The 288,358-nt window shown below is 42.5% G+C and overlaps 1 protein-coding gene across 1 annotated transcript; it reads left to right on the top strand.

Annotated features, from left to right (window-relative positions):
* Positions 1-93,146: 93,146 nt before the first annotated feature.
* Positions 93,147-213,171, top strand: CPLX1 (complexin 1). Its single transcript, XM_075740199.1, has 4 exons — positions 93,147-93,377; positions 94,311-94,413; positions 167,050-167,225; positions 208,325-213,171. Exons 2-4 carry the CDS (start codon positions 94,383-94,385, stop codon positions 208,520-208,522), a joined length of 405 nt encoding a protein of 134 aa, XP_075596314.1. The 5' UTR covers positions 93,147-93,377; positions 94,311-94,382; the 3' UTR covers positions 208,523-213,171.
* The last annotated feature ends 75,187 nt before the right edge of the window (positions 213,172-288,358 follow it).

Below are 288,358 nucleotides of genomic sequence, written 5' to 3'. Positions count from 1 at the left end.
ATCCTCTATGCACTTCCTACATGGTCTTTACATGAAAAATACCACAATATTTCCTCAGAGAATCATCATCATTTTTCAGCCCCTATCTTCTGTGTTTTAGAACAGCAGTTTGACTATTTGTTAGCAATAGTAATATAAGGTTGCTAAGAAAAGCAATTCCAGGTTTTTCTAAGCACTCAAAGAGTATTTTAACTCTTTTTTTTCATTTCAAGAAGATATAAGTTTGAATCAATCTATTTTAAGTTTTATTTTTACATTTCCAAAAGGCAATAGTTGTTCTTGGGTGCCCCATAAAAAAGTCAGTCTTTTTTTTTTTTTTTTTTTTTTCATTTAGGTTTATTTAGTGAGGGAGATCTTGGTGTATTCCTCCCCCTCTCTCCTCCCCTCCCTGTCATGCGTTTCTGCATAATATGTTTCTGCTCCTACATTCACTTTAAACCTCTGGGGTTTTTTTCTGAGTCTTTGCTGAAAATGTGCAGGAAGAAAGCTGTATAATGGGCAAAACATAACAAGTCATGAGGTATTCACCAAGGAATTTGTCAGATTAGGAATATGTTCTTATTAAGCCTCTTTGTAACTCCTTTGCTCTAGCATCAAATGGGTTACTTTTGGTTTGTCACTTAATTATCACTACAATCTATAAATTGTCATTGGATGATTACAATGTTTAATTAACTATCATCTCATTGAAAAGGTATATAAGGTCCATTACTCTTGGGAAGAAAAGTTTAGGTTGCAAAACCTTTTCAGTAAGAGTATTCCACTTAATTATCTACCGTTAAAACTTTCACCAATAAAAAAGCTACTTCCTAACTGAGGACAGAAGAATGAGCTTTTTTCCTGATGGAGAGGCAAATTGTCCTTATGTGCAGGCCTCATGAGGGGGCAATTTCATTTCTTTTCAAAGTCTCTGCCTTCCATCAGAGGCAGGACACCAAATAACAGTACCATGGGCCTCTCCCATGTCCGTCCCTCTGTTTAGAAGGCAACAGATTGTCTGTCTCCGGACATTTAGGTATGAGGTAATCACAAGAACAAAACCACACCATCAGTGACAGAATCTTTAGCTTTTTATTAAGTGGGATGCATAAAGCACATTGCTAGCAATTTCTCTTTTAAGATTGCTATTCTGTCAGAGACACACATACAGCCGTCTCGGTCCATGCCCCTCCAGTCCAGGCTGCACTGACACCACAGACCCAGGGGAACTCAACAGTTGTGATGACCCTCTGACATGCTCAGACGCTGCTTGGCAGCTCAGCTGCTGCACACAGTGGCTGCACCGTGGGAGCAGCCCTTTGCATGGTGCTGAAGGTCTGTCTGTGCATGTTGCCCACTAGAGGCTCTTGTTTTCTCTGGGTATTGCTTTCTAGCATAGATGGTGGGCATTGGCCTCCAGAAACTTCTTCTGTGAAATCTTCTACTCAGAAATGATCATCTGGCTGTATCCTTGAAATCCTGGGTGAAACTTCCAAATTCTGATGAACATTAATTATTAAATTATTGGCTTGATTTTCTTGAGCCACATTTCCAATTTTCTCCAACAGTACAAAAAGAAAAAAAATTCCCTTTTTATACATGGCAAGATTTGATGCTTACTTAACCCCATGAATATGGGAGCTGGGACTTTAAAGAAAAACAACAAAAAATATGAGACTCATAATAAATTGGTGAGAACTTAAAAGCCCATCTACAGCTCCCCAAAAGCACAGGGATATTGCCCTGCTTACTGGTCTACAAATAAATCTTGTTGCCTAGATCAAAGTTCTTAGGGCAAGATTTTCACTAAAGACATACACTCTTCCATTAAAATTCATTAGATTTCTTTTTTCCAGATGAGAATCCTAACATTTATTTTGATACCCAAGCATTTAGCTTCTCTAAATTGCTGAATTTTGCACATCTGGGAGTAATGGATTATTTTGTTCTGGTGGCAATAACAGAAATATTGAAAAGTAATTATTTTCTGGGTGACATACACATTTTCTTCATCATAAACTGTACTATTCTCTTTCCTTTTCCTGATTATTCAACTCTATTTCCCTGGTACCTGTTCCTTCATTCAGAATTATTTTAAAAGCAAAATTGTTATCTCAAAAACAACATCTGGAATGTGCTCTTTACAAAATGAGCAAAATAGTGCAATGATAATGTCAGCCAAAATCATAATGTAATTTCAAGCTGCATTTCACAAAAATTGTCAGAAAAGTTATGTATCCCTAAGAGGGTACTTTGCAGTGAATTCTCTCATTACAAAATGTTGCTCAGCTGTACGGTGTGCTCTCTGACTTTAATAAGGGAGCCTAGAGTCATCAGCACTACTGTAAAGCAGAATGTTCATTCAGATCTGTGATTTCACTGAGGCTGACAGTGCAAGAACAGAGTCATGGCAGAGCAGTGCAGGGACACAAGGACATCCAGCTAATGCAGCAGGGAGGGCGACTGTAACCCCATGAGTACCTATAAATCTGCAGCAGCATAAAATTGTTCACTGACTTACAAATGCTGTTGGGGAAAATGCGTCACCTCAATGATAAGGACAATAAAAGGACAATGATAAGGACAATAATGGCAGTTCCCTGTATGCCCTTACAGGCAAATCTTTTATTCTGTGATGCCTAGGTACGTAAACATGGGTGGGCTTGGAAGTAGGTATCTCTGTGGTACTCCAAAGTGCTGGAAAGGGTGGGAAAAAACAGTTTACTCCGGAGGAGTTTTGGGTTGGCCTGCTCACCAGGGCTCACCTCGGCACCAGCTGTGCAGCATGTCCCTTTTCTGCACTCTCTTTTCCCACCTTGGCTACTTCTGTTCAGGAAACAGAGTATGCCACATGTGTCCCTGAGATGATGTATTACATGAGATAATACAAATCAAGTGTTTACACATAGCATAAGAGGAATAAACTCGTCCCCGCAAGAGTTAATATCTTTGGAAACACTGATGTGTCATTTGCATAGACCTGGGGTCTAAAATGTGAAAATCACTAGGTGATTACATCTAATTATTTGGCTTTTTAGGTGTTAAAATTTGGAGGTAAATTTGTCAGCAGACCTGGGAGTAAAAAGTAACGCTTTGTACAGGAATGAAGACTCTCCCAAATGCAATAGCAAAACAGTGGGCTGCAAGAGCCATTGTGGGGTCTACCAGGCACTCGCTTAGGCAGAACCAATTTTTTGCCAAAATTTTGCCCTGGTCCAGTGCTTACGTATTCTCAAAGGTTTCTGTGTGATATCAGTGGGAGCATGGATAGTATATATTTTCTTCTAAAGAGGAAATCTGAAACGAGGAGTGATTTGCATGCTGCCTATTGTCCTTATTTAGGAAAGATGTGAATAAAACTGGCTTATTTGTTTTGATATGCTGTACTTTTAGCTGTTATAGAGAGGTGAAGAAGGAAAAAAGAAAGCAAGAGAAGGAATATTGCTGTGGAGTGATTGGAGTCATATTAGTCAAATGGGAGTTCATAGTAGTTTTGTGTATATACCTGTGTGAAGAATCTTCAAATTGATTTAAGGGAAAAGCATTAAATCATGCAAAATGACAAATGTGATGTCATAGTTTAACCCCAGCCAGCAACTAAGCACCACACAGCCACTCACTTGCTACCCCACAGCAGGATGGAGGAGAGAGAATTGGAAGAGTGAAAGTGAGAAGACTCGTGGATTGAGATAAAGACAGTTTAATGAGTAAAGCAAAAGCCGTGCATGCAAGCAAAGCAAGACAAGGAATTCATTCACCACTGCCCATGGGCAGGCAGGTGTTCAGCCATCTCCAGGAAAGCAGGGCTCCATCACGCGTAATGGTGACTTGAGAAGACAAATGCCGTCACTCTGAATATTCCCCCTTCCTTCTTCTTCCCTCAGCCCCTTATGTGATGAGCATGACGTCATACAGTATGGAATATCTCTTTGGTCAGTCTGGGTCAGCTGTCCCAGCTGTGTCCCCTCCCAACTCCTTGTGCAGCCCCAGCTACTCACTGGTGGGGTGGTGTGAGAAGCAGAGGTGGCCTTGGCTCTGTGTAAGCACTGCTCAGCAGTAATGAAAACATCCCTGTGTTATCAACACTGTTTCCAGCACAAACGCAAAACACAGCCCCATACTAGCTACTGTGAAGAAAATTAACTCCATCCTAGCCAAAACTAGAACATGTGGAAATGGCTTAAGTTACAATCTTTGTCTATTTTTTTTTTTCTTTTTTAAAAGAGAAACCATATGTTATGTCAGAGTGAAAGCTAACAATATATTCCCGTGGAAATTCAAGGAGTATAATCTGGCTGCTGTAAAACCCCACAGATTGTGAAATATATTTTATAATGTTATTTGAATGAACTCATTGTTTCATATAAGGTAAAGAAACCTCAGAAACAATGGTAAATAGTATGTAATTTATTAAATGAAAGAATCACTCAAGGTTCTGTGGCCAGGGTATAGGTGAAGTTCATGATTCCTGGTGGTACTGGCAAGTTTACATGTGCTTAACCACAATGCATCAGTCCATCAGGGTGTTGGGCATGTGGCAAAGACCATCACACTGGGATAAAGGCCATTAAGGCCACTTTAGCTTGGCGGTTACTGTTGACTGTTTCTCTCCTTTTAAGTTTTCTTCCACCATGTCTCCTGGCTCTGTAAGACTGCATTTGCATTGCCGTGTAGAATATTCCCTCCAGACACCATTGACACAAAATGGTCCCCTTGTCACTCATTGTCCAACTATAGAAGTGGGGTTTCTGATATTATGGTTGCTGGTATTATTCAGGGCAAACCTTAGGGCATGTAGAGCTTGGAAGTACTGTCTCCACAAAGCCCATTCACAGCAGTATCAATATGTCCTAACTCCTGTCAGCCTCCAGCTTTCCTATTGGGCCTTCATCTTCTGATATGCAATATTAAAGGTGACCAATGTTCTCCCTTGACAGGAGCACTATGTTCTTCCTAGAAGGTCTTGGATATTGCCCATTGCTAGAGCAGATAAGATCTTTGTTCCTCACAAACGTGAACTTACGCTCTCCAGGAGAAACAATTACGTGTGCCAGGATCTCAGCAGACTTGGATTCAGGCTGTTTCTGGGACCCTACAAAAAGGAACTTGGTGGATACTTGTCTGATTTTACTCCATGAGTAATATTGTAATAGCGGACAAGGTAGTCCACCAAGAATCCAGGAGCATTATGATTACAGTGGAGGATCTGCCATTCTATGATTCTATGACTTACCCAAAGGATTGGACAGATACTGTCAACTTCTCTTGCTACATTCTTCCAACATTGAAATATCTCCTTGCAAGAAAAGGACAGGTTTTCAGCTTGCACAGGGGATTTCTCCCCTGTAGAAATCTTGACCAGAAAGATAATGAGCAAAGCATGTGGCTGAACAAAGATATAAACCCATATCCTTGTGTATAAAGCTGCCAGACAAACATCACACCAACTTCTCCTTCCTTTTACAAGTCTAATATAAATTAAAATCATACATTTTGTGAAAATTATGTGTGCATTTATATACAAATTAAATCATATGGCCTCATCCTGAAGCCTCAAAGTGTGAAGAGCAAGGCTAATTGCTGCAGAACCAGCTCAAAGTCACCTTGGTAGCAGATATATAGTTCACTGTTGCAAACACCAAGTTTGTCATTGTTCTGCTGTCCTCACTGCTTCAGATCTATCTTCCCTTAGAAGTGGAGAAAAAGGGGAATTCCAAAAAGCATAAAAGTGCAATATACTTTTTAGTACATGACAGTGCTGCAGAGACATAACACAATAGCAGTAGGATGTAGTTTTCCTGAGACTTCTGTGGAACGACACCCTTGGTGCCCTGCAGTAACAATTGCTGAATCCCAGTGGTCAAACCACTGCTGCCTGCTGCAAATCCCAGCGAGATTGTGCAGTTTTGGTGCCTCTAAACTTGCCCATTTAGGTGACTAAGCATGGACCTGAGGAGAGTCATTGTGGCTTGTTGAGTTATTCTAAATTCCTTGTAAATCTAAGTTGTGACCTAATCAGTTCCCCACTTTTCTCAGACATTTATCCCCACAGATAGATCCTCTTTGGTACGATGCAGTTATGGTTGTTTACACTGCCATGGGTTCTTACAAATTGTTTTGACTTTTGTTCTTCCCTGTAAGAGTCCATAGGGTGGGGGGGTTAGTTTTTTGCTTGTTTTCAGTTTTTGTAATGTCCTGCTTAGTGATTAGGTAGAAAGGCTCAATGGGAAAGACTAACTAGGGTGACTTTTTATAGCTGCTGAATTTCTAGGACAACCTGTATCACACCAGTCACAGGCTCAGGAAACACAGGGACATTTTTAGCTTCAGCTCATAGCCTAAAAATGACTGGATGCCCTTCAATTCAATAGCAGTTGTCAAACCTAGTAGAAAATCTGAAAGAAATAGGAATCAGGGTGATTGTTTTGCATCCAGACTTAGGCAATGAACAGCAGTGGATGCATCCTGATTCACACGGGGTTTTTATTTCTCTTGGAAACCAGCACCCTGCATTATCCACACTATGCACATTTTTGATCCTTGCCTCTGATCCAGAGTGAACCATGTTGTCCTGTAGCTGGTAATTTTGGCATAATTTGAGCCAGCAGGGTCCATACATACACCTCATATCATACTGAGTTCCTTCAGTTCACTACCAGCATCTCTGGGTAGTTCAGCAGACCTTGTACCATATGCAACAGCACATGCCTCATCCTCAGTTACATGGTGTGTCAGTACATTATAACAAAAGACTTTTGTTTGTATACCAACACTGAACAGCCACAGACAATCTTCCAGGGCCCAGAAGAGACCATGTCCCTGGTCACTACTTTTAAGACTTCTCTGTTTATGTTATCAGGAGGACTTCACAGGAGCAACAGAGAAGACAATTAAAAACTGGTACAATGTGGCTTTCAAATACCAGTGAGTGCTGCTGATTCAGCCTCCCAGAAATGAAGGCATCACCTGTCTAGGACAAATAAAGGACAGGCATCTGTGTTTGGGACAGTACTGTAGAGCCACGGTACTACTGAGTGATGCATAGTAGAGCAGTGACCACCAGGCCTGTGATCTTTACTAGAGTTTTACATCAAAATGGATTTTGCCTTTTTAGAGGATGCATGGAGCTCTGCCTGGGATGGGGATGATGAGCCAAATGAGAGCTTATGGGTAAGGCTTAAAGAGCAGTCCAATATGGGTGACAATGTAGTGAGTGTCTCCTATAGGCTGACTGACCAGGATGAACAAGCGCACAAGGTCTTCCGCAGACAGCTAAAAGCAGCTTCATGTCTTGGTCCTCATGGGGGACTTTAGCCACCCCAATATCTGCCCTGCACAGCAGGGCATAAGTAATCCAGGACATTTCTGGAGAACATCAATGACAACTTCCTGACACAAGTGATAGAGGAGCCAAAGAGAAGAGGTGCGCTGCTGGACCTGATACAAGGAAAGGCTCACTGGGGATGTGAATGTTGAAGGCAGTCTTGCCTGCAGTGACCATGCAATAGTGGAGTCCAGGATCTTGAGAGAAGGGAGGAGAGCAAAAAGCAAGATCACAACCTCAGATTTCAGGATAGCAGTCTTTGGCCTCTCCAGGGATCTACTTCAAAGAGTCGTATAGGCCCCTAGAGGGAATGAGATCCAAGAAAACTGGTTGATATTCCAGGATCACCTCCTCCAATCACAAGATCAGTCATCCCAATGAGCAGGAAATCAAGCAAAGATACCAGGAGGTCTGCATGGATGAACAAGATGCTCCTGGCAAAACCCAAACACAAAACCCTACAGATGATGGAAGAAGGACAGACAACCTAGGAGGAATGTAGAGACACTGTCTGAGCATGCAGAGACACAGGACAGCCCAAGTCCAACTGGAGCTGAATTTCTCAAGGAAAGTCAAAGGAAACAAGAAGGCCTTCTATAAGTATTTATGCAGCAAAAGGAAGAGCAAGGAAAATGTGGGCTCACTGCTGAATGAGATTAGGAGCCCTGGTGACATATGACTTGGAAAAGGCTGAAGTACTGAATGCAATATTCACCTCAGTCTTTACCAGTAAGATGGGCCTTCAGAAACCACTGGCCCCAGAGCAAGGAAGACTTGGTTCTTTTCTTGTTGGAAGAGATTGAGGTTGGGGAACACTTAAGCAAATTAGAAATATGTATTCATGGGCTCTGATAAGATGCACCCATGAGTACTGAGGGATCTGACTGGTGTTATTTTGTGTCCATTCTCAGTTATCTTTGACCGATCATGGTGACTGGGAGAAGTGCCTGAAGATTAGAGGAAAGCAAATGTCACTGCTATTTTCAAGAATGGCAAGAAGGAGGACCCAGAGAACTATATGTCATTCAGCCTTACCTTGATCCCTGGAAAGGTGATGGAGCTACTAAGCCTGGAAACCATTTCCAGATACATCAAGGACAAGAAGGTGATTTGGACTAGTTAGCATGGATTTATGAAGCATAAATTGTGCTTAACCAACTTGATAATCTTCTATGATGGCTGCCTTGGTGGATGAGGGGAGAGCAGTGGATATTGTCTGCCTGGACTTCAGTAAGGCTCTGACACTCATTTCCATTAGTTCATCAAAGCAAAGCTGATGGGTAGACAGTGAGGTGGATTGAAAACTGGCTGAATGGTCAGCCCCAAAGAATGGTGGTCAATGGCACAAAGTTTAGTTGGAAGCTAGTCACTAGTGTTGTACCTCAGGGGTGAATACCGGGTCCAATCCTGTTCAATGTCTTAATTTATGATCTGGATGATGGGACAGTTACCCCAGAAAAGGGACATTAAGTTGATTGAGGGACTGGGGCATCTCTCCTATTAGGAAAGGCTGAGAGAGCTGAGATTGTTTAGGCTGGAGAAGAGAAGGCTCAGAGGAGATCTTGTCATTGTGTACAAATACCCGAAGGGAAAGTGTAAAGAAGGTGAAGACAGGTTCTTTTCAGTGGTGCCCAGTTACAGGACAAGAGGCAATGGGCACAAACTGAAACACAGGAGGTTCCTCCTGAATATAAGGAAATATTTTTCACTGAGGGTGACAGAGCATTAGCACAGGTTGCCCAAAGAGGCCATGGAGTCTCCATCCTTGGAGATATTAAAACATCTTCTGGACATGGTCCTGGGCAACTGGGTCTAGGTGGCCCTGCTTGAACAGGGAAGTTGGACAAGGTAACCAACCACCAGAGGTCTCTTCCAGCCTCAACGATCTTGTGATTCTGTGATTTCATGAAACAATCCCCACTTCCATCACCCAGTTAAAATGTTATCTAGTCTTTTAAGTCTGTAGTTATTTCTGGGACTCTTAATGCCTTCTCTTCTGTGTAGTCTTAGAATGGGAATCCTCTTTCTGAAGGTCAGTGTACACAACATCTGGGTATATCACTGGAGGGAAGAGAGGGGACACTCATCAGATAGGCAATGCCATTCTAAAAGGCACTCTGGCTCCACAATAGGGAGTTTCCACTTCTTGGTCTGTCTGGGAGGAGAAATTAGGACTAGAGGAGAGAAGGAGATCAGGAAAGATCACTATTTGCAGTAGTACAAACTGCCTGTGTTTATTGTTGCTAGCTCTGGGAGTCAGCCCCACTAGCTGTGCTAGCCCCGGGCTACGCTGCTGCACCCCAGGGTGGCTCATCCTGGTTCATTCACTACAAGAGCCAGCAGACATCTGCTGCTCTTCTCCAGGTTACCATTTTCACACAGATTCTGCTTTTGGGAAACCTCTTTCCTCATGACACTTAATGTAATGCCTCACTGAAGCATGTGAAGCTCATGGGTCACTACAATGTTGCACTAGAATTGTCCCCATCTTGGTGTGGTGTCATGGAGTGTTTCCCCAGTGGCTGCTAAGATGTAAGGGAATTCAGTGCAGTAACAGATTGAAGAGTTTTGGCAGCACAGTCCAGGAATGTACTGAACATCAAGGTGTGGCTGATGGCTCACCAAACTACTCTCAACAGGCCAATAGATGGGAAGCAACCATCTTTGGCAAGCACACTAAAGGAGTCCATAGTACTCTTCTGATGGTCTTTGTTTTCAGGTATTAAACTAAATCTGCTTGATCCTGCAAGCACACCATGCTCCTCTCATTCAACAAGAAGTACCTGTTGCATGGGTGTCCTTGATCTCTGCGAAGACAGTGTGAGTCTGAGACAGAGAAAAGAAAGTGAATGGTTGTAACCTCCTCCCAAAATACAAGTTATTAGTGAGGTGCCAGCTACGGTGAGCCATGGTAGTTCCTGGATAATCCCTGCCTGTATCATTGCTGGCAGGCAATAATAGAACAGAGAGCAGGATTTGCCCACAAGGAAGAGTAGTAGTAAGTACAAACTGTTCCTTTGTTTAGAAACCATGTGCATTCAGCTTGAGAGAATGAAAACGAGGAGGTAATAAGCAATGTATCCTGCTGCAGGGTGAGGATTGGGGTGAAGTAAAGAGAAGCCAGTTGGTGCTCTGTGAACACAGAGATTGAGTCAGCTGGAGTAGGCAGCAGTAAGGAAGTGGAAGTGAAAATCTCACTGTAGTGTGAGCTGAGTAGCATGCTGAGTTGCTACAAGGCTATGTAACCTTGGAGATGTACAAAGGGAATGGAGGGCAAAGGACAGATGCTGCAGCTCAGAGCAGCTAGTGCACTATGGAATAATTGCTACTGTTACCAACACAAGAGACATACTCTTCCAAAACAAATAATTGGCAGAATCAGATCTCATTAGCAATACTAATTAAGTCACTGGAGCCAGTGGGGAGGAATGGAGGTTTGTGGTACTAGGATCCTGCAAAGTGTTGAATTCCTGTCACTGCTATTCAAACACTTGTTCTGTGTTCACTCCCCAGTTGTGATGCATTCACAGCTTTCATCTGTGATTTTTTCATTTTCATTTGGAGATCAGCTCTGGAGAAACTGAGTCTACTCCCATAAGCCTGACACCAGTTCTGATTAACCAATTGCACAAATATTCATCAAAATCAATAATATTCCCACACAACGTTGGGCCATCTGTGTACAAGAAAGGGTGTGTTCTCTTTCTTCCCAAATCTTCCAATACCAGGACCTGTATTCTCATCAGTCAAATGTTGTCTCCGTGTGTCCTCCACAGCCACAACTCTATGGAGAGTGTGCAAGTCCTCTGCAGTCAAGCAATGAGATTTAGTCAGTGAAAGAACTTAGCTTACTGCCTCTTCTTGGGGAGAGGTTGTGTCTTACTGGTGTCTTTAACCAGACACCTTTGGAGTTGCTAATGAGGTGTGAAAGGTTTGTTGCAATCTTTGATTTAGGCATGATCTAAGATAATTCAAAAGGCTAACCAGTAGTCTGTGGAGCTCTCAAGCTCTCCTGTCTCAGAGGCTTTTCAGCTGCAACTCAGTCCTGGCTGATCCTGTGCTCTTGTGCTCTTGCTTCATCTAAACTGTAGCATTAGGTTGCATCTTGGTCACCTCTAGATGAGGGCATTCTTTGGCAATGACTGTATAGTGGTCTGGGGATGAGCTGCTGTTTGGTGAGTGTGGGTGCTGCCACCAAAATGGAGGGAGGAGTGAGTATGACTTACGCTGTTTCTTGTAGCTTCATTTGTGTACCCTTCTTGTAAACATCACATCATTTTGGTAAGGAAGAATTATTATTGCTCCATCTGGCTGGATGATGGAAGAGTGGAGAACTAGCAGGAAAGGGATGAGAGACACAAAAACCTTTTGCTTCTGTGGAAACAAAAAAACTTTCAGATGGAGTTCATCATAAAGTGGAGAAAAGTTGTTAGGACATGAAATGGTGCTGCAGAGAAAAGCCTTTCAGCTATAGAAATGACATGTTAGAATGACATCTGAGCTAGAAAAAACATTTGTGATGGGAATGAAAGCAAAGACACAGAAGGGCCACAGCAGTGCCAGAGACTGAAGCCCTTGCTGCAAGTGAATGGTCTCTCTTCTCTCCTCATTATCCTGAGCCTGTCTTAACACACACTAATGCAAATTCATTTCCCCAGTGGCTAGAACTTGATGGATACCATGTGAATTGAGGGTGAAGCAAAAAAAAAATTGTGCTTAGATGACATATGTTAGCCTGGCCATGAGGTAGCATTGAATAAGACACTAGGAAAGCTGGAAATAAATAACCATACCATGAAGTGCCAGGGATGAAGCTGTTACAGATTTGCATTCCTATCACTTGAGCATAGGGAGGCACAAAATGTCCTGCCTCCTCTCCTACCTGTCTCCACCCCCCTGCTTCCCTGACCAAAGCCTCTCAGAAAAGACAAGAGGGAAAGGCCCATGGGTGTTATGGAATGAAGAATGAGCATGCATATTGATCAATGAACTACTGAAGAAGCTACTGCTGTTCAAACACATTGCTGAAGCTCAGACCTGGTGAGGAAAAGGTTGGGCTGACTTTTACCTGGTGCTGGTACTGAAAAGTAGTACATTTGCTCTCTTGTCTTGGCTGGGAGAGGTGGATATGCCTGGCAGAACCTGCTCCTCTGATGCCAATCATCAGCTGAATGCAGTAGTAGGGCTGGTTGGGCTTTTGCCTCCAGCTTGACAGGACTAGGCTTTTTAGGCTCTGTGACAGGATCTGTCAACATAATTTCTGTCGGAAGAGGAATGTGCTGCAGTCCATGTTTTCCCTGACTGTGTCCTGGATAGCCTTCTTATGACCTATTTCATACTTGCTAATACTTTCCCCTTGTAGCTAATTATGCTCATTTGTATGGTCACAGTTCTGCAACAGTCCATCTGTTACACAGACACGTACTGATATTAAACCACCTGCTCTCCTGCATTACCTGGGAAAAATTCAGGACACATCATTCCTTAGCAGAGTTTATGTTCTGCTTTCAGAAGCATCCATGTGCTTCACATCTTTAAGTGACAGGACTTTTTTAGTAGAGGCACTGGCAACGAAAATCTGTTTCTATGTAGGACTCTCTATGGCATGGACAATAAAACACATCTTCCTGCAAGTCAGCAGATGCTTTCTAATGAATTTTGGTAGTGACAGAAAAATGTTGCAGCAGCAGACTTATGGGAAAAGAAAGAAGGGATTTGCTGTCTGTGGGGATATGGCAAGCAAGATGGGGAGAAAGATCTGTGACATGTTCTGCTTGCAAGAAGATTTGAAATAAAACAAAACAAAGATCAAATCTTGTGCAAATGAGTGTGTAGGGACTAAGAGGTGGTGAGGATGGGGCTTTTAACAGTTGCTAACATATATTGCAGGGATTTCATGTGGTCAAGAAGAGATATTGCATTGGTTTCTTTAATAAGCCACCTGTGAACTGGTATGATTTCAAGCATAGGCCAGTTAGATGAGCAGGGTGTAACACGGTATGATGGACCACACGACAGGACTGATCCCAGTTTCTTCCAAATCATAAGCAAGGTCACCAGAAATTTGCAGGTCACAGTTCAAAACCAAGAAAAGGATGTATTCATTAAAAAAAAAAAAAAAGGGAGAGAGAAAAGATTACTGGAATAGTTATTCTTTATGAAGCATGCATTCCCATGCTGTTCTCTCACCCACACCAGGACTCTCAGGGCTAACAACAGGCTTTGTCAAATGAAAGTAGATAGTCTCATATGGCCCCATGACTCTTGGATCTGGATCAGAGAAAGGATCAATAAATATTTTAAGGTTGATGACTAATCTTGTAGAAGATCGAGCCTGAAATATATGGTGATAAAAGAAAAATTCTCACTAGGAGTAGTAATACTAAATATGATTCCAATATTCACTTTCAATTAAGGTAAGGGCTCAGCTTACACAGATATTCAGGTTGCATTGTCTATAAGCATCTCTTCCACATATTAATACTATCTAGAATGTCAAAATCAATTAGGTGTTATGGAGACATTTAGTCAGCTACACTTTTGCAAAGAACAATACTTGTATTGTCCTGAACCCCCAATGCCTGTAAAATTCAGCATAAAACAATATCATGTCACAATATCCAGGGGCAGGAGACACCAACAATGATATGGTAGCTCAGGTGGATCTACTGGACTGTACACAGCACAACAGTGGCCAACTGTTGTCAGAGGCCAACTGTGCCAGAATTCCTAAGCAGAACTCCAGGACAAGTTAGAGAGGAGGTATCTTCCCTTCCTGTGTTTCCTGTAGTAAATTAACCTTCTGCTGTCAAACTTTTGAATTATTTGGAAGGGAAATAACATGTCAATTGTGGATAATCAGGCCTTTAGAGGAATTTGAGCAGGTATTAGAGACTATACTGAAAAGAGAAAGGATAATGTTGTCTACTGCCCAGTGCTGGCCACAACACATCCCCAGGAGCAGTGTGGAAAAGTTTTTATCCAAGTGTAGAATGTAGGATTGTCTCAGACAGAATAGCCTTGCTTTCTGAACCATCCCCTCAATAATAGAGCCCATGATTTCACTACTCTGAAGTACCTAGCTGATACAGGTAGTAATAAATAGAATAAATAACTCGGATGAGGGAGAGTAAGTCTACCTACCTAAAATAATCTCAAAGGAAACCCACTTGAGATAAAGCCCCAGATTCTTACCATCAAAGTGTTTAGCTACTGACTGCAAAAGGACTGCTGTGGCATGTACCCTGCTCCCAGGTACTGAGGCAACATGGTGTATACCTGGCTATATGGAAATGTAGCCAACACTCTGCAGTTAGACTGGAATCATCACCTCACAGTTCCTATTACCAGTCTGTAAAGACATGTGGATTATGATCCAGGCTGCTGGATTCTAGTCACCCTTCTCCTTCATCTTGGTGATGATTTTAAGGCCAAATTAGTATCTCAAACTAAAAATATGTGGTTAGTTTTCATAAGACTGAAAGAAGACCAGCCAATAAATGTTTTTTTGTGAACATTTTCCATGGAGATAATCTCCCTGCCCCCCTTTTTACCATCTTATTCAGAAATCTCTGAATTTCTCCCCTATTCTTACTATTCTTATTAGCCAAAATAGACATTCTTGTTTGTTTGTTTGTTTGTTTTCTGGTTAAGATATTTGTTAAAAAAAATCAGTCTGATGCTAAATAAAAGAAATAAAGACATATATTTCAGCTCATATTTTTCTATTACCTCCCCTCCGCAAAAAACCCACAAAAACCCACCAACCACAAAAGCTTGAAAAGCTGAAAACCCCACAGATTTTTCTAAAAATCCTCCATTTTGTTATACCACATGAATGTTTTTGGTCCTTGTGTCTGGGCAAGAGGTGCTGAATGAAGCTTATGATTTACTGAACGCAGAAATAAAAGGCAGTAACTCTATTTGAACACTGGGTTCCCATGCTGGGGTGAACCCATTTCTTGTCACACCTGCTGCCATGGCTCACTGCTGCTTTCAGGCTGCTGCAGACTACATGACACCACGCACAGTGAACAGCTTGCTTAGAGGGTGGATGGGCCTGCTCTGGTTGGCTGCCAAGCACGGTGTGGTCAACCTGTCTGAGCCCTGTAATTCTAACTGTGATCCAAGAAATCAAAGACAAACTTAAGCAAGTCACCTCATGATGCTCTCTTGATGTCTTGGTGTTTGACATCTCTTTTATCAAGATCTTTTTGCAGCCCATGCTGCAAATCTGACACCAGGTGCATCTATCTCTGCACTGTGCAGCTGCTCTCCTAATGCAAAACAGCTCCAATACCGGCAGCTGCCTGTGTGCTTGCAGAGTGTGACCCTACCCTGTGAGAACAAGGAAACAGAGATTATGCCCAGGCTTGGAGAATGGATTAAAACAGTCCAGATGTTTCCTTCTTGCCTTAAAGTATGTCTGCTTGAACATCACCTGTCATTGTGGGCCCTCAAGTGAGGTGGGAAGGATGCTCTCCTTCAAGCATCCACTTGAATGTGCAGACCTTCTTGTTACCTGGGAGGTAACAAGACCTCATCTCTGAGTCCTGTTTTTTTAACTCTTCAACCTGGGGTATAGTTGGAAAGATGACTTTTCACAGCAAGCCTTGCTAAGGTGACAAAACCCACTAGCTTTAAGCTAAGATTTGGTCACATTAGACCAAATGATAGAACAGGAAAACACAGGCAAAATTTAGGTCACTGATATCACAAATCTAGTGTTGTTATTTGGTCTTAGAAAAGCTGCATACTTCTCTGCCAGCCTAGTTTTGCTTTTTTCCTTAGAATTCACAGCTACTGTAACATTGTTCCCTGGGGAGTCAGTATCTGGGCCAGTTTTGTTTAATATCTTTATTAATGATCTGGATGAGGGGATGGAGTGCATCCTTAGTCAGTTTGCAGATTACAGCAAGTTGGGTGGGAGTGTTGATCTGCTTGAGAGTAGGAAGGCTCTGCAGAGGGATCTGGACAGGCTGGATTGATGGGCTGAGGCCAATTGTATGAGATTCAACAAGGTCAAATGCCAGGTGCTACACTTAGGTCATAAGATCCCCATGCTACAGGCTTTGGGAAGAGCGGCTGGAAAGCTGCCCAGTGGAAAAGGACCTGGGGGTGTGGGTCAACAGCTGGCTGAACATGAGCCAGCAGTGTGCCCAGACGGCCAAGAAAGCCAACAGCATCCTGGCTTGTATCAGAAACAGTGTGGCCAGCAGGACTAGGGAAGTGATCTTCCCCCTGTACTCGGCTCTGGTGAGGCTGCACCTTGAGTCCTGTGTTCAGTTTTGGGCCCCTCACTACAAGAAAGACATTGAGGTGCTGGAGCATGTCCAAAGAAGATTAACTGGTGAAAGGTCTAGAGGAAAAGTTTTATGAGGAGTGACTGAGCAAACTGGGGTTGTTTAGCCTGGAGAAAAGGAGGCTGAGGAGACTGAGGGGAGGCTGACCTTCCTGGTCTCTACAACTACCTGAAAGGAGGTTGTAGTGAGGTGGCTGTCAGTCTCTTCTCCCAAGTAACAAGTGATAGGATGAGAGGAAATAGCCTTATGTTGCACCAGAGGAGGTTTAGATTGGATATGAGGAAAATTTTCTTCACCAAAAGAGTTGTCAAGCACTGGAACAGACTGCCCAGGAAGTAGTTGAGTCACCACCCCTCGAGGTATTGATGTGGTGCTTAGGGACATGATTTAGTGGTTCTCTTGGCAGTTTTAGGCTTACAGTTGGACTCAATGACCTTAAGGGTCTTTTGAAACCTAAATGATTCTATGATTCTGTGACTAATGATGAATCAGGGATACCTTGAGCAAGTCCCATGTTGAGCTTTCCAACTGAATCTGTACACCTCTCTCACTTGCATGAAAGAGTGCTTTGCTCTGGAATTTTTGTTGCACTGGCAAATTCCCAAAGAAAACTTTCCAGTTTGAATGAATCAGCAAGTCTACCAGGGAAAAATGTGATCTCTCTCTGTAGGAGCATTGCTGATCCCAGCCCAGCTTGACCCTGAAGATATGTTGTTCTGCTGACAAAATCTACTGACCAGAGACATTATTTAGAGTACTGTGTGGTTGTGATGTAGTCAAAGGATGACACACATGTCAAAGCAGTGTGCTGATAGAGAAAAGACCTTACTTTTATATGTTTTGCCTATTCCTTTATCTCAACGATAGGTGGCTTGTTTCTAATGTACTGTGTATTCAAAACACTGCAGAAATATATAAAACATAAATATATAAACAGTTACAGTTACAGCCACCTTCAGTTCATGGGAAATAAGACTTATAGAAAGCAGGGAGGACTTCACCGTTATGTGGAAGGGCAATGAGGATTGGACTGGGAAGGAGATAACACTGCATTTTTTGCTCAGACCTCTCTTCTATCCTTTCATAGTGACCTGCAACCTCCAAGCAGGGACAATCCCACCTCAGCCCATTTAGTTGTGGTGTTCTTTATGTCTGTGAGACCTGTCTGGCATGGGACCTGGCTGCCTGCAATTTTGGGTAGTATATGCCCTGCAGGCTGTCACATCACTCACAGATTGAAGTGGACTGACTGTCTCCAAATTCATAGAATTGTAGTATCTTTAAGGTTGGAAAAGACCTCTAAGATCATCAAGTCCAACTGTTGATCCAACACCACCATGTCTACTAAAGCCTGTCCCGAAGTGCCATGTTTTTTGAACACCTCCAGGGACGGTGAGTCCACCACCTCTCTGGGCAGCCTGTTCCAATGCCTGACCACTCTTTTGGTGAAGAAGTGAATAGGCAGGAGGAAGATTTGATAGACAGATGGGAACAGAAACAATCGCAGTTTACAAAAATTATGAGAGAAATAGTAAGACTACATCTGAGCAAATTCAAGCTTAAAGGAACTTCTTGGGAGTGCTTGATCCTCCTCTGTGTAGAATGTATTTTCAGTGATATTCTATTTATAAAAAGAGTGATCTTCTGCTGTTGATAGCCCAGGAACAACCATGGGTAAAGCCCATAGGACTTAACTCTGTCTGTAAAGCAGGCAAAATAATAGTATTTTTCCTCTGATGCACGTAACTAATGAGAGAAAATGCATCCTCTGGGTGGGACTAGATAAAGTGGATTTACTGGCCCTCTGATGTTACAAGAGCTGAAGGGAAGGAGCTAAATGGAAGAAAATTAATACTGTTCAAAGTTCCACAAGAAAAGTCCATTCTTAAAGTTAAAAATTGTGAAGTTTCAGTCCTTTAAGCCACAGATTTTTCTTGAGGCAGCTCAACGGATGACTATTAGTTTTCATTGTGTAATGTGTTGGTGCTGAAGTCAAACTCCCACCCAACTGCTTGCTCACTCCCACCACCCCAATGGGAAGAGGGGAGAGAAAAACAGGAGTGAGAAAGCTCATGAGATGAGGTAAAGACAGGGAGATTGCTTACCAATTGCCATTGTCGGGAAAACCAACTCGACCTGGGGAAATTAGCTTGATTTGTTGCCAGTTTAAAAATGCATTTTTATTTATTTATATATTAAATTCATATAGCTACAATATATATTTTTATATATATATAACAAAAATATTTATATTTGATATAAAAATAATTTCTTATATAATAATATTAAATACATGCATTATACAATTATGTATTATTATGTATATATAAATATATAATTATAAAATTACTATTATATAATTTTGTGTGTGTGTACACACACACACTTGTACACACATATATAAAATAATGAAATTATTGATTTGACCATTGGGATAAAAAAAACACAATAAAGAAAAAAGCATTCACCAGTGTTCACACTTTTACTCCCTTCCACTCCTTCACTCTGTGTCCTGTAGTGGGTCTGTTGGAGCCAGTTGGAAGCATCCGAGTGTGGCACAGGGCAGTCCCACACTCTCCTCACAGTGACCACCCTGCAGCCCATTGCTACCTGAACACCTGCACCCAACACACTTTGCAATGTAAAGAAAGTAAAAGCAACCCCCTTTTTTCCCCCAGCAAACTCCAGTAAAAGCATTTAGATATGAAACTTCTCTAAGATTATGGAGAATCCTTGTCACAGACAAATGGATCTGTTTGATGTAAAAATTATTGAGAAATTCAGGCATTTAAAAAGTGGTAATTGGTAATACTTCTGTAAATGAAGAAGGAAAGTATTGTTTAAATAGCAACTTCAATACCTGACAAGTTTAATTAAACTCATGACCTTAAGGTAGAAATATCAAGTTTTCCCCTTTGTTCTGTGGAAAGGTTTACAAAACATAAACTTCAAGATGCAATTGGAAATACTGGAAAGAAGTGTATGGAGAGACTAATTAGATTGAGCAGAACTGAACAGGAGTCATAAGTCTACTGCACTTTTGTCCACCTAAAATAGCTTACAGCTTAATTAGATCTTTGGCAAGATGGAGTTTCAACAAAAGGAGAGAAGATTGGAGATGTCTTACCTTTTGAAGAAACAGGCAGAGGGAATATTTAGTGCTCCAGGAAAATAATTGACTCTCAAATTTTTCTTGCTGTAATTCTAGATGGAAGAAATGTGGAACAGCTTTGAGGAGCTGTGATTTGAGTTCAATAAGAAGGAAAAATTTAAGCTTCTTCAGCCTCTTCCTTGGCTGGTGCCAGAGGCTTGATGCTAAAAATCACATGGTTGGGGAATGGTGTGGAGTTTGGGCAAGAATTGGAGCAAAGCATAAAAACGGCATGCAAAGACAATGAGGAGGATGAAAAAGAAGAAAGCAGGGAAGGCGTGGAGGATACCTTTTACTGTGTGACTGCTGATGATTACAATGTGAAGCTAAGCAATGACACCTCATGCAAGGTGCTGCTGTCAACACGTGTCCCTGGGAATAACTTGGCTTTTAGTTCTTCCTGTAAACCAAACAAAGCAGACTCCTCAATGCAGATGGTGGGAATTGCATTCTCTTCTCCACAGGCTTAAGTGTCCCATTGGAACCTATCTGTCTGCCCTGGTCAGGACACAATTATTTGATGTTTCCCGAAGGGTCTGCTTCACCTCTTGGCACAGGGAAGAGTCTTTTATCCTCTTTGGGACTCCAAGTGCCCTTGCACCAAAAGTTTGCAGGGATCCTTCAAGGCTGCCTGATTTTCAGGTGGTGTAAGTTGTTGGCCAAGCTCTGAGCTAGGGCTGGAACTCCAAAACTGGCTTGGGTACCTTACTGGAAATAAATATGCCATGTAGCATAGAGAAATTATTTATCCACTGTACAGGCTGATATCCACCTGGTGTCGCATCATGTAGCTAAACCACAGCTAAGTGTGGGAAATAGATCATTCAGTCAAACAAAGACTCAGGAGTCCATAGTGTTGAACCAAAAACTTTTCCGTCCGTTTCACTGGTATATGTCACTTGCGTACCCAAAGTTGCCAGCAGAGTCTGAAAATGTGAGACGGTGAATTTGGTAATTTCCTTTTCTGCTGGTGAGTTCTGCACAATGTTAAAACAAACAAACCCCGAAGCACTGTCTCCCAAATTTGAGTAACTCAAAGTACTGTAGTGACAAAGTTCTTACTCACGCTTGGGCTGACTAGCCCTATTTTGAACTCTCAAATGCATTTTTTCTCTGATGTATCAATACTTTTGAACAACTGAAATGTTTCTTTTTATTCTGATAGCTTATCTCTTTCCTTTTATTTAATACAGGCAAAAACCTGACACATCAGATATATTACTTTAGCCATTGTTACTCCCAACTACTCCTTCATCAGGACACCCATCTGCCATGGAAAACAATTTATTCCAAGTTTTCAGTGTCTTAGAGATAATCTTGTACAGATATTTCCAACTGTTTTGCCTATATTTTCCATAAAAAGACAGCTCTGCTTAGCTGAAGGAGTTTTCAACTGTGTCTCTAAATAAAAGATGCCTGTCTCTAAGGTCTGTCAGCCTGCTTCATATACACAGAGGTAGTCTCCTCTCACTCCAAAAGAGAGAGGACTCAGTCCTTGTTACAGTGCATTCCCCACAGTCCTTCAGACCCTGTCACGTACATACCATCTGCCCTCCATAGGCAAATGACTGACACAGAACATCCTGCACCCTGAGCAGGAAGGCTGGCAGACACTGTTTAGCTCCTGTCTTGTCATTTTTCTGGCATCTTCTTGTGATGTTCCTGTTTCCAGCCTTTGAAACCTGTCTGTGGTGCTGGTTAGTGATGCTAATCCTGCTGGGCAGTCCCAGAGAAGGGGCTTTGCCTACCATGCTGCTGAACGCCCAAGGAGGTGACTGGAGCATGTAGAGGGCTGTGGGGTCTGCTGTCTTCAGGACGGTGCCCCAGATTCTGGAGCTGGGAGCTGCCACATGGAGCTGTTGGTTTGCAGAGCAGACATCCATCAGAACTGCCATTTGAGATTTGCTTTCTGGTCCTGTTTTCATGGAGGAGACACAGAGGGATTGTCTCAGCAGGCTCTCAAGACAGCCAATGAGTGCTCCAAGCAGCTCTTCAGAAGACCCCTCCTCCCCTTCTCTGCCTTGTTAGTGTATTTACCTGAGTATTTTGGACTTTGTCTAAACAACAGGAAGGACAATGATATGTAAATCTACTCCTGACACTGAATAAGGCACCGCTGGGAGCAAGTTCTCTAGCATTAGTGTCACAACACTGTTAATTGTTCTGCTTTGAGGCAGAACTGATGATACCATGTAGATGCACTGAAGGCTCTGCTCTCTGTTCTGCCTTGGGGTGCCAATATTTGGGAGTACTTGAATCTATAGGGAGAACTTCCTGTCAAAGAAGACATGTAAGACACTGTGATTCTCCCTAGAGCTGGTTCACACAGCTCTATTGGTGAACATAGTGAACTTTTCCAGGATGACAGCTTGTCTTTGAGAAGTGTGAGGCTTAGAGTATAACCAGATGAGATCTGATTGGGTTTCCTCCAGGAGAAAAGTTGCTTAACAATGTTACTTTCTTCTTCCTCCACCTTCAAAAAAAAAAAAAAAAAAAAAAAAAAAGATGAGAAGAGGAGGGAGAACACCCCACCTGGCAGCTGCCTTCTCTGGGCTTGCTGAGGTCTTGGAAGCAGGGTGAGGAAAACCAGCCAAAACATTCCCTTTGTGGATTGAGTGAACTGCCAATTCTCAAAAGAGAATGGGATTGTGCTCTTACTGCCAGCTGTCCTGTGGGTGAGGTTTACACACAAGCAGTGAACTTCTTCCTTGGCTGATTACTAAGCAGTACAGTTTTAGTCCCTGGTGGGATGCATGTCAAGGAGCACTTTTCATTGACCTATCTTTGTGATTTGTTTTGGACTGGGACTGGTGGTCACCAATTTTTAAATGAGACAGCCTGGAATTCTGTAAAAGGAAATTCTCTTTTATGACAGCAAGATCCAGACTGGTTTCTCCCCATAATCCAACACAGAAACTTGGAGGCCTCTCAAGCAATACTAGACCCCAAGGTAAGGAAAGAAGATAGAAGCTCTTAGGTCTGCAGGAAATGCAAAATGGACATGGAAGCAGTCTCAGTTATTCACAAACTATAAAAGAAGTGAGCAAAACCCTTAGAGCAACCTGGTGAAAGAGAAAGAAAGGACCTTGTGGAAAGAACTTTTTCCAACCATGTTTTGGTAGCAAAACATTACAATATTGTTTGTAAGGCAATGAAGACAAAAGGACAACTCCTCATACCAGAGAAGAAGAAATATGAACTAGATGAACTTTTAAGTGATTTTTTTTTTAATTGGGGGCGGGGGGGGGGGGGAAGCAGATCTTAAAAAATGTAGTTTATTTCTGGTTTCATTATCAACAGGAAAAAAACTGACAAAGGATTACAAAAAGCCCATGCCGCATCATTATCGGTACTGATGTTGCTCAAAGCAAAATGTTACCTTGCAACGTACTGTGTTAAAAAACAAAAAGCACAACACCTTTTTTTTAGGACACATAAAAATTTATTTAGTCCCAAATTGAACTAGTTTGGTTTGCCTCCCATACAATTAATTTCGGACTCACAAAACTAATTTTTTAAAAGTGTTTTTCAACCCTGAGTTATTGATACAGAGCTGATTACTTTTCACAGGTTGGGAAGACTGTTAGAAAGACACAACAGAAATTTTGCTGAATCGAACATGGAAATATGCAGTTAGTTTCTACCAACTACAATTAAATTGTTTTTCTTAGCATTATTACAGTCATGGCTAAGCCATCAAAACCTTTCTTCCTTGTGTTTCAGCTACTTACTTTGTCTCTGTTAAATGAAAGCCACCTGTTTCTAGCAAACTATTTTAATTCCTACTTCAGTTGTGGAACTCACTGCCACAGGATTTTGTCAGAATTGTAAGTAGTCTCAGAAAGGGATTAAATGTAGTGAAGCATATGTTTATTCTTGAGTACTTTAGCAAATGAAGACATGTTGATAGTCCAGACATTTCAGGAAGCTTTTAAAGGCTGCTTTTGGTGGAAATGGAGACCATATAATAAAAGAAAAAGTCACTTTGCACTTCACTTACATATCTGTTGTAGGCTGCAACTAGGGACAGGATACACAATTAGAAGATTTTTAATTCAATTCAAGAAAGCTGGTTTTGTGTTCACAGCTGGGTGGTGTAACCCTTTAATCTTTACTATAGTACATACCTTTTCTGTGATTGATATATTGTGGCTATGTAGTTTGATTAGACATTGAAAAGGATTGTCTCTGTTTTCTGCCAGCTATCAATGTTATAGAGATCTTCAGGATGCAGAGTCAGTATTTAAATTTTTATATCAGGTTCTCTCAATACTGTGGATACTGCCTCTTTCATAGCCACATGGATATTTGCTGCTGCGATAAAACAGGGAACAGTTTTTGTCCAGCCAGGACCAGTGGTATTATGATATGTCTGTCCTCAAAGTACAGGGAATGGATCTGCTTCTCTTTCCTCAGAAGTAACCAGCTGAAAAAAGGGTAACTTTCTTCCAGGTTTGATTTAGCTGTAGTGCAAAGAAAGAATGCAGTGGAAACAGTGAGATCTGTCAGCATTTCCATAATTTCTCAGACCTTCACATCTAGTGGAATTGCCAGGAGGTTGAAAACTGTATAGGTATGTGGAAGCTGCTTCTCAGAATTATCTTGTTAATTCTGGTCTGATGTTTTGTTTTTCCAACACCAGGAATCAACAGGAATTCAAAGTTTCAGGCCAAAAAAGTCCAGCTCCTTGTACACTTGCACAGGAAGATTTCAATTTCAGATAATTATGATAATGATGATGATGGCAATAATGAGAGGTCAAACATTTTTTCCATTTTTTATTTAGATATAATTTTTCTCTGTTGTGTCTCTAACACCTGTCCTGCCAGGCAGAAAGACCAAGTGTCATAAAAGAATTTTCTTTTGTTGGTTGCTTCATGTAGTGGGATGATCCTGCTGTGGACCCATAGGAAACCTCCAATCATTTCATAGCATTCCTCCCATTGTCCTGCGTTCAATGCTTTGGAAAGCACATATTCATTGCAGTTCTTCCCGTTTGTCTTTGCTATGGGTGCTGGAAATGAACTGAATCTGTGGCCTGTTTGAGTGAGGAAGAATAATTTGTTGCTTTTTCTGTTTGATTTCTGTAATAAAATGGATCAAAAATGTTAAAAATTGAGATTTAGCACAGTCAGGGATGTTCCTCTCTTTCTGTTTCATTATGTTCCTATGAATCGTTCTTAGTGTTCAACTCACCATAAGCAACTAATGTTTTTCATGACAGACACTCTTCCTCTCCCACCCAGCAATATAGACACCACTGCAAAAAAAGTGAAATAAGCTTGAGTTTTGATCTTTCAGAAATGTTGAAGAAGACACTGCAGGAAAAAAAAAAAAAAAAGAAAAAAAAAAAAGAGAAAAAAGTCCCAGTTAGAAATGTCAGATTCTTACTTTCAAAATGGTCAAAATGAACATATTGCACTCATAAAAGGCTTTTTCCAATTTTCAATCAAGATTATTTATTCCTCTCCCCGTAATGACATGTCCGCACATCACAGTTTTGCTTTTGCTACTTTGGACATTTCAGGGTTCAAAACCATTTGGTTGGAGAATGTCCTGCTAAACTACAGCCTTCTTCCTCTTCTCTGTGTCCCTTTGCTTGTCCTTCACAGGCTGTAACCAGAGCTCTGCTGCTGAGAGGACGTTCTGCTGACTGTCACTGCTTTCCTACCCTTCTGCTTTATGGGAGAGGTGATTTGCGAGCAGCATATGACTGAACTGGGTTAGGGAAAAGTGTGCATTCTGTGTAGGAACACCCAGAGTTGAGGTGTTGAGACTTTGTTTTGGCTTTTCTAATGGGCTTTGTCCATGTCCCTTCAGACAGTGTTAGTACCAGCACCCACAAACATCTTCGTGAATCAGAGGTATTTAAAACTCATATATGCTGATTGTGCAGATGTGGGTTGTGGGGGTAGCAGAAAAGCTGTCTGTGGATCACAGTATGAGGTAGAAAGGCATAAGAGTAGGAGGAGAAAGTACAGTTGGCTATGCAAAAGAGAAAGCTGGGAGCAGAAAGCAGGCCACCAGGACTCGAAATGGGATTGTAGGCAGCCTGCTGCAAACATAAACTATTCACTTTTCAGCTACCTCTGCAGAGATCTTTCTTTATGGGCTAGATCCAGTCTTACATTAATCAAAATTTTGCAGCACCTAGGGCTGCAAAACTGGAAGCGCTAGCTTACAAGAGTTATATAGAAAGGATTGGCCACTGATAATTCCAGTGTAGAATGACCAGAGAACAGTAAGAAAGTCTGAACTGAATTACAAGAAGATTGTCTGGGTTGAGAATCAGAAGGCAAAATGAACAGTAGAAATCCAGTCATCTACAGAGAACCCTGTACATGGGAAAATAGCTGGTGTATGGTGAATCTGTGTTACCACTTGCCAGGCTGGACAACTGATCAAATCTGTCATCACTAACCTCCTTCACAGTTCCTCCTATTTTCTCTCTGATTGCTAAGATGCGAGCTGGGATCCCAAGCTGCTTGCTCAGGGAAAGATCTGCATTACCACTTCTCACAAGCACAAACAACATATGAACTCTAATAAACAGCAGCATGTCTTTGGGACCCCTTTGTAACTTTCATCATGCTCACAGCTGTGCTGCTGCCAGAACTATTGCTGATCTAGGGAACAGGCTATTTTTCCTCTAACCTGTTATTAGACTTCTTAAAGAAATAGTAATTGCTGTTTTTAATGAGGAAACTCTAAATTTTACAGAGTATTTCATATCCTTTCCTCTTCTAACTCAGATCCCTAGATGACTGGATGATAAGAATATGGTGTCCTTGTCTTTAAGAGGGTGAACACCTCTGGTTCTACACCAAAGGTCCTGGACTGCTGTTCACTCTGAGCAGTTCAGCCGTAAACTTTTCATGTCTTGTGGCTGCATCTGCCTCTGCCCTCTGCGTTGTCCTTAGAAGACAGAGCAAACATATTATGCAAGTTTTTTCTAACAATACTTGCAGGTGCAGCTGTTACAAAAGCAAGTAGATCCCAGTAGCCCTCCCTCACATGATGCTGTTGCCCTTTCTGCCTTCCTGGCTAGTAGCTTAACTGATCCAAGGGATAGCATAAGGGCAGTCTGCTTAGATGCTAAACTATGTTAAGTAATTTGTGAGGAAGGGTGAAGGAAATAATTGACTTAATTAAAACTGAGGAATAGTTTCCTTCGTGATTTCAATAGGTCAAGACTTTGTATAGGAATAAAAAGAATGTCAGGGATATTTCCCACTAGGCTTTGAACAGCAGCTTTAGGCAATGGGACAGACAGTTTCCTTCTCCTTTGAACTTTGCTCATTTCACTGAAGTTCCCCATACCATCTTTCTGAGAGTGACTTATAAGAGCTTAGCATTCACAGGAGAAGGCTCAACATGTTTCTAAATGATGCCTAGTCTAAAGGATCTTTGATATTGTTCTATAGCCAGTTTTGAAGAGGTTTTTTAACCCAGATTGCTTGTGGTCAGTATAGAATGACTGCACAGAGTTGTTCCAGCTATATCTCCATCCCATCCTGTCTAGTGCCAGAGGCAAAGACTGTACTACATTTCTGGAAAATCTGATTTCCTGCTTACTTCAATCCCTGTTATACTGGATCAGATTCCACCTGATAGCTCTGATGTCAGTGATATCACTCTACCCCAGATTGCTACCATGAAAGTCTTTATTGCTTTGAGTTCTTCATTACAGGGGCTGACCTTTGGAATTAGGGCAATAAATATTTTTAGTTTTATTATGATGGTGAGCGCTATTTTTGTAGTTGCTATTCTCCTTGACTTTGTAATCTTTTTGTGCAGTTTCCCAGAGTTTTGCTGAAGCCTTCAAGCAGTATTTTCCACAAAGCATGGCTTCCAGCCTTATTGCCCCCTCCCACTCAAAAATTTCTTTCTTCAGGCATGCACACATTAGCAGATTAAATATCTCCCAAATGTCAAGTGTCACTGACGTTTTGGAGGAAAACCATGAAAACCAAGACAGGAAAATTGTGCCTGTTTCTGACTCTGGACAGCTCTGAGAAGCTTTTTTTATCTTTTTTTAGTAAGAACAAATCTGTAATAAACAGACCAGCACAGACTACTTATCAGATGTACTCAGTCTATAATGAAGGCCTTGATTTAAAAGATTTGACCATGTTCTTTGTATCAGAACTGATCCTTTTAGCCTTGAGCTTACACCTATACTCAGAGATTTTCAGGACTGCTTGTACAACTACTTCAGTACCTTCACCAGACTTGGTTGCCAGCTCTTTACATCCTGAACAGTTTAACTTGTACTTATGGAAAAACAGTCAGCACCTGCAAACATTGTTTTTACAGTAATTTCCATGGTTCAGCTTCTAGCTCTCCACCTTCACAAGAATAGTCCAAGACATATAGAAAATACAAAGCAGGAGAAGGTATGACGCTGAAAATACTCCGTTCCTGAGCTCAGCATGGTTTCTTCTGTGACAGCTCTTTAAAGAATGCTCACAAAATGTCTGTGAGTTAAATCAGGTGATCTACAGGAGGACTGTTTTGTTTCCTTATCATAAATGACGTTTTGATACTCTGTCTTTCTTCAGAGATCTCTGCAAGATAATCCAGCAAACAGCTACAGCTGGGGAAGAAAAATGGATCACAAGGATATTGTGAGTGCACCAATGAAGAAACTTTAACAAGAAAAAAAAGAAAAGTAGAATTGTATGGATTGCCATGTGAAATCCCATACCTGTCACCACAAAGTTAGAACTTTGCAAGGAACTGAAAATAAGAAGGGTTATCATGGCCTGATAAAGAGTGAACAAGGAGAGCTTTGTGATTCCTATCACTCCTGCTCCTGGAGGATGGATGGAAGGCTGTCTAATAGTAGCAAGATGATACAAGATTAAGCTTAGGATGAAGCATTTGAACATTCAAAAAGTCTTCTTTATAATCTGTATCTTCTTTATGTGCTTTCTTTGTGTTTGCTGCCATTTGGTGCAAATGTCTGTTATAACCCTCATTTTGACAGTGTAAAATACACTTTAAGCCTTCAGCCTTATTAAGAATGAAACTGCCTCTCTGAGACAAGAAATGTTAATTGCTCCTCTTCCTAGGGAGTGGCAAAAATAATGAGCAAATACTGAATACTCAGGAGTACTATATGCTCAGTTGCGTAGTCCCAGGACTTAAAATTGTACTCATGTAATATGGTAACATGGGTCTCCAGGTATAGGGACAGAGATCTCCATTAGTAAATGCTAGCTGGAAAACAGCAGAAAAGTAGAAAAACATCTCATAATTCCCATGGCAAGTCAGTGGAGGGAACTGAGAGGAGCATAGGCTTGGAGAGATGTCTGAAGAGAGAAGGGGAGAAGAGCCCTTGCTCAGCCTAGGGATGAAGATGCCACTACATCTACTTGTACAGATATCTCAAGGGCAAACTGAGCAATTATTTTAGTTTTAATCAAATCAAGACACAGGTGGTTTATTGATTTATTAACCACACATATTTAACCAGGGAATGATACATTCAGAGTCCAGACTGGGGCTTCCGTAAGGGCTTCTATAAGAACATAGTGACAAAAGAAAGACCAGTGAAAATGTGGGGCCACTTCTGAATGAGGTGGGAGCCCTGCTGACATGGGACATTGCAAAACCTGAGGTACTCAATGCCATCTTTGCCTGAATCTTTACTAAGAAGACTGGCTTTCAAGAATCCCAGGCCCCAGAGACCATGGGGAAAGTTTGGAGGAAGGAAGACATACTTTGGTGAAAGATGATCAGGTCAGGGAATACTTAGGCAAACTGAACATACAGAAGTCCATGGATACTGATGGGATGCACCCACAAGTACTGAGGAAGCTGACTGACATCACTGCATGGCCACTTTTGATAATCTTTGATTAATCATAGTGATTGGGAGAGGTGCCCAAGAACTGGAGGAAAGCAAATATCACTGCTATCTTCAAGATGGGCAAGAAGGAGGACTCAGGGACCTACAGACCATTCAGTTTCACCTCAATCCCTGGGAAGATGTTGGAGTAACTAATCTTGGAAATAATTTTCAGGCACATAAATGGCAAGAAAGTCATCAGGAGTAGTCAGCACAGAGTCACCAATGGGAAGTCATGCTTGAAAAACTTGATAAACTTCTGTAATGAAATGACTGGCTTGGTAGATAAAGGAAGAGCAGTAGACATTGCCTACCTAGAGTTCAGTAAGGCTTGTGACACTGCTTCTTGTAAGATCCTAATAGAGAAGGTGTTGAAGTATGGGCATACAGTGAGGTGGATTGAAAATGGGATGAGTGGTCAGACACAGAGCGTGGTGATTGGTGACATGAAGTCTAGTTTGAAGTAACTAGTGGTGTACTCCAGGGGTCAACACTGTTCAACATTTTCATTTATGATCTGGATGATGGCTCAGAACGTACCCTCAGCAAGTTTGAAAGTGACACAGAACCAGGAGGAGTGGCTGATACACCAGAACGTTGTGCTGCCATCCAGAGGGATGTCAACAGGCTGGAGAAATGGGCTAGCAGAAACCTCATGCAGTTCAGGAAGAGGAAGTGTGAAGTCCTGCACTGGCAAGAAGAGGAACCAGTTCATGTTGGGGGCCACCCAGCTAGAATACAGCTTTTCAGAAAAGGACCTGGGGGTCCTTTTGGAAATGAAGTTGATCATGAGCCAGCGGTGTGTCCTTGCAGCAAGGAAGGCTAACAGTATCCTGGACTGCATGAGGAAGAGTGTTGTCAGCAGATCAAGGGAGGGGATCCTTCCACTCTTGTCAGCACTGGTGAGGCCACACCTGGAGTACTGTGTTGAGTTCTGGACTCCCCAGTACAAGAGAGAGATGGAGCTACTGAGGAAAGGCCAGCAAAGGGCCATTAAGGTGATAAAGGGATTAGGGCATTTCTCCTGTGAGGAAAGGCTGAGAGAGCTGGGACTGTTCAGTCTGGAAAAGAAAAGGCACAGGGATTATCTCATCAATGCACATAGAGACCTGAAGGGATGCTACAAAGAAGGTGAAGCCAGGTTGTTTTCAGTGGTGCTCAGTGACAGGACTAGAGGCAGTGGGCACTAACTGAAACATGGGAGGTTCCTCCTGAACATCAGGAAATAATTTTTGTCTGTGAAAGTGACAAAGCATTAGCACAGGTCACCCAGAGAGGCTGTGGATTCTGCCTCCTTGAAGATCTTCAAAAGCTGCCTGGACTTGGTCCTGGGCAACTGGCTGTAGGTGGCCCTGCTTGAGCAGGGGGGTTGGACCCCATGACCTCCGGAGGTCCTTTCCAACTTCAGCCTTTCTGTAAGTCTGTGATTCTATAGAATGTTGTCACATCACTCACAGATTGAAGTGGACTGACTGTCTCCAAATTCATAGAATCACAGAATCTTTAAGGTTGGAAAAGATCTCTAAGATCATCAAGTTCAACCGTCGACCCTACACCACCATGTCTACTAAAGCATATTCCGAAGTGCCACGTCTACACATTTTTTGAACACCTCCAGGGGTGGTGAGTCCTCAACCTCTCTGGGAATCCTGACCACTCTTTTGGTGAAGAAATTTTTCTGAATATCTAATCTAAACCTCCCCTGATGCAACTTGATACCATTTCCTCTTCTCCTATCACTTGTTACTTGGGAGAAGAGACCAACACCCACCTCACTACAACCTCCTTTCAGGTAGTCATGGAGAGCGAGAAGGCGTCCCCTCAGCCTCCTCTTCTCCAGACTAAACAACCCCAGTTCCCTCAGCCGCTCCTCATCAGACTTGTTCTCCCAACCCTTCACCAGCTTCGTTGCCCTTCTCTGGAAGGGCTGCTCCAGCAGCTCAATGTCCTTCTTGTACTGAGGGCCCAAAACTGAACACAGTATTTGAGGTGCAGCCTCACCAGAGCTGAGTACAGGGGGAAGATCACTTCCCTAGTCCTGCTGGCCACACTATTCCTGATACAAGCCAGGATGCTGTTGGCCTTCTTGGCCACCTGGGCACACTGCTGGCTCATGTTCAGCTGGCTGTCAGGACCCCTAGGTCCTTTTCTGCCAGGCAGCTTTCCAGCCACTCTTCCCCAAGCCTGTAGCATTGCGTGGGGTTGTTGTGACCTAAGTGCAGGACCTGTAGTCACTCTCACAGAGGAGCTGTAGAGTAGATGGGCACAGACTTTTTCTGGAAGTGCATAGGGAGACAACAAGAGGTGATGACCATAAATTCAATAAAGGAAATTCTCACCTGACATATGGAAAAACTTCTTTCCCTTGACAGGTGTGTACCTGTGGAACATGGACAAGAGAGGTGAGGAGTTCTATATATGCTTGGAAATATTCAGCCTTTCAGTAAAGAAGACCCTTGGCAAGCTGATCTAGTTGACCCTGCTTTGAGCACAGGGGCAGGACTGGAAACTTTTAGAAGTCTCTCCCAACCTACATTTTTCTGTAAAAGTCAATCCTGTGGGAGATGTCAATGTTGTGAAAAATCATGCTACAGAAAATGAGAGTGATGGGTCAAAATATTTTCACTCTGTCTAAAAAGGACATTCTCAACATTTCATTTTAGAATTGCTGAAATATTTGGATGTGATTTGAAATGAGAATAAATATAATACTCATACTCTCAGACTCCTCTCTGAGCCTAAACACCACTTTCTGTAATTTTGCAAATAAAGATTCCCAAGATAAGTAACAACCTTTTCTCAGAGTGAGGTATCCATAATCCAGGAAGGGAACCCAGATCAGAATGTATAAGAGAGACAGGGCAGAGTCACAAGCTGCAAGCAAACTAAAGGTCTGAAGAATTGCCATACTCTAAACAAACAGAGCAAACAGAAATGGCTCAGACAAGAAAAATTTTGCTTGCTGAATCAAGCCAGAATATTTGCATGTTGCTTGGAACACTCCATAAAGAGAAAACATGGTTTGTGGGTTTGGAGTTTTGGTTTGTGGGGGTTTTTTTGTTTGTTTGGTTGGTTGGTTTTGTTTTTTTTTTTCTTTTTAATAAACAGTTGATAGGGAAATACAGTGTTTTCTGAATAATTATGCTGAATTTTTTTCACTGTGATGGAAAAATCCTGCGTATCTGTAGTGTACACATCACCCTCTTATAGTTTTTATTAAAATGTCACAATTTTAAAATCTCAAATGCATTCTAACTCTCTAACAAGAAATTTTAAAAGATCATCAGGAGAGTGCTGGACTTCTAGTCTATTGATCATCATTAGTGCCTCCAGAAGAGTTGTGACCTGACGTCAGGATGGATTTATCACTACAGAAAACTTCACCATCTTTCTAAAGCTGAAAATTAAAAATAAAAAAATCTAGTATACTTTTAAAAAGCATTCACTAGCACTGAATTTCTCACAGTACTGAAAGACCTTGCAAATTGCTACTTGACATAAATGTGAGCCAATGGGAAGAAAGTGCAAAGAAAATCCCTATCAGAACTGCTAGGGATATATGTTGAATGCAACCTGCAAGATGTTTATTCTTCCTAAATCCCTTGTAAAGTGTTTTTCAGGATGTAACACTCAAAATCTGACATGTCTTTGACCACAATCAAAGAAGAAAGCATCACTTTCCCTTTCTGAAATCTGTAAAAAGACAACTTCACAAAAATCAATTCCTTCTGCCAAGTGCGCTTTTTTGTTTGTTTGTTTGTTTGTTATCTCTGTATTGAAGATCTTGCTTGCTGTTGAAAAAAAAATAGCTTTTAAATTCTTCATTCTATCTTTTTAACCATAAAGTCAATCTCTGGTGCACTGAGTACTAACCATATCATAGGGAGCTGTGGTTTGTTTCATAGAAATTCAACGCACTTGCTATGCATGGCTCTGTGTGATATTTTGAATCTGCTACTATTCTTGTCAGTAGTGGGACCACCAGAATTTTCTATTTATGGGGAAAGTCACTGTTGCACAAAACCTCTCACTCACAGCAAAACAAACTAGAATTTGTAGTTCAATATGTTGATGTTTCCTTTCTTTCTTTTAGGGTGCAATCTATGACAATTCAAAGTTGCCTAGAAAGGATTCCCATATATTTTAATGTATCAATCCTCCAGCATTACAGTAAGTAGAAAAGCACTTTTCTGAAATGTCTGCTGAACTGTCTTCATCCACATTATGGGAGACATGTATTGTTTCTCTAAGGATGATATGGTACTCTGTCTCCCTTCCTACCTTTCTTGAGAAGAGAAATCCCTGTATACGTGGAGTCCAAGAAAATTGCAAAGGAAGGCTCCAGGCAATTCTCTCAAACTGTGAGACCCTGTAGATTTTCAGGTGGTGACTTCTGCAAAGAGGAAGGAATTTGTGTGTGGTGTGTTGCCCATGTGTAGCTTTATGTCATTTTATCCTTCTTTCTATCTATCTATCTATCTATCTATCTATCTATCTATCTATCTACCTACCTTTTCATCTTTATCTTTCCTGTCATCTAAGCCTGACTGTGTTTCTGAACCTGCATCTATCTCTGTGTGTGTTCATATGCATGTACGCTTTGCCTTTGAATAGACACCCAAGAGCTGATCTGACCTGGGAGACCACTTTCTGTTGCCAGGCTATGCTCTGGTTTCCTCTTTCCTCAGGTGCTGACTGTATGTTTTCTTGTTCTGAATGTTTGTACATGATCTAGGCCAGACACTGGATGTCTGTGGCTTTGAAGAGGTAGTTGTATCCTAAATATTAGGGATAGCTGACGCTAAATTACAAACTGCCTTTTGTAGCAACATGCACGTGGATTGTTCTGGGCCCTATGATCTTTTGTATTTGAGGCTAGGCTTGTTTACAGGCCAGTTTTTTAAACTGGATGTACCCAAAATGGTGATGAAGTGTGAGCTGAAGGTTACACATTGGCTGCATTGTGGAAAAGGGATTGGTTCTACACTGCTCATTAGATTTTCTTCTCAGTAGGCTATCATCTCTCAGGACATTTGCAAGAAGAAATGTAAAAGTGTGGCTCAGGGATAGAGGATTCAGTGAACTTGAGCTTGCTTCTTGAGTGGTATCACCAGAGCTGAAAGACGTATGGCATTGCAATACATCCTGCTTTGATGCTGCTGTGACAGGCGATCTTGCAAAGCAGCAAACGTGGCAGACTTTGCACAGCTGGGTAGCAGTTCCATTTCTGCATGGGGACACACATGGTTCATACCCAGGGTCAGTATGATAGGCGTGAAGTTGGATCCTTTACAGAACATCCAGTAAGTCGTATGCGCCCAAATCTTGCACCTTTCTGGAACTAGCTCCTTCTATGAGTTGCTAAAGGGAGAAAGGATATAGAGGGGTCCTGTAACTGAAGGTGATTTTTTTCCTGAAATACATAGTCATGTTAACAAGTTTGGAAGTGCAGATACTTAGAAAAAGAAGTGTATCTATTTTTGGCATTCTGTGTCAAGAAACCCTAAGGCTGTTCAGATGCTCCTTTATTTTTGCTCTTGCGTGACTAGCTAAGGGTTCTTACAAGGTCACTTGGAAACTGAAAGCAGCTGTGCTTCTCTTGGCTAAACATCGAGACATCCTGAAAGAGACATGTAGATGGTGTTAGTGCAATGAGAAAAGACTCCACTGGAAAATGGCCACAGGAAAACACATGAGCCAAGATGAGAATTTCATAGTGACTCTGTGGATTCTGATTCTGGTAGTTAGAAGGTTTCCAAAAGAGCATAATGACTTCATGATATAGCAACTACACAGAAAAACAAAGGTACCAGAAGAATGATCTTTTGATATGTCTTTTTATGATATGTCATCTGCTTACAAATGGCTGTGACTTATAAAGGTCTGCTGCTCTGTGTAATCTCCCTGTCTGCAGAGAAAGACAGGTATTCCTGCCTGAAGAGATGTCTCTGTCTTCCTCAGGCTAACATATTGTTTTGTAGCTCCAAGTAAACAGAATTTATCTTAGAAATGTAAATGAAAATACTGAATATAAATATAGAAAACTCATTCATTGAAAATAAATTTCATATTCTAATAGAGTCTGGATGTAACTACCTTTGCTAGCATTTGCTATAATGATTTACTTCTATTGTGCATTTTCAGGGACAAAACACTGACTAAATCTGAACTGTGAAAAGCTCTGTTGAAAAAACTGGCCATATTGGTGCAGGAAGGCAGACTCATCCTGACACCTATATACATAAGGAGCAAGAACATCCTTCTGGTTTTCCTTTATTTACCTAATTTCAGTGACTGGTTTACTGGGAGTTAAGGAAACTGGTTGAATTTGGATGAAAGAGCAGGAGAATGTATTTTTTCCTGTGTAGTTTAAGTGGGAACTGAATTTGAGATCTTGAAAGCCATGGTGATTGCAACTGGGCAATTAAACCCATTTGCTTATTAGTTGTGTGTGTTTTGTTTAAAAAAATCAATTTCAGGATGCAAACCCTCTTCTGATTAACTTTTTTCTCTTTACACATTCAGCAGACTTCAGGCAGACAATATAAATAAAAGCAGATTTTAAAAAGCTGTTTTGCAGACTTCTAATTAATTTCAATTTCTGTTCAAACACAACTTGGCATAATGGCATAACTAAAAACCTGATTTGCGTTAAGAAAATTATGTATGATGCATTTGTACTAAATAAAATTAAGGCCTTCTCTATATACGTTATACAATTACCATGGCTTTCTCATTACCACCAATTAAATTAAAATTGAAAAAAAACCCCAACCTCAAACCCATATTTCAGAAGCTAACAACTGTTCCAAATGTAAACCAGGCTGACACTTATTTACATCATTATGTCCTGCTTCCTGATCCAAAAGCTTCTGCTCCATTATGCCTGACCCAGTCCAAATGGAATAACTAAACCATCTGAGAGTCAAAGTCTTCTATTGTTCCTCAGTGGATTTAGCCAAGAAAGCTTGCCCAAAATCTCAGGTAGGAATTCCATTTGAAATACTATGATTTCCAAAAAATTATGAAGAATGGATTTAGCTGCAACAAGAGAAACCTAGTGCTGAGAAAAACATTCTACAGCAAAAATAGTGGCGTACTGGGATGGAGTGATGAAAGGATGATTAAAGTCCGGCTGGAGAGCACACTAGATGGTACGTATTTTTCAGAGGAATGTCTTAGGTAAGGCCAAGTCTGTCATGATTTCAGAGTGAGAGACAGTCAGTAACAACTCTCCTGTCCCTTTTTTCAATGTTTCTATATCAGAGTAATTTGTCGTGGTTTAACCCCAGCCAGCAGCTAAGCACCACCCAGCCACTTGCTCACTACCCTGCTGTCACCGATGGGATGGCGGGGGAGAATTGGAAGAGTAAAAGTGAGAAAACTCATGGGTTGAGAGAAAGACAGTTTACTAAGAAAAGTAAAAGCTGCACATGCAAACAAAACAAAACAAGGAATTCATTCACCACTTCCCACTGGCAGGCAGGTGTTCAGCCATCTCCAGGAAAGCAGGGCTCCATCATGCATAATGGTTACTTGGGAAGACAAACGCCATCACTCGGAATGTCTCCCCCTCCTTCTTCTTCCCCCAGCTTTATATGCTGAGCATGACATCATATGGTGTGGAACATCGCTTTGGTCAGTTGGGGTCAGCTGTCCCGGCTGTGTCCCCTCCCAACTTCTTGCACACCCCCAGCCTGCTCGCTGGTGGGGTGGTGTGTCGCAGCACAAAAGGCCTTTAGTCTGTGTAAGCAGTGATCACCAATAACTACAACAACCCTATATTATCAACACTTTTTCAGTTACAAATCCAAAACATAACACCATATGAGCTGCTATGAAGTAAGTTAACTGCCCCAGCCAAAACCAGAACATTTGTGAATGGCAGAAATCTTTAAATTTCATGAGTGTTGAACTTTGATTACAGGTTCATACTTAAATGGACTTCAATGGGAAGGTTAAATTACTCCTTTGTGAAAGTAATTGGAAGATTTGTCATGTCCTACAAATATGCTGTAAAAACTCTAATACCAACCATGTCTACCAATGCATTACTTCCTGAGGTTACCTCACTCCCTGTCCCCACAAAGAAGTGTGCAGGGAAAGGGTTTTGTGAGTGTGTGCATGTGTGCTGTATTTGCTGTTTGGAAGAGGCATATGGGAGATGAATTGTTGCATGTGAGCATATTGATATCTATGATGCTGAGAAGGATACAAGAAGGGAAGGAGGTGATCCCTCTTGTGGAAACAGAGTGACTTGTGAAGGGAGGTGACTAACTCCAGAAGAGCAGGCCACCTGAGGACAGACACTTCTGTTAAGTCAGCAGCTCCTGGTACATGTTTGGATGCCCTCAGGCTGTGAAGACAGACTTCAGCTCTCTAGAAAAAGCAAATGCCCTCCAGAGTTGTTTGTGAGGCTCCAGAAGGTGACTTAGTTCACTTCTCCTAGGATGAAGTCATGAACTTCTTCCTCCACTGAATTTTGATGTATCTTTGAAACTGAAACACTCATTATTAGGTAAAGAAAGTTTCAAATAAATGAAATACCAGCTGCTGTTGTCTGGTTGGGTTGATTTCTGTAGCTGTGCTTGTCTCTGTCAGGCCAGGCTTTTGACAGAAGGTGAGGATGCCACACTAATCACTGATCAATCAAGAAAGTCTCCTGGAGTTGTGGGCAAAACCCAGGAAGGTCAAAGAATTAAAAATGATGAAGAAACTGTAATACTCATGGAATTAGAAAATAACATTTTTTTCCCTGACAGCATGACAAGAAGTTCTCAAAGCTTTTTTCCTAAATGTGTACTTGATGAGAGCAGTCTGTAATCTTTAAGTGATGACTGCATTGAAAATCTACCTAGGAGGACAAGCTACCTGGTTAAGGACAATAAGAAACAGTGATTGTTACGGGGTTTTTTTTACTGTCAGTTTTTAGATTTCAATTTGATTTGAAAGAATGATGTCTGCTACATTATTAGAGTTACAGTTCTGTCACCATTTCCACTACAAAGGCTTATTTTCAGGAAATTAACTCAGCCATAAATATTTATACTGGGCGAATTCTTGTCAGAAGGAATCCTGAAGGATGAGGAACAGGAATGGAAATCAAGTTATTCCTCTACAGGTCTACTGATGAGTTACAGCTCGTGCCTGGCTGTCTAAATGATTAATAGTGCTTCAATTTTGTCACACTGTATGAGCGCATGTAGACATGTTGTGGGATAACGCTCACTGCAGGACTGCTGAATTAACTGTGCTGGCTGGTGAGAATATAAAGGGGTTTGGGGGCAGACATTCAGAACTGTTGTACTGATGTACTGGTGTTCTGGTGACCAGAATCACAGCTCAACATAAGGCCAATCAGACAAATCAGTGGGGGATGGAGAGGGACATAGCACAGGGTCCATAATCCAGCAGTAATGCTACTAATGATATTACTATGGTTCAATCTAGTTTGGACCATACTGAACAGGAAGCTGCGTGACTGTAAGAGATTCTGTCCCTTCCCAAATTATATGTAAGTGCTGTCCTCCTGAGTAACAAGTCTTCTACCATTAATTCTGGAGTACTACAGGCAGGCTTGCTCCCTAGAAAAGCAGGTAAGTTATGTTTGCAATACCTTTTCCAACACACATTACTGGCCCTTTTTTTTTGCATTCATGTTAAAAACACATTTACCTTCATTCCCTGGGCAGTTACTACTCTGGGCCATTCAATCAAGTCAAACAACAATAAGTGAAGTATTAATAGCATCCTTAAAGTAGCAGATCTTTTTCTAGCCTAAGTACACCAAGTGGGCACAGAGTGACAAAGCGAGGCTTGCATGCCTTTGTCTCCAGAGATGCAGTAGGTTGAGGCCTGTCCAGCTCCAGATCTTTCGGCAGTGCGTTGCTCATTCCAGGACCCAAGCACTGCACCATATGGTTATCTCAGCTTTGGTGAGGGCTACGGGCATTGCTTTCTATTACACAGAGTAGGCATACAGTAACTAACCATCTCTCAGGAGGCAACAGGTAGTCAGAACCTGTGCTGACGTGTATGGCTAATTGGACACGTGTTACCTACTTGTAGCCAGCATGACAAATCATGTAGACAGATGCTACCCTATGTAATGTCTACATGCACTTTCACAGTGTGGTGTGGGTCACAGTCAATGATCTGAGCTGCCAGACACATTCAAAGTAAATTCAGGCAATGGCATGGAGAAATCAGCTAGATCTCCAAGTCATTTGAATAAGATGAGCAACAGAGCAATCCAACACTGCAAGTCTGACAGCTTTTCTGACTGCTGAGGTTCATTGAAAAGTGTCTTTTTGCCTAGGACATTCACAAGTGATTCTCACTGAAGAAGAAAAAATAAACAAAAGCTGTCTTGTTTCCAAGGGCAGAACTGAGCCCATGCACCCTACTATTCTTCTCAGGAAAGCAATGATTTTTCTTTGTGTTATGCCCTGTGCCTCCAGACCAGCAACCATAGTTGACATCAGAACTGTCCATCAGGCACAGTAAAGCAGTATCTTGAAGCTACTACTTTAGGTAAACTACTTCCATCAGGCACAGTAAAGCAGTATCTTGAAGCTACTACTTTAGGTAAACGGAATTTTCTCTCTCTCTGGTGGGTTCATTGGGATATTGGCAGGTAATATCCTTTCCTTTCATTTCTAGGTAGCCTTCCATCTCTAGGTAGCTACCAGGAACCTGCTCTGACTCTTTTAATAATTTATTTTCTTCTGTGTCAGGAGAAAAGAAGTCTTGGAGTTTAGCAAAAGTGGTCATTCTCTTGGAAACATTGAATCTGCATACTGTTAGAAAATTCCAATATCTCTGGTTTAATTAGTTACAAAAATGATGTGCCATGAGCGCTTTGTTTCTGAATTGAGGTCTCTGTATTTTGGGGGTGGGTATCTTTTCCTTGCATCTCAAACAGTAGTGGTCCTATGGACCATTTCCCAGGACAATTATGCCATAAAAATAATATTCCATTTTCTGCTTGTATCTGAAACCAAGTTCTTTATGTCCAACTTGGTGCAATTAACCTTAAGTTAACAGGTTCCTACTAGTGGGATGCTTGAACAGCCTCAGTGCAATGTTTCTGTTGACTTCAGCAGCTCTTACATCAGGCCTTTATATTTGGGACTTAATTTCTACAGTTACACCTTTGGCAAGCTTTTTAGTTCTGTCACTCAAGACTATTTCCTCCCATCTTCTGTCCCTCAAGAGCAATTTTTTGTCACACTAAAAAACATTCATCTCAAGAGGAAGCTTGGACATGAAGGCAACAGAGCAAAAATGGTACCATAAATGTTTTAAATTTTTAAAATCATTATCCCTGATTTTGCTTTTGACTAAACACATCAACTCTTAGCAAGGACCTCTTGTCAAGCAATGAAAACCACTGCTCTCAGACTGCCACACAAAAGATGCCCAACTTTGCCTTTAGTATTTGAATTTTATTGACTACCTAAACCCCCTTAGGGATCTGGGAAGCACAAAAGTTGTATGTGTGTGTGCATATATGAGATGAATCTTGTGCTGGCTGTAAATAAATTTATGAAAATACGGGTGCTTTTCTGCTGGTAGGAGAACTTTTTGTTAGATGTTTCTTTATGACATTAAATTCATGGTACTGTTTGTACAGATTCTAGCATAACAAGGGACTTGATACAGCTTTCTGTTGCTACCATGCCAGATCAAACAGGTTGGACCATATTTGTATCCTTGTTCACTTTCTCTGACACATTAATGTCAGCCATGGTATCTTGGATGGTAAGCACAACTTTATTATCCCTGAGTTTACATTTGTGTTTAGCTTTCCAATATTCCCTGATGTTTGCTAGGCCTTTCATATGTCTCTGAAATCAGGTGCGTTGGATGTGACTGGCTGTATGCTAAATAAAGACAATAATTAGGTGAAATGTTTCACGTCAACACTTTCCTGTGCTCTCCTCTCCCAGTGGATTGTGAAAAATGTTCTTTTCTCCTCTGAGAAATTGCTTCATCAAAATGTTTATCCTTTCTTCCAAGTTTTCTTGAAAATTTAAAAAAAAACCCCACATATATAATAGTATGGACTTATTCTCTCAAATTAGTCTTCCAATCCTGACTGGGATTCTCTCAAGAGAGGAGAGGGTTATGAATTCATAAAGATTTAAATATAACAATCAACATGTATTTACAATCTAAACATTTTCTAAGTTGCACATCACAGGAGGAAAAAACTCTTGCAGCTAGAAGTGTAGTCTTAGACTCCTAAGTGGCCTAGTGCACATCTTTTATCAATATTCAGCAATTAAATTTCATAGGAGACTGGTAGATTTTCATTTGCTGACTTTAATTAATTATTTGCTTATTATCAACTCTTTTTTTTTTTTTTTTTTTTTTTTGCTTTCAAAGCAAGTGTCAGCTCTTCTGCTGCTGACTACAAGTCCGTATGGATGTGGAAAAGGCTTAATGTGAGAAAGCACTACCAGTTTTGTGGGTCTGCCAGGCCTGGGGGAGAGAAGGTAAAGATTACTTTAATTCCAGGTCTTAACTCCCAAGACAGAGTCCAAATTTGGGCTCGTCTTCTCTCACAAGAGATGTTGCTAACATCAGTCTGATCTCAGGATCTCAGAGGAACATCTGTGATATAGCCCAGGCCCAGCATATTTGAAGTTTTCATGACACTCACACTTCCTTGAGATCTGTCTTCATTCAATTTGTGCATGAGGACAGAACTGCACAATGCATGGGGCATTCAGCTGATGCGCTCGAAAATCATGTAAGCGCAAAGCTGGGAAATGTGAATGCTTGCTGGAGTTGAGAGTACTGGCACTAATTAGAGCAAAACCAGTGGAAATCCTGCTTGGACTTCAGAAGTCAGTTACTCATTAACACAGAGGGAAAGTAGGATTCTGTGGGCAGGTGCTGCCCATTTCTGAGGTAGCTTGCCAGGCTTACTGAGTATGTTAAAACAAAAGAAAAGCCCTGCCCTCAGGGGAATTCCTAGCATCCTGGTTTGGGGCAAATAATGCCTATGACCCTGGTACTATTTTCTCCTGTTGTATGGCTTCCAGAGTAGTGTCTCCTTCACGACTCTTCACAAGAAATGTAGCCAGGTTAATTCCAAGTCAAGAAGGACAAAAGAAAGGTATCATTTGCAACCTTCTGCCAAAGGAACAGGTTGTGCACAGAACCAGGGTTGCTTGAGTGTATAGAATTAAGGCCTGGGTTGGGTGGGAAGCAAACCTTTCTGGATTCTGATTTGCTGACTAGAACAATGACTTTTTCTTCCAAGAAGCAGTTACATTGCTGGTTCAGTCTTTGGATTTCTCACTGTGATGGGGAGTGGTTCTAGAGGATCAAATAATTGCTACTGAAGATACAGAGACCTCTGGAAAGTAGATAAGAGCAGTGGTCACCTCCACAGAATGCAACAGTCAGCACAAACAGATGATCTGCTTAGCACTAGGTGGGATAGAAGAAATTCAACTGTCTTTGAAATAGATGTCATTTATCTGAGAAAGATTTCTGGATGACAGGACATAGATGTACATATTTACTAGCTAAATTGCTCTGCCTTTAGTCTTTGAGACCCTGTGTGTGTCCTTAGGGAACAAAACTTCATAGACACAGAAAACTTTACAGGTTTCATCAGATCTTGGTCTTTCTAGCTCAGGACCCCAACACAGCACTCCATTGTCCATGCTAGGGACTTCAGCTAAAAAGAGAAGAAATTCAAGAGCCAGTCCTTATGGAAAGATCTGTCTAATGCAGAGAGTTTCAATGAAAGTGAATAATGAATAAAAAGACATGACACATGTACCACTGTGGAGCCTGCATACTTTTGTGGCCAGTTAACTTTGGGGATTTTGCTGCCAGGCTTGTATTTTGAAGGGCTTGTGTGAGATGAATTGGAGGGACACTTTTGCAAAAAGTTTCCACTTCTCATTTAGGAGTTCAGCCTGTGGCACTGCTTCCAACTTTTCTGATTCTGCTTCAGACCTGAGGAAGGGTGTGTATACTCGAAATCTCTCTGACTCCCACTTGTCCTCCAAAGCATATAGCACAAACTGAACACATTTCTCATCCTCCTCCTTTTTCAGCAGTGGCCATTTTGCTGAGAATGATCCAAGGTTTAGGGGAGTCTTCCAGCCCTGGAGAAGTAGGAAGGTTTTTCCATGATGGCTCAAGTGCAAATTCTGATTGTTGATGGAATTGTCACCTTGGTGACTGCACTGGTAATAGCCAAATTATTTTTCTCCAGCAGAGATTTTGGTTATCTGTGTGATCTCTAATGCACCATTAATTTTATTGTGTTGAGGCACTAGGAATAAAATTAATTTTCTATTTTTGCTTAAATTGATTTGTGCCTGTGGCTGTGACTTTCTCTACACGAACTCTCTCTGTTGAACTCTGCAAAATACTAATAAATAGCACTAATATCGAAAGATACTCTTGTAGAGAGATAATTATATCACAGAAGAGGTGCAAGAAGCAGACAAAAACCTTTCCATCTTCCAAAGGTTATGCCCATCTCTCAATAATCACACATGCCCTGAGGCTTGCTAATTGATATTACTGAAACCACAGCTTGCAGGACAAATTGTATTTCTGATGTGTTAAATGAAAATGAAATTAGAAACTCAAAATGTCGAAAACCCGTTTCAGATCACACACAATTTACTCTCGCTCCTATTTCAGCATATTCAGTAGCTAGTCATCATATTCTCTTCCCTTCATCTAGACAGTTTGATAAGGTCAATGAATGCACATGAAAAGTCCTCATATTTAGCAGAGAAAGGCCTAGTCTTAGAAAAGCAGGCAGCTGTCAACTGAAGTTTTCTTCTTTTTTCCCCTTAAAACTCAGCTTTGATTGTGATTAGTTCTTTTCACTGAATAAAATAAGACAGCAGTATTGTTTAACAAATGGTGCCCCCATCTTTTACCAATTGTGTTTGTTGCATTTCCATGTGAGACTGCTGCTCAAATCCTGACCTATACTTACATGGTTTTGGAGGTCATACTTTGTTTTTGATTTAGGGAGGACTTTACCTGATCTATTCCACCACATTTTCTTCTTCTTAGTAATAAATTCAGTTCTCTCCAGGAGTGCTATGAACCCCATCTGCAGGTGAGAACCACGATTCAGAAAGATGAAGACCAAGGCATTTAGAGGCAAGATATCCAACTGTTCGGGTCCTGGTATCCAGACTTGTTTGAAGGTTTCTGAAAGAGTGTGCAGATACATTGTGTACGTCAGAGCGTGGGGCACACATGACAGCCGACCTCCTGATTTGGAAGACACCTACATCAGCAAGCAGTTGCAAGCATGTGTGTCTTGAACTCTAATCTCTGTGGGACACTTAGCTGCTCCCATCTTTCTAAAGTCACAATCTATCACCTTCTCTTGAAGGTATCTCCAGGGCCTGCTGTTGGATGACACACTGGAACAAGGGTTGGATCACAAGTCCCAGGTGAGAATCTGTGACCTCTCAGTGCTTTTCCTTGCTCCTCACTAATAAATCCTGGCATAGGGGAGTGCTTTGCTAGGTTATGAGTGTCTGAAACACCTTAGATCATGGATGGAAGTGAATCTATATGCTCCAGCTGTTTTGGCTAGGAGAAAAGAAGTCTCTTTTGGACAAATGAAAACTGAACATGATAACTGTGATTAAAATCAGATACAGACAGAATTTGCTGGGTAGAAATCACTTAGGATTCATGGTGGCGATAAAAATGCCTCTGTGGCTTTAAAGGTCCAATGGCTTGTGCTTCAGTTCTCATAACCCCCTTCCAAATGCTGGAGCGCTGACTCAGCTGGGCAGGAGGTGCACAAGCTGCTGAGTGACTGATTGGCCACTCCCTGGCTCTTACCAGCATCTCTGTTTTTGAAGGAGGTCTCCCAAGGACAGGCGTTACCTTCTTTGAGAGTATTGGAACTAGAGAGACAGCAGCTGAATGCGTCCAGGCAGAGGTGATACTGTTTGAATCATTACCTAAGGAACAGAAAGCCTTGGAGTGAATTGGACACTGTTAACCTGCTAAGACTGTTTTTCATGAAGGGGTAGTGGAGCTGTAGCAGATGGTATGCTGAAAAGGAAGCCAACTTTCTAATCCTCTACAGCAATCTCCCGCTTTCTATACATAATCTCACTGGAGGGCTAATTGGACAGTCCACTTGTGGACTTCATTCTGTCATTGCATCTGCATCTGAAACCTCTTGCAAGGTGAGATAATGTGTATTGTCATAACTTCTCTGTACTGGAAGATTGATGATTCTTCATAAGCAGGAGTGCGAGGAAGCCTGGTAAGCCAGCAGATGTGAACCAAAATGCTTGTAATCTCTAAAGCAACAACCCTAGATAACCAAGTTCTCACAACATTTAGCAAATGTATATCTTTCTCCCTCTTCTTGGCACCAAAAGTTATGTTTTTATCCGGATGCTTCTGCTGGCCATTTTCACAGTTTTGATCAGTTTAATAAAAAATCTGGGGGTCTTTATCTTCACTGATTCAGATGACAATCACAAGTCACTGTCCTTCAAAAGAACAACTTGGACATTAACAGCCTGCTGAGCTGATGCTGGTTCTTCATTTCAGACCTTCAGCTATTTGACTCCAGAAAAATCTCAAAGAGTAGCCTGTCCTAGAAAGCTGCAGAGATCTGATTGTGGTCCTGCCTTCATTACAGCATACTCACATTCCCAGGCTGTTTCCTTGCCTCCAGTACCATATTTTTCAGTCCTTTCAGGGACACCATAGCTGCTTGTCTGTAATTTCCTGTGCTTGTTGAAAAAATCACATGCATTAAAAGTATTGTCACTACAGCTAGAAATGCAGATGTCTTCGTGCTGAATGCCCTTGAGCCAAGTATTAGGACTCAGCACTGGGAAGAAGAATTATTCTCCTGCATGAGACCTGTAGATCTTATAAGCTGTACACCAAAGTAGAGAAAGAGCCAGGTCTGTAATCTAGAAGCAATGGAAAGCTGGAAGTTGTTGATCCCCTCTCTTGCTAGGGGAAGAGAAAGCCCATATGTTTATGATAAATACATTTAATATTGTAGGTTTTGTGAGTGAAATTGAAGGTACATTTAATTTAGTGCTTTTCTCTCATTTCCTTTTAGTCCCTGATAAGTGGCACTATAAAGCAGAGTTAAGGCTCTTTGAATGCTTCATCTGCATTTACATACGTTAAGTTTCATTTTAAGTGCAACACTAACTTCCATGTGTTTCTGATGCTTATTTCTGGGGAATTACACCATCTGTGTAATTTACAAATACGTACTCCATCTTAACACCACTCATGTACTCCACAAACATCTGATGGCTTAAAGGTGAGGGTTTTTTCTACTGCTGCTTTCTAAACGAGCAATTAAGTTACTTAACAACTGTTCCCAGAGCTGACTTCCCCCTAAGTTTGCCTGCAAGGGGAATTTATTTGCTCTTAATTTCTAGAATAAACCTTTCCCATGAACAGCCTTCTTTTAGAGGTGTGCTAGCCATTAGACTGCTTCTGGTCAGCTTACTGATGTTGTGGAGTAAGTTGGCAATGCTTTTAAGCTGTTCTAGTACAATGTTAAGTTGGGCTGCTCTGACCTAAGCAACATCTGTTCTCTTGCCCATAACCTAAATGAGCTTCAAGGGTTTTTCTTAGGGTGGAATTTGACCTATGGCATGGAGGAACAAGTGCTTCTTGTTCCATGAAGGCAGTCTCAGGATGTTCTGACAGGAAAATATCAAGGACAAGAGAATATTTAATACTGCAGTGGCAGCTGGAGATAGCAGTGAGCAGTGTGTTCCTGTATGAATCACTCTATACTAATAGCCCTAACTTGTGAATTCTCTCTCTATTGGGCCAAGCTTTTAACAAGCCTGACTTCTGCTCATTCAGACATAGCAACATATATATTTATATATATTTTAACAGGCTATGTTGACTCACATTGAGCTAACCATCAACCAAAACCTCTGGATGCCTTTCTGCAGGGCTGCACTCCAACCTCTGCTCCCCAAATCTGTACATACATCCAGGATTACACCATCACAGGAGCAGAATCAGGCATTTGTCCTTGTTAAAATTCATATGGTTGGTGATTCCCAGTGCTCTAATCTATCAAGATTGCTCTGCAAGGCCTCTCTACACTGGAGGTAGTCAACAGCTTCTCCTAACTTAGTATCGTTGGCAAACTTGCTTAATGCACACTCACCTCCTGAGTCCAGGTCATTGATAAAAACGCAGAAGAGAGCTGGCCCTAAAATTGACCCCTGGGGAACACCAGTAGTGACAGGTCACCAGCCAGATATTACCCCATTTACTACAACTCTTTGAGGCTGACACTTCAGCCAATTGTTCACGCATTGTACTGTGTACATGTCCAGCTGTATGCTGGGCATTTTGACCAGAAGGATACTGTGAGCAACAGTACCAAAAGCTTTGCTAAAATAAAAACCTGACACATACACTGCCTTCCCTTTCGTCCACTAGGTGGGTAACACTGTCGTCAACGGATATTAAGTTAGTAAGACATGACTTTCACTTCAAAAAACCCATGTTGGCTTTGACCGATGACTGCATTTAATTGACATGTTTTTCACTAATTTCCAGAATGATCTTCTCCATAATTTTACCAGACACTGAAGTGAGACTGATGGCTTGTAATTACTAGGGTTGTCTTGGTTGTCCTTCATGAAAATGGGAATAACATTGGCTAGCTTCCAGTCAACTGGGAGCTCTTCAGATTCCCAAGACTGATAATAAATACCTGACAGAGGTCTTGCAATAACATCGACAAATGCTTTCAGGACCTTGGGATGAATCCCATATGGCCCCATAGACTTAGGTGCATTCAGTTGCTATACAAGTTCTAAGTCAAGTGGGAGCATATCACTCCCATAGTTGTGGTCCTCCACCCAAGTTTCTGAGGGCCACAGGGCCCATCATTGATGTTAGAGACAGAGGTGAAGAAGGTATTGTGTCCCTGCATTATCTTCATCTCTGTTTGTGAGGTGACCAACCTTATCACGTAATTGACCACTTTTTCCTTTAGTCCTCTTTTTGCTGTTAACATACTTAAAGGAGCCTTTTTTGTTATCCACCACAGTACAACCCATCTTCAACTCCAGCTGAGCTTTGCCTATATGAACTTTCTCTCCACAGCATCTCAGTAGTCATCCTGTGTAGGCTGACTTTGCTTCCAAAGTCACAAGATCCCTGCTCAGCCAAGCTGGCCTTCTGCCCTGCTTGCTTGACTTTTTGCACAAGGGAATTATTGCTCCTCTTAAAAGATCGCCCTTAAAAAGTGACCAGCATTTATGGACCCCAATACCCTCAAAAGCAAATTCCCATGGAACCTTACTGACTAGTTTCCTGAGCAGCCTAAAGTCTGCTTTTCTAAAATCCAGGGTAATAGCTCTGCTGACAATTTTTCTCATACAGCCAATGACTTTAAACTTAACCATTTAATGATCACCATGGCCAAGGCAGCCATCACCCACAAGACCATCTCTACTTACAAACAACAGATTTAGGAGAGTACCTCTCCTAGTCAGCTCCCTTAGTACCTGTATCAAAAGGTTATCTTCAATATTATTCAGGAAATTCCTAGATCTGTTCATGTCTGCTGTATGTTAGTCCCAGTTAACATCTGAGAAGTTGAAGTTCCCCATAAGGACAAGGGCATCTGATCTAAAGATTTCCCTTAATTTCTTGTATAATAGTAATACATCAATGTCACCATTCTGGCCGAGTGATCTGTTGTAGACTCCCACAATAACATCCACTTTATTAGTTTTTCTCCTATTTTTAACTCAGAGGCTCTCAACCATGTCATCCCAACTGGAAGTGCTGTACAGTCCTCCAACCCCTCCTTTACATACAGTCCTACACCTCTGCCTCACCTGCCCTGTCTGTCTCTCTTGAAGAACCATCCATCACAACAGTTCAGTCATAGGACTCTTCCCACCCAGTCTCACTTACACCAATGATGTTGTAGCTCTGGGACTGAGCAAAAGCTTCTAGTTCCTCTTGTTTATTCCTCATACTACAAGCATTAGTGCACAAACATTTCAAAAGTGCTCCAGTGTACTCAGTACATCATGGAGCAGAGTTAAAGCCCTCGCTGGTACACCATCCCTCAAATATTGTCATGGCATCCTATGGCTTATCACTAGTAAGCCTGATTTTATCCCTTTTCCCCTTTGAACCTAATCTACAAGTCTTTCAATCAGCCCTGCTGACTTGTGGGCAAAAATTTTTTCCCCAGTTGTGAAATGTGAATCCTGACAGGCCCAGCAGGCCTGGTGTTTTATAGATGATCCTGTGATCTAAAACCTCAAAATTCTGCTGGTGACACTAGCCTCAGAGCCCGGTACTGGTAAGCTGGGTCTGCCTGCTTCTTTTGATGTCATTCCCTACAACTGGGAGGATGGAGGAGAATACTACCTGCACTCCTGATCCCTTTAGCGATCTCGCCAAGGCCCTGAAGTCTCTGTCGATTGCCGCTGGATTTCTCACTATGACTAGTTGGTATCCACATGACAAAGCAATAATAGATAATAATCTGAGGACTGTACCAGGCTATGAAATTTCCTGGTAACATTTTTAACCTGAGTCCCAGGGAAGCAGCAAACTTCCGTGACAGGCAGCTTTGGTCAACAGATCAGGTCCTCTGTTCCTCTCAGAAGGGAGTCACTTAAGAAAATATCCCACCATATTTTCTTCATAGAAGTTGCCACAATGCAGGGAATAGGCTGACCTGACGTTGGTGACTCCTCTAGCATAGATGGATTATTATTCACTTGTCATGTCCCAGTCCTTCCAATTTCAGAGCTTCATATCTCTTGTGTAAATCATGAGGACTACAGATCTACTCTCATTCCACACTAGCAGCTCTGCCTCTCTTTTTAGCTCTGAGCTCCAGTGCTTAGTCATATTTTTAATCAGCTAGTTTCACCTTTAACTTTTTTACATGTGGCTCAAGAGAAGCACCTGAGTCCCTTCCCTTCCCCCACCCAATTATCCTTTGAACAAACATTCAGTCAAATCCCAGTAACAATCATTCTTCCCACAGTCCCCCTCTCTAGCACAGAGCTTGACTGAGGGAGAAGGAGAAAAGAATCAAGTCTGATTTTGGAGGCTTGCAACTGACCCCAAAGTAGAGAGTGCTGCCACAGAGTGGCAGGGCCCTGAGAGCTGGGGGATAGTGCTTGTTGTGGAGAGGTGCTTCTCATCAAGCCTGTAGTGTGGGCCTGTGTGAGTTTTCTGCTGTATCTGTAAGACCTTGTGCAGGGAGGACTGGCCTGGGTACAGGAAAGCTGGTTTTACGCTGTAAAAGAATCCACTTTCCCTGAGCTTTCTCTCACTTGTTTCCAATGTGACATGACCAATCAATGATAGATATTTTATTTTCAGGGTCACTTCACCTGATGAATCTATCTTCTCTCTTAGTACTTTTTCACATTTTTCACCTGATTCACTGAGAGACCTTGCTATGTCTAGGAGGAATTTGTTTTCCTTACCTGAGGCATAAGCAGTCAGAGAACATTGCATTTTCAATTGTATTAACTCAGATAAAATGTAGATATCCAAAACACGCAAATGGCAGTTTGGCACACATAACTCACCCACCATTTTCAAAACATTTTGCTGGCATCCTGCTCTAAAATCACCTTTGCAGTGGTGCATGTTCTCTAGTTTTCATGTTTACAATCTGTCTCCTGATTTTCCTTTAAATTAATATTTCTGCAGGAATTCAGCAAGTGTGGATAGGCTGTGTCTCAGGTAGTTCTTCAAAGCTGGGAACAGGCTGCCACCTAAGCCAGAGATTCCTCATCTCCAGGTTATGGTGTAGAGGTATGGCCATCATATGTTCTTTAGATAAAGAAGATTGGTACAGTGAGTAAAGGAATAAGCTGTTCTTTATCTGCAGCAGGAATGGAGAACTAGAAATAGATAAAAAAAGCCAGGAGGAGAAACTTTCTGATGCCAAATATAGTGCTGAACCAAGTTCCTTTAATGCAATTTGTTTTTAGAATTTTACAGAAGATGGTCCATCCCCCAAACCAAACTTGAGCAAACTCCTAATTTGCTGGATCCTAAATGAGTGCAGCAGCAGCAGCTGCTTTCATCCTGTTCAGAGGATCTTCCCTGATCTTCCAGAGGAGCACTCAGATAATTGCATAAACCAGTGTGGTAGGGTTTATGAAGCACTCAGCTGTAAAAGGGAATACAAAGCTATGTTGCATTTATTCACTCCATGCTGTGCTTCAGCTTTGTGGACTAATCAGGAGAATATTAAGAGTATATATTTCATGTTAATTATGATAAGGCAAGAGGACAATTTGATTACTGTTGGCAGCTTAGTCTTGCCAAGTGATCTACTTAACTAGAAAGTAAATAACCAGAACCTAATAGCCTAGGGGCAGCTTTAATTCACTCATGTAGAAAAATGGTTTAATCCTTCTTACTGGTAGTCAAAACAATAATCAGGTTACATACAATTCACAAATGTGCTGTCAAAGCAAACACGAATGTAATTAAAGACTCTATCCTTTCAGGGAATTTTATTTTATGGCATCCCATGATAAACATAATTAAACTTCTTGGGAAGTTGCATACTTAAGCTGAGTTAGAATTAGCCTGTGAGACATCACAAATGCTGCTGCTGAGGTGTAAAAAGAAACTTACGATCTGTGATAGCTGGAAACGTGAGACTTGTATAGGCACCTCCTTTTCCCTGGCAGTCTTCACATCCCTCTTGTCAGACCAGAGCACAAAACATTCGTTCTTGTGGGTGTCTTCCCATCAAGGGAACTATCTATCGTGAGGGAAAATCTAAGAACTGAGAGTCCATGCTGGCTTACTATCAAAAAAAATCAAGCTTCAACCAATTCATATCTTGACTGGAAAGCCCTTTCAACTGAAAATCTTACTTGGTTTCATCTCTGTAATATGTTCAGGTGTTGGGAAACACACCTAAAAGGGACCTTAAGAGACCGTGTCCATTGCTTAGCCTGAAGGAGAATAATATTGTCATTCCCTTGCCTCTTCTGAGAAGAAAGCACAGCCAACATTTTAAAAGGTAATTACCTTTCCCCTCTGTGCTGTCACAAAAGCTGGACAAATGTTTCCTACTACAATACAGAAAAGGTCATCAGCCAGTTTCTGGTCCTTGCTGAACTGATACCAGAAATAAAGTGCTATCTGCAAGTCCAGCTAAGGCTAGCCTACCATCACAAGAATGAAAGGGCTGTCAGAAAAAAAACAAAAGAAGGAATGGCTTCTCTGAGTAGTGAGTATGAGCCACAGAAAAACAACAGCAGTAGGAAAGTCTTTTTTAAAAGCTTTAAAAGCCTGAAGTACAAGGAAATTTTCTTTGTTTTGTTTCTTTTAATAAGCAGGATTGAGAAAATCACTCTTTGGAAGAAAAGAGCATTGCCTCTGCAGAAATACAAGCCAAGCCTGTATTTGAGAGGCTGGCTGTCAGAGCTGTATTGCTGTCCAGCAAATTCTTACAACCCAGATTTATGGAAAGCTGACTTTCCATTACAAATTGTCATGCACATCTGCCACTCTCTCAAAGAACTGCTAGAGGTCTCCAAGCCAGTGTGCTCCATGGGTTTCTCTTCTCAGCCTTGCACAGACCATGAGCAAAAGTGAGTGATGGGAAAACTGAGGATAGCCCTGTCCTAACCAGAACTTCTTTGGCTTGCCTTTCCTCTGCAGTGGAAGGTGAAAATCCACAGGCCTCATATTGCAGGTCTTTTGGGAGGTTGTGGTCTTGTTCCTCATACGCTGCATTTCCAGTTCAAACCTAAATCAACTTCTCTTCACCTAGAAGGACTTGAAAAGTGATTGCTTGTGACTGAATCTGTATCTGAACCATGCTGTTTAAGACTGGGTTTTGTTGTGTTTCAATGGTGAGGGAACTTGGTCTCACACAGAGGAAGTGGCTGAAAAAATACATAGTGAGTATAAATTTCTGCTTTTGCGCTACAAGACAGTGTCTAATTATGCTGTAACCTGGTTTTCAATAGTCACATTTACTAGTGGTTTCACATGACCAGAAGATTAACCACATGATGGAGACCTGTTTCTGCGTCAATACAGTATGGTTAATGGTCCTAAGTCACAAAAATATAGGCTAAGATTTGCATAGCCCCTCCAGGCTCTTAAATGAAAAGATTTAAGCTCCTGTGAAAGTCTCAGCTATATGTATTGAGTATGAAAGCAAAGGGGCATTAGTGTTGCAAATATAATTAATATTCTAGTCTAGATTAATTAGTTGTACATTATATAAAAAAAGCATATTTAGTGTAATGACACTGTAATGAGTTTGACTCCTTTGTAATCACATCCAGCATCCAATGCACAATGCTGACTGGTCTTCAAAGCCCTTTTCAAATACATACTTTACAATAGATCTGGTGTTGCTGGAAGTCTGGCCCTCCCTCCCCTGTTTGTCTAGCAATGCCACTGTCTGCTTTGCATTCTGTCTACCCTAGAAATCTCCAATACATAAAATGATTAGATTAAATTACCATCCTGGTTTGCCAGAGCCTCAGCCTGCATGAGGGTCAGCTGTTGAAAGCTGTAGTCCACTGAGCTTTGGCACGGAGAAGGAGTGAATAAGGACACATCTCTCTTGGCACAGTCATTACATGAACACTCATGGTGCACTGAGGGGAATGAGAGCAAGCTGGGGTGAGCTGCTTCTTATACTAGCTCTGGGGAAAAATGACTTGCAGAGATTCTGGGAATCAGCAGCCCAGATAGGAAAACTGCTCTGTGCAGGGAAAGCTGAGACCCATTGCTGCCAGATGGCAACCTGCTTCTCCAAATGGGCAGCAATGCAGTGGTCTGTGCAGACAGGGTTGGTTTTGAACAGGTTGCTGGCCTTCTCTTTAAAAGGAAATGGGAGTGCTGCTAGTGGGAGACAAGGTGCCTGTACCAGTTCCAGTTGCTCTTGCCAAGACCTGTTGAGCACAGTGTCTCTACAGTGCTCATAGTGAGACCAGGGTTCAGTTTTTGGCATGGTTTCTGAGTGGCCTGGAAGAGCTGTGATTCTCAACATTTCCCCTATTCACAACCATGTAGAATGTGAATACACTGATATTGTGTTTGGCTTTATAAAGAAACTATTCAAAGGACCAGACTAATCACTTGAATCCACTCTTAAAACCACTTTCTAAGTCAGAGCATGTAAGTAGGAAAGAAATCTTTTGAGTCTGGTTCTGTATTTCACATTTGAACCAAGTCAAGACAGAATAGTGTGCACAAATCAGGCAAGAGAGTCCTTGTAAAATGGAACTTGATTTTGGTGTTTGTTTCATGGCCTTAGTATCTTGGTCTTCTGCAAGCCACTCTCCAACCTGCAACATGCCCTGAAGTATGGGTCGATCTGCTTACAGTTCATCTCCCATACAAATGAACTGCTTTGGAGAGCCATTGAACATCTCTGTCTATGGGCAAGAATGTGATTGCTAGCTGGTGAACGATGCTACTTAAAACACTGTCTGCTCATCCTGTGAGGAATGCTGACCCAAAACTTTCATGCTGCAAATGCCTTCCAATCCATCCTATCTCCCTTGTTCTTCAGACCTGAGTGTTTTTACCTGTCATTGCCAAAGTCTTGCTTCAGTTGTCCTTGCTGTGTCCCCAGTAAAGATATGGTATTGTTGGTTACTGGTTTCAACAGCTGGAACATCTGACCAAAGCCCTGTGTTGGCCTGGAGCAGACCATTGAATATGCTGTTGCTGAGGCTGATTCTCGCTCACGTCTCCAACTTAACACCTCCGTAAGCCACTGTATCACCCCCGTTGACTATGAAGAATCTTCAATATCCTGCAGAATGTCTATTGCTTTCCTCTACTAAACTAGCTTCCTGACTCTGCTCTTCTGCTAATAGTATCATGTCTGGTTGCTGAATTGTCTATTCCTTCCACTCCCACATACCTTTCTTCTCTCATCTGTGAAAAGGAGGTTGCTAAGTTCTCCCAGTTGAAATACACAAATCTTCTACCTTCTCCTTTTCATTGTTAAGCCGTACACCACGACAGCAATGCCTTATCAAAGTGCTTTCGCAAGTTATGAGTTGTGATTCCTGTTGACTGTTAGCTGAGAAACTAGTCTGACAGCCGATATGTGCCCAAATATCTAGGTGATGGTTAAACTCCTGAGCACTCACCTCAGCTCTCTGAGTGAAGGTTGGTCTTACTGCCTGTGTTTGTCATGCAATATTTGTCATGGATTGAACTCTCTGGCTAATCTGCTGGGGATCTATCAGTGTTAGGCTTCAACCACCAAGCTATTCAGGAGCTTCCCAGTATAGCCATATATCTTGAGAAATGCTGACTGATCAAAACTGAAATTCTTTCTAAAGATATTTCCTGTGCCCAACTACATTTTCTGGGTTCTCGGTTCTTAAAGGGATCTGCTTTTGAAACCAGGAGCGTGGATGTTATAATCAGGAGATGACTAACAGCTCATAGGCCAAGTGGTGGACAGGGATTGCTAGGTCTTTGTCTGGTTCACTAATGTTAGCAGTAAACCTTTGTCTTCACCAGTGTCCTAGTAAACAGAATACGTACCATGGGGTGACTCTTGCTTTTTTCTGTAGTTCTTTCACCTGATATTACTAGATAGTCCAAAAGAAGCCAATATGAAAAATGACGCTGTAACCCATTGCACTCACTGAAGATGGGGCAGACTGAAAGGCAAAGTCCCACCTGGAAAGTGCACAAAGTGCACTGTAATTGTTTGTGAAGGGGGGAAAGGGGGTGCTCCTAATTTAAGAGAGAATGTTTTGAGTACTATTTTTTGTCTTTTCGTGACAGGACAAAGACTGAGCTAGCAAACACTCCTGTCCATCCAATGACACAATAGAGCCATACACACAGAGAAAACTGCCAGTGATAAAACATGGCTTTTAGGAGTGGAAGATTTCTGCAGAGTAGTCCATACAGAGGGGAGGTTTGTGGCAGGTGCCTTCTGATTGCAGTGGTGTTTATGCCACTGTAAATTGTTTTGCTGTGATTAGCAGATGCCTACCTGGTAGGTGTTAAACTTGAAAGCTCCACTTGAACATGATTAGAGCCTCCTACAGTGCTTGATGATTTGGAGAGGAGTGGTGAAGCAGAATAGTTTGTCATTGTCAGGAGAAGGGGACAAGGGCTGCAGGCTCTCTCCTTGCAGCTGCAAGGCATTGGAGAGCATAAGAAGGAGAATTGGGGGAGTAGTGTGGATACTGGGAATGGAATAGGGGGCAAGTGGGGCTCTTGACTTCCTTCCACACCTCTTAGGAGTACAGATACTCCTCCACAGCTGCCTATTGTGTTCTACTGTCCATGGGACAGTGTCAGTAGCTGTTCCAGTGCAGTCCAGCTGTCTTCCTAAGTGTTCACTGTGGCATGACAGTCAGCACTGAAAATTGCCAAAGTCAATTTCTGTCCCAGAAGCAACCTGTTTCATTTGCTGATAAAACCCTGTGTTGTGTGTTAACCCTGGTGGGCAGCTACGCTCCACACAGCTACTCACTCCCCCACCGCCCCTACACCCCCCCCCCAGTAAGGTGGGAAAGAGAATCAGAAGGAAAAAAGTTATAAAACTAATGGGCTGAGACAAAGACAGTTTAACAGGTAAAGCAAAAGCTGCAAATGCAAGCAAAGCAAAACACTGAATTCATTCACCACTTCCCATGGGCAGGCAGGTGTTCAGCCATCTCTGGGAAGGGGGGCTTCCATGACTTGGGAAGACAAAATGCCATAACTCTAAATGTCCCGCCTTCCTTCTTCTTCTTCTCTCAGCTTTTTATTACTGAGCATGACATCATATGGTATGGAATATGCCTTTGGTCAGTTGGGGTCAGCTGTCCCAGCTGTGTCCCCTCCCAAGTCCTTGTGCACCCCCAGCCTGCTTGCTGCTGGGGTGGTGTGAGAAGCAGAAAAGGCCTTGGCTCTGTGTAAGCACTGCTCAGCAGTAATGAAAACATCTCTACATTATCAACACATTTTTTGGTCACAAATCCAAAACATAACACCATATGAGCTACTATGAAGAAAATTAACTCTATCCCAGCCAAAACTAGTAATCCCTACTTCCTTTCTTGTGGCTACAGCTGGGTAGTACCACAACTCATCGCAGTGAGAGTGGCTGTGACAAAGGGGCACAGTGGTTGGACTGCCTTGAAAGGAAGTTTGTCTCTGTGTTTTTCTAATCAGAACTGATGGTAAATCTAACAAAGAGAGAGACTGCCAAGTCTGGTTTCATTTGGAAAACACCCTCAATACATACTTTCTTTTCCTGTGCTAACTTTTAGGGGGTTTTTATGCTTCCGGGCATGGATGTAAAAATATATTCTGTCTTCTTTCGTAAATGTTGGCTTGCAGAACTGTTTGTCCTGCTATTTATGTTGCCAGGCCTGGAAGTAATGAAATTTTACTTGAAAACTGGTTTTGTGTGTGTGTGTGAGTTTGTGTGTCTATGTCTGTGTGCAGAAGAGTACTTCCATGTCCCTCAGTGAGCTCTGCAAACCACTCATATTCTTTGTTCTGTCAGTCCTGTCCTGATGAAACATCTCTGGTGTCATTCTCAAGGTGACATCTTCTGACTGTCTTGGCATTGTTTTCAGTGAACTTAGTTGATTCCCAACTGGCATGAAGCCTCCCCACATATACTCATCTCTTCCAGCATTTTACAGGGCATCCTCTGAAGCCACTGGAAGATCCACCCATGAGAATGCCATCCATCTCCAGTATTAAAACTGGAAGACAGTAATTCCCTGCCTGTGCAAAGATGAAGTATGAGACAAACTCAGACAAGGTGCATGCTTGTGTAGAGAGAGTTTCTCTTGCTGAGTAGCTGGGTCTTTTATGAATACAAGTGTCACAGATAGGAAGAAGTGGAACTTGTGGCCTGGCTCATAGAATCACAGAATATCTCAAGTTGGAAGAGACCCATAAGGATCATTGAGTCCAATTCCCTGCTCCTCTCAGGACTACCTAAAATGAAACCATATGACTAAGAGCGTTGTCCAGGCACTCCTTGAACTCTGACAGATTGGTGCCATGACTACTTCCCTGGGGAGCCTGTTCCAGTGACCAACCACCCTCTCAGTGAAGAATCTTTTCCTAGCAGCAAGCTGATTAAATGTTTCAGCCTTGAAAAGCTGTAGAAAGAACAAACTCCCTTTTGAATGTGAAGGGTAGAACCTGGTCTCATCCACCCAAAGGAGCAAGTTTGTCCCACTAGAAGCTACCTGGAGAGAAATGGAAGCTATTAAAACCCTTGCCTGTGGCCTGTTCCATACTGACTGGCATAAACTGTTTGTAGAATGTCATCTGCTTTGTCTGAGCCACATTCCCACAGCCTCAATGGTTACTCTATCTACTTTGCCATTTTACTGAAGCAGAAACTGTACACGGTGATGTCAGTATCCTTGAACAAACCATCAGCTGCACAAAGCCCTATCCCTAACTCACCAAACCCAAGAAATAAAGGAATCCTGACTTTGCTGCTAACTTTGAAACATGATGGAAAGATAAAAAATTGTACAAAGCATTTCTTTCTACAAATAGGGTTAGCAAGAAAAGGTACATTATAGTTATTTGTGTTTGTTTATGAAACAGATGTTGACATGAATGGACATTGTCCTAATTTATTCTGTTAACTCATGCACTCCTATGTTTTGAAAAGGCTGGCTCATTAGTAGGAGAGCACACCATTTGGCATAAGACACTTTGCCCCATTGGATTTCAAGGCAGTGTTACAGAAAGGTAAGAGTGATAATGTCTCATGGTGCTAATTTGGCAGCACACAGATGATACTCCCAGGGAAGATACAGGGTATTTAGAGTATAACCATACTTCTAGAAATAGCAAAGGACTTGTGTTCCTGAGACACAAATATGACTCATTTATGTGTCTTCTCTTGCCATTTCATCTTTTTGGAAATAATATATTAACTTACAGTTATGCTACATCTCCTCACCCTGTCCAGCCAGCAAACTGGAGCAAAATAGGTTGATGGCCTTGTATGCTGTATTGACATCCTTCTTTAATATGCAGTCCTGACTCATTCTCTGCTGTATACACAAAGACAGTGGTTTCCACAGAATCAGTAATATCCAAAGTGTTTTCTTTTATGTGAAACATATGCACAGAGATATATTTTACTAACTTTTTTAGGAAAATAAACTTTTTTGAAGACCTCTGAAAGCAGGTGAGCTTCCTTCTGACTTTTGCTCTTTTGGAGAGACATAAATAACTTCTCCCAGGAAAGAAATCAGACTGGAACCCCTATTTTATAAACATTTATTTGCACTGTTAAGAAGTGAGATAGGAAAAGAAAAAATGTCTTCAGAGTTTTTTCTCCCTAAGAGGAAATTATTTCATCTTTAGTCCCTTCCCATTCTAACACTGCTATTTTCCACAATGCTTTTATGGCAAGGGATTGAAGAAAACAAATTGAGTTCTGACCTTTCCTGTGCTAGCTTGGTGTGAGAGGAAGAAAGTGTTAGAAATGTGTGTTGGGTTTACATGTCCAGGTTTTGGCAGTGAGCGGATGGGAGGGGTTGCAGGGGTGGCACCTGTAAGGAGATGCTAGGGCTGCCCTGTGCCGGACTCATTGCAGAGCACAGCTGAGCCCCTCACCAAGTCAGTGGCACCTTTGGGAACATAGTCAAGAAAGGGCAAAAAATTCTGCACAGCAGCTGTGCGAGTGAAGAGTGAGAAAATTATGAGAGAAACAGCCCTGTAGACACCAAAGTGAGAGAACAAGGAGGGGTAGGAGATGCTCCAGGCACTGAAGCAGAGATTCCTCTGTAGCTGTGGAGGTCCACAGTGGAACAGATATCCACACTGCAGCCTATGGAGAACGCACACCGGAGCAGACTCATGGCAGGAACTGCAGCCCATGGAGAGGAGTCCATGCAGGACCAGATTTTCTGGCAGAAGCTGCAGCCTGTGGGGAACCCACACAGGACCAGTTAATGAAGGACCGTATCTTGTGAAGAGGGATCCCATACTGAATTAGGGGAAAAGTGTAAGTAGGAAGGATTAGCAGAGAGGAACCATTATGGACTGACCGTAACCCCCACCCCCTGTGCCATTTGCAAGGGAAGGAGGTTGAAGAGTTAAGAGTGAAGGAGAGAAGGGGTAGGATGGGAGAAGGTGTTTTAGTTTTGTTTTTGTTTCTCACCATCCTACTCTATAATTAAATTGAATTCTCCGAGTCAATTCTGTTTTGCCTGTGATGGTATTTGCTAAGTGATCTACCTGTCTTTCTTCCAGGAGCTTTTTCATCTTACTTTCTTCCCCTGTCCTGTTAAGGAGGCAGAGTGAGAGAGTGGCTGGGTGGGGGTCTGACAGCCAGCTGAGGCTAACCTGCCATGAAAGGAAATAAAAATTCTTGTTTCCAATATTGCTCTGCTTGATAAAACCCTCTTCCAAACGTTTTTGGAGTGCCGGTACTTCCTAATTATTATCAGCATGTGTTCATAAAATTGTCTATTTGTGCTTCCAGTCAGATTTAGAAAAGTCTGTAACTGCCAGATGGAAAGCAGAGGACATAGCTTGACTTTCTGAAGAACTGCATTTCTTAGCAGAGTGCTATGGGATACTTCTGTCATTCTGATGCATATCAATGTCCACCTTCTAGACATCTTAACTTTCTGCCAGCCTGGACTCCCCATCTGTTTTGCAGTTCTCTGTCTCATGGAAGAAGAGTAGGCCGTAAAGACATATGTTTGGTCTTCCTGTTGACTAGATCAGCAGGACCAACAGGAAGGTAGAGGAAAATTATGAAGTAACTGGCTATTGAAAGAGTTTGTGAGTGAAAACAACTCAATGAAATCTCACAGGGTTGTGCAGTAACTGCTTGCAGCTTGGGAACTGATCTGCATAGAGTCACAGCTGACTACTGTGAGCTGGCACAAAAGGAAAGCTGAACGGAGGACTGAAGAGGGACATGGTGGGAGAGATTTTTCTCACACAGAAACACCTCTATTTCAAATTTGGCCAGTAAATGTGTCTCTGTGAAGAGCTCTCCACAATGTATGTGAGAGATAGTAAGTTTGAGTTAGGAGGCAGCTTGGGAAATATTTGGTATCTAGCAAACTGTGCTAGAAGTGGATACAGGACTTTGGGGCTTTCAGTCATTTGCAGAATACAGATAGACTGCTGTTCATTTTGTATCTGTAGACAAATAGTCTCAAAGTTTTAAGCAAGACCACACAATATTACTAAGTTAAAATTACTCCATACCACACACTTTGGCCAAGATTTGAAATTAAATTCAGGATGTAGGGAAGCTCTCATTTATTTCCATATTTCATTTGGGATGAGATCCCCACCAAAAATTTAATAAATAAACATTTCTGGATAAAATAAACATGGATATTCCAAGTGGCTTATCAATCTGAGGACAGAAACTCTACAAACAACCTATCATTAGCATTTCAGCTCATATGGTCACCACTATTACACTCATGGCTCATCCAGGCTCACAATTCCTCCCTCATGTCCCAATAACCTCTGACAAGAATTGGCTCTGAGCAGGATGAGTGAGCTTTCTATCAAACCTATATCTTTCTATTTGTAGTGACTGAGACAGCACACACCACAGTGGGCAGAATAACTCAGTGAACATTAAACCCCAAAGACATCTGCAATGCAAGGACATTTTGTCATTCTGAACCTAGTGACTGCCGTGTCACTGCAATTGGGGGTGGGGGGGGAAATGGAGTTGGAGTCCAGAAATGCTGTAAAGGTTGAATAAGACTATATGAGATTGCTATACCTAGTACAGATACTTAGGCAGCCTGAGGAGGAAGACAAAGTAATATGATATTAAAGATCCCCAAAGAGGAGACAGCTTCATTGCAGGAACTAAGGCAGTTACACAAAGATCCAATGCAAGGGACCAGGATTGGATCAGAACCACGATTTTTCCTTCCTCTCTGGAAGGAGCACTGACTTCTCTTGGTCAAAAGCCAGGTATGGATTTCCTGGTCTCTGTGGATCTTGCCCTGATGTCAACTTGTTTTTATGGTGTGTTGACAGAGTACCTCTACTGTTTTTTTGCCAAGGCAAGTATCCAGCTCAGTTCTAGGAGTCTCAGAACATGACTGTGACACATGCCTGTGTAAAATAAGCAGTGCCATCAGAGCAATGCAAAGAAGCTGTCTTGAAATAAGAATCAGGTGGAGGAAAGGATTTTGGGGAACTCTTTTGTAGCCTGGACTTCGACTTTGGTTGCCAACTCTTACCCCATTTAGATAGTAAGATCTTGAGAGGGAACTGCTGCCCTGTGACATTTTAGGTACAGCCCTTATCCCCCAGATCCCACAAACAGCCCACACTAAATTATTTTTTCTTTTCAATTCTCTCCAGCACCAGAGGAACAACAGTGTTCCTCTGCTTTTGCAGAAAAAAAGAAAATTCAGCCTGTAACAGTCATGGAAAATACAGCCTGTAAAGGTCATAGAAAATAAGTGCAATAAACTAGGGCCTTTACAGGACTCCATTTAATGCAGAGACAGTCACTTGCTATATCATGGGTAATGTGAGTGCTGTTTTGCAGTGGTTACCATCCACAAATAGTCAGGCATTAACAGCAAATGCAGACGTTTTTACAACAGGTGAAGCTGTATCTCCTCCTGTCTTTGAAATGGATCAGGGGTGTAATTTACTGCTGCAGTACCTATGCCTGCTGTTCTAATTAAGACCTTGTCAGCTTTCCTATTATAAAGCCCATTTTTCAGATATTTAGCTAAAGCTGAATGAATGAACTCCAGTAAATGCTTGATCCATGAAATTCGCCTTCTGTCTCAAATCTCAGGATATACAGACTAGGCCCAACTAGTTACCCTTAGTGCGTACATGCTCATGTCTCATTAACAACCCTGCCAGAGATTTTATAATGCCTGCACATCTGGAATCCTTACACCCCACTTGGTTATCTTTGAAAATATATAGAAAAATTTTATGATCTTGTTACTGCTTTAAAAGTATATAGCTAATTCTTTAGCACAGTCAACAACCATGGGCATTTAGGTATGGTGTAACCAATGACTGATTCTTTTATGTATTTTCCTCTCTCTTTTGTCCGAGCTTAGGTTGGCACAAATAACAAATTCTGTTTCACTGAATGCCTTATTACAGGGCAACTGAGATTCTGGTATAGAATTTTTCATTAAATTAGTCAAAACATTTTGACTGAATTTTTAAAGAGAAATATAGGTTTGGAATTTGTTTTTCCTTTATCTGAACTTTTTATTTGACACTAACTTGAGTGCGAAAAATGTTTTGCGAGCAAAACAGCCATCTTAGAAACGGTTAAAATGAAACTGTACTTCATTAGGCTTGCCTAAGGCTGAGGCTATGTAATATTCTATGACATTCAGATATCTTCAGAGAGATAATATTATTTATATGTACTTTTCCTTCCTTTAATTTGTTCTCATGTATGATGGAGGAAAAAGTAATGAGATTGCTTGCTGTGGCTAGAACTTGAAACTAGTTGTGCTTGACTGTGTCATAGTTAATATTGTTTGCCTTTTTCTTTCTTGTTCAATTTAAATTAATTTAGGCTGTCACCAATACAGATTTAAAGAAAGTAGATGGCACATATTTCATCTAAATATTTTAGGCATTTTCATCTGGTTCCTCCTTCCTTCCCTTCTTGAAGATGGGAGTGGCATTTGCTTTCTTCCAGTCCTCAGGAACCTCTCCCTTTCACTGTGATCTTTCAAAGGTAATCAAGAGTGGTCTTGCAGTGATATCAGTTCAGCTCCCCCAGCCCTTGTGGGTGCATCCTGTCAGGCCTCACGGACTTGCATATCCTCTCTAACCCGGTTCTCCTCCACTGAGTGTAAGTCTTCCTTGCTTTAAACTGTCGTTCTTGTCTCAAGGGCCTGGGGTTCCTTAATGCTGGTCTTACAAGTAATGACTGAGGCAAAGAAGCCTTTGAATACCTCAGGTTTTCCCATGTGCCTTGTCAGCATGGTCGCTGCTCCATTCAAGGGAGGAGCTACATTTTCCCTAGTCTTTCTTTTTCTGTTGATTTACTCGTAGAAGGCCTTCCTGTTGTCTTTCACATCCCTCACCAGATTCAATTCTAGCTGGGTTTTGGCTTTCCTAATCCCATCACTACACAATCAGACAGCATCTCTATACTCCTCCTGGGTCACCTGGACCCATTTCCACCTCTTGTATACTTCCTTTTTATGTTTAAGTTCAGTCATGGGCTCCTTACTTATCCATGCAGGCCTCCTGCTGCCTTTGCTTAGTTTTCTACTTTTCAGGATGGCTCTCTTTAGAGTTTCAGGGTGGATCCCTGAATATCAATCAGCTGTCATAGGCTCCTCTTCTCTCCAGGGCTGTATCCTTTGGGATTCTTCCAAGCAGATATCTGAAGAGGTTAAAGTCTGCCCTCCTGAAGTCCATGGCTGTGGCCCTACTTTTTGGTTTGCTCCTTCCTCCTAGTATCCTGATCTCCACCATCTCATGGTCACTCCAGCCAAGATTGTCCCCAACTTTTACACCCACAACCAGTTCTTCCTTATTTATAAGCATCAGGTTCAGCACAGCACCTTTCTTTGTTGGTTCCTCAAACATACTTATTAGAAAGTTGTCATCAATGTGCTCTAGCAATTGCCTAGGTTTCTGCTCTGCTGTGTCTCTTTCCAGCAGATATTGGAGTGGTTAAAATTCCTCATGTGGACCAGGGCCTGTGAATGAGAGGCTTCTTCCAGTTGTTCGTGGAAAGCCTTATCTACTCCTTCTTGATTAGGAAGTCTACAGCAGACACCCACTACAAATTCACCTGTATTATTCTGCTCACTAATCTGGACCCATCAGTTCGTGACTTGATCCTAACCTATCCCCAAGCAGGGCTCCATGCATTCTGGCTGCTCTCTTGCGTAGAGGGCAACTCACCCTTCTTGCCTCTCTGTTCTTGCTGAAAAACCTGTATCCATCCAAAACAGCACTGCAGTCATGTGAGTTATCTCACTATATCCCCATAATCCCAATGAGGTCATAGTTCTGCAACTGCACACAGACTTCTAATTCCTCCTGTTTGTTCCCCATGCTGCATGCATTAGTATAGAGATGTTTCAGCAAGACACCCAAGCATGCTGATTCCCCAGAACGGGCATGAGACCTTTCCCCATAAGTCTGTTCTGCTGACAATTCCTTCCTTACAGGACTATGCTTGAAGTGATTGCATTTCACCTCTATTTTGTGGATTGCTGTCTCCCTTCTGTTCCAGTCACCCTGGGCCCTTGGCTTTCCTACCTCACCCACAACTCCCTCACATGTTATTTGAGGAATCTCTCTATGACACCATTCCTAGTCTAAACCTCTCTTTATCAGATTGGCAAGTCTGTTGGCAAAGATAATTTTGCCCCACCTTGTCAGGTGGATCCTGCCTCTTCCAAGCAGCTGTTGACCTTCAAAGAGGGTCCCAAGGTCATAGACACTGAAATCCTACTGCCAACACTACCTGAGCAATTAATTGTTTATTTGTAGGATTTATCCAGTCCTACTCAGGCCCTTGTCCTTCACCAGCAGGATTGAGGAGAGCACCACCTGGGTCCATGTGCCCTTGATCACTGTCCCCAGAGCCCTGTAGTCACTTCCCAGGTCACCCCCAGCAGTGCCTATGTAGAAGAGCATCTGCAAGTAATAGCTGGATGAGGCTTAGTAGCCTCTACACATCAAACTGAAGTTGATCCTCCAGCAAGCAGCAAGCCTTCCTTTATGGCAAATCAGGTTGAGGGCCTTCATCACCTGCAGTCGAGTCTGCTAGTACTGTCGCTCACCACTTCCTTCTAGTGGTCCTGAGTGGCTCAGACTCAACTGCAAGAAAAGATCCATTTGGCAGCACTCCCAGCTCCTCATCAGCAATGAGGTCAGTGAATGAATTCTTTAGCTGCAAGTGTTTAGGTGATGCAGGACCTTCTTCATAATGTGAGTAGTCACCAGCTTCCAGTCCTCATCATGATGGGAGTTTTCACTTTTACCTCAAAGACACAGGCTCTGCCTCTCTGCTACAACTGAAAACTCAGGCTCTTGAAGCTGCAGTGCCTTAGACATGGTCCATTTCGTCTCCTTCTCATCTTTTCTGATACTGTGCAGTATGGTGACCTTCTCCCACAGCTCTTTCACTGAGTTAGAGTTGAGCACTCAGATGTTTTTGTGTAGCTGAATGATGTCCCATTGCTGCAAAGAAAGGAACACTGCAGATGCCAGCATATGAAGTCCCTTTTCTGAGCATAAGACTGGTGGGAAGTGTTTATTTTCTAATGATAAAATGCAGAAGTTAACATCTTCATGGTGACATTTGGAAAGCTTGTTAAACAAGGTACTGATCTGCAGTTTGAACTATTTTTGCACATATGAAAATTGTTTCCTATCTTGTTTCTGTTACTATGTTTATGTCCTCCAGGCTGTTGGATTTTTCAAAGCTAGTGATATATTTGTCTGTAAAGCTAAGTCCGTCTGTTTGTGGGTAGTGTTATATGAAAGATATGGAGCAGGGCTCAGTTGGGCACTTCTGCAGAAAGAAAAGATGACAAAACATGTCTGTGCTTTACCTGTCTGGATTGATCTAGCAAGGCCAGATGAAGCCCTGGAGCAATGCCAAAATTACAGGAGATAGTACCTGTTCACCTGAAAACATACAAGAAATCAATCCAAGGAAAGACACTGCAGAATACACAGGAGCTTTGCAAGTTCACATCTGCCATTAGTGACACCATGGGAGTGAGGATTGTCCAGTGAGGGCTCTGATGTGCAATTCTCAAATCCAAATGGGATTCATTTAAGCACAGGCTGAAGATTAGACCCATGCTGTCCTAAAAAGAGCTAATTGCTTAAATTTCTCTAAGCATTTTGAAATAGCTATAATTTTTATTTAGATTTGGGGGGGGGGAGCACTTTAGATTACAAATGAGACCATGATATTGTAACAAAGGTTTCCAGCTAGACCTGGCTACCTCCTTCAAGATGAATGAATTACTGAGTGCTTTCTTTTGTACTGTAAATCACTTGCAAACAACTTGTGTGCTGGTCTCCTTTCTTGGTGTATAGCTTCATTTCTCAGTGTATGGCTTTCTTACCCGTTTTCCTGGGTCTTGATTGAATCCATAGGCCTGGGGTTAGCTACTTCACACTCCCCATGCAACAGTGAATTAAAAATCATGGAAGCGTGAGTGCATTTCTGATGTGCATCACTCGGGTTAAAATGCATGTAGCTCGGGAGATTCAGAGCTGTTTTGACTAGTAAATGAACCGTTATCTCACTACTGGTGGGCCACAAGAAATATAACAAGGCTCAGAGAGGAAAATAACTTTCTGTACTGCTTTCTGTACTGCTACGATCAACACCAGAGTAAAACAGGGAACCAAGAAAAAGAGTCCTTCCTGTGGAATTCCTCCTCCTTCTTCTCTTCCAAATGACTCCTATTACTTCATGCAATTGAATTTGCTCTACAGTACTTTGTTTTTGTCCTCCAGATACAGCTGGAGATATTCTTTAATGTTATTATCTTGTTAGTGGATAAGCAAGGTGTTTTTTTCCCAAGCTCACACAAATTATGGCAAATCAGGGCATGGAGCCCACGTTTGCAGATGTATGAAAAAGACATACTATCCTCAGAGGACTCTTTCCTCCCACCTTGGTACAACAACAACAACCATATTTAGGAAACTAGAATATGAAGTAGGAAAGAGATGGAGTGGATAGACTGACATGTTGCTTTCCTGAAACCCATGAGCAAATTTTTGCTATACTGTAAAGAGGACAGGTTCTTATATATACTGATGGCATACAGAAACTAATACCACTTTAACGGTTCTCTCCAACATCCAGTGGAGTCAATGGAAAAGCTTTCAGTGAGATTGAGTCCTTTTGTTGGCCAAAGTAAGCATTCTGACCTAGGACTGTTAGTTCCTCTTCCTCTCTTGTACAGGGAAGGTGTCTGACATGGGATTTCCCGGGCAACTGAAATCTGTTAGACTTCTATTTGCAAATCTCAGTCTCCTTGTTACCAGGAATCATGTCGAAACAAATAATCACGGTGATTCACAGTATAAGAGTCCTTTGCATTTCTATGAATTTCTGATAAAACTGTAGGTGAAAAGGGCGTCAGTAAAGAACGTGATGCATCACAACCAGACAAGACAAAGAGGAACGTAAAACTCACAAGTTAAAAGCAAGTGTGCTCATGGTCAGATTTACATTGAACACCCTGCAAGAAGGGGATTCCATGTTAGTAGAACACATCACTTATGCAACTGCAGTACTCACAGCAGGTAACACAGAAAGACAGAAATGCCTCTTCTTACATTGTTCTTTGAAAGGTGAAATTAGACATTTCAACTCCTCTGAGTTAGAAATACATTTGAGGCTGTTGTCAATCGACATTAAATCATTATCTTTTTTTAGCTGGGTTCACCTGAAGGTTGGTTGACATCTTTGGCCTCCTTTGAGGATGTTTTCTGAGCTTGTCACTTCCTTTTCAGGAAGTGGAAAATATTTATGGTAAATATATATGTAAATATATAAATACATACCATGAATTATGAATATAAATACAAATGTTAGTACATATGTACTGGAGATATTTATATAGCCCTCTAGAGGAGTTTTCATGCAATTTATTTTTTAAAAGATTTCTACCCCAAGTACTTATCCATTTTGTTGACTTCTAGAATTGGAAAATTTCCAACCTCTTGTCTTGTTCCTGTCAGTCTCAGAAGAGAAACAATATCATTATTCCAGACTAATGTGAATTCCTCATGCAAATGAGAACTAACTAATTGCAACCCCTCTGATGTACAGCTTATATCTGTTCACATCTGTTTTCATCACCAGCTGGAAGAAGAGATGAGGGTTAGCAAGTTCTGCAGCAGCATTGCTGTGCTTAACCTTTCTCCTGCAACCTCATTTAGCACTACCCATTTAGCACAACCTCATTTAGCACTACCCAGAAAGCTTTCTCAATAAGGAGATTCTGAGCTGGTAGCTAAACAACAATTAATTGAGTTGCTCTGCACCTTGCTGTCTCAGCACTATCCAGGTGCAGAAAGAAGAGATCAGAAGGAAATTTCAGCCCTTACCACAGGATCAGTCAGTGGGACCTGACTCTGAAAAGCAGCTGGGACTTCTCTTTGCCCTTTTGGACTGCTTTGGAATGTTCAGATCTTTTCTCTGGTGAATATGAAGAGTTTACTGATTAGCCTAAGAGTTTCTTTGAGTCCAGCCTATCTTTAGAGTGAAGTGGAATTTCTCTCCCACACTGAGGCTGTCTCTTAGACTGAGTGGAAGGGAAGAGGCTGATACAGTTTTCAAAGCTGTATACCTTGGAGAGTCTGGACTTATATATAACCTATAGTTGGAGGCAATGGAAATGGGGAGAAGAGTGTGTTTTAATACACATAGTCTCTTTCCTCTGCCTCTTGTCTGCAAGATTTTTTGGGAGGGATGTGGGAGAAGTCCTACTGGGACTGAAGGGCTGATCTGGAGAGCTGGGGGCTGTCTATGGGGCATCTATCATAATTTTCGTCTTCTGGCCTAAGCCTTTTGAGGTCCTTTGTAGGCAAAGGGGTCAAAGACAAAGATAAGTATTCTGTAGAGGCAGCCAGGTCTGTCCTGCAGCTGAGAGGAGACACTTAAATGTTTCAAAAATCAGCTGATGCAGGTGGTCAACTCATAAAACAAGTAAATTAACTCCTGTTTCTGCTACTAGCCATATGGGTGGCCCTGAAAGGCTACCTCTGTGCCTTGCCTCCTTGAATTGTTGGGCCCGAGAAGCCTATGCCAGTCCTTGTTCAACTCTGTGCTCCTGCTATACCGTCTTTGTCCCATGCTGAGAAAACACACACCTGTAGATTTTGATGCAGGGATTAGAGGCATGGTTTCTCCCTATGTCTTGTGCTACGGAGCTAGTCAAATAGAATCATATCATAGAATCATAGAATGGTTTGGGTTGGAAGAGACCTCAAAAATCATCTAGTTCCAACCCCCCTGCTACAGGCAGGGACACCCTCCACTAGACCAGGTTGCCCAAAGCCTCATCCAACCTGGTCTTAAACAATTCCAGGGATGGGGCCTCCACAACCTCTCTGGGCAACTTGTTCCAGTGCCTCACCACTCTTAACAGTAAAGAATTTCTTTCTAACATCTAATCTAAATTGACCCTCCTTCAGCTTAAACCCATTACCCCTTGTCCTGTCACTACACTCCCTGCTAAACAGTCCCTGACCATCTTTCCTGTAGGCCCCTTCAGGTACTGGTAAGCTGCAATTAGATATCCCCTGTAATTCTCAATCATATACAGTGAACCCAGATGTTCATTTTTTGGTTGGATCAAAATTAGGTCTGATCTTTAAGTTCCCAAATGATTGTTTTAGAGGCAGCTTTGAAAATGCAAAGAAGAAAGTGTTCAAAGCCCTTGCCAGCCATATCTCCAAGGTGTGAAGAGTTTCCTCTCCTTTTGATCCCAAGCTTTGTCTGCCAATATTCAATACATCAGCATATTTTAAGTCTGCAAAGCCTGGCTAAGTTGGAGTGATCCAATATGTTGTGAGCACATTCCCCTTCTAGTTTAGCTGGGTAAGTTAAAGAGTGTAGCTAATTGAGTCCAAGGTCAGCTCCTTCACTGGTAAGAACTCTTGTGAGAAAAGCTAGAAACAAGGGCCTGCCCCGCTTTTCCCTTGGGAACTACTTTTAAGCTGAAGCTTTACTGCAGTCCCCTGCCTGCCCTCTACATCACAACTATGCAGCAGCCACATCTCTGCCTGGTCTCATACTTCCTCAGTCCTGACCCTGACACAGACCCAACAGCTTGGCTTTCTGGTTTGAGCTCAGACCTGTCTCGTCACTACAGAAATGCTGGTCGATCAGTGGACTGTAGCTGACCTTCCCCAGTGTCTCTGGCCCTGATCCTGACCTGGACTTGCTGCTCCGCATCCTGGCTCCTTGTTGGTGAGGTACCTGCTCATGCCTGCCTGGTGCTCAACTCTCAGCTCACTTTCCTTTGAAGAGCAGCCTCCTTGTTGCTTCCTGACACAAAGTTGTCAATTAATATTAAGTGTAAAATAAAATAGATCATATGTTTTATTTTTTAGTATGTGTTAAGGGATGTTAAGGATGATCCCACCAACTGCTCCAGGTATTAAGGGATGTTATAGTTGGCTGCCTCTTCCAGCTGCTCTGGCCCAGGACTGTCCTGCCCAAGGTCTTGCTGGAGCCCAGCCTGGTACCTGGGAAACTGACGTCTCAGCCCAGGTTGAGGGACATGGCTGCTCCTTGCCTGTTTGCAGGTTCAACCAGTAATGAAGCTGAGCACATATACTGGAGACATAGATACACACAGAGAGATGCCCACACAGTCAGAGAGATGCACAGAGGGCACTGACACATCTGGTCACACACACTGTCGCAGACAAGGCACTGCCTTCAGCAGCACCCACATACAGGACACACATAAACACAAGCACCGATGGCCAAGTCCCCTCTTCCTCGTGGGCTGGCAGAGACAGAAGGTCACTACTGCAGCACACACGTGGTACTGTCCAGGTTCACAAGCACACACATGTTCATGGATATCCCAAGTACCGCCGCAGCCCCTTTGCCCACCTGGCACGCCGGCCACGATCCCTACGGGTCCCCGACTCACCGGCGGGTGCAGCCTGATGCTCACTGCAGGCTCACAGCACTCGCACACTCGTCCCACAGGCACCCCACTTCGCAGGTCCCCTCAAATAAAAGCATGGACCCTCCACCCACCTGATAACCCAGCCCAGACCTGAGGTTCCTCTGCTTGCCAGCTGGTCCCGCTTGAAGATTCCCAGTGAATACACCCCCTGTCCGTGCACAGCAGGTTTGGGGAAGATGCGAACACTCGCCCCCTCCAACAGGCAGCACCAGGGACACGGGCTGTGACCCGTGGTCCCGCTCCCACCTCCAGCACCCAGCCACTCACTCACACTGGTCCCCCCAGCAGCTGGTTTTGGGGATGGCCCCCCCACTCCTGCCCCAGTGGCTGGAGGTTAAACACCCCCTCGCTCCAGTTGCTGGCACTGAGACCCCCCACTCGCTCCAAGCCAGGGTCACCCACAGCCCGGCCTGGCTCCAGCAGCCGGCACCCACTCCTCTCATGCCCGACCCCCAGCAGCTGGCACCGGGTCCCCACAGCCCTCACACCACGGGAGGGAGAGGGGGGTGACGCAGAGAGGTAGGTCAGAGCAGGCAGGACAGACCACGGTGATCAGGTGCAGGGCTCGGCCAGACAAGCGTACTGACTGGCCACAGTTTACAGGCGACCGGCCCCTTTGGTACCCTTGTCTGCCTACCCCACCTCTTTGTTCCTCCCTGCCCCCCCTGCCCTGCACACTGCCTCCTCGGCTGGCATGGTCCCACTGACCCCTCCAACATCCCGGGGGCCCTCGGGTTTGCATCCTGATCCATCGCAAAGTTCCACGTTTGCCTGCAGTCTGTTGATAGCCCATCAGCTGGTGTGACTGACCAGGTTTGTTTCTGGTTACTGTCTTCAGTAACGCTAATTGCTCAGATTTTATGACTCTGATTGATTGATTGTCTTCCTTTCCTTATTGTCACAGCTGAGAAAACAGACATTCTCACACTCCACATATCCTTACCAATTAGTGTAACTGACCATGTTTGTTCTCATCACTGCTTCTCTTATCATTTGTCAGTCAGGTCTCTGTCATTGTATGTTCTTATTTATGTCTCCTTTGACCAGATACCCTTAAAAGAGCAGACACTCTCCTTCCACATACCCTTACGGTATATAGTTGAGTGTCATGGGAATTACCCCAAGGAGGTTTATTAAGATAAACTTATAGAGAATACAGTTAACTAATAGCCCTAAAAACCAAACCAAACAAAAAAACCCCACACACCCCAAACAAACAACAACAAAAAAAACCCAAACAAAAAACCCACCCCCATAAAGAAAGAAAGAAAGGTAAAAAGTTTGTAAAGCAATTGGAGATGAGTCATGGGACAGCTCTTTTCTACTGTGTTAAAACCTTACTTGTCATTTTGTTTGGCAAAGCCATATGTCTTCACTTCTACAAGTAATTTCATTTTAATTAGGTTTTAAGTTCACAGCTACCAAAACCTTGCTTTAATATAGACTTTGGGAAACTCAAATTGAGGGGAAAGGTCAGCTTTACAAAAACCTGAGTAATTTGGCAGTGATCAAAGCTTCATATATTTATTCTCTGCTTGCTCCAATTTTATAGTAAATGGTTCTTTTTTGATTTAACAAGCTTTTAAAGAGTGGAAAATTTCTCAACCATTTTTCTTGTTTGTTTAGTAAAAGGTGAGACTTTCATTTAAAAAATCCTCTTTAACTGTAGTTAATTGGATACTAAAGCTTCCCAGTGGACTAACTCATACAGAAGTTTCTTGAAAGTGCAGTATCAAAAAATTAAAGAATCGACCTTTTGCTTTGCCTGTCCTCCAGATCCAATAAATAGAAAATGAACTGGCTACAATATGATTTCCTAGACATGGTCTTAGCTGACCCTGCCTGGACAGCTGTGTGATGATCTTTGATATTTGTTTATCTGCATGAAGCTGCAAGAAAATGTCACCTTCCTTGTACAATCCTTGAAGGGGAAAATATGTAATCTCAGTATTCTACCTGCCTCAAATTGTTTATCAGAAGGAAGTTGATGAGAGTGGGATCTATTAATGCAGAGGAGATAGTGGTTTGTTGGTTTGGGGTTTTTTTGTCTGAACACAGGTACTTGAAAAGTTTTGTGTGTTTGGAGGAGGGGCTGCTAGCAAAGTTCTTAAATGAGTCAGTGTTTCTGGTTACTCCGTCTCCTCGTGGTGTGTCAGAGTAAGTGGCTATGTTTGACCTGACTGCTGTGTGGGTGAGTACAGGTGTAATTAAACAGCAGCAGCAGATCTCTCACGGTACACAGGGAGAACTTTTCTTCAATGTGGTCATTAATCAGGACTCACTCTGCAAAACCAGCTCATTGTCCTGAACACAGGATTCAGCAGTAAAGACAAGAGGTACCAGCAAAGTTTAGTGACATCCCTGTGTGCTGCGCTGTGTGCATAGGAAATGTCATCATCCTGCATGTCTGTATCTCTGCATCTCAGCAAGGCCCTAGGTGGGTGTGCCCAAGGATGGGAATGGATGGCCTAGGACAACTCAATTGTCCTGGTAACTGTGAAAAGGTTTCACTTTAAGTATTCACAAATGTGTTACTGAGGCTGATACTGTAACACCTTCAATACTGACTGGGACTAAGGGGCTAAGCAAATCCTCAGCAAGTTTCCAGACCATACAAAAGTGGAAGGATTGGCTGATACACCAGATGGTTGTGCTGCTTGAGCGACCTTGACTTCCATGGGTACTAGCATAAGGGTGACTTGTGCAGGCCCTGTGGGAGCAATGACAACTCTTGTAAGTAGCAAGCTGGCTGTTTGTATCAAAGCAGAGGAGCAGACCCTCATGCTGGTATTGCTTGTTTTCCTCAGTATTGAAAAACTCAGAAATGGATGGAGATTAACTCAGCAAGAATGATACGACAAGATTCTTCTCTCATGACCACAGCTCTTAGTACAGTGCAAAAGACACCAAGGTTTTCTTCTCTTGGCCAACTGTGTCATGAGCTATGTCATCTTGTGTCTCATGGCACATAAGAGCTTTCTTTTGACTACACAAGAGAATTTTCTACAGAAACGGACAAGACAGGCAAAGGGGAGAAATGCAGCAGCACATTATTTTGCAGATGTGGGGATGCATTGGCCCTAAAACTGCAATGAACTTCCAGCATAAGCCTACCTCCATGCATGCAGGAGATACATAGCCTACACAAACGGCACTTGTGCATGGCGAAACCAACAGGGTTAGTCATGGATCTCACACCATTGGAGTTAGGTGATTTGCCCACATTTACATGACCAGTTGTGGTGGGTTGGTAGCTCAGTAAGCAGCTGAGCCCCACGCAGCCACTGGCTCACTGACCCCTAAGTGGGATGTGGAAGAGAATCAGAAAGGTAAATGTGAGAAAACTCATGGGCTGAGGTAAAGAAATTTTAACAGGTAAAGCAAGCAAGGCAAAGCAAGGAATTCACTCACTACTCCCCATCAGCAGGCAGGCGTTCAGTCATCTCCAGGAAAGATGGGTTCCAGCACACGTAACAGTTAGCTGGGGAGACAAACACCATCATTCCAAACATCTCCACCTTCCTCCTTCTTTCCCCCAGTTTTTCTTGCTCAGTGTGATCTCATACAGTATGGAATATACCTTTGGTCAGTTGGGGTCAGCTGTCCCAGCTGTGTCCCTCCCAGCTTCTTGTGCACCCCAGCCTGCTTCCTGCACTGTAGCATAAGAAACAGAGAAGGTCTTGTTGCTGTGTAGCACTGTTCAGAAATAATTAGAACACCCCTATGTTATCAACACTTTTTTGGTCACAAATCCAAAATGTTGTACCATACGAGCTGCTATGAGGAAAATTTACTCTATCCAACCTAAACCCAGTACACAGGTACCAGCAGCCTGGAATTCAGTCCAAGTATCAAGAGTCCAAGAACAGAGCTTTCTTGAAAGTATGGCAGGCCTTCTCCCCTTTAAAATTCTAGGAAGTTTCTGCACATGCTTTAAAGCATGCCTTGCAGCAAGGTCTCCCGAGTTCAACAGGGACAGTTTCCCCTGTGATACATAAATGCATTGTTGTTTCTTTCCTCTGGGTGACAGGTGAGGTCTCACCACAGAGTCAAGACTAACAGTCTAGCTGAAGAACCTACTGGTAGATAGCTTTATCTGATATTCAGAGTTGTGCCAGTGCCAGAAATAACCCATCCTGAGAACACGCCACCCATCACTTTTTGGATGGATGGCAGACTGAAAGGGGGATTCATTAAACAAGGCTCTGTTTGTAGCATGTATTGTTTGAATCCCTATTTCACTGTCCACTGGTATTATTTTTTTGGTGGTGGTCTTCTCTGCCTGCTGCAGTTGTAAATCTTGCTTGAAATGCAAGGCAGATGGAACAGTCCTGGATGTGAGAGACAGTTTCCTGAGGATTACTACTACAGGTAGTTTAATGTATTTCTATTTCAGTAACATCAAAGGATTCAGCGATTCATTTCTTCCTTCCCCTGCTGTGGCTTTCTTCCCTGATAAGGGTCAGGATCTGGTCCTAAGATTGGATTTAACCTTTGGTGTGACAATGCAGAAATCTGTCCACCACAGCCAAGGTGTGCAACATCACATTAGGCCTCAGCTATAACTTCATATTCAGTTTTCTTACACCAAATTCTTTCCAAACTATGCTCCAGGCTCCCTTCAAAGCTCCCAAAAGGTAAACTCCTCTCTATCTTAGACTAATGGAGTATTTTTGCTTGGAAGAGAAAAAGGGGTTTGGGGTTGAAGAACTGGCTTAACTCTACCTGTCCACCCCAACCCCCCCCCCCTCCCCCCCATGAAACACTAATGTTTCCTGGTTTGTCTTTCTCTCAAAAAAGAAAGGACAAAGACGCATCACACTAGCTCCTTTCCTGAGGTATTGAAAAACTTTTTCAAGGGAAGAAGAACAGGAGAATGGTTCCTACAAGAAGTGAAATGTGCATATGGGGATGACAGTTTTTCACCAAAAAAGCCCCTGGAATTTCCTCATTTTAAATTTAAAAATTAGGACATTGTCAGTGGGGACTGGGATAAGGGAAACCTATGTTTGGAGGCTTTGTGATAATTCCTCTTTTATGCATTATCTCTTCTTATCTGGGTGCAGAAATACACAGGTGAAAATATCACTGCAAATTCCTGTGAGGAGGGGTAGTAACATGACAATGTGTAAGTGCTGTCATCCACCACCCAATCCTGGCACACTGGCAAGAATGTCAGACCTGTCTGATTTCAGCTGACAGCTGAGAGAGATTATCTTTCACTTATGCTGCTTTATGCGCCATAAAAGATGAACTCACACAATCAATCCAAAGCAAATAATCAATGTGCTATTTCATACTTGTCTTTCCTAAGAAGCACAAGGCTTAAAAATGAGAAGGGTAAAGAAAAAAATTCACAGCAAGCAAACCTCACATGGGAAGACACAGTTTCCTCGCTGCAGGAGTTCAATCCTCCAAGCTTCTGTTAGTGATTTTGTTTGAGTATAATTGCTTTCATGAACCAGGCAATCACATGATGCAATAATCAAAACAGTAAATCAGTTCAAGCAGCAATGTACCTTATAATTAACCAATGCAAGTTATCAGCCTAAAATGGCTGATATCAGCCTAAAATGGGGCCCACATGAAATTGTAGTGTCATCAAGCAATAACTCGATCACAGCTCTGTGTACAATTTGGTAATCATGTGGAAAAGGTTGTTTAGTTATTAAGCCCCTCAATTTTGGAATTTCTATTAAGAGCTAAGCAATGTTGAAATATCCTGTCAGAAGACTAAACTGCTTTCCAGGTAATTTTCAGAGCCGCTCTTACTGTTGAACTTGTAGAAAACATTTTTATCTCCCCTGAAATCTGATAAGAATTGGGTTTCTGACAGTGTCCATGTCTTCACTCTGGAAGCCAATATTTTGAAAGGAAGAACACTATGTTCTTTTCCTTTTTTTTCCTCTCTAAAAGCTAATCTAGTCTCAGAAGTTTACAGAAGGGTCCTACCACTGTATTTTAGCAATCCTTCCTAGGAAAAAAAGATATCAAACTCTTACCTTTGGCTCCATGGAATCCCTTTACAAAAACAAAACAGTTTTAGACTTCTTTGTGATCAAAGTAACCACTTGTAAAATTAAGAAAAACATTTTGTGAAGCAAACTTTCTTTTGTGATTGAAAATATTTTTTTCTTCTAGAAACTGGAAGCAGAAACACGCAATAGCTTTGTAAAACATCAGGTTTTGTCTGTAACATTTTCTGCTGAAGTGTTTGGTTTTCAGGTGGTTTGATAGAAATGCATGAAGTTGAATTTTTTTAATACTAAAATGATTTTCAGAAATTAACTATTTGTAATAAAAAACTTGTTTTGAAAAACAGAAGTTATGTTTGGTTTTTTGGTAGGGGTTTTTTTAAGTTTAACATTTCTTGAACTCTTTGAAAACATGAGCAAAATAATGAACGAAAACTTGACAAACGCAAAGGAAAAAACGTACATCCAAACTAAAGCAAGAAAGTCCTTCTACAGAAACTCTCATAAAAAATACTATCATCCTGTGGGGTTTATTTCAATCCTGTTTCCTAGGGCTGCGAGTTAACACTGTTTTCACAAGTTGCATTCATTTTGTTTGGAGTTAATATCTCATTAGTGTTTGCTTGGTAAATGCTGCTTCATTGATTTCAGTTTCTGCCTCCTGTGATATTTTAAGGTGCAGCCTCCGTGAAATCAGAAAAGTTCTTCTCTCAGCTGCATCACAGGGAGTGCCCTTTTTAGCAGCTAAATATATCACCATGACTTGAATTTTCATCTGGGATTTGTGAATTGAATGGATGTGTTTCTCCGTCCCCTCTGGATTGAAGTACAACTGTGAAAGCTTGACCTTTACCTGCTGAATACTCATTTCATTCTAGCCTGAAAATAATTCAGTCCCAGAACTGCAATGAGGTTTCCCAAACTTGTTTGTCTGCTAATTACAAAGTTCTATGCTATGCAGCTAGCCAAGGAGGAAGTTGGTTACCAACTAACCACGACATTTTTGCTGTTTTACTGCCCCAAATTGGCTTGATACGTCCCACTAATCTCATCCTTGGGGTAGACTTCAGGAAGTCTACACCATATTAGTCTGTACTTTTCCACTAATATGTACTGTAGGAGAGAAGTATAACAAAACTCAGTGGAAGACCTTATGGGAGGAGGAAGGACTTTTATTTTAAAAATCTCGAAATAGATTAAAGCTATGCACTTACACTTTCACACTCAGTCACCAGCACCAAGATGAGTGTGCCCAGCTGCCCTGACTAAGATCAGTTACGTATGACATGGAGAACAATGGATGCTCACTGCTGAGTCTTCATTGCATCTCTTGGGTTTGCCTTGCTAGGTTCTTGGACAAACTGGTTTTTGGATAGGCCTTTCATACCCTTCAGGAGTCATCAGCTATTCTGCATTAAGACTTACTTACTTACTTCATCCTCCATGAATAATAAACAAGATTAGCCCATTGTCCATGTTTCCTGATTTTAGATCATTTTAAGCATACAGTCTGTCTTCTTGTTGAGACAGGAGGAAGACAACCAGCATAGGATGTGCTATAACTATGTTGCCGTCTTCCAGTTAAGAAAGATGTCAGTGACAAGTTGTGGGCTGTGACCATACAAGGGCACTCACTTTCTGGGGTCAATGCAAAAAAATCCCAGTTTGCCAGTGCTCAGCAGTTTGATTGTTGTCTCTTATGTCCTTGGTTACCAATACAGTGTGTTCTTGTAAAACTTTCCGTACAGTTTCTTCTCGTGCTCTTAGGTGCACGCACACATGCTCACACACACACATATACACCTTTTCATGAGTTTGTCTTTCAGACCAATTGTTCTCCTTCTGTTAAAAATCTTTACAGAACAATCTCAAAACCTGATCATCCAGCAACAGCTGTGCAGCTCAAGGCTGCGGCAGGTCACACTCTTATTTTATTTCTAACTACATTGCTCCTGGACCCTCACTGTGTGCACATCTGAGGGTTGGAGAGTAATTGTTCCCTGATACCTCACACTGATGTTATCTGATTGAGTGAACTCTGTTTATATGTCATGCTATGTTTTTGCTCCTGCTGCAGGAAGTTGAAAAAGCAAGCTTTCCTTTTGAGGCTATGTTTCCAAAGGGGTCTTAATAATCCTTGTGTGTTCAGCTTAGGAGGCTGTAACCCGTTACCTGGAAGAATTTACCAAATGTGAAGAGGCTTGCCAACATAGTTACGCTTCCTGCTCTGACATTCACTTCTTCCTTTTCTATCATCACTTATGTTGCCAGGGGCACACTGGTTGGGTCATGGTAACCAGAAGATAAAAGCTCTTCATACAACAGCAAGAATCAGAGTTGCTAGGGGACACGTTCTGATGATGGCCACTATGCCAGATGGTCACACTCTGGGGAAGGTATTGCACAGAAAGGAAAGAAAAAAGGCTTAAGTCCCATTCAGTGATGGAAGAGATGTCTTCATGCCTTCCTATTGAGCCCTTTGAGAAACAGGTCCCTTGAAAAATGTTCTGATTAGAGTAATCTCTCCTAATACTTTGGAAAATATTAGCTTTCACCAGGACTTTTGAATAAGTGTTTTCTGCTTCTCTGAGCCACCGAGTAGTGTCACTTCTCCAGGGTTGCCATCCAAGGTCATGGGCTTCTTTGGCAATTTTCTAAGTCCCATAGTAAAATAAAGAAAATCAAGAGTAGTTCAAAGACATCTTATGTGACCATGCTCATGAACTTCATGAAGCCTGGGCCATGCCAGAAGTTTAATACTATTTCTAACAAAAAAAATCCAAATCAGCTTTTAGGGGAAAATACGTACAGGAAATGCAGTGGTATGAATAACTCCTAACTCTGAAATCTTCCTCATCTGTGACTATGACCTCAGACTATTGCTATGGTCTCAGAGTAATGACTGTGTAATGTCCTAGGATACTCAGAACAGAAGGTTGCAGAAAAGCATCACAGTGGTTGAAGAGCAACTTAGCTGACATTGTCTCAAAAATTGTTCCAGCACCCCTGTGTAAGAGCTTTAAGTGGAGCGCGTTCAGCTCAGATGCAGACCTGTCAGGCTGTGTGAACACGGTAACAACAAAAGTGGTTCTGTAGTATTTTTTCCCCTTGAGGAAGGGCTGAGAAGTCATGCTAAAACCGATGTGTCTGGAAACCATCCATTTCAAATCCAGGGGACACTAAAGGATGGAATAGTATCCATATGGAAAGCCATGGTTCACCTGAGGTCTTTCAGGATTTGTTTCGCAGAGCCAGGCAGGGAACCCACGCAGTCTGCACGTGTCAATGTCATCTGCTCTTCATGCAGACTGGAAGCCAGATACCTTGGTGTCTACAAAGCAAAGGTCCTTTAGAGATGAAGAAATTATGTCATCTTGTCTTCCGAGCATGCTGGAAGGCCATGGCTGTTTGATGTGATGGGAAGGTGGTTGTGGGGGAAAGTGAAGGGGAATATATCCCACTTAAATCTTATCAATTTATACAAATACCTGATGAAAGGGAATAAAGAACAGGGAGCCAGACAGTTCTCAGTGGTACCCAGTGACAGAACAAGAGGCAGTAATCACAAGTTAAAGCATGAAAATCCATCTCAACACAAGAAAACACTTTTTTACCATGAGGATGGTTGAACGCTGGAGCCAGTTGCCCAGAGAAGTTGTGGAGTCTTCATCTGTGGAAGCATTCAAAATCTGACTGCACATAGCCCTGGGTAACCTAGTCTAGGTGATCCAGCTTGAGCAGGTGGCTTGGACTAGATGATGTCAAGAGATCCTTTCCAACCTAAATGCTTCTGTGATTCTCTGATGAGAGCAAGGACTTCAGAGCAGCTGGAAGCAATGACCATACAAGCTCTGGAAGGAGTAAAACTTTCTGTGGACTGCAACATGCAACACTTCAGGAAAAACTCCTTCATCAGCTCTCAAATTTAAAGGTGGGTTGTTTTTCTTTTTCATTTCCACCCTACTGCCAATTAGTTTTTATCCCTGACACTGCTTTTCTTGTTCTGTTGGAGATGTGGAGGAGTAGGCCATTCATGTTCAAAGGGAACAGTTATCAGTCGTAATTATTGCACTGCCTGCTTATCACAGGGCAAGGATGTGTGGCTGGGATTCCTGGCTGCATCTGAGTTTTGTATCCCCTCCATCCCGGCACTGTTCCTACTGGAAAGTATTTTTCCCTCTTGCACAAAAGAACCTTGTCCTAGTTTTGGCTGAGATAGAGTTAATTTTCTTTCTACTAGCTGGTATAGTGCTGTGTTTTCGATTTAGGATGAAAATAATGTTGATAACACACTGATGTTTTCAGTTGTTGCCAAGCAGTCAAGGACTTTTCAGCTTCTCATTCTGGCCTGCCAATAAGAAGGCAGGAGGTGTACAACAAGCTGGGAGGGGACACAGCCAGGCCAGCTGACCCAAACTGACCAACAGGATATTCCATACCATACGATGTCATGCTCAGTATGTAACTGGGAGTGGGCTGGGACACAGTTCGGCTCGAGAACTAGCTGAGCATTGGTTTCAGGTGGTGAGCAATTGTGCTGTGCATCACTTGTTTTGTATATTATTATTGTTGTTGTTGTTATCCTTTTCTGTCCTATTAAACTGCCTTTATCTCAACCCACAAGTTTAATTTTTTTTTTCGTTTCAGTTCTCTTCCCCATCCCACTGAGGGGGTGGGGAGTGAGCAAACAGCTGTGTGATTGTTTTAGCTGACTGACAGGTTAAACCACAACAAGCCTGCATCCATAACACCTCAGCATGCGTTTCACAGGACATTGAATGGGCTCCCAACAATGTGTCACATGCACATATGCATGAAGCCACTCTGCTACACAACAAGTCCCTGCTGAATACAGACTCACAAAAAGATTTCTAGAATTAGTAGAAAGCAACTTCTCCTAGTCAAGGAATTTTCTGAGAGTGAAAGTAGCAGCTTCTCTTCTAGCACTCAGGTCAAGGCATTTCCACCAGGCCCAGCAGACTCAGAGTCCTTCAGACTTTATGTGGACAACTTTCTCTAAAATCAACATGCAGAGAAAATTAAGCCAAAAGATGAGCATGAAGAACCTGTCTATGTTTTTTCAGCATGGCTTCAGCTTTTCCAGTGGGAAGAACTTCTACAGAGATGGGGGTCAGTTTCTGAGGAAATATGGACTCCTTCTGGATGAGTGCATAGTAGGGTGTGCAAACGGGTCATAAAAACAGACCTAGCAAGACTGTGGAAGTAGTCCTGTAAGGTAGTATTCCCTGGAGGAAGAGTGGGCCCTGTAAATGTAAGCTTTGTACCTGAGTGTTCTTTTTCCGCCCTTACTAGGCCTGCAGAGAGCTGCTAAAATTAAAGTGGGGAAGTGACAGTAAGACCAGGCACAGAATCCCTGGTCTCTGGTGGCACAATGCTGAGCACAAAATCTACCACACTTTTCAGTACGGTTGACTGATCTCCCACTCGGCTCCATTATAATGTCTCTGACATCTCATTTGGATCCTCTGGCATTAATTGACTTTACCCAGTGATTTCCAGTACTCCACCATTGAAGCCAGTATATTTTCAGAACCTCAACCTTCTTCATATACACAAATACCAGATGCTGGCAGGATCTCAGGGGCAGAGGCCTGCACTCTTCAGGATGTGCTATGAGGTCAGATGTCAGGAGCTAGGTTACTTGATGTGGTATAATTTGACAGACAAGAATCAAAAGAATGTGGCAGGATCTTACAAGAATCTGGCAAGATTTACCCTGTATACCTGTATACCCTATATACAATTACAATCATCATAGAAGGGTCATTCTCCATGAAAGTTCCCAAAACCTTTCCTCCCCTGAAGACTGCCTTACTGTCATTGGGATGTCTATACATTTATAGCTCCATCTGTGGCCATGGGAAGGAAGTAAATACCCAGCAGGGTAAAGAGAACCTACGTGTGAATTTTCCAACTTCCTCACTTTATAAGACATTGATAGCACACACACACAAAAATATAAAATATTCTTTTGACTAGAAAAATTGCAACCTTCTGTAGGGATGAAGCTACCTGAGAAGGAACTAGTTCTGATCTGCAAATTTACCCCACTGCCCCACCACTATCCACCTTAGAAAATACTGACTTTCTCAGCATCCTGCTCTGCATGGTCCCAGGAAGTGTGATCAGCTCCTTAGGGACCAGGGGTCTTCCCTGGGTATTCACAGAATTCTGAGTTGACAGCAAGACACACCTAGCCACAATAGCTGTGCTAGCCAATGAATGAACATGGTTTAGTGCAAACAAGTGTTCCCTCGGGATGCAAGCCAAAATCCAGTGGCTGGCTCTGGTCTGGCTTTACATGGACAGTGGAATCCCACTTACTCCTTGAGGTCTCTGTTCATGAAGAAGACTCCATCCATGTATGATCAGTATTTTAGTATCTGCTCTGTATAAAGAAAATCCTAAGGGGATCCTATGGGACTGCCACCTTGTCTAGAGATAGGACATTGAAAATCACACTTACCATTTGGAATTGAAAGGGCACAGAGAAACCTGGCCTTGGGCTTGGAGGCCCGCCTTTGCTACTGTTCCTGTCTCCATCACTAAAGTGTGTTGGGATAGTTTTTCCTCTGGATACACTACTGTGGTTCTCATGAGTCAAACTTCCATTCATGACCTCCTTTACTAACTACCACAACAATTCTTTTTCAGATATCCATATTTATGGTATCATGCAATGTTAATACTAGATCTGTTGGTTCATATTAGGAGTAAAGTTCACTCCACATTAATTACTGTAAATGTGTATTCAAATTCTGCTCCTGCAGAAAGCTGATCCCTTTCTTGTTTTCCTCACCTTTTCTCTCCATGTAGGGAGGATGGCTTCATGGGTCATGTCCTTATCAGCAGTGAAAGAAATACATGTTAATGAATTTTCAGTAAAGGAGTGGGGCAATTTGAAATCCATGCAGATAACAGACAGCAGACTTCTAGAGCCTCTCAAAGTGCAATTTCCAATTTTTATTTAATTTTCTTGTGTCAGTGCAGTGTCATATGTCATGGAGCAGAAGGTAAATCTTAGATCACACACGTTTGCAGACATTCGTTTAAAGTTAGCTTATAAAATTATTTTGCAACAGAGGTAGCTTCAAGTAAAAAGTGGAGTGAGGAAAAGATGGACTCAGTTGAGTCCCTCACCATTTCAAATTGAAGGGGAAAACAAAACCAACACACCACCAAACTAATATAACGTGAATTCCTTAAATACTCTCCCGAGTAGATTCACTATTGCCTAGTAGAGATTCTTATTATACTTTTCCCCTCATGAATACTTAATAAATTTAACTGTGTCTTCTCTACCAAGCCAACAATTTCCATGAAATTCATCAAAACTCATAATTTGAGACTTTTACTCCTTTGTTATGTGAGGTTGAAACTTGCTAATGGATTCAAAATTTATGGAGCAGATAGACAATACCGAATGAATGCACATTTAGGTTATAGAAGTTCTATTTCCACCTTAAAAAACTTTGATTCCTTCTTACTCCTTTGGGTGTGAATCAAGCCACAGCTTTTTTTCAGATCGGTTGCATAAATGTGTGCTTAACCACTGAATCCTAACTCATTATTTGGATGTTTATCACTATTCCACCACGATACTTAAGCAGGAAACTCTCCAAAGTGAGTGAGTGATTTGTGGTTTTGTCCAAAGTATAACTGTGGTACAGACTGAGTGGGAGTGAAACAAACAGCAATTTGTAGAGGAAGCCCCAGCAGGGAATTTGCCACCATTCCCAGGCAGCTTGGAAACCTGGATGAGAAATAACAGAAATGGAATAAGAAGACAAAATTTTCTGCTTTGAACACACATTTCCCGGTCCTGCATGGGCCAAGCATGAATGCTTCATCAACCAGGTCTCTTTAACTCGGCTCCCTTTGCCCTGCCTCTGCATGCTAGTTAGTTTCAGAAAGGGGGCAAATGGCCTCACTCTGCTAAACTGTAACTGGCACAGCAAGGGGGAGCTTGCAGAGAGGCATTCATTTTTATCTGCAAGAATAATTATCTGGTTTTCTTGATGTGCATCAGCTGGCTTTGTGTGTTTGATACATGCTATCATTTGAAGTTTAAATTTTACAAAAGAGGATTAGATGAGAAACGACACGTAACTAATTAATGGCAAGCAATGTGGATTAAAAGGCAGACAAGCGTATGGAACAATGCTTGTATTTCACAGAGATTCGGGTGCATTAATGATCAAGCATTCGAGTTATTAAATCCTGAAATACTTAGACTCTCAAGACAGGATATTTTCATCTTTATATCTGCATCTCCTGAAGATTCACTAAACAGGGTGAATTTTCTCATTTACTCTGTAACTAATTGTAGCAAAGACTGATCATAGAATCATAGAATCATTTAGGTTGGAAAAGACCTTTAAGATCAAGTCCAACCATTAACCTAGCACTGCCAAGTCCACCACTAAACCACATCCCTAAGCACCACTTCTACACTTCTTTTAAATACCTCCAGGGATGGTGACTCAACCACTTCCCTGGGCAGCCTGTTCCAGTGATTGATAACTCTTTTGGTGAAGAAACTTTTCCTCACACCCAATCTAAACCTCCCCTGGTGCAACTTGAGCCCATTTCCTCTTGTCCTATCACTTATTACTTGGGAGAAGAGACCAACCCCCACCTCACTACAACCTCCTTTCAGGTAGTTGTAGAAAGCCAGAAGGTCTCCCCTCAGCCTCCTCTTCTCCAGACTAAACAACCCCAGTTCCCTCAGCCGCTCCTCATCAGACTTGTACTCTAGACTCTTCACCAGCTTCGTTGCCCTTCTCTGGAAGGGCTGCTCCAGCAGCTCAATGTCCTTCTTGTACTGAGGGCCCAAAACTGAACACAGGACTCGAGGTGTGGCCTCACCAGTGCTGAGCACAGGGGGACGATCACTTCCCTAGTCCTGCTGGCCACACTGTTTTGATCATGTAGGAAGGCCCTGTGTAAGAGATAAATTGACAGATATGTTTCAAAATCACATCATTTGTATTCAGAGAAACTCATTGTTTGAGATGTTCAGGCCCAGAGGAGCTAATTTGCATTCAGCAAAGCACCTACACACATGCACTAATGGAAGTGTCTGTGTAAGTCCAGTTATTTCAGTGTAGCTTAAAGAGCTGTTTTAAGTCAAACTCCTTCTCTAGTGATTTAACTTAGCTTGAAATCTGTGTTTTGGCCATTCTTGTCTAATACTCATCTCATTTAGATTTAAGAACTATTTTATGTCCAATGAAGTCTCATTTCTGCTGGCCAGTAGTCAGCCATCCATTTTGTGACCGTTTAATAGGGTCACAGCTGATGTGTTTCACAGACACTAATGCTGTATAGCATAGCTATATAGCTATAGCATAACTAACTTTTTTCCTTTTTGCTAAGGTATTCATTTGCATGCACTGGGCATGAGGAGGATGTGGAAATACAAAGAATAAAATGTTTAGCTCTTTTTTTTTATTTATTATTAATTTCAGCTATAAAAGTTAAAAAGAGCTGCAGGCCACAGCATCTGATACCAACCAATACCAACCAATCTCAGCTGAGTATGCTGTTTCCCTCTGTTCCTTTTCTTTGCCAAGAAGTAGAGTAATAAAAGAAGGTGAGGGGTAGAACTAGCTGGGAAAATGGAAATTTTCTCCTAAAGTATGTTTGATGTTTTGAATCTTGCTTCCACTCTAGATTGCAACAAAGAGGAAAAATGTGACCTCTTCCCCCCACAAGACACGGGAAATTTGAAAAAAAGAGGTACTCTGATGTGATTATGTGTTTCATTTTGATACAGACAGGTATTGCTAGAAGAGAAAAGTCAAGGCAAAAATATTTAGTCATTGCCAAAGTGCAGCATTTTTGCCATATCAAAGCAGAATGTCTCAACATCAAATACAAGAAAGTAAAAATCTTTTCTTCAGCTTGTTTGCCTTTAAGCTTCTGTATTAACTGACACATTTCCATAGAATGCACTGATTTGAATGATACTTATTTACTGATGGAAAAATCCCTGACAAAAATACTTGAAATAGTAATCTCACAACAAAAGCTTGATATGTTTCGGATAGAGACATCATGATTTGTTCACCTGAATGATAAAGATGGATTCTCAGCTTTGTGGACAACTTCTGTCCATCAAAGAATCCTTATAAAGCAGCACAGTAAATCCTGAAGATAAGAGCTATGGGATCATTACCCAAACATGCCTATCTGCAGGAATCAGAGCCCTGCTGAGATGGGACTCTTAATCTGCCTGGCAAGGCAAGAGTTCATTTGGAGAACGGGAAACAGAGAAAGGGATGGAACTACAGGGACAAGGAGAGTAGAAAAGGGAGAGTACAAACAAGAAACCACCAGCTTAGGAGCTAGAAGCTGTAAATGGCAGCCTACCAAGGGGCTTGTTCATAAACCAGGCTTGAACACCTGTGCTTACAAAAAAAGAAAATATAATATGCATGCCACTGTCTGCATGTCATGGAGACAAGGCAATCAATACATACTTGTTTCAGGTTTTATAAGTGCAGGCAGCTAAGATTTGGTCTTGTGATAGCTGCAGCAAATGCTCAGCTGGTAAGGCTGAGTTTTCTTCAAGAAAACTGAAGTGACTTTTTCTTCAGAGCTAGCAGAAATGGTTGAAAAGTTCTTTCACACTTTTGACTTAAGAGAAATACCCATTTCTTTAAAAGACTATAAATATATTTTTCTATTTGGATGGAAGAGAAAAAGCTTACTCAAAGCCTGTTATGAGTGGAACAACAGTAAACAAAGCAATACTTCTGAAGAGACAAAAATGTGTGAATTTTGAAATGTTTTGACAGCCAGAATTGACACATGAAGAGCAAGCAAGTTTGTGTTCAGTTAACTGAACTACTGGAGAGACTGCAACTGCTGTCCACAAACTACCCTTAGCAAGTGTCTGACTCCTTTGTCTCAGTAGCTGTATTGATTAAAAGTTAATCACCTTGCTGCTGTCCACATCCTGCCTGCAGTGCACTGAACAGTGCTGCAGTTACATCACTGTGTGTTGAAAATAAGGGGGGAAAAAAAAAGAAAAAGAAACAAAGGAGATAGATTGATTTTGGGCAGCTGCTTAAGTATTTTCTGTAACCTTCATACTTGGTTTGTGAGCTTTCTTATGAGTATCATTTTTACATGGCATTGATTTCAGTTTAGCAGTCAAACACCATATGGAATTGAATAATCAAACATTGCATTTAAAGATGTTGAAATTAAACATCTTGACTAATTTAATACTTTTTTTTCTGGAAACAGATTCTTTTCCTTCTTTTTGGAGATCTGAATATTCATTTGTCTATGGAAAATGTTACCAAACCCAAATATTGGCTTATTCCACCTTCTTACACAGCCATCAGTAAGTGAAGAGATTCCCAGTTGATGGCCAAGGAGTCTGAGTTCCATGGACAAAGCTCCATGGAAGAGATCTTTGCTCTGAGATCTCTGTACTCTTCATCTGAGCCAGGCAAGGTCACAGAGTGGATTCCTATTGTTCTGGTTCTGTAAAGGAAGAATAAGCCTCTTCCCATAATCAGGAGCAGGTATATCTCAGTCACACAGTGCAAAGCAGACTAAGAACTGGTTTTGGTATTTTAGGAAGTTTTGGAGGTGTCAGCAGCAGCCTCACTGTGTGTGGCAGATCTCCTCTGCCCATGGTGCAGGGACAGATCCCACGCACAGATACCAATCTCTATCCCTTGCCCTGATCAGAAAACATTGCTATTTCTGAGATTTGTCACTGTCCAGTAATTATGCTATTAACTTGCATTACTGCCAGATTCATATTCATAAAGTATTCTGGACATAATCTATTGTTATATGCCATCAGAAAGAAGATCCATGAGGCATTGCTTATATCATTTCAAAGGCTGGGCAAGCTGTTATTTCTTTTGTAGCAGAACTCATGTATCTCAGGTAAATCACATAACAGATCCCCATGAGTCCATCCTTCCAGTTGGGTTTCTCAGAAAATTGAAGAGAGGTTGTATCAGAACCCTTCTGTTCAATTTCCAAGGTAAAAGCCTTCTCCAGAAGCCTTTTTGAGATTATTATTAGATGCAAATCTACAGACTACCTCACCTCTTTTTGATCATGTCCTTTCTTGCCTTTGTGCTTGAACCCAGTGTGATGAAGAGGGTGCCCACGGGATCTCTCCTAACTGATAGGTCAGGGTACCATCTGGATAGGAGGTACCCAAATCAGGCTCACTAGCATTTGGGTTTTCATCTTGAAGGTACATCCTGTGGGAGTTGCTTGGAAGCAGGCAGTTGGGGTATGGAAGAGATACTGAAGTTGTAACTAGGAGTATCTCAGTGAGGTTTGTGGTTTGGTGATCCTATGACTTGTTCTCCTGAAGAAGAGGGAGCTGTGAAGTAGTGGGTGTTGGGGTCATGTTTCACTGCCTCATGTGTCTTGATTTTCTGTGGTAGCTGTATAATCTGTAAAAAGTGGGAGTAGTTTGGGGACAGGACCATGGGCACATGATCTTCGGGGAGTCAGCTGGTTCTAGAGACAGACCAACAGCTCTAAACAGGTCAATGAGAAGCTGAAGGGTCTTCTCCTTGATGTGTCTATTGTTTTCCCTGGCTTACGAAAGCCCCTGTGGATGACATCACTTTATTCTCTGCATGCAAGGGATGAAGTTGCAAAGCTTGTAAGGAGCCTATGGACAGGAAAGATGATATCTCTCAGCAACCTCAATTGGTTGTGCTGACCCTTGGCTGCTACAGGAGTTCCTTGATGTAACATGCTCCAGGATCCCTAAAGCAGGCAGGAGAAACATGGTTTTAGGCAATTAGGTGTTTTAACTATTAACCCATACTTCTCTGATCTTTGTGTTTGAGGGCATTTGAATTGTTCCTTCCCAAACTCCAGGATATAAGACCAAGGTGTGCACCTGGAGGTTTAGTAGTGTGGGGCAGGCACACTGTCCTCCTCTCCAAGAGCAATCACATGATGGAGGAATAATGTGACATGTTGTATGACAGACACAAACTATAAGTCCTGCTCAAAATTATATGGGCACTTGGGGAGACAACACAGACCTGGAAATACTGTGCTAATTGCACAGGAAACCTGAGCACACAACTTGGGCAGGGTCCCAGGTTCATTTCTTGGGCACAGCCATCTCTGCTGAGCCACTACTACAGTATGTACGGAAAAGACAGCATTAAAAAGGTCCCAGGATGCCTTTTGGATAGGAAATGCTGGGGGTGAGTTAAGGCTTAAAACAAGAAGGTTCTCCATCCCCTCTTAGTATTAATTTTTCCTTTCTGAGATTTGATAGTAAAAGTGCAGCACATGCCTACCCAGCTGAGCTTCCTAGGCTGATACTAGTGTCTGTTGGAAAAGTGGCTTTCTGCGAGCGATTTGAGTAGACTAGCATAGCATAGCATAGCATAGCACAGCATAGAATAGCATAGAATAGCATAGAATAGTTCAGTGGAAGGGACCTACAGTGATCGTCTAGTCCAAGTGCCTGAGCACTTCAGGCTGACCAAAAGTTAAAGCATGCTATTAAGGGCATTGTCCAATTCCCTCCTCAACATTGACAGGCGTGGGGGATCGAGGCAGACCCAGGTGGGTGGACACTGTCCTGAGTGTAGAAGCATGCCCCCCCCCCGCATCTGCAGCTGGCACCGGAGACCGTTGCAGACTGCGGAGCTCCGGTGGCCGGCATCGCTGCCCCGAGAGGGACTGGCTTGCCTGCCGTGCCTGCTGGACCTGCATGCCTTTCCCCGCGGTGCCGGGTGCGGCCCCGAAGTCCTCGCTGACCTTCAGACGCGGTCGCGCAACGGGGCGCCAGCGCGTTGCGCAGGATGCCGGCCCCGCTACTCCCCCACCCCCGCGCTCCCACTTCTGCCAGCATCATTCCCCCCACTCCTACACCCCCCCCCCCCCCCCCCCAGCCCCATATCAGTTGGTTTGAGGGTGCTGTCCCACCTCTCCTGCCGGCGACAGGAGAGCGGATCGGCAGCAGATCTCGTCCCCTCCGCACCCAGCCCCAAGGCGGCTGCCAGCATCCGTAAAGGTGGGTGCCAGTGCCGTGTGCGGGTATTGCTCTGCTTCGCCACGTAGCGCTCGCACCGCACGCAGCTCCTTCCTCCTCACCGTCAGATGTGTTCCGAACCCGGGCTGGACAACGGATTACTGCACTCGCGCCCTTCAGCCGGCACCACAGGGAGGGGACTTTCTCATCCCCTCCAAAACCCATTCCCACCCAACCCCCAAGCCCCAACCGCCTCCCAGACTGCAAACACCGCTGGATAGCGAGAGAACTGAGCCGAGTATCCGGCGATCCTTCTCCGGCCACAGTAAAATCCGAGGTGAAGAAGGGGAGAGGAAAAGCTCTACTTCCTCCCTATCTTCTTCCTTGCCTCTCCAACTCCTTCCAGGACCTAGGGGATGAGAGGGCATCTCCGGGAAGGACGCAGAACAGAGGACACGGATCGCCCCCACCCTTCCCCTTTTGCAGGAAACCGTATTTGCAGAGATTTCCCCCCTAGCATGCACACGCACTGACTCCAGAGGAGATGCAAGGAAGCAATTGCAAAATCTAACAGCGGGCTGACAACCTGCCCTCCTTCCCCCACGGCAAAGCGCAAGGACACCTGGCTGCCGCAGACAGCCGGTGATGGGGTGGGGAACATGCATGCAATACACGCACCCCTCTGAGGGGCTGGGGAGCGCTGGGGACCTCCTCCGCGCGAGCATCGAGGGGTGAGGGCGGCGCAGGGAAGGGGCGGGGGAGCCGGAGGCAGGGGGAGGAGGAGAGCCCGGCTCCCGCAACGAGGGGAGGAGGAAGGAGGGACCGTGTCGGGGGGGATGGTCCGGAAATCCTGTGATAAAAAGAGGGGCGCGGGGGAAAAAGTAGAGAGAAGCTCTGGACTGATTCTCCCTCCTTTACCCCGCGCCCGCAACTTCCCTGGCAGCCCTCAGGCACATGGGCGCCGGCCGACGCCTCTAGGAGCGGAGCGGAGCCGCCGCACCCACCCACCCACCTACCTGCCGCCCGGCCGGCACCCCTCAGCTCGGCTCGGCTCAGCTCAGCACCGCGCCCGCCGCCGAGCGAGGTATCGGCGCCGGGGCGGTCGGGCCGTGCCGGCCGGCGTGCGGAAGGGCAGCAGGAGAGGCGGGGTGTGGGCACGCAGGGGTGGGGGAAGCCCTGGTCCTCGGGGTGCTGGCGGTCCGCGTAACGCCACGGCACGGCTGTGACCCAGTACCGGAGCCGGTGCCGGGCAGGAGGCGGCAGTCTGCCCCGGAGCCGAACCCGCCGCTCGCCGGGGCTGGGGCCAGCAGAGGGAGGCAGCAGCCTGCGCGGCGGGACCGCTGTGCTGCACCTGGGTCCGGCCGGTCTCAACCTTGAACCGGCCCGGCTTTTCCTAAGGAGGTGCAGCCCTCGCTGGCATTGCGCTGGGGGCTTGCGCTGGGTGAGGTTTCTGAAGGGTGAGGGTGGGGGAGCCTGCCCCGCATCCGTGCCCTCCATCCCGCCGCCCGGGGCTGCATCGGCACCCGAGTCGCCCAGCTTCCCCCGCTCGCCCTCCCGGGCGCTTGCGGAGCGATTCACCTTCAAATGCCCCCTTGGCTGTCCCCGGCGCAGCTGCCACTCCGGAGCTAGCCCTCTGAAAACCGAGGCGAGAGGCAGGCGGGGAAACGAGAAAGTTCAAAGGTTTAACGCCTTCCTGCCCGCCTGCAGGAGACAAGCCGCACTGCTCCTCCAGGCTCCCTCCCAGCCATCTGCCCTGCATGGGGGAACCAGCGTGCCCCTTACCTCCTCCTTCTCGCCCCCATTCCCCGGTCACCAGCATGCAGCTCTGCTCCCCATGTGCCAGGGACAGCCTTGTCCTGCCAAGCCAGGGTCTGCAGGGATGGGGGATTGGAAACTTGCCTGCACTTAGACAAGGGGAGGAAAGCTGTGGGGAATCAACCAAAAAAAAAAATAATCGGGAATCAACCTTTTCTCCTCCTAGAGATGCTATTCCTCTTTTGATTGTAGCTCTTTGCAGACTGCCCTCCAAGGATTCCTGGTCTCTGTGCATGTGAGGTGTGAAGGTGGGCAGCACCCCTAAGCCATCACCATGGATTTTGTTATGAAACAAGCTCTAGGAGGTAAGTGTGGTTGGCATATGAGGGTCCTTGTATTCCTCTCCCTTCCCCTTGCTCCCACCGTTGCACCTGGCAAGAGAGGATGGATTGCTATGAACCTCTGGTAGGATCTGCAGCTGGAAGAGCTGTTGGGGGACCCGGAAGAGTATGACTGTCACCGATTCACGATCCCAGAGCCAAGTGTTTGAAGAATCTGAGCAGGAGAGGGCAGCAACAAGCAGAGACCAAAACCCCATGTCAGGGGAGAGACCTCCCACACACGTGTGTGCAGGTCCTGGCTCATGCCTAATTTGGCATTCCACCAGCTGGCTGCATATCCTGCTGTACAGTGCACAGGTCTTGCTATTTGCTTCATGCCATGCCACTGAGGCAGGTATTACAAAGACTGCAGACAGGTCTTTGAGTAAACTCAAAGAAAGAGTAGCATTTTGTGTGTGTGTGTGAGAGCTCCTTTTTCATCTTCCCCCAAAAGTCAGCCATACCTTGACCAAAAAATGGCCAGTGCAGAAATTTTTTTACCTGGTATATGGAAATTTATTTTTAATAAGAATATTGGCTCAGTCAGCAGGGAAACATTAATAAAGTATCCTCCTCTACCCTATCTGGATTTGAGGCCAACCTTTTATATGGTTTTAATCCATTTCCTTCCATGTGTGATGAATTGTTTTAACCTAACAGTGGGAAATAGAACAGGCAGTGGGCGGGGGGGCTCGGACAAATTGAAAACAATGCAGAAGTATTTGGGGATGAGATTCCTTTGTTCTGTCACAGTTATGCTGCCTTTCTGGGCTGCTTGGCCTGAGCATTCAGTCAAAACAAGGCTGTCACTGAGATAATGCTGAGTGCTGGCTCCTGTTGGGAACTGGAATAGTTGAAGTCAAAGGAAGTTGATGAGGTGGTTCTAATCATTCTCTTTTGTACTGTACCTCATGTGTGCCTTTTCCATTCATTTTCCTTTGGAGAAACTGTGGGACTGTGGGAATATTTCATGCATGGTGTTATTGATGTCATACGCAGCTTCAACATTTACTGCAGGACTCTATCCCGTGGCATGGAACCACGTTTTTTCATCTTTGAAAGCAAAGGAACTGGGGGGTTTTTTGTGTTTTGTTCTGATTTTGTTTGACCAAGGGAGCAAAATTCTCACAGTTAAGGATAGAGCAAGTAACCCGAGTCTTAGTTTGAATGGTAAGACCAAACTGGAGAAGAAAGGGTCTAATCTGATTGCTCGAAATAACAAGATACGAAGATATGTATGTGAGAAGATAACGGTTTGTATGGTAGCAGTGTTACATTTCATTACTCTTCAGTACCTGTTTTGAAGGAGAAATAGTTTTGAGAAGAGCAGATTTTGCACTGTTCACTATGGTGTGAATAGGGTTGCTTGTACAGAAATGAACAAGTCTACCTGCAAACTGGAGATTCAGCCACTGCAGCTGGGGATCTGTGAATCCACTAAAGGGAAATAACTGCTTGGAGACTGCAGTTAAAGGCAGAGGGAGGAGGGTTGCAGCAAAGGAGTAACAGCTGAGATGCATGCCTTTTCTTGCAGCTTAGTGACTAACCTGAGTTGGAAGCAGTTTACAGCATTTACTCTGGGCAGGAATTCATTCTAACATAATGTTGCCTACCAGGGTCAGGATTTGCATTGTAATAGGAGTTTGAGAAGACAAATTTTAAAAAGCATCTTTTCGTGAAGCCTGAGTTTCTGATGTCTGTCAAGATGCTGGCCAGGGCACCAGCTCTTCTACCAGATGACTTAATGTATTAGCAAAATGCGTCTGGAACTTGCCCACTTAATAAAGGAGAAGTCTCTGCAGAGTGGTAAAATCCAGGAAATGTTAATTCATTAAGCAGAGACCTATTTTTAAATTAGAAATAGTTTCAAAGATGAAAAACAAGATCTCCCAGGGCAAATACAACATGGAAAGTAAAGGTGGTTTTGGAGACTTGTTTCCCACTGGAGTTAAAGCCCAAGCTGATGCAAGCATGCTATCTGGCCACACTGGCACAGCAAGACAAGGACTAAAAGTTACAGTTTGTTTCCTTAATTACGGGGCCAGAACCCTTTTTGTCTGCCAACTCTGACATCCAGAGGGAGACGCCCAAACTGAGCAAAGCATTAAATTTCTGGCGGGTGACAGGCTTGCTTTGGCTAGGACACGTGGTGTGATCTGCTTTTTATTATCTCCAGTTTCAGGGAGATCTTCCTGTGGATTTCATGGCTCTTTGATTTCAGTTTAGTGTGGCTTTTCTGAGAACACCTCTGAATTAATTTTGCTGTCTGCTTGGGATATTTTGAATGGTGCAAAAGTTCTTATCATATCCCCAAAATCTCTTCTGGCACTCCTGGAAAAAAGAAATACTGCAATGTTTTCGGTAAGGTCCCCTCCAATTTACAGAGAATCAGACTTGCTATAGATACTGCTTGCAGACCACCTACAGGTATGATAGCTTAACCGTTTCACTGTCTCAGCTGGGCATACCTCACAAAGGCCAGGGACCAATTAGATTTCCTTGTCTGAGCATTATGGGCATGGCATTTTCTCTTCCCAACATCCAGCATCAAAGTGGGCCTTAGGCCAGAGCTCATGGTAGCTGAGTTTGGAGCTGAGAACTGTTTGCAGGTGGGGTGTTTGTGTCCTTTTCCTGCTGGACAGGGCTGTGCAGGTCTCTGAAACATATGCGAACTTTGGGACCAGGTTTCATCATACTGGAGTGATCAGAGGAGGTGCTGGAAGGAAAACATCATTGCTCTCCCACTTTCTCACTCCTCTTCTTGAGGAAGAGGAGGTCTCACACTTCGCTTTATTAACAATAAAGAGTAGCCTTAGCAGAGCACTACTATGGGAGTTTTCTCATTCCTTTTGAAGCAATCCATGAAGACATTTCCTTTGTCTGTAATGGCACAAGACAATCAATCAGATTTGTTTTTCCTTAGAGTTTTGTCAGTCAGAGGGGAAGAAGGCAGGAAGGTGTTTTGTAAGGTAGGTGAGCTAAGTTAGCAAGTCAAGATAGGCAGTTATGTTGTGTAGAGTTGCTTTGTTTGGAAGTCTGTGTGACTAGGGGATTTAGGTTTTGTGAAATCAGTTTGGCAGGCTATTGTGTTGCTGAAGTAGAATACATTCTTTTCCTGACTTCTTGTTAAAGCACAAGCTTGCTGTTTCTTTGCAGTGGAAGGCCATCCTCTGCTGTGCTGCCAGCACTGGGATTTTGCTGCTCGTGTTGGCAGTAGAATCTTTGCCTAGTGGTTTACAAGCTTGAAATGTGTCTTTGCAAATCGCTGGCCTCTTCAAGGTAAAATTCTTGACCCTTTCATTAGCAGTGGGGACTGGGACTGTGGTCCAGGAAAAGCGATACAAAATGTTAGCTTATTTGACCAATTTGCTTCTGTGGCTTTTTTTTGTGCTCCTCAGATCTTTCAGCACCCTGTGTCACTCCATTTATTGTTTGACAGTGACAGACGCCGTAGATATGAAATGCAGTCATGATGCTGATTAGCTGTGTAGGACGACAAGAAGAAAATAGCATGAGGAAACCTAGAGGCTTAAAATTGCTGCTTCTTCCACAGAAGTAACACAGAGACACCAAAGGGATACTTTGTACATCTGACCCTGCCACTCCAGCCCACATTGATGTAGGTGTGTAGCCAGGGTGATTGCATGCTTTGCTGTTCCTGTGACAGTTCACCAAATGAAGACAACCAGAGTGCTTTCATGATTGCATTTTACATTCAAAGTGCTCTTTAGAAAGGCAGGTCTGGAGCACTGTTGTCATGACCAAGGTGTACGACTTTACAGGAAAAAGCTGGAAGTGGAGAACCTGAAATGGTCCCTGGAGGAATTTAACCATAGTGTTTTTTCACTGGGCATTGTTTATTTTTTCATAGGTTTGTGTGAGAGCAAGGGATGCATTAACACCTGACTCCTGTGTCATACTGCACTCACTTCCTCTGTCACTGGTGGCTTGGACAAATAGGGAAACTGGACTGAAGTAGAAGAGACACAATACTTCATGAAGGTCTGCTGGATGTCGTGCAATTCTTGTCTTGCCTAAGGGTCTTAGGCATTTCCATGTAGAAAAAGAGAAGGGGAAAGCCCATGGGAAGGTGAGGAGGATTTGTCTGAGTTGGGATCGTGATGTGGTTGAAGAGAGAGAGATTTCTTACAGCAGAAACTAGCATTGTGCAGACCAGAAGTCTGTGAAGATGTGGATATACAGAATAGCCACGATAGCTCTATCTCTGTATTATATGGTGTTGTGCAGGGTCCTTTTAATGTGCTCCTTTTATTGCCATGGATAGGAGAAATGCCTAGCTGGGATGCTTTCCTTAAATAGTGACTTTTCCTAATGTCAGACTGTGGATTAATCATGTAACTCATTACATATATAATGATGCATATGAATGGTTCTGTCTAAATTTCTTCTTCATGATGCCACACCCCTTGAACTCATTGTGTAATGCAAGCCTTGTCGGGGGGGAAGGGTACATTTGAGTGTCTGGATGGATATTTACTTGGCTATATTTACAGGTATGATTTTCTGTTTTATTGGCAGCAGCTTAGAGTGAGGACTGCTGCCTGGCATTCACTTCTTTATCTGTCAAGATTCAATGGAGACTTGTTTTAGTTCATAAGGATTCTTAAAATACTGTAGGCAGAAGACAAATGCAACCAGATTGCCATCTGGAATATGTCGGCAGGGAGGCACTGCCTACTTCATGTCCCTTACCGGCAGCTTTGGTTCAGCTAGGTATACCACAAAACTCAGTCCAGAGGGAATCCCCTTGTTCTTGAAGGTAGGTAGAGATTTAAACACTCCTGAAGATAATGGGATTTAAGTCACTGTCCACAAGCTCTGAAGAGGCAGCCCCTGTGCTAAGCTTACATTAGTGAAGATGTGTGTGTGCGAATGCCAGATAAGCCTGAATGGAAACTGTACTAGTGTTTAACTACATCTTAGTATTGGCCTTCTATGTGGCTTATGAAATGTATATTTTGCTGCTTATGCATCAGCTAGGTTGTGTTCCACTGCTTACTTTAATGTAACAAGTCCTCGAGAAGGACAGAAACTAATCCAGAACTGCAAGTTGTAGTGCCAACAAGTAGTGCTGGTATTTACTTCTGGGATCTCTTTTGCCAGTAGTCCTTGAAACCCATGACACATGAGGTCTTTCCTTTTGCAGTCAGGTGCTTCCAAATTAGAAAGACTGGAGAATCTGAGATGAGACAGGAGGTCTCCAGCCCACTGTAGCATGTGGTAATGTTGGGGACCCATCTTTGTTCTCAGATAACTTCTGCCTATATTGTGTATAATTTTGGGCCCCACAATTCAAGAAGGATGTTAAGGTAGGTGAGTGTGTCCAGAGGAGGGCAACAGAGCTGGTGGAAGGGCTGGAAGGCATGTGCTGTGAGGAGTGGCTGAGGACACGGGGTTTGTCAAGAAACCAGCAGGCTGAGGGGCGACCTTGTTGCTCTCTGCATCGTCCTGAGGAGGGGACGTGGAGAGGGAGGTGCTGATCTCTTCTCCCTGGGACCCAGGGACAGGCTGTGAGGGAATGGTTCAAAGTTCTGTCAGAGGTGGTTGCGACTGGACGTTAGGAAACAATGGTGGTAAAAGACTAGGACAGACTTCCTAGAGAGGTGGTCGATGCCCCATGCCTCTCAGTGTTTAAGAGACATTTGGACAATGCCCTTCATCACAAGCTTTAACTTTTGGTCAGCATGCAAGTGGTCAGCAGTTGGACTAGATGATTGTTGTAGGTCCCTTCCACTGAACTATTCTATATTATAAATTCTTAAGTGAGTAAGAGTATAAGATAAATTCTGCAGTCTCAGTGTGTAATATGGTTTTGTTGTTCTATTATCTTCTGAATCTTTTTTGTTTGTCTGATGCTTTGAGTATATGCATTTTAATGACATTTTGAAGATGAAGAGGTAGTATTGATATCTGATGGATACATTTTTCACAAGAAATGGTTTTATAGGCCTTTTTTTCTAATGTGTACTGCTGGCAAAGTGATTTACTTCAAGAAATTGGATTAAGTTGAGTGTAATCATGATCTCTGTTGCTGAGACAAGGATAGAAGGGAAAAATCCCATGTAGGTATCTCAGTGCTTCCAGAAAAACAAAACAAACATAGGTTCTATAGTTGTTCAAAACTGGCTAATCTATACCAGCCTTGGTTCTTCCTTGTTCATTTATTTGATGCCAGATCCTGCAATGGAAACCTGCAGAGCTTACTTTGTTCTTCAGGAATTCCTATTAAAACCAAGGAGCAAGATGTCTTCCAAGGTAGCAGATCATTGACTGTGGAGATGATACCAGTGGAACAACTACAATGAGGAAACCAAGAGGCTTAAAATTGCTGCTTCTTCCATGGATTTATTCCATCTGTGATCCAAACCAGGAGGAGGAAAACTGGCCAGGTCCTTTCTTCCTGTGCCTTTCCTGAGAAACCTTCCTTTTATGTTTGCTTGCCTCTGAGCCTGTTGCTCTTAGAATTATACAAATGCTCTCACTTGTGTCTGCTGGGATTTTACTTCCGTTTGTCCTTTTTGTAAGCAGGCACTGAGAGCAGAATGTGCTTATTTAGTATTCTTGGAGGAAATGAGCAACCTTCAGCCTGCTGATTGTAGAGGTATGGCACGAAGAGCTTAACTAAGGTTTCTCCTGGTGAGCATCTGCTTGCCAAGAGCCTGCCTGGAGTGACATGGATAAACAGGAAGTTTTCTCTATCAGACTGGGGAGACAGGGAGAAATAAGGAAATTTCATATGTGTTAAAGAGTTTGTCTAGGATTCCTTCATGGCAGAACAAAAGATGATTATCTTTGATTCTTTGTCCACTTGAAAGGAAGTTCTGCATACTATTTGTTTTAACATCTATTGCTGTACACCTGAATCTTTCTGGCTTTTCTATTTTTGTATCCTTCATAATAGAAGTTCATTCTCATGGGGGCAGAGAAAAGTGGTGGTTTCTTGCCAGCTGCATACTTTTGGCACAAACAGAGTTTGTTAGTGATGAATTTTCGGCCTGTGTTGCATAGGAAACACTATCTACAGCAATGGATTTGGAGCTGGGCAGGAGTTTAGTACACGGTGCATTACAGTTATTCAGACCTTCCTGGTGAAATGGGACTTTGAAAATATAAGCTACTAGGTTGCCTTTATGTTGGTCCTTGGAGAGAGGGAAGTTCAGACTGTAGTTTAGACCTATTCACTGTGCTGGCAAAAGTACAGGCATTAGAGAAGGCTGATGTACATGGGATGGCTTTGTGCCTTGATTAGAAGTGAAGATAAACTATGAAATGAAATTCTGGGGCTACATGGGTTTAGAAATCTTGCTGAGTTAAGAGTGTATGGACTATTTGTGTTTGTTAGCACTGCAGTAATGTACTCCAAAAGGCCTAAGTAATTTCTGCAAAGGCCCTCCATTCTTAAGGGAAGACAGGCGCCCTGCCATTATGGAGGACATGAATGTCTCATTCTGGATCACCCCCAACAGCACAAAATCCATTCTAGCAGCAAGATGTTTATGTGGGAAATTGCAGTATGAAATCTGTGGCAGCTGCATGGAGGTTAGAAATTCTCCAGCAGGTTTTGAAGGCCACAAAATTGTTCAGGAGGCCTGGAAGATGAATGACAGTAAGCAGAAAAGGCTGGCGTAAAGAGAGGGACAGATCTCTAGTGTGTTGCCACTGGCTTGTTTCACGACAGGGCTACGTGCAAGTGCATGCTCTTCCATTTGAACAGCATGGTCCTCTCTTTGAATATTATGGGATAGTGCTCAGAGAGGGAAGAGAGTGAGTAGAGGCTGGTGCTGAGACTGAGACAAATACAGGTTCTAGTGTTCTCTAGGGTGGGTATCCACAATTTTTCAGGCCTTCAGAGAAGGGATGTTGTTCATAAAGTGGTGACTATGGGACATGAGCCCCTCAAAGCTGCAGAACTTCTACTCCCAATTCCAATGGCTTTAGATGCAGCACGCTGAGGCTCTTCCAACTTCTCTGACTCTTCTCCTTCAGCGGCAGGGCAGAGAGCACTCTGCCTTAGCCTTGGATGCTCCTCTTTGGGAGGCTGCAACTGTGCACTGCTTTTGTATACACATTCTGTGTGTTGAATGAAGCTGCTTAGCAGCTACTTATGGTTTTGCAGCATGATGTGATTCTTGTAGATTATTTGCAGTGACACTGACCTTGAAGGAATGTCAAACTTGCAACATCAACAGAAATTTGGAATTCAAAAGGCTGTGAACTATCTTCTGTGGAAAATAAGGAAAGAAACACAGAAGCCCAAGTCTGAAATGGTAGAGCTGTTTTGATAACTCTTGTCTCCTGAGAGAATATGAACAATGAAGGGGAAGGCAGACAACAATTAAAGGAAAAGGAATGGCAAAGAAATGTCTGTCAATGCTTAGGTTGGCAGATAGCTGAACTTCCATGTTTCTGTGTCCTGAGATCCACCTTTCTTTTGCTGGCGAGCACAAGCAAAGTTGACCAACGGAAAAGAAGTTTGAACCTTGTGTTTAAGGTAAGTAAGTGGGAAATGGTTGTTTCAACTGCTGGCCTCATTTGCAGGAGAGCCCTGGGTGTGCTTACCTTGCTTGCAAGGTAAGATGGTGTCATAGAACCATAGAATGGTTTGGAAAGGGACCTCAAAGTTCATCTAGTTCCAATCCCCCTGCCATGGCCAGGGACACTCTCCACTAGACCAGGTTGCCCAAAGCCCCATCCAACCTGGCCTTGAACACTTCCAGGGATGGGGCCTTTACAGCCTCTCTGGGCAACCTGTTCCAGTGCTTCACCACCCTCACAGTAAAGAATTTCTTTCTAACATCTAATCTAAATTGACCCTCCTTCAGCTTAAACCCATTACCCCTTGTCCTGTCATTACACTCCCTGATATAGTCTCTCTCCATCTTTCCTGCAGGCCCCTTCAGGTACTGGAAGGCCACAATTAGGTCTCCCTGGAGCCTTCTTTTCTCCAGGCTGAACAACCCCAACTCTCTCAGCCTGTCCTCATAGGAGAGGTGCTCCAGCCCTCCAATCAGCTTCGTGGTCCTCCTCTGGACTTGCTCCAACAGCTCCATGTCTGTCTTACTCTGGGGCCCCCAGAGCTGGATGCAGTAGTCCAGGTGGGGTCTCACGAGAGTGGAGTAGAGGGGCAGGATCACCTCCCTTGACCTGCTGGTCACACCTCTTTTGACGCAGCCCAGGACACGGTTGGCTTTCTGGGCTGCAAGCGCACACTGCCAGCTCATGTTGAGCTTCTCATCAATCAATACCCCCAAGTCCTTCTCCTTGGGGCTGCTTTCAATCCATTCCTCGCCCAGCCTGTAGTTGTGCTTGGGATTGTGCCCACCCACGTGCAGGACCTTGCACTTGGTCTTGTTGAACTTCATGCAGTTCGCACGGGCCCACCTCTCTAGCCTGTCAAGGTCCCTCTGGATGGCATCCCTTCCCTCCAGCATGTCGACCACACCACACAGCTTGGTGTCGTCAGCAAACTTGCTGAGGGTGCATTCGATCCCACTGTCCATGTCGCCGACAAAGATGTTAAACAGCGCCGGTCCCAGTACCGACCCCTGAGGAACACCACTCATCACTGATCTCCACTTGGACATTGCGCCGTTGACCACAACTCTTTGACTGCGACCATCCAGCCAATTCCTTATCCACCGAGAGGTCCATCCATTGAATCCATGTCTCTCCAATTTAGGGACAAGGATGTCATGGGGGACAGTGTCAAATGCTTTGCACAAGTCCAGGTAGATGACGTCTGTCACTCTTCCCTTGTCCACCAGTGCTGTAACCCCATCATAGAAGGCCACCACATTTGTTAGGCACGACTTGCCCCTAGTGAAGCCATGTTGGCTGTCACCAGTCACCTCCTTATTTTCCATGTGCTTGAGCGTAGTCTCCAGGAGGGTCAGCTCCATGACCTTGCCAGGCACAGAGGTGAGACTGACCAGCCTGCAGCTCCCTAGGTCTTCTTTTTTTTCCCTTCTTAAAAATGGGGGTTATGTTTCCCCTATGTGTCTCTCCCAGTCCTGTTGCATAGGAAGCAGTATGTGGCTCCATTACCCCAAGAGCAGGACAGAGTCAAGTGTGACTCATGGGCACCTGAATACTGCCCTTCTCTTCATGGGAAGCCAATAGCACTCTTTTTTCCTTCTGTCACTCCTTCTGCTTCTCGGTGCTTGGCAGAGCTGAACTTGCATACTTAATGGACTGGAAAGATTGTCCTTGCCTTCAAATTGGCAGTGAAACTTTCTTGTTCATTCTGCCTCCCTCCCACCATGTTATAGCACATAGTGCTAGACTTTCTGCATCCCCCCTGAAGGGGCAGAAACTATGTGGGACTGCCTGGTCTCTGTTCTGGTGCCCGTCCTAAGTGTACGTGTCCATTAAATTCCTTGAAAATGTATGTGTTAATTAAAATTTTAATTTGCAAGAGGACTTTGGAAAGGTTTTACTGAAACATGTTTTTTTCATGAAAAGCATTTAAACACAGTTTGTATTTTCTCAGCAATCAAGAAGCAAAAGACTCATTGCAAACCTGAAAGATTGCATGAGACTAAGATAATATACAGACAGACCTATCTTTAATCTGTGACAGCCATTTATTTTATGCTGAAGTTAAGTGTATGCATGCCATTCTTCCCTGAATCAATGTGTGGCTCTTAGAGTGAAATGTTTTATTCTTTGTGAGTGAACCAATTTCTCTTCGCAGTTTCCTTCAGATTTATTTTTTCATTAAATAAAAGAAATTTTATTCAAAAAACCCACATGAACAAAATACAAACAAACAAAAAATTGAGGAGAAGGAGAAACTATTCAGAGGTTTTGGTAACTACCATCACATCAACATAGCTGCTCCTGCACAGTTCTAGCTGGGAATAACACTGTTTGGGAGGGTGTTTAGAAAAATCCCAGTCTCCATTAGAAATAGAAAAGCCTTTTTAATTTTATTCTTTTTTTTTTTTTCATTCTGTACATTTAAAACACTAGTGACAATTGCAACTTTCTCCTCTGTATTTTTCTTACTGCACAGTTTAAATATCAGCAGTTCCTGTTCCATGTCATCCAAGCTGCATAGTGACAGATTAAAAGAAGCATGAAATAGGAAATTTATAATTACATGGAGATACATTAAAATCCTGAGGAAAAAGGTTAAGAAGGGACACAACTGCTCTCACTGAATACATGGGAGAGGTAAACACTGCAGTGAAGGAACTGCTACTTAAGGTGAAGGACAACATTGGTAAAAGAATAATGTGAATAAATTGGCCATGAACATACTCAAGTTGGGAATTAGGAGTGTTTCTGACTAGCAGAAGAGGAGAGAGGTGCTGGGGAAGCCCACTGCTGGGGGAAGCGAGGAGAAATGGAAGCTGGGATTCAAATAATGTGTCAGTGTAATTGTGCATGCTCTAAAAGATAGGGCCAGTGAGGCAGGAAATAATTTTCTATCCTGAGTACATCTATAGGAAGCAGACAACATCTTTGACTCATCACTTGTAAAACTGTTGATAATAACAAAATTGTCTTCAAAAGAGGTTTAGTTTTTACACTCAATTTTAGTGTTGTTACAATGTGTGATAGTCTCTGATGGGATCCAGGAGTCTGGCCCAACTCAGTGGGAACCAGCATTGTGGCTCTCTGTGTAATTTTGTCACAGACTTGTGGTTAATTTTTCCTTTTCTGAAAACTTTTTTGCTCTGTTGTGTCCATATGAGAGGAGGAGAAGGCTCCCAGCTGTATCATCTCACTGCTCCAAGAATGATCTGAAACCAGCTATCGGATTCAGATAGAAAGTGATTTTTATTTCAAAGGACTTGGTGGATTTGCAAAGTCATTTCTAGAATTGCTGATCAGATTGCTTCTGACTAAAGCAAGCTCACGGCTACACTGAATATTTTTCCAACTGTGGTGTTTCAGCTCAGGTGGAGATTTTGAATTTCACATATCAAACATAGTTTGAAATTCCCTCCATGGTAACTTCTACCTGCAGTACACATGGATGCAGCTGTTTTCAATACATTTGTTCGTTTGCTTGTTTTACAGGACTAGGTGTTTCCCTGGAATCTCCTCCCAGTTTTCAACAGCTGTCTAAGAACAAGCTAGTCTGTCTTCCTCAGTACCAATATTTTCTATTTTACTTGTGATGGCAGATTGTTAGGCTCACTTTATGCTCTTCACTTTATGCTCCTGCTCTCTACCCTGGCAGTATCCTGGACACAGGCTTACATTTTGGCATGACTTAAATCTTTACCTAGGTAGACACTTTAGGAGAGTGCCTTTTGCTGGCTTAGCACCCAGGAAAAGAGGCATGTTTTATATGCAGTACTGAATCCTTTGTGTTCAAATGTCTCCTGTAACATTGTGAGGCTCTGTCCCCATGGCTGATAACTTTCCACCGAAGTCTCCTTAAAACTGCCTGATTACTTCAGAAGTGCCCACCCAAAGGAAACCTTCCGCAAGGGCACACAGGCAGATGGTAGCATGCCAGATCACTGCCATAGCAAGATGTTGGCTTCTGGAAAAGAAAAGGAATGTGCCATCCCTTTCTGCTGGCTGTTCATATTCTCGTATTGCCAGCAAGTACTCTACCAGGCAGAGGTCCCAGTGCAATTCACACCTCTGAACACCATGTCCAGGTGCTCCCTTTTCTGGTCCTGTGGTCTGAGTTTTCCGGTCATGGAGACAATGACTTGCCTCTTGGCTAAAGAGCTTGATTGGGATTTCTCGTTTTGCTTTTTAACTGTCATCTGGAAAAATTTTTCAGGTGGTACTGCTTCTGCCTAGACCTCAGTTCCTCTCCTTCAAGACAGTATACATGGACTGGTTCTTGCTATTCTGGCAGCTGCACTAACTAGTTGCTTAAAATAGGTGGGTGAAACACACCCTCTTGATCACCACCACAGACAAGAGTGTTCTGTTTCCGCACTGTCTAAAGTGAAGACAAAGCTGCTACAATTTTAACTCTGCTTCACATCTTGAATCCTCTCCCTGGGTTAAATGCAGGGTATGTCAGCTTCAGTGCTGTTTTAACTCCAGCCAACTATTATGAATTGGTCACCCTGAATTAAGAACACCCTTTATTTTTTGTCTCAGTTGTACATATGCTGTCTTATTGCTGGTTCTTACGTGGTTATTTGACATTTATTTAGGTCTCACTTTAGTGTGCGTTTTACTTTGTACTGTAGAAGACTAGGTACTTTTTATATGCTTAAAAAATTCATCCTAATTAAAAGATAACAATTGAGCTAATGTAGCTCAACAAAGACAAGCTCTGGATGACCAGTGAAACCCAGGGCTTGATTCTGTGCAACAGGGTCCTCAGCCCTTGTAGGCACTGCATAATGTAATTTACAAATTTCAGCTGTTCCAAACATGTCTTTTTTGACAGAGATCTGTCGGTCTACAATAGCTGAAGACCAGTATTTCTACTAATTTATTGCAGATGCAAGTAAAATAATCACAGGAGTTTTCTTCCCCTTCTTAAAACCTCACAAAAATCCCCTCAAAATCTCAGGGGTTGCAGTATTTCTTGTTTCCACACAGTCTGAAAGGGATGGATCAGATCTACAATCTCCACTGCTGGATGTGCATGAAAGAGGCATTTGTGGCACATTATTGGGGAGGGGGCTGGCTAACACAGAGATGGTATTAGTTACATAAGACCTCAAACATACCCCAAGTGCAGCATGGATGCTTTGGAGTGAAGCAATTATCTATTTTGTTGTCTTAAGAACAGAGCGACCTAGATTCTCTCTTCCTTTTTTTTCTTTTTCTTTTTTTTCTTTTTCTTTTTCTTTTTATTTTTCCTTTTTCCTCACGGGGTGGCCCACTTAGTTGATTAAACTGCAACTCAATTATAACTGCTTGTATTACAGTTGGGAATAAAGCAGATGTAAAGAGACTGGAATTGATAAAGTAATTTATTTTTTAGCCTTGTTGGTTAGCTGGAAATTATGGTTGGGATTAGGTGACAAGCATTAGTTTTAGTAGCTTTTGGGTGACAGACATCTCACAATAGCCTTGGCTGGCAGTAGGGAATGCAAGAGTGATTCAATGAAAAGTTGTGCATTTCATAGTAAGAAAAAAAGGTAATGGTCTAATTTATACAAGATTTTAAATAAACTTCAAATCCTAAATAAGCCCAAAGTCAGCAAATACAGTGGCAGCGTGGATCTTATTTTGTTTGAAGTGAATGCATAAACCATATTGACACTTGTGCATTATTTATAATTTTAATGTACCTGCAAATTCTCTAATAAGTCATCAGAGGCATCAGGAAAGCAAATAAGTCATCCAGGTAGAGTTTGCAAAGGAGGTGACTAAACTCCAGCTGAAAACAACCCACCCTACACAGTCTTTGGTAACAGAATTATCCTTTAGGTTAAGGATATGGCAGCCAGGTAATATGTGGTCCATGCTAAAGAATACTTTATTTAACAGAAACTGACATTGGCTCAGTGTTATATTTGTTTCCTCACCTATTTTCTCTTCTGACTTAAAGCTCAGGGAACAGAACAAAAGCAGTTCTATTCAGTGAAGGACAACCTGGAAAGTAAAATTCCTCTTTCCATGAAGTTCAAGGAGGGAAAGGATCCCATGAGAACTCTTAATCCCTGAAGACATGTAGAGTCAAATTGCACTCCTAGGTAGATATCTCTAGGAAGATATCTCCAGGTAGATATCTGCAGCAGGAACGAAGCTGTGGATGGAACCCAGTACCAGATTTATGCATGGACTCCAAGTAGTGGGAGGATTACCTTCTGTCTCTTTGGGCTGGATGCTTAGCACGGCTTCTTGCTGTATTATCGCATCACCTGCAGCTGAGCAGCATGCCTTCACAGGGTTACCGCCTGCACATTCAAGCATGACAACTTTGCCAGGTGAAAAAGTAGCTGGCATTCTGCTCTCACTTCTGTTTCTGACAGTGTGGAAAGCTGATGCTGTAAATACATTTCCTGATGGCAGGACAGAGGAAGCCTACCTGTTCCTCCTCTGAAGAGTCCTATTACCCAAGTTCAGCTGTGGTGTGATGTCTTGCTTCTCACTTACTACTTCAGTCTCTGAAAGTGGTCTCAGAGCTGCAAAATCTGCTCTATACAGCACGAGACGGATGCTCTCATTACCTGCCTGGATTCCTATTTGGCTTCAGCAGCACATGAAAGCAGTAGCCATCTATGCCAAAATCTGCCTTCCATACTTTGGGGCTTAAAGAAGTTCCTCAGGGATCAGAGAAGAGCTCAGGAAGAAGGGCCTGGGAAAAATTTCCTTCCTGTATTTGTGCTGAACTTCCCAGTATCAGGGAAGAGCGGGCTGGTAAGGAATCAATATGCAAATATTCTGGGATACAAGATATCAGGCTGATGGCCAAGTTCATTGGTTATGACAAGAGCCAGATCTGCTCCAAGTGCAGCTCACTTATAGCAAAAGAGAAAGATCACACTCTTCTGTCTTTGAACAGTGTGTAAGAATGAAGTGCTGTTCATCTTTATAGGAAAATTTTCCTCCACTGGGAAGGATTAATGAGAGATACTACAGAAGATAAAACCCAGTCATGTAATTAGAGGGCCTTGAAGACCCTAGAAGGCCGTGACTTAAAGATGACTGACATCAAGGGGAAGGCCACAGCTGATTTCAAATAGACTGAGTGCCATTTGAAATTTGAAAGTATCTGAGACACACTTGCACATGATTTCAGTTCCTTTTTGCACCTCCTCCATGTTGTGCTTTTATATTGACTTTCATGGTTAATTTTTTGTTCTCTCGATAGCTAATATACATGGACATGGACATTGGCCTATCTTGTAGTCTTTTTTTTTTTTTTTACTGATTTCATGAATCCTCCTGTCAAGATGCTACTTCTCTTTGTTTTACTTTGGTGCTAAGATAGATAGCACTAAAACCACTTAACAGGAGAGCTTAGGAACCGTTTCTTGAGATTTATCCACCAGGATCAGGCTATCTGTGTGATATTCCTTGTCCAATATGCAGGGCCTAGCAGAAGGATCTCATTGGCATTACTTGTCTCAGCTGCTTCAGGACTGCTGCTGTGCCCTGGGGAGGCACAGAGAGGATCTGTTTGTTTATTCACTCTCACAGGATCAGGAAAGTTTTACATAGTTCTTCATGTGAGAAAGACAGGCAGGCTGTGGCCCTGATAAAGCTTTCTTGTCCGTCCTCTGCATCACACAAGCTCCTGTCTAGCTGCTCTGTGAAGACACCTGGTGATTCATGGCCATGTTATCACCCTGCACAGAGCAGTAAATCACCATTGTCTACCTACGTGGCACATGGGGATCCCTTTCTCATGTACTCCTCCAGAGCAGACATTTTTTAACTGTGCAGCTGGTAAGGGGTAACAGTATGAATCTACTGACATTTTGCTAACGCTACTTGGTAATGCCAGAGCTGCTTTCTGTGTTTCATAGAAATGCTGGGTTCTATTCTTCCTGGTGACTTCTTATCAGGACAATGATGGAAAGGAGGAACAAATTTTATTTGAGGCCTCAGCATTCCAGTTATCCATCAATAAACCTGTTACCCTTCTCCGGACTGCTGCAACTTCTTCCCTGCAACCATGTGCCTAGATTCTGGTACTTGTTATCTAGAGCCAGGTGCTTCTTGGGCTCTGCAGTGAGAATGAAGACAAATGATACCCTGAATTTAAACAGTTCAGCAGCCTGATTACAGGGCTGATATTCACATGGTGTTGCTGAAAGAGCTGGTGTGAACTGCCAATGGACCATACATGTAGGGGTTAATGCTATGAGAGACACTCATCCAGTGAGCTCTGGTTCTGTCTCTGTTCATGATGACATGATAATTTTGTGATGAACTGCACTCACAGTGGAACTGTAGCAATTTATGCTGGGGCAATGTATGCACAGCTCTCCCCGAGAGAGACCTGGCCTTGGCTTTAATGAGAAAGCATGGTGACCTTTGGCAGCAATGTGCATCCTGACCTAGGATGGGGAGAGAATGGGCTCCTTTATGTATGGGGCATGCTTTGGAGCTTCCAGCTGTAGGCTCAGGACCTTGTTCATATGGTGGCAGGGTACCCTGTACTGCAGCTGGATGTACTGCACCAGGCACCACAGCTAATGGACCCTGTTCACAACCTCAATTCAAGCAGATCTCTCCTCCCAGAAAGCCCATGGCACTCTTCGAAGAGACATTCTGCGCTGAGAGGGCATTTCCTCTCCAACCCAATATGTTAGATGTGTTCATTGCCATTCAAAAAACCCACCAGGCTGGCTCTGCTAGCCTTGCTGAGAAGTTGACCTCTCTGTGCCTCCCACTAGTGTGCGCACACGGTAACTGAAAAGTACTGTTATTGTACAGGGCATTGAATGTGCGCAAGAAGGAACCCTTCCTTGACTGTATTGATTACATGAGAACAGTAGGCTGAGAGATATGAGAACAATCCCTGTTATCCACCATTCCCCATAATTTTCATTCCATGTGCAAGTTTGTACCAGGGAATCAAAGAGACTTGCCATGATTGTATCACTGACAGTCTCTGACTAGTTAAATTCAGTTCAGGGTGCAAGCAAAGAGACCTAAGATTCCTTACATTCTGGAAAATGGTCACAGCGCATGTTTGTTAACCTTTTAATTAGAGAGTCAAATAGAGAAAGTGATAAGAGGTAACTGGCTTGAAATGCAGAATATTCAAAAAAGCTTTAATTTTAACAAGATCCCTATTCCCATTCTCTTTAACGACAAAGCCTTTACAAGGGACCCAACTCATGAGTCAGTCTTTATTAAGACATGTATTAAAACTGACAATAACTGCCCTTTAAAAAATAAGAAATTAGTTGTGTTGGGCAGAACAGGGTGTGGCAGTTTTGGGTTTTTTTTTTTTGTTTGTTGTTTTTCTCTCATTGGAGTCCAGGCCCTCAAAACCAAACCAAGAAGCACACACTGGGGCAGTGAGAGGAGAGAGGAGCACTAGCATAATTTGTCTTCTCCTTGGGGAAGCTGGCCTACACTTGCAGGCTTTGTTGCTCAAGGTTAGAGAGCACAACACATGTAATCAGCCACTCAGAGACTAGGCTTTTTGCTAAGTCTGCAGTCATGAGCACATGCCAGTTTGGTAAATGAGGCAGAACCAGGGATTTTTCTCCCTTTCTGATCTGTTGGATTACATACTTTTTCACACGCAATATGGAAAGACCTATCCCCTGAGGGATATTGGGGAAGAGAAGCTGTGAGCCGAGAGCTTTCTTCTCCTTGTCCACCATCACCTTAGCCCACTATCAGAAGCAGACCTACTTCTCCTTTAGCTCTCATTCCTGGCATGTCACTGACTTCTGGTCCCAAATGGCAGTTAATTGTTAGACATTTTCTCAACACTGTCCGTGTGCTGACAGCAGCAGGCCTCTGGGTTTTAACAAGCTCAATCTGGCTTATACCTGCACTGACCTTTATGTATATCAGTATGGTTATATTTAGTCGTTTGATGAGTTTGATGAACCCAACATGCCTTTCTTCCAAGATTGTGCCTGTAGCCACAAATACATGAGAGGAAACCAATCGGGCAGGCAGTGGTGCTGTTACTGCTTTTTAGGGCATGGACTTTAGTTTTCCAGTGCAGTGTCATGGCAGAAGTAGGTTGAATTTCACCTGTGATGGTCTATCCAAAAAATAATGGTGCTATGGTTTCACCGCTGCAGGATCTATGTCAGACACATAAGCACAAGCACAGATACGTGGCTGCGTGTTGCATACCAGTCAGCTACGACAACAACGAAGGACGCAGAGAGTTGAACTGGTTTTGGTGGAAGAATATATTTGTAATGAAAAGCTGTTCATTGTTATCTGAGCTTCAGCTTAATTAACTTGTGACAGACTCGTCTCTGTAACTTTCCAGCTGAAGCGTTGAAGTTCCTGAACAAGGTTATTACAGCACTTAAATGGATAGACGAGCTTGACAATGGAAAGTAACATAAATCATTTTAACTAGAGACTGTTTCATTATGTAACATTTTAAAAATGTGCTTTCCTCAAGCAGATCTCAGCACCTCTGGGGAACATTTACAACTTCTTCCTATAAGTAAGCATGTGTTCCTTCTCTAGCCCAAAAGGTGATAATGAAGTCTTTAACAGGATCTGTGGTAGTTCTTTGCTAGAGAAGGATGAAATACAGCATTGGTGTATATTCTGGCCAGCAATAAAAGGAACAGGGTGAAGGTCATTTAAACATTTTCAGCACAGCACAATTACTCAGAACATCGGGATGATTTGCTGCCTGATACACTCACACTATGTCAGGATGAGGGAGAGCTGCATTTAGTAGCTCTTCTGTTTAATCTGCAATATAAGCTATTTCCTGGCGCATTGATTTCCATCTCATGATCTTGTAATAATTGTAGAGGCAGGATAAAACCTAATCTAGTCTCATTTTTCTAGTGGCTTCCATGCCTTAGCTGTGACAGTAGTTTAGATCTCTGTTGTCTCCTTTTCAGCAGAACTGCCAGTGAGTCCCCACTCCCTTGAGGGGAGTGTACTTGTACTTCTGCACTTGAATATTCTTCTTTTGGTTGACAACTTTGGTTTTGCACCATGTCTGTTTCATGTCATTATTTGAGAGCACATCTAATGCTAATTTTGCCCTGTATGGCAGCCCCATTTAGTTTGCCATCATCCAGATAAAGAATTGCAGAAAGGCTGATTTGCTTGAAAGCTGCTCTGTTTTTTCCCCTGGTAATGCAAAGTATTCTGTCTCCTAACAAGCCAAGCATCTCTTATTTCCTTACATTACCCAATTTACACTTACACTACTGCAACAATGGGATAAGTGTCCATGTTGTCATTCAAGTGATTAATTAACATGAGGGATAGACCTTGCAGAACACTCTCCCTACAGCACATCCTTCCAACCTGACAGCAAATCAATTGGTCATCAGCTTCCAGACTTAACAAAGCAATACAAGTGGTCCCCAGGAGGCTTTTTATTGTTGTTTCTGCAAACATACTGATGTATACAAGTAACATAGCTAACCAGCAGATTCTGAGGTCCCCTTGAAGAAACAACATTTACCCTCTAAGGGACCCCCCAGAGGCACTGGATCTCCTTCAGGAGAATGGAGAGAGCACAGGGAGTGTACCTTTACCATATATGGTGGATGCTCATATTAGCTGAGATGGATCCCATTAGGATTGTCTTCCTGGGAGAAAGCCCTAAGTGGCCACAGCTACAGACCCAATTCAGGTTGGCTTGAAATGTTTGTAAAAAGAAGAAAGTCTGTTCTTGCTTTCATGTCTGCTAACCAGCAGTCAGCATCATTGCAACAGTTTACCTTTTTATTCCTTTGCTTGCCCCTGTTAAAGCTTGGTAGACAAATGTAACAAGTAGAGGTACTGTGAGACTAGAGAAGGCTTTGAGATGAACAAGGAGGTATCCTACCAGCAAAATTTGGAGGCTGACCGGTATTGTATTATTAGCTGCCTTGAAGCTGTGGGTATCCTGGAACTGAGACATGCTCCAAATCTTCTAGAATTTAGATAATAATGCAGGCAAAGCATCCATAAGGTTTGTGGTTGGTGTTACACTCAAGCCAATAAACCAAGTTGTTATCTATGTTATGTCTTCTGATGTATTACATCCTTTATAGGTGCAAGGAACAGGTTATTGAATGTCAGCACTGTTGCTATTACCCTTCTGTGTGTGCTTGTCAGTCTGGGTTGATGAATGTTGGTCCTCTTTTCTTGAGCAAAATAAGACCTTCTATCAGTATGGAAGTCCTCTCAAAGGACTAGCGTGTTCATAAATTGTAGCTTTTAAAGCAGGAGGCAGCTGAGCCTTAATTCAGTATGCAAGAGGCAGCATGGATGTGGTCTTACATATTTCAGGGACATTGCTTTGTATTTTGATAGAAAGGAAGACATAACAAACATGAGCCATTTCTGTGTGCTGTGGCTCCTTTTAACTTTTTCAGTGCTGCATGTATGTACCAGTCACCTGGAGAAGTTGTAGCAAGAAGCAGGAGAGATTTTTTTCTGAAACAGTACAGGGAGTGTTTCTGGACGACACGACAACTGGAGACATCTTAAGTCGAGGTAGGTGAAGTGGGAGGAAAAGACCTCTCACATCGTTTTCACTTCCAAAGCTGGAAGGAAGTCTTCAGAATGTCAGTCAGATACCAGACAAATTCCCTCCAGACTCTTGTGGGAATTGTCTTCACAGCCACACTGTTTGGGCAAATCAGTGATGAGCCGAAAGCACAGAGATGCAGCAGACTTTCTGCTCCATGCGGTATCAAAGGAGTCCACACTGGAGTTAGAACTGAAGGTGTTAAACTGAAAGCAGCTCAAGGATATGTTTCCTATGAGGCTATTTATGTTTTCATTATCCCTACTGCTCTTTCTGAGTACTTACACCTTCCCATTGAGACTGTGCCACACAAGGAGATAGTGCAGCACAACTAGAAACTCCTCCCAGGGCAGGAATGAAAATGAGATGTCATATGGTGGACTTCTTTTGGATCTCTCAGCTATGTGAATGCAAAGGCAGGTTATCTGACAAGGCAAGCAGAGGATAGATATTCCCGTTGCTGGTCTGTGGGAGCAACAATGTTGATAGTCCTGTTTTTGCTTAGTCCTTCTGAACTGAATCATCAGTTGTGCTTCTGAAAGAAATTCAGAACCATTGTCAGAAGCAACAAGGGGCTGATCTTATACAGAGGCAGCATAATAAAGATGAGAGGTGAGGATATGGGGGAAAGTAGCTGAGATGCCATGTTCACAAGAAGAGAAGTATGATCTACAGGAGCTGAAAAAAGAGTACAGTGGCTTGCACTGGGAGTAGGTCTCTTGAACAGGTGCCTGAAGCTGCTTTTAATAAGATACCCTGCCCCTCTTTCTGCCTGTCCATCACAGTTGCACTTTCCTTGAACAGGGGTAACTGGCATAAACTTAGAAGTGACTCATTCATTTTGAATATGCCCACCAGTTTAACAGCACTTTAAGTTTCCAGCCTAAACAGGCAGGCATCTCTTCTTAATTCTGTATTCCATTCTGCAAAAGCATCTAAACCCAAGGCAGTCTTCAGGTGTGTGCTGATTTGGGACCATTGTTTGAGCTTTCTTCTAGCAGCTTTGGCATTTAATCTCTTTTTTTTCATGCCAGCTGTTAGGGGGAGGTGTGATTTCCCAGAAGTTGTAGCCAATGTAGTGTCCCCTTGTGTGTAGGTTGCCTATGTGGTGGTGGGAGAAATGTTCTTTCTGTACTGGAGAACAGTGCACTGAGCTCACAAAACAAGTGAACCTATAGTGTTCTTTTAAAATTGGATAACTGGGAATTTGTTGTGTTCGCAAAAGTAAAAAATGGAATGGAAGTGACTAGAAGATTAATCAGGTTGTCCTATTTGTGGTGGTAGTCATAGCTGAGGCACGGCACTCAACAAAGGTTCATCTCAAGAGCATTCAAATTTCTCTCTGTTAGTGGTATCCTCTCCTTTTTCATTGTCTTTGAAGCTGAGGCTTTGTTTTTGGCTCTAAGCAAAAACAACACTTCAAAGAGCTATTTTGGTGCTGCTACCTGTTCCCCAGCTCTCCTCATCCTTCCATCTGTCTCTAAGTCACTGTCTGTCAGCCTTGCCACAGACTTAAAAGTGGGGGGAAAAAAGCATCAGCTTTTAGCATTTGTGTTGGTTCTTGCTTTAACAGTGTAAGTTTTAACTCAATATTAAGATGTGACTTTCTCTGTAAGCTGGGTAGTTGGGATGTTTAGCACAAGAGGATGAGGATAATGGGATTCCTGTGATCCCAGCTCATGATTTGTGGCTTTACTCTGGAGAGGTTTTAAACTGTGATACATCAGAATATATCCAAGTCTCTAGCTGAAAGAAGCATTTCAAAAGTTCATCCTTGGTATCAGTAAGGTAAAAAGCATGGGCTAAAATTAAGCATATGTGCAGCTGCTTTGCTAGGTTGGGGCTCTATCATTTTCTGTATATGATGAGAAAACTAAAACTTGCCCAGGTTTTTAGCCACTGTTTCCTTGTTCTCTTCACCTAGACTGAGATCTGTGCATGACAGAAAGACGAACATGAGTGCATATCGACAGCTGTCAAGAACATCAAGTGAGAACTATGATGTGTTGAGACTTGGGAGGAGACCCAGGCTACAGTCATCAGTTGCTACGACCCTTTATAAGACAGTCTTTAAGTCTTGTTTCTTGCAGCACTGGCATTTATTCTTGACAGCAGAAAGCCCTATTCACCCCTCATTTTAAACATTTGTTGTTTGGCCCATTTGAAGAGTGTGCAGTCACAAATTTTTCCACCCACTCTTCTAGGTCATGTCCCATCTTTCTTTGCATCAGTTCTCTGTCTCCACTATGCTTCAGGTGCAGCTGTGCTTCTTGGTTCTTTTGCAAAGCAGATTTAAAATTGTGATAAGGAGCTCCTAGTTGGAATTGAGGCTTAGGGGATCATTAGCTCATAGAGACACTTATATTTTCATTTGCATTTTAGGGGAGTTTATGATACCCTGTAATTACAATGTCTGAAGGCTCTCCATCCTCCTGGGGCTCAGTAGCCACTGTTTTTTGTCTCATTTGATAATCAGGAGCAAAATTAAGCATTTGTTTAGAAAGCAGCTAGATTTCTTGTACCATTGACAGCCATAGAGGTGGTACCCTCCCCATTGCTCCTTCACGCACTGGGACACCTTTTCAGTAATAACAATGGGTCCTACTTCTTTAAAACTCACTAGACTGCAAACTATTTTCCAGAAGATGGAAAGATCTTTACTGCTTTTCATAGAAAAGAGAGCTAAGGCTCAGAGGTAAAGCCCACTCACTGGGATGTGAGTAGGGTGAACTTGCCATCCTGACTAAAAACCAGCTGTGTTCCCAGTGCGCATCTGTCCTGTTGTATGTGGAGTAATAGAGGGCTGACACAGGCTGGGAAGATGGTTTTCTTCTGCTCCTATCTTCAGCCCCAGGTATTAGCCTTTGAAACAGCAGTCAGTAGACTGGCTGGCTTTGGAATGAACTCAAGTCACCAAGGTACCTGGGACAGTGGCCCTGTGATAGGAGAGGACAGTCGGCAGCAAGCAAAAAGGAGTGTAGAAGGAAATGGGAATATCATGTGAGGGAAGGAGACAAGAATGGAGATATTCTGAAGTTTTTCTGGCTAGAAACTCAAATTAAGCAAATATGCTTTAGGAGGATGCAAGTCTCAATTCAGATATGTTTTTAGCAGAGGTTGGATAAGAGAGCTCTCAAGGTCCCTTCCCACCCAAGTGGTTCTGTGATCCTATGTTGGGTGAAGTCTGCTCAGTGCTGGTTCATGTCAGCCCTCCTGGAGAGAGCACTCAGTGAAGACAAACTAGAGGGGAGAGCTTGTCTCTTGTCTGATGTGCTGTTTTACAGCCTGAGTAGGAATCCAGCATGCTGTTCTGTTAATCTCAAAATCTTGTTAAGGGCACAAAGGAAACATTTGCTACATATGTAAAGCCAAGAATGTATTATTAATATAATTGAAAACCTAACTGTCTAATCAAAGATGTATTAGTTCAGATTTAGTTCTTACAGAAAAAGAAAACGAGAAATGAATACTGCTATACAGAAAAATTCTCAGTTGTAATAATAATACAGTTGAAATTGTCATACACATGTTCTAGTATGTATCTTCCAACCCCACTTTGTGATGGTATGCTTGCTGCTCCACTGCTCCTTGAGCTTCTAAGGAAGATAGCTACAGTCTGGTTGAGGGTGGGATTGTCAGTATTGGGAGTCCTTCACCAGGACAGACATGATGGTGGTGTTAATAATTTCTTCTTCCTCACTCAAGGATCCACCTGGGGTCATTTTTATATGTTTCCTACCATGCTTTTACATCTTGCTCTTTCTTTTAGTCAGATAAACTATGTATGATGCTGTACACATACATTCTTTATTCTGCTATCTCTGCAACTGTTTTTGTCCATCTCCAGGTCTACATTTCTTTAACTGAGTTGCAGGATCTCCAGTCCTAACCTGTGCCACATCTTCTTTCCCATGCTCCTGTAGCCATCACAGACACGACCTGCAAGGGTTTACCTGCCCTGCGGGTATGTAAGATTGCGACCATGGGGTTCTCAGGATTCTGTAACAAACAAGGACATGGAGGTTTGGGTTTCTGTGAAAGTCTACTAGTAAAGCAAGTCTATATTACAGGTTACCACAAAATGACCACATGTGTGTATGTATATAAGTAAGTAAATAAATAAAGCAAGTTCTTAGAGTATTTTGCATTTGAAGGGAACTTCAAAGATCATCTATTTCCAACCCCTTTACCTTCTACTAGATCAGGTTGCTCAAAGCCCCATCCAACTTGACTTTGAACACTTCTGGTGATGGGACATCCACAACTTCTCTGGACAACCTGTTGGTATTACAGAATTACCAAAAGGAAGTATATACTTATGATCATTCACCTCTATACTCACCTATATATATTATGAGAGGTCTTTCCAGTATGGCACTCACCAGGAGTGCAGCTAATCAATGCCAAAAAAGTGCCTATTCATAGATCACGGAGTTTGGAGTCCGCCAGGCATCCCCACTGGGGGTCCATTCTGGGAGATGTCGTGCAGAGAAGCTTTCTCGGGGAAGTTGATGCAGAGAAGCTCCCAGAGAGAAGCTCATCTTGGGTAGATAGCCAGGAAATTTTTATACGGTTTTGGTGTAGACACCTAAGTGAGCAAACAACGTAGTTCCCAGGTTTTTTCATCATCATGGTTTCTTTGTTCTGCTAGCTGTATGTCTTGGTTCCTGGAGAGCTTATCAGGGATATCCTGAGCTCTCACTGAGCTCATCGAGGATATCTCAGACTCCTGCTGAGTTCACCAGAAAGCTGAGCTCATGAAAGAGGCCTCAGGGTCAGGTGGGGAGCCCTGGCTCAGTAGATATCCATCTTTGTCAGTAGGTTTACTTTGGCACCTTTATGGCTGCTCACAGCAGGTCTTCTTTACAATGTCCTGTGTCTCCACTTCTCATGGCCCATGCTGTCTGTTTTCTCCTAAACTATGCCAAATTGTGCTAGTTATAGATACAAGTACACAGAATAACTGCCTGCTTCTACTGCTTTTTTTAAAATTATGATTTTGCTGTAGAAATATAAGAAAAAGTAAGACAAATTAGCTATAGCTACTTGGTCATTAGAAACACTGCAGCTAGAACTAAACCAAGCATAACTTTGACCCCAAGAGGGTCAAAGCCAGTTCAAACAAAGAAGACCTGTCAAGCCTCAGCCCTGAGGCCATGCAAACTCACTACACAGTTTGTGCTGTGGTACTCACACTGGCAGTGTTGCAACCTGCCTCCATCAGTCACAAATCTTTAGCCAGGGTGAACCTGGGCACATGGTCTCTGGCTGTTGTGGCTGCTTACCTGACTCTCACTTTCCATCTAGATGGCTTGGGCCTGTTCATTTTCTTAGGTTAACTGTCTCCAGCTACACTTAGTATAGCATAATATACAATGCAGGCATCCTACTCTTTTCAGTGTCAACAGCTCTTTTTTCAGCTCTCTTCAGGGAAATTTTAGCTCTAACACAAATTGAATTTCATTTGCATTGCAATGACTTGACTTCTCCATGCTAACCTATCATTCATGCAGATGAGGATTACACCCATGTATCTGTGATCTAGGGCTCAGATTTTTTTCTTTTTTCCTTCTTTTTTTTTATTCTTTTTTTTTTAACATGTTTTTTCATGCTTAGCAAGGCCACATTGGAAATGTTCTATGACTGCCGTAATCAACAGCAACTTGAATCTGCCAGTATTTGTTACCAAAATCTTGCGGTGGAGACTTTCCAGGGGTAAGCACACTGCATTGTATGGTATAGTAAACACTACACTGAGTTCCACAGCATTTACAGGATCCTGTGTTTGCCATATTACTTAAAACGTGTATGTTGCATTGTCTTACAGTTGCAATTTGTTTTCATGTGAGAGGCAGCAGAACCTAATCTCAGGTGACCCATGGTATGGACTCCTACGACAGCTTGCTATGGATTTGACAGGGGGGCAAGATCTCATGTGGAAACTTAGAGCACTGAAGAAGAAAACTTATGTATGCATGAGCAGGCAGCATCCAAACTCTAGTTGTAAAGTATTAAAAAGAAGAAAAAAGTGGAAGGTAATAAAAAGGATTGATGTGGTTTAGCCCCAGCCGGTAGCTAAGTGCCACGCGCCGCTCACTCACTCCTTCCCCAGCGGGACGGGGAGGAGAACGGAAAAACAACGGCAAAGCGTCGAGGGTTGGGATAAGGGCAGTTTACTGGGACAGTAAGGGAGAGGGAAAAAAACAATCAACAACAGTGCTGATAACAAATATTAACAATGGGTGATAACAGAGAACACTTTACCGATCTGACGACCGACCGACTGGATGCTCAATCCGTCCCGGAGCCACGCCAGACCTGCCCCTGCCCGACTAGCCCCTTTTTATGGTGAGCATGACGTCACATGGTATGGAATAGCCCCTGTCCAGCTTGGCTCACCTGTCCTGGCTCCTTGTGTAATTAACTCTATCCTTGCCAGAACCAAGACAAGGATGCAAATATCTTTACTGATAATGAATGACCAGGAAGGCTATTCCAGGAAGGATATACATAGCCTCTTGATCAAACACTAATTATGTTAGTAGTCAGCCGGAACCAGTCCAAAGTTTTATGCAACAAGGACACATGCTGAAGACAGGTTCTCTTTCTGAGGATGAGCTACAATTTTGACTTTTGCTGTGCATGTAGGTTACCCATCTTGCACTTCGTATGACATGTACCAAAATAGATCTCAGGTCTCTAGTCACCAGGGCATATTCCCCATTGATGTTGACTTCACAGAGGTGCAGGTTAGTTCACAGAATGTAGGAACACAGCTTTCACCTGTAGTTCTCAGAAGCAGCAACTTCTGTGTCCCCCTTACATACAGTTACTGGTGATGCAAGCTGACTAATGTATGTGGGAGAGGATTAGTGCAGTACACACATGATATCTGAAAATTATGAAAGGTTGCAAATGGTTTGAATCCGCTCTGTACTCTAGGTTAGAAATGTAAAGACAGAATAAATTACAGAAGGACAGAATTTTTGCCTTGCAGTAAATTGTGGCCATTTTCAGTATTTGGCATAGCAGGCCTATAGGAAAGAATTTGTTATAAATAAAACCAAGAGGAATACAGAGGGAATCCTAATATGAACTGAGAAAGTGCTGAGCAAGAAAGGTACTGTCTTGTGGCACTCAACACTGCTCAGTATGCAGAGGGATTGGCCTGGATCATTGAAACCAATGCAGTTGCAGTCATGTAAGCTGAAAATCTTCACTACAAATCCATCTGGAATAAACACTGGGCAGACAGCCATTAATACAGCAACATCTGTTTCTGTGCCCTAGCTTCTGTTAGTTTCTGGGAGCTGCTTTGTGCCCACCATCACTGAAATTCCCTCAAGATTCAATTACTGTTGTACTCCCTCATGCTGTAAGTTTAATCCTTCCTTTTTAACAGCGGACACACCAGAAGTATGTGGAACCAGTTTCACTGTTTATAGTCAGTTCAAAAGCATAAAGATGGCAGGACTCTAGCAGATCAAACGAAAGGACTGTCTAGCGCAGTGTTGCCTCCTGCAGTGGATGTGTTGGGAAGATGGCAACTGGGTAAGTGTAGTGGAGATCTACCCCAGAACACTGTCCAGCCTCCAGTAACTATGGCTTTCAGATCCAGACATGTTACTTCTGTATATATTTGATAAACATGAGTATTGTCTATTTGGGCACAAGGGAGTGTTTATGTAAAAAATTAATTTGATATGGGATTTGAATAGAGACAAAATTTGTTATTCATTGGTCTCGTAAAACTAGATCTCCACCTCCAAATCTGCATTCTGTATTGAACTGGATTTGTCATTCAAAACAAACAAAGCTCTGCCATTTTATAGTCTGTCCAAAGCAATAGGAGAGTTTAAAAGGCTGTGGAAGTCATTGTGTGAAGCACTCTCTGCCTTTTGCTTCTGTAGGTCCCAATCAAAGACTCAGAGCCGTTGGATGGAAAGCCTGGGTGATGCATGATTTGGGGTGAATAAAGAACTTTGACATATAGTCTCTCTTGTTGTGATGATGGGTGAGGGCTATCAGCATAAAATTGCTATAAATCATGCTCATTGTAAAGATAAGGGGCCTGATTGCAGTTAGCACTGAAATCTCTAGCATATTTCCTTGAAATCACTCACTTGAAAGGCAGAATTAAAAGATCTTGTGCTAGGCAGACTCTACTGGGGTATTTGCAACTCATTGCCTGTCCATTTGTGTAACTAGGATACATAATATTTAGAAAATTTTACTAAAAAGCTGTTGCCTACTGTCATTCAGATGCTAGCTTCAGCTGTCCTTTTCTGCAGAGAAGTAGGCAGATTCTGCCTACATCCTGCAGCACTGAAGTTAATGTGGATTTTTTTAAGTTCAGAAAAGGCTGAGCAAAAAACCAGACCTTTCTGAACTTATGTGTGGTGTGGGCAGCTCACACTGTTTGTTTCACCAGTGTCTCACATCATCTGCTAACAGTAGGGCCTTTTTACTGTTCTGGGATCCAATATACCAGAAATATGTGTAGGAGGGCAGGCCTACACTGGGATCAAACTGGTCTGCTTTGTTCAGTATCTGGTCTCCAGTACTGCCAAAGGTAGATAGATACTTTATGGAAGTGTGAGTACAGGGCAAAACAATAACTTCCCCTAATATTCTCTCATCTCTGTCGTTCCCTAATTTTAGCTCTGATCCAGAGCAGTAACTGAATTTGATCAATCAAGACCACAACCTCTGTGCAGTTTTCTTGCTATATAAGAGCAAGCTCAGCCTTCATAAACAAATGGAATTGATATTTGTCTATCTGCCAGAAACCTTTCTATTTCTGCAAAAGTGTCTCTAAATATTCAATAGGCCAGTTAAGGAGCAATAGAAAATGCTGTGTGACCTAAGCAAATAAAGACCTTTCTGACATAAGAAAGAAGCAGCAGCTATGAATTAACAGTTCAGAAATCTCAATCACTTATTAATTCTCTGTCCTGCTGGCAATGTGAAGAATTAACAGCAGCACCCCCAGAAATGAGAAAGAAGATTGAGTGATACTGCTAAGAGTGCAGCAAAAAGGATGTACTGGGATTAGAGATTAGTGCTCATCTGTTTATACTTTCCCTGACTTGGTCAGGTAGGATGACCTGATTTCATATAAGTCTAAGTCTGGCTTGAGGTAGGAACTGAGATCACAGCCCCACCCGTGTGGTTAGAAAGAAGGTGCTTGAAGAAAAAAGAAAAGAAAAGAAAACAAAAAACAAAACAAAACAAAACCAAAAAAACCCCGCGTTAGCTCTCTCCATCTTTTTTGCCTTTGGATGAAAGGGACAGTTCCCTCTTGGTCATTTTAAATTATTATTGCTGTTATTATTGTTGTTGTTACTTACAGGTTTTGAGTTAGTCTGGGGAAATTAGCATCAATGACAAAATGGAGAAAAAATATCAGCTCTTGTGCAGACAACATACAGGTAAATCAAATGATTGAGGCTGAGCAGGGAAAGTGTTTACAAAGGAGCAGCAAATGGGCAGTTGCATCTTTTCTCTGCAGTGCTTTGTGTGAGAGCCACCTGTGTGGTGCAAACTGCTCCTACATGAAGGGTTGCTTATGCTTTGTAGGTGGAGCATGGTATAACTGAAATTCCTTTTGCTTTCTACCCTATGCTGCAGTGCAGTGAAACTGTGTGTTAACATGCCTGAGAGCTGAAACTCTGGGCCATTCATAGTTTTGCAGCTGAATGACCTCAGTGCTATAGGTGGTAGCTGAGAAATATCTGGACCTCTGATTTCAGAAAAAGGGGATGGTGTAACCCAACCCCCCACCTTTGCCAGCATATTCATAACCCCCTGCCCCAGTTGGCAAAACCAGACCCATGACTATGCACAAATATCAATATGGAACATGGGTGGCCATGAGACCTAAAGAAGTTCCAAGAGAGTTGGAACTCTCTGGTTGGTAAAAACATAGCTTAAGCCACTAGACACTTCAATGGGCTGAGAATTCAGACTGTCTCTCTTCTCCAGCTCAGTATAACAATTTTAGTGCAGGATATTTGTAAAACATTCAGTATAAGGATGGGGTTTGGGACATGCCAAGTCTTGGCTTTTTGCCTGAGCTAGGTGTAAGAATACTTCTGACCCTTAGCATCAAGTGCACTCTCAGCAAGCTTGCCGATGATACCAAGCTGTGTGGTGCGGTCGACATGCTGGAAGGAAGGGATGCCATCCAAAGGGACCTTGACAGGCTAGAGAGGTGGGCCCGTGTGAACCACATGAAGTTCAACAAGGCCAAGTGAAAGGTCCTGCACGTGGGTCAGTGCAATCCCAAGCACAACTACAGGCTGGGCAAGGAATGGATTGAAAGCAGCCCCAAGGAGAAGGACTTGGGGGTATTGATTGATGAGAAGCTCAACATGAGCCAGCAGTGTGCACCTGCAGTCCATAAAGCCAACTGTGCCCTGGGCTGCATCAAAAGAGGTGTGTGACCAGCAGGTTGAGGGAGGTGATCCTGCCCCTATATTCCACTCTTGTAAGACCCCACCTGGAGTACTGCGTCCAGCTCTGGGGGCCCCAGAATAAGAAAGACATGGAGCTGTTGAAGCAGGTCCAGAGGAGGGCCATGAAGGTGACCAGAGGGCTGGAGCACCTCTCCTATGAGGACAGGCTGAGATAGTTGGGATCATTCAGCCCGGAGGAGAGAAGGCTCCGGGGAGATCTTATTGCAGCTTACCAGTACCTGAAGGGGCCGTGCAGGAAAGATGGTGAGGGACTGTTTATGAGGGAGTGTAGTGACAGGACAAGGGGTAATGGGTTTAAACTAAGAGAGGGTAGATTTAGGTTAGATGTTAGAAAGAAATTCTATACTGTTAGAGTGGTGAGGTACTGGAACAGGTTGTGGAGCCCCCATCCAGAGAGGCTGTGGATGCCCCATCCCTGGAAGTGTTAAAGACCAGGTTGGACAAGGCTTTGGGCAATGTGGTCTAGTGGAGGGTATCCCTGCCCATAGCAGGGGGGGTTGGAACTGATGATCTTTGAGGTTCTTTCCAACCCAAACCATTCTATGATTCTATGATTAAAACTGGAAACTCTGTCTGTAAGTATAATGCACATGTGCGCTTTTTTTTTTTTTCTTTGCCAGGAGTCTGTATTTTGTGCAGGTTATGCAACTGACTTCTTTTGCTTTTCTCTACCCAAGGTATATTAGAAAGGGTTTACCAGGATGGTAGTACATCTTGCTATTTGGAATAGAAATATTTCAGTGTAAATTAATTCCATGGAGTTAAATTTGCGAGATGTGAGACACATGTCCTATGGAGCAAGGTGAAATTTAGTTCATTAGAGGTGCTAGCATGCTTCTGTGGGGTAAGCACAGATTGTGTTTGCCTATAAAACAGGCATAGTCTCTAGACCACGCTTGTCCTTGTCAAACTGTTGGAGAGTCTCAGGGGGACTGTGTTGGCTGTGCCTTTCAAATTGGTATGCTCCCCCAGAGAAAATCCCATTAGTGACACATTGTTCTGCATCACCAGTGTTCTGAATAAAAGCTTACTTTTACGAGTATGCATGTCACAGCCAAAAGGTAATTTCTGTGGGGGATAATACTGATGTAGCTTCTGTTTTTTTTGAAAGAGAGCGGTTCCAGCTTTCTCCTTAATATTTTGCCTGTGCATATGAGTTCTGGCAGATGATACTATTGACAGTGCTCTTTTACCTATTTCCCTCATCTGAGTAATTTTGGTGAGACCTGTGATTTTCTCCTTCCTGACATGGTGCTCATAATTCAGTGTGGTGAGTGAAAATGTCCTAAAGGAAGGCAAGGGATAAATTAGTAATAGAAAAGAGAAGTATTGCTGAAGTCTTCAGCCACTTCATTCCATCCCAGAAAAGCACAATGCTATGTTTTGAGCCAGACTTTTACCTGAAGGATAGTGTCTGCTGGTTTAGCTCTTAATTCCTACACTTAGCAGGAGTACTCTCAGATGCACAGAACAGCTGATGTTGAAAGACACCTCTTGAGATCTTCTACTACAGCTTGAACTCCCCAGGACAGTGCACAGTCAGGTTTGGAATATCTCCATATATACTCTTGGAGAAACAGAAAAACTCTTCTCCATGCACGTCGTGATGACAAAGTACTGGTTTATACTGACTTAAAGACCGGGAGGCAGAAAGTGGCCAGGGTCCAGATATCTGGCAGAGAAAATCTAAAATCCTTCTTGGGGGTGAGCTGGGGTAGAGTTTCTTCTCTGAAGGGTTAACAACAGGTGAGAAAACAAGATGCAGAAATAGCTTCCTAGTCATGGTAGGAGGATGGAGTGTGTGGTTTCTTTGCGGTCTTTCCAGCCCTATTTCTGATGGTTGTTTTTCCCTGATACAATTCTACTGAATTATTGCTCTAATGAGAAGCAACGATTTCTCATTTTAGGTTGTGATAAATTATTATAGTATTAATTAGAACTTCCATAGCCAATTTCATTTTGCAGAAGTTTTAAAAAATGTTAATTACTTTTTCAGTAATAATTAACATGTTCTTGGGGAATTATAGTACTTCGTTCTTCCAGTTGTTTGTTTGCCATTGATTTTGTTCTTTCGGATGTGTTTCTTGTTCTCACTGTGCAGTTTGGATAATGCATTTTTATGTAGTATGTTAAAGTTATGCTCAGTTTCTTCCTCCTGGCCTTTTTGTTTCTGATAAGATGGGTCATGGGTGCAAGAAGGAGTATGCATCCATGATGGACCGGCTGTAAAAGTGATGAATGACTTCCAAACATTGCCCTAAGAGCCCTGTGAATGGGAGACCTCTCACTCTGAGTGTACAGTTAGCCTGAGTTGTGCCATAGAATGCAGGTGGTGTTGCATGTTTTTTGTGTTTAAACGTGTTTAAGGAGTGGTTTAGGGTTTGGGGGGAGGGGTGGTGGTGGTAGTGGTGGTGGTTTTTCCCCAGTAGGCTGCCATTCTGCTGGAATGGTTGCAATGTGATGTGAATTGATTTAGCATGTCATCTCCAAGGCTCTTGAGTGGCCAGTCTATAGATGAATGGCCAGGGTTACTCAGTGAAGTTTGGTAAGCTGTCATGATGTGAAATTTGGAGATCAGCTTGGCTCCTACCGTAGTTGTTCCTGTGTCGTTGAGTGAAGTCAGTACCACGTGCATAGCTCGACTGGTTATGAAGAGAGTGGAAATATTTCCTGGCTCCATTGCTGGACAGATTTCACACTGCCTTATTCCCTTATTTACCTTATCATGGGAAGGTAATATGTAGTGCATAATTCCGTGACATTCTTAGAAGGTACTTATTGATGAAGTAAAATTGTTCAATACAAGGCCTTCACGTGTTATAGTAATACTGCTCAATTATGTCATCATTAAGTTTAGAAGATATAACATGAGTTACCCCTCAGATCTTTGCTGTTTGAACCAATTGCAAGGTAGCATGAGCCAACAGTGAGGACTGGTAAAAGCAATGGGTATGTAACCACTTGCATCTTCAAGAATATTTCAGGTCCCTGAAGAGATTTGCAAGGTAGTGAGTTGGGCTGCAAATGCTTTCTACTGAAAGAGGATTGCGGAGGGGTGTTGATCAGTAAGTGATTCAGGCATCGTTCCTTCTTTTGAAAATATTGCTAGGGATGCACACTCTGAACTTCTGGTGTAAATCTTTCCCTTGCACTTAAAACTGGGTAGCAGGTCTGTGGCTTTCTATAGGAAGGTAAAGCTGTAGTCAGGCCACAAAGATTGCCTGAGCAAGACTGCATCCTGGCATTGGGCAGAGTCTGCCTTGCCTGGAACAACTTTCCTGTCTGTTTTGGCTTCTTTTAAGGTTTATGTTATGCCCCAACTCCTTGCTATAGTATCATAGGATATCCTGAGTTGGAAGGGACCCATAAGGATCATCGAGTCCAACTCCTGGGTCCACACAGGGCCAGCCAAATCAGAGCATATGACTGAGAGCGTTAAACAGAGACTAAAAGATAACCACAAAAGGGTCTTGGTCACCTGTATTATTCCTTTGGGGGAAAAAAAAAAAAAAGGGAGCAAATAATTTTTTTCAACAATCAAGCAATTTGCCTGGTGGAGTGAAAAAATATCTCCAGTTAAGAGTGACATAAAGGCAGCTGTGGGGAATAATTGACTACAATTCATCTTCTGTGATTTTCTTTTCCTTTCTTGCACCTACAAAATGCTGAAGACTGGATATTGAAAAGATTTTGCTCCATGGACTGAGTCACCCCTACCCCAACAAGTTCTGCAATGTTAGAATCAAATATTCCTTGCAGGTTTGGGCTGGCCTCTGCCCACTTAAGGAAAACCAGCAGCACTCCTAAAACCTGTAGGTAATTCTGAAGGGATACAAAACTAATTAAACAACATGCAAAGTCCAATGCCTTTTGAGTATGTGTGGTCATCAAAATGGCTTGGGAATCAGCAGAATAAAGCCTCACCTCCTGTGAACTCATATTTTTTTCTCTCATTTCATAGCTAACCTATCTCTGCTTCCTTGCAATGCCCTCAGTTCAGGACCTTGGCCACTAGTTTTCTAACAGTACCCCAGTTATCTCTTCTTTGCTCCCACTCCACAGTTTTCTTTCCTCTTTCCTATACCCCCCTATCTGTATGGCCAGCATTGCTGGCTAAAGAAATGCTGGCTGATCTTCTGATCACTGCCTCTCGGGATAGGGAAGGTCGTCATATCTGTCCCTCTGGGTGTTAATTTCAGTTCATTAATCTTTCCTTATCTTCTGCTTTTTACGTAACATGTCAAGAGCTTTCAAGCTGGCCTGCTCCTTCTAATCTGTTTGCAACTGGAAAACAGGGCTGTAAATGTGCATGTCCCCCTGTCAGTGGGAGGGCAGAGAAAGGGTTGGTGTGCCGTATTTGTATACCATAGTGTAGTGGCATGTAAATAATCTTCCAAGGAAGTTAGCTTAAGAATTAGGAAAAAAACCCCAAACCAAAAGATGCAGTAGGTAATATAGTTGATATTTTTCCAAGAGGATGAAGATATCCTATCCAGCCCTGCCAAGGGAGGTCTTTCAGAGAAGTTTGACAATGCTCCAACTATTCCAGAGATTTTTACTGAAAATGTACTGGGTTTTGAGTGCTTCTCAGGATTCCCCCAGAAAGTAATGCTGTTGTAGCAAGTAATCACTTGAAGATGTAGGAAAAAGCCTTTAGATGAATAAACCAGCTGGTTTGTGAATATCTTGTTAAGAAACACTGATTGAAATATTATTATCTTTTGCAGGGGGTTGCTACATTTTGGTAGCCATGGCCCTTGCCCCAGTTCTTTGAACATCTGGATATACAGAAATACTTTACGATAAGATTGCAAAGTTTTCTTTATTAGTCTTCCTGCTCTCTTTCGAACTTTTTTCTTATTTAAGGCACGGAAAGGGAAATTGTCTCCAATAGTCTGAATGAAGTTAAGTTTTTTTCTGGACTGCTCCGATCTGATTTCCATAGTGGGAGAGACTGAAATGAAAGCTGGAAGATAATGAGAAAAAGGCTTCAGAGTCTCAGGGACTAACCATGAAATCAACTGAGCTTGCTCAAAATGTCAAGCTTGGTCAGTAGGTTCACTGAATCCCAGCCATCCTGCCATGGAGAAATTTAAGGACTCTGCCAGACTATCATTTCTTTTTTTCCAAAGTTCAGAGAAAGACTACATTTCATGAAAAGCCCAGGTTCCCAGCCTACATGATCAGGGAAATAAAGAGTAATTTTTATCAGTCATAAAACTTGCACAGTTCATCTTCTCAATGGTTTGTTTTCTTTGTCACAAAAGCTAAGAGAAAAATGAGCTCTCAAGACAAGATTGGATTTGTCATTGTGCATGATGCTGTGCTCCTGTCTTTCTGGACCCTTCCAGGGGCAAAAAATTTGCTTTTTTGGTGGATAAATTCTTCCACTGCTATTAAATGGGTCTTACTCCCAAATCCTCTGATGAACCTGGGCTGAAGGTCATTTGTCTGTTGGTGGGAAAGAGAAGATCTTCTGCCTAACATGTACTTCCTTGCTGTTGAAGATTAACAGAAACCATTAGGAAAATGGCCACTTGAGCACACTGTTGTGCTCAAGGTATGGAAGGTGGGGATAATGTATGCCTCATTTGAGAGGCATGTGTGACTTCTGCCAAGTGGAGGCAGAAAAAGATAAAGTGTCAGGTGTGTTGCTCAGCTAATAAGCCAGAGAGCAGGACTGGCAGATATGAAGACAGGTGGGGAGGAAACAGATGAGCTGTAGGCTGCGCGGTCATCCACTTGCATGTCAAAACAGCATCAAAGTCTGTTCTGTCTGCACTAATGAACAAATGAGATTTTACAAAAATAGTAGCCTGCCTTCCACTTGCATCTTTGTTTTGTGTGTATGTTTCTTTACATAGAATGGCAATTTACTCTATGAACCTGTGCTGGGAAAAGGTATAGAAGGTGCTTGTTGCAACATTCAGAGACAGCACTGGCTCCAACCCTTAAGGCTGGTTTCTGCAATGAGCTGTAAGACCTAAAGTCAAACAGACCTAATGTCATACCCAGGTCACTTTATCCTGTTTTGAACTAGGAAGAATTGGCAGTCTGGACTTTTCTGTGGGGTAGAAGTGTATCTGCATTCATTTGTATTCACACTGGTATGGGCATTGCTCTCCTCACCCCCTTGTGCTTCTCCCTAGAGTCCAGGTGACCTCTGCCTATGCTGAGGACTCAAATGAGTCATACCTTCCCACCATTTCCTACCCTTTTGGAAAATACAAGGAGTCTTCTTTCTGATTTTGAAGGGAGGTGTGCTGAGTGAGAACAGAGTTGTTATGAACCTGCTTGCTTGGCAGCTAAGGGAGCCCCTAGGTTCTTGATGAAAATGCTAGTGCAATGCTCAGCTTCTTTTGCCATCTTTTTGATCACCACAAGGCACTCCAAAGGCATGCTTTTTCTGAAAAGCCTTTTTTTCTGAATCAAACCTCCCATGAGATCTCCTATGGATAAAAAAGCAGCTTGTCCTCCATTCTGACTCTGCATCTATCTAGGATTTCACAGCTAGGATGTAAAGTCCATGTATTTAGAAGACTCAGTGGTGCAAGTATGGATAAATCCACTGTGATGACTTACACCTTAGCCATGTGCAGGCCTCATTGGTCCACCAAGCTTACTTAGTAGATAAGTGTATGAGACATTGGCAAAGACCTAGCTTGCAGACTGGATGCTGAAGCTTGGACTCAGATATCCTCACCTTTGCCTTAACCCTTCCATTTTGTCCCTGCTGAAGATCTTTCTGTTGTTATTTATGTAGCAAAGTCTCATGGCATGCCCCAGGATGGTGCAAGATAAAGAAAAAAATGAGAGTAGCATAAGGAAAATATCTGGATGGGAATGACTTGAGATAAAAGTTCTTCTGCTTACGTGGGGCCCTCTCCACTGGGTGAACCCTGAGGGTTTCAAGATTACCTTTTGCTGCTTTACTGCTGGTGGCAAAATTCAAGGGTGTTGCATGTTACACAATTAGAAAAAAAGTTCCATCTCCCATCACATGGCTGCAGGAATGATTTAGAAATAGCATTAATATGATGGAAGACTTGCAGTGAGCTTGTAAGAGTTTTCTTCTTCATGACCAGTATGATGCAATGTGGGGTCAACTGCTTGTTCAGACATTCTTTCTTGGAAACCAGACAAGAAAATGTAAAAAAAAAATTCCACCCACTGAGTCCCAGGGAAGGAGACTGTGGTAGTTCACAGAATCACTCTTGTGTGGACTATGAAATAATGAAAGCTTTTGGAACCTCACTGAAGCACAGAACACATTTTCACAAAGTAAAACTTCAGCAAATTTCAGACAGAGAGACAAGAGTTTAACAGATTTCTGGGGTTTTACGGGTTAGTTCTTCGGTGTCAGGTACAATTTTTGTTTCTAGAGCTCATGCCTGTATGTTATGACAGGAAAAAAGCCCCAAACAACCTTGCTAGTGGCTGAAAAATTCTCCTGTTTGTTTAAAAAGAATCAAGTCAAATAATCTTATTTTTTCCTTCCAGGGTACACTGAATCTTAAAATGGGAAGCAAATCTGACTGTTCTGTTAATACTTAAACATGAAATTGGAGGTCAGGTAGACTTTATGTTAGTGGACTAGCTGTACTTATGCAAGAATGAAAGGAAAAGACTAAAAAGAAGCCAGGATCCTGGAGAAGGAGTGAGCAGCTCTCTTGCAGGGCTGAGACTTTTTGTCAGTTTCCAAACAAATATTGCCAGTGAGGCATTAAGTAGTTAGAGCAACATGGTGCTGCTGGTGATGTGCTGTTATTTATTACGTTTTGGGGATGGCAGACTGCATATGCCAGCATCAAACCAGATCTGACAGCAATAGGAGGGAAAGTTGAAAAGAAAGGCCTCCATCCATTTCCTAGCTCTTCTCTTTGAAGTTCTTAATTTATGCATAACGCATAAAGAGAAAACAGCATCAGAGGCAGAGTTGGGGGGACACATTGGATGATAGTAGTTTCTAAAGTATGATAGACAGCTGTATAGCATAAAAGCAAACTGGAGGCAAGTAATGTCACTGAATTATGGGAGACAGCACTAGCACAGTGCTCCACAGAAGGGTGAAGACCTGGAAATAAATGAAGATTAACAGTCAGCCAGCCTGTCATAATTTCAAAACAGAGCTTCACACTGCTTCCCCAAAGGGAATCAAAGATGTGCAAAGTTCCAGGGGACATGAAATAAAACTGGCAGATCTAAGCATCTCAAAGCATTATTAAGGATCTTGCTGTGATTCTGTGATTTGTTCATGGAAGTTAGGGCACCTGATGCTGGAGAATACCAGACATCTGGATGAGGAAAAGGCCTTTCCCTCCAGTTATTTTGGATGGGCAAGCAGCCTCTGAAATATTTTATGATTCTTGCTCTTCTTCAGTTAGAAAAGCACTTTAAATATAGAGGCTGTGGTATCCCTCTGCTTGAAGATTTGCAAAATGTGAGTGGACAAGACTCTGAGCAGCCTGATTTAACTTTGTAGCTATCCTTGCTTAGAAAAGAAAGCTTTGCTAAAGACCTCCAGAGATCCCTTCCAGCTTAAAGTGTTCTGTGATTTAGCCTGTTAAGAGAGGTGTTGGTCAGAGCTATTGGAAGGTATTCTGGACTTTTTCCTGTGTCTCTTACTCCTAGATGTCAAGCTCAGAAGCCCCTGGTTTTCTCATGGATATCTTTCTCAATTTTAAAAAAAAGAATGAACCACTGGGACTGCAGAGGAATGGGTTGTGAAGCTACAAAACTGCAATAGGGGAATATTGAAGGGCAGTTCCTCTCACACCACAACTGAGCTGAAATATTCAATACAGAGAAAAGAGGCAGGTTGCAGGGCACCAGGGTTCATTGTACAAACTGTACCTTTATCTTTGGTGGAAAGCTGATGCTCTCAGGGTATGGGGTAGCAAGGTCCATGTTCAGAGGTAATTACGAGGCTAATGCAGAAGACTAAATTGTTAAGTACAGCAGTGATTTACTTGTGCTAAAACAGGGTTGTCAGAGAAACTTAGATTGTGTTGAATCATTGCTTCTAGTGATATAAAATTACAGTGTTATCTCCTGCTTAATGAACTGGGCATAAAAGGTTTCTAAAACATTAAGCATGTGGAGAGGGCAAAAGCTATGCATATTGTAAGGTGTGAATATTCCTCTATAGTTCAAAACATGAACCAGGAACATTTTTATTTTTATTTTTCTGGAGCCCTGATTTTGTCAGTCATTTACTCTTCTGACTGTAAACACCGGGTAGATGCTACTTTATTCTGGTGGAGACACAACCTTGAATTCAACAAGAGCTGAGATGACTTTTAGGTGCTTTATTAGCCACCAAAGCAGGAGATTGAAGCTTAAATTCTCCTTTGGAGGAGAAACCCTGCGGGGCTGACATGGTGACTTTGAATGCAGGATGGAGAGCATCTATGTTTTTTTCATTTCAGATGTGGACCACAAGACTTAAAAATAGATTACTTCTTTCTCTTGAATGAACAACTTTAAAAAATACTACCTAAAATGAATAGGTAATAAAAACCATTATAAATACCTTTCCCCTGCCTCTGTCTTATGAGATGTGTCATCTCTCAAGCCTGGGTTTCAATCTAACTCAAATCTTTTCTATACTGCTGAAAACATTTTACACTTTCCCTTCTTCTTTGGGAAAATCTCTTTCTATCACTGCAGAGCTTGGTTGCATGCAGTTGCTTTTCCTTCTGCCTCTGTCATCCCACAAACTAGACACTACCTTCCTTTGCTAGATGATCTTGGGGAGGATCCCAGGGACATGGTCTTGTGGATCCAGTGTGCAGAGCCAGGATGAGGCATGCAGACACTTTCTTCCTTGCTACCCAGAAATTAAAGGTTATATGGATTGCCTGGAGTGCGCAGAGTACCTCAGACCAAACAAGTAAAATGGGATTGTCTGAGAAGGAAGGTCTACACTTAGTGAGCTGTCATGAACATTGTAGCAGGTAAGAAAGGCACAGACATAGAATATGGATTTAGATTTATGTTTTGAGAAAGATTCTCTTCCCAAAAGGCAGCAGAAAGCCAAGGGACTGCAGAGGTTAGTCAGTACCAGACTGAAAAACCTTGATGGTCTGATCTGTCCAAGGCTGGGTGCTTGTACTTATAATCTGGAGGTATCAGTCCTTCCAGAAGCCCTACTGCCATTAAAAAGTTCTGGGACATGATGAGATTTTCTGCTAATGTCTTCTGTATTACCTCCTGCTGAGTACTAATTGTGAAATCTCAGCCTCTGTCTGTTCTTCAGATGTGTAAAGAAAAATGGTTGAGCTGGGATATAGATGACAAATAGTGCAATTAAAAGCAGTTCTGGGAGCCCATCAAGACCTCTTTGCATCCTGTGTGACTCTGACCATGCATGCAGCATAATCCCCTTTAAAGCTCCCAAGTGTTCAGCACAACAGCCTGTACCCACACTCAAAAGATGCTAGACTAATGCTTTAAGTGCTTCAGACCTAATTCCCTGAGCTAGTGATCCAGGCCTGAGTTTTACCAGCCCACCCTGCGCACTGAGTATAATGCAGAGGTGGGACAGATTGGAAATGAATTCTGAGCAGGCAGTGTCCATGGAAAAGCTGATTCTGGAATTATTACCAAAGCCCTTGTCACCAAAATCCTACTTTGGTGCCAGATGTTTTCTAGTAGCCTGCTGCCCTTTTCCTCCTTGTTTATCTATGGGGAAAAGGAAGGAGAGAAAGGTGATAGACAAAATCATCTTCAAACATTTAAGGTCTGGCACTGCTTCAACAGACATTTTACATCAGTCCTGCAGGCTTTATTTCCATCCCTCCTATCTCAGTCCCAGGTCTTGTTCTTCTATTGGTCAGTGCATTGTGATGGCCCTTGTCTGCTTCTAAAAGATCACGGAGGAGACTTTCTGTTCATTGATTGTCAAGGACGCCACAACGGGAGCAGGGCATCTTTTAGGGGCAAGCTTTTAATTCTTGATTCAATGTTCAAGTGGACATAAGCCATCCATCTGTGATGAAACATTTCTGTAGAATAGATTTAACATAGCCTTGTGTTTCCAGGCAATTGTAGGCTTGCATTCATAAAACCGGAGACCTACAAGTCCTTTTTGCTTCTAGCTCCTGACATTGTTTAGAATTGTTGTGCTTTCACATCTGGATATTTAGACCTGGGATTTGCAGCTCCACTGATATGTTCAGTAGGTGTTAGCATTCACGTGACTCTGTCTTAAAGCAAACTATACAAATTATCAAAAAGAAATACAATCAAATGCATCTTCTCTGAAGATTTATCTGCATGTTCCTTTTTCAAGAACAGTTCATTTGGAAATATCTGCATGTCTGGACCTGCCTGTTCCAGAATCATTTGGAGTCCAGAGTACCTTATTTCCTTTTTAAAGATGTTGCACTTGAAACTTTCTATTTCCCTTAACCTGAAGGAAGTAATCAGTGAAATATCCCACACAGTGAGTTGCATTTTGTAGGACTGTTGACTATAGCAGCACGCAATTCTTACCAGTTGTTAAAGGAAGAACTGTTCCTGGCTGTCATCAGAATCAGCTGTTGAAAATGAAGGTAATAGGTTTTGCCCCTGTAGGTTTTGGGGGTTTTTATTTTAATAGAACCAGTCCTTGTTAGTGATGGAAGTGTGATAATGTGTGTGCATTTTAGAGTGGCCCCTATGCAAAAAGCTATCTAAATATTGATAAAACTGTAAAAACAACCATGCAAAGCAGCTCAGAAAATATTTTATCTCAGAAAACAAGTACTCTTCTTATTGTCAGCTTCACATTTTTAGCCTGATTACCATATACCTTTATTTTTAAAAATGGTATGTATGTGCTTTAAGTATCCTTGAGCAAAAACTTCCAATGAAGCAATATTTGTCTGGAAATAAATTAGGGTGAATTACGTGGGTGTATGAGCAAAATGAAGAAAACTGTTGTGGAAAGGGAAACTCAACTCAGATGCCAAGCGAGGCATGAATAATTAGCAAGTGGCCAAAGGCTTAGACCTAGTTTCTTTAATGACAGCTGAGCTTGCAGTGTTCTGCAGAAGAAGGGATGCATTCAGTAAGTATTTCTACTGGGACAAATGGTACAAACACGATGTATAAAATGGGTGAAATCTTTCCATCCCAAGAGGATGAAAGCTTCTGCAAAATTTTAAAATTGCTGCCTGGGGAACTCTCTGAAAAAGTAAGATTGTGTTTTACCACTAAGTTATTTGAATACTGTGTGAAGTCCAGAAGAAAATCGATGTTACTTCAACAGTTAAATGTTGAAAGGGAAAGAGGATGACCTAACTTCATCTGTACGTTGAAAAAATCAAGAAAATGTCTCACACAAGGAAGGTAAGTGTATACTTCAGTGTGCATGATTTAATTGATGCCAGTCAATATACATTTTCTTAAAAGTGTATCATGTCACACTGAGCCAAGTCCTTCTGGAAATGAGATGACATGCTAGACAGAGTTGCAGTATTGCTGTTATAATACATTGGGTTCTGGAAGGTATGAAGGTAGGCACTGTATGTTGTCATTGAATACATTAGGAAATCAACAACCAGCATACTGAACGTATCAAAGCCGAGTCCTAGGTCAGGCTCAGAATGCCCTTTTGAACAGAACCCATGAGCTTACAGTGCTCCTGGCTTATCCTGGATACTGCATCACAATCAACATTAAGCTCAGACAAGCATTGATGGTTGATATTTTTCAAGGTACTGGAAGGAGTATACAAGAAAGGCTAGAAATACTGATGAAAGCTAGGGACGCTGAGAAAGGAAGCTGGGCTTCTGCACAATGTGAGCCATAGCCTGGCTAGTGGTACACCAGCCTGTGCCAGGCCACTGCAGTTTGTTGATTGATGCCTTGAATGCAACCTAAAAACCAGCAAGAGGATTACATGTAGATGTAATGTAATGTTCTGACAGTTAATTTACAGTAATAAATGATGACAAGTTCATTGCATGGATTTTTGATTATAATATGTACCAAAGCTTTAAAAGCTGCTGTACCAATAAATTAGTTTTTAGGAATATCAGATTAATATTCAGAGCAGATTTCTTTGATGGCTGCATACAAGTCTTACCTTCACTGTAAATAAAGCTGCTGTCAAGTCACTCTGAAACCTTTTTCATGTTTTATATTATGCACAAGAAAAATTCAAACTTGTATGGCAGAGGGAGAAAAAGAAAGCTGACAATGCAGGGAGATCAGCAGAAAGCTTGATGGAGCTTGTCCACTGAATGAAATGACTCAGAAATTATGTTTACTGAGCGAAAAAAAAAAAAAGAGCTGGGGCATATCAGGGGCAATCCCTTCATTACACACTTTGGGCAAGAATGAAGGTTGTGATTTTTGCTGAATTTGATAAGAACAAATACATTTTGAGATGTGTCAGGGAATGACAAAATGAGCCCGTATGTCAAGCCCAGAAGATGTTCAAGGCTTTGTGGATTTTGGCAGCAGCAAACAAGATGGAACAGAAGAAAAGCAAAATCCAGAACAGTACAAGGTGTGCATGCCATGGTAACCTAGAAGCCAGTATGAAGAAACTCTTTCTCCAAGTAAAGGTCTATGTTACACGTCTGTTTGAAGATTGTCTTGCCTTCTAGTGTGTAATTAGAGGTCTGGGGAACCTGTCAAGGGATAGTGTTCCCAAGGCTAGAGACACTGAGGTCTCCAAAGGGTTAGAGGAAAAGTTCAATAGTGGCAGTTTCTGGGCTGGAAAAAATGAAGTAGTCAAACCCAAAAATGGTGGCAGGAGAAGACAATAAATGAAAGTGCAGTGATCTAAATGGAGCAGAGCTATCAGCAGGTGGCACTTCAGACTGCAGAGCTTCTAGGGGATGGAGTGAGGGGGTGGCTGCACTTTTGTTTCCCCTCAGGATTCCATTCCACTGGTAAGACATCATAAGCACTAGGCTTACTTTGATCAGGAAGTCCATGTTTTCAGTAATGCTCACAGAGGCAACCTGCTCCACTGTGCACTGAAGTCAGTGAGTGTCTCTTTACTTTTTTCAGTACAACTTTTGCTTCAGCATGGTTCACACTTTCACTAGCCTGAATTCCCACTCTGGCCTGCATAGGTTAACAAGCTGCATTGCTTCTTGTGAAGACTGTCCCAGTACATCACAAAAATCCTTGTCCTTCTTATGTCTGTTCCTCCAGTTTCCTTAAACAAAGGTCCTCTATGAGAGATTATCTGTAAAAACCCTACCACTGTACAGACAGGTTTAAACATTGTGCTGTTAATATTTTCATGTTGGACCAGATGACATGTTTTCCCCTTGGTTGGCCTGGCAGGGATAAGGACACAGCTAGTTGTGAAAAATCTTTGCTTGATAGTCCTTAATGATCTAGGTGGAGCTGGGAAGAATATACTGCCAGGAATGGCCTGTGGTGGTACTGGCAAGAGGAGTGGATACTCCCTTGTGTATTGCAGAAGCAGTCTTCTGGAATAATTTGGCATTCTTTTGTGGCTGTTAATGCTGTTTGTGGTGCCTGGGGCAACAGGAATTCACTATATATAGCGACAGTAACTATTCTTCAGAACAGTCACCTAATACGAGGCTAGAGTCTCTTATTATTGTAGCCTGGACTGTACAATAGAGGTAACTCAAAGTCGATTATTAGGCAACTGTATTTTGTAGTCCTAGTACTTTTGGCAGTGTGGTGTCAAATAAAAATTGGTTGAGGAGTATGGGAAGAAAGTGTAATTACCTTATTATATGTTCACACAATTACGCTGGTATTCTGACTACACTCAAAGACACAATCAGCCTTTGCATAAAAGTGCCTTATAGTCTTTTAACCTGGTCTTTTCCTGGCCTGGGAGTGAGCAACAGTGGATTGGAAACACCTTTATGCTAGTGTCTTTTCATGGTGAGATTCCTTGGACAGGTGAATATATTGAAGGCTCAGCAAAGTGTTGCTTGGGCTACTTCATTGACACTTGAGGCCTCCCAGACCAATCAAATTGGCCAGTTTTATTTCATAGATTCACCTTGGATCACAGCCACATGGCTGGAATTGAAGAGCTTAGGAAGATAATTTCTGGTAGGAAAAAGAAAGGACAGGAATGAATAGTTGAATGCAGTGAGTCCTAGCAATACGTATGTTGTCTGTACCCAGTGAAGAGGCTTGTTTTTTTAAAAGATACTAAAGGCTGTGGGATTCTTGAGGATTTTGAAAAATGGTCTGGTTTTATGTTCAGCCTCATGTGTTGTGAAGCAAATAGTGCAAGCTGTGGTTCCAGGAATGGTAGAGGGTGGCAGTCCTCAACATAGCAATTCCTTCTGTCATAGGTTCCCATCCATTTTCAGAGATGCCCTGCAAAGATTTGCACAGGGACATTTGGCATTACAGCATGAGGACAGCGTGAGAGGGATGAAGTGGGAGGATGGAAACAAACTAACTCTGTGACTGAAGGCAAAATCTCAGCCAATGTGTATAATTTGATGAGTAACAGCAGAAATTTGTAGTCTGACAGGGAACTCTTTACCTGCTGCCAAGACAGAATGAAGGTTCCAGGCACCAGGCCCTGTCATGGCAAGTGTTTCTGCATCCATGTATCTCAGCTACACTGTGGTGCAGCGTTCAGTACAACAGTATGATCTGCAGTCATCACACACGTATATGGATAGAACCTGGGACTTAAGCACATACCTAAATAAAATACAAAATTCTTGAGTATATGTATTTCCCTTCTTCCCTCTCCAAGAAGAGTCCACGAGCTGTAAATGCCTCTTTGAAGAAAATTTGTATTAGATAAATAGATCCACAAAATTTGCAATTCAAATGAAAAGTACTTGTGTCAGTGTTTGACAAAGCATGACCAGTGGGGTGCCCTGTAATTCTGTCACTGAGCAGATGGGGAGATGAAGTATTATTGCTTGCAGTATTTCATATAGACAGCACATTGCACATCACAGATGAACTCTCACAGCTGAAGTTTGACAACTGCTAATGGAAAAGTCCTGATGAAGCAAAATGTAGCCTATTGCAACAGTAGGCTTACATTATGAGAGTATTTTTTTAAATGGAACTGTTTTCAAACTTAGGGACTTCTTAGGATTAAAGAGAATACATTTACATTCTTGCAAAAGAATGAAGTTGTAATGAATAAGCAACTTATCTTTTTTTTGTTCAAGTATAAAGTCTCTATTTAGGGATAAAAAAGTGTTTGATGATGGGCTTGAAAGGACCTCCTTGTCCTGCTGCCAAGTCTGATGACATTTTTAATTTCTATTGTGACCTTCAATTTTACACTGAAGTGCAGTGTTAGTCTGTGTACTGAACTCCAAAACCTGAAGCTTACTTGGATATCTTGTTGATCGAGTTATTTCAAAGCTCCCAGTTTGATAAAAGCAAAATTCTCACATAACAGATAAAGGCAATGTGTTAATTCCCAAAGCAAAACAAAATTATATGAACTTCTTTTTGGCTTTAGGGTTATTATTTCCTCAATGCCTTTCCTGAGTGATCATGTTGCTTGTACTTTTAAATTACTAGCAGAAATAAATATCTGAATGCTTAATTGGAAGGTCTGTAACCAAAGAGCTGTTGACTTTTGCAGTATGCTGTATCTTGTTAAACTCATGAACCAATACTTAGACATGCTCCACCTGTTAAGGGACAATATTCTTTTTGGTCTAGCTCTATTTTCTCCTTCACTAATAGTTATGTGACTATTACATGGTTTACAGCCTGTTTCTCTACTTATCCACACGTGCTGTCCATTTATGTGAAAGAGAAAAAAGAAAGCTGGAAAATTATTCTCATCATGCTGAAACGATGGAGGTCCACCTTAGCTGTGTAAAGTCAGGTTGTCAATACATCTTCCTCACATTACATCCTTAGTGTTATAGTTACTTCCTGAACAGGAAACACAGAAGCATTCCATTAGACATGAGTGTATCTGGTGGGCAAGGAGAGCTAGTTCGACTTTTAGCATGAGACTTTTGTCGCAGTGCTCAGCTAATCTGTGAAAATGATGTCAGCATGAGGTCAGGCATCCTTCCCTTGACAGAGTTCATTCCTGCGGCCTGAAGGAATTTTTCCCCAGCTAGGAAAGGAATGGAAGCAAGTGCAATAATTTAGTATGTTGTCATGGTTTAGCCCTAGCTGGCAAGTAAGCATCCTGTGGCCACTCACTTACCCTCCCCCTTCCTCTCTGCCGCCCCCGGTGGGATGGGGAGAAGAATCAGAAGAAAAAGGTAAAACTCGTGCATTGGGATAAGGGCAGTTTACTGGGACAGCAAAGGAAGAGGAAAATAACAACAACAGTATTTATCACAGAATATACAAAGTGGCTGATGGACAAGGCAATTTGCTCACCTGACCCAATGACCAGCCCATCCAGGAGCAGCCAGTCCGCCTCCCTAGTCAACCTCCTTTATATGCTAAGCATGATGTCATATGCTATGGAATATCCCTTTTCTAGTTTTGGTCAGCCGTCTTGGCTGTGTTGCCTCCCAGCTCCTTCTTCTTCTCTATCCTAGCCAGAAACCAGGACATATATTTAGTGATATCTCATTTTATTTACTAAAGGTTCTTGCTGGTGGAACACATTTGGTGTGTCTAAATCTTCTAAAGGTAACAGCCTTTTTTTGACTTCCAAACACCAAAGAAATTATCTATACCATGTAGTAACATAAAATACACACACAAATACCCACACGCTGCTTTCACTGTTGGGAATAAAAGACAACAAAGGAAATCATGTTTTGATGGGACATCAGGGAAGATGATGTGCCTCAGCTTCCAGAAATTGTAGTGGAATTTGTAAAGTCACATTTTGTTTTCTGTTGCTGCTCGTAGTGTAGGCTACAGGAACAGAGGAAGTTCAGAATCATGTTTCCCCAAATATTTTCGTAGCTTCCAACAATGCTGGTTCATGAACTTCTTGAACAGAAAGTAGTTTCTTTGTATTTAGTAGCCCTCTTTTTCTTCTTGATCTTCTCTATTCTCTTCTCCATGCCCTGAAAGTTTATAGGATTTGCAATATCCTGTGGTGAGGAGTTTCACAGGTCAGTTGCTTGCTTTATGAATAGCCACATTCTTCTGTTTCTCTGGAGTTTTCCTCAGACTAACTTTGAAACTTGCTTGCTTGCTAGTTCCTGCTTAGCTCTTATATTTAAAGAGACAGTGAAGAGTCATTCCTTCTCCCAGTCGTTCCCAATTCTGTAGAGCTCCAGCAACGTGTCTTTTTCCCTAATGGGAAAGATCCACTCTATTAATAGTTTCTTGGATTGAAGCTGTCCCATACCTATCATCCTCAATGACCTACTTTCATGTCATCTCACTTACCTTGACAAGCTGCACAGACCTTTCCAGCACTGCAAACAGAGTCTAAATTATACATTTATATGAACCCATACTTATTCACGACAGATGCTGACTGCATACACACACCACAAAATGCACTGTGCTTCTCTTAGCTTACCACTTCAGAGTATTTCTGTTAGTGGATATTGATAAACTTTGTTTCACTGCTAGAAGATCTTTCTAACCTTTGATCAGTAAGTTTCTGTTGACTTAATTTAAAAGGTGTTAACTTCCTATAGCTGAGAATACATTATCTTTGAATCTTTTTTTAATCTTTTTTTTCCCATGCATAGAGTGAATGGTGAGCTCTCAGCTTTTCACAGGAAAAAATGGGCAGCTTCTCAGTATTGCAGCCCATCTGTCTGCAAAAATGAGACTGAATCCAGTTGCAGTTGAGGTTACAGATGGATTGAAAATAACAGTCCCTCCTACTAATTCTTCTGAAATGCATTTGTTAAACATCTCAATGCTGAAACTGTCCTTTTAATGTCCTTCCTTATGTCTCCAGTTCTGGGTTGTAAATGAGGATCCTAAATGTATTTAATAGGCTATTGAAGTGAACAGTATTTGTTTCTCTATGTAAAGCTTTTAATTGTGCCCTTCCTTCCTTTCTCCTGCATATGGTCTCTGTGTACGACTATACCATTATGGTCAGAAAGAATAGTGCCAAGTACAGCAGGCCAGACATTGGATTATGTCTTTAACAGCAAGTAAGCTATAGCCTTGGAGGGGTGCTGTTTGTGCTGTCATGTCAGCCTTGCTCCAGTGACCATTGATTCCAGAGCAAGTACTAAGGGTATAAAAGAGTCAGCCTGAACTAGTTTCCCCATAGCAAATGATGTATGTGCTTGTCAGCACTGGGTTGCACTGCAGAAATGTATCTTTACTGCATTGGTGACAGTGGAGTTAAAAACAGTATCTTTCTCCAGCACTAGCTTATCCTAGTTGAGGCTTGAGGGCTTGGGGTCTCTATTTATTGGGTTTCCTTGTTTGGTACTGAAAGCTTTATATTTTATGGTCCCTTGGGTCTCAAGGCTTGTGGACATGAGGAATAGCAAAGTGGTGTAATAGCAGTAATCCCTCAAGGGATAAGGGTTTTTTATTCTACCATAGGAAGTAGGTAGTAAAACGCCAGTTATTTTATCTTTTGGCCTGGGGTAGAAAAAGATAGCACTCTTAATGTACAGTAAACACTCTGCTTCTGGATCCTGATGACCTTTTGTAGATAGCCACAGGTGTGTTGAGATGCTCTTAGGAATTCTCCTGCTCCTTCTTGGCTTGGGTGGCCAGAGGGCTCCCAATTGGCTGGGAACAGCCCGGGTTCAGCAGCACTGGCAACATCACCAACAGCTTGGAGAGTGGTGGAGGACCTACCTTGGATACCTCCCAGCTGGGTTCATCCAGGTGCATCAGCTACTATTACGACCACACACTTAGGCAGGTACGGGAGCTCTGCTGCCTCCAAAATTACTGGCCTGACATTTGACAAGAGTATTCTCCCTCTTACCTACTGCAAATACTGCACTGCTCAGGTTCACAGCAAAGAAAGGTCAGCATAGCTAATGAGCTGTGCGCAGATTCTACTTGAGTCTATAGGAGAGGAGACAGGAACACCAGGACCAAATTCAGAGCTGCAGAATTTTCCATTCAAAGTCAGTTATTGCCGCAGTCTCATGTTATCTTCACATTCTTAAGCCTGCATCTGGCTATTTCTGGTTCCACTTTGGCAGTAATGACATATTGAGTCATATTTGCATTCAGCATAGTCCATAGGGGATGGACTAGGAAATAAAAATGGAATAAGACAGTTTAATAATCATCTTTCCTCTAGGTGAGAGACCTCATTGTGATGCTTCCATGACAGGATTGATCCACTTAAACAAGCGATTGAATATTGCACACTTCTACTGTGAAGCAATCAGTTTAGTAATAATTCAGATGCAGATCTGAATATGTATTTACCGTAAGAAAAAAAATACAGCTTTTTAGTATGATATTGGAATCTCACATTATACAGTAATTTTATACACCAAGTGAATATGGTGGTGCTTTCTTTATGGCTGTGAGGGATACCACTCCCTGCCCCCTGCTCCCCAAAATACTTGAAGAATAGCAGGATACAATCCCTGTTGATTGTGCTGGATTTGCTGCTAGGGTATTTAGAAACATATGCTATACTTCTTGCCCAGGGAAAACTTGTACCACAGTGTAGTAATCAACTTTTTGGGCATGGCTGTCCTCTCAGAGTCTCTTTCAAACCCTGATTTTTCCATTGCTCAGATAAGGCAATAGCTGTTGCTGTCGCTCTTAAAGAAAGACTTGTGGAAAGCTGCTTTGTACTTTCCTGCTGTACCCTTCATTCTGCAGGACAGCAAGAGGGACAGTGTCTCTGGAGAACAGGCTTAGTAGACCTACAATAATAGACAGCAGTTCCCAAATGGAAAAAAAAAAACCAAACCCAAACACGTTTCCATGAGGTACAGTTGGTGTTTGAGCAATCCTGACCAACATTTGCAATACTTGCATTAGAGTGCAAGAAAAGGTAACATTCATACAAGTAATGAATGCAGGGTGAATGAAGCTGCGATGCTTAGATAGTAAGCTTTTCCCATGTAAATCCAGATGAATTCAAGGAATCAGACCAACAGTCTTACATAACCATTTCCTTGTTTTTTCACTAGCTAGGCACTTATAAAAACATGTTTAGATTTAGGACTGCATTGTTGGCTCATTCATTTATGTAATATTTCTGTGAGTTGAGGTTTATCTAGAGCTGTGAACCATTAAAATCTTTCATCTTTCATCCCTAAATGAGGACTTGAAATCCATCCTGGGTTTGGCTAGGATAGAGTTAATTTGCACCAGAAGCTGGGATGGGACACAGCCAGAACAGGTGACCCAAACTAGCCAAAGGGGTATTCCATACCATATGATGTCATGCTCAGCATAAAAGGGGGGGCTAGTCAGGGAGGGGTGGCGTGGCTCCGGGATGGTCTCTGGGGTAGTCTGAGTGTGCAGTGGTCAGGTCGCCTGGTGACAAACTGCACTGTGTATCACCTGCTTTGTATATTCTGTTGTGAGTACTGTTGTTATTTCACTCTCCCTTTGCTGTTCCAGTAAACTGTCCTTATCCCATCCCACGAGTTTTATCTTTTTCTTCCAATTCTCCTCCCCATCCCATGGAGCTGGGGGGGGTGTGAGCAAGCGGCTGCTTGGTGCTCAGCTGCTGGCTGGGGCTAAACCATGACAAAATCTCAAAATGGGCGATGTTTAAAAATCTTGTATAGAAAAGTTTCTAAAAACCATTTTCTTGTGATTCAGAAGTGTTCCATGCCCTTCAATTTTCTTTTGACTCTCCTGCAGTAAAAAGAAAGTACAGAAATGGCATCAATTATTTTTCTTGCCCAATTATCTCCTGATCCCTTGAGCTTTTCTGAGTAATTCTATAGACTGAGGTAACTCCATACCATGCTGAAAAATGCACGGATCAATAGTAGGCATGGCCTATATATTAAAAAAGGTGAAAGAAAAAGCTACTGATGGAAGAATGAAAATAGAACAAGAACACCTTGTACAATCAAGGCTTAAGGTGACTTGCAAGAGGTCTTTGCTCCCTTGGTGTTTAACAGCACTGCAGGACTTTTGTCTCCTGAAGTAAATTACTATAAAATTCTGCAAGAAACTCTAAATTCCTTCTTTTGAGAACATTTATGCCGAAGTCTCCATGTTCTAGAAGGGTTGTGGAGGTCTCAATACGATGGAGACTGAATGAGACACCAGGTACCAAGAACAAAGCTATTTTGACTCTTCTCTCTGTTCTCCATGTGTGTGGGTTCTCTTCTGAGCGATGCATGAAGAATGCTCCTGAATCAAGATTTTATATAATTTAGGGTTATGCAGGCTGGCTATGTTATATGAGACAGGGTTATGAAACCTGGTCTTGATGGAAGGCTCACAGAAGTTGATGGCAGGCTGGGCAGCCATTGTGGTCTTTTATCCTGATGGTCTTGCCTTAGGATATTTCAGCGAGTCCTTTGATGTTTTGCCTCACAGGAGGGAAATCCTGCCTTGTTCTTGCTTTCAGATGAGGTAAAGGTTTAGATTAAATTGTAAATGGAAGTTCTTTTGAATATAGAAATAGTGGTACTGTATTTCCCTTACCTTTCTTGTGCTGTTTGGACAGGGAAGGACTGTCTTTCGTATTGGGTTAGTGTGTGGCTGTCCTGGCTACTGGCTGGAATAGTTAATTTTCACAAGAATCTGGGAGGGAACACAGCCAGGATAGCTGACCCAAACCAGCCAAAGGGGCATTCCATACCATAGGATGTCATGATCAGTATATAAGCGGGGGGTTGGCTGGGGAGGAGGGCTCACTGCTTATCACCCCTGGGAGAGGGATCAGGATTCTCATTGTGTTGTATTGTGTAATATTGACTTATGATATGATAACATCACTGGTCATGAGGTTAAGCTGGTATTTGTATGTGGCATTGCTGTCATGCCCATACCTGGGATGACATCTCTCAGAATTGATTAATAATCACACACAATCTTTGGAGAAGATGGGGGGGGACGGGGATGGGGGGGATGGGGTGGGGAGGGGTACAGCCATTTTCTCCCACTATTTCACCTCCCCTTTCTCCTTCAGGCTGGTTACAACAGCTTTTGAGAATTTTGAATATCCTTGGGATGTTCAAGCCAGCATGTTTCTATTGCTATGTCTCCTGAATGTGTTCCAGGTCTGGTTTAGGATTACAAAAAATTGTTTTAAGAATAACACCCAGAGATCTGCTCTGAGGCTGAATAGTCATGGATGGCATGGCATGAGGGACAATATGGGCCGGTATCTAGACAACTTCTCACCTCCAATAGTTGGAACTTCATCGCTGAACAGCTACAGGACCCTGATAAAGTAACAGAATATTTGATAGGAAAACATTGTGGCTTTTCCAAAGAGGCACAACTTATTGCACTGTGCTGGGCCCTGGCCAGTATCTACCAAACACTGCTCAAAAGTAGGCAGCACCCTACAGTAGGGTGAGAGCACCCTACACTATACGCTTGTGAAGACAACTTCTTCAGGTCTCTCTTCTATGGATACAGACTTCTAAGGACTTGCAGATCAAACATTTCATACTGAATCTGCTTCTTGCCTGGACAAAGATTTTAAGGTTCCTAGGTGAGATACAATCATCACAGAATAACCCAACAATGACAGTTTTGAAAATAACCTTACACATCTTAATTATCAGACTTGAAGCATGAACAACAGTTCAGCGAACTTTTCCTTTAATTTAGATATTATAAGAATTCTTTAATTCTCTAGTTTTTGTATTTTCAGCCTTTCATTTGCACTTTCAGTCTCTTAGAATATGAAACAATGTAATATGTTAACAACTGCCTTGCCATTGTGAATTTTTTAAATTACTTTTTTACAAATAAAGCCATGTGTCTCGGGCTGAAAGAGACTTCAGTTCTTTGTTTCTCATGGCCGAGTTTGGCATCTCAGATCTCTTGAAAGCTTTGAACTCATCAGGATCCAACTGCTACAGCACTGCTTCCTCTCCACCTTTTGGAGATCTTTTTCATTTTTGGCGCTTTCTGCAAATAGTCTATTCAGTGACCTGCATGGAATCATACTAGGTTTCACAGTAGCAACCAAACCCAAGGTCATTGGACAGGCAACAGTGTTTAGAAAACACTGGGCAGAATGAGCTAGCTGTTTCATGAACTGATTCTGTCTACAGTTGCTAATAGCTCTAAATTATGGAGGCAGGTGGCCAGAAAAGCAACTTTATCCATTACATGTCTGGGATACTCAGTGCTGCATTCTAAGCTTGCCTTCAGGTAGCAGCACATTGTCAACTCGTGTCAGGAAATCCTTGTCCTAAAGTTTCACTTGCCCCAGTGGAAAGGCTACATGCTGTGGGTGTGTGTATGTCAGGGGGGAGACAGGAGACTGTTCATGCATTGCAGCTTTTGGATGAATCAAAGACAGTGGCACCAAGGGAATGAAGGAGATGAGAATGGACTGGGAGCACCTCCAGGGCTTCTTTGCCAGGACAGCATAGCCTTATGTTAGTATGGAGGTAGCTCCCTCAAGCCACAGTGATGGGCAAGCCCAGGGACGGGTGGCAGGGAAGGGTCAGACTGGGCCCAGCTGCTGGAGGGATGCAGGCAGGACTGCCTCATCAAGTGACCCCAGAGGAGGGAATGGCCAAGGGCTCAGCAGCAGGTGACACAGAGACTCCTGGGTGAGAAGTCGCTCAGTGCAGGTACAGGGCTTTGAGGCACCTCTCATGGGAAGTCAAAACCACAGTCCTCTGCCTGTTTCACCAAGCCCTTGCAGCCCAGAACTCCTCATTTGCACCTCCATGCAAATTAACATTGTTCCTGTTCTGCAAGGATATGTGTGTGACTCTGGGCCAGCTTTGGCAGTGCTCTGCGAGAACAGGGATTGTGGAAGGGGCCACGCAACTCCCTTTGTCGAGGAAGCTTTTCAGGCATTGACAAAGATTCGTGTCAGCTCCAATGATGTCAAATCTGTTAATAAACCTTTTGGGGTTATGACATGCATGATTTCAGAAGGAGTCACATCTCTGAAGTAATTTTTTTCCTTTTTTTTTTTTTTTTTTAAATTGAGGGAAGGTAACAGCTTTTGATAGCTTCTGTTCGCAGACTCCTAGAGGCACACTTTGCCTTTTACTGTCTGAATTTTTCCTTCCAGATAGATTTGTCTGTTTGGGGTTTTATTTATGTTTCACCAGTGCTGCATCCTAGATGAAACTCCCACATGGAACTGAAATAGCCCAAGCTGCAGAGAGAAGAGCGAGCTAGTCTGGCTAGCAGATACAATGTTTGTGTGTGTGTGAGTGTATATGTTATGTTACTGTCTGTGGGTGTATGAAGAAACTGCTCAGAGCAAACCAAATTTAAAGAGGTTCATTCTGGGCGTGGTGTGTCTGCAATTACTGTTGTTTCTTGACTATGGAAGTTCCACAACTGCTCATGAAAACCCAGTCTCCTCTACTCACAGCCTAATGAACCTCAGGCTTGAGAAAACATGACAAATCATTGACAGAAAGTACGTTAACATTTCTTCAAGCAGACCTTGATTGCATGCAGTAAGCTGAGGTTTACAGGCATCTAATTTGAGTAACAGCCCATTCTAAAGAACATTTTTCTCTGTCTGGTATAGTACCACCCCACTGATATCACCATAGCTTCCAAGAAGCATCACAGCACCAGTGTATTGCTATGCTGCTGCTACCAAGTGTCCACATTACTTGAAGTATATTAAGAAAGTAAGTGAAGGGGCATTAATTATTTCTAAGGAGTTCCTACCTTTTCTGATAGGTAAGTAATTTCACCAGTTAGAGTGTATTACAGCTGTTTAAACATCTCTTGCATCTATGAAGAGGTTTACAGCACTCAACTACATGGGAAATGCTTGTAACAGTTGTTGAAGATTTGACTGCAGCCCCTTTAAAACTTTGCTGTGGGAGGATGCTGTGTTTGAGATGGCCAGTCCCAGTGTCCTTATGCAGTATCATTTCTTCCTGGCAGGAGGCTCCTACAGGGGTGTCCTTCCAGGAGACATGCCTTCCTGGGAAATCTGCTGGGACGGGGGAGCAGTTCGCAGTCTCCCACACAGACACTGAGGAAGCAGCTGGGGCAGCCATAACATCTTGCTAAAATGTCTGGTCTTCTGGCTTTTTTTTTTTTTTAATTAAAAAAAATTTTTTTTAATTAGTTTTTTTAATTAAAAAAACTTTTCTTCCTTTAGTACTATTAAATTCATTTGGTGCTAGCGTTTAGTGTTTTGAAGCTAACTGGTATAATCTGAGTACCTTGGAACACAACAGTCCACATAGGGAGCAGCATTTAATGCCCCTCCATGGCAGCAGAGACAGGTGACTTGCCTCCCACCAGAGGGACAAGTCATCTTGTTCTCACTTCTTTGGTTTCACGGCTCTCTTCAGATGAGTTTGACACTGCTGGCAGTTGTGAAACACAATATATATGTAAGTACTAAACATGTCACCAAAGGTACTGTTGTATGGTGTTGTTCCAGTCTCTGTTAGCCTTTAAAACAGGGAGATTCCAGTCAGCAGGGTTGTCTCACAGGATGATGTTGTCTGGGCTTCCTGAATAGGCTCATCATCCTCATCAATCAAAAACTATGGGAAAGACTCTCTTTTCCCAAGGCAACAGAGAAGGTCTGTGTTGTGGTTTAGGCCCAGCTGGCAGCAGGGCACCACGCGGCTGCTCGCTCACCCCTCCCAGTGTGATGGGGAGGAGAAGTATAACAGAAGGCTTGGGTCGAGATAAGGGCAGGGATATGTTCTTAGATATGTTATCACAGAGGCGCTGATTGGCTTGGCCTTGGCGAGGGGCGGGCCCATCTTGGAGCTGGCTGGCATTGGCTCTGTCAGACACAGGGGAAGCTTCTAGAAGTTCCTCACAGGAGCCACCCCTATAGCCCCCACCCGCTACCAAAACCTTGCCACACAAACCCAACAGAGTCTGGAATCTGTCACCAGCATGAATTTAGGAAATCTATTAGAGCAGCAGAGATTTGCACACTTAACAATGTTTTTGTGATTCAGCTGTTTTTTCTGTGCCAAAGTGAACTATTACTGGGAAACAGAGAAATGAGACTGAAACAGTTGTAAATCCCAGGCAAATAAATATTGTGGCAAGCAATATGTCAAGATGCTTTCAAGATCTTTTTTGTGTTGGTACTACAAGTTGCATATGACTAAAGCCAAGTTGCTGCAGGTGGGCTCACGTGAACAGGGTGCCTAGGTCCTCTTCTTCATCAGTACATATCCAGCCAGCAAGTCCAGAGGAGAATTCCCCTCCTAAAATAGATGCTTCCACTTGGCCAGAAGAATCTCATCCCAAGCTCTATGGCTATCTGGAGTAGATCTCCATGGGATAGGAAGGGAACCTGGGCAGCTGGTTTGTGACATCTGGACTAGCAGACATTATTTATAGCTGCACCCTAGCTGGGTCACAGAGGTGAGGAGGAAAAGACAAGCACTTGCCAGGGATTATTGATCAGAACAGGAACAGATGCCACTGCATATTTGTGGTATACAGGAAGTTGTCCCTGCTTTTTTGATTGTGGGGTTGCATGGAGTGTCCCCCTAGGAATGGGACTGCACCCCTCCAGGTACAGTTACAGAGTTCTGGCTGAAAAATGCCTGCCTCCAGAGAGTTTACAATGCAGACAGTGAAGATGAAAAACATTCCTGAGAAGCAGAAATGGGGTACTGAGAAGCTCCATCCCAAAGGTGCGTACAGCAGCTCTGGAACAGAGATGGCAACAGAACCTCCTGTTATCTTAATCTCTGGTAATTCTGTTAATCTATTAATCTTAACCTGTCTCTTATTCTCTTGCCCAGCCATAAAAGGCATTGTCTTATCTTTTAGGGAAAAAAGTTGTATAATGTAATACTTTAAAAGAACAGTTCACACAGCAAATGGCTTGTTATTTTGGTGTAATGCAGCTTAAACCACATTAATATAATGTGTCTGAAGCAAGGCAGAGTGTTTTTTTAACTAGGATTGCACACACTCTGCAGCATAAGTAAAAGTCTGTGGCCTTCCAGGTATCATGGAGTAATAATGTCTCCCCAAAAGAGTAGTCGGGTTTGCATTCCCTAGCTGGCAGCTCAGTCTGGTACACCAGGATCACTCCCCATCGTGTCTGCATCCTTTTCATTTCTGTTCCTGTGCAACTTGCCAGTGCCAGGGTCACAGTGGTTGAATATCCTCTTAGTGCCTTGTGCTGAAGGCTGATGATTGTTTTCATTTCCAGCTTTTTTGCTTTTTTGCTTCTGCTGCATTGTAGCAGGATTTAACTGGCAGGAGTTAGGTAAAAGGAGGCTCAAGAACATGCCTGTTCTGCATGTTGGTCTCAGGAACAAAGATGCCTCCTTCTGGCCCCTCCTTGCACAGCTGCAGAACCTTGAAGGCTCTTGACCTAGTGCCCTTCAGCAGTGGACACAGGCATCACTGTGGGATGGGGAAGGAAGAATGCTCCATCAAGATACCTGTTTGTGAAAGTATGTGGGAGTGGAAGCCTAACTTTTACCTTTGGAGGGATCTGGGCCAGTAAGATGATGAGCCAGGTTAGTGTGATGGTGTGTCCCCAACCCAAGGCATCTTTTTGGGGCAGGCTGACCAGGACACATTGGCCCAGCTCACACTGAGCTTTGTATGTGCACCATCAGATATTCCGTTGTATGACAAGGTTGGAGTTGCAGGTGTGCTGCTTAAACATATATGCACACTGCAGTAAAGCTTTTTGTAACAACACTGGAATATAAATTATGTTTGAAATATTACAGAAAAACTCTATATTTTGAGCTTGTTTTCTTGTTTAATCTTCAGCAGGACCTGCTTAGGTGAGCTCACCACTTTTCCAGTTTATTTGCAATCAACAGGAATACTACTTTTACCAGTGACTGAAGTAATAGCCTTTCCTAAGGGCCTCTGTGTCTACAAAGACAATGGTAGAAGTGCTTCATCGTGGTTTGAGTGTTGCAGAATGATGCACTCAGATTGAAAGGAGACCAATTTCCTGCAGAGTGCAAGATGTGTGTATGTGTGGAACTGAGACATTTTTTAACCTTTCAAAACCAAAGTGCAGCAGATTGTATCAAGAGAACTGTACTAGCCTTAGGTTTCTTACTGCTGCAGAAACTTACCCCCAGCTCAGAGGCAGATGATAACCTTCCCTCAGCTTCTATCTTCCCATATTTGCATATGTTCATCTCAATCATCTCATTGTGTACCACCATCTTGTAGTTTCTGACGTGAAATGGTGTCGTCTTATGATATTAATAGCTGTTTGGCATACAATACACTTATGTATCAGAAAATAATTGTTCGTGCTGCCTTGTAGGCTTTACAAGAGGTCACAGAGCAGAAAGAGAATGAATGAAAGTCCATCAGGGAATATAAACTATTTCAACTAGGAAGTGTGTTTATTTTTTTACAGCAGAGGAGGTTTGCAAGCTCGTGAATCAATTGAAGTGAACATTTCACTGCTTAGAGATATTAAGTATACTAAATCGAATGTGCACAGCAAATAAGAGGTAAGAAGAACACTGACTCTGATGCATACAAATGAGATACCACTGACAGGCCATCAACAGTGTTTGACATCTTTCACAAATTGATTATAAAATGCAGTACATGCTTCAACCTGGAAAAAACCCTATTAAGTCATTCTGAATAACAGATAAGTCCTAGCCCAGTGGATGTTTCTAGTTCATCATAAAATGGAAATTGTGATTTGCAATTAAAAAAATCCAAACAAAACCAAGAACAAACAACAAGGCTCGGTTCTGGGTCCTGCACTTGGGTCACAGCAACCCCATGCAGTGCTGCAGGCTTGTGGAAGAGTGGCTGGAAAGCTGCCCCGGGAAAAGCACCTGGGGGTGTGAGCTGACAGCCAACTGAACATGAGCCAGCAGTGTGCCCAGGTGGCCCAGAAGGCCAACAGCATCCTGGCTTGTATCAGGAATAGTGTGGCCAGCAGGACTAGGGAAGTGATCATTGCCCTGTACCGGGCACTGGGGAGGCTGCACCTTGAGTCCTGTGTTCAGTTTTGGGCCCCTCAGTACAAGAAGGACATTGAGGTGCTGGAGCATGTCCAGAGAAGGGTAACAAAGCTGGTGAAGGGTCTAGAGCACAAGTCTTATGAGGAGTGGTTGAGGGAAGTGGGGTTTAGCCTGGAGAAAAGGAGACTGAGGTGAAACCTTCTTGCTCTCTACAACTACCTGAAAGGAGGTTGTAGCCAGCTGGGTGTCATCTGTTCTCCCAAGTAACAAGCAACAAGACGAGGAAATGGCCTCAAGTTGCGCCAGAGGAGGTTTAGATTGGATATTAGGAAAAATGTCTTCACTGAAAGCTGCCCAGGGAAGCGGTTGAGTCACCACCCCTGGAGGTATTTAAAAGATGTGTAAATGTGGTGCTTTGGGACATGATTTAGTGGTGAACTTGGCAGTGCTAGGTTAGTGGTTGGACTTGATGATCTTAAAGGTCTTTTCCAACCTAAACATTTGTATGATTCTATGAAAAAAGAACAAGAGAGAGCCCCATATGTCCAGGGTAGTGTCACTGTGGGTCAGAGATCAGATCAGACAAATGTTACCTGAAAATGATTTCTTCACATATGTTGCTTTGGCAACTTTATTGTTCTAGTTAAAGCAGTATAAAAAGGACTTAGCACTAGTGCTAAGGAACAAAATCATACAAACTGAAGAATTTGCTTAAATACATTAATTATAGTTGTAAGCTAGAAAGAGAAAATAGAAGAGGGACTTATCCATTTGTTGCACAAATGCACAAGTACCTTTGAGATTACATGTTGGTTTGTGTGCAAGTTACTGTACTGCTCTGCACAGCTAGACAAAAACTGTCACTGTGCAGAGCTGGAGACTTTGCAGAGGAAAAAAACATAGAGACTAAGATTTTAGCCAAAGAAATGATGCTGATGGGACTGGCAGAGTCTTGCTCTAAAAAAGAATACTTTCTTTTCTCTGCCAAAGGACACTCTCCAGCAGCTTGTGAAGAAGGAAAATCATTATGTTCTGTTGACATGGGTATCTACCTCATTTGGGTTTGGGCTTCAATACCCATCTGCAAAGTGAAACATTGCTCTTGCACCTGTTAGCACCTACTGCTATCAGAAAAATGCAGGAAAAATCATTCCTTCTAAGTTCTATGTGCCTCCACATGGTTTTATACCAAGTTTGAAAAAGGCCTATCAACATCAGCCTTTAAAGTCTGCCTTCAGGTGTGTAAGGGAAATGAAACATTACTGTAGTAGTGAGAAGAGGCATTTGTCTCCAAGTAGCTGGAGTTCCAAATACCTCTGAATATCCTTAAATATTTCAAGTACCTTTACACAGAGTTTGCTCAACTTACCAGCTTGTTTCCCAACAAGAGAATGTTGCTGAGCGATGCAGTTTGTCTGGCTTGATATAGAGGGAGAGAGAGAAAGACTGAAGTAAAATGCCAGAGACAGAGAAAGCTGTCTCGGGAGGGGAAATGGCTGAAGCAAAGGTCCCCAGGGACAGCAAAACAAAGGCTGTCTAAACATGGACATTCAGAGCAAATGCCTGCTTGTTCAGGACCCTTTTCTGGAGAAGGTGTAGGGAATGGCAAAGCTTGAGAGTTTTTTGGCCTTACGCTATGAACACAGACCAAGGTGTGGTGGAAAATCCCAGGATCCAGAAGAAGGAAAGCTGGACAATAGATATTGTGCTCATGATCACCCTAATGTCTTGACCACTCAAATGATCACCTAGTGTCTTGTCACAGTGCTGATTCTGTAAATAACTTCTCATTATTACCTCTGTTTGTCTTGGTACCTGTTACAGGGGATGGGTTTCAGTGAAACCTCTGAAGTGCTGGGTATCGTCAGACCATGCCTGTCCTGGTTAGCTGATTGTAGGGAATATTTTAGATCCCAGCATGAGCACTCAGAGAACAGAAAGGACTGAGTCAGCCAATTCCACTAGGTTGAGGAATGGGGATTACTACAGATACTGAGAAGATAATGAGCAGACCAAAAACTTGGAAAATGGAGATGGAGGAAAAATTAAAAGATGGAGTGCAGACCAAATCTGTATAGCTATGCAGTGAGCACTGCAGCAGCCAGCTACCTGTTGACCACAGCCTTAATCACTGTTTTGCCTTCAACTCTGCAGTCCTTCAGTAGCAGGTCAGACAAAGAGCTGGCAGGAATAGCATAAGGCTGATCCTTGGGGCAAGGGATAGACCAGACTGATGTCCTGCATTCTCATTTATTTGGAAGGTAATCTAACCACTTCATGTGGGGAAAAGAAATGAAATAAAAAAAAAACAAGTCCATACCTTCTTGTGCAGCTTTTTCTCAAAGGTTTTCATTTATAAACAAAGAAAACTGAAGCTTTGAGTACTCCTTTTCTACTCCTTCCTCATGCCCCTTTGTGTTCTGCCATTACAGAACCCATGGTCCATGGCTCACCACTTGGAACGTTCAGATGGACCTCACTGGGATCCTTTCAATATTATTTTTCTGTGATATCTCCGAATACTTAACACTGAAATGGATAGGCATCTCACTGACCTGGAAATAAGCCTAAAATTATAGACTGCCCCAGTGAGCAGAAATGCATATAAACATGCCCCTTCTCAGTTTTGTAAGACACTTGTGGTGAGTGGATCTGGAAAAGTAAACAGAAACAGAGTTCCATGTCTGCTTTGAGCTTTGAATTTCATTAAAAATTTCTTGATTTAATACAATTTTAATGATACTTATCAGAGATCCCTACTGTACCAAGAAGACCAGAAAATGGCTTTTTGAGAGATACTATGATTTCTCAAGTGAGCTCCTCAAGTGAACTTGGCATCAGCTCTTTGTTTATGAAAGAAGAATCACTAATGCATTTCAGTAGGTTTATCAGTTACAATTAATTAATAAATGGTGATGGTTCCTTTGGAGCTGTTCAGCACTAATGTATAAACAGTATTTTGTTCATGCAAATACCACTTTGGAATATCATGCAATGCCCTCCTGAAGGGCTGTTTACATTTTTATTGAAACTTCAACAGGAGGAAGTCAGGTGGTTTTTTTTCAGCTGAGAGGATTGGTGTGGCATTTTCTTTTTTTGTGGAAAGTAGTAATGTGGTGGCTAATAAAACTGCAGAAGGAAAAGACCCTGCACCTTTATCTCCCAGGTGAAAAAGTTGAAGGCAGATATTAGAGGCATCTTTGTTCTTACCATTGAAGAAATGTGCAAACATTTGCAGGAAAACAGCTTTCTACTGCAAACATGGATCTGTACTCTTTTGTTTACAAAACATTCCTAAAGGTGTTGTTTTGTTTTGTTCCTAAATGGATGAAGAGCAGAGGTCGGACTACTGCAAAGAGCAGCAGGTTAATGTGGACACAGGCGACAAAATCTTTCCTGCCTATTGTTTTATTGTACTGATCTGAGGAAGATCTTTGCTTCCAAAACACGTGTGATGTCCTGGATCCCTGTGTGCCAGGCCTCTCTCTGCCCTTCCCCTTTTTGTCAATGGGACAGAAAGACAGGCAGACAACCAGGCTGCCCCAGTGATGTGGAAAAGTCAAAGGCTTTATTCTGACCAGCTCGCAGTATGTACGAGGTCTTTGTGGATTAATTATTTTGATCTCATCCTTGGCAACAAAAAATGTGTCCACACAATTAAGCATTCTTGAACTGGCCCTAGTCTGAATACAGTGATTTTGGATTATGTAGTTTGCAACTGCTTTTGCTCATATCAATTCTGATAACTTTCCATTTGGTTGTAGCAAACTCTGTATTGAAACAGGCATTGCCTGGTGGAAAATGACTCAAAAAAAAGCAAGAAATCAGGACGTGCCTTACATTGTGCACCTCTGCAGAACACAAAGTCTTGGAGCGAGACTGGCATCTAGACTCATTGCGGTTTTACAGACAGGGAGGCTGAAGCTAGGAGATGCAGCAGAGTGTGTCTGAAAAGCTCACAATATACAGACCGTAAGTCTTGGAAGAGAAGCCAGAAGGGAGGAGAGGAGATCTTGCTGGTTGGAGATCCTGAAGAGCTCAGTTCATTCATTTTTTCCCAGTCTTGTTTTCAAAGAACAGTGAGACAAAAAAACTATGGGAAAGTGCAAGTCATCAAAACCATCTTATAATGTCAAGAACTCTCAGAGTGAAAGACAAAAATGAAGTTGTGCAGCCGATCCACCATTGACTGCTCTTCATTTCTTCCTGCTTGGCCCATCTGGTTGCTAAAAAGTCCCAAGGCCACTGTTTTATTTTCACCCAGACCTAAGAGGGAAACTTTACATTCCTGATGGGTTTAAACAAAGTTGCAGGAGTTATTTGTGTAGAAGATAATGAGGTATGAGTAGTAAGTTTGGGGCTGTTTCTTTTTTGGGAGTCAGAAAAACTCATTTGATCAAATTCAGTTGCTGTTGCAAGGCATTATGGAATGGAAGTGTGTTGCAATAGCACTGAAAAAGTCCAAACAACTTCTGGAGATCTGTGAGTTAGGTCTGGCTGTAGAATATAGACTCCTTATTTTCTGTTTTATTTGAGACTGAGCTAGCTTCTTTGTAAAAGGCTGTTTAGTGATCATTCATCTAAGTGTCTTAGCTGGTCATATGCTGGAAACAACTCTTTCTTCTTTAAGGGTGAAAGGAAGTGCATTAAAATGGGATTGCTGTCCAAACATAACATGTTTCTTGTCTATATTTTATGCTAGGGAGAAGTTACACTCATTCCCTACCCCCCATTCTACTCCTGTAGTCTATAGTTTTGGGTTTTTACTCTGTCTCAGACTAAGACGTGTATATAAATCCCAATCTCAGCATGCTGCTTAGCTGACTGATTACTAGATGACAGTAGGTGGAGATGCATCCTACCGTGTGAGGCATATAAGCCAAGGAGTCTACCTGAGGTATTGACGTGGCAAATAGGTGTCTAAACTCACCAAAGGTGGGTGTGTGCTTTACCTGAAGCTTGATGCAGCTTTGGGCTCCATTTGCTGGGCTGTCATTCAGGCTCTGTAGGAAACTTCACTCTTAAGTGGTAGATGGAGGCAACTGAAGGTCATAGTGGGCTTCCATTTAGTGTAGGCCACACCTTGAGTACTGTGTTAGGTTTTGAGCCCCTCACTACAGGAAGGACATTGAGGTGCTGGAGCATGTCCAGAGAAGGGCAACAAAGCTGGTGAAGGATCTGGAGCACAAGTCTGATGAGGAGTGGCTGAGGGAACTGGGGTTGTTTAGTCTGGAGAAGAGGAGGCTGAGGGGAGACCTTATCTCTCTCTACAACTATCTGAAAGGAGATTGTGGTGAGGTTGGTGTTGGTCTCTTCTCCCAAGCAACAAGTGATAGGACAAGAGGAAACGGCCTTACATTGCTCCAGGGGAAGTTTAGTTGGATATTAGGAAAAATTGCTGCACTGAAAGGGTGGTCAGACATTGGAACAGGCTCCCCAGAGAGGTGGTGGAGTCACTGTCCCTGGAAGTGTTCAAAAAGTGTGTAGACATGGCACTTTGGGATGTGGTCTAGTAGACATGGTGGTGTTGGGTTGACAGTTGGACTTGATGATCCTAGACATCTTTTCCAACCTTAAAGATTCTATGATTCTATGATAATAGGAAGCCAGATACCCAGCACACATGAAACATCTCTGAGCAGAAACCTGAATCTAACCATCCCTGCTGGGAACTGGATTTTACCCTGGTAGTGGTAAGTGTGCCCTCAGCCAGTCTAGTTCATTCAGGTGTAATCATCAGATGTAGCAATTTTGCTGGAGGAAGGTAAATGAGTTGGAAATATAGCACCGTATTTTGAGGGCATGGGAAACAGAAATTCAATTTGTATTTTGTCTAAAAGATTCTCACCCTCTGGTGTGTATTTTGGCTGCAACAGGAGATAAATTTTATGTCACAGTAGCCAGGGGAAATCATTTGAAAGCATCTCTGTAACATCTAAGGGATTTGGACAAAAACACTTGGACAAGATCTGATTCCTTTAGATAAGATTCATATTAGTGAAGAATTTGCATATGAAATTCCTTTGTTTAGTGATTGCTGTAAAGTTTTTTCTTACTTAATGGCAAATTCACCTTTTTCATGAGCCTTAAAATGGATATAGGACTTCTTGTATACCAGACATAAGCTTTGCATTATGGCTGTGATGAAAATGGTCTCCCTCCAGTGACATCAATAAAACATTCTTAGTTCTGGTTCTGAAGTAATGTTGCAAAAATGAGTAATCCATTCCTGCTCCAGAACAGTACTCTGTGATTAGCTCCAGATGTTTGGATAATGTGATAAAAATCACGCTGTGATTTAGAAACTTTGAGACATCAGTTGTCCTGTCTGTTCAATCTAAATATGGCTCAGCCACAAATAGTAGTACCAAAAAACCACCAGCAAGACTTCCTCAGGGCATGCCTGTTTCAGGTGAACCTCTCACTACTTCCTCTGACTCCTGTGACTGAGAGGGGGAACTTCTGCAATGTCCTCTGAGATCTAAGTCCACACATATGCAGCCCTCTTGAAAGACAGGTATGGGGTGCTATTTGTCTGCAATATGAAATTAGATTTGTGCAAAAGAAATTCTTCTGATTTCACTTAATTACTTTACCTGAAGCAATGGTGTGTGCAATTTTCCATCATCCTTTGCTTAATTAAGAATGCCCAAGATGTTTCTGTTAATCTATTTCTCTGTAAATCATCCTTAAAAATCCTAAGCCATATAGCTTTTGCAGCAAATAACTTTGCACATCAATATTTATGAGAATTTTTTTCTTTTCTATTTTTTTTTAACAAGTAAAAATGAAGCACTGCTCCTGCAAGTTGGTTCTGTGAGTTTACATTTTCTCTGTGAAAGCTGGATTGATGTCAGTGAGCGATTGAAGGGTTAAGTCCTACTGTCACAGAGGTCAGGCAGTTTAAAAATTTACTTTCCCTCCACTCAGATGCAGGATCTGTTTGGGCACGTGCTCTTTACTCTTTTCCTTGCAAAATTCACTTCAGTCACTTTCAGTTGCCATTTAAACCACTTACTTGTGAGGTCAACAGAGTCACAGAATATCTGAGGTTGGCAGGGATCCACAGGGGATGTCTAGTCCAATCCCATTCTCAAACAGGGTGACCTACAGCAGGTTGCACAACGCTGTGGCCTATGAAGTTTTGAATATCTCCACAGACAGAGACTCCACAGTCTTTCTGCAATCTCCAATATGTTTTTTTTCCTCTTACGTTTAAATGGGATTTCCTGTATTTCAGTTTGTACACGTTATCTCTTCTCCTGTCACTGGGCACCAATGAGAAGAGTCTGGCTCCCTCATCTTCACTGCCTTTCATCAGATATTTATGCATACTACTAAGACACACCCCACACACACACCCCAAACCTTCTCCAGGCTAAACAGTCCCAGCTTTCTTGGCTTCTTCTCGTATGAGAGATCCTGGATTCTCCTAATCATCATCATGGCCCTTTTCTGGCTCACTCCAGTAGCTCCATATCTCTCTTGTATCTGGGAGCTCAGAACTGGGCACATCACTCCAAATCTGGTCTCACGAGGGCTGAGTAGAAGGGAAGGATCACCTCCCTCAACTTGCTGGCAACACTCCTAATGCAACCCAGGAGGCAGTTGACCTTCTTTGCTGTAACGACACATTGCTGGCTCATGGTCAGCTGCTTGTCCACCAAGACCCCAAGGCCTTTGCTGCAAAACTGCTTTCCAGACAGCTGACGTGCTTCCCAGCTGCTTCACTGGGCAGTGTCTCCCACATGTTCCCCAAGAACTGTTTTTCAGAAGGCTGATGACAATTTAAACCAGTGAATCTCACATGCAAGTGTATCTGAGTGCACTTATAGTATTTGGCTTAACACCTGATTGTCCAGTTCTTTAGCCCATACAGATCAAGGGAATGACTATTAGTTTGGAATGCCTGCCATGCCACTTGTCTTCTAAACAAACCAACTCTGAGATGCTTTCCCTCATGGAAGTGTTTTATCTTTCTTGGGCAGGGCTGTTTATTACAGTCAGAAAGGTAGTACTGGAGCTTTATCCTGTGGCCTTGTCTAGATGTGTTGGAAATAATGTTGATTGAAGCTCCTTACTGATCAGTGAGGAGCATTTGGCATTCTCTGTCTTCTCTTTATGTCAAGGTAGATGTTATGGTTGGGATGTGAAAGAAGATAAAAAGACCCAGGCTTATCATATGAACAGATTCAGTGAGTGTCTCCTTCCCCTCTGTTTCTTTGGAAGCTTCAAAGGCAGGCTTGAGGAAAGAAGTTCTGCTCTTTCCTTCTGCTTGTGCCTGTAACTGCAGCATCTCAGTTGCATGCAAATGAATTCTCTGGAGCCTCCACTGCTGAACTGCTGAATACAGAAGCTGTTATCCAGGGAATGTTAACAACAAAGCCTAAAGTTTAGGATGAAGGGACAAATGAGACAGAAAAAAACCCTTTTCTATACCAAAAGTAAAACAAGAGATTGGAGTTAAAAAGCAGTGTAAAATTTTCCTTCTCATAATATATTTCCTTCCAATTAGTTAATAACAATGCAGCATTCCGCACATTTAGATGATGACTTTGAAATCAGAGGTGAATTAAGAGAGTCTATGAGGATCCCGAAACTACACTCTTGTTCTTGTAGGTGTCCTGTGTGCTGAATAGCTGCAAAATCAAATGCCTAAAGTATTCAAAATCTTGGTCTTGTCTAAGAGATAAAAGGAGTCTATGCAATTTCATTCCTCACATGATGAGCTGAGCTGACATTATAACTTAACGATAGCCTAGAAGTAGTGCTTAAAGGGGAAAAAATAATCTCTTTCTGCTGCTGAATTCTGCTTCATAAGGAACTAGTGTATTACACTGTCTGGGTAGCTATAAGTGGAGAGAAGCTAGAAAGAGATAAACTCGATAGATTATTGAACGCAAATCAGTTTGATCATCAGTGGAAATATTTGTTGAGGGGAATCCAGAAATTAAAGGTGTTACTGGCATTGGTCATGAATGATTAATGCATGGTAAAGCTGCTTACGGAGGTCCCTGCAATAGGGATGTGTGACCCAAGTAGTCTGCATTGCCATTCCACTTGCTATGAAATTCTAGTTTGCTTGCAATTTCAATTAACCTTCCTTGCATCCGAGGAAAGAAATCACCAGATGGTCTGAGTAAATTTGCCCTCAAAATGCAAGAGTTCCTGTATTACTCTGACCCTGCAGAGAAGGATGCAAAATGACAGTAGAGGAAGGCTGACAGTAGCTAGTGAATATTCCAGCTGGGGTTTGTTTGGGTTCCTGGGCATCTTCCTCTTTTTATCCACAGGTTTCTCAACAGGATTGAGGTGTCAAGAGGCTTGTGGTTAGCTAGCTGAATGGAGACAGTCATGATTACTCTTATTTTCCACTTGGCAAAAAAGTCTATAACAACCAGATCTTGTCAGGCTTAAACGGATCAGTTTCCCCATGCTTCTCTACGGGACATGTAAAGGGGCCATTTCTCCATCACATTTTGGGGGATTGGAGGGTTGCTTTTGATTCAGGGCTGCTTTCAGTGTAGGGTCTGGGAAAACATGTGACCTGGCAAAGTAATGTGGAGGGGAAAAGCCACAGGATCTGCTTGCCTCTCAACAAATTCCTTGGTGGTTTTTTAGAGGCAGTAGTTAATCCGATAACTGTCATCCTGGGGCAATTCAGGAGGAAGCATCCTGACAGGCTGCAGATGTTTCTCCCTGTAAGAACAGAGGTTCAGCCATTGCCATCCCAAGACCTGATGTGGAAAGCAAGAGCAAACACAGTCTTCCAGCACTGCTGAGGTACTGATGAGGTAATTTACAAGACAGTGATAAGGGCTTGTGAAAACCTCTTCTCTTCATTTAGCCTCTAATAATGCCAACAAACAATTATTTGGAAGGACTTTGCAGCCTAAGCCTTTGAAAAGGCCAGATGGCTTTGCCTTATGCAAGGCAAGAGACGTTAAATATGTATACATGTATGTATGTACGAGTGCGTGTTACAACAAGGCTGTCTCAGATTAACTCAGTTAAATCTCAGCCAGCAAGGGGCCAAACTGGAGCTGTTCTGACCCAGAAACCAAGGACAGTAACCAGCCACCTAGTGTTCTTCCCGGGTGAAGGTACCTTTTTTAGTAAGTGATGCAGGGTGTTTTTCTGCTCCAGGCAAAGTCCAACACAACTCCCAAAGAATATATGTCTTCACTTCCTCCATGTAACCAGGCTTGATCCTGCTGCAGCCTTCCAGTGCCCTGATGACGAAGTATCACAGTAAATGCCCTATCCCTTTCCCCAGCCCCTGCCTTCCTCCCCAGCTGGATGATTGCTAGTCATTTGCCAATAAAAGTGCCTCTGAAAGACAGGGTTCAAGGTCCTTTTGCAGGTGTGTGGGGACAGAGCGACATGTGAGAAGCCTCCCCATTTCAATGGCTGTGCAAGGGCTTTGCACAATAACAAAGATCCGGCTCAGGAGCACCCAGGGGCTGAATTTGAGACCAATGTGCATGCAGGGCTAGGAAGAGGACCAGGCAGAGCCAGGATCTCACCTACGTACTAAGCATTAGAGGCAGTGGTGTCCAAGGGTAGATAAGAGACATGCAGAGATGCTACTTCTTTCTGATCCATGGTAGGATCCTAGAAATCATCAAGTCCAAATGTTTGCTAATGCCATGTGCGTCTACCTGTCATGGGTTATGTAATTTCTGGCAACAATTAAGACTGTGATTACTCATCCCTGCAATTGAGATTTCAAATTCCTTTCCTAGCCCTGGTGTCATTTCTTTCTGGATGTATCACTTGCCTGTTATGTTAAAGACCCTCCAACATCAATCTTCAGTCACTTGACTGAGCTGATGGAGTGAAAACATAGTGTGGATGGCAGCTGCCCCCTTTAAGGCTGCAAACCAATTGCATTACCATCATGCAAGTCTACAGATGTAGTCTATTCCTCTCTCTGCCGTGCTTCTCTCACCAATGCCAGGTAAGCCACCTCATCAGGCTGGGTGTTTTGCCTACCTCCTGCCTCTGTGGGGAGTGTGCCTCTCCTCAGTAGCAGGAGAAATCTTTCCAGATGCAGAGGGAGTGGAAAGAGGTCCTGAGTGTGGGGAAAGAGAGAGCTGGTGTCATGGTGGTTTTCCCACATTCTTACAGAGCTGACTTTTTCTTGTGCTTTCTCTAGGGGCTACCAAAGACATGGGGAAGATGCTGGGTGGGGATGAGGAAAAAGACCCAGATGCTGCCAAGAAAGAAGAGGAACGACAGGAAGCCCTCAGGCAAGAGGAGGAAGAGAGGAAAGCCAAATACGCCAAGATGGAGGCTGAAAGAGAAGTTATGAGACAAGGAATTCGAGACAAGGTAGGGATCTGGCTTTCAGCATGCACTTGGCAACTCGTAATGCTCAGTAGAGAACTACTGTTTTCAGATGATTTGTGACCAGTTCCATGAGCACCTGGATAGAGCCAGGTAATTACTTTGCCACACTGAACTTTTTAATCTTGTGCACTGTCCCTCGAGCTCTATCCCTATTTAAACACACCTCCCACACTGAAAAGTCCTGCCAAGTTGAAATAGAGAGTGAAGATGAGGGGAGAAAAATGTCTGTTTTTCTCATCATTGCTTAAACATTCACATTATTTTAAATGTTAGAGGCTTCTCTGTCCCTGTGTGGGTGCTTTTCAAGCTTGCATTTGTGGTTTGTGAGAAGGGTCATAATTCACTGTGTTTCTGAGAGATTCAGTCCAAGTATATTCTGTATTGCTTCCAAGGCTTTCTTTGTGTTGACAGGCGAAATCTGACAAATCTATTTTACTTTTCATATGTAGGCTTCCACTACTCGCAGAGGATTCATCTGAAAGAAAGAGAGTTTCATTTATCTGAGGGACTTAGCCATTGGGAAGTACTGTCTTCTACTTAAGTTGCATGCAATTTGGCATGAGAAGGAAATGAATAATTGTGAGAATTCAGAATGATACTGAAAAGAAATGTACAAAACAAACCTTTATTAGAGAAATGAGCTTAATTTAAGGTAGCTGAACCCATTGTCACAGTACATTAGTTTTTAGGGATTGATGTATGGAGGAAGAAGGCAGTTTTGCTTCATCACCCTCAAGACCACGTCAAAATTGTCTCTTTAGAATAACTTTGTGTGGTGGGTTGACCCTGGCTGAGGGCCAGGTGCCCACCAGAGCTGCTCTATCACTCCCCTCTTTCATTAGACAGGGGAGAAAAGGTACAATGAAAGAAAACTTACGGGTCGAGATAGGGACAGGGAGAGATCATTCTCTAATAATCATCACGAGCAAAACAGACCAAACTTAGAGAGGGAATTCATCTTATTTATTACTAAGCAAAACAGAGTAGAGGAATGAGAAATAAAACCAAATCTTAAAAAACACCTCCCCCCACCCCTCCCATCTTCCTGGGCTCAACTTCACTCCCAGCTTCAACCTCCGCCCCCTCAGCGGCACAGGGGGACGGGGAGTGGGGGTTACGGTCAGTTCATCACGCGGTGTTTCTGCCGCTTCTTCATCCTCAGGGAGAGGACTCATTGTTCCCCCACTCCAGCGTGGGGTCCCTCTCACGGGAGACAGTCCTTCACGACCTTCTCCAACGTGAGTCTCCTCCACGGGGTGCAGACCTTCAGGAGCAAACTGCTCCAGCGTGGGTCCCCCACGGGGTCACAAGTCCTGCCAGCAAACCTGCTCCGGCGTGGACTCCTCTCTCCACGGATCCACAGGTCCTGCCAGGAGCTTGCTCCAGCGTGGGCTTCCCACGGGGTCACAGCCTCCTTCAGGTGTCTCCACCTGCTCCGGCGTGGGGTCCTCCACGGGCTGCAGGTGGAATCTCTACACCCCCTCATCCTCCCTCCATGGGCTGCAGGGGGACAGCCTGCTTCACCATGGTCTTCACCACAGGCTGCAGGGGAATCTTGCTCCGGCGCCTGGAGCACCTCCTCCCCCTCCTTCTGCACTGACCTTGGTGTCTGCAGATGTTCTTACATCTTCTCACTCCTCTCTCTGGCTGCAAAAGGTCTCTCTAACTTGTTTTTTCCCTTCTTAAATATGTTATCACAGAGGCGCTGATTGGCTTGGCCTTGGCCAATGGCGGGTCTGTCTTGGAGCCGGCTGGCATTGGCTCTGTCAGACACAGGGGAAGCTTCTAGCAGCTTCTCACAGAAGCCACCCCTGTAGCACCCCCGCTACCAAAACCTTGCCATGCAAAACCAACACACTTTGTTTTATAGGAAGAGGACCTAGAGGTCACATAACTTGGAAAGAAATTTGGGTTGGATGAGAGGTTTCTGATGATGAAGGCCTGTGTGCTGACTTACATCACATGCCAAAAAACAACAGAAAATACCTGTAGGCAGAATGAGGAAGACCTGCTCAGTGTAAGAGATGTTCCCCGTGCATTGCCTACCTCTGCGCACATTAAAGCGCCCTAAGAACGTGACTGGGAAAAAGCTTCAAAGTCTCATTACAGAGCTGAGAGTGGCTGTCCATAAACAAAACTATGTCTGCACTGAGCTGAACTTCTGACCCAATTCTTACGATTCAAGAGGGAAGCACGGATAGGGATGAATTTTCCTGGTAGCATGGTGCATCTTGTAAAGAGGTATCGAGAATTATTCTGCAAATAAAGAAGTTTGGGTTTATGCTTCACTGCCAGAGAAAGGTATTCATATGATCATTTAAAAGAGGGTATTAGTTACCAGACAGACAGATTCAGAACTCCTCCTGGTCAAAATTTGTTTGTAATGTTTTTAATGAATATGTATCTAGATAATGGCATATATTAATGAATAAATGTGTGCAGTATATGTTTAATGTATGTTTATAGGTAGAACTGTTTCTAAGCAATGACATAGGTCTGCAGTAGACACGGGAGAAAAAAAAATAATTAATTTCTGAGTTGCAGGCAGATGGGCTAATGCCCTGTTTTCACTCATCACTGTCTCTTCTGCTTGACCACTGAAGTGTTCCCAGAGGTAGATGGCGGCTGCAATTTTTTTGCTGTAGGGCAAACTTCTGTAAAAGCATTTAAGAAATCTGAGATGCCCTCTGTTACAAATCCGAGATGATGTAGACTAGAATTCACACGTTCATGAGTAGGGAGCATACAGCCTGAGCTTGGATGAAACATCCAGCCAAAGGGAATTTCCCTGGGATACTGTCAGCTAGCTAGACTTTGCTGAGCCAGGCTGAGTACTGAGCGGTGAGGTCTCTTGGAAATGCATTGACTCCTGAGCGACAGGACCTGGCAAAGGGTTGGCTCTGCAGAGACAGTAGACAAGGATACTTGAAGGAATGTTATTTGACCTCAGTCAAAGGTCTGGATTGCAGCTTTTCTAGTGGTGTGGTGGGTTACCTTTGAGATTAGCAACAGGAAATCCTGCATTCAGCTTGTGAAAACATAGGAGCTCAGTTCACTGTGGTTTTCTTTCTCCTGAAGATAATCCCAGGTAGCATGCATTTGAAAGATGAAGCTGTTTTCTGCAGAATCAGAAAAGATGGATAAAGCTGTAAAATGGAGCTGTTTGTTTTTGTTTTTGTTTTTTTTTTTTAAAGTTTGAGAGTTCCATGAAAGAGAGCAATTACTTTGTCTTGACAAAGAGATTTGATGATTGTCCTAGTTTTGGCTAGGATAGAGTTAATTTTTACCAGAAACTGGGACACAGCCAGGACAGGTGACCAAACTAGCCCAAGGGGTATTCCATACCATATGATGTCATGCTCAGCATAAAAGAAGGCTAGTCGGGGAGGGGCGGCGTGGCTCCAGGACGGTCTCTGGGGTAGTCTGAGTGTGTAGGTGTTGGGTCATTGGGTGACAAACTGCCTTGTGTATCACCCATTTTGTATATTCTAACTACTGTTGTTGTTATTTCTCTCTCCCTTTGCTGTCCCAGTAAACTGTCCATGAGTTTTACGTTTTTCTTCCAATTTTCCTCCCCATCCTGTGGGGAGGAGGGGTGAGCAAGCGGCTGTGTGGTGCCCAGCTCCTGGCTGGGGCTAAACCACGACAAAGATATACAAGAGTATGTCTCCAAATATTGTGAATTGGTGGCTGGAAATGTGAAACAAACGTAGAAGAATAGAAAAAAAGGGCTGGATAAGTTCCTTTATTGCTTCTTTATATTGTAATTACCTTAATTTCTTCACCAACTCCAATAAAAGCAGAAAGAGAAGGAGAAAACCGAAATAGAGATTCTGTCTGGTATGTATACATACACAAGTTGTTAGCAGGTATGAATTAAATCCAAGAAGTCTTAAGTATTAGAGATCACCCTGATTATATTTGCTCATTCCTCACATAAAAGAGAAATGAGTGTGTGAGTTGAGTGAGTAGGAACAGATTATTTATGCAGAATACAAGATTGAAAGTGTGTATCCTTGGTCATGAACCGGGAGTCACAAAGTTACTCCCTTAGTTCAGCTGCAGGGTGTTGAGGAAACAAGCCAGGGAATCATGGCTTCATCAGTTAGTTAATATGGCTCTAGGCGAAGCCTACAGAAAGGACAGGCTCATCATGTTTGTTGTTTTGGACTTTCTGCCTCTGCCCTTCAACAAGTGTGATGAATACACTCTCTTGTTTAGGACTTCAGGAAATGTGGGAGATATGGCAGAGCCTGAAAAGAATGATGACAGATACCACAGATATGTTCCAGCATGTGCTAACTTCAGGTTTTAAATCCAATCTGTTAAATTGAAATACATATGCCCTCAGCCCAGCATGCAGCTGGGTGCAGAAATGACTTAGGGAAAGGATAGAATGAATTATTCAGCAATCAAATATTTTTTCATTAAAAATATGCAGCATTTTCATTTGGAAATTAATTTTGAAGGATGACATTTGGACATGACATTTTGAAATAACTGGACCACTAGTTGTCTGCCAGCTCCTACCCAATATTAAAGTCCAGCATTTGATACTGAACATGGATTGAAAGAATGTAAGGAACACAACTGGGGTATATTCCAGCTTCCTTCTACGCCAAGGTGCACGTATGCAGCTTGCTTTCTGACCTGATCTGGGCTTGATCTTAACACTACTGCCCCACAGATCTTCCAAGCCCACCACAGCTGTCTCTGGGGAGAGGTGCCACAACTGACCAACACAGGCAAGACTGCTGAGAGGCCTTCAGTGCCCCTGTGCCCGGCAGGTTGGGGTCCGTTGCCAGTGCCCCAGTGCTGAGGCTGTGGATAGCTGATAGCCCTGTTACTTTGCCATGTTACAGCAGCCAGCTTGTTTCCAGTGCTCTCAGGTGGAGTGCTGCCTTCTATAAACAGATGACCTTGATTGCATTATAAACCTGCATACCTCAGCAGTGAAAGCTAATTACTTTCTTCATGTAATGATCCATAATTACTTATTTACATAATTAATTATTTTGACGACTGTGGTAGAACCCAGGCCTGAGAGAGCCCTAGGACATGCTCTGTAATTAACATTCTACCTGTCTTGGCTGCTAGTGAGACAATGCCTGTAGTTTGGCTTCCTGCAAATCTTGCTTTAGAGGGTTGGCATTGCTAAGCCTATGCTGAAAAGTAGCAAAAACTCAAGGCTATCCTCACAATGATGGGTTTCAACCAAAAAAAGATGTAAGCATGGTCCTCTGTCCAAATGTCTTGGCTTCAGGACAGAATTTAGGTTTGAATTTAGGCCATCCTTAGATGGAACATGAATTGCTTCAGTAGCTATTATACACTCAGCCCTCAGAGTGGCCCAGCTTGTCTTTGACCAGCCTTATGTGCTGTGGGGAATAAAGCCCAACTTTAGTTATATTAATAAGGATTCCTACCCTCCAAATTGAGCATGAAATCTGCATGAGAAGTATGGAAAGGCTGCAAATGGAAAATTCAAGTGCTGGAAGAATTAAGGTTGTCTCTACAATTGTAATTGACCCTGTTGGGTGCTATGTAAATATTGTGGCACAGTGCTTAATTTCATTGTCGTATGTTTATGCTTCTAGGAACCTCAGCTCTTCCATTGCACAAGACGAGGTCAACTGTTTTCCTAATAAGCAGATGTTCAGTACTTTATCTCTGCCACACCTTACAATGTGTGTTCTCATGCTCATTTACTATGCAGTATCCAAATTCTGATGGCAATGTAATGAATTTCCTCATTTGAGGGTTTAATTCTTTGTTATTATTATTATGCTTTCACTAACACCGTTGATGAATTCATCCCGAGCATGGTTGCTTCTGAGATTTTTTCTGAGTGGAGGACAAAGAGTTTTGTTGGGTTTTTTCTGTTTGGAAAGTACAAATGCAGAAGGATCATTATCTGGTTAAAGTATGGTGCCAGAAGAATGTTAACATCTTGTTACATCAGTGAGCCTCTATGTCACTCTATGTCACAGTAAGAAATGCTCAGGACTTCCTTGTCCTTTTGCTGGCAATAGGGAAATGGTGCAGTCTGAGGTTTGATGTTTGTTCCTGCAGGCAGCATATCACACAGCAGGAGAATGTGCAGTCCTTGTTCTGTTTAAGTGTGAGTCCTTCTGTCTCTGGATGTGTGCCATTAATTCTTCCCATTTTTCTTATTAGGCCATTAAATGCTCTCAGCGGTTAGGCAGTAAGATTCTCTGCAGTATTTGGAATTGTCCATGTCTCAGAAAAACCATGAAAACTATTCAGTTCTTTGTAGATATTTAAGACATGTAATTTCCAGGTCTTCCATGGTTTAAGGTAGGTGGTACTGGAATTTAATTATAGAAAACTGAGAACATTTGAGTTGCTGGCAATGGGAGAAGTCCTAAGTTAGGGCCTTTGTTCTCTCCAGTGGGAAAGTGTTCTCATAATGCTGCTTTTTTTTTGCTTTTTTTTTTTTTTAAAAAAAAATCTCATTGCTGAACTCACTTTTGGCACTAAATCACTCAGGCAAAAAGACAATCAGGATTTTAGCTGCAATCCTAGATTTTTATGTGAGATAATCAACATACAACAGCATATAATTATTTCTTTTTAATATTTCATTTGCATATTTCCATGTGTAACTGGTGCATAGCTGTGAAAATTATGTCTAAGGCAGGAGAACTACCAGAACGTAAATTGACTCTGTTCTCCAGCAATATCAGACCTTTGAAACTAAGCTTTAAGTTCAGGTGTGAAAACTTAACTGTGGTAAAACTTTGTTGCTATAAAACAGCTTCACAATGTTAGCTAAACTCTTGTTTGTACATCTATGGGATGTTTCATTCTCATCTAACTTCAGATGCAGATATTGTCAAGGGATTTAAAAATTCCTGTACAAAGGAATGAAATTTCACTGCCTGAAAAAGCAATTTTGAAGGTGTAGTTTTCCTTGCAAGGAAGAAATATATAGTACATTTTTCATTGGAGTCTATTGACAAATGAAAAAACACAGAAATTGTATTCTTTGCATGTCAAAAGGTGAAGGATCTCAAACAAAGAAAAGATTTTCCTCAGCAATGAATCATGTTCTGTAATTCAAATGATAAAAATCATATCAATGAACAGAAACATTGTCTGATCTTTTCCCTTTTAAATCATTGATATTCAACCAGTGATACGAATTTTTACCCAGCACTTGTGATCTAATGAAGCTGTGGCTACTGTTCAGTGTGTGGGCCTTAAAATAGATTTTCAGAGATGTATATGTATTGTGCAGATGGAGAGGTATCATTAAATTGACTTTTCTGCTTTCACAGTGGCTTTTGATAATCAGGATAAAAAACAAACAAAGAAAAAAAAATAAATCCTTGCTTGGTTTAGTTCAGTGCAGATACTCTTTGTGCTATAGACCAAAGAATGTTTACAACTGGGTCACAGGCCCTCCGGCTATGAGAAAGCAATAGCCCTGGCTATGGCACTCCCAGTGTGATGCTTTGCAAGACATGGATTATATTGTGCTTTCCAAGAAGTGGGCTCTGGGATGGGTGGGAACAGTCATAAGGCCAGTAACAATGACAACTTAGAAGAATTTCACTCTTTGCAGCAATTAAATCGCAGGCTGTTCTGGGTGAAGATCAAGGGCAATGTCCTTTGGTGTTTGTCCTGGTGTTATTGAGGACAGTGGAACCTGATGCAAGCCCAAGCAGAGTTGGAAAAAGGAAAGGACATTTGAAAGGTGATTAAAGAGCACCATAACCCCTCAGATCATTTCCATGTTGGTATTTGAAGTCATCCAAGGGGATAAAATGATTTGACCTGCACTAGACTTCTGACCTCCTGCCAGAACTGGTTCCCCAACAGTCCTGACTGGCCTGTATTGTCTCTGACACAGATTATTGAGTTTCCATATCAGTTTTCTCCATAACTTAGGGTACAGATCTTTAGCATCAAACTTGTTTCTGGACTACATGCCTTTGCAATTTTACTAAATCATCCACTTCTCTTCTTTAACAATTTCAACCTTTGGAAATTCCAGTGAGGTTTAATTTCCTGCTTTGCATCTCCAAAAGTCCCCTTGTCTGTGAGGTAGTGACTGTCTTTTGTGAAAAGATAAACAAACTGGTCTCCTCCAGAAGAGGAACCACAACTAGAAAGCCAAAGGTTAACAAAGTTATCTGGGTATGCCTAAGTTCAGCAGTCTCTCTTGAAAGTTGAGAGAATGGTGCCTTCCCAGACGTGCTTTTCAACACGGAACAGGGTTTGATGTGCCTGCTAAGGACCTCCAAGGCCATTATTAAACATAGACGTCTTCAGAGTGATTTTAGAGGATCTGTTCCTACCTAACCTATGTAGTTTTATCTTTATATACTGTTGGAAGTCCTGGGATATGCAACATGTCTTGGTCTTTGTGAGTCCAGTTGCCTACATATATAGAATTCTCTAGGTGGTCTGAATGAAAGTGTCTGTGCCAGGCCTTATCTCTTGGCATTAAACTAACAGAGCTTCCCTGGTGGGAAAAGCTGCATGGATTCATTCCTGCGCTGTAGCTTTAGGCCATTTTTAAAATTCAGAAAAGGGAAGAGCCATTAGCAAACCATTGGAGCTCAGGAGCAAACTGACATCTTTTTCATCTGTTTCCATAATTGTTAGAGGTTCAATTATTAACCAGAACTCAGCAGGTTCGGTTTCCAGCTGCTGATTCCCCCACTAATACCTTTTGGGGCTCATTAGTCAGCTTCTTTGTGCAGCTCTGCCTTCCTCTAACTTCATTTCTACATTTCACGCTAATGCAAATCTACACCAGTAGATGTCACTTTGGATACTTGCTAACGAGATCCCACTGGGTGATGCTTCTGGAGTTACTGAAATGTCTCTTGGAATGCAGCCTTTTTTACTCTTACGTACTGACTAGGGTGTCTTGTAGTCATTCAGCTTGAAATACTCACTTAAACAACTTTTGTCTCAATGAATTGGCTGGCAAAACCTATGCACATTGCTGGTATGGGGCTGATCAGTTTCATTAGGACTGGATGCAAAATAATGACATACAGTGATTAGTGTTGGAATTTAGCTAGGAAGGACATCTGAATGGTGTCTCAAGCCTTTCTGGCTGTGACTTATTGAAACTCCAAGCATTTGACTCACCTACTTGGAAAGACAAGAAATACGGATCCCAACTAATGGTCTTTTGCAAGTTCTCTTCTAGTGCCGTTGCAACTGAGCGTTTGTGTCTGAACAGCCAGACATTACTACTCTGCTGGAGGTGCTGTTCTGCCACCTCACAGTCCAATCTACACTTCTGGCCCTCACACCAGGGTGCCCTATGACCACAAGATCTGTTTGGAAACTATTAACCAACAATTTTAATTGACAAATTCTTCTATATTCATAATAAAGAACTCTTCAGTACAGCCCTCCCTCACCACATCAATTATTTATGTTACCACCCAGAGACAAGAAAGGTGGGAAAACAGCAACTGTTTGTAATTTATTGTCTGATCACACAGTACAGCCCCCCTTTCTTTCCCTTGAGCCTTTTTTTCCCTGACTGAACTTTTGTTTCAGGAACTTTCCTTTTTTTATTTTCCAGAGTCAGGATAGACTGACTACATTGCAGAGCAAGAATGTGTGATCTGTGAAGCACTGCTTTAATTCTACAGAGCATCATTACTGTAGGGAAGCAGTATACATAGCCATTGTATATTACCAAGTTTGTGTGCATGTACATACAGAGAAATGCACATAGAGTTTGCATAGTTTTTCTTTAATCAGAAAGATTTCTTTTCTTTGCATATAGAAGATGAATGTAAAGGGAATGTCTGCATCATGGACAAAGCCTTACTTTATTCCAGTTTCAGTGGCAGTTTGCATTCACTCTTCACCATGTCTAGTCCACAGCTTGAGGAAGTCCATGAGGGACTTGCCTTTCTTCAGGGGACTAGAAAAGTCCAACACCTGCATAAAGAGGCTATTGAGTTATAGCTTGTTGGGTAGCAGCATTCAAAGTCATCCCTACATGGACATGTCAAATCCACTACATGAAGAAGGAAGGAAAACTACCTACACACATGCTGGATGCAGAGTTCTCTTTTTGCAAAGGCTGCAGACTTGTCTTAGCCTTCTTCTCCAGCAGAGCAGGCACAGCCCACTGTCTACCTGAAATTTGGCTGGGGTCATTCACACTGGCTCTCCAGAGCAGGAATTGCCCAAGTCTGTACAATTGGAACTACGAACCTGTATAATGAAAATGACGGCAGGCCTTTTCAGTGGATTTCTGCCTGGACTGCCTCTGAGAAACGTAAAGGTAATAGTATATATTCACCTGTGAAATACCAGTTAGCTCTGTTTCTGCTTTTTTGATGCTTCCTCGTGGTTGTTAGTGCAGCCAAATGGTGTTTCTTGTTCACATCGCCCACCAAGACCAAGCTGCACAGAGGAAGGGTTTTTCCCAAGAAAGCTCCAAAATCTGTTTTTAAAATAATTATTATTTTATTTAATTATATATTTATTATATATGTACCATACTAATTATATAGCTTATATAATGTATATTTATTATATATTCTATATAATTTAATTATTTTATTATTAATAATTTTTACTTAGCATTACTGCTTGTGATTTACAGGTGGAGAAATTGAGCAACTTGCCGCAAATCATGCAGTGGTTGAGTAGGGAATTGATTTCCTGAGGTGGAGGCCTAGGAATAGCCTGACCCTTGTGTAAATGGGGTTTCTTCTCCTCCAGAAAACCTGGGCACCTCCACGATCAGCAATCCATGACGGAAGTTTAGGACTTAGAAGCGAAAACCATCCCAGAGCCTGTATGAACCACATTCCCATTGCTACTGGTCTCTAGAAGTGGCTGCCATACCCACACCCTTCCACTTGGAATTTCTTTAGCCAGTAGAGCCAAGAACACATGGAATAATTTCTTGGCTAAATCCTAATAAGGGCATAAATGCATCCCTCTGCTCTGAGAGGAAGAACAGCTTATTTGCTGCTCTGGAGAATAAAATATTACTTCCTCAATGGAAAAAGCCCTTAGTCAGGATGGTATAAAAATTAGCTAAGGGGTTGGAGGAGCTCTTGGTTTTTTCTAACACACCCTCCCAAAATTTTTTGATTCATCTTATCTTCAAAGGTAGAAGGTTCTGGATCATGCTGCTTGTGCCAGCCTCAAAATGTGGACAATGGCATGGAAGTAATTTGATCAGTACCATTGCCTGTAATAAGTACAGCTACACCCTTTTTTTTCATGTAACTTCATGGTTTTTTTTTCCTAGTTTACAAATCAGATGTAAGCGGGAGGGCTTGTACAGTTGTTGGTTCTTTTTTTATGTCAAGCTAATTCAAGGACTGTGAAGGTCACCAAACAGGATTTAAAGGTCTGTTCCTTTTTGCCGCAGCAAAAGAGTTCCCATTACTGCTTAGAATCAGGCATTAGCCACATTATGTCTCTTATATAGGCAGTTTGTTGTCCGAGTCTTGATCAGATAATTCACCAGGACTTAATGAGACCAGTGGAGTTACGTCTGCCTGAGAATGTAGCCTGATGCCTTCACGGCTCAGCTAATGGATGCATCATTCTTTTCTGATAAAAGTCATTAGGGCCAGGCTCAGCCTTTGAAATGCTGCTGCTTCCTTAGAGCAAGATGTGACTTTGTGCTGGCCTCACCACGAAGCTCTGAATCTGTTCTGACATTGCTCTCAGTTTCACTAGCGTGGGGTTTAAGACTCTCAGGGAGAATTAGTCACTTCACATGCCTGAAAGAAGAAGGGCTGATACAAGGCCAGGTCAGAGTTCATGCATGGGGCCGGGTGATAAAGTTTGGGGCATGCTTTGCTTGCAGCAGTTGTGTAGCCTTTGCCTGCTGTGTGTATTCATTCCCCACAGATGCTTGTTGGTTATGGTTAAGCTGGGAAAAGAAGGAAGGGTTTGCATGCCCCATTCCTAGTGAGCAACAATTCATATGGCCTTCCTGAGGGTCTGAGAAAGGCCTCAGGAGTTCTCTTCCCTTCCTCACCAGCCAGCTTTGAGGCATTCACGAGTAGAGCTGACTTAATCTTACTAGACTTAAGTGCAAGGTGCCCTGTCTGGGGCTCCAGGGCAGGGCAGTCTTCTTGCAGGAGAAGGGCTGTGGCCTTCCTTTGACCATGTCAGAGTTTGAGGAAGACGCAATGGCTGCTGCTTGGGGAGAAGTAGGGTATCTGGAGAAACATTTGCCCTTTCATCATTTGCATTGAACGTGGTTTTCCAGGGTTCCTTCCTTTTCCTTTTAGCACAACCTTGAGTCCTGTCTCTGCTGTAGGCACTCTCCTTTGTCAAAACAGCACATAAGTATGCCTACTCCTGCCGGAAAGAACAGACTCAGGTTATTCATTATCTGCAGAGAGGGAGACTTCATGGAGGAATTGCTTCTCCTCAGTTAGGAAGAAGGGAGGAAGAATGCAGCCTGTCAGCTCCAGGCCATCACATTCAAATTCCTCAGCATCTGCTGGAACCGTTGTCTTGGTCTTCACAGGACCATCAGCCTAAACCAAGTACTGTGGAGCAGGTACGGTGCTTTTATGCCCTTGGTCCCAGCCAGATCTCTTAAGTAGCCTCTTAGAAATTTAGGGTCATAATAGGCCTGAGCTGACTTTAAAACTGGCACCATATAGGTCAGTAGGATCTCACTAGTCATTTTACAGCTGCCGGATTATTTCCGTCATGCTCAGTAATAGGGATGTCAATTCTGTCTCCTTGTTAAACAGTCTGACCCCAAATTAGAGGAAGGGTTCTTCAGCCAGAGATCAAAATAGAAAGATAGTCCAAGCAAAGGCCTGATGTGGGAAAGGCAACTGACAAATTGCCGCTTGAATAGAACTCTTTATCCACTCAAATGCAGAAAGCACAATGGGGCTTGTAGGTGGTTTTTATTCAGGACTTGTATACATGATTTCCTCCTTGGAAGTTTATTCCAGCTGCTGCCAAAGAGTTTTGTGGATGGAGACATCCCAGTGTACCCCTCTTGAAAAACTCTAGAATGTTTTGTCAAATTCTGGTGTTTCTTACGAATTCCTGGTTGTTGACTAGTGGTTGGTACTGAAAGCATTTGTTTCCTCTCTGTAATGAGTGGCTTGTACCACTGAAGATGCTATAGACTGAATCTACCAATTTAAACTATAAACCTGGCCAGTGCTTGGTCCAGCTGCATATCTGGATAGAAAATTCTCACTTGCTTATCTTCACTTTTCCTGTGCTCTGGTGTTGTAATCATAGATTTCCATGCACTGTAATTTGTAGCCAGTATTATGTTTATTTAGAAGGGAAGAAGCTAGTAAACTGCTTTCAATGAGGTGAAAAACAGCACCTCCACTTTCTGCAGTAATCTCTAGTTGAATGGCAAGGAAGAGTTTTCTGCCCACTTCAAGTTAGTTTCATGTAACATGGTTTTTTAGGTCAAGGTGGGAATTCAAGTCTGTGGTGTTAATTTAGCTGAACTTTGATCTGGAATTGAGGATGGAAGTTTTAGGAGAGCAAGGCTTCTGGGATATTCTCTACCCATATCTCCTCGCTACTACTACAGCTCTTCTCTACAGTTTTTGCTCCTGGCCAGCTCTGAATGAGAAGATTTAAAGCAGAAACAGAGAAAGATGTTCTTGAGGCATGCTCAGATCTCCACAAAACCTTGGACACGCTGCAGAGCCTTCTGGAAATGTGAGAGAATAGTTCCCTTACTTCACAAAGGGCCCTGTCAGTCTGATGCTGTTTAACAGAAGCAGGCTTACTTTAGTTAACCCCTAAAAGTTTGACAGTGCTCTGTAAGTCAGGAAGTACAACACCAATGCCTTCTATCCATCTGCCAGCTGGTCTTCCAGCCTTTGCAAATCTCTCCTTTCTAATTTAGAGAGCCAGTTTTCACTCCTAACTATGCTGTCTCCTTCAATAAAAGAGCCAATAACCTCTATGTGCTCTTGAAAACAGTCTCTCAGTCTTGATGTGTGCTTTCACTATTCATTTGCCTTTCTCCCATGTCTTGAGAAAAGAGGCAGATTCCAGAGGAGGAGCTGAGGACCACAGATCAAGCTGAGAGCCGCAAGGGAGGCGTTATGTTGAATTCTTGCTGGGGAAGTCTCACTGAACAGGAAGAGGGCTGTGGACTCATCTCTCTACAGGCATTTGAACAGTGGTCATCCCATCCCAAAACCGATGGTTTTCAATGTAGGGGTACGGCGAGGATATATGCTCTACTTCTTACAGGTTGTTGCAATGGAAAACAATATGCTGTTGTTAAATTTCAATGCATGGTGAAAGAGTCCCATTCTCCTCCAAGAGGTTTGCTAGGGAAAGGTGATCTGCAAACAGAAACAAATGGAAAAGCACTGGTCTGATTTTTGATGAGTGGCCACTTTCAGACTGGGTGTTTAGCAACTGTTTTTTAGCTGATTCTGTGCTGCCACATGCTTTAGGTGTGGATTTGGAGGTGGAGGGAGGTAGGGGGTGCTCCAGGGCTTTATTTTTGACAAGTGGTGTGAGAATCTCAAAGGAGAAACTGCCAAGCTATGCCCAGAGACAGGGATATCCCTGCTCCTGCAGGGCATCTGACACTGTGAGGGAAGGAGCAGGAATCTAACTGGCTCAGAACTGCTCTGAAGGCTCTTTCCCATGACAGGTGTGTGTGGTCCCTTGTTTCAGCTTCCATTGTCTCGGAGATTTAGCACTCAACCTCGTTTGACAGGCTCAAGTTAGTGTCAAGGAGAAAGGCCTGTCACTTACATTAGTCAGAATCTGCTTCTCACTCTGATATGTCACACCAGAGCCTGTGTAAAAGGCACTGTGCACGCTCCAGGCCTTTCCAGAGGCTAGATTCACAGGTCTGTTCACCGACATTTTTGACAATAATCTTGGAGTGAATTTAGTTGGCAAAAGCAATCACAGTGATGGGGCAAAAGCAATCACAGATTATGGGAGAACTCAACACACCAACATTTGTATTGATTTTTCTCTTCCACTTTCTGGCTGTTTACTTGTGCTATTTACATAAAATGGTAAATTCATATTCCTAGCACTGCTTTTTATCTCTGGTTGCCTCACAAATGCAAAATCAGATTTTAAAACAAACGAACAAAGCTGTGTTCCTCTCCTTCCACTGACTGGTCCTGAGTCAACTCCCTGCAAAATACAGCTACTTCTCAAGAGCAAACCTGGGATTTTTGAATACTGAGAGCACTTATAGAGTCATCAGGCAAAGGAGAGAAGGTAGGGTGCTTTGCCTTAGATTCAGCACTCCCACACTGTGTCAGAATCAGGAACTGACCTGCCTAAAACCTTTCTGTCTCTTCTTTTCAATTTAATGATCCGCATGAACACATGAATGTTAGAGATACCACATGACAGGTAACAAGAGCAAATATCCGACAGTAACATAGAGTTTGAACCCATCAAAATAATGTAAATCTGCTTCACACAATTATGAAACCACACCCTTGATAAAATTTCTCCAGTGAAAGGTTTTAGGCTCAGTGACATTACATTTTTTAAGAAGTCTCACCACTTGGACAGTGTCGAGACATCTTTGTTTCCAGTCCCAGTGACTTGGGCAACCCCTTGTGCTTTTCCTGTAAATATTATTCAGGCAGGCAGAGACAATATTTGAAATCCTGGCAGGAGATGGTAGTTCAAAGCTCCTCCCTGCCTATTTCTACAACATATATCTTGGCAAGTGTCTTAACCACTGAGCAGTGTGAATAATACCACTGGCATAACCACAGTAGCTCTGTGAAAGATTGATTGTGTTCTGTCTGCTTTTGATAACGGTGCCCAGAAATTTAAAAAGTATACTTTAGGCTCAGTGAAATTATTTATTTGATTTGCATGGCTTGTTTTCCTCTAGTGGCCTGAAGTAGTTTAGAAAGAAATTTGAATTTTTGGTTCAAAAACTAAAAGTAAAAATTCATCAGTTTATCCCAAGTCTCATGTGAAATGGAGTTGAGGAACCAGCTATTGATTTACTGAGGGTGGGGAAAATTCGGGTGTCAAGAGACCACTAAAGGTGCTTTGTCTGTCCTGATAGCACCAAACATTATGAAATCCATTCCCTTATTTCACATGTACGCCCTGCAAGCTTTTAATATAAAATACAACTCTGCTGTTTTAGGAGAATTTAACATTTGCTCAGTGATGACTCAGAAACAACATAGTAAGTCTTGCACTGTTGTGCACATATAAGTTGTACATGATTCTGACAAAGGAGCCTGAAATAAAAGGTTCAAAGCTTAAACACTAGATAAGCACAGCTTTGAAGGAGTTTGGTATGAACTATGGCTCTTCATAGTGCAGCTATCTTGAAACAGCATTGCACAGTTCCTGTCCCCCCGGTTGGTTGTAATCAGAGCTTCATGGTTGTGAAGTAAGGCAGTTGCTTAAAAGATACTAAAAATTTCACAGCTCCTCTAATCAAAATCAAACCTGAAAGCTCTGAAGTGTTGGCTAAGTGGAGTAATAGTTATTAAAGCACCTGGGTCTTGCTAGGAGTTGCCAGGTCTCTCTGACTTTACTGTACTCAAGGGCACACTGAACAACTTCACAATATTAATGAAAAATCAAACTCGCAGCTGCACAGTGGGATGCCTGTGGAAACAGACTAATTTATAAGTTGGTGCAGAGCCAACAAAAGGCTACATTGGATTGATTTATCATGATTTTGATTAATAAAACACAACACCATTTTCACAAGTCTGGTTAAAATGGGTAATCTATGCACTTTCTAGTGCTCATGCTGTTAAATGCAGCCCCCCTGCTGTAAAAAACTCCAGTCTTGCATGCAATATAGTCCTGATCATAGTGGCTAAAATTTCTGATGGTTCCTGGTAGAATTCAGTGGCAAGAACCTCATTTGTAATTATGGGTAGTGCTTGGGAAAATTAAAGAATTGCAGTGGCTTTGTAATCTGCAAAATACAGTAAGTACCACCTCAGTAAGCAGCCTCATGCTTTCTAAAACAGAAATTATGGTGGTGCTTTCGTGACAGGGTGCAAAGTGAAGTAGCACTTTGCTAGGAATAGCAAAGGGAATAGGGATAAATTCAGAGTAGAATAGGGATAAATTCACCTCCAGTGCAGCCTGGAGAAGAGGATCTCGGTCTCAAGAAGCAGCCTGGCTTCTGTTTCCAGCAATTGTCTAAGTTAGAGCTGTAAGATGGTTTCTTTGATCTCCATAGTCTCGCATGGGAAGGGCAGCATGCAGTTAGTGTCAGGGTTATCCTTGTCCTGAAGACATTGCCAGACAGATGTGCCAAAGCAGAAGGAAAAGCAGATGCAGAGAGGGGTTGTAGTGTGGGCTAAGTATATGACAGGGCCTGGGTCACAAACTGGTGGGTGGATTCCTCCATCCTGCTTGAAAAATTGGTTTATGATACTGCAAGTGCTTGTCTGGTTCTTTTACTCAGCCAGTTGCCTTTACCACAGCTAAGAGAAAAATGCCCTGTGGTAGAGAAATGTTGTTAATGATTCTGCTACAGATTGCTACCCTAATGATGCTAGCAGAACTTATATTTGTCATGCTTCCTATCACTTGTGCTACACTGTTCATTTAAGGAGCCATCCCCCTGTGAAGACCATCACAGATCATAGCAAGAACAGGTACAAGCTTCTTTTGAGTCTATGCCCCTTATCGAATTTGCATTCCACACTACCCTCTGCCTCCCAGCCCCACAGCAAAAAAAACCCCAACAACCAAAAAACAAAAATATATAAACCTGATTAATTCAAAGTCGAAGTAGGTAGCTAATTATAAGCTTAAATAAGATAATACATGTATGGATTTTTTTTTTCCACTTAAAAAACCAACCAAAATATTAACTACAAATTAAAGTAACTGACCATTTTATTTAGAACCCTTAAACTGCACAGAAATGTCCTAGAGTATTTAACTTGTTTAAATGCAAATTTACACATTAATACAGGAACAATGATATTGTTAAGCTAATCACAACATTTTTCATCTTTTCCAGTAAAGGGGGATTTTCCCTTTCTTTGCTTTCTGTAAGAGCTGGTGTGCTCTGATTCTTTGTTCTGAACCAACGGAAGTATTCTTCAGGAAAAATGCAGGGTTGTTTTGCCATGGATATTGCACATACCATAAAGGAGGAAGCTTTGCAATGTTTTTTGTGTGGTAGTTCAACTTGTTTTGTTTGTGTACATGTGCATGGGATGGTTGTTTATGATTTATCTGACCCAAGAGCCTTTCTGCTCCATGATTGCTTTTCACTCAGCCTGTAGCTGCTTCTTTTTCCTTGAAACAATATCACTAAATGTCAACTGATAACAAAATGTCAGAACCTGATATTATATGTAATATCTTCTTACATGATTAGAAACATTCGCTACCTATGAAATGGAGTTGACAATATTTTCTCTGTCCATTGACTCTTTAAGTAAAAAATTAAATTTTGCTTAACGTATGTCATTAACTTATGCAAATTAAAGGAGCAGAATACAGAAGTTCAAGCCAAGATTTAAAGGCATTCTCCATAAAAAAGGAACTTAGATGTGTGTGCAAATGGTGGTAGATCTCTGCCACCTGCTCTCCAGGCCAGTGGTGCAGCCGCTGGTCACTCCTAGTCCTCAGCACCTTTCCGGACAGTAGGCTTGTGTCTGACACAAGTTGCTGGATTCTGTCAGGTGCGGGAATGGAGCACCATTGGCAGAGCTTATACACAACAGAGGTTCTGGTGATACCTCTCAGCCTTACAATCCTGAGACGTAAAGTATCCTACAGTTCTACTTCAGACAGTGGGCATGATGTCATCATCTCCTTTACTCCCTGTAAAGTTAGGAACACGAGCTGAGTTCATGTCTCTGTGGTCTCCTGGCTTCTAGTGAGCAGGTCCTGGCTCCCTTTTGTGCTCTGTATAGAAACAGTAATAGCGCTTATAAACTAAAGTAAAAACAGTGCTCTGCCAAACCGCTTTGTCCTTAATTAGCCAGAGTATTTCCACCCTGCTTGGCCCCTGTCCGGGGCTCCATACATACAGATGCTCTGGTGCAAGGAAGCAGCTTGGACAACATGCCGTCGACTTGCTGTGCCTGTGGTCTAGACTGTCTAGAAAACAGAAATGTTCTCTACTAGTGGGTGGAGAGCCTCTAAGGTTAAACCCAGGTCAGCCCTTCCCTGGCACCATCAGTGAATTCCCACCCTTCCTCTGACATGGTGAGTTGCCTGTGCTTTCTGAGTCAGCTCCCGGGCAAATGGCCTCACATACTTCTGAACTGATACTTTCACGCTTCACGTACAAGATGGGCTGTAAGCTGGTGTCTGCTATGGCTAACTATGTTGCAACACAAAACTGCACAGCCAGCTCTTCAAGGATCTAAAATACTTACCTAGAAAGTGTAGAAAAAAATTCTTCTTTGTAATGGGAGACTTCAGCTGAAAAGAAGTGTGCTGCGTAGCTGCCTCTGCCAGTACTGAAAGCATCCTTGGAAATATTTTCCCTAGCTCAAGAGGTGTTGCTTTCACAGGGGAATTCTATATTAGCTCTCATCTTGACAGATAAATAGGAATCAATCTCCATACTTAAAAGTGGATGATTCTCAGATGGAACTGATCATGGCCTGAACATATTTGCAAAGCTAAGTTTAAATAAGCAGATAACAACTATTTGGTATTTCTGATCGGTGGTTTTAGAAAGTCCAAAAGTATAATGGGCTAAAGGAGCTAGAAGATTATATTTAACCAGTAAAACATAAGTACTAATTTCAAACTGTTGAAGAAATTTTATTAGGTGCATGCCCACATTGTAGAAAAAATCCTGATAGCCTTGGAGGAAACAAAAGTCAGCCTTAAAAATAGAAAACATGCTGGAATGAAGAAATTGTGGAAGAATAATACAATCAAGATAGTAAAAAGTACCAAAATTTATAAAGGAAGAAAAAGAGCAGAAGCAGAACTTTAGAACTGGCAGAATTACAGGCAATAAAATTATTAATTTTTTTTTAGGTGCACCAAGAAATAATACTTCCAATAATATTTATCTGCTATTAAATTAATTCTGCACAACTGTTAATAATGCTGAAAAAAAATTTCTGGGTACAGGAGACACAAACAATGCATATGAAATGAAAATTTTAAAAAGTCATTCACAGCCAAAGGTGATGCTAGATAAAAGCACTGATGTGAAAAAAGCAAACTTAGATGACTTATACTGTGAGTACTAGAGATTGGGCCAGTTAGATGGATACATCAGAAAAAGAAATACAGACAAGACAATACCAGTGAGCCTTCATTTGTCAGTCTGAGGTTGGAAGAGAGAACTGACTCTTGTGTGCAGTTAGAAGTTTGATTCATAATATAACAGGACATTCTTATGCCTGGCACAGTATCACTTCCGAATCCTTGTCAAGTAGATAGCGTCTAAGTCTTGTGGATTATTAGTCCTTGGCCCTAGACCTAGTGAATGTTTTTATTAAGGAGATAAAGACAGTTGTGTATAGAAAGAACAGTAAATCTATTTCCTTTTCTGCAGGCCAGATTAAAAGTTAGTAATAGCTCATGTGAAAAGCTCATGTGAATCATCATGTGACAATAACAATGCTGTGAGCAGAGTTAATTTCAGCCATCAAACCTGTGGCTCTGTGGTGGAAATAAAGGCAGATCCAATTCTTTCAAAAATTGCAGCTTCACTCAGAACCATTGTTGTTATATTAAAATAATTTTTTTTTTTTTTAAAGAAAGAAAAGGGGAAAAAAGGCATTTGATGATAAAAATATGTTTCCTACAGTTGGAAATTGCTTTGCATTCTCTGAGACAATTAAAGGCAAGAATGAAACACTTAATTGTGCTTTGGATGATATTAGGGTAGGAGAACAGGTCTGCTTGCTAATGACTCCACTTCACCTAGCTATCCCTAAGCCCTTGATGCTGCCAGAATTGAATCGCCAAGTTATCTGAAATCTGAGTGGATTTCAAGTTGCTTTCTTCCCCCTTTCCTGTCAGGAGCGAAGAGAGGGAGGGGAGTAAAATCTTGCAACCTCCCTGAACCAAATTCTTCCCCTCTCCCAGAGGAACAGACAGCTGCAAGATGAATTGTAGACAAATTTATGCTACCTGCCTGAAGTGTATTTCTGATTTGGTCAATAGAACATTATAGACCTGAAGCAAAATCAGTATTAAGGGAGAAGAATGTGTACCGTGGGTAGCTCTAAAAGTCCCATCAACCGATTGTCAGAGAAGAAAATGTTGCTGAAAACCCTGATGTGGAAGACCTTTGAAGAAAATACATTAATTTGAAAGAGATTTCATCTAGTAACAGAAGAACCGAATGTTTCTGGCCTGATGAAACAGCCCTATCTCACGAAATATTTTTCTTTAATATTGAAATAGCTCTTCAAATGAGGACTTGTTGAGAGCGAATGAAAGACTAGTGTAAGTGGAATGTCCTAATTTTAGTAAAATAGATGAATTCAGCCTGTGTTTGGAACTCATTTTTATATAGTACAGCTTTTTTTTTTTTTTTTTTTTTTTTTATAAAGAGCAATTTCAGTGAGGGAGGAAAAAATCAAACATGGAGAATTTCTTCAACAGCAAAAGTATCATGCCCTTTAAATTTTTGTTAAAGCCCATACCAAAAATACCATTGACTTCTGTGGTGCAAGATGAGGTCTAAACAGCTCATCATAATGCTCAGGACAGCAGAGAAAAGACAAAGAACAAGGAGGCAAAACGGGTTAAGTGACATCATCAAGATAACACAGCAAGTTAGTGGCAAAGCTGAAAAAAAAAAGCGTGTTCCTTGAATTCCTGTATCTGCTTAACTGTATGGCTTTTCAGCATGAGAAGGTAATCCCACTGGTTTCCAATAATGTAAGAAAAAAAAAAAAAATCTGATTGAGACACTATTCATGTGGTGTGGTGAAAAGCAAAGTACTTGTGTAATTTAGACCCTGGCGGACTGGGCAAAACAGACTACCTTGTGCAAATGCTCTGAAGTGATTAGCAGAGTAATATTCATAAAATTTATTCAATTTAATAGAGATGACGAGAAGAAATAAGCCAGTCCCAAGCCTGATTCCCTGCTCAGAGAAATCAGTGAGAGACATTCATTACTATTAATTGGGATGGATTGATCTTTTTAGGAGCATTAAGTTAGCTTGAAATCACAGTTGAAAACGCAATCTTATGTTAAGAAATGTAAGTTCCTATTGTGATCAGAAGACACAAATAAATAAAATATAGCCCCAGTGTCTTTAAGATGTACAGAATGTAAATTGGTAAAGGATATGGATGTGGTTAATTCAGAAAGGGGTAAGCATAGCAATTAGAAATAAGTACATCTGATACGTTCAAAGAATGGAAAATTAGAAAGTCAGCTTTAACCTGTATCTTCAGACCAGTGTAAGCTCACTCAGTAAAGTCTCATTATGACAACAACGTTTAACTCAATCATAAAGACCAGCATGTAAAATATAGGATATATTTTATGTTTATCTGGTATGTATTTCATGAAGTGTCAAGATTTTTTTCTTTTAGTCTCTAATTATGCACTTCCAAACCATAACAAGAGCTGACATGTTTCTGAGCTTTCTGTTTGTCAACTGTAAATTACCAGTAGTCATGACATACACACACTGGAAAAGCATTCATAGCACCTTTCAGTTTTGTCTAGAAAAGAGACACAGAAGCCAAATGAGGGATTGTAAAGAATTAATTTCACTAAATGTGGAAGAGTCACTTGATTTTTTAAAAAGCCTCTCCTCTCCTCTCCTCTCCTCTCCTCTCCTCTCCTCTCCTCTCCTCTCCTCTCCTCTCCTCTCCTCTCCTCTCCTCTCCGTCCTGGCTCATACTAAGCATGGGAAATTCTTAGTCTGGGATGAGGACTCCTAGTATTTGTCATCATCCTCATTGGAAGTTTTGCCCCAAATCTGTTTATTTAGGAACAAACTCAAAGACAAAAGCAGTTCCGCTTTTAGTGGGCACAGAAATGACTCTACCACAAATCCGTATTTTCTACTTCAGAATTAATCCTGATTCATCCTGATTCGAGGTGATATGTCTTGGACTTGTGTCATACTGGAAAGCAGAAAGCAAAGAGCCTGAACAGGGTCCATTGTTCAAACCACAGCAAAACTATTCTGCTGAAAGCCCAGCAGAAGACTGTGTTATCATTTTAATCTTCTACAGTGAAGGAAGCTGTTGCTAGAGGAGTGCCAGGGCAGGGAAGAACTTGTGACAATGGGATAGGGCTGTGGAAAGTTGAAGGTATTGGCTGGAGGACAAACAAAGTCACTGTAGTTTTCTAAATATTACATATCAGAAAAATACTATGGGGATGAGATCTATACACAGCATTGTGCTCTATCCTTCTGCACTTGGTTCCACCAACTACGGACCTCCGCACGCTCTGTCCAAGGCTCCTTTCTTTTCCAGTCTTGTACCCCTACCTGCTATTTCCCCATCTCTGCTGCAAGAAACATACGGTGTTCAATTTCACAGATTGTCCCAACACACAGCTACTGGCATAATTTCTTTAGACTGTCATAAATTGATACCAGATGAAATCTCATTCTTGTTCCAAAATCTTAATTCTCCCCAGAAACAGAAAATGTTCTCCAGAACTCTGACTGTCCAATAAGATTTAAATAACCTGTAACCATTCAAAGCTTAAGAGCCACTAGCTCCCTTCAAGGAGTCAGTCTGGGAGCGCCTCAGACTGCAAGAGAGTAATGGTGGCAGAGTAGTACCCAAAGAAAAGAGCTGCTGGGAGATGACCATACTGTACTGTGGCTCAGGATGTGCAGAGAAAAACAGCCAGAACTTGTTCCTTGAACTTGTCCCTGCAGGAACTCTCCAGCTTAGCAGAATCACTGAAAAAGGTCCACAGGTTACTGAGGGAAACAGGGATAGTTAGTGAGGTGGGCCATCAGGCTTGACATCTCAAGAGCTCATCTATTCCTGCTGTACATACTCTAGCTGAAATTATCATGTTCTGCATGATCTCTCAATTGAGGGGCAAAGTATTATCATCCTGACTGGGAAGCCATTAACCCTGTAGAAGGTTTTTCATATTAGTCAGGGGAGGCATACCTTCTTTCTCCCAAAGAGGGCAAGAACAGAACCTAGTGAAGCTGATCTTTGGTTCCTCAAAGGGATAGGCCGCACATTTAAAAAGAATTAAGATCTGGCATGCAACAAAAAGTCTTGTAAGGAAATGAGAATTGCAGGAAGAAACTACATCTAAATTTAATCCACGTGTGAGTAAGCCACAAAGTATATTCATCAGCACTAAATGAAGGTAGTTTGGCCTTCATTTCAAAAGGTTCTTTCTTTGTGCTAGCTGTGAAATGATAGTTTGTGACATAATATACATTGGAACTCGTTAGGACATGCTATGGTGAATCTTACAGCTATTGCCAGCTTTCCTTAGTGGAACCCAAATGTATTCGCAGGCTATTTCCATTTCTGCAGAAGGAATTGATTACACCTAAGGGAAGGGAGTTTGAGAGAGAGAAAAAGGGAGGAACCTTGCTGCTTTCTGATTTTAGTGAATCAGTCAGAATGAGAATGGGTAATTATGTATCTATTTTTGAAAAATTAAAGAACTTCGCAATGGGCATCTACAGAGTTGTAAGTGAGAGGGAAATGAATGCAACTGAGGAGGGAGCCCTGGGAATCTTTTCCTATCATTTAGAGATAACTAGGTTCATGAAAAATAAAGGCACATGGAAAATAGGGAGGTGATTGGTGACAGCCTACATGGCTTCACTAATGGCAAATCGTGCCTAAGAAATGTGGTGGCCTTCTGTGATGGGGTTACAGCACTGGTGGACAAGGGAAGACTGTCAGATGTCATCTACCTGGACTTGTGCAAAGCGTTTGACGCTGTCCCACACGACATCCTTGTCTCTAAATTGGAGAGACATGGATTGGACGGATGAACTCTTTAGTGGATAAGGAATTGGCTGGATGGTTGCACTCAAAGAGTTGTGGTCAACAGCTCAATGTCCAAGTGGAGAACAGTGATGAGTGGCGCTCCTCAGGGGTCGATACTGGGACTGGGACTGTTTAACATCTTTGTCACTGACACAGACACTGGGATTGAGTGCACCCTCAGCAAATCTGCCTATGACATCAAGCTGCATGGTGTGGTCGACCTGCTGGAGGGCAGGGATGCCATCCAGAGGGACCTTGACAGGCTGGAGAGGTGGGCCTCTGGGAACCACATGAAGTTCAACAAGGCCAAGTGCAAGGTCCTGCACGTGGGTCGGCGCAATCCCAAGCACAACTACAGGCTGGGCATAGAATGGATTGAGATCAGCCCTGAGGAGAAGGACTTGGGGGTGTTGATTGATGAGAAGCTCAACATGAGCCAGCAGTGTGCGCTTGCAGCCCAGAAAGCCAACTGTGCCCTGGGCTGCGTCAAAAGAGGCGTGATCAGCAGGTCAAGGGAGGTGATCCTGCCCCTCTACTCCACTCTCGTGAGACCCCACCTGGACTACTGCGTCCAGCTCTGGGGTCCCCAGAATAAGAAAGACATGGAGCTGTTGGAGCAGGTCCAGAGGAGGGCCATGAAGGTGATCAGAGGGCTGGAGCACCTCTCCTATGAGGACAGGCTGAGAGAGTTGGGATTGTTCAGCCTGGAGAAAAGGCGGCTCTGGGGAGATCTAATTGCAGCCTTCCAGTACCTGAAGCGGGCCTACAGGAAAGATGGTGAGGGACTGTTTATGAGGGAGTGTAGTGACAGGACAAGGGGTAATGGGTTTAAACTAAAGGAGGGTTGATTTAGATTAGGTCTTAGGAAGAAATCCTTTACTGTGAGGGTGGTGAGGCACTGGAACAGGTTGCCCAGAGAGCTTGTGGATGCCCCATCCTTGGAAGTGTTCAAGGCCAGGTTGGACGGGGCTTTGGGCAGTGTCGTCTATTGGAGGGTGTCCCTGCCCATGGCAGGGGGGTTGGAACTAGATGATCTTTGAGGTCCCTTCCAACTCAAACCATTCTGTGATTCTATGATTCTATGAAGTAGGTTTGCCTTATCAGGCTTTAGCTTTATTGTGTCTGCCTGAGCTGGTGGTCAATTCTTCCTCCGTACTCAATAGGGAGACATGCATACCTCAAAGGATGATGTCTCAGGTGCCTTCAGACAAAATGTATTGCTGTCCACAGTGTATGTCTCTCCCCAGGGACTAGAAAAGCTCAGAACAGCTGCTTAACTTGTAGTTATCAAACTGAGCTAGGTGCTCACAAGGAGTCTCTTCTTCTATTACCAGATTCATTGCAAAGCCTTTGTGGGGAGGAGTGCCCCAAATGGGAGAACATCTTGCTAAATAATCAGCTTGTGAAATAATTGGTTTAGTTCCTCTTAATCATGGCCTTAATTCAACTATGAGTTTGCAGTCTGTGTCTCTCTCTGGAGCTGGAATCAGCTGTGTCCAGCACAGGGCAGCCCCTGGTCTCTTCTTATAGAGGCCACCTGTAAGACCCCTGCTGCCAGCACCTGGACTTGTAAACCCAACATAATGCAGCTTCCCAGGCATTGTCTGTCCTTTGTGCTGTAGAAATGCCCTGCGTTTTTAAAGCATGGTGCAGAGGGGACTTGCGCTAGCTTCTGGAGTTTTTGCTTTTTGTTTTGAAGATAATTTCTAGATGATGTCCCAGCAGGAAAAGCCACAGGGCAAAGTGGGAAAAATATTGTTAATGTCTTCTAATTACATTCATTGAAACAAAGCAGCGTCCTGCTTCCTATGTTCTTCATTGTCTGCAGCATTGCTGTCCCTCCTCCAGCATGAGCTGGCACCTTCTCCTCTTGAGAGCCCCACACCTGCTCTGACAAAAGCTGATGAAGGTAGTGCCCCAGAAGTCATTTTCCAAACACAAGCCTAAACAGCCAGGCAAGTAACATTTCCACACAGCATTACTGGATAATAATTCAGTGTCCTCATGCTTGCTGTGCTGTGCTGGGAAGCAGGTGTGTGATGGAATATTGATGGGTAATCTAGAGAGCAAGCTTTTAGAGCCAGCTACGATCATGAGTTTTTCTGTCTTCAGACAATCTGAGGCTGCATGTCTCTAAGGCTCCCGTTTTTTTCTGCTGATGATACATCTGTGGGAGGGGCTGGTTTCTTTCTGGGGAGAGAACCAAGTCAAACAAGAACAGGAACTGGGGCTGAGGAACTTGCTACATTGGGAAAGTAACAGGAAACCTGTTACCAGTAAGGATGCCCAGAATGTATGAATATATAAATAAAAGGGAAATTTTCTATCAGCAAGCAAATGCACACCATTTTTCCCACTCTTCTTGAAAGACTTCCAGAATTAGAAGCTTATGCCCAGCTTAAAAATCTGCAGAGTTTTTTTGCCAACCAGCAGACTTCTTATCCTCCCACACTCTATGAGCCCCTTTGTCAGAAATCATGCAGATGGGGGATTTCCACCCTCAAAGTACAACAGGTCAAGAGCAACAAGTGCTAGAACTCAAACACACCTCAGCATCTGCTAAGCAAGATCTGAAAGGTAATCACAGGGTAATATACCTGCTTGACCTCTTGACATGGAGCCAGGAGCTGCCCGTTGGTGGGCATGACACAACATGTCCTTTCAGTCTTGCAACTCAGCCAGTTCAGACACTGAACATCATTTCTACTTGTCCTTTTTGCCCTGGCTCTATGTTGGGCTGAGCTGGTTGCTGGCTTCTCTGTTTTGCCCATTGTTTTTAGTGATTCTCAGAAGCAACAATATTCCTTCCGTCAGTATCAGAGTTTCTATTTTCCTCACTGCATTTGTGGTAGCTTCTTGTATGTGTCCTTGCACCATAGTAATTTTTGAGGTACTCTACTATTAGTAAAAGAGACACTTCTGCTAACACAGGACTTCTTCTGAGTTCTGAAAGGGGTTTTCTCCCTGCTTCTCAGCAAAAGCTATTACATGAAAAGATTCCAGGTTGTAGCAGCAATTTGGATAACTAAGGTCTATACCCAAATGTGCTGAGGCTTTGGCCAAAACAAAAAATCCCAGCTGATCCAAAAAATCTCACGTCTGTTTCAGTGAGGTATAGTCTTAGTTGTTCTTTTTAATTACTCTTTTTACATTTGAAGAATAACTTTATTAATAGCCTGAAGAGATCGAAATTTCTGAAGTGATAGCATTCTTACTGGATCATGGCTCTGTTAGGTATGCATAGAAATTTTATGAAGGGAAAATTATGGGAAGGTACTAAATAGTGGTTGGGGGCATGGAACAGCATGATCAGCTGAGCATGCTTTCGATGTGCATGGTCACATGCATGGGCAGGCTCAATTACTGATGTATTTCCTTCCAATGCTGCCTGCCACTTCACATTATCCAAGGCTCAATTTCAGTGTGATTGTAAAGTCTCTCTACCCCCTCCCCCCAAAAGTAATGAAGTCTCATTAATTACGGTGAAGTGCTCAGACAATATGAAAAGGAGAGGCAGCCTTTATTTGCCTAGCTTGAGGAAGGTAACATGAGCATGGCTGGGTACACTTATCCCATAAGTGAGTATTTAGAGCTGCTGCTTTTTGAAATGGACACAGCAAAACGCCAATATGCCACTGCTAAAGATCCCATTCATTGCTGTGTCAGAAAAAAAGCACCCAATCAGATCAAAAGAGAGAAAGAAAATGGGCTTATGGCTCTTGTCCTGACTCAGTATCTGGAGGATTAATGCCTCCACCCAGCAAGAGGTTAACATTTCAGCTGTTCCCTCCTGTCTGAATTGCTGTGAGGTCCTGCATATATGGAGAGGGCAAGAAAAACTGCAGGTTCCAACCAAGAGCTCAAGAACCTTTGAAAATTATTGTATTAACTGTTCTCCATTGAAAAGGCTCCTTTTCTTACTCTAGGAAATAGAAGCTGGTAGGAGTGAGATGAAACTCCTTTGTCTTGTTACCATAAAACAAAGGCATGCCTATGGAAAATGTACAGTAGAGTCAGTAAGCTGTTCTACACAAGGTTTGTATCTCCCTTTAGCTGTACAGATCTTAGCTTGATGTCGGTTGTGAGCTTCATGGGATCTGCCGCTGCTCACATGTCATTGACAATGCTAAATATCTGTTCTCTGACCACAGTCAGAGAAAGGATAAGAAAAGGTCAGCATCTGATTCTACCTGGAAGAAATGTGAAACATGCACCTCATCTCTAGTGTGGGTTTTGATAACCAGCCCAAGCTAATTGCAGGCTGTTGCAATGGGGAGCTTTATTATGCAGTGGCTGTTCTCAGGTGACAGCAGTTCTCCAAATTTGTAATAGCAACTCAACCTTGCAGCGCTACAGAGCCTGAGTGGGTCCCTCTAGCGCTGTAACACCATTAATGCTATTCAGCTGGATTGTTAAAATGCACCAGATATTCTGCCTTACCAACTTTCATTCACTACAAAAATGACTTCCCCAGCCTCTTAAGGAGCAAGAAAACTACTTGAATTACAAAAGGGAGAGGCTGGTGTGCCCAATCAAAATGGGCTAGAGAAAGGTAAGTTACTTGCCCTTCATTTTTTCATGTCCTGTGAAAGGCTAAAGCATGTAATTAAACACCCATACTTTCTTACTTGCTCTTTTTGGGTGTCAAAAGTGTTATTCCCATTTTTAAAGCATTTTGATGTCAGAGTTCTCCTCCCTGTTGCCGGCTAATGGGATTGAGAAGTACTTTTTGTACTTCAGAGGAAAGTGTATGTCAAAGGTTTGAAACTAATTGATTAACTACCTTTGATTTTACTGAGCCTTGGCTCTGAGCTCATGGCAATGTCTTGGTCTCCACAGATGTACAGTCAGGGTGGGTGTGCTAATTAGATCCTAGCCACAATGGGGTACAGTAGGATTTATTCCACACATAAAAGTCCCTAAGGAGTTGATGACAAAAATTACATAATGTCACAGCAAGGACTAAAGATAATCACCTAACTAATCTTTCCTGAGCTCTTACTATTGCAGAATTACATTGTCTTGTAGTGTCAGCAAAGTCAGCATTGAAGACATTGGTGTAGGTTACTGAAGGAAAAAAAATTCTTAGTGAAAAGTTTGAGGGAGTTAAATGTCCTGTCAAACTCATCCTGTGAATCCAGGGGAGTTACTGAGGACAGAATAACCTTAGGGGAATGGCATGGAAGCAACTTCTTATATTTCAGTGTACCATCATTATAAGCAATGACTGTGTTTCAAAGCAGACTCTTTCACTGCAGCCCCTTTGGAAGGGCAAAGTTAAGTTCTCTGTCCACCAAGGAGAAATGAATTCTCTCCCATACAGGTCACACAGAAAGCTGGGAAAAAACTGCAGATGCATACCTAAATGTCAGTCTAGGAGACTATTTTCCTTCTATGTTAGTCCCCAGAATTCTCTGGAGTGGTGATATGAGTTCTCCTTTTATATCTGTGGCTGTTAGTTGGCTCTCTTCTAATATGTTGGATTTTTTTTTTTTTAATCTTTTTTTGCTTGTGTAACAATTAAGCTATGTTTATGATCCATTGTCTTTGTTTAGATGGAATTTCATCTTTTTCATTTCCCTCAAATCTGCTAATAGAAGAGTACAGTTGAATGCAACTGTCCCTCACAGTGCTGAACTACAGTAGGGAACATAAATTTAGCTGGAGCATACTTTCAATTATGTACAATAATATCACTTCCAGAATGCTTTTTAAGTTCCTTCTTGATCTGCCATGATGAGAGATCTGTTACCTGCCACTTTTCTTTGCTGGTAACACACTCCTAGATATTCAAGAGCAGTTTTTAGTGTACTACAAAATGCCAAGGACAACCTGAAGTTCATAATAGCAAGGGCTGACGTGCACAGAGAAAAGAATGCAACATGCTAGAAACAAAACTGGCACTCAGAAACTGTTGGTTTTGTTTTTTAAAAAATCTAGTTTTAGTGGTCTCCCAGAGATTTGCAAAGACATTAGATACAGAGAGTTCACATAGTTTATCTGCTGAGAGATGAACTTGAAATGAATCAGCCATTTAGGGTTCGGTCTCTGAATTTCAGCTGCCTTCAAGCTCCAGTCTGCGGAAGAGCTTGTGATCAACAGGGCGATGAAATTATGAACCCCAGCAAGCACAAACCTAGCAGTGCAGGATGATAGTAATTTCTAAGCCTCATGAGCAGTCAATGACTTCCTTATCCCCCTGGAGAGGACAAACAATATTTCTTTTGGCAGTTACCTGCATCTTCATCGTGCTTTTCACTGTAAGACAAAGCTAACTCCTGATCCTGCAGTGAACCACTCCCATCCACTGGAGCACTTGTATTAGGTTCTTGTAGAAACACAAGCCCAGACCTACACTGACTGAATTAGAGCTTTCAAAATAAGATGAAATAATGTAAATTTATTTTTTTTAAAAAAAGGAAGAAAAAAAGATCTTTTCACATATGGTAAACAGAGGGTATGGAAAATAAATAGCTCTGTCTAATCTAAAATACTGCAGCATTCTGAGGAATTCATTTTACCAGTTTTGTACTAAAAGGAAGGCTTTAATTTGGCAAAGAAAAATATTGCAGGAGGCAGGAAGGAGGTGGAGCAGCTTATACTCCATGTTCTGATCTTGCAAAGTGCACACATAAACACAGATATATCCTATGGAATTATTTATGCTGTCAGATACATAATCATAACTTAAATTCGTCTAAACTTACACAAGCGGCTCCTTTTGTGCGTTTCCAGGGTCCCTGCCACTGACTTCTGATAAGTTTTTAAAGTAAAAACCTAAATGTAGACATTGGCAACACAAGAAATCACATCTCACTTTGGCTAGGAGCACACCTGCTCTGCCTCACTGGAAAATGCCTCTGTTCTCATGGGAACCTTCTGCAGCTTGACCCCATCCTGGTGATCATGGAGCAAAACTAAATTTTTACTGTAACCTATAAGCAATTAAACTGTAATTGTTAGTGTGGAATATGTAACTTTTCTTTCTTCTTATCCTGTCTCAGCTGCTTTGAAGAATGGAATTGACCCAGATTTTCCTAATTGAAGCCGCAAGTTAGGTTCTGGGGGAGAGATTTTCCAAAGGACCTAATAGGCTTAGGAGTACAATATGTACAGTACTTATCTTGGGCCCTGTGGTTGTGAGTCAGTGTGGTGATTTCAGTCAACCCTCCAGGTACCTAAAATCAATATTTTGAAGCCTCTGATCCTGTACTCTTTTTTCATGAGTCAGATATTCTCTGCTTACTCTGGAGATTTCTTCTCTGATTACAAGATGGAAATCTTAGCTATTCAGCAGTAATTTAATTACCTCCACTCCTGAAACTTTCTCAACCTCATTCCCTTTCATTGAGGCTGACCGTTATGCAGTAAGGCATTGCTTTAATATGGATGCTGCATACACAAGAGGAAGCAAATAAACTTATTTGCAAACACAGAGAAAAACAAAACATGGTTTTTGCTGAGTATTCTGAAAAATTCACAATATGTGATACACATGTCTGTTCTTTCTCATAGAGTCTTGCTTCCCAAAGAGGAGTAAATTTGTTCACAAATTGTAGTTCACACCACCTGAACGTAGTAATGGAAAAGAAGCATTTTGACTGTGACAACCTAGCACAGTCCAGGCAGTTGAGCTACTTTGCTTCAGCATAGTCAGCATCCATACTGGATCAAGCAAAATATGTTTCCCATGTCTCTCTTTTAACCATTTATGTCTGGTCCCACCTCCATTGAGACCACTAGAAAGATTCCCCTTGATGTGAATTTACAGTAAATTCAGTGTCCTCTGCAAACAGGAACCAGATGCAGTTCTGTTTTTCACTTACAGTTACACAAATAGCAAGCATTGGACAGATGCAATGTTGCTTCCAATCAAGCTAAAGTAGCAGGGCTTGTTGAGTACAGATCGGATCTGCTCAGGAGAGCAGTGCTTTATCTTCCACTGTCTCCATTGTGGGGCAGCAGAAACGCAGCTTTCAAATCTGTTGATTTGGGCAGCACTGTTCTTAGATGTGGGGGGCAATGGGTGTTCCCATAGGAATGTGTTGCAATCTTGCAACTAATCAGAATATAAAACAGGTGTATGGTTCTCAGGCAGCGATGTAGCCGTGGGGGAGAAGGAAGTGACTGTCAGATTCCGCCATTGTCACCAGAAGAAGATGCTGATAGGAAGCAGATAAAGATCAGATGAGACCTTTGAAATCCACATCTGCATCTGATCTGTGCACGTGGTGCAAGCTGAAAACTGCAGGCTTCTATGTACCTGCTTTGGCAGTCCCCTGAGAGAAACAGGGGGTAAGACTGAAACACATACTGGAAGACCTGAACCAAGATAGGTGATGAATGAGATTTTGACAGAGCTGAAAGCCTGTGCTAGCAGAGAGGAGCAAGGCATATGTAGCCACAGGGAATCTGCGGGGAGATGGAGCCTTGGATGGGGTAAAGGACTCAAAGGACAGAAGCCATGTCTACAAATAATCTCTGCAGGAAAGCTGGCTGAAGAACCCTGATGGCGCCCGAGGAGATGGCTTGGGATAGTCTGTTCCAGGAGAGATGAGACACAAAGCGAAAACTGTTCACATATCCATAGACTTTGCATCTTAAATGCCCCCTTCCCAAAGTTTTATTGCTTTCCATTCTCTCTGTCTGCCACCTCTCTCCTGACTTGTGCTCCTGTTTGGCTCACATGCAACTGAACAATGTAATTTAGGACCGCAGTTTCCAGACTTTGCCTTGTTCTTTTCCATTATTAATTAGCTCTCTTCCACTGTCACACAGTGACAGGGTACTGGTCAGCAGAGCTATGCAGCAGCACGTGGTGACAAGAACACTCAGACATGCAGACGCACTCCCCCAGGGAGTGGCAGAGACTGAGACACCCAACGCTCTGTCTCATACCTTTCATTCTCTACCACAGCTGGGAGCTGCGCAGTTCCCCGTGCGGCCCACTGTGATTCTTTCTTTGTTACTCCTTACAAAGCACAGAGACTATCCAGGGTCAGCATGGCTGAGCTGCCTGAGGCAGCGTGGGTAATTCTAACAGTGCGTGGCAGAGCTTAGACTTAAATGGATGAACTGAGGGGCAAAGATATAGTGTCCTTCTTTCAAATGTGTTAAAAGGCTTCCCCAGAAGTTTCGTGCGGACTAATCCTCTCCCCCTCTCCATAGCACCTCCTTGTACATCAAGCCAGGGATAAATGAACTGAAAAGAAAGACAAATAGGCTAACAAAAACAAACAAACAAGAGCCAAAGTTCACACGCTAATGAAATCAAGAGATCTCTAATTTGAGGTGAAAGAAGAGCCAGTGCATGTTGCCGGGCCAGATCCGCATCAAAGCAGGCTCTGTGTGCTGAGAACAGAGTACTCAGGGTCTGGCTTTCAGTACTGTCATCTGCTGTAGGAAAACCCTTCTCTCATTCTGCAACATCCCCAACTCAGGTGCTTGGAGGGAATAGGCACCGGGGAAGAAAAAAATGCCGTTTCCATTGCCACGTAAACACACAGCAGTGCTCTCACCATGGTTAGATCTGTAAGCAATACTGCAGCATCAGTAAAAAGACAAAACCAGACCACAGTCCATCACAATGGCAGATGCTTTCCTGAGCCTCTGACTGAAAACTACCTCATCTTCACCTGAAGATTAAAGCCAAAGGTATACTTAGCAGCCTGGTCACTCACAGAGAGACCAAAGAAATCATGCAGAAAAACTTCAGGCTTTTATACATGAAATACACATGGAGGTTTTTTTTCTGTACCCCAGACTCTCACAGTGGTGGAGCTAAAGGTCAGTGCTAAACCCTACCTATTGCTCTGAATTTGTTTCAGTCCTACATGTAGTCCTGGCAGAGGGTTGCATGCGGTAATAATGGGAAGATCTTAATTGGGCTGGTGTTCTCTTTGGTAATGAAGAGAAAAAAATAATTTAGCGCACATAATAAATGAAGCCTAAAAGGATGGATGAAAGATAAATCTTTGTATAATAGCTGTGTCTTTTCAGTTTTCCAGATTTTTTTTCTTTTAAAAAGGCATTTCAGAAAGAATCAGGTTAAACATGGGGAGAAATATTTTAATTGTGAAGGGTAGTTAAGTTCCAGAGCAGGTGAGAGTTCTTCACCAGCTGAGGTCTCTAAGAAAAACATCGGTTCAGGTCAAGTTAACCTCGAAGTGGAAGGGTGGGCAAGTTGTCCTCTCGGTGTCTCCTCTAATCTTACACTTTCAAGTTCGGCTGATAATTTTGTTCTTTTTTTATTGTGTTGTGGGTTGGAATGTGAATGAAATTTAATAGACAGGGCTGTTTAAGAAGAGACAAGGTCTCCCCTAATTTGTATATGAACCAAGATAAGGAACAGGCATTGAAATCTCTTGGTAGCTTTTAAAAGCTCAGCTAGTAAATAAAATAGTAATTCCAGAGATGGCTGTATCTGTCACATCTGTTCAGACATATATTCAGTACCACCTGCAGCTACACAAAACCACTGAGGAGAAAAATTCCCTCAAGAGAAATGTAACCAGTATCATTCATATGCCAACTTTTTCCCAGAAACTAAAACTCAGTATTAGCTGACATGCAGTATTATTTGTTGGAATGCAGACTGAAGACCAATTTCAGGCTCTCAGAGCACCTTGTAAGGAAGTGATGTTTCCTGAGTGAAAGAAGAGGAGTGTTACCAGTTGTCCACAGTGAAAACAACCAGCCATGAACAATTCCTAGCACCATGGGTGGTGCACAGCTGTGTTGCAGGGTACTTGTATGCATACATCGTGATGTCAATCACCCAGATGCAGCCACAGTGGAGGAGATTTGGTTGACAGCTGCTACCAACCACAAAAAGTGCTGGCCAGACATGTCCGTCTAGGACATGCTGTTCCATTACAAAATTCCTGCTATCCAGACCTACATGGGTTTGTCTTAGCAAGACATTACAGCATTTACTTGCATCCCACTGCCTGCAGTAGGCTTCACATGCACACCTTGAGTCAGCTGAACCTTGTGTAAGTCAAACTTGTGAGGAAGTCAAGCTAGCCCAGGGAACACGGTGCCTTTCTTTGCTCCAGCGACTGAAACATGCCTTTATCTTTTTTACTTTCCCAGCAAATGATGCTGCAAGTCTGGGCTGCAGGGCAGGTGTGTAGTACCACGAGCACCAGTTCTCATTCCCTGCCTATCCAACTCTTAAGATGGAAGAGAAGTGTGCAGTGAAAATACCCAGTGATGAAAGAATCTGTGACTATACGAAGTATATACCTAGTGATATTTAATAGTTTATAGAGACTGTAAAATATGATAGATGGCAGTAGCAGATACAATTATGTGAGTAACTATAATAATCTTAGCGAGTCGCTATAATAATCTTAGCGAGTCGCTATAATAATCTTAGCAGCACACAATCATGGTAAATGATTGTTACAGTTTACCCAACAGGATAAGGTCAGCAAGACCACTTTGCTGGTCTTTTGAGTATAGGAGTCCCAGGGGCATCCTGCCTGGTATGTCAATGGCAAAGATGTTAATCATAGAATCATGGAATGTTTTGGGTTGGAAAGGACCTTAAAGATCATCTAGTTCCAACCCCCCTGCCATGGGCAGGGACACCCTCCACTAGACCACGTTGCCCAAAGCCCCATCCAACCTGGCCTTGATCACTTCCAGGGAGGGAGTATCCACAACTTCTCTGGGCAACCCGTTTCAATGTCTCACCACCCTCACAGTGAAGAATTTTCTCCTTATATCTAATCTAAATCTACCCTCTTTTAGTTTAAACCCATTACCCCTTGTCCTATCACTACACTCCCTGATAAACAGTCCCTCTCCAGCTTTCCTGTAGGCCCCTTCAGGTACTGGAAGGCTGCCATAAGGTCTTCCCAGCGCTTTCTCTTCTCCAGGCTGAACAACCCCAACTCTCTCAGCCTGTCCTCATAGGAGAGGTGCTCCAGCCCTCCAGCCAGCTTTGTGGCCCTCCTCTGGACTTGTTCCAACAGCTCCATGCCTTTCTTGTACTGGGGACCCCAGAGCTGGATGCAGGACTCCAGGTGGGGTCTCATGAGAGCAGAGTATAGTTCTTGTGGAATCACCTCCCTCGACCTGCTGGTCCTGCTGTTTTTGATGCAGCCCAGGATCCAGTTGGGTTTCTGAGCTGCAAGTGCACATTGCCGGCTCACGTTGGGCTTTGCAGCAGTTTATTCTCAGATTCCAGGATCCTCTGCACTGATAATCTTCAGGTTGTCCCACTATGCGGTCTTTGAGTTGTCTTTGTATCCTCCAGAAAAACCCTTCTGCATTTCCTTAGCTTCTCCAGATAAATCACTTGTTGTTCCTAAGGAGTCAGTTCCAAATCTGATCCAAAGATAACCACTCACTTGCACCTTGATTGCAGCTGTCTTCCTGGAGACTCAGTTCCACAGCTGACCCAGAGATAAGCAGTTACTTCTGCAAGTGTCTTAACTGTGATATTACTGCTTTATTCATCATGGCCTAGATATTTGGTAGAAAGATATGTTCATTTTTAGTAAGCAGTGGTTAGCTTGCCATAAGAAATGGTAACTCTATTTGTGGTGGGTTGACATTTTAGCTGTAGACCCACCTTAGCTCAATAGTCCCCCTATTCCTTGACACTCTTACTACCATTAAAGTTAGATCGAATTTCCAGCATGTGTCTGGTTTATACACTTACTTTGGCCTCCTAAGGAAAGCAGAAGGAATAGGGAAAGGAAAGAGATGTGGAGGAGGTTGATGTTAGCATCATTAGTCTGGTCTTTTCCTGACATGCAGTCAGTGAGTGTGGGATAAACCAAGGGCCATGCTATTTTTTCCCTGCTCTTTCCACCTGATGACTGAGAACTCCATCCCACCAGTTTTTTACCAGCATATGACCCAGTGAAAACAATCCTCATATGGCAAGATAGTAATGACTTTAGCAGCAGCAAGGTGGTTCACATACTGAAAATGTTTCACTATCTTGATGGATAGATCCATAATTCTACATTATTAACTATATGGTTGCATAAGTGAAGGCCAAGCAGATAATGATACAAATACAGCCTCTGATATTAAATTTTGTGGGACTGAACCTTTAAAAAACCCCCATAATTGTCCTAATCCTTCAAATTTTTTTGAGATAATGCAGTATTTCCCACCCTCAGGAAAACCAGAGCACCAAAATATTCATTATTTTTAGCTATAGTTTTCAAAAGTGTTTATTGACTTCACCTAAAAGATTTCATGTGAAGACACTAAGATGCTTTTTTAAATTTTTTCTCATATTAAGATTTTCCATTCTATAATCTGATTTCCTCTGAAACAATTTCAAACCTGGAATATGTCATTTTATTCACCTATGAATCATCACAGTATTACATTTTGATTAATGTAAAGCATTACAAAATGTCATCAAGTTTAAGTGGTAACACTTAAGAGATAAAACTGATCCTTTCTTAGGAAAATTGCTTTAGATGCAATGTCATCTTCCTCCAAGGGAAGAATACTTTTGTCCAAAAATAAATTTGTATTTGAGTGCTACATATGTATTAGGGGAAAATGTCTTGTTTCTACATGTTGTAGCATCACTAAGGGTAGGAACCATGAAAAATGAATTTCTGTACTTGGTATTTATGACAGTAAGCTGGAACAACAGAATCTGGTTTTCCTTAATGCCCTTTTAGAGTGAAAAATCTCTTTTCAGTCCATGTATTGCCCCATTCTGCAGATGCTCTATAAGACTGGCCATATCTTGTATGAGCTAAGATCTGTCTAGTGCTGTGCAATTCTCTGAGGGCAGTCAGTACAGGCTTCCTAAGGAAACATGCCAGCACAGGCTGACAAGTACAGTGCTAATTCTTTCATATAATCTTTGAGCTTCCCTCTGTCCTAGAACGTGGTAGCACTTGAGTGGTTGTTTTTATTTCACAGTTTCCTGTGGCCTGGATGTTTGTTCAACCAGTTCATGAGCTAGAGGATCAACCCACCACGAGTTGATACTTGCTTTGAGATGGAGAATTTGAAAACACGCAGGGGACCAGTTACTATGATTTGTGTTGTCTCCACTACTTCTCCTCTAGCTGGCAAAGGAAGATAAAGCAGGTAGATAAATTACACTGGGAATCACCTAGAGATACCTACCTGTGACTTGAGAGGGAGAGTAAATATCAACCAGCCATACAAACTGCCCACACCCGCGCAGTGTCTGTCATTCCCCCTGCAGTGGTTGCTGATCCTATGTTGGATCTTCTTTGTGGTGTTCAGCTCTGTAACTACCAGTTGATCAAATGCTTCCTTTGCCTCAGATGTGAATGGAGACATCATTTGTCTTGAACACCTGCCCCATGAAATCTGGTGTGACTGGCATCCACTAGGTATGAAAGTCCTAAGACAAATGTCCTTAATGAACATTTTGGCTCAGAAGAATTGATTTAGAGAACTAGGGGGTTTTGAAGTTGCTGTTTTCAACCTTGCAAGCTGTCATCCTAAATCTTAATGATGATGGAGAAAGGGAGCAGAAATACTGCTTTTGCTCAGAAATGCTTAGGAGTTTCTGTCAAATTCAAGAGCCCTTTGAAAACAGCAAGTTATGACAGCAGCAATGCATTTTTTGCTTTACTGGTAAACAATTTGGTCTATTCTTAATGGAAAAAATGAGAAGATAAAATCATGAAAAGAGCATCTATTTCATGTCTATTCAGCAGTAACATACTATTGATACTAGAAAATACTGAATACTTTTTATTAACATAATTCTTCCATGTTTTTTAAATCATATCTAATTTTCTTCTCAAAGTTCTTTTCAAGCTTATTTATGCAAAATGTTTTGCTGGCTTTTGCACGGGTTTAGATTAGTTACTTTATGGTCCTGATGTACGGAGAACAATCTTAATTCCATTTGGTACTTTAATTAAAATTTAGGCATAAGTAAAGGAATGGGTTTACAGAGAAATAATTTTGAAGCTAATAGCTGCTACAGCAAATCTGAATGCCTTTGCTCTTCCTCACAAAGGTCAAATGCCCCCCTAATGTAGCTGAAATGAAATGATTAGAAGTAAGAAAGAGGGTAGTTTGCAGGTACCCTTGTTGCTGTAGGTTTGCATGTGACAGTTCGAGGGGTTTGTTGTTTTTTTTTTTTTTTCATCATGTATCATCACAACCTCCAAAACTTCTGTGCAAACATGTATGGAAATAGCAGCAAAACCTGAGAATTACTGAAATGCATGAAGGCCAAGGAATGATGAGGGTTGGTGGTGCAGAAATTATTTTCCTTGAACATGCGTTCAAACTAGCAGTTAGAAAGAAAGTCCTAGTCACTGTGGGAGCTGAGATACTACAACACTTCTCTCCTTAGTCTGATTCACTCAGGTGTATCTTTACTCCTCTATTAAATCTAGCATTTTGAATATAAAATCATAAAATGAGACTGTGGTTATTTATGTAAAGTCTTAGTGGTGTGCCTTTAATTCTCAATGGGAGTAGCAAATTTCGGGTACCTATTCTATGTGCAGGCTTAAGGATGTTTCTCTTCAGACTGTATGAGTTACCTTTACCCCTAGAAGTGCAGAGTTCAGTGTGCAGACAGAGTTTCTCATGAAGATTTATTTTCACTAAGAGGTCTTTCTGTCCCATTTATACCAAGAGAACAGGGATGAGGTTGTGTAGGATATCTCCCGCATGAGAATATCTAAAACTGTGTCATTTTCACTGCAGTCTGCCTGTCTGTCCTGTCCTGGTTGCTTTCTTTTGTTGATAATTATTTTTTTCCTGAAGTTTTGACACATCCATAAACCTTTACTATAAAATGGTGCAGATGGAATTTCAAAATCATTGTGGATGACGGACTTGAGCATCAGATATGTTAACAGAAAAGAGGAGGACCAACACCAGTAGAATACCACCCCAAAACTTTACTAACACAGCATTTGTGTTGTCTTTGCTAGGCCCACAGCTGTATAGTCCCATATTCTCTCCCATGCTTGTTTCTGGGTGATCTGAGCATCTAACCATCTTGTCTTGTGAGACCAGTCCATCCACTGTACTTAGGGGGGAATTGTTAGAATTGGTAATTTGAGTGTCAAAAAGCAAAAGCAGAATATTAACAGTGATGTTCATATTACAGAAAATGAGTCAAAATGTGTAATGGCTGGCCTCATCACTCATCTTGTTCAGTGGGTGGCTGACAATGTATTATCTCTCTCCTGCAGTATGGGATAAAGAAGAAGGAAGAAAGGGAAGCAGAGGCCCAGGCTGCACTGGAAGCTAATGCTGAAGGGAGTCTGACACGCCCAAAGAAGGCGATCCCTCCTGGCTGTGGGGATGAAGAGGAGGAAGAAGAAGAGAGCATTCTAGACACAGTCATCAAATACTTACCAGGGCCCCTGCAGGACATGTTCAAGAAGTAATAGCTGCAGACTGTTAGCTGGGCATAAACAGTACTGCAAAGGATTTCTCTTTTGCCCAATGGGGATTTTCAATCTTGCCATCCATCACGCACCCCTTCCCACCTCTGCCCTCTGTTGCTCACTAGGAGTCCCTTCGCTTCCCATTCCTTTCTGACTGCCTCTTTCCCTTCCCGCCACCCCAAGACTTACCCATTCCTGTTTTGTACATAGTCACTTCCAGTAGATGCCTCTGAATGGATATAAAGATTAAAAAGCTGCAGACTACACAATTTTTATTATAAGCCATAGTATTATGTATGTTAAATAAGGCAACTGTACAGTACGCATAGAAAAGGAACAATCTCACATGCATTTCCACCCAAAGCAGGAAGGAGTGTTCACTAAGTGTGAACAGTGGCCTCTTTAATTTTCTTTAATTCTCTTTTTATTATCATTGATAAGAATTATTAGTCATTATTATTAATATTGTTGTTGATTGGCTCACACTAGCCATTTGTTGTTAAACACATCTGCCCTTGGAAGGGATATCTCAGTTGTCCCATGGAAGCAGAGCTTTTCTGTTTTAATTCCATCACTGTCATAAATAAGAGATCATTTGGAAGGTAAATCCTGCATGACTTACACAGCTGACATCACTCAGAAGTGTGGAAGAAGTGAGTCATCTGCCCTCAGATGCTGGTAGAATTTAAATGCCTCAGAATCTAAGCAAGAGTCATGTTACTTTGGGAATTAGCCATACACTTAACTTGAAAGAGCAGATTTGGTAAGACATTTGCCATACAGACAGCTGAAACCACAAGAGAGTGCATGGTACTCTGGTAGAGGACCTCCCCAACCCCTTTGAAGCCAATGACCAAGTACATAGGCTGCTCTGATTAACTAACCTTCCTCTTTCTGCCCAGTGCCATATTCAGTTGTCCTATTCCCAACAGTGCTTGCAGGATGGACATCTTTTTTCCAGTATATCGTTGCAACTGTGTCCTGCCCACCCCTTCCTGCAGTGTGTGCAAGGGTGTGGTGGCCTGAGTGTTAGCCATTGCCCTGGTGATCCAGAAATCCCAAGTATGCCTGCTATGTAACATGCTATATTACTGTGTTGCCTTGGGGAGGTCACTTATATTTCTGCCCCACCCAGCTTCTCCAGCTGTAAAATACATGTTTTGGTCTCTACCTACTATAAAGGCATAAAGTGAGGATGCTTCTCCAGTGCTATGCAGGAGCTAACTAATACTGTAACAGTGTGTGGCATCCCTTGATGCTAGTAGGGTGGGAGGAAATCTCTCCCACCATTATCTTTGTTGCCTTTTCCAGACACAGACACAGAGGACTTCTCAATACAGCATTGTAGGTATTCAGTAACTGCATAAGATAAGCCAAAATTCTACTTGCTAGTACATACACAGACTCATATACATAGACATTTTGAATACAGACATCTGAAGAGCTGATTCTGGATTTTTTGCATTTGGCTAGGTCTCTGTAGTTGCTGCTGTGAGAGCATCATGCCATTTCAGTCTCACAATCCTGTAAGAGAATCAGGGTTTGCCTGGCAGAACGTGCTTGTACCTGTCATGGGAACAAAAGTTTCCTAAGTACATGGAAAAGATTTGGAAGCAAATATGCACTTTCTACTAACAACAAAAGGGAAAGCAATCTGAGCCACTTCATTATGTTCCTAAATTAAGCATTTTACTTCAATGGAACTTCTTTGACACACTTGTTTAGTGGGACTGAGTTTAGGCACATATTTCAGTACTTTCCTGAATAGGAAATTTTAAAAGATATTTATCATCTTTTCAGGTAAGCAGAAGAAATGTGCACCATGGTTAAGGCAGTGAACTTGTGAACTCTGTGCCTTTTATCAGCATCTCTCATAATAGGGGGAAAATATTATGAAAGAGAACAAGTATATTTATTTTGCCCCTGCTCACCCAATTCTTATTCAGGTACGCTAGCCCTTGTTTCTTCATGAATAACTTCAACCATAAGTTTCTACCAAATCCAAGGTGGAGACTGAGGAAGTCTGACTGATCTACAAGTCAGAACCAACTGATAAAGATGCCACTTAGGCTGGATTTCCAAACAAGACATATTCATTCAAATACAAGCTGCCATGGCTTCCAGAGGAAAGAAAAGGCAGGTTTTACTCTTCTGGATAGTCAGTGGTTTTTTGCCCTAACTTTCATTTGAAGGAAGATGAGTGTCTCCCCCCTAAGACTTTAATGACCCACTCTTTATCTCTGAATCAATGCTTGGGTATAACATAGCAGTGTTGAGCAATTTAACATTTTCTAGGGAGAGTGTCTTACCCCATGCAAATTCAGCGACTAGTAATTTGAGTCTATTAAGTAAACCTCAAAGAAGTGAAAACTCTCCTTCTGTCACAAAGGCAGCAGCTGGTTTTGATGCTCTGCCACAGAGGGAACTAAATCCAACACCCCCGAAAGCTAAAAGGCAGAGACTGGCTCTTTGCTTCAGCCACTCATTGATAGTGAAATCTAGCCCAGATCCCACTGACACACCGACATCAATACTTTTCAAATACTCTGACTAGTCTTTGTGACTTGCGTCCTCTAATACATAAATAGAACCACCAGAAATGTGCCCCTGCTAAAAGGAACACATCCATTCATATTTTCACTCAGCCTTGTGCTGTAGAACTCTGCAAACAAAGAAAGAAGATGAGCTCCTACCACTTGGCTTTGGCCTTCCTCTACCACTTGCTTATTGACTTTTCCCTAGCCCCCATCATGGACTCACTTCCTCATCCAGCCAAATACTGTTCCTAACATAAAATCAGAATTTTCTGCCTAGTGTCATCCTTGTAGAATGGTACTGCCATTACTTCCTTGTTTGTTTTCACAGTCTCCCTGGTGGCTTGATGTGCATGTGTGTGCGCATGTGTGAAAGATGACGAAAAGGGAGAAAAAAGGGATAAGAGAGAGAAGGGAAGAGTATTTGGTATTATTTTTTCTAGCTGTGCCTCAGCATCTGTGCCATTGAAAGACTGGTCTAAGTCAGGATCTTCTGTGCCTTGTGCTCTGATTTTGTAAGCGCGTAGTGCTATCCCTGAGGTCTAGCATTAAACATACTGCTTTTGTGAGCTGAGCTCCTGAGCTGTGTGAACATCTGGATCCAAACCCTGAAGAGGGCCATAAGGACTCTGTGCTGAGTTGTTAGGCCTCATGCCAGGCTCACAGAGCAGGAGGAAAAGGGAAGGTGGTTTATTAAATAATGTTTGCTGAGTCTTTTTTGCTGTGGGGGCTTCCCAGGCCAGCCATGTCATCACTTCTGTACCTCAGCTCTCCACACCCGCAGCAGCCCTTCCTCCCTGGACAGCAGAGAGTTCAGCCAGATGTGAGCTGGTAGTTCTCATTTTAATTTTCCTTTTCTTTCAATAAAGAAACATGACAGAAGATCTACCACAGGTGCTGGACAGGTTTTGCTTGGTTTTGCCTCACATAACTTTTGGCACCTTGCATGAGTGCTGGACCTCTTCTCAAGTCATTCCACTGTCCCTGAAGTGCCTAAGCCATGCTGAAGACTCGAGAGCAGGCACTCTCCCCTCCCTTCTGCCCATCCGTTTCCCTTCCCACTCTGAACTGGCAACATGGGACACAGACACCTTTGGCTCATGCGTGGATGTGAGAAGCATTTTCTCAGACACTTTCCCCCTCAGCGCTCAAGCAGGTGTTGAAGCACTTAAACAAGACCAAAGAGAAGCATGGTTTATTGTTTGGATTCTGAATATCTCTTTGTCTTTCCATGCCATGGTTTTATTTGCATCACTGGTCTGTTCAATCTCAGGTAAATGAGGTCTTTTCTTTTTTTAAGTAGTTTTTATTTACACAGAAAGGTTGGTGGCTAGATACTGCAGCCGTTTCCCTACACAGCTCCTAGACCTTACTGGTTAGTTAAAAAAAAAAAGTTAAAGGGCCTCCACATTTGGAGGGTAAATGCTTTACCTTATGAACTCACATTTATCTTTAGAGAAAGCCATATGAAATCAGACTGTAATATTAATTATGAATGCTACTCCTGTGTTTAAAATAAATAAATAAAACAAAATATAAGATCATATGCTAAATCACTTTGGAGTTCCTCTGACTATGTTTCTAGTACCATACATTGGCTTAGGTCTTAGATCCCTCCCAATCCCTCTCTCTTCAAGAAAGACCATACCAATGCTGCTGAATACATCTTTTTGGCGAGCTTACTGTGCTAGAATAAGCATTGTTAGAAATTAGCTGTTGTGACCTCAGTTTAATGTCTTATGTATCTGAAAGTTGTCTGTATCTGTTCTGAATATATGTTATCAAGATAACTATTTCTTCATGTGCTGAGTTAGTAAAATGTTTCAATACTGTCATTACAAAATGGCTTGTTTTCTCTCTCTCTCTCTCTCACACACACACAGAGAGCAAAATTCAACATAGCCATGCATTTTCTAGTAGAAGTGCTCCTCGGCTTTCTTTCAGATGCATGCGGTACTCTCCAAGCAGCTAGAAAATTATTGGAAGTAAAAATTTTGTGAATGTGAATTTCATTTGTTATTTGACTGCTACTTTTTCCTGCATGATGTGGATAAATGGTATGATGTTCTTTTCAAATGGAATCACAGCCAATAAAAAACCCCAGTGATTTCATACATTTTTTGCAATGCTTTCCTGTGAAACTACTACAAGGCTACACTTGGAAATCAAAGTATAGATGCTGATATACAAATAGAGTTGTAACAGAATCAAGGAGAAATGTGGCTATTATTTGAATTACTATGCTAATTTTTTCATTTGTCAAAAACACTGATGAGATTTGACATACACAGGCGATTATCAGATTTCAAATAAGTTTTGCTATTAGGAATTAGTTTTTCTTAGGAAGAGCAGAACAACATTCCTTTGAAAGAAACACAGGCATCTAACTATGGTTTAGTGAGAATATGTTTGGATCTTAAAACCAAAAAGATAAAAAGCTGATTTGCAATGACATCAAGTATATCTCTGTGTCTAGAATTTGTGATGATACATACAAAACTCTTTGGGTGGCAAGTTGTACACAGCTAAGCCTCAGTTTACCTACTCAGGGACAAATCAGTAGTTGTGTTTAACATAAAAGCATTGCACCATGTCAGAAAAAGAGAAATTACCATACATCTCATAGGAAATGCTGAAACCCTTTCCCCTAGGAAACTGTCACAGAGAATCAGCCCATATTATTTACATCCCATAACACCTACTCAGACTTTGAGCCCAGCACTGCTAAGGCCAACACACACTAATGCTACTGCGGCCTGTGAGTTCAAGGGCGGGCCCTTCATTTACTCCAAGTTCCAGGCAACATCTGTGTTTGTGGAAGATAACAAGGCAAAAAAGTATTTTTCACCGGTTCCCCTAAGAAACAGCGAGGTTCAAGGGAACCAGAATAATCATATCACACCAGTGTGTTCAGGGGAGAGGTTCAGATACCAAAGAAGGAAAGCAGGTGATTTTGACAGGCTTCATTTTGCAATAGAGGTAAATTATTCTTTGGAACCAGCTTCTGCCTTCTTATTAAAAAGATATAGAAGGATAATTCCAGTGGTTAAGCTGGTACAATCTGCATTTTCCCACTTTAAAAGTACACTTTGTCACCTAGAACATTCTCCAGAGGGGAACAAGACAAAAAGAAATCATCAGGCACATATGAGTGATTCTGGTGAAAAATCACTCCAGTTGGAAAGGTGCATTAGTGATCTGCTTCTCAGACACTGGTCCTGGGATGCAGTGATCAGCCCTATGGCAAGCTCTCTGAATCGCCACTGACAGCAATGGAGGCACAGACTAGATGCTTGGGGCAGATATTAAACTTCCAAATGAAAAGCTAGGTGCAATGACACTCACCATTGATTGTCATGAGTAAGTCCATTTTAATGGCTTCATTTCCTTCTCTTCCTGAATTACCATGGATGATCTAGGCCTTATAAACCTCTGTGAAAATGAGACTTGAAAGGCTACTGGGCAATGCTGGCAGAATGCTGTCCTGTGTGTTGGCATCCCAGGAGGTTTGTGGCAAGCATTGATAGCCCCAGTTAAAAATTCTCAGCCCAGATTTTAATTCTCCTTTTCCAACTGTCCCTTCTCTCTTCAGGAAAAACAGGGTTACAACTGCATTGGGATCTTCCTTGTTGAAGATAGCTCTGCTACAGCCTGTCTCTGGTGATTTCACAGATGGTTTGAGATGATAGGCACTGAAAGCACAACTGAGAAAGACAAATGGCTGGAGTTTGTGATGTCAAACACCCATGCTTTCTTGAGTCTTCAGTATTTAGAGGGAAGCAGAATTCTGCTAGCGCTGTGGGATGGAAAAAACTTTTTTTCATCTGAGATGTGCTTTCCTCCAAAACCCTGTTTTTATACTAGAGGGTCAGATAGAGCAGTGTATTTAGCAAGCTTAAGCTGCAGCACCTGAATGTCTTTTAGGTCAGAAAACGACCTCTTTAAAACTTACGTGGTGAACATTTCAGCTAAGCTATGAGATGCTTAGACCATGGCAAGCAACATCTGCCTGACTGAAAATGTAGTTCAGTTCTATTTAATTTTTAGTAAAAAATTATTTTAAAATTTACACAAAATGGAACATCATCTTTGCCATTTGTCAGCTACTGGTCAAAGAAGAAGTCAAGCTCAAGCAAAGTCCAGTCTGAATGAGAAGGGAGAATGTGTGCTAAAATGGAATTAAGGTATTAAGACTTTATATTGTTTTAATTTTCACTTTATTGGTGCTGAAAATAGCCAAATCATGTACAATCACTTCAAATTGGGTTATGTAAACCATCATCCTGAAGCCCACGCATGGTTGAGATGGGACTCTTTACTATTCCAGTTTCATAGCCTGTTAAGTTGTGAATTTTCTGCATACATGAACCCAATATCTAGCAGGTGGCTTTTAAACTGTTGAAAATGAGACACCGTTCCAGGCTTCTCCATCTTACCAACAGCTGCACAGATGCTCATCAAATATTCACCCCTCAGTGACAAAGAATCCTCTTTTTTTGTGAAGACTGATCATGGCAAATCACAGAGCAAATGTGAATATTTTAAGGTGAATGCATTTACAAATAAATAGATTAATAGAAATTGACTCTCTGAAAAAAATACCTTGGTACTGAAACTCATATGGAAGACTTGGGGACAAACCCCATGAGTAATATTTGAAGAAATTCCAGCATATCTATTGCCAACCATTAGCAGACAATTTGGTTACAGATTGAAAGCCTTACTCAGATGATTAAATAAAGAATTGGGTTTCACAGTACTAAATGGGGATGAGATGCAAGCCATTTGGAGGTTTTTAACATTGTGTTACAGTATAGTATTAGGAAGTACCTAATGATCTCTTGTTTTTACCTAAAAAAAAGATCCTTCATCCTCTGTGGGATTGCAGCGATTTTTAGTGTGGAGATGAGCCAGACTAGCTTAATAGGCTGTGACAAAGAGAGAAAAAATAAAATGTCCACTACCCAGTTAAAATCATAGGCTGGGAGATGGCGATTGCTCGTGGGTTTTTCAGATCAGCTTAACACAGCTCTGCACTGCATTCAGGGGGAGAAAAATCAGAATAGAATATTTTAGTGGAAATTTCCTAGGCAGTCTACACAAGTTCTCTTATTCACTGAGGTTGTGAGGGATAGCTCAGCAGGAACACTACAGTTGTGCACAAGAACAGGCTCTGGAGACATATTGCCATGCAAAGCACGAGGGAGAATACTGCCCAGTTACTAGAGTCTCGCTCACTTGCCTGAGAAGAAGCTAGAGGTGTTTTCCTCCACTAATGAAGTGAGGACAATGATACTGACCCCTCTTTGAGATGTCCCAATGAGATGTACTCATGCATAAGCAGCATCTCTGAGGATTCTTAGAACTCAGATGTCAACAATATCCAACGAATGTATGTCAGAGAAACTCGAGAATGATGAGATGAAACAAATGAAAAAGATGTGACTAGTCAAATGTTACTGTAGGCTATGGCACCAACTAAAATTAGTTAGAGCATCCTAGGTGATAGTCAGATATTTAAATGTACTTCTTTTTCAGACAGAAATTTACTTACCTTCTGTAAAGTCCACTACATACTTATATAAGCCTAGAAGAGAAGATCCAGGGGCTCCAGACACAACAGGAACCAACAGGGAAACACTGGAAGAATACATCAAAAGAAGTCCAGCCACTCCAGTCAGTAAGTCAGCCTCATCGGGGGCACAACTGAAATGGCCATATGCGAATGCACATAACATGGGGAATAAACAAGAGGAGTTAGAGATGTGCTCACGCCTGCAAGGCTATGAATTATTGACATTACACAGATGTAGTGGGATAGCTCCTGTGACTGGAGTGTAAGGATGGAATGGTACAGGCTCTTTAGGAAGGACAGGCAGGGCAGATGAGGAGGTGGTGTCGCCCTCTATGTAAATGACCAGCTGGAGTGCATGGAGCTGCAGCTGGGAATGGATCAGGAGCCCACCAAGAGCTTACGGGTCAGAATTAAAAGGAGGGCAAGGACAGGGGACATTATAGTGGGGGTCTGCCACAGGCCACCCAACCAGGGAGACCGAGCAGATTAGACCCTCTATAGGCAGATAGGAACAGCCTTACGTTCACAGGCCATGGTCCTTATGGGGGACTTCAACCACTCCAGCGTCTGTTGGAGGGGCAACACAGCAGGGCACAAGGAATCCAGGAAGTTCCTGGAATGTGTTGATGACAACTTTCTCCTCCAAGTGTGTGTTGGTTTTGCGTGGCAAGGTTTTGGTAGCGGGGGGGCTACAGGGGTGGCTTCTGTGAGAAGCTGCTAGAAGCTACCCCTGTGTCTGATAGAGCCAATGCCAGCCGGCTCCAAGACGGACCCGCCGCTGGCCAAGGCCAAGCCAATCAGCGCCTCTGTGATAACATATTTAAGAAAGACAAAAACAGTTAGAGAGAGCTTTTGCAGCCAGAGAGAGGAGTGAGAAGATGTAAGAACATCTGCAGACACCAAGGTCAGTGAAGAAGGAGGGGGAGGAGGTGCTCCAGGCGCCGGAGCAAGATCCCCCTGCAGCCCGTGGTGAAGACCATGGTGAAGCAGGCTGTTCCCCTGCAGCCCATGGAGGGAGGATGAGGGGGTGTAGAGATTCCACCTGCAGCCCGTGGAGGACCCCACGCCGGAGCAGGTGGAGACACCTGAAGGAGGCTGTGACCCCGTGGGAAGCCCGCGCTGGAGCAAGTTCCTGGCAGGACCTGTGGAGCCGTGGAGAGAGGAGCCCACGCCAGAGCAGGTTTGCTGACAGGACTTGTGACCCCGTGGGGGACCCACGCTGGAGCAGTTTGCTCCTGAAGGTCTGCACCCCGTGGAGGAGACTCACGTTGGAGAAGGCCGTGAAGGACTGTCTCCCGTGAGAGGGACTCCATGCTGGAGCAGGGGAATGATAAGAGGAGTCCTCCCCCTGAGGAAGACGAAGCGGCAGAAACACCGCATGATGAACTGACCGTAACCCCCACTCCCCGTCCCCCTGTGCCGCTGGGGGGGGCGGAGGTTGAAGCCGGGAGTGAAGTTGAGCCCGGGAAGATGGGAGGGGTGGGGGGAGGTGTTTTTAAGATTTGGTTTTATTTCTCATTCCTCTACTCTGTTTTGCTTAGTAATAAATAAGATGAATTCCCTCTCTAAGTTCGGTCTGTTTTGCTCATGATGATAATTAGAGAATGATCTCTCCCTGTCCTTATCTCGACCCGTAAGTTTTTTTTTTTTTTCATTGTACCTTTTCTCCCCTGTCTAATGAAAGAGGGGAGTGATAGAGCGGCTCTGGTGGGCACCTGGCCCTCAGCCAGGGTCAACCCACCACAGTCCTTTTTGGCGCCCAACGTGGGGCACGAGAAAATCGAGATAAGGATAGTAATTGGAAGAGGTAACGGGCAAAACATTGACTGAACGTAACTTGAGAGTGATATAGTGGTGAAGGGACTAGAGATAGATTTTGTGTGTAGATTGTCCACTCTTGTTTGGTGTTGTGATAGTGTTGTTTTGATGTTGGTGTGGGGAATTCTTTTTTCTTTTCTTTTGTTGATGTGATTAGTGTTTGTGGAGTTTTGTGTTGAATGTATATTTTAATGATAATTCTTAAATATGTGATTCACAGAGGCGAGGGGTGGAATGTGTTGGTTTTGCGTGGCAAGGTTTTGGTAGCGGGGGGGCTACAGGGGTGGCTTCTGTGAGAAGCTGCTAGAAGCTACCCCTGTGTCTGATAGAGCCAATGCCAGCCGGCTCCAAGACGGACCCGCCGCTGGCCAAGGCCAAGCCAATCAGCGCCTCTGTGATAACATATTTAAGAAAGACAAAAACAGTTAGAGAGAGCTTTTGCAGCCAGAGAGAGGAGTGAGAAGATGTAAGAACATCTGCAGACACCAAGGTCAGTGAAGAAGGAGGGGGAGGAGGTGCTCCAGGCGCCGGAGCAAGATCCCCCTGCAGCCCGTGGTGAAGACCATGGTGAAGCAGGCTGTTCCCCTGCAGCCCATGGAGGGAGGATGAGGGGGTGTAGAGATTCCACCTGCAGCCCGTGGAGGACCCCACGCCGGAGCAGGTGGAGACACCTGAAGGAGGCTGTGACCCCGTGGGAAGCCCGCGCTGGAGCAAGTTCCTGGCAGGACCTGTGGAGCCGTGGAGAGAGGAGCCCACGCCAGAGCAGGTTTGCTGACAGGACTTGTGACCCCGTGGGGGACCCACGCTGGAGCAGTTTGCTCCTGAAGGTCTGCACCCCGTGGAGGAGACTCACGTTGGAGAAGGCCGTGAAGGACTGTCTCCCGTGAGAGGGACTCCATGCTGGAGCAGGGGAATGATAAGAGGAGTCCTCCCCCTGAGGAAGACGAAGCGGCAGAAACACCGCATGATGAACTGACCGTAACCCCCACTCCCCGTCCCCCTGTGCCGCTGGGGGGGGCGGAGGTTGAAGCCGGGAGTGAAGTTGAGCCCGGGAAGATGGGAGGGGTGGGGGGAGGTGTTTTTAAGATTTGGTTTTATTTCTCATTCCTCTACTCTGTTTTGCTTAGTAATAAATAAGATGAATTCCCTCTCTAAGTTCGGTCTGTTTTGCTCATGATGATAATTAGAGAATGATCTCTCCCTGTCCTTATCTCGACCCGTAAGTTTTTTTTTTTTTTTCATTGTACCTTTTCTCCCCTGTCTAATGAAAGAGGGGAGTGATAGAGCGGCTCTGGTGGGCACCTGGCCCTCAGCCAGGGTCAACCCACCACAAAGTGATAGAGGAGCCCACAAGGAGAGGTGCCACGCTTGACCTTGCTCTCACCAACAAGGAGAGCCTGGTAGGGGATGTGAAGCTCAAGGGCAGCCTTGGCTGCAGTGACCACAAAATGGTGGAATTCAGGATCCTCAGGGCAGCGAGGAGGGCGCACAGCAAGCTCACTACCCTGGACTTCAGGATAGCAGACTTTGGCCTCTTCAGGGATCTGCTTGGTAGAATACCGTGGGCCAAAGCCCTGGAAGGAAGAGGGGCCCAAGAGAGCTGGCTAGTATTCAAGGGTCACCTCCTCCAAGCTCAGGAACGATGCATCCCAACAAAGAGGAAGTCAGACAAAACCACCAAGAGACCCCCAGGGATGAACAAGGAGCTCCTGGGCAAAGTCAAACAAAAAAAAGGGAGCCTACAGAGACTGGAAGCAAAGGCAGGTAACCTGGGAGGAATACAGAGAAACTGTCCGAGCAGCCAGGGATCAGGTTAGGAAAGCCAAAGCCCTGATAGAATTAAATCTGGCCAGGGATGTCAAGGACAACAAGAAAAGCTTCTACAGGTATGTTAGTGATAAAACAAGGACGAGGGAAAATGTGGGTCCCCTCCAGAATGAAACGGGCGACCTGGTCACCCAGGATATGGAGAAGGCTGAGGTACTGAACGACTTCTTTGCCTCAGTCTTCACTGGCAAGTGGTTGAGCCACACTGCCCAGGTCACAGAAGGCAAAGGCAGGGACTGGGAGAATGCAGAACTGCCCACTGCAGGAGAAGATCAGGTTTGAGAATATCTAAGGAACCTGAAGGTGCACAAGTCCATAGGACCTGATCACATGCATCCCCAGGTCTTGAGGGAACTGGCGGATGAAGTGGCCAGGCCACTCTCCATCATATTTGAGAAGTCCTGGCAGTCCAGTGAAGTTCCCACTGACCGGAAAAGGGGAAACATAACCCCCATTTTTAAAAAGGGAAAAAAGGAAGACCCAGGGAACTACAGGCCGGTCAGTCTCACCTCCGTGCCTGGCAAGATCATGGAGCTGACCCTCCTGGAGACTATGCTCAGGCACATGGAAAACAAGGAGGTGACTGGTGACAGCCAACACGGCTTCAGTAAGGGCAAGTCGTGCCTGACAAATTTGGTGGCCTTCTATGATGGGGTTACAGCGTTGGTGGACAAGGGAAGAGTGTCAGATGTCATCTACCTGGACTTGTGCAAAGCATTTGACGCTGTCCCGCACGACATCCTTGTCTCTAAATTGGAGAGACATGGATTGGACGGATGAACTCTTTAGTGGATAAGGAATTGGCTGGATGGTTGCACTCAAAGAGTTGTGGTCAACAGCTCAATGTCCAAGTGGAGAACAGTGATGAGTGGCGCTCCTCAGGGGTCGATACTGGGACTGGGACTGTTTAACATCTTTGTCACTGACACAGACACTGGGATTGAGTGCACCCTCAGCAAATCTGCCTATGACATCAAGCTGCATGGTGTGGTCGACCTGCTGGAGGGAAGGGATGCCATCCAGAGGGACCTTGACAGGCTGGAGAGGTGGGCCTCTGGGAACCACATGAAGTTCAACAAGGCCAAGTGCAAGGTCCTGCACGTGGGTCGGCGCAATCCCAAGCACAACTACAGGCTGGGCATAGAATGGATTGAGATCAGCCCTGAGGAGAAGGACTTGGGGGTGTTGATTGATGAGAAGCTCAACATGAGCCAGCAGTGTGCGCTTGCAGCCCAGAAAGCCAACCGTGTCCTGGGCTGCATCAAAAGAGGCATGACCAGCAGGTTGAGGGAGGTGATCCTGCCCCTCTACTCCGCTCTTGTGAGACCCCATCTAGAGTACTGCATCCAGCTCTGGGGGCCCCAGTACAAGAGAGACATGGAGCTGTTGGAGCGAGTCCAGAGGAGAGCCACGAAGCTGATCAGAGGGCTGGAGCACCTCTCCTGTGAGGACCAGCTGAGAGAGTTGGGATTGTTCAGCCCAGAGATAAGAAGGCTCCGGGGAGATCTAATTGCAGCCTTCCAGTACCTGAAGGGGGCCTACAGGAAAGATGGTGAGGGACTGATTATGAGGGAGTGTAGTGACAGGACAAGGGGTAATGGGTTTAAGCTGAAGGAGTGTCAATTTAGATTAGATGTTAGGAAGAAATTCTTTACTGTGAGGGTGGTGAGGCACTGGAACAGGTTGCCCAGAGAAGTTGTGGATGCCCCATCCCTGGAAGTGTTCAAGGCCAGGTTGGATGGGGCTTTGGGCAACGTGGTCTAGTGGAGGGTGTCCCTGCCCATGGCAGGGGGGTTGGAACTAGATGATCTTTGAGGTCCCTTCCAACTCAAACCATTCTTTGATTCTATGATTCTTTGATACAAGTGAAGCACATGGAGTGCCCCCTTAAACAACAAACTGTGCTTCATAAGCAGTTTAGCAGATGAGAGACACAGTTTAATACAATTAAATGTTCATCAAGGATAAAACTCACCTGCTCTTGAATTTTTTCCCCTTGCATGATCTGATCTAAGCCTCTTTAAGGCTGACCATAGAGTGAGCATTCTTCATTTAATGTTATTTTTTTGTTTCTCAGAGACAGCAAGTGTTTTCCACTCAAAAAATTCCTTTCTGCCCTCATTTCCTTTCTCAAATGCTGAAACAAGACAGTCCTGCCTCACTTGAGGCATTCAGTGGATGTTGCATGGGTGTTAAATTAACCATCAGCAGAAGTAAAATGTCAAACATCTCACCATAAGAATTTCTTCCAAGTCTTCCAAGGAAGTTCTCTGAATTAAGAGTATTTACTCTAGTATTTTACTCACTTGTGATTATCATGGTCTCCCCAGACCAAGCATCCTCCAGGAATGAAGACAAAATTTTTGGCTTGTTTAAACAAAACAGATAACAAAGAAAACTTCAGGCTTTACATATTAAAAAGTAACATACGAGATTAACAAAGAGCAAAAAATTGTGCAAGTCCTCTTCCTGCCTCACTCCCGCTAGTAGCTCTGAGTGAGGGCTCAGGAGAGGTAGTGAGCATCGAAAGCAATGCTTGGGGCTGAACAAATGTAGAGTTCATTGTGAGTGATGTCCCATAATCCCATGGCTGGTAGTAGTCACTGCCAGTCAAGTGACTGGAAGTCTCCAGTTAAGACCAGGTTCCCCATGGAAGCCGTCTGGGGTATATCCAGGGTCTCAGATATGGCACCAGCTGCTGTCAGGGAAAAAGCACAGGCCTGCCAGTGATGGCCTGCTTCCCTGCAGATCTCCTGGGACAGAACACTGCTGTCTGGTCATGAGACCAGAAAGGAGAGAGAGACCATTGCACTCAGAAAGTGAGTTACTGTGCTAAAACACACTTCTCCACTAATGACCGTAAAAGGCTTCTTAAACTCTTTCTGTCCTGCCTTGTAAATCTGTGGCCTGGTTCTATCCAAAGAGAGTACCCAGATTTTATGACTAAAATAAAAACAAAAGGTGTGAGAAAGGGCACAAATACACACTAATAGAGGTGTGGCACATGATGGGACAGGGAATGGCTGCTCAGCAAGCCTGAGGGACCCTAGAGGTGCTCCGGAGCAGAAAGGTGGGATAAATGTTCATCCCTCTTTCTACAGTTGTGAGTCTTTCTGCAGTCATTCTGGACAGTGCTGCAGTTGCTGAGCAGTAAAGGACTTGCAATCACCGGCAAAGTGTTCCAGAAGCCTGAGAAGCTGCGGGCTTCACTGTGGGCATGTAGGAAGGGCTGACCAGAGCTGAAGCATTATGTATTCATTTCTCCTGTCGACTAAACTCTGCCAGAAAACCCATTTGCCTTCTTTGCTCAGCACAGAAGGCCCATTCCCAGCTCTGCCTAGTGACTGCAAAGCAACACATGGTCTTCTCTACAGCACAGGCATCTAGAGCCCACATATTTTCCTTTTCAATCCTCTCTTCTTTTTAGCTGGAAAGTGAAAGAATGAGACATTTGCAGGTGAAAATATTTTTTTTTACCAGCTCCACTCTTGCATTAAATGGCTTCTATATCTCCATTGCCACATTGTTTGCAGGGTTCATTCCTTCCATGCCTCTCTGCTGATGTAGATTTGGGACCACCACCCTCACTGTAGCCAGTTCATAAGATTAGTAACCTCTTTGTTCTCTTTTCCCTTATGCCAGTCATCTGAGGTATTTTGAGAAGCTTTTCCCAGGCTGAGAAGAAGCTGGTGAGGAATGCATTTCAGGCAGTGGAGCAGTCAGCTCTGCTTGGTCTTCATTGGTAGCTTTGCAAGCTGATGTCCGAACATGTTCTGAGAGACCACCCCAGAAACTGCATGCTGCACCAGCAGGTTCCCCAAATGTCACTGGAACACAGAAGATCAGTGACAGCATATGCAGGACCTTTACAATTGGCTTCATGCTTCCGCATTTCCTTCCCTACTACCCTTCCATATCTCCTTCAATGGTCTGCCTAATGGCATCCTGACTCTTTGGTTACCAATATGTTTGGTGAGAACCTGGGACCTTCTCCAACTTCTGGGGATCAGAGGGCCAGGAAGGGAGATTTGAAATCCTTGCTCACAGATATGACACCTGAGCTCTCACTGCTTCCATGCTGTTGGGCAAAAATGCTGGTGCATTCCTTGTGCCTGGGGGCCTAGCACTTGCTTCTCCTGAGTGGTAGGCTTAAGAAATGTATTTCCCAGGCAGGTTGGCTCCAGTTGTTTCCCAAGAATGAGGACCTCACCCAGGCTCAGGCAGCATTTTTACATGCAGTCACCACCAAGTGTTCAGATAAGAAAAATAACAGCAGCATCTGTCAGCTTGTATTTGGAGGTAATGCACAACAACTTTTCCCCAGTGTGTTGCTGTTTGGCAGAGAACATCTGGCTCTGGTCCACCCTAAGTCTCTGCAGGCATTTAACACCACTCTGGTTCATCAACTGGTGAAGACTTAAGCTTACATCTTTCACAGACCTCCTTGCTATTGCAAATAAACTTTGGCAGGTGATGTGAATAAACTCTATTCATGCTTCTTGGAGGGAGACCTCCATGGTCTAGGGAGGGAGGAAAAGCAATTTTCTTCTTCAAGAGAATTAATTATACCTCAGCTTTCCATGCTATTGGGAGGATGTTATAAAAATGTGATGAAAAATGACAGACCAACAAGAAATGTACCCACACTAATGAGCCTGAAGTTGGCTTGGCTGTTAGGAAATTAATTTTAATTGATTCATCAAATAATGGTCTCTCCCTACCATTTCCCAGTGGGTTCAAAGAGATACTGATCTGACAAAACCCTCCAGTGCCTAGAAATCTGATTTGTCTAAACAAAAAAATGCACTACATCCAAAGCCAGTTCTTTACATTCAAAGAAGCTCTGAGGAGCACTGGGGTCATGTAAGCAGGCATCATCTCAACATGATTAAGTCACTCACTCACCCTCTCAGATGAGCCTTCCTTCAGCAGGGTTTAATTAAAACATGTCACACGTTCCCTTAAGGCCCTCCCTACTATGGTCTCAGTGGAGGCCAGAGTGATGTCCTTATTGCTGATGACAGAAGAAAACTCCCTCTCATCATGCCTGGCAATGGCGGCTCTCAGACTGCACTGCCCGATATCAGCAGAACCACCTTTTGATACTGTTGGAGCAACTGGGATGCCATCTCAGGGACATTATTAAGACCTAGCAGTACTGTGAGATGTCAATGTAATGTAAGATGTCATACCTTTGGCTGACAAATAGCTTGGTGTAAGACAGTCCTGGAAAATCTCCCTTTATCTTCTCTGGGAGTGACAATCTCTGCTGGGTGCTTAACATAACTCCAAATTGCATGCACAACAGTTCCCCTGGAAGTGGTAGCCATCACACCAGATGTCTACCTGAGCAGAACAGAAGTACTTCTGTGAGGATCAGTGTGATTCTCAAAAGCTTCCTACCTTCACTGACTCCTTGTATTTATGGAGAAATCCATTCCTGCAGGACCACGGGTACTATGTGACTGTAGCATACCCTTGTTCCAAAGGGAAGTTGTAATCCAACCAAGGCCTGTGGCTGAACACCTGCCGTCCTATGGCAGGAGGTGTGTGGGGCAGAATGTGGTACAAATGACAGTATGACTAGACAAAAAAAGGGAGGAGCAGACAGCAATGGGACATTACTAGCTTTTGTAGGCTGACTGCTAAGGACAAATTGCCTTCCAAGGACATGTTACCAGTGAACGTGCTCCAGCTATGTGGTCTCAATGTGCAGCAGGATGAGCTTGTGTCAAAGGTTAAGGCAGAAGATGAATGGCTATGGTACACCAATGAGAATTGACTCCACACAGCAGGGATTCCCTCCATAGCTCCATGCTCTTAATCTCCCCTGTGGTCAGGAAATGTCTTTTTAGGAAGAGAATACACTATTATATGTCTCTGTGAGTCACCAGATGCAGCCTGGGTCCTTTTTTGGCATAAAGAGCCTTAGGAAGCAGAGAAACCAAACCTCCTCATTTGGAGCAGCAAATGATTTCCAATGGCATATGAGATGAGATAGAGCAGAGGATGAGGCCATTCAAGAGAACAAGGTTACTCTGTCCTTAGAGTCCTGCACATTTTCTGTGAACACATCCTCTAAAGTTAAGTAGCAAACTCAAGCCCCAATTAGCAATGCTTCTTCTGCCGTCTCCCCAAAGACCAGATGGATCAATCTACTTGGCAATGACTCACCAACTTTCTCTTAAATTCAGGCTTAACTAAAAGGACAGGCTGCTTTCTAATAACATTACATGTAAAACTGTGAAAAAATTGAACAAATAGCCATTTTTTTTTAACCTCTGCCTTAGATCCCTCCCACATACAAACTCCACAGTAAAAAGCCAATATTTGTTCATGGTGAGAGGGGTGGGTAGTAGACAATAACCAGAACATGTCCACTCTACTTTAAAGTAACTCACAAATGCAATAGCCACTACCAAGCACTGATATTTTAATAGCTATCACCACAGAAAAGAGCCCAGTGGAGCCACAGCATTCGAGATAAGCATTACTTTGAAGTGTGGCATTACAGTTTATCAGGATCTTAAAAATACCCAGTTACTGCTGAGGCTGGGCAAAACTTAAGCTGTTCAAGGGGGAAAAAAAAAAAAAAAAAAAAAGGCAAAAAAGAAGAAAGTTTCAGAGACCAACAAACCAGGTCTCATATTAATCATAATCACAGCTTTGTAGATGAAAACCTGAGGCAAGTATGGTTTTGTCACTGTCAGATGTCTGCATGAAACTAACAATTACAGCTGATGGGAGCAGTGGAGGAACTAATCCCACAGCAATAAATACAGCCTTCAAAACCTCCCCCCCTTACTGAGGACAAGACTGCCTGAATGCTGGAGGGCTAATAGGAAGCTGCAGATGACAGCAATTGTCAGAGATGGTTACGAGTGAATTTGGCCTATTAAAATTGCCCAGCAACTCCACAAGGCATATGAAGTTCTTGGGAGAAAAGGCTGCCATAGGATGTGCAATCAGTTAAACACGCACAGATACACATACACAGATGCCAGACACACTATACCAGCACACAAAAACTCCATCAAGTTACGTCACAAACATTGTGTTCTCGGCTTGCAAAAGTCTGCTTTCATAGTAGCAAACTTGAAATGAGTGCTTATTTTAACACTAACATATTCTTGGATTTGAGACCTGGCTAGCAAAAGGTATGATTAGAATAAGGCAAAGATTCAGCATTTGCTGTCTCATCCAGTTCTCAAATACTATACGGCTGAGACCAAAACAAACTGAATGAGCACAGAGTGAAAGAGGAACAATGTTCTCTTCTCATTGCCCTCGGGAAGAACTGGCTTGTTCTAGTGGTGGTGGACTGGATCCTGGAGGAAGGGTGCTGGAGTGTCATTGGCTTGGACAGAAAAAAGTGGACTGACTGGGAGTTAGGTCACCAGACTACGATTTAAGGTGGCTTTTCTCTGCCTCTTCTTTTTGTTATCTTCCACCTGGAAGCTAGAAATTTCACACTGATGTTTTGTTCAAGTGCTGGGTGCCACTGTGGCTTCAGATGCCTGAGATCATGAGATGCTCCCAGAATATAAATCATGATATAGATGTATGTTTACATTGAAGAAGCAAACTGCCAAGAGAGAGCTGAACATTTAAAAATAAAACAAATTAAAATCCATAGAAATTGGGTGTTTAAATCCTATGGCATGGATTAATTATTAGATTCCTCTTGCAAGAAAGAAACAACCATATGAGACTCCAAGGAGTTTTGCTTTTGCAGGAACTATCAGAAAGAGGCTGTTTATAGATTTCAGTCTTAAATATGAAAGTTGCATGAATTATAAATGCAAAATAAATGAGGGTTTCAAACTTTTAGAGCTAGCAAAATATTCAAGGGAATGCTTCCAGATCTGGAGAAATGTTGTTCTCTCATCTTTATGTTACATGCTGGAAGACAGGATTTCTACAAAAAAATTAAGAACATGAAATTTAGGTCTTTAATCAATAGCACTAAGAATATTTTAAAAAGAGAGATTCATAGTCAGTAAAAAACTTTACTGCTAAAACTTAGGCAATATTGAGTTTTAACCACATGTTTATTGTGCATTATAATGTGATGCATATTGAGAAATGACAATGCAATTTTAATTTGATGACAATACCAGAATAAAGAAAGAGTTACACAGGTGAAGTGCAGCACACCAGGATCATGAGTTAACAGGCTATGGAGTATGGGGTGGGAAAACAGAAATAGAAAAGCTCTTGCATTTCTAATGGTGTAGATAGTAATTGACTGAAGTTTTCCTCTTACTAATCCATTTCTATTAATTTTTTTGTGTTAAATATTAATTCCAGGGGTGTGAAATAATTTATGAAGTTATGCATATGGCACTAAGATAAAATTATATTAAACTGAAACCATCTCCGAACTTTGTAATCCTTGGATAAGTTCACTTCTACAGCTTTTCTAAACTTGACCTATGGTATTAATAGACTCCATGGAGGAGTTTAGCAGAAGAGTGGTTTTCCATGTCTCCAAGCATTAACTGATTTAAAAATATGAATAACTTTACAGGGGTTAAGAATACTATTACTGTCTGCTGTAAGCTTCTAATCAATTACAGAATTATAATTGTTCATTGCTTTTCAGAGCTTCCTTTCTGCAAGAAAATTTGGTGGAGATTCACATGATACCAATCTTATATGCCTTAGCTGCACTGCTCTGAGCTGTCAGTCCCAGCACTTCCAGCAGACAATGGGGCATCCCATCTCCTGCCTCAACAGCTCTCACCCTGCTGCGTTCAGGTCCACTACGTGCTCTTTCAGAATCCTTTTTCAGCCCTGCTTCCTCATGGGATAAAGCCTGATGGCTTACTGAAAGTCAAAGTTCTGCCATTTGTCATTCTTCTCCTCCTCCAGTCCTAGTTTGCTGGGGATTTAGTATTGCTTTGGGATCACGCTCGGCTAAGAAGTGGAGACTAAACCTATTCTGTCTCAAACAGCACCTGTGTTCAGTTAACCCACAACAGAAGGAAAAAGAGGAAGCTCTTGAAAAGCAAACCAACACAGCATGCTGCCAAGGTCAGACCAGCATTGTGCCCAAGCTGATCTCACCTATATGAGAAAACTTTCTGAGGGTACAATGAATCACTACACTCTAAGCATGTGAAAAATAGTTCAGTCTGTGGCATTTACCTCTTAGAAAACTGAATGGGTTTCTGCAGTGACAGTCCCACAAAGAGGCAGCATCAATCCTCTGGTACTCTAAAAACTAAAGCCTTAACCTGGAGTTTAAAGGGTTTTGTTTCAGCACAGATGAGAACAATTTCTGCAGGTCCTGATCTATCTTTGGAGGGGCCTTTTTTCTAATTGTACTTCTTCTGAAGAAAATGGTTAGCAAAAGCTGACATCATTTAATTGTATAATGTCTGAAAGTCACTTCATATCATTTAGGAAAGACATTGGTTTAATCTATCTTTTTTTCCTTTTTAATTAAATTTGTCACAGTGATGTACTTGCATTATTAAATCATCTTGAATTTGCAAGAAGATTTTAAAAACAATATATTTTTAGAATGACTCATTTTCAATCAATCATTTGAATGGGCCTGCCAGGAGAAAGCAGCCTGCAGAAGGCACAGCAGGGACAGCATTCTCCCAGGGGAGGATGCAGGTTGATACGGTTTTCTGCAGTGTGCACTGCGTTAATCCTCTACCTGAATTGTAGTAAGGGCAAAAGTTAAAGGTAAAAAGCAATTTAGAGTGTGTTAGCACCATCAAAGAAAAGGATATTTTCATTGTCTGATAAAAGTGATTATTTTTCATTTTAGAAAAGTAATGGTGGGCATCATCTGCTCTAACTTAAGTTTATAACCTGCACCCAGCTATGGACAAACCCTATACTTGGGAGAAAAAAGAGCTGAAACCATGTTCTGTGCTTTGGAACTGAGATGGACAGGATCGAGTTTAGAAGATCCTTGCTTTGTTCACTGCTTGACAAAGTCCCCACTCTTGGCTTATCTATCCTGCCTCTCCCACTCTTCTCCTGATAGTTTTACAGAAGCCAAGACAATGCTCAAGAAGAGCATTGGCTTCATAGCTGTGCTCCAAAATCCACTGAATCTACATAGTTCTCAGAACAATGTACAGATCCCTTTGCTTTCCAGGGTCTTGGTCTCAGACTCTTGCAGCCAGAAAGTGAAAAGTGATTGAAGATGAGTTTTGGAAGGACTTCAGTAGCCAGTGCTGAGTGGTTTGTCCAGCAACTCTGAAAAACTGTTCCCCATGGTTAGTCACTTGTCTTCTGAAAAGTGGGGACCACTGTATATTGTATACCTGTTAACTTGTCCTCTATGGACTGCATGTGAAAAAAAAAATGGTCTAGCTACTACTTTGTGAAAAAGAGTTTTCTTGCCTTGAATTCCCTTATTCTACATTATTTCCATAATCAGAAGAAAATTGTATTTGTCCTCTCACACTTTCACATGATAAACATTCTACTTCCTACTTCCAGATGTGGAGAGAGTGACAATTTACCTCTCTTACAGTGGTGTTCAGCTTGTCACCTTGTTTCACATCTTTTCTCTCAGTGTCACCACTAACATTTTGAATGAAGCTTAACAGATTTTTCAGGCCAAGTAATCAGACAAAAAGCTTCAGCATTTCTTAGGTAGTTTTGAAAATTACAGTTTTCAAATGCCATTCTGAATAGGCTTTACTGCCTCCAGATATTTTTATAGATAGTAACATGAAGTTACAATTTCACATTAGTGCTTTCTTTATAATTTGTAGGTATCTGTGGCCTTGTAGGTAAGGTCAAACAATAAGTAATGTATTTCTAAGAGAATAAGTGTGTTTTCTTGAAGACATGAAGTATTCAAAGGGCCAGTGTTTTGCAGAAGAGAAGAAAATTCACCTTTGACAAAATCACCTTGTAAAATAACCCCCCTGGAATCTACTTCTAAATTTTATGTACCTAGGTCTCAGTAAATTTCAAATTCAGAAAGTTACAAGACCAGCATCAGGAAAATAATTTCTTCTCTTTGTGTTTTACTATTAGCAATGATGGTACTTTTGTAAGGTCATCATTAAAGATACATTCACTTCTGTGCTTCAGGAAGGGGATTTCTGTGTGTTTTAGTGTAAGGAGGGGAAAAAAAAAAATCCCCATATTTTCAGTCCTGTGAATCAAATTTCAATTGTCTGAGGAGTTTCAAGAAAAATCAGATAATTGCTTTCCAAGGGTTGATCAGTTAAAATCTGTCACCAAGAAATGTTCCTATGCTGAGCATTGTGTTTTACTAAGCCTGAGCTGCTCAAAAACATCCACTGCAAAAAAATCATAGCCTGTGAGAAGTTAGCTGAAGTGGCAGAGTGAAAATATCTTCTTTCATGGACAAAAAACCAAAGTAAGTATTTGCTTTACTTGGCTTATGTCATAGTCTGCCAGCACAGTCAGAGTGAGTCGAGAGTTTGAAGAGTAATTATCCCCAAGATCTCCAGTAAAATGCTAGCTGATCCTCTGTAATATTTCAGCTATATGATACAGGTGATGATCCAGCTGTATGATACAGGGCAGTGAGTTCAGGAATGTTCCTCACAGAGCACCAGGCAAAGCCAGTTCTGCCTTCAGAAAGCCCAGGAATGACTTGAGATGGATCAACTGGCTCAAGGTTCATCTTTCTGAACCAGACAGCTTATTCCCCTCTCACCTTCTTTCACTCCTTTTCCACCCCAGCTGTTTCTCCACGCCATGCTGCTCCCTTTGGCACAGCTTAGGGATTCTCCTGATGTGGGTACTCATTAGTGCTCTACCCATGAGCCTGTGCCAATCAGTGGAGCTGATTCCTGCACCAGGATAATAATTTTGCTTGGTATTCTCACAGCTGGTACTCTCTCCAGCACCTTGGAGCACCAGCCATATTAATGGGAATTGCATTCCTACAATACAAGGAACTCTTGGCACTCAAAGAACAAGTGCATTCAACAGAAAGTGGCAAACAACTAGTAACTTTAAGTTAGATTCAGGACCACTTTGTGCTGTTTCCCATTCCTTTCACCTGTTCACAGGCTTTTTTGTGATCTCTGCTGCCCCTCACAAGGCTAGAGCATAAAAGATAATTGTTCCTTGTGGAATAAAGGTGGGGTTTGCCCCCTTGCAAGCTGCCTAGCTTTTTGAACATCTTTCTTTTTCTTCTTCAGGGAAGTTTCCAGTCATCTTTCAGAAAGGTCTTAAAGAACAGATTCAGCTGGTTCTGAACTCCCCTCCTGGCATGGCTGAGCAGCAGAACAGAGAATCAAGTCAGGAACTCTTGCCTACTGCACAAGATCAACGAATGCGGTTTAACCTGGCTAGGCAGGTAAGCACACAGCCGCTCACTCACTCCCTGCCCAGTGGGGTGGGGGAGAGAATTCAGAAGAACAAATTTGCAAGCAAGGCTAGACAACTCTGCATGCAAATGGTTTGGATGTGGAACATGGAGAATGGGCCTTGCTCTTGTCTAAGAACTGCAGCATCTCTAGACACCAGGGAGTCACAACCAGTTCTTCAGGAGTCCTGAACTTTTAGGCTTTGTAACTTGCTATGGGCAAATAAGAAATCAAAATGTAAGGTCTGGCCTGAACCCATGCCCTCTCAAGCAGACACACTGACAATCTTTTTTAGCACTGAAATCTATTTTCCAGTAGACCATAAAAGGCTTCTGAGGAGAAAAATCTGCTGAAGGAAACCATTCTGTAGTGGCACACAGACAGTGTGATATTCCCAAGATGGGAAGAAATTCTGACAAGCTTCTAACGAGGGACAAGCACTCTGTGAGTATCGGATGTGGCAGGTTCTCCTTTTGGGATAGCCAAAATGATGACCACAGTGCACTTTGTTGGCTATGAATTGTCTCTCCTTCTGTTAATGTGGATGCTTTTATTCCTGTGAGACTGGGAGCTTCTTAGGAGAGACAGATGTTTTGACCCATCAGTAGCTTAACAAGTTGTACCACAAACAAGCACGCTGCAAGAAGGTTGTGACAAAAGCTGACTGTATTGCAGAGACTGAAGGTGAACTCTTTTCACAGGTAAGTACAGCCACAGAGACTACAGGAAAAAAAGACACTAACATAATCCCTCAGCAAGCTGGGTGGAAATATTACCTACGTGGATGGTAAAATCATAAAAATCTTGGCCATGTGATGCAGATCTAGACAAACACAAGGGTCTTTGTGGTGTGGCTTGAAAAGCAGGGCATTCCTTCTGATTTATATGAGCTTTGCCAAATTCTTCCTGGCACCATTTTGAAAGCACGTCTTCTCATAGTACAGCTGCTAATCAGGGCATGTCTTAGATCTTCCCTACCCTCACCTCCTCTTCCCCTGTCCCCGCCATCTTCTTCATAATATGAACAATATACCTAGCTATGGAAGAGATGGGCATGCCAGGCTGTTCACAGTGATGAGGTCACTCCAGATTTGAGCACGAAATCAGAAGCAATTGTGACTGGTGACAGATCCCACAACCACAAACTGGGAGTGAGGACCCTGATCTGCATACAGGCAGAGCACAGCTCATTGCAAGATTGCAGCTGTCTGAGATGAAGATTCAGTATATTCTTTGATACCAGGGCAAAGCCCTTTGGATATTTTGAAATTGAAGCTGTCAAGTGAATCAGTTTGTTTTGCCATTTTCATGCAAAACAGGAGCTTTCACAAGCAATTCCCTGATGAACTCCACTGAAGAATGTTGATATTGATTGTTCTAGATGTGTGCTGGCCTCTCCTGAGTCACAATACCATACTCAGAAGCAAAACCTGAAGGAGAACAAAGGGTTTGTATTCTTCTGTAAGATAAAGACACTGGAGTCAGGCATCTCCTTGAGAGAAAGTTAAGATTATTTTGACAGGCAGTCTTGGAACCCCTGAATGGGAAACTGAATATCCAATATACCACAACCTATATATATAACCTAAGTCTGGGGAAGTTTGGGAGATTCAGAAAACTTTCATGTCAAGTCACTGGAATAAATCATTATTGCACCACAAGGACAGAAAAAGCTACTTTATTTTGAGTGAAGAGGAAGGAAGGAAGGAAGGAAGGAAGGAAGGAAGGAAGGAAGGAAGGAAGGAAGGAAGGAAGGAAGGAAGGAAGGAAGGAAGGAAGGAAGGAAGGAAGGAAGGAAGGAAGGAAGGAAGGAAGGAAGGAAGGAAGGAAGGAAGAGTTGGGCCAGTCCCATGTTTTCAACACAAGGGTTGCCACAAATCCCTCTTTTGCTTCAAGATGTATAATTTTCCCCAGTTAATTTTCCCAAGTATAGTGATTCAACCCACACAGAATAATGCTGTGGGCAGAGCATGGACCTTCCTAGCTGACAGCTAGGGAAAACAGTTTCCTTAGTTTAGCACTGGCTACTAACCAGGTCAGCTTCTTCAGGCAGCTGAAATTTCTTCCTTTTCATGCAGAGGTCACTGGTCGTTCTGCTGCCATCCTTTATAACAAATTCATTAATTTGGTCTCTTTTCAACTAATAAGGATGAACAATATTACAACCAAAGACTGATATAAGAGTGCAGTTTTTGCACATTATTTTAATAGTGGTACAGAGCAGGCAGATTAATCATTGCACTGGAAACAAAATTGCAAAAATACTTTTAAAATACCAGCTTTTATAATAATTGGTACTTAGAAAACCCTCATGGGAAATCCATTGCTTAGTTCATCTTGTACAGTATATAATTAATCCTTTGACCCCTACAGTATTACATGTACCAGAGACAGATCCAGCAGAGGCACTGAAATGTAAGGCTATACTCAGCAGTGAGATTACTTGCTGACAGCATTTTTTCTCCTCAATATCATTGTGGCTTGCCTTCACCTTTCAGTACAGGGAAGTAGAGTTTGTCCTGGTTTTGGCTGAGATAGAGTTAATTTTCTTTCTAGTAGATGGTATAGTGCTGTGTTTTGGATTTACTATCAGAATAATGTTGATAACACACTGATGTTTTAGTTGTTGCTAGGTAGTTGTAGTGTCTACACTAAGTCAAGGACTTTTCAGCTTCCCACGCCCTCCCAGGTGCACAAGAAGCTGGGAGAGCACAGCCAGGACAGCTGAGCCAGACTGGCCAAAGGGATATTCCCTGCCATATAACATCATGCTCCGGCTATAACTGGGGAAGCGAGTCAGGAGGTGGGATCACTGCTCAGAAGCAGACTGGGCCTTGGGTAGGGTTTTTTTCCTTTTGCATGTAGTGACCAATTGCATTTGTGGATCGCTTGTATTATTGTTATTACTATTACTATTATTCTCTTCCTTTGTTATCCTATTAAACTGTCATTTTCTGAGACCACAAGTTCTTTTTCCATTCTCCTCCCCATCCCCTTGGAGAGGGGGAGGGGTGCGGGGGGGGGGGGGGGGGGTGAGCAAGTGGCAGAGTGGTGCTGAATTACTCGCTGGGGTTAAACCATGACAAGTTGCAGCAGAAGGCAGATCCCTTCCTTGAGCAAACATTAACTGCTCTGTTCTCTGGAAACATTAAGGTGGAGTCCTTGATATATTAAGGAAAACAAACTGTTTTGATGAAATTGCAAACAAAACAAAACAAAACAGTTGGTATAAGGTGTCATTGAGTTTATCTGCTCAAAAGGAGAACTTGAGAGGGGCCTGTCCAGATATTTGTGGTGACCAGTTAGCCCAGCCTGTCAAGCTGACTGAAAGTTCTCACTGACGCAGAAAAATCACTGATCTTGGTCTGAAATTGGTTTAAGTCTGTGTAAACTGAGCTGGGGACTGCAGCTGTGATTTATTTGGGAGCACAGTCCCACAGCAGAAGTACTAGGAAAGTGTTTTGAGTACACACAGTCCCCCAGCTCCTTTCCGTAGTGCCTCCTGAAGCACATACCTCCTTGAGCTGTGTAGGAAGGACATACAGCACAAACAGTTCCTAGTCAACTTCTTATCAGTCTTTCAGGAGCGGGGAACACCTTTGATGATGTTGCTGCTAACAGCCATGCTGGCTTGCTCCCAGCAATAGGGTGACAGCAAAGTGTGACCACAGTGCCAGACATTTTGGGTTCTGGAGTCAGTGATCTGACAGGCTTTAGGGCTTTAATAATTTCCACATCATCCTGGGAAGTCCAACACCTTCCTGTTTGCAATAATGTTGTTTCCAAGGGTATGTACAGGTGTCAGTCTGTCACCACTCACCAAGGTTGTGACAATAATCTAAATGGGTACTTTTTTTGTCAAGCTTAAGTATTTTCTTCAATTTCAATTTCTAAGCTGGAACTGCTCAGGTATGAAACTTCTAAAAGAACTCACCAGGTTAAGCTTGCCATATATTTCTTAAAATTAATAGACAAAAGGAAATAACTTCAAAGTAATGTTAAACAAAAATATTCTGGAAGCACAGCTGGAGGTAAGAAACTGCTGTCCCCACCTCTTCCTGCCTGGTTCTTCAGTGACTCACCATCACAGAATTTCACAGCAAAGAGTTCTCTAAGATATTGGTCTCAGAGGGCCTGTGCCAGGCTTGATAGGGAACCAAATGAATTAATCACATTAGCTCACACAAAAAGAGTCCATCAGATATTCATCCTTGTAAATCTCAGCTGCACTGGATAATAAACCATCTCAGGGATGCTGCAATGCTCCACAGAGGCACTGCAGGCCAAGTGGGATGTCTGCTCCCCAGTTCAAAGTTATGCCACATCTTCCACTGCTTCCCTTCAGGCTTCCTGCTTGCAGAGTCTTCTGCTTAAAGCAGATCTATGAGCAAGGAGAGGTGGCTTGGGGAAAAAACCTCTTTCGGTCCTGGGTAGCCAGAGTGGAAGAAGATTGATTTGGTGAGCCTATGCTGAATGACATCACTCTAGGCATTAATTTTCATGCAGACAAGAAGCAGCAGTAGGTAATTATCTCCCGATTCCTGCATGGAATACTCCTGGACCTTATAAACCTGAAACATCAAAGGCATCTGGATAGGCCATCTCCCAGACTCCAGTGTGAGGGCATGTGTTATGTGTAATACTAAGCACAAGAAGCAGGGCCATGGAGGGTTTTCTCCAGATGTGGAAGCACTGTACAACCACATGCACCTCCCTAAATGAAGCTTGAACTTGGGGACAAGAGAAGTCATCTTGTGGCAAAGGCATGTTGATCTAAATACCTTTCAGGCCTCCTTCAACCGGTCTCTATGATGTTGGGGCAAGTCAAAGAACTACATGATGAGCTGCAGGTGCCCAGAGATTATTTCCTGAACTCTCCTGTGGCATCTACAGGTGTAGTCATCTTTTCAAAAGATGGATATTCTCCTCAGAGCTCATTCTGCTGAAATAAACTGAGGCCTGCACTCTTTCAAAAAATCAGATGCAAGACTGTTGAGTACTTGCATTATTGGTTGGTTTAACACATGTTATTTGGTTTAGCTCAACAAAATAAACCCCAGTGCAGGTCCTTTCACTTTGGTAGGTTTATCCAGAAATAACAATATCTTTGGAATGCTCTGAACTTATTAAAAATGCTGACTTCAGAATGAATCTTCTAGATTTTAGGGTAAGTAGAAAGAGGCTTATCAGAGGCAGTGAGAATTCTTTCACAATACTTGTCATTCCCTTCTGAGTTTTCTGACAAGATGAAAGAATATGAAAAGGGAATGTGCTTGTTGCAGTATTTCAGTAACAGCATCAAAAGTCTTCTTGTTCTTTTAGTAAATATCTCAGCTTTATTTTGGTAAATATTTCATGCCATTTGAGGGTTTTCTGTGTCCTCTTTAGTGAGGAAACTTGCCAGTCAGAAGTTTGTTTTTCCCATAAGCTGGACCAAAATGAAATTCCCCTCTGGAAACTGACATGGAAAAAAAAAAATACTGATTTCATCAATACATTATTAAAAAACAACCCAGTATTTAATTCTTTACTATTGAGAAGAAAATACTCTTCTTCTTCCAGGCAGCTCCATTAACAGGGAAAGTTAAAGCAGAACTCTGTAACACGAAAAACAAAACAGAAATGACCCTTGCAACATCTCATAAGGCAAATGATCCAAAAGCCAGAGTTTGCCCTGTCACATGTGGGAGAAGATACCAGAAGTGATATGAGAGGAAGGAAATCATTTTTTTCCACAGCTTTCCAGCTGTTCTGATACGCAGTACATCAAATGGTACAGTGTTTCACAGCACACTTTTCAGAGGGGTCAGCATGCTCCAAGTTCATTTTCATATCTTCTGTTTCAGTCACTTCCAGAAAATAAGACTCTGGTTGCAGAGCTGTGTGATCAGTTATTTTCTACTCTTGCCACCAGCATCTAGCTTAAAATTGGTGATTTATGGCTGTTTAATTGACGCAATGTTTATCCATTATTTTTGCAATCAGATGGCAAGACTCAACTGCATATCCAATAGATCCCAACCTCTTTATATGACCTAGATTGTGCATTGTGCCCTGATTAAAGATATGTTAACTCTTTGCTCTCTTGGACCAACTCTTTTGGCTGGAAAACAGGCCTCTCTGCTATGTCTCAATGTGATGATATTAAAATGCTGCCTGGTTGACCTCTCATTTTCACTGTTACTGCACCTTCAAGAAACAAAGGAATCCTGGTGATTTATGCTGTCAGCAGGAGCACAATGTTCAAAAGACAAAGTTACATGGATAACATTTTAACTTAATATTATGCAAGAGAAGAAGAAATCAATCTCACTATTTTTTAACAATGCCTGGTCAGGAATTTTTCAATGACAAGCAAAGGCAGAAAAAATTTCTGAAGCTGTCAAAAGAAAATGTTTGTCATAAAAAAACCCTGTTTTTCATTCAAAACCAATTTCCATTAGGAAATATAAACACTGATACTGCAAAACTGAATTCCTAAAATGTCTGAAGTTTTCAAATTCTTCTATCTCAAAAATGCTGATACTTCATCCCATTTCATGGGAAAGATGTGAAGCCATTTTTTTTCTATGTGTTAGCTGAAGCACAGCATTGAGTTAGATGTGGTTTAATTACTTCTTGTTAATATCTTCCCAAGCATATCCCCAAAGTCCTTTTTAATTTTACTTATTTATGAATGCATTTCATTAGTGCTAATAAATGAACAGCTGTAAAATTAACGAAGTTTTCAGGACTAGGTCAACACATTCCCTAAGAAATGCTGATTCTTCTAGCACTGTCCTCTTCAGAACTTGGTATTTCAAGCCATTCATTGGCTCTTTATCCCTGTAAATTCCTGAATCACTGTCCAAAGCTGTCCCCAGAGTCCTGCCATTTCACCATCTTTCCTAGGAAGCATTTGCAGCACTGTGTTCTCTACTCACTGTGCATTAGTATTGCTCACTAACCACATCAGTGCTCTGAAGTGCCCCCCTAATGCTAAACACAAGTAGCTGAACTCTGTGTCAAACTGTGTACAAAGAGGCAACCTGTTTGTTGTGACAGGTAGAGCATACACAATCAGAAAGTGCTGGTCATCTGCATATGTTGGTGTAATGCACTCAGTCAGAGATGTGCAAACTTCCCTTCTTGTTGTATTAGCTCAGTTGTAGAAGCAAACAGGGTAGAACTGCAGGACTATTCCACTCCTTTTAATTTTTCTACCCTTTATGGCAAAAGATGGCCGTGGGTTTGATGAGTGGGGAGCCTGATGAAGAAATAAGCAGCTTTAATACTTTGCTTTATTTTGCAACCTTTTGATATTAAAGTCAAACTTTAAAACAAACCCAAAGCTTTAAAATACTGTTTCAAGTGTTATACCTTTTCCCTTAATTTATTTTTTTTTTCCTGAACAATGGTATTTGTCAATTAAATGCAAATTCATGAAGATATTTTTCTTCCCTGGAAACTGCACTTTTCTTCCAATAGGACTTATTTTTCACCAGTAATTACACCACCTCACCTCTTGTTTGATGCTAAAGACATTCTATTAGTCCCACATGGACCTAATGTACAAGGCAGGACTCTGTAATTCTGAAATTCACTGCTCAATTTCTTCTCTTCTTGTTGAAGCATACTTGGCAAATTCGTCCTTGAGGAACCTGGAATGAAGATTGTCTTCCCAGATATTATGAGGAAACACAATGAAAGGGGAACATTTCCAGAATAAATTCTTTTTTTCTTCTGTTGTGATATTGTCATCAGGAACTGTTTTTCCTTCTTGGCACTTTCCCATCCATTTGCTTTAGAGTGAATGGGACTGCAGTTCCTCTGCATAAATTCTTGGTGATAACTAAGGGCTTGATAGAAGAAAAGGAGGAGAAAAAAAGACAGGAGAAGCAAAGGAAGAAAATGAACCCCTCAGGTATGCAGACTGAAGGAACAGGAAAGTCCTATTGGCAGCAAGCATGAAAAAAAATGTTTTCCTTAGTCTCACTTCACTCTGTTCTTGGTCTTGCCCTGAACAACTGCAGAAAAATCATAAAGACAAAGTCAGGACCAGAGATTCAGGTTGCCCCTTTCTTTGACCGAAGGGACAAAAGAAGGTGGCTATCCACTGAGCAGAAAAAGCCAGAAGTTACAGGCTGTAATTCATCGTACCCTCCAGACTAAAATTCGATAGTCTGGAACTTGCTGAAAGCAGATGCACCAGCTGTCAGAGGTGAGACGTGCTGGAGGAAATAGAGGGATTCCCCAGGACTGCAGACTGTCTTTTCCAAAGGAGAGGAACTTCTAGGAGAGGAGACATGAAGCTTTACACAGAAACCTGAGGCAAGGCTGAATAGGTTTCCATCTTGCCTCTAGCTCAACATTCCTGTGTGCACCATACAGATCCCATTAAACAAGCAGGAGTTGACTTCATGTTCAAAATAATGCTGTCAAATGGGGATGGGGCTCTTCTAATTTATACTTAAGGGTGTTTTTAACAAGCAAGCGTGTATACGCCTGAGAAATTGCAATGACAGCAAAAGATACCCCATGCATAATATTACTTCACAGCAAGGAGCATTGTAGGAGAATGTAACATTTAATGATCTCTGTAGTAATAAAAATCAATTGCGCTTACTTCTGAACTAATTCCTGACTGTTACTGGAGTGTCATTTATGACTAGTTTCTCAACTTGTCTACAAAGAAATCAATTATTCAAAGAAGTAGTTTCTTACAACAAAACCAAAAAATATCTCCAAACATGCTTAAACCAACTAAAGCACACCATTACAGGCAGCTAAGTATATACACATATTTGCTGCCTATTCCCTACTCAACAGAGATGTCTGATGCCCATAATCTCAATAAAAATCCACAAGGGAGCTCTCTGGACTAATCTCCATACTTACCACCAAGAAATGAAAGGATCAGTTTACCAGCTCTGCAGACAAGCAGATATAACTCTGCTGAATATGACCACAACTGTTTCTGTATTCTTATTCACATGAATGAAAATTGAACCGGCTGAAGAAGCCTTCTCACATGCAATCGTTCCTGCTCAACACCATGGTATCTGCTGAGCAAGACCATTAGGTCAGCATCTCCAAATAGGGAAGCATATAGCACAGGAAGCTGTGCCAGTCACCTGCACTAAGAAAACATTAGTTTTCTAGTGTTTGATGGACCTATAGCATCTGCAGACCTGATGACATCTGGGAAATGCAATTAGCACTGTAGCAGTCAGGTAGTACCACTCACACTTCTGCCCAACAGGTACCAAGCCAATGGAAATTTATTCCACATCCAGTAAGATGTGTAATAAGTAATCATGCAGTAAGAAACCCCTGCTGAACAGCAGGCATCTTAGAATCTTAGACTGTTTCTCCAGTTCAGCCTTGCGATTAATGCCAGTCCTCTCATACAAGACTTGCAAGCCATTTGCACTTTCACCATGTGGGTGTCTACTTTTTAACATTGGGCCACCAAGAAGAGTGGTCTTTTATTTCCTTAAATTCATCCCACCAACTGCAGATATTAGTTGTCTATCAATGTCATAGTCCTCAACTGCTTACAGCTACTCTGCTTAAAAATTTATGCTTGAAGTTCCACAGTCTGCAATATGTATTAGCCTCAAACATTATCATTCAGAGAGGCATATAAAACGTTTATGCCATCAAGCCATTTAAGATATTCAGCTGTCTTTAGAGAGCAATAACACATGATTACTCATAGTGAACTTGCTTGATTTGAGTTTGTAGCCTGGAAAATGCTGAAAGAGGAACAACATTAGAAAAATAAATGTCCTCTTCAAATTCCCCAAGTTCTCTTATTTTCCCATCTGCTCCTGGATTACACTAGCCACATCTTAATCAGGGGAAGTAATACAGCAACCCAAAGTGAACGCAAAATGGTGAGGTTATGTTCTAGTCTTACTTCTCAGAGATCTGTCTTATTAGTCTAAAGGACATTCCATTATGACCTTACCAACCACACTTATTAGCATTTACCATATAATTTCCTCACAGTTTGGCATGATATAACATTACATCTGCATTTTTATTGGTATCCCATCTTCAGGAGTAGAATAGATTTCATATAGATTTCATAGAATCTCCTTTCCACAGATGGAAATCCTCACAGCTGTGGAGAAAAGTGCAAATATATACTCCAAATGTTACCCTGGAGGCTCAAAAGCTACGATACCAGGATATAAAAAGGGAGGAATAGGTATGAGACACCAGAAAAAGCAATGAGAAAACATTCTTCAAGTATAACAGAACAGTTAAAAGCAAACTATAAGTCTGTTATTCATGGGAAAAGAGATCAAACAATGGGTGATACAAACAAATATTCTACTTTTTTTTCTGTCTCTCTAATCTTCACAAAACTGTGACCAGACAATGATATAAGGGAAGAAAAACACTGGCCAGAGTAAGGAAAAAAAAAAGGATAAAAATACTGGGAAAATTGGCCAAGTCTGAAGATACTCATTCTTGACTGCTGAAGGAAACAGTCAAAGTAATCTTAAAGATCACTGTTTCTGAGAACTAGTAGAGGAAAGGTGAAGCCCCATAAAAGTGCAGGGCAAACATTCACCCACTTTTTTAAAAGGGAAAAAGAGACCCCAGAGACCTCTGAGGTAATCTAACTTTAGCCCCAGAAAACACAGAATTTGGGACTAAATGAAGCTGACTGTGGAGGAAAAGAAGACAGGAACAGATGGCAGGCATTTGTCAAGGATCGAGTAGCTGTCCACGCAGCTGTCCTGGGTGCAGTACGTATCAGTTTCAATAAACCTGCACATAACTTCCTTGTTAGCAAACAATGAGCCTATGGCTCTGATGAGCTATCTATGGAACAGACAGCTGGCTGGGGGGTGGTCTGTTTGGTTTTTAGAAGACAGTCAGAATAGTTATTAATGATTCACTGTCATTTGTGGAGAGAAGTGCGAACTGATTCCCATGGGGATCTGTCCTGTGCCTTGTGTTATTCAATTGTTTCATTAATGACCAGGAAGATGGAGAGTAAAGTGCATTTACACCATTTGCAGACAACACAGAACTGAAAGGGACAGTCAGAAGGGCTGGATCAGAATTCAAAATGATCTTTACAAATTGGAAAGATGGCCTGAGGTCAACAACATGAAATGCCACAGAGACAAGTGATACATTTTGAGGGGAAAAAACAAACATGTCATTACAAAAAAGACAGCCAGATGGCTAGTACAGTGTTAGAGGTTTTGAGGGTGAAACTAGCTCACAAACAGCAGCAGGATGCTACTGCACCTCTCTCGGGATATGTTCATAGGAATATTGAATATATACTCTGGGTTAGGGAAAAATATTTCAGTTGCAGTACTGTCTACCATGCAGCAATGTACTATAAAAAAGGTGAATTTTTTCTGGATTATTTCCTGTCTGCAAATAAGATTTAAGAGAATTTAGAAGACATTGAGGGCCTCACTTGCCTCCAGCTGAAGTCATGTAGCAATCCAGTGGCAGAAACCTTGGCAAGATACAAGACTTCTGTTTTCCTAGATTGTACCTCTTTGGACACATTTTTTAATATCATTGATCATTTTAGTCTCACAGCTAGCATAGGCCTGACTTTAGGTTCCAAATTTCAGAAAACAAGGAATTATTCCAAACGCTGGAACATGTAGGCCTACCTTCTGCAGTCTTCCCTCCCTCAGAGTATTGCCTTGTTCTGTGAAGACCATTGCAAAACACTACTCCTTACTTGCCACATGACCAGCAGTATGTAATTTCTGTCTGCCTGAGAAAAATATGTCTTTTGCTTCAAAAAAGTGGCTAAGCACTTCTTCCTTCAACATGGACGCACAAACATCTCTTGAACAAAGGCTACTCTTATGCTTTTTGTGACTTCCTTCTAAAAAACTATTCCACTGCTCCACTTAATTTCAAATATAGGATTGCCTTCTTTGTAGAAGCAAGAATTTTAATGGTAGCCCAAAGCCACCCACCTGCTGGTCAGGGGCACTGCCTTCCTTAGTCCTTGACAGACAAAGAGAGTTGTCATTTCTTTCTGGGATTTTTTTTTCCCCATTAATAGTATATCATAATTTTGTTTTGGTTTTGTTTCCCAGAAGTTGAGCATGCTCACAGACAAAGTTCCCCTGGGGAAGAAGAGCCAGATTCCCAGAAAATGTCTACCTTGTTTTGTTTTGTTTTGCTTTGTTTTTATTCTTCCCTCCACCCCCTGCCAAATTACAGAAAGCAAAAATCTTATATTCCCATCAAGAACTCTGTTTGAGTTTTTTGAACAACTTTGGAGGTTTTGCCAGATAGTCCAGATTAAGACAGCTTTTGTTACCCATATCAGCTGCACTTTGGATAGAGTTCAATATTTGTGCACCTGTTTTCTACTGTGCTTTATTTTCAGAAATCTAATTAATCTGAAAAATCATCATGTGGAAGACATGCAGCTACAGTTAATGCTAGAGACACACTGAAGCACCAAGTGTAACCACTGAAGTATAGTCTTCTCCTATGCTGAAAAAGCATGGGAAAAGGCACTAAGCAGCTAAGTCTCAGTTCAGTTTTTCAGAACTGTAGGAATTGCTGATAATGGAGCACCTCCCTACTCAGCAGTTATTAGATCAAGCCTGCAAATTTTCACATGTCCTTTCCTTCTTTATCTTTCATTGATACAGAAAACATTAGTCCTAGGGATTTTTTGTGTCTGAGACAAACTTTGTCCCATATATTCATAACCATACATTCTACTTGTGTATTGATGACTTGGCAAAAATCTAGTAATGGCTGGAATTCAGATGCATGTGTATTATAATTTCTTGCTATCATGCTAGATCTTCATAAGACTTGTAATAAAACATTTTGCATATTAGGCTTAATTTTGTTCTTATGTGATGTGTGCTGCAGAAAACCATGGCCTAGGTCCTGGTATTATAGTATCCTGCAAACCAGATACATCTCTCACTGAAGTATAACATTTGGATAAAGGCAGTAAAATAGAACATTTGGTGCAAAGAAAGGAAAAAAGGCACAGGAAAAAAGGCAAATTTGACCTACTCCCAGCTTCAAAGGAGTTTCAGGACTTGCCATCAGCAATATTGCCTCTTCTTCCAGAAGCTTGATCAGCCACTCATCCTTGGGCTACTAAGGGGTAGGAGAAAAACGGTACTGACATGAGTGCTTACCATCAAAGTTAACCTCACCCATGGTGCTGCACTGAGCCAATTGTGCCTACGGATTCCTGCTCCAACTTGCTTGGGGTAGTTGTGCACAGTGGAGCCACGCTACCACAAGAAGGGTGCTAGACACAGTCCCATTCACACCCAATATGATGGAAGAGGGATGTGCCTCTCAACTCCCAAGACAAGTAAGGTCCACAACTAGAGGTAACTATTCTAACCAATGAGATACTGTCACCATTGCAGACACTGTTGTGTATTGGAATGATATTCCCAAATTCCTTTAATTCACTTGTATTTCCAGCTGCCATGGAATTGTGATACATTCTGGTATCTCTCTTCTTAATAATCCTTCATAACTCTGGGAGGTCTCCAGAAACTGTGTGCACCTTGTGAGATAATTATAGAAGCCAGTCTTCACTTTCAAACAACTTGGAACCACAGGTTATTCCCATCTCATTTGCCTGATGTGGGTCAAATATGTCTCAGAAATGGACCTCAAGATCATGGGTCATAGGATGTTTGTTTGTTTGTTTGTTTCTCTTTGCTGATGCAGAGAACATCTGTAAGCAATTATTCCATTTACTCAGTAATTACCAGTGTGGAATGGGGATACAAAGTATATTATCCTGTGACAACACTGTGGCAAAGTGTAGAAGCAGTCATTTTAGATGAAAATTGGTGTTCGACCTATTCCATGAATCAGAGAGAGATACTGATGGTCTTTGCACAGTAGCTGGCTATAGATCTCCTAAGGTGAAGATTCTATTGGTTCAAATGCAACTGTCTGAAAGACAGATGTCTGCTCCAAATTACCCACTTAAGCTCCCTTTGTAGAAGACGGAATCTCAAAACAGGAGTCTGAGAGAGGTGTGATCAAATCACCTCTGGATACCTATGGGCAAGCACATACGCTTAGGAGATTCACATCACTGGTAGTGAGTTGGAGCCAAGCTCCTTCAGGGACACTGAGGTTGCAAGGAAGGCTTTAGACACCTCACTGAAGGGCCTGTTGGTCCACAGTGGTAATCATCTTCTGCAAAGAACACAGGAACCTGCTCTCCAGGGATGGGAAGAGAACCCCCCAGTCACAGACAGTGGTGAATACCTTTAATGAGAGGATGGAAATGGTCTGCCTGCTAATATTCTTTCGAGGCTCTTCACTGCTCTGTGACTTGAGGGATTCATATTAATGAGTGCAAGCCAAGTCACTGCAGGTGGACCTTGGACTGCGGTAAGCTCTTTCCATATCAAGCACTCTATGTTTCTATGAGGCCATTACTATGAGGACTGTTAGCAGGCTGTGTTGTCACCTACGAGGATGTACACAGGTATCCCCATCCAGACCCAGGTCTGCCAGTGAAGGAAGTACCATCCCCACGAACTCGGTTTTGCCTCTCCCACAGAACCATGCTAGCACAACTGATGTCAGTTACAAGGATTGAGGCAAGCAGTTCTCCTGAGAATCATGGGAGGGGGAGGAAGCAAGATGACTGCTGCTTGTAAGTCATTCCTCCCTACACAGTCACACTAGCACCTGCTTTTCTAGGAACACCCATGCCTGGTGAGAACCATGCTGTAGGGAAGGAAAAGAAGTGAGCATTTTCATTCAGATGAGTTTTCTGTGAGACATTACATTTGCAAGTGTTTGTTAGGAATGAGCTTCCTGAGATACACCTAGCACTAAAGGGAATAAAATGGCATTGGGATTATATGTAAAAAAGTAGTCATAATTCGTCACTGTTACTTCCATTGGGAACTGCTCTGCTCTAGACACAGTAGGCTCTTCAGTCATTTTCAGTCTTTTTTCTGCCTAGACATGAATTTCTGTAGTTCTTTTTTCATGCCTCCTCATCCCCAGACATTTCTTCTGATATTGAAAAGCCGTTCTTTCTATCATGTCCTTTGTTTTACCACATCATATTAACTCTCTGGGTTGCCTTTACAGTGACCAGAAAAGATTTTGATTTCCAAATGTAAATGTCTGTGGTAAGATGTCTAAAACAGTGGGATTGTTTGAATATCTGTAATCCACAGTGTGATAAGGAAGCTAAAAAGTCTGCATTAAAAAAAAAAAAAAATATAGGCTATTTACTGACAGGTACTGAAGTGGTTCTAAAAGACAAAAAAGAGGTTTTTGATGCCTTCTGTTAAAGGGAAGGAAAATTGCTCAATTGCTGATTGGTTATATGTAATATTTAAAAATAATAGAGAAAAGACAAATTCCTGCAGCATGAGTTGTATTAAAATGATAATTATAAACCAAATACCTGCACAAACAAAAGAAAAAATACATTTGTGCCTCAGGGCACTGCTAATTGAACCTATCTGTGTAGGAATTAAATATTGCTGATTTTCTCAAGCAATACACATGGCTGAATGCTTTCCATGCTGCACTCCTGTGTGTGCATCCACCAAATGCCTACATGGGGAAGAGGAAACGCCACTGCTGCAATATTAGGAAGGGCAAACACTGATGAAATCATTACTAAGCCAGGTCACAGCTTAAAGGACACTTTTGGTCTTTCTCAACAGGAAAGACTCAGTGTCCGTGAAATACCTCCTTGTGGTAAGGACAGGAAGGCAAAAGATGCATAAGCCCACGACAGTAGAAATTACATGGGCAATGTGCTTAAGGTTGCAATGATTTCCCCCATTTTCCCTGTTGCATGACATGAAGCCCTCAACCCAGGATGCAATGTGAGAACTACCCACTGATCTCTGATCCAGGCATGGAAGACTGATGGTCCCACATAGACTGGCTCCCATACCATTTCAGAGTATCCATTTTCTGACCCACCTCTTCCTAAAATCCAATCTAAGCCCACCTACAGACCCACCCTAGCCCACACAGCCAAGAGGGTGCCTAGCACTGCTCATCAGGCACTGACACCTCAGATCCTTTGCTCAGCGCAATTTTTTAGCTTTCTCCTCCCTTGAGAAGTGATCATTGACTGGAACCTCCCTAACAGCTTTACTCCCCCTTCTCAGACCTTGGGAGGCTTGTACTTTACCCAGCTCATCTCGCAACACTTTCTTCCCCCTATGGAGGGCTCCAGCTCTGGCTGGACAACTACTTCACTACAAGTAGGAAGGGAGGTACTTTGTCCCCCAGCCCCTCTGGACTCAGGATAAGTCCATGAAACCAGCTTAGTGCTTTCCATCAATTTCTCTGTGCCACAATGCCCCAAGAATGGCTCTCTAACTCGCTGGCTGCAGTTAAGATGTGAAAAATTGAGGGGACAAGCACACTGCATAGGGTAGACAGGGAAAGCACCTTCATATGAATAATGAATATTGTGTGTATCTGCACATGCCAGCAGAAAGATACTACTATATATGAGAAAAGGATACAGTATGGAATGTAGCTAGAACTAGACAAACATAAGGAATGAACAGAGAATGTGAGTAGAAAAAAAAAAAAAGGACAAAAAGTAAGCCGATTTTAACAAATGCTTTTGTCAAAAACAAAGAACTTTTTTATTTTTTAAATATATCAGACTTTCTTTGTTGCTGTTTTCTAAGTTATCCTTTGCTTTCAGTCAATGAAAAAGTTCCTCTGCACGTTCTTTGTACAAGTAAAATACACCCTTCATTTACAAATGGCATTTTTGACCTATCTTCAGTTAATAGGAGAAATAGTGCTTAGAGAAAGGCTTACATAATTCACATTGTTTATGAAACATCAAAAATATGTACAAAACTGGTTGAAGTTAAATGGATCTGGGTTCCCATTTTTTTGAATCAGCCACAGAATTATAAATCTGGTATTTTTCCCCAGGTCAGCTGGTTAACCTTTAGAGAAAAATGCTAAAAAGTATTCCAAAGAAGTAAAAAATAGGTTCATCTCATCAGGGAGAAATTGAGAAATAAGAGCCAAATGAGGAAAAGATTGTCACTTACATAGATGAAATCTCTGAGGACACTCTAAGTGCTCACAAATATAGGGCACAATGACACCAGGCCCTGTTATTTTCATTAGTCCATTAAAATGAAAGACAGAACAATTGGAATGTCTAGAAAAAGAATAAGCTGTAAAAACAAAACTGAATTCCATTAAAAAGGCAGAAATGTAAGGGATGTTCTAGGTAAGCTGACAGAAGCTGTTCTGGAAACACCAGCACCAGAGAGATTCTACGCAAGGCTTCAAGTAGGCATGATTTGGGAATCTAAATACACTTCTCGGTATAAGTTGCATTTTAATAAAACCCGTTCATAAGCTGATTGCATTGGTCAAATGCCAGTCAACTACTGGAGATCATAATGATGTCCACATCAGATGGCACAATGACAGCACTCCATAGGTCGGTGACTGGAGGTGGAAAAGCAGATAGATTTGGAAGGTCTCAAACATGATTTGGACAAAAAACACAGGAAGAAAAACACTGTCACATGTAAATGGGAGGGATGGAGAGAGAACAAGAATGGGGACTACCTGAAGAGTGGGAGGTGTGCAGAGGACTTGTTATGTGGTGTGCCATACAAAGATTCCCACACATCTGCCACTGCTCCTTTTGTACTGAAAGGCCTATGGAAAATGTACACAATTTCTCCAGTAAGGTATTTCAGAAATTTCATTAATGTTTTGATTTGGGGTTTTGAGCAGCAGTGGAATTTTTCTTTTTCAGGAACTTTGTTGCTGCTTTCTTTGGCTTTCATTCTGCTACTCAGATGGGAAGTAAAATGAAAAAAAACCCAAACATTAAAAACTCAGAGAAAAAAATATCTGGGGAAGAAAGAAGCCATTTTTTGATTGGTGAAATGCTGTCCATATCCATTCTGAAAGTTTGCACTGTTTTGGGATCAACAGAGTGAGACAAATGAGAATGCAGAGACCAAGAGACAACATTTTTATTACACTGGTCATTGTATCTATGCCTGAAGAAGATAAACCAGGATAAAAGGATCATTCAAAACACAGATGCCTTGTGCTGAAGAAAAGTCTCTGCTGACATTTGTTTTTAAAGTCTATATTTTCCACAAGCTATCCATTAAACTGTGAAGGATGGAAAGAAGCAGTTTGACACTACTGGGGGAGGGAACACCTAGTCCCTGACTTCTGCCCTAAGGCTTTGATTGATTCAAAGTGTTTGGATACAGACCGCCTGTGATTTCCCAAACTAAAGCCTTGTTATTTGAGTCCTTACTATGTGGCTCCATACTGCAATTGTGCACAATCAATGACCACATCCCCACCCTTGCTTGCACGAGAAGCCAGATTGCATCTCCATATAAAGAGATGGGATTGGCAGAGGGGTCACATGAGGCCTTCTAAATATTGCCCCAAAATATCTTGAAGAAATGCAGTGTAGGGAGCCAGGTGCTATGTGTAAATTTTCATTCCACCTGGGTATCTGTGAGGCTCTGATAACAAGTGAATGTTGCAAACACCCGTCTTGACATGGACAGGGATGGGCTGATGACCAGGGAGTGTTGAACAAGAACGGAGCCTGCGGAGGCAGGATAACGTCTTGTGACACCACTCCTCTATTCCTAAAACACGTAAACAATGACGATCTGTGCCCTGTGTGCCATGTGCCTGTGACAGATCACCACTCACTTGGTCAGCCCTGAAGGGGGGGGGTGGGGCAGTGAGACCCCCAGGACCCCCACAACCCATTGACTCATTTCTAGAACATTTCTGAACATTCCTGAGCACATACTGCACCTGCTCGGTGCACATCGAGTTATAAAAAGGGAAAATATAAGTTTTCGGCGCACGCCCACCACCTGAAGACTACAACTACAAGCAGAGAACATTGCTGGATCCAAGGGTGGTGATATTTTTTCTCTCTCTCTCTCTTTTCTTTCTCTCTTTCTTTTCGTCTCTATCACCCTCTTTGTCTCTAACTTAATTTTCGGCACATTAGGGTAATATCATCACACATTTTGCTAAACCCTTACCTTTCATAGTTCTGCTAAATTTTAAGCATTGTTATGACCTTTGCCAAGCCTCTATCTTTTGTAGTTCCACTGAGTTTTACGTAAATTTATGATTAGTTTGAACCTCTAAAGTAATTGTCACTACTTCTGATTACCGCGCAGAGAATTAAAAAGATAACCTCATCCTCACTCCCTGAGTGGGACAGGACAGTATCCCTGTCACTCTAGTTCTATAGTAACTGGTAGTCAAGGGCACGGGGACCCCAGTGGCGTTCTCTTCAATCCTGCCAGTGAGGGGACAGGGTGAGAGGAGGACAGCACTGATAATGCAGGTCAATAACTGGCTGCAGAGCTGGTGTTGGTGACAGGGTTTTATGGAAAATCCCCCAGACACTTCTGGGAAGTCAGCATGGATTCACTAAGGGGAAGTCATGCTTGACCAACTTGATAAGCTTCTATGATGAAAGACTGGCTTGGTAGATGAAAGAAGAGCAGTGGATATTGTTTATCTTGACTTTTGACCTTAAGGCTTTTGACACTGTCTCCCATGAGATCCTCATAGAAAAGCTGATGAAGCATAGGCTGGATGAGCAAACAATGAGGTGGATTGAAAACTGGGTGAATGGCCAGATCTAGACGGTGGTGATCAGTGGAACAAGCTCTAGTTGGAGGCTAGACACTAGCAGTGTACCCCAGGTGTCAATATGGGGTCCAATCCTATTTAAAATCTTCATTAATGATTGGGATGATGGGGCAGAGTATACCTTCAGCAGATGACAAAAAACTGTGAGGAGTGACTGATAGGTCAGAGGGTTGTGCCGGTATCCAGAGGGACATAGATAGGAGGGAGAAATGGGCTGACGGAAACCTCATACAGTTCAAACAGAACTGCAAAATCCTGCAGCAGGGGAAGAAACAACCCTATGTACCAGTAGATGCTGGGGACTGCCCAGGGAAGCAGTTTGGCAGAAAAGGACCTGGGAGTCCTGGTGGAAACCAAGTTGAACATGAGCCAGCAATGTGCCCTTGCTACTAAGTAGGGTAACAATGTGCTGGGCTGCATTGGTAGGAGTGTTGCCAGCAGGTCAAGAGAGGTGATCCTTCCCCTCTCCTCAGCACTGGTGAGGCCACATCTGGAGTGCTGGCTCAGTTCTGGGCTCCTCAGTGCAAGAGACATACAGACACACTGGAGAGAGTCCAGCAAAGGCACACTAAGATGATTAAGGGACTGGACAATCTTGCATATGAGAAACGGTTAGAGACCTGGGACTGTTTAGCTTGGAGAAGAGAAGGCACAGGGTGAGTCTCATCAATGTCAATCAATCTCATCGTGACTGATCTCATCAATCAAAAGACCTGAAGGGAGATTGCAAAAAAGAGGGAGCCAGGCTCTTTTCAGTGGTGCCCAGTGACACAACCAGAGGCAGTGGGCACAAACTGAAACACAGGACGTTCCTTCTGAACATCAGGAAACACTTTTGTACTGAGGGTGACCAAGTACTGGCACAGGTAACCCAGAGAGGTGGTGGAGTCTTTCTCCTTGGAGATGTTCAAAAGCTGCCTGGACATGGTCCTGGGCAACTGATTTGAGTGGGGGAGTTGGGCAAGAGGTCCTCAAGAGGTCCCTTCCAATCGCAGCCAGTCTGTGATTCGGTGATTCGTTACAGAAAAATCAGCATTTTCCAAGGAGAATGAGTGAACCTCTGTTACTGTAGTTATGAGAGCCAAGGCTGGACACAAGAGAATCAGGAGTTTAAAAAGCATCTTCATGTGTCTTTTACAAAGGTCTGGCATTGTCATTGGAGTTCCTTTGACAAGGATTAGTCATACACAAATTAGAAATGCTGTTCCTGCCAGAGACTCTCCGGTGAGTGTCCCTATAAAAGCTGCACGAAGACTGGAAGGATGTTGAAAGGGGAGAAAGGAAAAATATGTATTGAGTGGCCTCAAATCAACCAAATTCCATGTAAATTATGGGACTTCCACAGCAAAGAATTAGTCTTTGCCTCAGACCTGTTGAAGTGTTGCTTACACCATTCAGAGCTTTCTGTGAACAGAAAGACTAATACCTGTACTGGAAGCCCCTTGACAATTTATTCTGCTAAAAGGATCATTCACATTTTTCACAGTGAGTTTCTGATTGTTAATCTGATAGGTAACTGGAGAATACAGAATGGATCATTATTTTTCCTATGCTTGATATTTTACTGCCATTAGAAGCATCATGATATTTAACAATTAAGCATTTTTCATCTAATTCAGCTCAATTTATTAAGGTGCTCAGTTAGAATCCTAATTCCTCCTTCAGCCATCAATCTGCTGGGTGTGACAATACACAGCTAGTTCTCCCCCTCTTGATTGGTATTTTCCTGCATATTTTTCATCTGCATATTTTCAGTGAGGTTACACAGAAAAATCTTGAGTTTTCTGAAAGCTGAGAGATGCATACAATTTTTGTGAGAACTACTGTGTTTTGATGTGCAGTTCAAGGATATACTTTTCAAAGACAAGCCCCCAAATTGCCCTCCTTTGCACAGCTTCTATTGATATTTTGCTGGCAGTCACTTCTTATTTTCAGTAAAATACGTCCTCAAATCATCTTTATGGAAAATGAAAAATTTAACTCCTTGCTCATTCAAAGGTAGGATTCAATTCAGTTTTTTTCAGGTCACATCATACAATATACTCAAAAGCTTTTTGCAAGTTCCTATTTAATCTCTTCTGTTGATATATTGTTTTAAACTATTTTGAGGAGAAACTACCAAATATTTCTTCATAAAGTGAAACCATAGAAAAACATGTTATAACAAATCAGGGCTCATCTGCCCAATTCTGGTGCATTTTTTTCCTGGGTTACTTGCCAAAACCCTCTCCTCATTTTATACAAATGTTTTATTTTCTACAACTGTATTACTTATTTACTTAAATCAGCCACTTAGCTAGCTTTATGAAGCTCTGTGGTGCACCAAAAGAGTCAGAGGTTCCAAAAAAATGTAATTCATGCTTTAGTATGTGGCTCTGTGTAGTGTAGTTATTGCTTTTCCCAGTGTCTTTGAAGGAGAGCAAGACCAAGAGAAGGCTAGCAAATGGAATTTTCACCCTCTAGAAAAGTACTAAGTTTTCAAATATCAATTTATTCCATCCTAAACTGGAATGAAAATATAGAGAAGTAACATTTGCAATGGGATTGACTTTTTAAATAATTTGTGGAAAAAAACCTATATTGTTTTTTGGTTTTCTGGGGTTTTTTTAAATGTCTTTCTGATACTTTTTCTGTCAATACAGCTTAAGCTAGATGGGCAGTCAGGGAGTTGGGAAGATTTGAAACCTGGGAGCTGGGCAAGCTAAGCAGCAATTTAACTTACCTGGCAGGCCAGATGTATGGCTGGATTTCCTACTTTTGAATTTTCATGTTCATCTGATTGATAGGTCTATTGGAGACAACTGGTACACAGCCCTGAAGAATATATGAAGTGTCTCAATAGAGTTGTACAGACACAAAGGTACATGCAGGCGGAAGGGGCAGGAAGGAACAAAGCGGGGAGTGATTAGAAAGAAAAGGTTATAAACAAAAGAGTCTCGTGTGGATATGTGGAGTGTGAGAATGTCTGTTTTCTCAGCTGTGACAATAAGGAAAGGAAGACAATCAATCAATCAGAGTCATAAAATCTGAGCAATTAGCGTTACTGAAGACAGTAACCAGAAACAAACCTGGTCAGTCACACCAGCTGATGGGCTATCAACAGACTGCAGGCAAACGTGGAACTTTGCGACGGATCAGGATGCAAACCCGAGGGCCCCCGGGATGTTGGAGGGGTCAGTGGGACCATGCCAGCCGAGGAGGCAGTGTGCAGGGCAGGGGGGGCAGGGAGGAACAAAGAGGTGGGGTAGGCAGACAAGGGTACCAAAGGGGCCGGTCGCCTGTAAACTGGGGCCAGTCAGTACGCTTGTCTGGCCGAGCCCTGCACCTGATCACCGTGGTCTGTCCTGCCTGCTCTGACCTACCTCTCTGCGTCACCCCCCTCTCCCTCCGTGGTGTGAGGGCTGTGGGGACCCGGTGCCAGCTGCTGGGGGTCGGGCATGAGAGGAGTGGGTGCTGGCTGCTGGAGCCAGGCCGGGCTGTGGGCGACTCTGGCTTGGAGTGAGTGGGGGGGTCTCAGTGCCAGCAACTGGAGCGAGGGGGTGTTTAACCTCCAGCCACTGGGGCAGGAGTGCGGGGGCCATCCCCAAAACCAGCTGCTGGGGGGACCAGTGTGAGTGAGTGGCTGGGTGCTGGAGGTGGGAGCGGGACCACGGGTCACAGCCCGTGTCCCTGGTGCTGCCTGTTGGAGGGGGCGAGTGTTCGCATCTTCCCCAAACCTGCTGTGCACGGACAGGGGGTGTATTCACTGGGAATCTTCAAGCGGGACCAGCTGGCAAGCAGAGGAACCTCAGGTCTGGGCTGGGTTATCAGGTGGGTGGAGGGTCCATGCTTTTATTTGAGGGGACCTGCGAAGTGGGGTGCCTGTGGGACGAGTGTGCGAGTGCTGTGAGTCTGCAGTGAGCATCAGGCTGCACCCACCGGTGAGTCGGGGACCCGTAGGGCGGGTAAGGGGGCCCGGGATCGTGGCCGGCGTGCCAGGTGGGCAAAGGGGCTGCGGCGGTACTTGGGATATCCATGAACATGCGTGTGCTTGTGAACCTGGACAGTACCACGTGTGTGCTGCAGTAGTGACCTTCTGTCTCTGCCAGCCCATGAGGAGGAGGGGACTTGGCCATCGGTGCTTGTGTTTATGTGTGTCCTGTATGTGGGTGCTGCTGAAGGCAGTGCCTTGTCTGCGACAGTGTGTGTGACCAGATGTGTCAGTGTATTCTCTGTGTGTGTGTGTGTGTGTCTATGTCTGGGATACGTGCTCAGTTGTTCGAACGTGCCAATGGGAAAGCAGCAAATGCCACATCTTGGGCAGAGAACTTGGGTCCCTGGGCACCAGGCTGGTCTCCAGCATCCAGGCAGTAGGGACTCCTGGGTTGCTGGAGGAGGTAGTCATGCTCCTAACATCACTTAACAAACTCAGTCCCTTGGCTGTACATGGTAAAGCCTGCAGAGAGGAAACCAGTTCTGGTAGTCACTTTGTACACTGGCTTTAAGAGTCTGTGCTTCGCCACAGATGTGACTTGCACTGCTGGCACCTGGGATCAGAGTTTGATGTAGCTGTGCATGATGTAAAGTGGCTTCTCACCAAAGGCTGCCCTCTTCAAACATGCCAGGATGCATAGAATCATAGAATGGTTTGGGGTGGAAGGAATCTCAAAGATCATCTAGTTCCAACCCCCCTGCCATGGGCAGGGACACCCTCCACTAGACCACGTTGCCCAAAACCCCATCCAACCTGGCCTTGAACACTTCCAGGGATGGGGCATCCACAACTTCTCTGGGCAACCTGTTCCAGTGCCTCACCACCCTCACAGTAAAGAATTTCTTCCTAAAACCTAATCTAAATCGACCCTCCTTTAGTTTAAACCCATTACCCCTTGTCCTATCACTACACTTCCTGATAAACAGTCCCTCACCATCTTTCCTGTAGGCCCCCTTTAGGTGCTGCAAGGCCACAATTAGATCTCCCTGGAGCCTTCTCTTCTCCAGGCTGAACATACTATGACCCCCAATACCACCACCCACCCATCCTGACAGCCATCTATTTCACCAGTTGTCTCAGTGATTTAATCTTGGTAACCAAAGTCAGGGCACTCTCAGAAGAGGAAGAGCCCACTGATTTGGCTGGTTCAATACATCTGGCCATAATCCAGGACACGTGGCGACAGAAGCAGCTTGAGGAGGCTTGTGTGCCGCCCAGAAGAGCCCAGCTCTACAGCATGAGGAGAAAGGATGCAGTGAAGTGTTCTTTCTCTCACCTCTCACTTACCCATGCTTTTAACCTTCTGTGAGTCTCTTTGTGGTGGGAAAACAGCTTCAGAGGCTCTTCACATCAAGCTCAAATTTCCAAGGGAAAAGAACAGCAATGTAGAGATTGTGGCCTCCAAGATCTCTCTGTGCTCAGGGAGCAGACAAGCAGCGCTTTCCCCGAAAGGCTATTTAAAATATCAACACATCTGTTCACATTGTCTGTAGCAGAAGAAAAAGCATTGAGTACTCTTCATTCTCTGGTTCTCTCCCCACTCTGTCGTTTGCTCCCAGCATGCACATACTAGCATGTTTCATGTCCAGCTATGAAGTTACTTTGATACAGATTGTCATTAAGGAAGCCACATGCCGTCCCCACAAATGTGGTTCCTCTCTCAGCATCTCAGCCAAGCAAGCTAAGTCACTGACAGATTAAAAAGCCTTGGTCTGAGGCAGTCATGGGCTGAGGATTAGAGCTCTGTCCCAGCAAGCTGTACTAGCCAACAGACTGCTTGCTGTTGTGGGTGTTTAATAAGTCTCTAGAAGTGGGAGGCAATCTTTCTGCAACAGGATTGACTTCAGAGTTCTGATTTTGTAATTACATCTAGAAAGTCCTATAATATTGTTCTGTATCATGCTGAAGAGCACTTCAGGCGCTATGGAAAATTGAATTTCACAAGGAGAGACAAAACCAGCAAAACCCACATGTGAATGAATATTGAATACTGCTATTAAACATCTCCTAACTATGCTCTTCTTGACTGCCACAAACTATGTGACTTTAATTTAGGGGAGTTAGCAAGCTAGTTCTACAAGGAAAAATCAGGATAGTTGAAAAATTTTGGGATAGACCATAAGAAAATAGCACAGACAAGAAACTGATATCAAAATCAGAATTAATAGACATGAAGACTCCATTCCAATAAACAAAAATTCACAGGAGGTCTCATGATCTGTAGTCTCTGCAAAACTTTGACTGGGGCCATGAATCTTTCTTTAATAAACTCATCCTCAGTAGAATTTTTAACTATGCTGACCTTAGCTAGCTTGAAGCTGGAATGATTGCCACCAGCTGTGTGATCAGTATGATGGCAAAAAATAACTCCTCCATTTATATGTGACATTTAAGATATTCATGAGCCTGCATTCAAATATAGAGAGCTAAAAATAGGCTCAAGGTTGATAACAAAAATAAGATTGTTACAGACAACTGTGTGCTTAAGGAAAAAAGAAAAATATTCAAGAGCTGCTAAAAAGCCCATCACATTCAAAGCATGAGTTTCACCCAGAGAATACATTTAAGTCTACAGCTTTTGAGAGCCATTCCCTGACTACCTGAATAAGCCTCTACCTGCATAACAGTGGTCTAACCAAACCCCGAGTAAACTGGAAATGGAAAGACACGAGTGAATGGATACACAGCCAGACACCCTCCTCTCACAGGCTATCACAATAAGGTGGCTCCTTTGAGAGACAGTGGTCCTAGAGCTCTTCCTGGTTCTACCCCAGGCTGTCCACCAGGAGAGCTCCCTCCCGACAGGCATCTTACGAACACCTGTAATAAATCCTCTGCCTCAGTGACAGGTCTGACATGAATGACATAGCCCACTAATCCATTCCTCAAGGAAAGACATCTAGGGATCACTATTTTATAGGAGACATACTGGTAAAGCCGAAAGCACCTCACAGACAAACCTGACATTTTATTCTGTTTATAGAGCACGAAACTGGGTCCTGGGTGACAAAGTGGCTTGACTGAGATCAGTAGCAGACTGAGGAACACTTTCTATATGATTATTGGTGTCTGACTTAAAAAATAATTTCTTCCAGCACTCTTGCATGCAGCAGAGAATGCTGTTTTGAGTTGTCTGACTCCTAGAACGGTCACAGAGAAATCTTCATGGATATACCCACCTGCAGAAGAAAGTTATTAATTGAGGGTCTTTTCTCCCTGAACATGCTATACAGCACTTCAGCTTTTACCGGTCTAGGTCCAGCTGACTCCTTGGGGCTGCCAGAGACCAAACCTATCTGGGGCCACTTCCAGAATCCCAAATATGGCAGGTCCTTCCCCCTGCCACAACAGTTCTGTGCTAGGCAGGCCAGTAACTTCTAATAGGGTTACAAATGCTTTTTTTTTTTCTCAGTTGCAATCAGAGGAATGTAGCTTGCATTCAAATGCTAAATAAGGTTGCATACAGCAAGTCATTTTCCATACTTGACCTATTATATGGCCCTCCATTAGACAGGCTGCTGCATATTCATAAGAACATTTCATTTCCTTCCTAACTCCTAAATAAGTTACACAGAAGAAACTCACTCCTACCTCCTTTATGAAGCAAACAATATTAAGGATTGCAAAGATGAGTGGTGCAGAAATTGAAGATGCTCTCAAAAGCTTCATTTGGCCCCTGCTGTGTAAAGACCTGCCTGCTTACATTTTCCATAGTAACAAAAATCCAGCTCAGCCTGTTCCATAAAATTCTTTATGAGAATCAACAAAAGCTAAAGGCAGGATGGCTGGGCCAAAGCTGGAGCTGCTTAGGTTTAAAGGAATAATGCTAAAAAGAGTTCTTGTGCATGCTGCTGTAAAGCATGAATTGGAAAGGTAAATGAGCAGAACAGCTGAGAGGTGAAACTGATGTGAAAACATGGTGGGGTCTGGGCTGACAAATGCATGAAGACACCACCAGGTCACCTGAACTCTGTTTGCTCAGAGGTCACTTAGCTCAGCCTGTGAGGGAAATAGACAACCTGAAAGAGGCTATGATAGAGTCTCCCCCTAATCTTTGGGAGCCCAGAATCTAATAAGATGTCCACAAGCCCTAGCTCCAGGTCAGCAGTGCTCAGAGGTTTCCACAGACACAGAGGAAGAGCTGAAACAGTGGTCTTTCTTACACATACTTTCAAAGTCACCACCAGCTGAGAAAACAGAGCCTTCACTAACATATAAACAGTAAATGCTTCTGCAAGCAGCTTGTCCCCACTTCCATTCCTGCCTTCCTACACAGATCTTCTCCACACCTTCAGGCCACCAGCAAGAAGAAATCAGATGATGTTTCCCATTCCTCAACACGGTTATGTGAGGGATCCTTAGACATCCAGTGCTGTCATCTGCTGCTTATGGCACATTCTCTCCTTTAACCTCTGATTCATAAGGGTTTGTTATAGCCATAGTAATTTTACCTTTTCCATCCCTGCTTTAATTCTGTGATCCGAAGGCAAGATAAAAGCAATGTTTCAGGAGAAGGCAATGCAGTCTGATGTCTCACTTTGCAGAGTGGCCGGTCACGGGGAATGGCTCTGCACCTCCACCAGTGAGGCTGCAAATTAAAGTCAGCACCACAGGCAGAGCTCTGGTTATCTTTGCTGTCTTTCTACAGCTCTTTTGTTCATGTCTGAAGGAAAACAGATGTCTGACTGACAACAGCAGCTCCAGACATCTAAACAGACCTTTTCTTCTTGTCTTCCACCCTCTCTCTTTAATATTGTGTATAGGATTGCCAGACATGGCTTTTCCATATAAAAGGCTTTCAGCAGCTAAACAGAAAGGAACAAGGAATAACGTTAAATGAAAGCCACATGCTATAATGCACATTGCAAACACTTTATCTTTGTTCATTTCTTTTTCTGTCTTTGACAAAAGGTTAAAAGATTTAATTCTGGGATTTCCCCCCACACTCACTCTGACAGAGGCTAGCAAAAATAATAGCACAGAACAGACTGGGCTGACATCCCAGCTCCATATCTAACATTGGATCAGTAGCCATGGCTTTCACTAACACCCACATCCCCAGTCTACATAATGCAAACTTTGACAGCTACTTTTCTTCAATAGCTTTTCTATCTGCCTGTGCATGGCCTCCCAGTCCGCATTCACAGAGCACCCTCACCATGGTCCTTGACAGATTCTTCTTTCTCCGTTCCTACCACCCCCTATAGAGAGCCAAATCATCCCCTCACTCCCATCCAAGTATTTAGGCATGGTGAATCAAAACCAAGGGACCTTCTCCACTGTAGGGTGGCTTTGGGCCTGTTCTGCACCAGTGAGAAGGTGAGCGCAAGCAGGAAGGACGTGAGAGTGCGATGGTGCAGTGCTCTTTCTGGGTCTCAGTAAGAAAAGTCTGACAAAAAATGGCTTAATAAAATAGCTAATAAGAGAGAATAAAAAGAGGAATATAGACAGAAAGTAAATCGTAGGTCACTTCAGATGCTGGGTACCCCATGATTATGCAGTATTGAATGGACCCTGGATGGATTTTCCCATGACATGCTGTGCTGATCCCATCTGTGGAGAGAGGTTCCTCCATTTTGGTCACAGGAAAACCTCTCTTTTCACCATTTATACTGTCAAACAGAAAAGATGTTCTCATGATAACTTCTTGCTGCTCTGTTAGGTAACAGCAAGGCTGTGCAGGTGCAGTAATCACTGGTGCCAGGTGGGAGCTGCCTGCAGTTACAGTGAGCTGGCTGGGTTTATCCTGAGCCAAGGGATCATAGAGCACAACACAAGCATGAAGGACACGCGGTATGTGCGGCACCGCAAAACACAGCACGGTCCTCAGCGTGCTCAGGTTTGCTGTGTTATGGATCACTAACACTGTAAGTTGAGGGATGTACAATGGTCTCCTGATCACAATCACGGCAGGGCCCCTCCAGAAGCAGACTGTCTCATCACCGCGCTGGTAAGTACTGTATGCTCTTCTCCTTCGACCTTTTCCACCCTATGCTTTGCATCTTATATTTGGTTTAGAAGCTTCTGTATCAAGCAGTATCTTCTTTGCAAGCTGATTATGTGCCAAAATAGAATCATTGTCTTTGACATGGGGTCCTTTACCCCTGCTATAAGATTTCTACTGTAAAAACGTAATTTCACAACTACTCATCACTAATTTGATGCCATTAGATCAGTCCTGAGTCTTAACTAGCCACTAGAGCAGGCCTGGTTTTGTTGTGTGCATTTAAAATGCTTTTGACTAGTAGGAACTGCACTTGAGGTAGCTGGCAAAACAACAGCTGGTGCACATCTCTCTGCCCTGGGAGGCACATCCCTTTGTTCTGAAGGTGTTTTGTGCAGTCATTGTAGTAAGTTTGGCTGCAACAAGCTGGTACCCTAGCTTAATTAATTTTTACTTTGTTCCCTAGAAATTACCTCTAACACACAAACTGCTTGGATTTTGTTTGGTAAAAACCAAGTCATTGCTTTATGAAATATCTTGTAAATATGAGAGCCTTTGGGGTGTTTAAATAAAACATCATTAGCTGTTTTATTTTTATCATACTTTTCAGAAAAAAGTTATTTCTTGCCATGGAGGCTCTTGCTCTCAAAAGGGTTATTGCTGCACTGGGAATCATATTGACCGTAATAAATTAAAAAAAAAAAATAAATCACAGACCAAAAACAAGAAAAAAAAAAGTAAAATTTTTAACTCTGCTTTCTGCTGACTGCACAATACATGTATGTGAGACTTGCATAGCTCCTCTGCAATTTCTCCACTCTGGTCTTGCATACCCTGGGTACCTAAGCCTTGTACAGTTGTGTCATGGCTGAGGGTCTCACAGAAAGTCACTAAAAGATTCTGGGTCATGTTTCTCTGATCAGCTGCTGGATGAAGTGTTGGTGTGGAGTCACATTAGGTATTCAGCAGACAAAGTAAAGATTGCCACAAAAATTCTCCTGCTTTTTGAATATGAAATCAGAATTACTGTAGAAAGCTCAGGAGCCAAGCTTGGCAGGGCCTGAGAAAAGTAATAGCCTAAACAACAAATCAGGTCCTGCTTGTTTTCTAGTATATATTTGCACAAAAAAAGCGCCAATGAATCCACGGAACACAACTGAGATTTCACTGAAGGAGGATAAAAAAAGATACAGGCAGGCTGCCTAAATTATTTTCTTTCCCCAGACAAATATTTGCATGGAAAGAAAATATTTTTCAGAGAGAATTGTAAATATCCTGAGATAACTAATGACTGAGGGAGAATGCAGGGAACAATCAAGCCTATATAATGCAACAAAGGGTGTCTGTCTAGAACAGAGCAACAAAAAATGGAAGAGTCAATAGTTAGAGACAGGTTCCATAAAAATGTTGAAATCTAGATTTCTAGACCAGTCAGGACCAGTGCCAGAGGACAGAGCATTAAACATAATAAGAAGGAATAAACAATTCATGGCACCAGAAGCCAGAGGCAGGCATTACCCAGTAGGATAAATTAAGGAGAGATTTTTGTTCTATATTTTGAGATAGGTGATGCCACTCTGGGCATTGCAAACTCCAAGTGTCTGTGAGTGCATATGGAAGAACAAAAACTTCTCTTGTATGTTACAGGCATGTATTGACTGAAAAGGAATGATTAGAACAGATCATAGGTGTATCAAAACAGCACTGTGTATGTAGCAGTTTCTCAAGCCCATCACAAACCAGGAAGACAGGAACATTGCCCTCTATACTGCCCATCTCACAACCCTTAGAAGCTCTCTTCAGCCAGTACCTGCAGGTGGACAAAAACATATCAGGTATGAATAGATCAGAGTTGGCTGATGTCAACACTCTGATTAGAAGTCAGTGCATCAACACATTCATCTTTTGCTTTAGAAGTGCCAAAAAAATACAATAGCAAAGAGGCTAAAACTCAAGAATGACAGAGAGGAGGCGAGATCTGATGGTAGTACTGTCCATCTCCCACAAAGTACGAGATAAAAGTCAAACGGCTCTATTCTTTACAGTGAATCAGAGCAAATGTGATTCAGTGTTATGCAAATGAATTAGGACTGGAAGTCAAGCAGTTAAAAGCATATGTGAAAGAAGGAGATGATCACACAGCCCACAAGGTTTGCCCTGGCAGCTAATACAGACATCCACTTGTGGTCAGTGGTGTAATAAATTGGACAGCATCTCCTAAAACACAAGGGGCATTGTGATCCTCCAAATAGAACCAAAATACTACAAGGAAAGAAATGCTATAGGACACACTTCACCAGAAACATTTACAGCAGCACCTGACACCACAATTGTACATTTACAATTATAATTAAGTGTAACTAAATTTTGAATTTGCAATTGTGCATTTACAGCAACACTGGCAGAGAAACTCAGAACACTGAGGCCTAAACACAAAAATGCTTGTATGGAAAAGAAGTATCTTGCCTTTTGTTAATAAACATTCAGCAATTCTTCTGTTTGCTAGTTTGAAGAGGCTGCCAAATCATTTTAAGTCCAGCATCTGCTCTGTGGCATTCTCCACTTCCACTCTGCTCCTTTCTCAGCCTCATTTCTTAATAAAGAGAGGATGTGAGTGAGCTCCTGGGAGATACTGAGGTGATGTGTGGAAAGGAGACCAAAGGAGCGGTGAGGGGTAGGCAGACAAGAAGCGGGGCAGGGAGCTGCAGGCCTTGCAAAGGGGAAAGAAAATGATATTCAGAGAAGCCAAGTTATCAGTAGTCACTGTGTTACAGCAGTAGAGACCAAATTCATGCCCCCACTGCATTATAACCTTTGCATCTCCCTCTCACAAAACCAAAAAGTAAAAGCAGTCAAGACAGATGTGGTGGGAGTAAGTGGCAAAGCACACTGTTTTGATTGGAAACTAGGTTCAAAGAGAGCTGGGGAAACACACGTTGCCTGCCAACCCTCTCCTGAGTTCTGTAACTCAGACAGAGATTATTGCTACAGATCTAACAAGGAAGAAGCCTGGGTACTGCTAAACATCTTACATTGTCTGAAAATGACAACAACATCTTCATCACAGCTTTGCTGCTTTAACTGCTTGCTGGGTTTTCCTTGCACCTTAGGTACAGCAATTTGTTCAAACTCACTCCTGCCACATTTTCCAGTCTGCTGGGATAAGCAAACCAGATGTGCCAAAGTGAGTGGTATTCACATGCAGACAAAAGTCTGAAACTATTAATTCAAAAGGCATCCTTAAATTTCACGTCCAAGCAGAGATCCCAATTACAGGGTGCCCTGTTTAGCTTGCCATTAGCTAGTAATGGTTACACATTAAGCATGAAATACAAGTCAGTAAAATCTTCATGACCGTAATATTTAGAAGTGAGGGACTCATAACCACAAATTAGAGAGTGGTGGGGACACTAATTTTTAAAGAGTAATATTTTTTTTGGCTTCCAAAGCTGAACTTTTAAGAGGAAAGTAGACAGCAGATAAGCCAGCAAAACCCAGCATCTCCCAGCAAAGGATCCAAATGCACTGTGGCCCTTTGGTCATAAGCATTGGGCTTTTGGAAATTCCTGAGTAGGTTTTCAATGTTCACTGGGTAGCCAACTCCTCCTGTATCTCTCACCGAAACTGGAGACAGTGAGCCTGGGGGTAACAGGTACATCAGCAGCCAATCTGAAGAAACCTCACAAATCCTTCTTTCAATAAGAACCATTATGTGCTGGTGTGGCCAAGGACACTCACACCTCTGTCACAACAGATGATCTGAAGGGATCTAGGCACAGTCTTTTCTCTGCTGCAGCACAAATCCTTTGGGAACAAGGTTCATAAGCTCTTCTCACTGCACCCCAGGCTGTGTCACATGATGCCTTTCAGTGTAAGAGATTGGATCCATGATGAGTGAATGACCCCATACCTCTGCAGATTGGCAGGTTACTTCACAAATGCTTGGTAGGAGAAGAAGCAGTGAAGAGCAATTTGATTTAAGGGTAGCCTCTCAAGCCACTGAAGACCATTTCCATCTCCTCATGTTACTCAAAAGTTTCCCTCCTCAACTCCCCCGCCCCCACCCCCTGTACACACACTCATCGGAAAACTGGCAGTTTTCTCTGAAGAGTGCCTGCTTGCTGAGCACTCCCAGCTCTGTTCACCTGCAGAGAGAACATCTCTGTTTGGTCAGACCAGTGGTCCACTCAGACCAATCCTGTGTCCAACAGAAGTCATTCATGGATATTGATGAGGGGATTAGGGCACAAAGCACGAACACAGGAAGATCCTCTCCCTTTCACCTCCCACCCTTCAGAAGTTCAAATATTTATCCCAGAGCACCAGGTTCCTTTCAGACAGCTTTCCTGATCTACCAAAATAGCCAGTTTTGACTCAAAGGACAGAGATTTAAACTAGGAAGACAGAGAAGGAAGATAAAGAAGTAATGCTAAGTGATACAGAGAAATACTTCATGTCTCATTTGCTGCCTGGGATGGGACCCTACGATGAACAGACTTGCTGCCTATTTTGGGTGCCTTTTTGGATGGAAACCCACTGGCATTTCTTGTTCTCAGGCAGCAGAGCCCTCCCCTGCCTCTAGTCATGAACCTTTGCTCTTGCCCAGCACCCGTGCACAAGGAAGAGCACGCAACACAGAACTTTCTCATGAATAGTGCATGAAGTATGGATCTCTACGCTCTGTGTTTCTCAGGATGTTTTGAAGATCTCACCAATTACATATGTTGTGACTCAGATGCAATGGATGATGTGGGCAAAATTTACCATGTATTTCACATTTGCAATTGTTTGGAGATTACAAATATGTGTGATTCTTGACTGCCAGCCACAGTCGTAGTGTGAATATTAGAAAGGGAGGTTTATATTAGCCCATCTGAAATCCTGCAGATTTTCAACACATTAGGATTATTTACATGAACATAAATAAGCTAATATGAACTGCTGTGCTCCTGGTGGATTTTGGAAATGCCACAGTTGAGATTCAATGCACAAAAATATCCCATAACATATTTTTGGACTTTCTGTAAACAACTATAATGTATGTTCCCAAATTTCATGTAATTTAAAGATAAATTCCTCTGTTGTATTTTTAAAAACACCAATAATATAAAAGAGTAAGAATGCTTCTTCATTATATGAAAATATAGTCAAAACACCTACAAATTAAGAAGTGTTCAACATAAGAAACATTCAGCCAGAAATAGTATGTTTTTTAGGATTACAACTGTCTTCTTCATGAACTTGATGAAAGTCAAACAGACATGTAACAAAAAACTGTGCTACTGTCTCCTTGGTTTCAATCCTTCCTTCAACAGGATGCCTTTGAACTTGAATGGGGAAGACGACACCTGCCCTACCAGGAAATCTTATCCCAGTGACAAATGGCTCCTGTGCCTGGACCACATCTGTCAACTCCCCAGCACTAATGGTCCCGTAACTTCCTGGTCTGCTCCTGTCCCCCTGTGAAGGAACATCCATCACTGGATGCATTTGCAATGGAGAGCACAGCCAGCACTGTTTGCTTTGATTCACATGTCTAATTTCCACATCTCCCCTGCCAGATATCTGCAGCCTGTAAGTTCTGTGGAGCAGGGACTGTCTCTATGAGACAGTTCTCAAAGGGAGATGCACAGGGCTGGCTCCTTGACAAAGGTTCCTGGTTGCCATGAGAACATAAATAATAAACATAACAATAAGAATAAAGCGCTCTGGCACTGATGAAACATAAAGCAGCACAAAAAAATCACCTGAGAACCAAGAGTTTGGTTTTTATCTTTACTGCCCATGTGCTCTCCTTTCATACCAAAATACATAAATTTATATATTTATATCCAAGCCTCAAATAAGAACAGGCAGACTTTTCATGTTTCAGTGCAGCTCTTCTGTGTGGTGGTAAATCTGTCAAGTTTATTGCAAGTTTTCAAAGGAATTTTGACTTTTGTATGACCAGGAAAAAACTTTCAGAATAAACAAAAATTACTATTCTAACAAACATTCTGAAAGGTCAGGATCTTAACAAAACCTCTAATGAGATTCAGTCCCTTTCAGAGAATTAAAAAAGCCTATTCTATCACTGTTCCCTGAAAAACAGGCAGTAGCTCCTGCTAAAAACAGCATGCTAGGCTTCTTGTTTTTATCTTGCGGAGTTTGGCCACTCATGTGCTCTTAATACATCACCAAGAAGGATTAGTCCTTCCAGTTGCAATAGTATTTTTCCAATAACCTACCAGCTATTTTACTTTTTCATAGTTATTTAACAGCACCAAGCTATTTTAACATGCTTCTCAATTAAAAAGCCTTCATTATAAGAAGTCCCTTTTCTGGAGGTTTACTACCAGTGTAACTGTCAAGTCAGGCTTTAGAAGAAGAAAATTCTAGTATTTTTTCGTCTTCAGTCAGCTTACAAAGGCTAGGACATTTGGAGAGATATGGGCCAGGTGTCTGGATCAGCTTTCCATTGGCTACTCCTGCATGGAGTTCAGCTTCTTGTGGCCTTACATGATGTAGATCCTTAGAATGTAGCAAATCTGAACTTTTCTAAGTCCAAATTACTGTGGCTAACTTGAGCCTCTACGTCTGACTCAAAGCTTTTGTGATTCTTGTTGATTTCAGGTGGCTCCCAAACCTCAATAAAGCTAGTATGTCACAGACCAACAAAGATGGACTCAGTGTATTTCATCAGGTATTACTTCAAATGTCAGCCCCAAATTTTTTATTCTATTAATGACCAAACAGGGCTTAAAGAAGCAACTCCATGTGAGGGTCCTTCTTCCAAGAGGGCATTATGCAGGCTAGAGCTGGGCCTTAGTCTCTTCTCCCACAGCTTGCTGTTTTCACTTGGGTTATAATGCTGGAGATCAGTTTTGTTGTTTCTGCCCACAGCCACAGATCAGGAACTGTATCTCAGTACTCCTTGGATGTCCATGCTCTGGAGTGTCCCACAGCGGTCTTGCTCCAGAGCCAACCTGATGAACATGGATGGTCAGCAGCCTACAACTTCATATTCAGTCCTCTTTCTCACAGCAGTGTAGAGAGCCTATGATACCTCAGCAGAGGCTGCAGAGATGGACAGAGACAGCCTCTGATTTTGCAAAGTGCCCATGTACCAGCTTTAACTGTAAGAGCAGCGTTAACTGACAGCAGCCATTACATCTGTGTAGCAGCTGGCTGAGGATCTACGCTCTGTCATGCCTGGCATGGCTGAAATGCTCAGTAAGACAAAAGCACTGGGTTCCCAAACAACTGTGGAAAGCGGTATGAGAGAGGCATTAACCTTGACTACCCTTTAAAACAAACTCTGACTTTTAGGTAGGCCTCTAGAGTAAAAATTAAGAGCAATAGTGTGAATGTCATCAGAAGGACACTATAGACAAGTCAACCCAGCAGACAAGGTCTCTAAGGAATTGTAATGTCATTTAGGCTATTTTAGTTCAGTGTAGCAAATCAATAATCATCTGTGAAGAGCCCTACTGAAAGAGGAAGGACTTGAACTGTGACAGCTGATCAATGCAGAGCCTGTAATGGCAGATACTTGATTATTCCAAAAAGAAAAGGTTGACAGTTCCTTCTGTGGTTCAGTATTACATGCAAATTTATCTTCAGTGGAAAGGCAACGTTAACACAAGCAAAATGTCATGAGGCCAAAAGAGGAAAGAGCTCTAAGTCTTGCAACAGACATTGTTTTAGTAAATGAGATGGTGTCAAGGAAAATGTGGAGAAAGAAGTTGCCTTTATAAAAGTTCTCTTTGTCAAAATAAAGGCTCCATGAGGGAAACCCTCGTCATGCAAAACAACAGCACAAGACAAATTCAAAGCCAGTTTTAAGTGGGACTTACTAAATACCTATACTTTGTGATGTTACCTACAATTGGAAATACTGCAGAAATGTCAAGATTTGGCACCATCAGAAGAAAAGTCTGAGTAATCAGCATGAGCTTTCCACAGTTCCAGTGGGTGAAATGCATTCGGTGTATTTCCGTTTCGATGAATTACTAAGCAGAAGCTATTTTAGTCATGAGATAGAAGAGCTATGCAGCTTTGACTTTAATCCCAAAACTATGTCTGCAGCAGTAATTATCTAAGATACTTCCTTTTCATAATAAATGACTATTCTCCTCTTTCACAAAAGAGGAGCAATGGGATTTTATTTATTTATTAGCTATTTCTTTCTATGCAAAATAAGAAGGAGAACATTTGTATAAGAGGAGAGCTGGATTTGCAGAGAAAGCTATTTTTATGTCTCCCAGCAGCGGATTCTAACAGTCAGTCTAGCTCTCACGAAATGTCCTCACTTTCCCTTCTGACCCATCCTCTCTGCCATTTGTGTGTCTAGCTTCACTTACTGTGAGAAATATCTGTGGAAGCCAGCTGTCAAAGAAGGTGCTGACTGAGGAGGGAGCTTCCTCTGACAGAGCTAGGACTTGTGCTGGAAGTCCTTCTAAGACATGCCTCATTTCTTCCATTTCCAGGACTCACACAAGAACTATCAAGTGAGGCTTTCTCCTGGGTTACACAAAGAGTCCAGTTAGGAGATCACAGAGGATCCCTCCTGCTGTATCCTCTGTGAAATTCATCACAGAGCTCTGAAAATCAGGGTTGTGGCCCAGAGCTGGAACCTGCTGAATTGAGTGCCAGCACAGAGAGCAGAATTATGTGATGTGAGATTGCTTTTTCAAAACAGTCGGGTAGCAACGGCCTAACAAAACCAGAAGCACCTAATGAAATGCCTTCTCTAGTACAATCAGTGGGACCACCTACCACCACAAATTCAGCTCTGAAAAGAACCTATCAATTTTGCAAGAGGAAAGAATAAAACATTTCGTACTTAGACCTTTCTCCTTTCTGTTTGTCTTTTGAAAAAAACAAGCAAATAATGTCCTGGAAACAGAATGACATATCCGTTCTACCCTTTGAAAAACATTCTAGTTGCATCTTGGCAATTAATTCAAACCATGATCCACTTCCTGCTCAGATTAATGCACATCTTTCATTCATTTTTTGCAGAGCGTGCACCAAGGCATATGTTTAAAGAAATAGGGAGGGACACAAAAATGAATTATAAAGAATACTATATCTACTCTATATGGCTATTGAGATAAAAAACATTGTTCAGAACCTTAGAAATATGGAATCAGAAAAACATTTCTCTCCAGTGCTTTAACAGCACGTAAGTAAACTTAAATTGAAGAGGGTATAACCCACCATATACGCATTACTGCAATGAGGCAGGAAGTATCTTCTAGAAAGGATATATTTGCTTACAGTGTGTCTGAAAGATCTCAGGCTGTAGCGGACCGCTACTGTATGCAGTTTGTCTCGACATTGCTGTTGCACGACCATTTCCCTGCATTGACGTCCTGCCTCGGAGGGCACTGTCCGCCCTTCGTGGTCTGCAGACCAGCGGCACCATGCGCATGCGAGAGCCAGGGCGCGAAAAGGCTTCCTGAGGAGGCAGCATGTACCGCACGATGGGTGCTGCCATGCGCGTGCGCAAGAGCCAGCACGCGAAAAGGCTTCCCGAGGAGGCAGCACGTACCGCACGTGCCGCGCGAACGGCACGTACGCAGCCGCGATCTGCGCATGAGCGTGGGAGCCTATATAAAGGAGCGCACGTGCCCCGCTAAGCGGTGGGGTTTTTCTCCTCATCCTCTTCGTGCATCTTCTGGGACCTGCTTCAACAAAACCTGCGACGCTTGGGCACCATAGAGGGAGCTAATGGAACATCACTGGACTCGGAGTGGTGGTAATTAGACTCGTCCCCGACTTGGTCCCTTCCCCTCTCTATCTCTCTGCCTCTCTATCTCACTACCAATCTCTCTCTCTCTCTCTCTCCCCCTCTCCCCCTCTTTGCCCTACCCTGGTCTCCCGGTTGTCTCTTCATACACAGTCCTTATCCCCTTGTTCATAAAAAAATAGAGCTAAAAGGTTGTACAACGTATGACCTCGTTTGTGTCTTAATCTCGCATGATCATGGGATTGTATCGAACCTTCCCCAATATCGGATCGGGACACAGGCCCAATTAATCAGAAACTGTATGCAGATGATTAAAGCATGCTAATATACATGACTGAGTCACAACCTTAATGAGGAAACAGCTCTCTGGATGGCAGCTGTGCTCCTTTTTTTCAGTGGTTGCTCTTATATGAAATTTACCTCTAAAGCTCTGTGACCTTAATAGAAAGGGATTATCTTCTCATCCTTCTCAAAAATTCATTTGTACCTTCTCAATCCAAGGATCAGCCTTGGCACAGTCTATCTCCGACTACGGTGAGATAGTGCCTTTCATTACCACAAACAGATGATCTTCTACATGCTGCCTCAGAAGAGTCAAAACACACACAAACGGAGGGCAACTAAATAAACCTTCTGTAGGAGGCTTGCTACACAAATCCCAGATGTGACTGAATACACCCTCAAGCTCCCTACATTGTGCCTACATGTGTGAATAACTACACAGCACTGACTCCACAGCATGAATGTTACTACATTTTGGCCCATACACAGAGAAGTCAAAAAAAGTCACGCATGGAGGGAGCGGGAGCAGGAGCAGGGAAGGCCCTTAACTGTGAATGTAGTACAAGTATTTCCAGCACCCATAAAACAGAACATAACAGAGCCATACTACACAGCCTGCGTCCTAGAAGAACAGAGAGAACTCGGTCAGACACTTCACAAAAGTCCCAAAAGTTGCATCAGTCCCTGCATTATGTAAACTGTTTAAGCTACCAGTGGCACTGCATCTCTCCTGCTCCATCTTTGCAGCAGCCCAACCTGAACTGTGATCTACAAGGATCAGAGAACAGAGGAGTGCTACTGTGCAGCATCTGTTGTAACTCCTGTTTCTCAAGAGCTTGGGCTCCTGAGGCTCTGCTGGCAGGTAAAGCCTCTCCTCTCCACTGCTGGGCAGTGTTGCAGGCTCACCCTCAACACCTGATACCATTCAGACATGCATGCCACATGGCCTGGATGGATGAGGTCTTGCATGCTGGGGAGGATGGCGAAGATGGGGAAAGATGGCCTATTGCAACATGTGCCAAAGCCTGCAAGCAAGGAAGAGGTAAGCCCATAAAACCACAGCACAGGTAATTTCATTAGACCATACATCCCTGTTGCAATGTTTTTCTGAGTCATCCTGATACAAAAAAACCCACAGATCACACAGAATACAGGGCACAACTTACAGGAGACAAGTGGATGAAGTCCATGCTGCTTGCCAGGGAGAGAAGATGATCCTAACTATATCAGTAAAGAACACAGAAAATTATCAGACAGTATGTGCCAGTGGAGGTATCTCTCACGCTCTTTTCCTCTGTTGTTTCTTTCTCTAGCAGAGTGTGAAAACTAAACTCTTCTTTCTACCTCTGCATGTGTCCTGAGCTTTCATCTTGCAGTTGCTGATGGTGAGATGAACCAGTATCCCCCGTGCACTTCCGGGAAATGTCTCACCAGCCACAGGTCCATTTTCGTACTTCTTTATCCCACTTTGCCTCTTTTTGTCTAAGACAGTTCGAGGCCACAGATGTTTCATCATCTACTGCTTCTTCTGGAGTCATGTAGTCTCAGTAAATCAAATCTGTAATATAAACACTTTAGGATCCCACGCAGTTACCCATAGTAGATGCTGTGAGGTGTGATGCCAAACAAAACCCATTTGAGTCCTTCATAATGCTGCACAGAGGGGCAAGTTCTTATAATATTTTTCTTTTCTAGTACCTCATTACTATGTTGGATCATGTTCTTCAACTAGTCTTCATCTTACTGAAGATATCTGAGATTCTCTGGCTTCGTTTTTAAGGGAACTAAACCAATAAAGCACATAAAACCTAAGACAGAAAACTGTCAGCTTTAGGCTAGTGATGAGAAGTTCAGACAACAGGAGATAACAGCTCTGGGACAAGGTCTGTAGCTTTACCCTCTGTTTGTACCACACCTGGTGCAGTAAGGCATTGGGTTTATTACAGAGACACTAATGCAATATCCATTTACGAAACTGCAGGCCTGTCTTCCTGTCCAAGAAAGAAGTACTGAGGGGTGGGTTTGTGTTCTGTGAGACTTCAGTGCACGCCTACCAGATACTTACTTCCAGGCAGTTGGGAATACACAAATTGGTGGAGACAGCGGGAATGGTGACCAGGAATGAGACACACCATACAAGAGCATGCAGTATTGAGGAAGAAACACTAAAATGAGGAAGTGTTAAGATCTCCTCTATGCTGCCCTGTAAATCCACATCTAAGACACTGGAGTGTGGAGTTTCTGCATTGATTCATATACGCAGACATAACTGAACTGAACACCTGTGGCTTGTCCCTTACAATGTGAAAAATCTCATCTGGTTTAAGTTACGGCACTCAAAACTAAACTGATGTGTCTGTGAATTGATGGTAGATGCATAGCTGATTTGTGAGCTGCCTATAGCTCCACAAATCCTTCACATGCCTCATGGTACCAATTTCTGTCATATAACCATGGACAGATAAATCGCGAGATTGAAGCAAAAGGCGTAGTCTGATTTGAGAAGTCATCCTGTTAATCTATGGCAATGTGTTACCATTAAGGGGGGTAACAGGGTATCAGGATTTTGTGTTACAGTCATTACAGGGATCTCTAATTCTTTAAGAAAAAAGCTACTGTGAGACTGAAATCATTGACACTTCATGAGTTTTGTACGTGAGCTTGTAATTGTTATGTTTTGCTAGAATATCTAAAATATGGCTGGGTGCCATGAAACATATTTCTCACTAGGACTCACACATTTCTGTTTTGATTGTGGAAGCAATGAAAGGAGATTCATGTGCCCTGAATGAGCTACGTGGAAGTTAGAGGTATAAGACTGAGTTAGTTACTCAAGACTTTCTTCATATAAAAAGGGAATGAATAGAACCACCAGAGACTTCACCTCATCGGACAAGTGTTCAAGACAAGTCTGGGCATGCTTCTTAACATCCAAAAACAGAAGCCAGCACAGACACAGATCTCTGAGTCTTTAAACATAACAGAGAGGAATCTCATTTGCTACATATTTTTTAAAAATCCACATAACTATACATATACCCACATGTACCTACCTAAAAAATATACAAACATATTAAAATGAAAGAGAATTTTCAAAACTGGAAAACATCTGAAATAAGACCTCTTTCTGACCCCTATCATATCATGCATCTTCCAAGTTCCCTGGTGCAAATGCAAACACTTAGTTGGACACTCCCCCTTAAGAGGGAACAGTCCAGCTTCACATAGCAAAGCTGGCTGGAGCATCTCCGAGTTTCCATGCTGGTCACCCATCTCTGCTCAGCAACTTTCTTTAATGCAGTAAGAAACACACAGCCCAATGTCTGCAGAAAATTAACTCATTTAGTAGATTCCTAATTTATTTCCTAGTTTAAAAAAATCTCATTAATTAACCTCATTCAATGACTTCTCCAGAGTTTAGTTCTAGCTGGCCACAGGGCAGAGCAGGATCAGACTTCTTGCTTCGACTGAACATCAAGCTCCATTTCAGGCATGGGACAGAAATAATGATGTCTGATGTAACAAAACTTGTGTTTTGATTGAGGTTCTTTTAATCATTTGTCTTAGCTGAAAGTTCACAATACAGATTTTTCTTCAATCACTGTCTAGGAACATAACAAAACTTACCAGGGATTAATAACAAGAAATGACAAGAGAGAAAGTGCTCATGGCCACCCACTAATAATTTGGCTATGTGCGTAAGAAAGGACATGAGAGATACCATGTAGAAAAATAAATTAGTAATTCTCCCCCAGAATAATATTTTTGGGAAAAGAAGGAACTTTCTCAGCATAAGTTCAATACTGTGGCACCATCACAATGTTGCATTCCAATATAAAATGTTTGTGTTCACTATTACAAAAAATTTCAAAACAAAAGACCAACGATACATCACAGAAAATTGAAAGCCTGCTCTGAAAAGGGCTGCCCTTATCAAAGCACTGTACTCCATCCTTTTCTTTTCAAGGAAATTTCATCAGAATTGACAGGTTTTGGTAAAGTCTTTATTCTGATGAAATGGCCTTTTTGGAAGAAAAAATATTCAGGTAGTACATTTGCAAACAGCTGCATAAACAACCCATTCATGGAGGCCTGCTACATCATTGTCTGTTTGAAAGATCAATTCATTTTTTAGGTAATAACCGTACCAGCAGAAAAAGCTCCTTCTGCACTCATACCTTTTCAGACTGAGATTGCTTTACTAGCTACACAATAGAGCTATCCTGGATTTACATAAACTGAACAATTACAAGTTTGTAGCTATAGCAATTACAATAAGGGAACTGTATTTTGCAGACAAACTGCATTGTTGAAATCAAAACATCAAAGTTACAGCACTTATACTGTTCATAGCTGTAACCTTAGCTTTCCAGCAATTCCCTCACCTGCCTGCCCATCATAGAATTGTATTTTATATTTATGATACTGAGCACAGATCACAGGGACACATTATTTAATTGATGTTCTGCAAACATGGGCTTTTGCATTGCTCTGTTTATGACTGCTCATTTACAATTTATGCCATATGTCAAATATTTCCCCTTTGCAAAATCAGAAAGTCCCTCTTAGAAACAGCATGCATGCAGCCACCTTGGGGAAGCAGGGATGAGGGTACAGAGCCGGGGGCACAGGCAACAGGGCAAAAGTGTGGCAAGGCTCCTAGTGAAGGGGAGAACATCATGCATGTGGAGACAATAGACCTTTATCATGATTGTTTACCATTCTCTCAACCAGGAATGAATCCTGCATGTCAGGCATACAAGAGAGGCAGGATAATTGCGTGCAAATCCTCCAATACAGAATTAAGAAATGTTAAACATATTTTTCTTTAATTCTTTCCTTTCTCACTACCTCTCTTCTCAGGGACAAGCCAGGAAGAGGGCTGGAACACGAAACAGCCCATGGAATGCAATACAGTTCTCAAAATGTTGAGCAAACACATTCAGAGTCCCAGCTCTGAGAAGGCTCACTCATATTCATGATACTGTGTGGAATGAGCATCTAATGGCCCTGGGCATCTAATTTGTTTTAATTCCATAAAACACAAGAAAAGTCCACCCATATATCCCCTCTCCCTCTCAGAAACACCCCTGATGGGCTATGGATTTGCGGATAGAGTAGCCATATCTTTCCCCACTGTACTGCCACAGAAATCTATGGAGATGTGCTTCAGGAGAAGGGGACTCTCCAGCTCTATGCAGCAATTAATCCTGACCAGAACACTGCAGTTAATGAGAGACACTGGCTCATTGCCTACAAAACAGATGCCTTTTCATCTTGGCTTGCAAAGCAATCAAATTTACATCAGGGCTGGCCAGAGAAGGGAGAGAAATTTAGGATTCTTGAAAAAAGAGCATCGTAAACATTGGATTTTCACTCTTCCAGTCACATTTTACAGAAGCCTATGAACATGCCACTGCATATAGAAATGGGGCATCCAGATAGCTCCATCTCTGAGCAAAGCTGTACCTTTCAGGAGCAGCGACAATGAACACAGTTTTAGTATCTGAGCAACTGGACACAGCAATGCCTTTTAAAATATGAGAGACTTCTCTCCCTAACTGAAGCTTTCAGAATTAACATGGACAATTTTAGTCATGTTTCTCCAATTTGTCAGTCAGCTATGAAACTGCTCACTTTTTTTTGTTTGGGTTTTGTTTTTTTTTTTTTTTTTTTTTTTTTTTTTGCAATTGACATGACTGAGCCATCCTCTGTTCAACTTGAGTTTTTTTAGACAGAATCTTTTTAGACAGTCTTTTCCCACAGGACCCTTCAGGTCCAACAAAGCATTTGAAAAACTTATCTTGAAAAACTTAGTTAAGATAAAACTTACCTTATCCCCAAACCAAAGGAATCCATATTTCTCTTTATACAGATTAATTAGTATCAGATACAGTAGACAGACTGTTCTTGTGCGAGGATTTATTTGGTGAAAACACATGACTGTAATTCTTCTGAGGCAAACCTGTTTCCAGCCACAGAAAGCAGGGCTAGTAATGATTTACTGCCATGCTGTGCTCTGGCTGAGATAAAGTTATGAAGTTAACTTTCTTCATAGCAGCCTGCATAGTGGCATGCCTTGCATTTGTGTCTAAAAAATGTTGATAACACATCAGTATTATTGCTGAACACTGCTAGCACAGCGTGAAGATCTCTGTTTTGCACTTGTCCCTGCAGTGAGCAGGCTGGGAGCAGGCAAGAAGTTGGGAGCTGGGACAGCTGACCCCAACAGACTGAAGGAATACCCCATACTATATAGAATCATAGAATCATAGGATGGTTTGAGTTGGAAGGGACCTTAAAGATCACCTAGTTCCAACCCCCCTGCCATGGGCAGGTACACCCTCCGCTAGCCCAGGTTGCCCAAAGCCCCATCCAACCTGGCCTTGAACACTTCTGTGGAGGGGGCATCCACAACTTCTCTGGGCAACCTGTTCCAGTGTCCCACCAGAAGGCTGCGCTGCCATTCAGTGAGATCTGGAGAGGCTGGAGAATTGGGCGGAGAGGAACCAAATGAAATTCAAAAAGAGCAAGTGTAGGGTCCTGCACCTAGGCAAGAATAACCCCAAGTACCAGTACAGGTTAGGGGTTGACCAGCTGGGAGGCAGCACTGCAGAGACAAGTGCAGGTGTCCAGGTTTTGGTAGTAAGAGGTCTGCAGGTGTGACCCATGTGAGAAGAGGCCAAAGGCTGCCCTGTGCTGGACACAGATGATTCCAGGCAGTTCCAGCTGTCTCCAACAGACCCAACACAGGACACAGCTGAGCACTTCAGCCAAGCTGGTGGCAGCTCTGGGAAAATGTTTTTTAAGAAAGGCCGCAATGCTGTGAAGAGTGAGACACAAAAATGCAAGAAATGACCCTGCAAACACAAAGGTCAGAGAAGGAGGAGGGGAAGGAGGTGCTCCGGGCACCAGAGTAGAGATTCCCATGCAGCTCATGGAGAGGACCATACCAGAGCAGATATCCCCACTGCAGCCCATGGAGGATCTCATGGCAGAGGAGGTGGGTATTTTCTGACAGGAACTGTGACCTGTGGACACCTCCTCTTCCCAAAAGTGATACAGATCTTAGCTGCGCTATACCACACTTGGAGAAGCCTCTTTCTCCACCAACTATAGAGGGAGCCTAAACTATGACTCTAACTACAGTGAAATGCTGTAGTTACAGGACACGATGGATTGCTTATGCCCGTTAAATTTGAAGCCTGTCTTGTTCTGGAATAACTTTTACTTGCAGACAGTACATGATGGAGTCAGTTATGGCACTTCATTTTCTGTCCTCCTGGTGCTTGACTTCTGCCTCCATCAGAACAGAACACCACCAACTCAGAGCCCACCAATGAACAGAACAGAAGCTTGGAGGAGGAGAAGGTGTAACATTTTGCAGGATCCATAAAAACCACAATACTTGTTTCTTTCTCTTTCCCTTTCTTTCCCTTTCTCTGAAGTTTGCTGTTCTTAGGGGTAGTTTCTGCAACTACAGTTGATTTAAATGTAAGCCTAGAGCCTCAGGGTGAAAGCATAGGGAGGTGGGAGGAGAGTTCTAGATTAGCCACTCTGCAGAAGTCTAAAATAATGGATTTCTTTTTCACTAATTTACTGACTTAATTATTAATAAACTTTTTTTTTTTCCTACCTACCAAAAAGACAGTGGCGAATCCTGCAGTTAGAAAGCATGGAAATCACTGGCGGAGGCATGCCTGTATGAATATGCACAAGAATTAAGGGATATGTTCCATTCATATTGCTCATATTGCACTATGAAATACACCATTCACCAAGATAGTAAGATGTGCTCTTTTACAGTAGAGGGTATACCTGTGAGCCTACACTGCTCTTCAGCACTTCATTGTTATTTAAGAGGACTTCAGCCTTGTACTGTCAACAAAGCAGGTGACGTGAGGTGAGGAATGTTCCTACCATCATTTTGATAAGTGGATTCCGTTGTCTTGGCAGAGGTAAATCTGTAGCCTCCTCAGTTACAACAGAAGTAAATGCAGATGTTTCATGCTGTTTTTCTAGCCTAAGAATCCCAATTATCAATGCACTGAAGAGCTTTGGGTAATGAATATCACAAAAGGAGTTTTTGAAACACAAATTCAAGATCACCTGAAATACAGCCAAGATGACAATACAGACCTCATGCTCCACCCATCCATTTGTGCAGCTGTATTTCAGATGACCTTGAACTTATGATTTCGGAGTCTTGCCCAGGACTAAGGAGTGAGGATTTCACACAGAAATCCCTTTGTGGTAGCAATTTCCTAAAAGTCTTCAGTGTAGTGCTTCATTTCCCACTGTAGGGTTCCTCACTGAAAGAAAATGGGAGGTAAAGCATTGAAAGCTGGATTCTAATTCTCCATCTCTACTTTGTTCTTATCAGATGGAGGGGTTTTTTTAGCAGCAGCCCATAAACAACACAATATCATTCCACAGAAAGAAAAAAAAAAAAAAATCACTATTTCCTGCTGTCTTTATTGTAGTCCCTTCCTAAAAGCACCTCCTGGAGAAAAAAGATCCCTCTTGCTCCTACCAACAGCTGTGAACTCTCCTGCTGGCCTTCTCTTGGCAGTTCCAGACTCCTGAACTGGCTACCTTTCTCCATGGATGAAATCCAAGATGTTTTCTGGTCAACTCATCCCTTCACAGCCCTGTAAAAGCAGAATGACACAGGTGTTTCTTGCCACTGACCCATTATTTAGAGGCTTTCAGATGCTAATGCCACTGAGTATACAAAGGGACCTCTCCTTATATCCCTCTGAAACAATTTTCTCACCTGCACAGCATTGAAATGAAGGTACAGAAAATTTGCTGAAAGGAGCCAGGGTATCCTTTCAGAAGAATGCTCTGCTAACATTAGTGCAGGAGAGAAAGTTTATGCGTTAAATGAAGATTGTAAACACATTTTTCCTCCAAGGAAGAATAGAGGAGGTACAAAATTTATAAACAGTATTACTTACACAACAAATCACAACACATACAGATTAAAATAAATGAAAACTCATACTTTATCTGCTTAGAAACAACCATCAGAGCAAACAATGGTAAATTACTCTATAGAAAATGTAGAAAAAATACCTGGTGCAAAGAACGTCCATTCATTTATCTGCATGATGGTTAGCAGATTATGTTCCCCCCTTCCTTAATCTGCAGAGATCCCAACAGCTTTGCTTTGTTTCTTTCAGTAGGGAAGGCTGAGACTGTTTGTGCATTGATGTTTAATAGTGATTGTATTGCAGCAGCAAACAGAAGAAAGGACAAGCAGAAAGAATGAGTTGTCTTGTCCTTCCTCAGGATTCCTAAATGTTCTTGTACAACTCACATCAGACAAGACAAAATAACAGGGCGACCATAAGAGATATAGAGGAAAATCTATGCATTTAATTTTAGCAGTCTGATAGTAAGGCAACTATGTGCAAGTTGAGGCCCCTTCTGTAGACAACGGTGAGAGCCTAGCACATCTCAGCTGAGATTCATTCCACCATGATCCACTAGATGGTTCTCAGGTCCCCAGCACCATCAACTCTGACGATCCCTCAGGACCTCATGACTCTTTTTGAATGACTCCCTTTTTGAGCAGGCTGAGCAATTCATAGCTTAGCCTGACTGGAGATCCCCAAACGAAGTCTTCCTGCTGGTATCTTGGGAAGCTTCATAAGAAAGGAGAAGAGTCCTAAGTGGCCAGCACAGGCCACAGTAATGAACTCCACATGAACATGAGGAAAGCCTCAGTCAAAGCACATGGATAAGGTCTAAGGGATCTACTCTTTTATTGCAGACTCTCCTATTGGTCTTCTGAGAGAGTGCTGGCCTCGCACTTTGCAATATGTTATATATGTGTCTATAACACTGCAGTTGCATGAAGTACCAGAGAGCTACACCATTGCAATGGCCTGTATGAATAAACATCTCTGCTTGGCTCATCTTTGAATCAGCATGGCTGTCTCACTGCCAACAAACCATCTCTGAGTGGCAAGAAATGCAAGGAGGAGAGTGCTGCATTACTGCCAGCAGTAAAGCTTCTCAACCCACTCTGTCATGGGCTCACTGAAGGAACAGGCAATCAGCGCTAGTCTTAAGAAAATGACGTCTGCCCTTTCTATGCTGTATAATCACTGCTGAGGACACAGTGATATGGAACTCGGTAGAAACAGAGGCCCATCAGCATGGATTTCTCCTGAGGATTCCTTATCCAAGGGAGCACTAGGGAAAGAGAGGAGAGAAAGAATCCCAAAACATTAAGGGTCATTAAGAAAGCTAGATTCTTTCATAGACTGAACCCTAGTTAAAGTAAAATAAAAGAAGCTCAATGGTCATTTTTCTGGATGGAAAAATATTCAGTAATGATGTCCCTCAGGTTTTAGTTAGCATCCTCATCAGACAACTTATGAAGGAACTGAACAGTGAAATTTCCAATCCTGCTGATGATAGTCTTTCAGGTAGTCAAATGCCACAGTTAATGATGAGGCAGTCCAGAAGGACCTCTCAAAACTGATTTAGTGGGCAAAAGAACAGCTGATGACCTCCACCATAAATAAAAACAAAACAATGTGTCTACAGAGAAAAAAATCTAAGCCATGTCAATGTGGCACTGAGAGCAGAACTGGCAAATAGAGCTCTCAGTGTCACTGCAGACAGTTGTCTGCAATCGTTGGTTCAGCACACAATAACATTGAGTTGAACAAAACTCAGAAGAATGCTAAGCACCACCAGGGAAGGATGGAGGACAAGATGGGGGGATTCATTCTTCTGCACATAAAAACAGCGCACAGCTACCTCATAACCACTGTGTGCAATTCTGTTCTCTACCTCTCTAAGTGGGTGGTGGTAAGGATCAGACAGATAAAAGCAATCGGGTGGCAGACTTCTAGAGAAAGAGGATAAAAAGACCAGGACTCTTCAGTTTGGAAAGGCAAAATCTGACAGGAATACTTAGGGGTTTACTAAATCATGAAAGTGGAGGACAAGGTAAATGTGGAACTGTTCTGCAGACCTAGAGCAAGGGGGCACTCAATGAAATGAATATAAAATTGGTTTAAAGCAATATAAGAACCCAGTGGGGAATCTGCTGTCGCAGGAGGATGGGCAGGCAAACCATGTTAAAAGTCATGGACAACAAGCCTGTAAACATGTAGTTTAACTTTAACCTTCCCGTTCCAGTGACAAGCTGAGTAGGAGACCTGCAGAAAGCAGCCAGGTTGCCATGATCTCACTAAACTAGATTTTTTTCCCTAAAGGTTCACCTCTGCCAACTCTTACAGCTGTCTTCTGTTGCACTCTGCAGCAGGAGAGAGCAAGCAGGGAATAACACTGAAATGAAAGTGGAGAGGCTCTCCATGGTCGATGTGGGATTTTCTAGATATAAAGCAGGATGATATTTATTCCTGCCAGTTCTTCTGACAGCCTGGGAATGTGCAGGTGGCCTAACCCATCATATGGTAGGAGGCAGAGAAGGTGGAACAATCTAGAGGTAAAACTAGCTGCAAACAACAACTGGATCAACCTCCCTGGTGGTGGCTACATGAAAGAAAAACAAATTTTAAAAAAAAGAGCTACTGGAAGACCACAGGGAGATGCAAGCTCAGAGTACAATCTGGTTTGGAAAACAAATATGCAGAACAAGCAGGCAGGAAATGTTCACAAGGAGCTGCCAGACCAACAGCAGAAAAAGTCTTCTTAATTTTTTATTTTTTTTTTCACCATTTCTGGTGCAAAAAAAGCATTCTGGCCCTGGAAAGTCAGTTTAGATACTCATCAACAGGCATTTGAACAGGGAAGGGGAGGACAGTAAGTGTGCCAAAGTACTACCAGTCCAAAGAGAACAAGCACTCTTTTCCTGGTACTCCAGAGAGCTGCAATTGCTCGGCTTCAATAGCACAGAGATACTGGTGCTGGACATTATTTCCATTTTGCTAAAGAATGTCAATACTTGAGTAGAAGGAGAAAGCAGATTCAAATAGGAATAGCTGCTGCCTGCAAGCAGCATCCCCTGGTGGGGAGAATACACTCTGGCCCAGCTGGTGTGAACTTGGCTCTGCAGGCTTTGATCCATGCAGTATGTAGGACTAGGTGGCAGTAGGCAGTAGCAGGTAGTAGCTTGGACATGCTCTGCTTCCTAAATTCAGCCCCTCCAGTCAGATGCACAACAAATCCATGCTTGCCCAAATGCTGGAAACAAAAGGGAGGATGATCATTTAATGAGACTCATAGTCTCAAAGGATGGCACTGTTCTCACAGGCCCTGCTCATAACTTCAAAAAAGATGTTGATGCTGTCTGCAGAGCAGAGTGCTGGCTAGAGAAAGGCCCTCCACTTCAGAAGTTCCTCAGCCCTTTGCTGGTATCCACCTCTGAGGTAGGAAAAATTGCTCAGGGATCTCTTTTCCTTAACTGCCACTTTCATTTATTTTTCTAATTAGATCCAATTCCCATTGTTTGGAGTCTGTTGTTTTTAATCTCTCTGTGTATAGTTGTATCCCTAAGAAGTTGTTAGATGCTGGTTTTTTATATAGTTCATTGAATCCACAGTGTATGGATTCCCTCCTCTGTTCAGCTTTGTTAGTCCAGATTAATCTGATTTGCTATTCCACAGCTTATTTACATGCCATGTGACATCAGTGCCCATTTCCTCCCCATTCCATGTGGGACCACAGTGAAGGTGAAAGCTATGTGCAACCTGGATGAAACTTCTGGTGAAGGTGATAGATGTTATCAGCCATTTTTTAGTTGTTCACCCAAATACAAGTGCCTGGCAACTCCATATAAAGACCAGTATTTATCTAAATGGTCTCTAAGACACACACTAGCTTACTGTTGCATAGTGTGGGTTGTACGTGCATTTTAGCTGGCAACAGTACTTTATGTGATTTGCTTGTAGAACTGATCACTATGGAGTAACCTATGCCCAGTTGGATCCAATGTACATTATGTGCAACTCATTGCCTGCAAAATATGTTACTGGATGGGGAGTCATGCAGCTAGTGAGTATACTGAAAGAATGTATTTCATCTTTAAAGGGTGCGGAATTTAAAGCAGGCAAGCTGACTGCTTGAATGCCAGAAAAATAAAGATGGTTTCAGGCCATTTCAGTCTGATCAAAACATCTGCCTTTTGTCAGAATTCTTTCAAGTCCAGAAATCAGACTTTGCCTTTCTTCCCCTTAATCTTTGAATAGAGCCATCCTTTCAAAAAGCATAATGAGAAATGTATCTTGTTGATAAATACTGCATAATGGAACTTTGCAGTTCTGGAAGAGAAGAAAAAAATTCTGGGATGATGATGATGATGATTATTATTATTACTATTAAATTAACTTTTTCCTTCACAGAAAACAGAAACAGAGCAGGCAAATGGGCAAATGTTACAACCCTGAAGCTGTTACAGCAGCTCTCTTGAGAATTTTTATTCTGCCAGACTTGTCACGATCCATCACACTGATTGCTGTGTCACCTTACATCTTGAATGAGCTGTTTCTGGCAAGAAAAAACTAAACTTTCCTCCCAGGCTTTGCCAACCCCTTTCCCTGCAACTGGGGCAGAGAGCTGATGCCATTTATCTACTCCTTCAGCAAATTAGGAATGCCTTTACCTTTCTCTCGCACTGGAGACTCAGAAAACACAGTGAGTGTTTAGTTAAGCAGCAAAGACATAGGGTACAACTGAGGTTTTGTTGTCTCTGCCATACCATAAATTCATTCTAGCAGCCATTTGTAAAGTGGCACATATTCCTTCATGCCATCTCTCCTTACTCTAGGAAGCAGAGATCTGGCACAGGGGGCTGAAGAGCCAGAGAGGAAGTGGGGTCATGGGCTAGATATGTTTGCTCTGCAGAGACAGAACTGGGGACTAACACGTAGAAAGGCAATGCATAAGACACCTCATGGTCATGGTGAGGAACAGAAAACCAGTGAGGAAGCCAGGATCAGTGTTATGCTTTTTGGTTAATAATTTGCCTTTGCAACTAGCTTGTTTTTCCTCGCTAACATGCAAGGAAACAAATAAGACACACACCCCCTACAACAGTCTTTAAAGAAGGAAAAATAAATTATCCTTTTTTTGCACGCATAGAGAAATTAAAGTACTGCAGGGAAAGCAGTTCTACCATTGCACCATGTACCAGTCAAATAAAACCCATCAGTATTTGGAGCATTCACACAGAACATATAGATGTCCTAGATTATCCTTGTAATTGTTTTAAGATTACAAGACCAGAAGACTAACAGGGAACTGTACTTTGGAGTTGAACAGCATGGAGCACATCAATAAAAATGTCAATGTGGTTTGTTCATCTAAAGGTGAAAAGGTTAAAGCCTTGTGCCAAGACAGAGCAGTGGCAGAGGATGGAAAATGACTTGCTTTAATTAGTTTAAATAATACAGGAAGATCATGAGGACTCCTGGATGATTCATAAATGCAATGAATTCATTACAGAATTTAAATATTAACTTCATAAGAATTTTCCTTTATGCTCCAAAATTGGAAAATTTTTATCGCTGTTTCAACTGTTAAAGCAATCTCAGATATACTAACCTGGAAAAATCTTCTGCTTTATCAGGAAACAATATCTGAGACTGATTGCTGTTGCTGATACAGCTATTAGCTGACAGCAGAAGAGGGGGGGGAGAAGGAATCCTGGTAGCTACAGCCTGTGGTCCACCAGTTACAGGTGTAGTTTCTCTCCAGCTTATTCAATAGGCCTGGCCTTCAGACGCACCTCATGCACTTACATTTTACCACCAGAAACTCCCTTCTTTTCACGCCAGTTGGCCTGTTTCTTTCCAATATCAGGCAGGAGTATACCAGTGAAGCTTTTACAAGTCTCATTCACAACAACAGCTGAGCAGGTTTAGCCAAAATTTTCTAAACAGCATTCAGCCAGAGTCACATACCTGGCATGGAAAAGTATTGGCCCAGATGCTGAGTGTATAGCAAAATACTAATCATGCCACGGGAACCATCAGCCACAGAGTACACTAGCTGCTCTCCCAGCAGTGTCAGGACCAGTCACCGTGGGTTTCCTTCTGTCCAGACTGACTCTAGCTGTCTTTCTTCAAAGAGCATAAATCAGCAAGCAGCATATCTAATGACTAAACAGTCAGTCTTTTTGAAGACATATTCCTCACTGAGATCTCCAGAAAAGGGAGTGCAGGGACAAATGGCAGGGGGGCCAGTACCAACCTCCAGATGAGAAGTGCCAGATTAACCAAGTGCAGTCTGGATCTTAGTCAGAACCTCATTATTAGTGAGTTTGTGTATATTTGCATTGCTGATGGAAGAGGTTCAGTCAGATGGATCAGGCACATTTTGGAGCAAGACAGATGTAAATAACATACTGAAGTTCATCTCTGGTCTTCTGATAAAACCCATGTACCTTCTCCAAACTGTGGCAATAGGAAGGAGGGAGGAACTAAGATGGTTGCTCTCAGATTCATAATGCAACCCTAGCAGTGTTCTTGAGGACCTGGAGGACAGTAGTCTGTTCTCCCTCTCTTTCATCTGTAATTTCTGCTAGCTTTCCCTACCTCAGGCCCCTGGGATCAGCTCCTGGTGCTGGCAGAGCATTGCTTTCTCCTACATATGCAGGAGACACTGCCCGTGGACAGTATTGAATTCTGTGCATCAGAGGGGAACTGCACAGCTGATTATCCAGAATCGATGGCAAATAAAGGTAAAATAAAAAGCTCCGTGTGCACCTGAAAGCCTCAGCAAGTTAGTACATCATCATCTGTCTGTCTGAAGCATGTCTGAATGTCCTAGCCTGCTGTGCTGCAGATGTGTTTTGTTGCATAGTAATTATCACAACATTGCCTGATCAGCTCTAACACAGCAAGAAAAATAGCCTGGAAAACTTTCACAAACTGAAGCTGAAAGGTAAATAAGCAGGTGGCAACAGCAGTTCAAAGTGCTGGTCTAATTCTGACTTCTGAAACACTTTAAACATGTTTTATTACTGTGATATACTATTAGGGCACAAATTACATCTCACTCTAATAAAACCTGATAGCAAGTCTCAGAAAGATGACAATTCACCTTCTTTCCACCAGCTATTTCTGGGACTCAGCAGCTCAGGTTATAAGCAAAGAGCAGCTGTTCTGCCTCACTGAAAGTTGTACCTTGCAGAAGCACTGGCCTTTGAAGGATCTGATGAATGATAAACAGCAGA

The sequence above is a fragment of the Balearica regulorum genome, chromosome Z (genome assembly GCF_011004875.1).
Source record: "Balearica regulorum gibbericeps isolate bBalReg1 chromosome Z, bBalReg1.pri, whole genome shotgun sequence".
Lineage (NCBI taxonomy): Eukaryota > Metazoa > Chordata > Aves > Gruiformes > Gruidae > Balearica > Balearica regulorum.
The sequence above is the reverse complement of the archived record's forward strand: the minus strand, read 5'-3'. Positions and strand labels throughout refer to the sequence as shown.

What these genes read in the sequence shown, in the direction of transcription:
- CPLX1 (XM_075740199.1), top strand. Translation starts at nt 94,383, where the DNA reads ATGGATTTTGTTATGAAACAAGCTCTAGGAG. An exon ending in TATGAAACAAGCTCTAGGAG is followed by an intron (nt 94,414 to 167,049) that starts GTAAGTGTGGTT and finishes TGCTTTCTCTAG; the next exon opens with GGGCTACCAAAGACATGGGG. An exon ending in GACAAGGAATTCGAGACAAG is followed by an intron (nt 167,226 to 208,324) that starts GTAGGGATCTGG and finishes TCTCTCCTGCAG; the next exon opens with TATGGGATAAAGAAGAAGGA.